Source organism: Ambystoma mexicanum, chromosome 5q (genome assembly GCF_040938575.1).
Source record: "Ambystoma mexicanum isolate Mex_15411 chromosome 5q, UKY_AmexF1_1, whole genome shotgun sequence".
Taxonomy (NCBI): Eukaryota; Metazoa; Chordata; class Amphibia; order Caudata; family Ambystomatidae; genus Ambystoma; species Ambystoma mexicanum.
Window position 1 is genome coordinate 2,134,361 of NC_090933.1, and position 288,358 is coordinate 2,422,718.

A 288,358-nucleotide genomic window follows, 5' to 3' on the forward strand; every position below is an offset into this window, starting at 1 on the left:
TCCAAACATGAGACACTTCCTATAGCAAGAAAGTAATATCCAACTCCTACCCATTCCAATCCTGAGACCCTTCCTATAGCAAGAGATGTGATATCCAAATCCTTCCCATTCCAATCCTGAGACCCTTCCTATAACATGAGATGTGATATCAACTCCTTCCCATTCCAACCTGAGACACTTCCTATAGCATGAGAAGGGATATCCAACTCCTTCCCAATCCAATCCTGAGACCCTTCCGATAGCAGAGATGTGATATCTCAATGCTTATACCAAACCTGAGACCCTTCCTATGGCATGAGATGTGATATCCAACTCCTTCCCAATCCAATCCTGAGACCCTTCCGATAGCAGAGACGTGATATCTCAATGCTTCTACCAAACCTGAGACCCTTCCTTTAGCATGAGATGTGATATTCAAATCCTTCACATTCCAATCCTGAGACCCTTCCTATAGCATGAGATGTGATATCTCAATGCTTCTAATACCAAACCTGAGATCCTTCCTATAACATGAGATGTGATATCCAATTCCTTCCCATTCCAAACCTGAGACCCTTCCTATTGGATGCGATGTGATATCCAACTCCTTCCCATTCCAACCCTGAGACCCTTCCTATAGCATGAGATGTGATGTCTCAATGCTTCTAATACCAAACCTGAGATCCTTCCTATAACATGAGATGTGATATCCAACTCCTTCCATTCCAATCCTGAGACCCGTCCTATAGCATGAGATGTGATATCTCAATGCTTATACCAAACCTGAGACCCTTCCTATAGCATGAGATGTGATATCCAACTGCTTCCCATTCCAATCCTGAGACCCTTCCTATAGCATGAGATGTGATATCTCAATGATTCTAATAACAAACCTGAGACCCGTCCTATAACATGAGATGGGATATCCAACTCCTTCCCATTCCAACCCTTAGACCCTTCCTACAGCATGCAATATGATATCTCAATGATTCTAATAACAAACCTGAGACCCGTCCTATAACATGAGATGGGATATCCAACTCCTTCCCATTCCAATCCTGAGACACTTCCGATAGCAGAGATGTGATATCTCAATGCTTATACCAAACCTGAGACCCTTCCTATAACATGAGATATGATATCCAAATCCTTCCCGTTCCAAACCTGAGACCCTTCCTTTAGCATGAGATGTGATATCTCAATGCTTATACCAAACCTGAGAGCCTACCTATAGCATGAGATGTGATATCCAAGTCCATCCCATTCCAATCCTTAGACCCTTCCTACAGCATGCGATGTGATATCTCAATGATTCTAATACCAAACCAGAGACTCTTACTATAACATGAGATGTGATATCCAACTCCTTCCCATTCCAATCACATCTCATGCTATAGGAAGGGTCTCAGATTTGGTATAAGCATTGAGATATCACATCTCATGCTAAAGGAAGGGTCTCAGGATTGGAATGGGAAGGAGTTGTGTATCACATCTCATGTTATAGGAAGGGTCTCAGGTTTGGTATAAGCATTGAGATATCACATCTCTGCTATCGGAAGTGTCTCAGGATTGGAATGGGAAGGAGTTGGATATCACATCTCATGTTATAGGACGGGTCTCAGGTTTGTTATTAGAATCATTGAGATATCATATTGCATGCTGTACGAAGGGTCTAAGGGTTGGAATGGGAAGGACTTGGATATCACATCTCATGCTATAGATAGGCTCTTAGGTTTGGAAAGGGAAGGAGTTGGATATCACATTTCATGTTAGAGGAAGGATCTCAGGTTTGGTATTAGAAGCATTGAGATATCACATCTCATGCTATAGGAAGGGTCTCAGGATTGGAATGGGAAGTAGTTGGATATCACATCTCATGCTATAGGAAGGGTCTCAGGTTTGGTAGAAGCATTGAGATATCACGTCTCTGCTATCGGAAGGGTCGCAGGATTGGATTGGGAAGGAGTTGGATATCCCTTCTCATGCTATAGGAAGGGTCTCAGGATTTGAATGGCAAGGAGTTGGATATCACATCTCATGCCATAGGAAGGGTCTCAGGTTTGGTATAAGCATTGAGATATCACATCTCTGCTATCGGAAGGGTCTCAGGATTGGAATGGGAAGGAGTTGGATATCACATCTCATCCAATAGGAAGGGTCTCAGGTTTGGAATGGGAAGGAATTGGATATCACATCTCATGTTATAGGAAGGATCTCAGGTTTGGTATTAGAAGCATTGAGATATCACATCTCATGCTATAGGAAGGGTCTCAGGATTGGAATGTGAAGGATTTGGATATCACATCTCATGCTAAAGGAAGGGTCTCAGGTTTGGTAGAAGCATTGAGATATCACGTCTCTGCTATCGGAAGGGTCGCAGGATTGGATTGGGAAGGAGTTGGATATCCCTTCTCATGCTATAGGAAGGGTCTCAGGATTTGAATGGCAAGGAGTTGGATATCACATCTCATGCCATAGGAAGGGTCTCAGGTTTGGTATAAGCATTGAGATATCACATCTCTGCTATCGGAAGGGTCTCAGGATTGGATTGGGAAGGAGTTGGATATCCCTTCTCATGCTATAGGAAGTGTCTCAGGTTGGAATGGGAAGGAGTTGGATATCACATCTCATGTTATAGGAAGGGTCTCAGGATTGGAATGGGAAGGATTTGGATATCACATCTCTTGCTATAGGAAGGGTCTCATGTTTGGAATGGGAAGGAGTTGGATATCACATATGCTATAGTTAGTGTCTCAGTTGGATATCCCATCTCATGTTATAGGAAGGGTCTCAGGTTTGGTATTAGAAGCATAGAGATATCACATCTCATGCTATAGGAAGGATCTCAGGATTTGAATGGCAAGGAGTTGGATATCACATCTCATGCCATAGGAAGGGTCTCAGGTTTGGTATAAGCATTGAGATATCACATCTCTGCTATCGGAAGGGTCTCAGGATTGGATTGGGAAGGAGTTAGATATCCCTTCTCATGCTATAGGAAGTGTCTCAGGTTGGAATGGGAAGGAGTTGGATATCACATCTCATGTTATAGGAAGGGTCTCAGGATTGGAATGGGAAGGACTTGGATGTCACATCTCATGCTATAGGGAGGGTCTCAAGTTTGATATTAGAAGCATTGAGATAACAAATCTCATGATATCGGAAGGGTCTCAGGATTGGAATGGGAAGGAGTTGGATATCACATCTCATGATAAAGGAAGGGTCTAAGGTTTGGAAGGGGAAGGATTTGGATATCACATCTCATGTTATAGGACGGGTCTCAGTTTGGTATTAGATGCATTGAGATATCAAGTCTCATGGTATAAGAAGGGTCTCAGAATTGGAATGGGAAGGAGTTGGATATCACACCTCAAGCTATAGGAAGGGTCTCAGGATTGGAATGGGAAGGAGTTTGATATCACATCTCATGCCATAGTATGGGTCTCAGGTTTGGTAGAAGCATTGGGATATCACATCTCATGCTAGCGGAAGGGTATCAGTATTGGATTTGGAAGAAGTTGGATATCCCATCTCATGCTATAGGAAGGGTCTCAGGTTGGAATGGGAAGGAGTTGGATATCACATTTCATGATATAGGAAGGGTCTCAGGATTGGAATGGGAAGGACTTGGATATCATATCTCATGCTATAGGACGGGTCTCAGGTTTGTTATTAGAATCATTGAGATATCATATTGCATGCTGTAGGAAGGGTCTAAGGATTGGAATGGGAAGGACTTGGATATCACATCTCATGCTATAGATAGGCTCTTAGGTTTGGAAAGGGAAGGAGTTGGATATCACTTTTCATGTTAGAGGAAGGATCTCAGGTTTGGTATTAGAAGCATTGAGATATCACATCTCATGCTATATGAAGGGTCTCAGGATTGGAATGGGAAGTAGTTGGATATCACATCTCATGCTATAGGAAGGGTCTCAGGTTTGGTATAAGCATTGAGATATCACATCTCATGCTATAGGACAGGTCTCAGGATTGGAATGGAAGGAGTTGGATATCACATATCATGTTATAGGAAGGATCTCAGGTTTGGTATTGGAAGCATTGAGACATCACATCTTATGCTATAGGAAGGGTCTCAGGGTTGGAATAGGAAGGAGTTGGATATCACATCTCATCCAATAGGAAGGGTCTCAGGTTTGGAATGGGAAGGAATTGGATATCACATCTCATGTTATAGGAAAGATCTCAGGTTTGGTATTAGAAGCATTGAGATATCACATCTCATGCTATAGGAAGGGTCTCAGAATTGGAATGGGAAGGAGTTGGATATCACACCTCAAGCTATAGGAAGGGTCTCAGGATTGGAATGGGAAGGAGTTTGATATCACATCTCATGCCATAGTATGGGCCTCAGGTTTGGTAGAAGCATTGGGATATCACATCTCATGCTATCGGAAGGGTATCAGTATTGGATTTTGAAGAAGTTGGATATCCCATCTCATGCTATAGGAAGGGTCTCAGGTTGAGATGTGATATCTCAATGCTTCTAATACCAAACCTGAGATCCTTCCTATAACATGAGATGTGATATCCAAATCCTTCCCCTTCCAAACCTGAGACCCTCCCTTTAGCATGAGATGTGATATCTAACTCCTTCCCATTCCATTCCTGAGACCCTTCTGATAGCATGAGATGTGATATCTCAATGCCTCTAATACCAAACCTGAGATCCTACCTCTAACATGAAATGAGATATCCAACTCTTTCCCTTTCCAAACCTGATAGCCTTCCTATAGCATGAGATGTGATATCCAAGTCCTTCCCATTCCAATACTGAGACCCTTCCTATAGCTTGAGATGTGATATCCAACTCCTTCCCATTCCAATTCTGAGACCCTTCCTATAGCATGAGATGTGATATCTCAATGCTTATACCAAACCTGAGAGCCTACCTATAGCATGAGATGTGATATCCAAGTCCATCCCATTCCAATCCTTAGACCCTTCCTACAGCATGCGATGTGAATATCTCAATGATTCTAATACCAAACCAGAGACTCTTCCTATAACATGAGATGGGATATCCAACTCCTTCCCATTCCAATTCTGAGACCCTTCCTATACTATGAGACTTGATATCTCAATGCTTCTAATACCAAACCTGAGACCCGTAATATAACATGAGATGTGATATCCAAATCCTTCCCCTTCCAAACCTTAGACCCTTCCTTTATCATGAGATGTGATATCCAACTCCTTCCCATTCCAATCCTGAGACCCTTCCGATATCATGAGATGTGATATCTCAAAGCTTCTAATATCAAACTTGAGACCCTCCCTATAGCATGAGATGTGATATCCAAGTCCTTCCCATTCCAATCCTGAGACCCTTCCTATAGCATGAGATGTGATATCTCAATGCTTCTAATACCAAACCTGAGACCCTTCCTATAACATGAGATGGGAATATCCAACTCCTTCCCATTCCAATCTTGAGACCCTTCCGATAGCAGAGATGTGATATCTCAATGCTTATACCACACCTGAGATCCTTCCTATAACATGAGATGTGATATCCAACTCCTTCCCATTCCAATCCTGAGACACTTCCTATAGCATGAGATGTGATATCTCACTGCTTATACCAAACCTGAGACCCTTCCCATAGCAGGAGATGTGATATCCAACTCCTTCCCATTCCAATCCTCAGACCCTTCCTATAGCATGAGATGTGATATCTCAATGCTTCTAATGTCAAACTTGAGACCCTACATATAGCATGAGATGTGATATCCAAGTCCTTCCCATTCCAATCCTGAGACACTTCCTATAGCATGAGATGTGATATCTCAATGCTTCTAATACCAAACCTGAGACTCTTCCTATAACATGAGATGGGATATCCAACTCCTTCCAATTCCAATCCTGAGACCCTTTTGATAGCAGAGATGTGATATCTCAATGTTTATACCAAACCTGAGACCCTTCCTACGGCATGAGATGTCATATTCAATTCCTTCCCATTCCAATCCTGAGACCCTTCCTATAGCATGAGATTTGATATCCAACTCCTTCCCATTCCAATCCTGAGACCCTTCCTATAGCATGAGATGTGATGTCTCAATGCTTCTAATACCAAACCTGAGATCCTTCCTATAACATGAGATGTGATATCCAACTCCTTCCATTCCAATCCTGAGATCCTTCCTATAGCATGAGATGTGATATATCAATGCTTATACCAAACCTGAGACCCTTCCTATAGCATGAGATGTGATATCCAACTCCTTCCCATTCCAATCCTGAGACCCTTCCTATAGCCTGAGATGTGATATCCAATTCCTTCCCATTCCAATCCTGAGACCCTTCCTATAGCATGAGATGTGATATCTCAATGCGTATACCAAACCTGAGAGCCTACCTATAACATGAGATGTGATATCCAAGTCCATCCCATTCCAATCCTTAGACCCTTCCTACAGCATGCGATGTGATATCTCAATGATTCTAATACCAAACCAGAGACTCTTCCTATAACATGAGATGGGATATCCAACTCCTTCCCATTCCAATCCTGAGCCGCTTCCGATAGCAGAGATGTGATATCTCAATGCTTATACCAAACCTGAGACCCTTCCTATAACATGAGATGTGATATCCAACTCCTTCCCGTTCCAAACCTGAGACACTAACTATAGCATATGTGATATCCAACTCCTTCCCATTCCAAACATGAGACCCTTCCTATAGCAAGAAAGTAATATCCAACTCCTACCCATTCCAATCCTGAGACCCTTCCTATAGCAAGAGATGTGATATCCAAATCCTTCCCATTCCAATCCTGAGACCCTTCCTATAACATGAGATGTGATATCCAACTCCTTCCCATTCCAACCTGAGACACTTCCTATAGCATGAGAAGGGATATCCAACTCGTTCCCAATCCAATCCTGAGACCCTTCCGATAGCAGAGATGTGATATCTCAATGCTTATACCAAACCTGAGACCCTTCCTATGGCATGAGATGTGATATCCAACTCCTTGCCATTAAAATCCTGAGACCCTTCCTATAGCATGAGAAGGGATATCCAACTCCTTCCCAATCCAATCCTGAGACCCTTCCGATAGCAGCGACGTGATATCTCAATGCTTCTACCAAACCTGAGACCCTTCCTTTAGCATGAGATGTGATATCCAAATCCTTCACATTCCAATCCTGAGACCCTTCCTATAGCATGAGATGTGATATCTCAATGCTTCTAATACCAAACCTGAGATCCTTCCTATAACATGAGATGTGATATCCAATTCCTTCCCATTCCAAACCTGAGACCCTTCCTATTGGATGAGATGTGATATCCAACTCCTTCCCATTCCAACCCTGAGACCCTTCCTATAGCATGAGATGTGATATCTCAATGCTTCTAATACCAAACCTGAGATCCTTCCTATAACATGAGATGTGATATCCAACTCCTTCCATTCCAATCCTGAGACCCGTCCTATAGCATGAGATGTGATATCTCAATGCTTATACCAAACCTGAGACCCTTCCTATAGCATGAGATGTGATATCCAACTGCTTCCCATTCCAATCCTGAGACCCTTCCTATAGCATGAGATGTGATATCTCAATGCTTCTAATACCAAACCTGAGATCCTTCCTCTAACATGAAATGTGATATCCAAATCCTTCCCTTTCCAAACCTAAGAGCCTATCTATAGCATGAGATGTGATATCCAAGTCCTTCACATTCCAACCCTTAGACCCTTCCTACAGCATGCAATATGATATCTCAATGATTCTAATAAAAAACCTGAGACCCGTCCTATAACATGAGATGGGATATCCAACTCCTTCCCATTCCAATCCTGAGACACTTCCGATAGCAGAGATGTGATATCTCAATGCTTATACCAAACCTGAGACCCTTCCTATAACATGAGATGTGATATCCAAATCCTTCTCGTTCCAAACCTGAGACCCTTCCTTTAGCATGAGATGTGATATCCAGCTCCTTCCCATTCCAATCCTGAGACACTTCCGATAGCATGAGATGTGATATCTCAATGCTTCTAATATCAAAACTGAGACCCTCCCTATAGCATGATATGTGATATCTAAGTCCTTCCCATTCCAATCCTGAGACCCTCCCTATATCATGAGATGTGATATCCAACTCCTTCCCATTCCAATCCTGAGACCCTTCCTATAGCATGAGATATGATATCTCAATACTTCTAATACCAAACGTGAGATCCTTCCGATAACATGAGATGTGATATCCAAATCCTTCCCCTTCCAAACCTGAGACCCTCCCTTTAGCATGAAATGTGATATCCAACTCCTTCCTATTCCAATCCTGAGACTCTTCTGATAGCATGAGATGTGATATCTCAATGCTTCTAATACCAAACCTGAGATCCTTCCGATAGCATGAGATGTGATATCTCAATGCTTCTAATACCAAACCTGAGATCCTTCCTATAACATGAGATGTGATATCCAAATCCTTCCCCTTCCAAACCTGAGACCCTCCCTATACTATGAGACTTGATATCTCAATGCTTCTAATACCAAAGGTGAGACCCGTAATATAACATGAGATGTGATATCCAAATCCTTCCCCTTCCAAACCTTAGACCCTTCCTTTATCATGAGATGTGATATCCAACTCCTTCCCATTCCAATCCTGAGACCCTTCCGATATCATGAGATGTGATATCTCAAAGCTTCTAATATCAAACTTGAGACCCTCCCTATAGCATGAGATGTGATATCTAACTCCTTCCCATTCCATTCCTGAGACCCTTCTGATAGCATGAGATGTGATATCTCAATGCCTCTAATACCAAACCTGAGATCCTACCTCTAACATGAAATGAGATATCCAACTCTTTCCCCTTCCAAACCTGAGAGCCTTCCTCTAGCATGAGATGTGATATCCAAGTCCTTCCCATTCCAATACTGAGACCCTTCCTATAGCTTGAGATGTGATATCCAACTCCTTCCCATTCCAATTCTGAGACCCTTCCTATAGCATGAGATGTGATATCTCAATGCTTATACCAAACCTGAGAGCCTACCTATAGCATGAGATGTGATATCCAAGTCCATCCCATTCCAATCCTTAGACCCTTCCTACAGCATGCGATGTGAATATCTCAATGATTCTAATACCAAACCAGAGACTCTTCCTATAACATGAGATGGGATATCCAACTCCTTCCCATTCAAATTCTGAGACCCTTCCTATACTATGAGACTTGATATCTAAATGCTTCTAATACCAAACCTGAGACCCGTAATATAACATGAGATGTGATATCCAAATCCTTCCCCTTCCAAACCTTAGACCCGTCCTTTATCATGAGATGTGATATCCAACTCCTTCCCATTCCAATCCTGAGACCCTTCCGATATCATGAGATGTGATATCTCAAAGCTTCTAATATCAAACTTGAGACCCTCCCTATAGCATGAGATGTGATATCCAAGTCCTTCCCATTCCAATCCTGAGACCCTTCTTATAGCATGAGATGTGATATCTCAATGCTTCTAATACCAAACCTGAGACCCTTCCTATAACATGAGATGGGAATATCCAACTCCTTCCCATTCCAATCTTGAGACCCTTCCGATAGCAGAGATGTGATATCTCAATGCTTATACCACACCTGAGATCCTTCCTATAACATGAGATGTGATATCCAACTCCTTCCCATTCCAATCCTGAGACACTTCCTATAGCATGAGATGTGATATCTCACTGCTTATACCAAACCTGAGACCCTTCCCATAGCAGGAGATGTGATATCCAACTCCTTCCCATTCCAATCCTCAGACCCTTCCTATAGCATGAGATGTGATATCTCAATGCTTCTAATGTCAAACTTGAGACCCTACCTATAGCATGAGATGTGATATCCAAGTCCTTCCCATTCCAATCCTGAGACACTTCCTATAGCATGAGATGTGATATCTCAATGCTTCTAATACCAAACCTGAGACTCTTCCTATAACATGAGATGGGATATCCAACTCCTTCCAATTCCAATCCTGAGACCCTTTTGATAGCAGAGATGTGATATCTCAATGTTTATACCAAACCTGAGACCCTTCCTACGGCATGAGATGTCATATTCAACTCCTTCCCATTCCAATCCTGAGACCCTTCCTATAGCATGAGATTTGATATCCAACTCCTTCCCATTCCAATCCTGAGACCCTTCCTATAGCATGAGATGTGATGTCTCAATGCTTCTAATACCAAACCTGAGATCCTTCCTATAACATGAGATGTGATATCCAACTCCTTCCATTCCAATCCTGAGACCCTTCCTATAGCATGAGATGTGATATCTCAATGCTTATACCAAACCTGAGACCCTTCCTATAGCATGAGATGTGATATCCAACTCCTTCCCATTCCAATCCTGAGACCCTTCCTATAGCCTGAGATGTGATATCCAATTCCTTCCCATTCCAATCCTGAGACCCTTCCTATAGCATGAGATGTGATATCTCAATGCTTATACCAAACCTGAGAGCCTACCTATAACATGAGATGTGATATCCAAGTCCATCCCATTCCAATCCTTAGACCCTTCCTACAGCATGCGATGTGATATCTCAATGATTCTAATACCAAACCAGAGACTCTTCCTATAACATGAGATGGGATATCCAACTCCTTCCCATTCCAATCCTGAGCCGCTTCCGATAGCAGAGATGTGATATCTCAATGCTTATACCAAACCTGAGACCCTTCCTATAACATGAGATGTGATATCCAACTCCTTCCCGTTCCAAACCTGAGACACTAACTATAGCATATGTGATATCCAACTCCTTCCCATTCCAAACATGAGACCCTTCCTATAGCAAGAAAGTAATATCCAACTCCTACCCATTCCAATCCTGAGACCCTTCCTATAGCAAGAGATGTGATATCCAAATCCTTCCCATTCCAATCCTGAGACCCTTCCTATAACATGAGATGTGATATCCAACTCCTTCCCATTCCAACCTGAGACACTTCCTATAGCATGAGAAGGGATATCCAACTCCTTCCCAATCCAATCCTGAGACCCTTCCGATAGCAGAGATGTGATATCTCAATGCTTATACCAAACCTGAGACCCTTCCTTTAGCATGAGATGTGATATCCAGCTCCTTCCCATTCCAATCCTGAGACACTTCCGATAGCATGAGATGTGATATCTCAATGCTTCTAATATCAAAACTGAGACCCTCCCTATAGCATGATATGTGATATCTAAGTCCTTCCCATTCCAATCCTGAGACCCTCCCTATAGCATGAGATGTGATATCCAACTCCTTCCCATTCCAATCCTGAGACCCTTCCTATAGCATGAGATATGATATCTCAATACTTCTAATACCAAACCTGAGATCCTTCCGATAACATGAGATGTGATATCCAAATCCTTCCCCTTCCAAACCTGAGACCCTCCCTTTAGCATGAAATGTGATATCCAACTCCTTCCTATTCCAATCCTGAGACTCTTCTGATAGCATGAGATGTGATATCTCAATGCTTCTAATACCAAACCTGAGATCCTTCCGATAGCATGAGATGTGATATCTCAATGCTTCTAATACCAAACCTGAGATCCTTCCTATAACATGAGATGTGATATCCAAATCCTTCCCCTTCCAAACCTGAGACCCTCCCTTTAGCATGAGATGTGATATCTAACTCCTTCCCATTCCATTCCTGAGACCCTTCTGATAGCATGAGATGTGATATCTCAATGCCTCTAATACCAAACCTGAGATCCTACCTCTAACATGAAATGAGATATCCAACTCTTTCCCTTTCCAAACCTGATAGCCTTCCTATAGCATGAGATGTGATATCCAAGTCCTTCCCATTCCAATACTGAGACCCTTCCTATAGCTTGAGATGTGATATCCAACTCCTTCCCATTCCAATTCTGAGACCCTTCCTATAGCATGAGATGTGATATCTCAATGCTTATACCAAACCTGAGAGCCTACCTATAGCATGAGATGTGATATCCAAGTCCATCCCATTCCAATCCTTAGACCCTTCCTACAGCATGCGATGTGAATATCTCAATGATTCTAATACCAAACCAGAGACTCTTCCTATAACATGAGATGGGATATCCAACTCCTTCCCATTCCAATTCTGAGACCCTTCCTATACTATGAGACTTGATATCTCAATGCTTCTAATACCAAACCTGAGACCCGTAATATAACATGAGATGTGATATCCAAATCCTTCCCCTTCCAAACCTTAGACCCTTCCTTTATCATGAGATGTGATATCCAACTCCTTCCCATTCCAATCCTGAGACCCTTCCGATATCATGAGATGTGATATCTCAAAGCTTCTAATATCAAACTTGAGACCCTCCCTATAGCATGAGATGTGATATCCAAGTCCTTCCCATTCCAATCCTGAGACCCTTCCTATAGCATGAGATGTGATATCTCAATGCTTCTAATACCAAACCTGAGACCCTTCCTATAACATGAGATGGGAATATCCAACTCCTTCCCATTCCAATCTTGAGACCCTTCCGATAGCAGAGATGTGATATCTCAATGCTTATACCACACCTGAGATCCTTCCTATAACATGAGATGTGATATCCAACTCCTTCCCATTCCAATCCTGAGACACTTCCTATAGCATGAGATGTGATATCTCACTGCTTATACCAAACCTGAGACCCTTCCCATAGCAGGAGATGTGATATCCAACTCCTTCCCATTCCAATCCTCAGACCCTTCCTATAGCATGAGATGTGATATCTCAATGCTTCTAATGTCAAACTTGAGACCCTACATATAGCATGAGATGTGATATCCAAGTCCTTCCCATTCCAATCCTGAGACACTTCCTATAGCATGAGATGTGATATCTCAATGCTTCTAATACCAAACCTGAGACTCTTCCTATAACATGAGATGGGATATCCAACTCCTTCCAATTCCAATCCCGAGACCCTTTTGATAGCAGAGATGTGATATCTCAATGTTTATACCAAACCTGAGACCCTTCCTACGGCATGAGATGTCATATTCAATTCCTTCCCATTCCAATCCTGAGACCCTTCCTATAGCATGAGATTTGATATCCAACTCCTTCCCATTCCAATCCTGAGACCCTTCCTATAGCATGAGATGTGATGTCTCAATGCTTCTAATACCAAACCTGAGATCCTTCCTATAACATGAGATGTGATATCCAACTCCTTCCATTCCAATCCTGAGATCCTTCCTATAGCATGAGATGTGATATATCAATGCTTATACCAAACCTGAGACCCTTCCTATAGCATGAGATGTGATATCCAACTCCTTCCCATTCCAATCCTGAGACCCTTCCTATAGCCTGAGATGTGATATCCAATTCCTTCCCATTCCAATCCTGAGACCCTTCCTATAGCATGAGATGTGATATCTCAATGCGTATACCAAACCTGAGAGCCTACCTATAACATGAGATGTGATATCCAAGTCCATCCCATTCCAATCCTTAGACCCTTCCTACAGCATGCGATGTGATATCTCAATGATTCTAATACCAAACCAGAGACTCTTCCTATAACATGAGATGGGATATCCAACTCCTTCCCATTCCAATCCTGAGCCGCTTCCGATAGCAGAGATGTGATATCTCAATGCTTATACCAAACCTGAGACCCTTCCTATAACATGAGATGTGATATCCAACTCCTTCCCGTTCCAAACCTGAGACACTAACTATAGCATATGTGATATCCAACTCCTTCCCATTCCAAACATGAGACCCTTCCTATAGCAAGAAAGTAATATCCAACTCCTACCCATTCCAATCCTGAGACCCTTCCTATAGCAAGAGATGTGATATCCAAATCCTTCCCATTCCAATCCTGAGACCCTTCCTATAACATGAGATGTGATATCCAACTCCTTCCCATTCCAACCTGAGACACTTCCTATAGCATGAGAAGGGATATCCAACTCGTTCCCAATCCAATCCTGAGACCCTTCCGATAGCAGAGATGTGATATCTCAATGCTTATACCAAACCTGAGACCCTTCCTATGGCATGAGATGTGATATCCAACTCCTTGCCATTAAAATCCTGAGACCCTTCCTATAGCATGAGAAGGGATATCCAACTCCTTCCCAATCCAATCCTGAGACCCTTCCGATAGCAGCGACGTGATATCTCAATGCTTCTACCAAACCTGAGACCCTTCCTTTAGCATGAGATGTGATATCCAAATCCTTCACATTCCAATCCTGAGACCCTTCCTATAGCATGAGATGTGATATCTCAATGCTTCTAATACCAAACCTGAGATCCTTCCTATAACATGAGATGTGATATCCAATTCCTTCCCATTCCAAACCTGAGACCCTTCCTATTGGATGAGATGTGATATCCAACTCCTTCCCATTCCAACCCTGAGACCCTTCCTATAGCATGAGATGTGATATCTCAATGCTTCTAATACCAAACCTGAGATCCTTCCTATAACATGAGATGTGATATCCAACTCCTTCCATTCCAATCCTGAGACCCGTCCTATAGCATGAGATGTGATATCTCAATGCTTATACCAAACCTGAGACCCTTCCTATAGCATGAGATGTGATATCCAACTGCTTCCCATTCCAATCCTGAGACCCTTCCTATAGCATGAGATGTGATATCTCAATGCTTCTAATACCAAACCTGAGATCCTTCCTCTAACATGAAATGTGATATCCAAATCCTTCCCTTTCCAAACCTAAGAGCCTATCTATAGCATGAGATGTGATATCCAAGTCCTTCACATTCCAACCCTTAGACCCTTCCTACAGCATGCAATATGATATCTCAATGATTCTAATAAAAAACCTGAGACCCGTCCTATAACATGAGATGGGATATCCAACTCCTTCCCATTCCAATCCTGAGACACTTCCGATAGCAGAGATGTGATATCTCAATGCTTATACCAAACCTGAGACCCTTCCTATAACATGAGATGTGATATCCAAATCCTTCTCGTTCCAAACCTGAGACCCTTCCTTTAGCATGAGATGTGATATCCAGCTCCTTCCCATTCCAATCCTGAGACACTTCCGATAGCATGAGATGTGATATCTCAATGCTTCTAATATCAAAACTGAGACCCTCCCTATAGCATGATATGTGATATCTAAGTCCTTCCCATTCCAATCCTGAGACCCTCCCTATATCATGAGATGTGATATCCAACTCCTTCCCATTCCAATCCTGAGACCCTTCCTATAGCATGAGATATGATATCTCAATACTTCTAATACCAAACGTGAGATCCTTCCGATAACATGAGATGTGATATCCAAATCCTTCCCCTTCCAAACCTGAGACCCTCCCTTTAGCATGAAATGTGATATCCAACTCCTTCCTATTCCAATCCTGAGACTCTTCTGATAGCATGAGATGTGATATCTCAATGCTTCTAATACCAAACCTGAGATCCTTCCGATAGCATGAGATGTGATATCTCAATGCTTCTAATACCAAACCTGAGATCCTTCCTATAACATGAGATGTGATATCCAAATCCTTCCCCTTCCAAACCTGAGACCCTCCCTATACTATGAGACTTGATATCTCAATGCTTCTAATACCAAAGGTGAGACCCGTAATATAACATGAGATGTGATATCCAAATCCTTCCCCTTCCAAACCTTAGACCCTTCCTTTATCATGAGATGTGATATCCAACTCCTTCCCATTCCAATCCTGAGACCCTTCCGATATCATGAGATGTGATATCTCAAAGCTTCTAATATCAAACTTGAGACCCTCCCTATAGCATGAGATGTGATATCTAACTCCTTCCCATTCCATTCCTGAGACCCTTCTGATAGCATGAGATGTGATATCTCAATGCCTCTAATACCAAACCTGAGATCCTACCTCTAACATGAAATGAGATATCCAACTCTTTCCCCTTCCAAACCTGAGAGCCTTCCTCTAGCATGAGATGTGATATCCAAGTCCTTCCCATTCCAATACTGAGACCCTTCCTATAGCTTGAGATGTGATATCCAACTCCTTCCCATTCCAATTCTGAGACCCTTCCTATAGCATGAGATGTGATATCTCAATGCTTATACCAAACCTGAGAGCCTACCTATAGCATGAGATGTGATATCCAAGTCCATCCCATTCCAATCCTTAGACCCTTCCTACAGCATGCGATGTGAATATCTCAATGATTCTAATACCAAACCAGAGACTCTTCCTATAACATGAGATGGGATATCCAACTCCTTCCCATTCAAATTCTGAGACCCTTCCTATACTATGAGACTTGATATCTAAATGCTTCTAATACCAAACCTGAGACCCGTAATATAACATGAGATGTGATATCCAAATCCTTCCCCTTCCAAACCTTAGACCCGTCCTTTATCATGAGATGTGATATCCAACTCCTTCCCATTCCAATCCTGAGACCCTTCCGATATCATGAGATGTGATATCTCAAAGCTTCTAATATCAAACTTGAGACCCTCCCTATAGCATGAGATGTGATATCCAAGTCCTTCCCATTCCAATCCTGAGACCCTTCTTATAGCATGAGATGTGATATCTCAATGCTTCTAATACCAAACCTGAGACCCTTCCTATAACATGAGATGGGAATATCCAACTCCTTCCCATTCCAATCTTGAGACCCTTCCGATAGCAGAGATGTGATATCTCAATGCTTATACCACACCTGAGATCCTTCCTATAACATGAGATGTGATATCCAACTCCTTCCCATTCCAATCCTGAGACACTTCCTATAGCATGAGATGTGATATCTCACTGCTTATACCAAACCTGAGACCCTTCCCATAGCAGGAGATGTGATATCCAACTCCTTCCCATTCCAATCCTCAGACCCTTCCTATAGCATGAGATGTGATATCTCAATGCTTCTAATGTCAAACTTGAGACCCTACCTATAGCATGAGATGTGATATCCAAGTCCTTCCCATTCCAATCCTGAGACACTTCCTATAGCATGAGATGTGATATCTCAATGCTTCTAATACCAAACCTGAGACTCTTCCTATAACATGAGATGGGATATCCAACTCCTTCCAATTCCAATCCTGAGACCCTTTTGATAGCAGAGATGTGATATCTCAATGTTTATACCAAACCTGAGACCCTTCCTACGGCATGAGATGTCATATTCAACTCCTTCCCATTCCAATCCTGAGACCCTTCCTATAGCATGAGATTTGATATCCAACTCCTTCCCATTCCAATCCTGAGACCCTTCCTATAGCATGAGATGTGATGTCTCAATGCTTCTAATACCAAACCTGAGATCCTTCCTATAACATGAGATGTGATATCCAACTCCTTCCATTCCAATCCTGAGACCCTTCCTATAGCATGAGATGTGATATCTCAATGCTTATACCAAACCTGAGACCCTTCCTATAGCATGAGATGTGATATCCAACTCCTTCCCATTCCAATCCTGAGACCCTTCCTATAGCCTGAGATGGGATATCCAATTCCTTCCCATTCCAATCCTGAGACCCTTCCTATAGCATGAGATGTGATATCTCAATGCTTATACCAAACCTGAGAGCCTACCTATAACATGAGATGTGATATCCAAGTCCATCCCATTCCAATCCTTAGACCCTTCCTACAGCATGCGATGTGATATCTCAATGATTCTAATACCAAACCAGAGACTCTTCCTATAACATGAGATGGGATATCCAACTCCTTCCCATTCCAATCCTGAGCCGCTTCCGATAGCAGAGATGTGATATCTCAATGCTTATACCAAACCTGAGACCCTTCCTATAACATGAGATGTGATATCCAACTCCTTCCCGTTCCAAACCTGAGACACTAACTATAGCATATGTGATATCCAACTCCTTCCCATTCCAAACATGAGACCCTTCCTATAGCAAGAAAGTAATATCCAACTCCTACCCATTCCAATCCTGAGACCCTTCCTATAGCAAGAGATGTGATATCCAAATCCTTCCCATTCCAATCCTGAGACCCTTCCTATAACATGAGATGTGATATCCAACTCCTTCCCATTCCAACCTGAGACACTTCCTATAGCATGAGAAGGGATATCCAACTCCTTCCCAATCCAATCCTGAGACCCTTCCGATAGCAGAGATGTGATATCTCAATGCTTATACCAAACCTGAGACCCTTCCTATGGCATGAGATGTGATATCCAACTCCTTGCCATTCAAATCCTGAGACCCTTCCTATAGCATGAGAAGGGATATCCAACTCCTTCCCAATCCAATCCTGAGACCCTTCCGATAGCAGCGACGTGATATCTCAATGCTTCTACCAAACCTGAGACCCTTCCTTTAGCATGAGATGTGATATCCAAATCCTTCACATTCCAATCCTGAGACCCTTCCTATAGCATGAGATGTGATATCTCAATGCTTCTAATACCAAACCTGAGATCCTTCCTATAACATGAGATGTGATATCCAATTCCTTCCCATTCCAAACCTGAGACCCTTCCTATTGGATGAGATGTGATATCCAACTCCTTCCTATTCCAACCCTGACACCCTTCCTATAGCATGAGATGTGATGTCTCAATGCTTCTAATACCAAACCTGAGATCCTTCCTATAACATGAGATGTGATATCCAACTCCTTCCATTCCAATCCTGAGACCCGTCCTATAGCATGAGATGTGATATCTCAATGCTTATACCAAACCTGAGACCCTTCCTATAGCATGAGATGTCATATCCAACTGCTTCCCATTCCAATCCTGAGACCCTTCCTATAGCATGAGATGTGATATCTCAATGCTTCTAATACCAAACCTGAGATCCTTCCTCTAACATGAAATGTGATATCCAACTCCTTCCCTTTCCAAACCTAAGAGTTAATGAAGGAAGGGTCTCAGGTTTGGTAGAAGCATTGAGATATCACGTCTCTGCTATCGGAAGGGTCTCAGGATTGGATTGGGAAGGAGTTGGATATCCCTTCTCATGCTATAGGAAGAGTCTCAGGATTTGAATGGCAAGGAGTTGGATATCACATCTCATGCCATAGGAAGGGTCTCAGGTTTGTTATAAGCATTGAGATATCACATCTCTGCTATCGGAAGGGTCTCAGGATTGGATTGGGAAGGAGTTGGATATCCCTTCTCATGCTATAGGAAGTGTCTCAGGTTGGAATGGGAAGGAGTTGGATATCACATCTCATGTTATAGGAAGGGTCTCAGGATTGGAATGGGAAGGATTTGGATATCACATCTCTTGCTATAGGAAGGGTCTCAGGATTGGAATGGGTAGGAGTTGGATATTACTTTCTTGCTATAGGAAGGGTCTCATATTTGGAATGGGAAGGAGTTGGATATCACATATGCTATAGTTAGTGTCTCAGGTTTGGAACGGGAAGGAGTTGGATATCACATCTCATGTTATAGGAAGGGTCTCAGGTTTGGTATAAGCATTGAGATATCACATCTCTGCTATCGGAAGCGGCTCAGGATTGGAATGGGAAGGAGTTGGATATCCCATCTAATGTTATAGGAAGAGTCTCTGGTTTGGTATTAGAATCATTGAGATATCACATCGCATGCTGTAGGAAGGGTCTAAGGATTGGAATGGGATGGACTTGGATATCACATCTCATGCTATAGGTAGGCTCTCAGGTTTGGTATAAGCATTGAGATATCACATCTCATGCTATAGGAAGGGTCTCAGGATTGGAATGGGAAGGAATTGGATATCACATCATGCTATAGGAAGGGTCTCAGATTTGGTATAAGCATTGAGATATCACATCTCATGCTAAAGGAAGGATCTCAGGATTGGAATGGGAAGGAGTTGTATATGACATCTCAGGCCATAGGAAGGTTCTCAGGTTTGGTATAAGCATTGAGATATCACATCTCTGCTATCGGAAGTGTCTCAGGATTGGAATGGGAAGGAGTTGGATATCCCATCTCATGTTATAGGACGGGTCTCAGGTTTGTTATTAGAATCATTGAGATATCATATTGCATGCTGTTGGAAGGGTCGAGATATCACGCCTCTGCTATCGGAAGGGTCTCAGGATTGGATTGGGAAGGAGTTGGATATCACATCTCATGCTATACATAGGCTCTTAGGTTTGGAAAGGGAAGGAGTTGGATATCACATTTCATGTTAGAGGAAGGATCTCAGGTTTGGTATTAGAAGCATTGAGATATCACATCTCATGCTATAGGAAGGGTCTCAGGATTGGAATGGGAAGCAGTTGGATATCACATCTCATGCTATAGGAAGGGTCTCAGGTTTGGTATAAGCATTGAGATATCACATCTCATGCTATAGGACGGATCTCAGGATTGGAATGGAAGGAGTTGGATATCACATCTCATGTTATAGGAAGGATCTCAGGTTTGGTATTAGAAGCATTGAGACATCACATCTCATGCTATAGGAAGGGTCTCAGGGTTGGAATGGGAAGGAGTTGGATATCACATCTCATCCAATAGGAAGGGTCTCAGGTTTGGAATGGGAAGGAATTGGATATCACATCTCATGTTATAGGAAGGATCTCAGGTTTGGTATTAGAAGCATTGAGATATCACATCTCATGCTATAGGAAGGGTCTCAGGATTGGAATGTGAAGGATTTGGATATCACATCTCATGCTAAAGGAAGGGTCTCAGGTTTGGTAGAAGCATTGAGATATCACACCTCTGCTATCGGAAGGGTCTCAGGATTGGATTGGGAAGGAGTTGGATATCACATCTCATGCCATAGTAAGGGTCTCAGGTTTGGTATAAGCATTGAGATATCACATCTCTGCTATCGGAAGGGTCTCAGGATTGGATTGGGAAGGAGTTGGATATCCCTTTTCATGCTATAGGAAGTGTCTCAGGTTGGAATGGGAAGGATTTGGATATCACATCTCTTGCTATAGGAAGGGTCTCAGGATTGGAATGGGTAGGAGTTGGATATTACTTTCTTGCTATAGGAAGGGTCTCAGGATTGGAATGGGTAGGAGTTGGATATTACTTTCTTGCTATAGGAGGGGTCTCATGTTTGGAATGGGAAGGAGTTGGATATCACATATGCTATAGTTAGTGTCTCAGGTTTGGAACGGGAAAGAGTTGGATATCACATCTCATGTTATAGGAAGGGTCTCAGGTTTGGTATAAGCATTGAGATATCACATCTCTGCTATCGGAAGCGGCTCAGGATTGGAATGGGAAGGAGTTGGATATCCCATCTCATGTTATAGGAAGAGTCTCTGGTTTGGTATTAGAATCATTGAGATATCACATCGCATGCTGTAGGAAGGGTCTAAGGATTGGAATGGGATGGACTTGGATATCACATCTCATGCTATAGGTAGGCTCTCAGGTGGTTTGGTATAAGCATTGAGATATCACATCTCATGCTATAGGAAGGGTCTCAGGATTGGAATGGGAAGGAATTGGATATCACATCTCATGCTATAGGAAGGGTCTCAGATTTGGTATAAGCATTGAGATATCACATCTCATGCTAAAGGAAGGGTCTCAGGATTGGAATGGGAAGGAGTTGTATATGACATCTCAGGCCATAGGAAGGTTCTCGGGTTTGGTATAAGCATTGAGATATCACATCTCTGCTATCGGAAGGGTCTCAGGATTGGAATGGGAAGGAGTTGGATATCCCTTCTCATGTTATAGGAAGGGTCTCAGGTTTGGTATTAGAAGCATAGAGATATCACATCTCATGCTATAGGAAGGGTCTCAGGATTTGAATGGCAAGGAGTTGGATATCACATCTCATGCCATAGGAAGGGTCTCAGGTTTGATATAAGCATTGAGATATCACATCTCTGCTATCGGAAGGGTCTCAGGATTGGATTGGGAAGGAGTTGGATATCCCTTCTCATGCTATAGGAAGTGTCTCAGGTTGGAATGGCAAGGAGTTGGATATCACATCTCATGTTATAGGAAGGGTCTCAGGATTGGAATGGGAAGGATTTGGATATCACATCTCTTGCTATAGGAAGGGTCTCAGGATTGGAATGGGTAGGAGTTGGATATTACTTTCTTGCTATAGGAAGGGTCTCATGTTTGGAATGGGAAGGAGTTGGATATCACATATGCTATAGTTAGTGTCTCAGGTTTGGAACGGGAAGGAGTTGGATATCACATCTCATGTTATAGGAAGGGTCTCAGGTTTGGTATAAGCATTGAGATATCACATCTCTGCTATCGGAAGCGGCTCAGGATTGGAATGGGAAGGAGTTGGATATCCCATCTCATGTTATAGGAAGAGTCTCTGGTTTGGTATTAGAATCATTGAGATATCACATCGCATGCTGTAGGAAGGGTCTAAGGATTGGAATGGGATGGACTTGGATATCACATCTCATGCTATAGGTAGGCTCTCAGGTTTGGTATAAGCATTGTGATATCACATCTCATGCTATAGGAAGGGTCTCAGGATTGGAATGGGAAGGAATTGGATATCACATCTCATGCTATAGGAAGGGTCTCAGATTTGGTATAAGCATTGAGATATCACATCTCATGCTAAAGGAAGGGTCTCAGGATTGGAATGGGAAGGAGTTGTATATGACATCTCAGGCCATAGGAAGGTTCTCAGGTTTGGTATAAGCATTGAGATATCACATCTCTGCTATCGGAAGGGTCTCAGGATTGGAATGGGAAGGAGTTGGATATCCCATCCCATGTTATAGGAAGGGTCTCAGGTTTGGTATTAGAAGCATAGAGATATCACATCTCATGCTATAGGAAGGGTCTCAGGATTTGAATGGCAAGGAGTTGGATATCACATCTCATGCCATAGGAAGGGTCTCAGGTTTGGTATAAGCATTGAGATATCACATCTCTGCTATCGGAAGGGTCTCAGGATTGGATTGGGAAGGAGTTGGATATCCCTTCTCATGCTATAGGAAGTGTCTCAGGTTGGAATGGGAAGGAGTTGGATATCACATCTCATGTTATAGGAAGGGTCTCAGGATTGGAATGGGAAGGATTTGGATATCACATCTCTTGCTATAGGAAGGGTCTCAGGATTGGAATGGGAAGGAGTTGTATATGACATCTCAGGCCATAGGAAGGTTCTCAGGTTTGGTATAAGCATTGAGATATCACATCTCTGCTATCGGAAAGGTCTCAGGATTGGAATGGGAAGGAGTTGGATATCCCATCTCATGTTATAGGAAGGGTCTCAGGTTTGGTATTAGAAGCATAGAGATATCACATCTCATGCTATAGGAAGGGTCTCAGGATTGGAATGGGAAGGACTTGGATGTCACATCTCATGCTATAGGGAGGGTCTCAAGTTTGATATTAGAAGCATTGAGATAACAAATCTCATGATATCGGAAGGGTCTCAGGATTGGAATGGGAAGGAGTTGGATATCACATCTCATGATAAAGGAAGGGTCTAAGGTTTGGAAGGGGAAGGATTTGGATATCACATCTCATGTTATAGGACGGGTCTCAGGTTTGGTATTAGAAGCATTGAGATATCAAGTCTCATGGTATAAGAAGGGTCTCAGAATTGGAATGGGAAGGAGTTGGATATCACACCTCAAGCTATAGGAAGGGTCTCAGGATTGGAATGGGAAGGAGTTTGATATCACATCTCATGCCATATTATGGGTCTCAGGTTTGGTAGAAGCATTGGGTTATCACATCTCATGCTATCGGAAGGGTATCAGTATTGGATTTGGAAGAAGTTGGATATCCCATCTCATGCTATAGGAAAGGTCTCAGGTTGGAATGGGAAGGAGTTGGATATCACATTTCATGTTATAGGAAGGGTCGCAGGATTGGAATGGGAAGGACTTGGATATCATATCTCATGCTATAGGACGGGTCTCAGGTTTGTTATTAGAATCATTGAGATATCATATTGCATGCTGTAGGAAGGGTCTAAGGATTGGAATGGGAAGGACCTGGATATCACATCTCATGCTATATATAGGCTCTTAGGTTTGGAAAGGGAAGGAGTTGGATATCACATTTCATGTTAGAGGAAGGATCTCAGGTTTGGTATTAGAAGCTTTGAGATATCACATCTCATGCTATAGGAAGGGTCTCAGGATTGGAATGGGAAGTAGTTGGATATCACATCTCATGCTATAGGAAGGGTCTCAGGTTTGGTATAAGCATTGAGATATCACATCTCATGCTATAGGATGGGTCTCAGGATTGGAATGGAAGGAGTTGGATATCACATCTCATGTTATAGGAAGGATCTCAGGTTTGGTATTAGAAGCATTGAGACATCACATCTCATGCTATAGGAAGGGTCTCAGGGTTGGAATGGGAAGGAGTTGGATATCACATCTCATCCAGTAGGAAGGGTCTCAGGTTTGGAATGGGATGGAATTGGATATCACATCTCATGTTATAGGAAGGATCTCAGGTTTGGTATTAGAAGCATTGAGATATCACATCTCATGCTATAGGAAGGGTCTCGGGATTGGAATGTGAAGGATTTGGATATCACATCTCATGCTAAAGGAAGGGTCTCAGGTTTGGTAGAAGCATTGAGATATCACGTCTCTGCTATCGGAAGGGTCTCAGGATTGGATTGGGAAGGAGTTGGATATCCCTTCTCATGCTATAGGAAGGGTCTCAGGATTTGAATGTCAAGGAGTTGGATATCACATCTCATGCCATAGGAAGGGTCTCAGGTTTGGTATAAGCATTGAGATATCACATCTCTGCTATCGGAAGGGTCTCAGGATTGGAATGGGAAGGAGTTGGATATTCCCATCTCATGTTATAGGAAGGGTCTCAGGTTTGGTATTAGAAGCATTGAGATATCACATCTCATGCTATAGGAAGGATCTCAGGATTGGAATGGGAAGGACTTGATCACATCTCATGCTATAGGGAGGGTCTCAAGTTTCATATTAGAAGCTTTGAGATATCACATCTCATGATATCGGAAGGGTCTCAGGATTGGAATGGGAAGGATTTGGATATCACATCTCATGTTATATTACGGGTCCCAGGTTTGGGATTAGAAGCATTGAGATATCACATCTCATGCTATAGGAAGGGTCTCAGGATTGGAATGGGAAGGACTTGGATATCACATCTCATGCTATAGGAAGGGTCTCAGTTTTGGTAAATGTGATATCCAACTCTTTCCCCTTCCAAACCTGAGAGCCTTCCTATAGCATGAGATGTGATATCCAAGTCCTTCCCATTCCAATCCTGAGACCATTCCTAGAGCTTGAGATGTGATATCCAACTCCTTCCCATTCCAATTCTGAGACCCTTCCTATACTATGAGACTTGATATCTCAATGCTTCTAATACCAAACCTGAGACCCGTAATATAACATGAGACGTGATATCCAAATCCTTCCCCTTCCAAACCTTAGACCCTTCCTTTATCATGAGATGTGATATCCAACTCCTTCCCATTCCAATCCTGAGACCCTTCCGATATCATGAGATGTGATATCTCAAAGCTTCTAATATCAAACTTGAGACCCTCCCTATAGCATGAGATGTGATATCCAAGTCCTTCCCATTCCAATCCTGAGACCCTTCCTATAGCATGAGATGTGATATCTCAATGCTTCTAATACCAAACCTGAGACCCTTCCTATAACATGAGATGGGAATATCCAACTCCTTCCCATTCCAATCCTGAGACCCTTCCGATAGCAGAGATGTGATATCTCAATGCTTATACCAAACCTGAGATCCTTCCTATAACATGAGATGGGAATATCCAACTCCTTCCCATTCCAATCCTGAGACACTTCCTATAGCATGAGATGTGATATCTCACTGCTTATACCAAACCTGAGACCCTTCCTATAGCATGAGATGGGATATCCAACTCCTTCCAAATCCAATACTGATACCCTTCCGATAGCATGAGATGTGATATCCCAATGCTTCTACCAAACCTGAGACCCATACTATGGCATGAGATGTGATATCAAACTCCTTCCCATTCCAATCCTGAGACCCTCCCTATAGCATGACATGTGATATCCAACTCCTTCCCATTCCAATCCTGAGACCCTTCCTATAGCATGAGATATGATATCTCAATACTTCTAATAACAAACCTGAGATCCTTCCGATAGCATGAGATGTGATATCTCAATGCTTCTAATACCAAACCTGAGATCCTTCCTATAACATGAGATGTGATATCCAAATCCTTCCCCTTCCAAACCTGAGACCCTCCCTTTAGCATGAGATGTGATATCCAACTCCTTCCCATTCCATTCCTGAGACCCTTCTGATAGCATGAGATGTGATATCTCAATGCCTCTAATACCAAACCTGAGATCCTACCTCTAACATGAAATGTGATATCCAACTCTTTCCCCTTCCAAACCTGAGAGCCTTCCTATAGCATGAGATGTGATATCCAACTCCTTCCCATTCCAATCCTGAGACCCTTCCTATAGCTTGAGATGTGATATCCAACTCCTTCCCATTCCAATTCTGAGACCCTTCCTATACTCTGAGACTTGATATCTCAATGCTTCTAATACCAAACCTGAGACCCGTAATATAACATGAGATGTGATATCCAAATCCTTCCCCTTCCAAACCTTAGACTCTTCTGATAGCATGAGATGTGATATCTCAATGCTTCTAATACCAAACCTGAGATCCTTCCGATAGCATGAGATGTGATATCTCAATGCTTCTAATACCAAACCTGAGATCCTTCCTATAACATGAGATGTGATATCCAAATCCTTCCCCTTCCAAACCTGAGACCCTCCCTTTAGCATGAGATGTGATATCCAACTCCTTCCCATTCCATTCCTGAGACCCTTCTGATAGCATGAGATGTGATATCTCAATGCCTCTAATACCAAACCTGAGATCCTACCTCTAACATGAAATGTGATATCCAACTCTTTCCCCTTCCAAACCTGAGAGCCTTCCTATAGCATGAGATGTGATATCCAAGTCCTTCCCATTCCAATTCTGAGACCCTTCCTATACTATGAGACTTGATATCTCAATGCTTCTAATACCAAACCTGAGACCCGTAATATAACATGAGACGTGATATCCAAATCCTTACCCTTCCAAACCTTAGACCCTTCCTTTGTCATGAGATGTGATATCCAACTCCTTCCCATTCCAATCCTGAGACCCTTCCGATATCATGAGATGTGATATCTCAAAGCTTCTAATATCAAACTTGAGACCCTCCCTATAGCATGAGATGTGATATCCAAGTCCTTCCCATTCCAATCCTGAGACCCTTCCTATAGCATGAGATGTGATATCTCAATGCTTCTAATACCAAACCTGAGACCCTTCCTATAACATGAGATGGGAATATCCAACTCCTTCCCATTCCAATCCTGAGACCCTTCCGATAGCAGAGATGTGATATCTCAATGCTTATACCAAACCTGAGATCCTTCCTATAACATGAGATGTGATATCCAACTCCTTCCCATTCCAATCCCGAGACACTTCCTATAGCATGAGATGTGATATCTCACTGCTTATACCAAACCTGAGACCCTTCCCATAGCATGAGATGTGATATCCAAGTCCTTCCCATTCAAATCCTGAGACACTTCCTATAGCATGAGATGTGATATCTCAATGCTTCTAATACCAAACCTGAGACTCTTCCTATAACATGAGATGGGAAATCCAACTCCTTCCCATTCCAATCCTGAGACCCTTTTGATAGCAGAGATGTGATATCTCAATGTTTATACCAAACCCGAGACCATTCCTACGGCATGAGATGTCATATTCAACTCCTTCCCATTCCAATCCTGAGACCCTTCCTATAGCATGAGATGTGATATCCAACTCCTTCCCATTCCAATCCTTAGACCCTTCCTACAGCATGCAATATGAGATCTCAATGATTCTAATAAAAAAAACCTGAGACCCGTCCTATAACATGAGATGGGATATCCAACTCCTTCCCATTCCAATCCTGAGACACTTCTGATAGCAGAGATGTGATATCTCAATGTTTATACCAAACCTGAGACCCTTCCTATAACATGAGATGTGATATCCAACTCCTTCCCGTTCCAAACCTGAGACCCTTCCTTTAGCATGAGATGTGATATCCAGCTCCTTCCCATTCCAATCCTGAGACACTTCCGATAGCATGAGATGTGATATCTCAATGCTTCTAATATCAAAACTGAGACCCTCCCTATAGCATGATATGTGATATCTAAGTCCTTCCCATTCCAATCCTGAGACCCTTCCTATAGCATGAGATGTGATATCTCAATGCTTCTACCAAACCTGAGACCCTTCCTTTAGCATGAGATGTGATATCCAACTCCTTCCCATTCCAATCCTGAGACCCTTCCTATAGCATGAGATGTGATATCTCAATACTTCTAATACCAAACCTGAGATCCTTCCGATAGCATGAGATGTGATATCGCAATGCTTCTAATACCAAACCTGAGATCCTTCCTATAACATGAGATGTGATATCCAAATCCTTCCCCTTCCAAACCTGAGACCCTCCCTTTAGCATGAGATGTGATATCCAACTCCTTCCCATTCCATTCCTGAGACCCTTCTGATAGCATGAGATGTGATATCTCAATGCCTCTAATACCAAACCTGAGATCCTACCTCTAACATGAAATGTGATATCCAACTCTTTCCCCTTCCAAACCTGAGAGCCTTCCTATAGCATGAGATGTGATATCCAAGTCCTTCCCATTCCAATCCTGAGACCCTTCCTAGAGCTTGAGATGTGATATCCAACTCCTTCCCATTCCAATTCTGAGACCCTTCCTATACTATGAGACTTGATATCTCAATGCTTCTATTACCAAACCTGAGACCCGTAATATAACATGAGACGTGATATCCAAATCCTTCCCCTTCCAAACCTTAGACCCTTCCTTTATCATGAGATGTGATATCCAACTCCTTCCCATTCCAATCCTGAGACCCTTCCGATATCATGAGATGTGATATCTCAAAGCTTCTAATATCAAACTTGAGACCCTGCCTATAGCATGAGATGTGATATCCAAGTCCTTCCCATTCCAATCCTGAGACCCTTCCTATAGCATGAGATGTGATATCTCAATGCTTCTAATACCAAACCTGAGACCCTTCCTATAACATGAGATGGGAATATCCAACTCCTTCCCATTCCAATCCTGAGACCCTTCCGATAGCAGAGATGTGATATCTCAATGCTTATACCAAACCTGAGATCCTTCCTATAACATGAGATGTGATATCCAACTCCTTCCCATTCCAATCCCGAGACACTTCCTATAGCATGAGATGTGATATCTCACTGCTTATACCAAACCTGAGACCCTTCCCATAGCATGAGATGTGATATCCAAGTCCTTCCCATTCCAATCCTGAGACCCTTCCTATAGCATGAGATGCGATATCCAACTCCTTCCCATTCCAATCCTTAGACCCTTCCTACAGCATGCAATATGAGATCTCAATGATTCTAATAAAAAAAACCTGAGACCCGTCCTATAACATGAGATGGGATATCCAACTCCTTCCCATTCCAATCCTGAGACACTTCTGATAGCAGAGATGTGATATCTCAATGTTTATACCAAACCTGAGACCCTTCCTATAACATGAGATGTGATATCCAACTCCTTCCCGTTCCAAACCTGAGACCCTTCCTTTAGCATGAGATGTGGTATCCAGCTCCTTCCCATTCCAATCCTGAGACACTTCCGATAGCATGAGATGTGATATCTCAATGCTTCTAATATCAAAACTGAGACCCTCCCTATAGCATGATATGTGATATCTAAGTCCTTCCCATTCCAATCCTGAGACCCTTCCTATAGCATGAGATGTGATATCTCAATGCTTCTACCAAACCTGAGACCCTTCCTTTAGTATGAGATGTGATATCCAACTCCTTCCCATTCCAATCCTGAGACCCTTCCTATAGCATGAGATGTGATATCTCAATACTTCTAATACCAAACCTGAGATCCTTCCGATAGCATGAGATGTGATATCGCAATGCTTCTAATACCAAACCTGAGATCCTTCCTATAACATGAGATGTGATATCCAAATCCTTCCCCTTCCAAACCTGAGACCCTCCCTTTAGCATGAGATGTGATATCCAACTCCTTCCCATTCCATTCCTGAGACCCTTCTGATAGCATGAGATGTGATATCTCAATGCCTCTAATACCAAACCTGAGATCCTACCTCTAACATGAAATGTGATATCCAACTCTTTCCCCTTCCAAACCTGAGAGCCTTCCTAAAGCATGAGATGTGATATCCAAGTCCTTCCCATTCCAATCCTGAGACCATTCCTAGAGCTTGAGATGTGATATCCAACTCCTTCCCTTTCCAATTCTGAGACCCTTCCTATACTATGAGACTTGATATCTCAATGCTTCTAATACCAAACCTGAGACCCGTAATATAACATGAGACGTGATATCCAAATCCTTCCCCTTCCAAACCTTAGACCCTTCCTTTATCATGAGATGTGATATCCAACTCCTTCCCATTCCAATCCTGAGACCCTTCCGATATCATGAGATGTGATATCTCAAAGCTTCTAATATCAAACTTGAGACCCTCCCTATAGCATGAGATGTGATATCCAAGTCCTTCCCATTCCAATCCTGAGACCCTTCCTATAGCATGAGATGTGATATCTCAATGCTTCTAATACCAAACCTGAGACCCTTCCTATAACATGAGATGGGAATATCCAACTCCTTCCCATTCCAATCCTGAGACCCTTCCGATAGCAGAGATCTGATATCTCAATGCTTATACCAAACCTGAGATCCTTCCTATAACATGAGATGGGAATATCCAACTCCTTCCCATTCCAATCCTGAGACACTTCCTATAGCATGAGATGTGATATCTCACTGCTTATACCAAACCTGAGACCCTTCCTATAGCATGAGATGGGATATCCAACTCCTTCCAAATCCAATACTGATACCCTTCCGATAGCATGAGATGTGATATCCCAATGCTTCTACCAAACCTGAGACCCATACTATGGCATGAGATGTGATATCAAACTCATTCCCATTCCAATCCTGAGACCCTCCCTATAGCATGACATGTGATATCCAACTCCTTCCCATTCCAATCCTGAGACCCTTCCTATAGCATGAGATATGATATCTCAATACTTCTAATACCAAACGTGAGATCGTTCCGATAACATGAGATGTGATATCCAAATCCTTCCCCTTCCAAACCTGAGACCCTCCCTTTAGCATGAGATGTGATATCCAACTCCTTCCTATTCCAATCCTGAGACTCTTCTGATAGCATGAGATGTGATATCTCAATGCTTCTAATACCAAACCTGAGATCCTTCCGATAGCATGAGATGTGATATCTCAATGCTTCTAATACCAAACCTGAGATCCTTCCTATAACATGAGATGTGATATCCAAATCCTTCCCCTTCCAAACCTGAGACCCTCCCTTTAGCATGAGATGTGATATCCAACTCCTTCCCATTCCATTCCTGAGACCCTTCTGATAGCATGAGATGTGATATCTCAATGCCTCTAATACCAAACCTGAGATCCTACCTCTAACATGAAATGTGATATCCAACTCTTTCCCCTTCCAAACCTGAGAGCCTTCCTATAGCATGAGATGTGATATCCAACTCCTTCCCATTCCAATCCTGAGACCCTTCCTATAGCTTGAGATGTGATATCCAACTCCTTCCCATTCCAATTCTGAGACCCTTCCTATACTCTGAGACTTGATATCTCAATGCTTTTAATACCAAACCTGAGACCCGTAATATAACATGAGATGTGATATCCAAATCCTTCCCCTTCCAAACCTTAGACCCTTCCTTTATCATGAGATGTGATATCCAACTCCTTCCCATTCCAATCCTGAGACCCTTCCGATATCATGAGATGTGATATCTCAAAGCTTCTAATATCAAACTTGAGACCCTCCCTATAGCATGAGATGTGATATCCAAGTCCTTCCCATTCCAATCCTGAGACCCTTCCTATAGCATGAGATGTGATATCTCAATGCTTCTAATACCAAAACTGAGACCCTTCCTATAGCATGAGATGTGATATCTCAATGCTTCTAATACCAAACCTGGGACCCGTAATATAACATGAGATGTGATATCCAAATCCTTCCCATTCCAATCCTGAGACCCTTCCGATATCATGAGATGTGATATCTCAAAGCTTCTAATATGAAACTTGAGACCCTCCCTATAGCATGAGATGTGATCAAGTCCTTCCCATTCCAATCCTGAGATCCTTCCTATAGCATGAGATGTGATATCTCAATGCTTCTAATACCAAACCTGAGACCCTTCCTATAACATGAGATGGGAATATCCAACTCCTTCCCATTCCAATCCTGAGACCCTTCCGATAGCAGAGATGTGATATCTCAATGCTTATACCAAACCTGAGACCCTTCCTATGGCATGAGATGTGATATCCAACTCCTTGCCATTCAAATCCTGAGACCCTTCCTATAGCATGAGAAGGGATATCCAACTCCTTCCCAATCCAATCCTGAGACCCTTCCGATAGCAGAGACGTGATATCTCAATGCTTCTATCAAACCTGAGACCCTTCCTTTAGCATGAGATGTGATATCCAAATCCTTCACATTCCAATCCAGAGACCCTTCCTATAGCATGAGATGTGATATCTCAATGCTTCTAATACCAAACCTGAGATCCTTCCTATAACATGAGATGTGATATCCAATTCCTTCCCATTCCAAACCTGAGACCCTTCCTACTGGATGAGATGTGATATCCAACTCCTTCCCATTCCAACCCTGAGACCCTTCCTATAGCATGAGATGTGATGTCTCAATGCTTCTAATACCAAACCTGAGATCCTTCCTATAACATGAGATGTGATATCCAACTCCTTCCATTCCAATCCTGAGACCCGTCCTATAGCATGAGATGTGATATCTCAATGCTTATACCAAACCTGAGACCCTTCCTATAGCATGAGATGTGATATCCAACTACTTCCCATTCCAATCCTGAGACCCTTCCTATAGCATGAGATGTGATATCTCAAAGCTTCTAATACCAAACCTGAGATCCTTCCTCTAACATGAAATGTGATATCCAACTCCTTCCCTTTCCAAACCTAAGAGCCTATATATAGCATGAGATGTGATATCCAGGTCCTTCCCATTCCAATCCTTAGACCCTTCCTACAGCATGCAATATGATATCTCAATGATTCTAATAACAAACCTGAGACCCGTCCTATAGCATGAGATATGATATCCAAGTCCTTCCCATTCCAATCCTGCGACCCTTCCTATAACATGAAATGTGATATCCAACTCCTTCCCATTCCAACCTGAGACCTTTCCTATAGCATGAGATGGGATATCCAACTTCTTCCAAATCCAATACTGATACCCTTCCGATAGCATGAGATGTGATATCCCAATGCTTCTACCAAACCTGAGACCCATACTATGGCATGAGATGTGATATCAAACTCCTTCCCATTCCAATCCTGAGACCCTTCCTATAGCTTGAGGTGTGATATCCAACTCCTTCCCATTCCAATTCTGAGACCCTTCTTATACCATGAGACTTGATATCTCAATGCTTCTAATACCAAACCTGAGACCCGTCCTATAACATGAGATGTGATATCCAAATCCTTCCCCTTCCAAACCTTAGACCCTTCCTTTATCATGAGATGTGATATCCAACTCCTTCCCATTCCAATCCTGAGACCCTTCCGATATCATGAGATTTGTTATCTCAATGCTTCTAATATCAAACTTGAGACCCTCCCTATAGCATGAGATGTGACATCCAAGTCCTTCCCATTCCAATCCTGAGACCCTTCCTATAGCATGAGATGTGATATCTCTATGCTTCTAATACCAAACCTGAGACCCTTCCTATAACATGAGATGGGATATCCAACTCCTTCCCATTCCAATCCTGAGACCTTTCCGATAGCAGAGATGTGATATCTCAATGCTTATACCAAACCTGAGAACCTTCCTATGGCCTGAGATGTCATATACAACTCCTTCCCATTCCAATCCTGAGACCCTTCCTATAGCAAGAGATGTGATATCCAAATCCTTCCCATTCCAATCCTGAGACCCTTCCTATAACATGAGATGTGATATCCAACTCCTTCCCATTCCAACCTGAGACACTTCCTATAGCATGAGAAGGGATATCCAACTCCTTCCCAATCCAATCCTGAGACCCTTCCGATAGCAGAGATGTGATATCTCAATGCTTATACCAAACCTGAGACCCTTCCTATGGCATGAGATGTGATATCCAACTCCTTGCCATTCAAATCCTGAGACCCTTCCTATAGCATGAGATGTGATATCTCTATGCTTCTAATACCAAACCTGAGACCCTTCCTATAACATGAGATGGGATATCCAACTCCTTCCCATTCCAATCCTGAGACCCTTCCGATAGCAGAGATGTGATATCTCAATGCTTATACCAAACCTGAGAACCTTCCTATGGCCTGAGATGTCATATACAACTCCTTCCCATTCCAATCCTGAGACCCTTCCTTTAGCATGAGATGTGATATCTCAATGCTTATACCAAATCTGAGACCCTTCCTATAGCATGAGATGTGATATCCAATTCCTTCCCATTCCAATCCTGAGACCCTTCCTATAGCATGAGATGTGATATCTCAATGCGTATACCAAACCTGAGAGCCTACCTATAGCATGAGATGTGATATCCAAGTCCATCCCATTCCAATCCTTAGACCCTTCCTACAGCATGCGATGTGATATCTCAATGATTCTAATACCAAACCAGAGACTCTTCCTATAACATGAGATGGGATATCCAACTCCTTCCCATTCCAATCCTGAGCCGCCTCCAATAGCAGAGATGTGATATCTCAATGCTTATACCAAACCTGAGACCCTTCCTATAACATGAGATGTGATATCCAACTCCTTCCCGTTCCAAACCTGAGACACTAACTATAGCATATGTGATATCCAACTCCTTCCCATTCCAAACATGAGACCCTTCCTATAGCAAGAAAGTAATATCCAACTCCTACCCATTCCAATCCTGAGACCCTTCCTATAGCAGGAGATGTGATATCCAAATCCTTCCCATTCCAATCCTGAGACCCTTCCTATAAAATGAGATGTGATATCCAACTCCTTGCCATTCCAACCTGAGACACTTCCTATAGCATGAGAAGGGATATCCAACTCCTTCCCAATCCAATCCTGAGACCCTTCCGATAGCAGAGATGTGATATCTCAATGCTTATACCAAACCTGAGACCCTTCTTATGGCATGAGATGTGATATCCAACTCCTTGCCATTCAAATCCTGAGACCCTTCCTATAGCATGAGATGTGATATCTCTATGCTTCTAATACCAAACCTGAGACCCTTCCTATAACATGAGATGGGATATCCAACTCCTTCCCATTCCAATCCTGAGACCCTTCCGATAGCAGAGATGTGATATCTCAATGCTTATACCAAACCCGAGAACCTTCCTATGGCCTGAGATGTCATATACAACTCCTTCCCATTCCAATCCTGAGACCCTTCCTTTAGCATGAGATGTGATATCTCAATGCTTATACCAAATCTGAGACCCTTCCTATAGCATGAGATGTGATATCCAATTCCTTCCCATTCCAATCCTGAGACCCTTCCTATAGCATGAGATGTGATATCTCAATGCTTATACCAAACCACCTGAGAGCCTACCTATAGCATGAGATGTGATATCCAAGTCCATCCCATTCCAATCCTTAGACCCTTCCTACAGCATGCGATGTGATATCTCAATGATTCTAATACCAAACCAGAGACTCTTCCTATAACATGAGATGGGATATCCAACTCCTTCCCATTCCAATCCTGAGCCGCTTCCGATAGCAGAGATGTGATATCTCAATGCTTATACCAAACCTGAGACCCTTCCTATAACATGAGATGTGATATCCAACTCCTTCCCGTTCCAAACCTGAGACACTAACTATAGCATATGTGATATCCAACTCCTTCCCATTCCAAACATGAGACCCCTCCTATAGCAAGAAAGTAATATCCAACTCCTACCCATTCCAATCCTGAGACCCTTCCTATAGCAAGAGATGTGATATCCAAATCCTTCCCATTCCAATCCTGAGACCCTTCCTATAACATGAATGAGATGTGATATCCAACTCCTTCCCATTCCAACCTGAGACACTTCCTATAGCATGAAAAGGGATATCCAACTCCTTCCCAATCCAATCCTGAGACCCTTCCGATAGCAGAGATGTGATATCTCAATGCTTATACCAAACCTGAGACCCTTCCTATGGCATGAGATGTGATATCCAACTCCTTCCCAATCCAATCCTGAGACCCTTCCGATAGCTGAGGCGTGATATCTCAATGCTTCTACCAAACCTGAGACCCTTCCTTTAGCATGAGATGTGATATCCAAATCCTTCACATTCCAATCCTGAGACCCTTCCTATAGCATGAGATGTGATATCTCAATGCTTCTAATACCAAACCTGAGATCCTTCCTATAACATGAGATGTGATATCCAATTCCTTCCCATTCCAAACCTGAGACCCTTCCTATTGGATGAGATGTGATATCCAACTCCTTCCCATTCCAACCCTGAGACCCTTCCTATAGCATGAGATGTGATGTCTCAATGCTTCTAATACCAAACCTGAGATCCTTCCTATAACATGAAATGTGATATCCAACTCCTTCCCTTCCAATCCTGAGACGCGTCCTATAGCATGAGATGTGATATCTCAATGCTTATACCAAACCTGAGACCCTTCCTATAGCATGAGATGTGATATCCAACTGCTTCCCATTCCAATCCTGAGACCCTTCCTATAGCATGAGATGTGATATCTCAATGCTTCTAATACCAAACCTGAGATCCTTCCTCTAACATGAAATGTGATATCCAACTCCTTCCCTTTCCAAACCTAAGAGCCTATGTATAGCATGAGATGTGATATCCAAGTCCTTCCCATTCCAACCCTTAGACCCTTCCAACAGCATGCAATATGATATCTCAATGATTCTAATAACAAACCTGAGACCCGTCCTATAACATGAGATGGGATATCCAACTCCTTCCCATTCCAATCCTGAGACACTTCCGATAGCAGAGATGTGATATCTCAATGCTTATACCAAACCTGAGAACCTTCCTATGGCCTGAGATGTCATATACAACTCCTTCCCATTCCAATCCTGAGACCCTTCCTTTAGCATGAGATGTGATATCTCAATGCTTATACCAAATCTGAGACCCTTCCTATAGCATGATGTGATATCCAATTCCTTCCCATTCCAATCCTGAGACCCTTCCTATAGCATGAGATGTGATATCTCAATGCTTATACCAAACCTGAGAGCCTACCTATAGCATGAGATGTGATATCCAAGTCCATCCCATTCCAATCCTTAGACCCTTCCTACAGCATGCGATGTGATATCTCAATGAATCTAATACCAAACCAGAGACTCTTCCTATAACATTAGATGGGATATCCAACTCCTTCCCATTCCAATCCTGAGCCGCTTCCGATAGCAGAGATGTGATATCTCAATGCTTATACCAAACCTGAGACCCTTCCTATAACATGAGATGTGATATCCAACTCCTTCCCGTTCCAAACCTGAGACACTAACTATAGCATATGTGATATCCAACTCCTTCCCATTCCAAACATGAGACCCTTCCTATAGCAAGAAAGTAATATCCAACTCCTACCCATTCCAATCCTGAGACCCTTCCTATAGCAAGAGATGTGATATCCAAATCCTTCCCATTCCAATCCTGAGACCCTTCCTATAACATGAGATGTGATATCCAACTCCTTCCCATTCCAACCTGAGACACTTCCTATAGCATGAGAAGGGATATCCAACTCCTTCCCAATCCAATCCTGAGACCCTTCCGATAGCAGAGATGTGATATCTCAATGCTTATAACAAACCTGAGACCCTTCCTATGGCATGAGATGTGATATCCAACTCCTTGCCATTCAAATCCTGAGACTCTTCCTATAGCATGAGAAGGGATATCCAACTCCTTCCCAATCCAATCCTGAGACCCTTCCGATAGCAGAGACGTGATATCTCAATGCTTCTACCAAACCTGAGACCCTTCCTTTAGCATGAGATGCGATATCCAAATCCTTCACATTCCAATCCTGAGACCCTTCCTATAGCATGAGATGTGATATCTCAATGCTTCTAATACCAAACCTGAGATCCTTCCTATAACATGAGATGTGATATCCAATTCCTTCCCATTCCAACCTGAGACCCTTCCTATTGGATGAGATGTGATATCCAACTCCTTCCCATTCCAACCCTGAGACCCTTCCTATAGCATGAGATGTGATGTCTCAATGCTTCTAATACCAAACCTGAGATCCTTCCTATAACATGAGATGTGATATCCAACTCCTTCCATTCCAATCCTGAGACCCGTCCTATAGCATGAGATGTGATATCTCAATGCTTATACCAAACCTGAGACCCTTCCTATAGCATGAGATGTGATATCCAACTGCTTCCCATTCCAATCCTGAGACCCTTCCTATAGCATGAGATGTGATATCTCAATGCTTCTAATACCAAACCTGAGATCCTTCCTCTAACATGAAATGTGATATCCAACTCCTTCCCTTTCCAAACCTAAGAGCCTATCTATAGCATGAGATGTGATATCCAAGTCCTTCACATTCCAACCCTTAGACCCTTCCTACAGCATGCAATATGATATCTCAATGATTCTAATAACAGACCTGAGACCCGTCCTATAACATGAGATGGGATATCCAACTCCTTCCCATTCCAATCCTGAGACACTTCCGATAGCAGAGATGTGATATCTCAATGCTTATACCAAACCTGAGACCCTTCCTATAACATGAGATGTGATATCCAAATCCTTCCCATTCCAATCCTGAGACACTTCTGATAGCATGAGATGTGATATCTTAATGCTTCTAATATCAAAACTGAGACCCTCCCTATAGCATGATATGTGATATCTAAGTCCTTCCCATTCCAATCCTGAGACCCTCCCTATAGCATGAGATGTGATATCCAACTCTTTCCCCTTCCAAACCTGAGAGCCTTCCTATAGCATGAGATGTGATATCCAAGTCCTTCCCATTCCAATTCTGAGACCCTTCCTATACTATGAGACTTGATATCTCAATGCTTCTAATACCAAACCTGAGACCCGTAATATAACATGAGACGTGATATCCAAATCCTTCCCCTTCCAAACCTTAGACCCTTCCTTTGTCATGAGATGTGATATCCAACTCCTTCCCATTCCAATCCTGAGACCCCTCCGATATCATGAGATGTGATATCTCAAAGCTTCTAATATCAAACTTGAGACCCTCCCTATAGCATGAGATGTGATATCCAAGTCCTTCCCATTCCAATCCTGAGACCCTTCCTATAGCATGAGATGTGATATCTCAATGCTTCTAATACCAAACCTGAGACCCTTCCTATAACATGAGATGGGAATATCCAACTCCTTCCCATTCCAATCCTGAGACCCTTCCTATAGCATGAGATGTGATATCTCACTGCATATACCAACCCTGAGACCCTTCCCATAGCATGAGATGTGATATCCAAGTCCTTCCCATTCCAATCCTGAGACACTTCCTATAGCATGAGATGTGATATCTCAATGCTTCTAATACCAAACCTGAGACTCTTCCTATAACATGAGATGGGAAATTCAACTCCTTCCCATTCCAATCCTGAGACCCTTTTGATAGCAGAGATGTGATATTTCAATGTTTATACCAAACCTGAGACCCTTCCTACGGCATGAGATGTCATATTCAACTCCTTCCCATTCCAATCCTGAGACCCTTCCAATAGCATGAGATGTGATATCCAACTGCTTCCCATTCCAATCCTTAGACCCTTCCTACAGCATGCAATATGAGAGCTCAATGATTCTAATAAAAAAACCTGAGACCCGTCCTATAACATGAGATGTGATATCCAACTCCTTCCCGTTCCAAACCTGAGACCCTTCCTTTAGCATGAGATGTGATATCCAGCTCCTTCCCATTCCAATCCTGAGACACTTCCGATAGCATGAGATGTGATATCTCAATGCTTCTAATATCAAAACTGAGACCCTCCCTATAGCATGATATGTGATATCTAAGTCCTTCCCATTCCAATCCTGAGACCCTTCCTATAGCATGAGATGTGATATCTCAATGCTTCTACCAAACCTGAGACCCTTCCTTTAGCATGAGATGTGATATCCAACTCCTTCCCATTCCAATCCTGAGACCCTTCCTATAGCATGAGATGTGATATCTCAATACTTCTACTACCAAACCTGAGATCCTTCCGATAGCATGAGATGTGATATCGCAATGCTTCTAATACCAAACCTGAGATCCTTCCTATAACATGAGATGTGATATCCAAATCCTTCCCCTTCCAAACCTGAGACCCTCCCTTTAGCACGAGATGTGATATCCAACTCCTTCCCATTCCATTCCTGAGACCCTTCTGATAGCATGAGATGTGATATCTCAATGCCTCTAATACCAAACCTGAGATCCTACCTCTAACATGAAATGTGATATCCAACTCTTTCCCCTTCCAAACCTGAGAGCCTTCCTATAGCATGAGATGTGATATCCAAGTCCTTCCCATTCCAATCCTGAGACCCTTCCTAGAGCTTGAGATGTGATATCCAACTCCTTCCCATTCCAATTCTGAGACCCTTCCTATACTATGAGACTTGATATCTCAATGCTTCTAATACCAAACCTGAGACCCGTAATATAACATGAGACGTGATATCCAAATCCTTCCCCTTCCAAACCTTAGACCCTTCCTTTATCATGAGATGTGATATCCAACTCCTTCCCATTCCAATCCTGAGACCCTTCCGATATCATGAGATGTGATATCTCAAAGCTTCTAATATCAAACTTGAGACCCTCCCTATAGCATTAGATGTGATATCCAAGTCCTTCCCATTCCAATCCTGAGACCCTTCCTATAGCATGAGATGTGATATCTCAATGCTTCTAATACCAAACCTGAGACCCTTCCTATAACATGAGATGGGAATATCCAACTCCTTCCCATTCCAATCCTGAGACCCTTCCGATAGCAGAGATGTGATATCTCAATGCTTATACCAAACCTGAGATCCTTCCTATAACATGAGATGTCCTGAGACACTTCCTATAGCATGAGATGTGATATATCACTGCTTATACCAAACCTGAGACCCTTCCCATAGCATGAGATGTGATAGCCAAGTCCTTCCCATTCCAATCCTGAGACACTTCCTATAGCATGAGATGTGATATCTCAATGCTTCTAATACCAAACCTGAGACTCTTCCTATAACATGAGATGGGAAATACAACTCCTTCCCATTCCAATCCTGAGACCCTTTTGATAGCAGAGATGTGATATCTCAATGTTTATACCAAACCTGAGACCCTTCCTACGGCATGAGTTGTCATATTCAACTCCTTCCCATTCCAATCCTGAGACCCTTCCTATAGCATGAGATGTGATATCCAACTCCTTCCCATTCCAATCCTGAGACCCTTCCTATAGCATGAGATGTGATATCTCAATACTTCTACTACCAAACCTGAGATCCTTCCGATAGCATGAGATGTGATATCGCAATGCTTCTAATACCAAACCTGAGATCCTTCCTATAACATGAGATGTGATATCCAAATCCTTCCCCTTCCAAACCTGAGACCCTCCCTTTAGCACGAGATGTGATATCCAACTCCTTCCCATTCCATTCCTGAGACCCTTCTGATAGCATGAGATGTGATATCTCAATGCCTCTAATACCAAACCTGAGATCCTACCTCTAACATGAAATGTGATATCCAACTCTTTCCCCTTCCAAACCTGAGAGCCTTCCTATAGCATGAGATGTGATATCCAAGTCCTTCCCATTCCAATCCTGAGACCCTTCCTAGAGCTTGAGATGTGATATCCAACTCCTTCCCATTCCAATTCTGAGACCCTTCCTATACTATGAGACTTGATATCTCAATGCTTCTAATACCAAACCTGAGACCCGTAATATAACATGAGACGTGATATCCAAATCCTTCCCCTTCTAAACCTTAGACCCTTCCTTTATCATGAGATGTGATATCCAACTCCTTCCCATTCCAATCCTGAGACCCTTCCTACGGCATGAGTTGTCATATTCAACTCCTTCCCATTCCAATCCTGAGACCCTTCCTATAGCATGAGATGTGATATCCAACTCCTTCCCATTCCAATCCTGAGACCCTTCCTATAGCATGAGATGTGATGTCTCAATGCTTCTAATACCAAACCTGATATCCTTCCTATAACATGAGATGTGATATCCAACTCCTTCCATTCCAATCCTGAGACCCTTCCTATAGCATTAGATGTGATATCCAACTCCTTCCCATTCCAATCCTGAGACCCTTCCTATAGCCTGAGATGTGATATCTCAATGCCCCTAATACCAAACCTGAGATCCTTCTTCTAACATGAAATGTGATATCCAACTCCTTCACTTTCCAAACCTGAGAGCCTATCTATAGCATGAGATGTGAGATCTAAGTCCTTCCCAGTCCAATCCTTAGACCCTTCCTACATCATGCAATATGATATCTCAATGATTCTAATAAAAAACCTGAGACCCGTCCTATAACATGAGATGGGATATTCAACTCCTTCCCATTCCAATCCTGAGACACTTCCGATAGCAGAGATGTGATATCTCAATGTTTATACCAAACCTGAGACCCTTCCTATAACATGAGATGTGATATCCAACTCCTTCCCGTTCCAAACCTGAGACCCTTCTTTTAGCATGAGATGTTATATCCAGCTCCTTCCCATTCCAATCCTGAGACACTTCCGATAGCATGAGATGTGATATCTCAATGCTTCTAATATCAAAACTGAGACCCTCCCTATAGCATGATATGTGATATCTAAGTCCTTCCCATTCCAATCCTGAGAGCCTTCCTATAGCATGAGATGTGATATCTTAATGCTTCTACCAAACCTGAGACCCTTCCTTTAGCATTAGATGTGATATCCAACTCCTTCCCATTCCAATCCTGAGACCCTTCCTATAGCATGAGATGTGATATCTCAATACTTCTAATACCAAACCTGAGATCCTTCCGATAACATGAGATGTGATATCTCAATACTTCTAATACCAAACCTGAGATCCATCCTATAACATGAGATGTGATATCCAAATCCTTCCCCTTCCAAACCTGAGACCCTCCCTTTAGCATGAGATGTGATATCCAACTCCTTCCCATTCCAATCCTGAGACCCTTCTGATAGCATAAGATATATCTCAATGCTTCTATACCAAACCTGAGATCCTTCCGATAGCATGAGATGTGATATCTCAATACTTCTAATACCAAACCTGAGATCCTTCCTATAACATGAGATGTGATATCCAAATCCTTATCTTCCAAACCTGAGACCCTTCCTTTACCATGAGATGTGATATCCAACTCCTTCCCATTCCAATCCTGAGACTCTTCTGATAGCATAAGATATGATATCTCAAAGCTTCTATACCAAACCTGAGATCCTTCTGATAGCATGAGATGTGATATCTCAATACTTCTAATACCAAACCTGAGATCCTACCTCTAACATGAAATGTGATATCCAACTCTTTCCCCTTGCAAACCTGAGAGCCTTCCTATAGCATGAGATGTGATATCCAAGTCCTTCCCATTCCAATCCTGAGACCCTTCCTATAACATGAGATGTGATATCCAACTCCTTCCCATTCCAACCTGAGACCCTTCCTATAGCATGAGATGGGATATCCAACTCCTTCCAAATCCAATCCCGATAACCTTCCGATAGCATGAGATGTGATATCCCAATGCTTCTACCAAACCTGAGACCCATACTATGGCATGAGATGTGATATCAAACTCCTTCGCATTCTAATCCTGAGACCCTTCCTATAGCTTGAGATGTGATATCCAACTCCTTCCCATTCCAATTCTGAGACCCTTCCTATACCATGAGACTTGATATCTCAATGCTTCTAATACCAAACCTGAGACCCGTCCTATAACATGAGATGTGATATCCAAATCCTTCCCCTTCCAAACCTTAGACCCTTCCTTTATCATGAGATGTGATATCCAACTCCTTCCCATTCCAATCTTGAGACCCTTCCGATATCATGAAATGTGATATCTCAATGCTTCTAATATCAAACTTGAGACCCTCCTTATAGCATGAGATGTGATATCCAAGTCCCTCCCATTCCAATCCTGAGACCCTTCCTATAGCATGAGATGTGATATCTCAATGCTTCTAATACCAAACCTGAGATCCTTCCTATAACATGAGATGGGAATATCCAATGTGATATCCAACTCCTTCCCATTCCAATCCTGAGACCCTTCCTATAGCATGAGATGTGATGTCTCAATGCTTCTAATACCAAACCTGATATCCTTCCTATAACATGAGATGTGATATCCAACTCCTTCCATTCCAATCCTGAGACCCTTCCTATAGCATGAGATGTGATATCTCAATGCTTCTACCAAACCTGAGACCCTTCCTATAGCATGAGATGTGATATCCAACTCCTTCCCATTCCAATCCTGAGACCCTTCCTATAGCCTGAGATGTGATATCTCAATGCCCCTAATACCAAACCTGAGATCCTTCCTCTAACATGAAATGTGATATCCAACTCCTTCACTTTCCAAACCTGAGAGCCTATCTATAGCATGAGATGTGAGATCTAAGTCCTTCCCATTCCAATCCTTAGACCCTTCCTACATCATGCAATATGATATCTCAATGATTCTAATAAAAAACCTGAGACCCGTCCTATAACATGAGATGTGATATCCAACTCCTTCCCGTTTCAAACCTGAGACCCTTCCTTTAGCATGAGATGTTATATCCAGCTCCTTCCCATTCCAATCCTGAGACACTTCCGATAGCATGAGATGTGATATCTCAATGCTTCTAATATCAAAACTGAGACCCTCCCTATAGCATGATATGTGATATCTAAGTCCTTCCCATTCCAATCCTGAGAGCCTTCCTATAGCATGAGATGTGATATCTCAATGCTTCTACCAAACCTGAGACCCTTCCTATAACATGAGATGTGATATCCAACTCCTTCCCGTTCCAAACCTGAGACCCTTACTTTAGCATGAGATGTTATATCCAGCTCCTTCCCATTCCAATCCTGAGACACTTCCGATAGCATGAGATGTGATATCTCAATGCTTCTAATATCAAAAGTGAGACCCTCCCTATAGCATGATATGTGATATCTAAGTCCTTCCCATTCCAATCCTGAGAGCCTTCCTATAGCATGAGATGTGATATCTCAATGCTTCTACCAAACCTGAGACCCTTCCTTTAGCATGAGATGTGATATCCAACTCCTTCCCATTCCAATCCTGAGACCCTTCCTATAGCATGAGATGTGATATCTCAATGCTTCTATACCAAACCTGAGATCCTTCCGATAGCATGAGATGTGATATCTCAATACTTCTAATACCAAACCTGAGATCCTTCCTATAACATGAGATGTGATATCCAAATCCTTATCTTCCAAACCTGAGACCCTTCCTTTACCATGAGATATGATATCCAACTCCTTCCCATTCCAATCCTGAGACCCTTCCTATAGCATGAGATGTGATATCTCAATGCTTCTATACCAAACCTGAGATCCTTCCGATAGCATGAGATGTGATATCTCAATACTTCTAATACCAAACCTGAGATCCTTCCTATAACATGAGATGTGATATCCAAATCCTTATCTTCCAAACCTGAGACCCTTCCTTTACCATGAGATATGATATCCAACTCCTTCCCATTCCAATCCTGAGACTCTTCTGATAGCATAAGATATGATATCTCAATGCTTCTATACCAAACCTGACATCCTTCTGATAGCATGAGATGTGATATCTCAATACTTCTAATACCAAACCCGAGATCCTACCTCTAACATGAAATGTGATATCCAACTCTTTCCCCTTGCAAACCTGAGAGCCTTCCTATAGCATGAGATGTGATATCCAAGTCCTTCCCATTCCAATCCTGAGACCCTTCCTATAACATGAGATGTGATATCCAAGTCCTTCCCATTCTAATCCTGAGACCCTTCCTATAGCTTGAGATGTGATATCCAACTCCTTCCCATTCCAATTCTGAGACCCTTCCTATACCATGAGACTTGATATCTCAATGCTTCTAATACCAAACCTGAGACCCGTCCTATAACATGAGATGTGATATCCAAATCCTTCCCCTTCCAAACCTTAGACCCTTCCTTTATCATGAGATGTGATATCCAACTCCTTCCCATTCCAATCTTGAGACCCTTCCGATATCATGAAATGTGATATCTCAATGCTTCTAATATCAAACTTGAGACCCTCCTTATAGCATGAGATGTGATATCCAAGTCCTTCCCATTCCAATCCTGAGACCCTTCCTATAGCATGAGATGTGATATCTCAATGCTTATAATACCAAACCTGAGATCCTTCCTATAACATGAGATGGGAATATCCAATGTGATATCCAACTCCTTCCCATTCCAATCCTGAGACCCTTCCTATAGCATGAGATGTGATATCTCAATGCTTCTAATATCAAACTTGAGACCCTCCCTATAGCATGAGATGTGATACTCAAGTCCTTCCCATTCCAATCCTGAGACCCTTCCTATAGCATGAGATGTGATATCTCAATGCTTATAACAAAACCTGAGACCCTTCCTATAGCATGAGATGTGATATCCAACTCCTTCCCATTCCAATCCTGAGACCCTTCCTATAGCCTGAGATGTGATATCTCAATGCCTCTAATACCAAACCTGAGATCCTTCCTCTAACATGAAATGTGATATCCAACTCCTTCACCTTCCAAACCTGAGAGCCTATCTATAGCATGAGATGTGATATCCAAGTCCTTCCCATTCCAATCCTTAGACCCTTCCTACAGCATGCAATATGATATCTCAATGATTTTAATAAAAAACCTGAGACCCGTCCTATAACATGAGATGGGATCTCCAACTCCTTCCCATTCCAATCCTGAGACACTTCCGATAGCATGAGATGTGATATCTCAATGCTTCTAATATCTAAACTGAGACCCTCCCTATAGCATGATATGTGATATCTAAGTCCTTCCCATTCCAATCCTGAGACCCTTCCTATAGCATGAGATGTGATATCCAACTCCTTCCCGTTCCAAACCAGAGACCCTTCCTTTAGCATGAGATGTGATATCCAGCTCCTTCCCATTCCAATCCTGAGACACTTCCGATAGCATGAGATGTGATATCTCAATGCTTCTAATATCTAAACTGAGACCCTCCCTATAGCATGATATGTGATATCTAAGTCCTTCCCATTCCAATCCTGAGACCCTTCCTATAGCATGAGATGTGATATCTCAATGCTTATCCTTGATTCCTGTAGTAAATTGATTTCCTTTGCAGGCCGACTCCTGTCATGAATGCCTTGTCTGCATGCATTCTCCCCTGGCCATTCGCTCACCGTGGCTATTTGCCTACCCCCTTCCTCTCTCAGTGGATGGACTTCTCCATCCTTGCCTCCTACCACTCAACTCCGCCTACTTGGAGAATTCAACATGAACCTGTATGCTTCCTGACCTGGACTTTTACGAGATCTGCAACTCTTCATGTCGCTGGCCCTGCACACTGCAGGGAATACTCGGGATTTTCTGATCTCAGACCTCCCCCTCTGTAACCCTCTCAACAATCCTCTCCCGTGGTGATCAAGTTCTCATCTTCAAAGAAGGCTAACTGCCAGCTGTTCCTCCTCAGAGGAGTTCTCCCTTTCTGTCCCTGCTCCCTGCACCGTTTCGCGTTGCAAACACTCGCTTCCCTGCTCTCTTGTTTAGACGCTTTTTCTTCTCAGAGGCCTTCTTGCTTTCTGCCCTTTTCGCGTTGCAAGTACTCGCTTCCCAGCTCTCTGGTTTAGACGCGTGTTCCCTGCCTTTTCTCCTCTTCCCGCTGCCTTCAAATCAAAAAATGAGCTCCAAAAGATACACAGTGCTCAGAATGCTCTATAACACCCATTATTCAACATATAGCCGTAACCCACTAGACGTATTGATACGTGGTGTAAACTAGCAAAAACAGCTAGAAAATGTACTTTCCTCGCGTTTTTGTAAATGCTAATTCTGATGGGTTCCCATGTATACTGTCCGTGCGTTTGTTGTCGGATCCTGAAGTTTTTAACCACTGTTCTCCCATACAAGGGGGGGGGGGGGGTCAACGTCTACTGCTGTTCACAGGCTGAATGTATACGGCTGAAATCTTCAAGGCATTATCAGCTTTCCTGACTGTTTTGGAACGTGTATTTGCCATCTGTTAATGCAGTCGCCCTGTGTTCATCGTCCCTTCTACTTATAGGCTGCACTCCCCTGGTGATCACATTCTCCTCTCCAGAGCAGGCTGACTACCAGCTGCTCCTCCTCATAGGCGTTCATCCTTTCTGTCCCTGCTCCCTGCACCGTTTCGCGTTGCATGTACTCGCTTCCCAGCTCTCTGGTTTAGATGCGTGTTCCCTGCCTTCTCTCCTCTTCCTACAGCCTTCCAATGAGCTCCACAAGATACAGTGTTCAGAATGCTTTATAACACCCATTATTCAACATATAGCTGTAACCCGCTAGACGTATTGAAACGTGCTAAAAACGAGCAGAAACAGCTAGAACATGTACTTTCCTCGCGTTTTGGTAAATGCGAATTCTGGTGGATTCCCATTTTGTACTCTGTTCGTGCGTTTGTTCAGTCGAATCCTGGTCTTTTGAACCACTCTTCTCCCATACAAGGGAGGGTCAAAATGTGTTGTTGACAGGCTGAATTTATACTGCTGAAATGCTCGCTTCCCTGCTCTCTGGTTTAGACGCGTGTACCCTGCATTTACCAAAACGCGAGGGAAGTACATTTTCTAGCTGTTTTTGTTAGTTTTTAGCACGTTTCAATACGTCTAGCGGGTTACAGCTATATGTTGAATAATGGGTGTTATAAAGCATTCTGAACACTATCTTGTGGAGCAAATTGGAAGGCTGTAGCAAGAGGAGAGAAGCCAGGGAACACGCATCTCAACCAGAGAGCTGGGACGCGAGTACATGCAACGCGAAACGGTGCAGGGAGCAGGGACAGAAAGGATGAACACCTATGAGGAGGAGCAGCTGGTAGCCTGCAAAGGAGAGAAGAATGTGATCACTAGGGGAGTGCAGCCTGTAAACTAGAAGGAACGATGAACAAAGGGCGACTGCATTAACAGATGGCAAATACACGTTCCAAAACAGTCAGGAAAGCTGATAATGCCTTGAAGATTTCAGCCGTATACATTCAGCCTGTGAACAGCAGATGTTGACCCCCCCTCCCTAGTATGGGAGAACAGTGGTTAAAAACTTCAGGATTCGACACAAAGGCACGGACACAGTACATACAACATGGGAACCCACCAGAATTCGCCTTTACAAAAACGCGAGGGAAGTACATTTTCTAGCTATTTTTGCTAGTTTTTAGCACGTTTCAATACGTCTAGCGGGTTACAGCTATATGTTGAATAATGGGGTTATAAAGCATTCTGAACACTATCTAGTGGAGCCCATTGGAAGGCTGTAGGAAGAGGAGAGAAGGCAGGGAACACGCATCTAAACCAGAGAGCAGGGAAGCGAGCATTTCAGCAGTATAAATTCAGCCTGTGAACAACACATTTTGACCCTCCTTTGTATGGGAGAAGAGTGGTTCAAAAGACCAGGATTCGACTGAACAAACGCACGAACAGAGTACAAAATGGGAATCCACCAGAATTCGCATTTACCAAAACGCGAGAAAAGTACATTTTCGAGCTGTTTCTGCTCGTTTTTAGCACGTTTCAATACGTCTAGCGGGTTACAGCTATATGTTGAATAATGGGGTTATAAAGCATTCTGAACACTATCTTGTGGAGCTCATTGGAAGGCTGTAGGAAGAGGAGAGAAGGCAGGGAACACGCATCTAAACCAGAGAGCTGGGAAGCGAGTACATGCAACGCGGAACGGTGCAGGGAGCAGGGACAGAAAGGATGAACGCCTATGAGGAGGAGCAGCTGGTAGTCAGCCTGCTCTGGAGAGGAGAATGTGATCACCAGGGGAGTGCAGCCTGTGAAGTAGAAGTGACGATGAACACAGGGCGACTGCATTAACAGATGGCAAATACACGTTCCAAAACAGTCAGGAAAGCTGATAATGCCTTGAAGATTTCAGCCGTATACATTCAGCCTGTGAACAGCAGTAGACGTTGACCCCCCCCCCCTTGTATGGGAGAACAGTGGTTAAAAACATCAGGATTCGACAACAAACGCACGGACAGTACATACATGGGAACCCATCAGAATTAGCATTTACAAAAACGCGAGGAAAGTACATTTTCTAGCTGTTTTTGCTAGTTTACAGCACTTTTCAATACGTCTAGCGGATTACGGCTATATGTTGAATAATGGGTGTTATAGAGCATTCTGAGCACTGTGTATCTTTTGGAGCTCATTTTTTGATTTGAAGGCAGCGGGAAGAGGAGAGAAGGCAGGGAACACGCGTCTAAACCAGAGAGCTGGGAAGCGAGTACTTGCAACGCGAAAAGGGCAGAAAGGAAGAAGGCCTCTGAGAAGGAAAAGCGTCTAAACCAGAGAGCAGGAAAGCGAGTGTTTGCAACGCGAAACTGTGCAGGGAGCAGGGACAGAAAGGGAGAACTCCTCTGAGGAGGAATAGCTGGCAGGTAGCCTTCTTTGGAGATGAGAACTTGATCACCACGGGAGAGGATTGTTGAGAGGGTTACAGAGGGGGAGGTCTGAGATCAGAAAATCCCGAGTATTCCCTGCAGTGTGCAGGGCCAGCGACATGAAGAGTTGCAGATCTCGTAAAAGTCCAGGTCAGGAAGCATACAGGTTCATGTTGAATTCTCCAAGTAGGCGGAGTTGAGTGGTAGGAGGCAAGGATGGAGAAGTCCATCCACTGAGAGAGGAAGGGGGTAGGCAAATAGCCACGGTGAGCGAATGGCCAGGGGAGAATGCATGCAGACAAGGCATTTGTGACAGGAGTCGGCCTGCAAAGGAAATCAATTTACTACAGGAATCAAGGATAAGCATTGAGATATCACATCTCATGCTATAGGGTCTCAGGATTGGAATGGGAAGGACTTAGATATCACATATCATGCTATAGAGAGGGTCTCAGTTTTGATATTAGAAGCCTTGAGATATCACATCTCATGCTATCGGAAGTGTCTCAGGATTGTAATGGGAAGGAGCTGGATATCACATCTCATGCTAAAGGAAGGGTCTCAGGTTTGGAACGGGAAGGAGTTGGATATCACATCTCATGTTATAGGAAGGGTCTCAGTTTTGATATTAGAAGCCTTGAGATATCACATCTCATGCTATCGGAAGTGTCTCAGGATTGGAATGGGAAGGAGCTGGATATCACATCTCATGCTAAAGGAAGGGTCTCAGGTTTGGAACGGGAAGGAGTTGGATATCACATCTCATGTTATAGGAAGGGTCTCAGGTTTTTTATTAAAATCATTGAGATATCATATTGCATGCTGTAGGAAGGGTCTAAGGATTGGAATGGAAGGAGTTGGATATCACATCTCATGTTAAAGGAAGGATCTCAGGTTTGGTATTAGAAGCATTGAGACATCACATCTCATGCTATAGGAAGGGTCTCAGGATTGGAATGGGATGGAGTTGGATATCACATCTCATGCTATAGGAAGGGTCTCAGGATTGGAATGGGAAGGAGTTGGATATCACATCTCATGTTATAGGAAGGGTCTCGGGTTTGGTATAAACATTGAGATATCACATCTCTGCTATCGGAAGTGTCTCAGGATTGGAATGGGAAGGAGTTGGATATCCCATCTCATGTTATAGGACGGGTCTCAGGTTTTTTATTAAAATCATTGAGATATCATATTGCATGCTGTAGGAAGGGTCTAAGGATTGGAATGGAAGGAGTTGGATATCACATCTCATGTTAAAGGAAGGATCTCAGGTTTGGTATTAGAAGCATTGAGACATCACATCTCATGCTATAGGAAGGGTCTCAGGATTGGAATGGGATGGAGTTGGATATCACATCTCATGCTATAGGAAGGGTCTCAGGATTGGAATGGGAAGGAGTTGGATATCACATCTCATGTTATAGGAAGGGTCTCAGGTTTGGTATAAACATTGAGATATCACATCTCTACCATCGGAAGTGTCTCAGGATTGGAATGGGAAGGAGTTGGATATCCCATCTCATGTTATAGGACGGGTCTCAGGTTTGGTATTAGAAGCATTGAGATATCACATCTCATGCTATAGGAAGGGTCTCAGGATTGGAATGGGAAGGACTTGGATATCACATCTCATGCTATAGGGAGGGTCTCAAGTTTGATAGAAGCATTGAGATATCACATTTCATGATATCGGAAGGGTCTCAAGATTGGAATGGGAAGGAGTTGGATATCACATCTCATGATAAAGGAAGGGTCTAAGGTTTGGAAGGGGAAGGATTTGGATATCACATCTCATGTTATAGGACGGGTCTCAGGTTTGGTATTAGAAGCATTGAGATATCAAGTCTCATGGTATAGGAAGGGTCTCAGGATTAGAATGGGAAGGAGTTTGATATCACATCTCATGCCATAATATGGGTCTCAGGTTTGGTAGAAGCATTGGGATATCACATCTCATGCTATCGGAAGGGTATCGGGATTGGATTTGGAAGGAGTTGGATATCCCGTCTCATGCTATAGGAAGGGTCTCAGGTTGGAATGGGAAGGAGTTGGATATCACATCTCATGTTATAGGAAGGGTCTCAGGATTGGAATGGGAAGGACTTGGATATCACATCTCATGCTATAGGAAGGCTCTCAGGTTTGCAAGGGGAAAGAGTTGGATATCACATTTCATGTTAGAGGTAGGATCTCAGGTTTGGTATTAGAAGCATTGAGATATCACATCTCATGCTATCAGAAGGATCTCAGGTTTGGTATAGAAGCATTGAGATATCATATCTTATGCTATCAGAAGGGTCTCAGGATTGGAATGGGATGGAGTTGGATATCACATCTCATGCTATAGGAAGGGTCTCAGGATTGGAATGGGAAGGAGTTGGATATCACATCTCATGTTATAGGAAGGGTCTCAGGTTTGGTATAAACATTGAGATATCACATCTCTACCATCGGAAGTGTCTCAGGATTGGAATGGGAAGGAGTTGGATATCCCATCTCATGTTATAGGACGGGTCTCAGGTTTTTTATTAAAATCATTGAGATATCATATTGCATGCTGTAGGAAGGGTCTAAGGATTGGAATGGGAAGGAGTTGGATATTCCCATCTCATGTTATAGGAAGGGTCTCAGGTTTGGTATTAGAAGCATTGAGATATCACATCTCATGCTATAGGAAGGGTCTCAGGATTGGAATGGGAAGGACTTGGATATCACATCTCATGCTATAGGGAGGGTCTCAAGTTTGTTAGAAGCATTGAGATATCACATTTCATGATATCGGAAGGGTCTCAAGATTGGAATGGGAAAGAGTTGGATATCACATCTCATGATAAAGGAAGGGTCTAAGGTTTGGAAGGGGAAGGATTTGGATATCACATCTCATGTTATAGGACGGGTCTCAGGTTTGGTATTAGAAGCATTGAGATATCAAGTCTCATGGTATAGAAAGGGTCTCAGGATTAGAATGGGAAGGAGTTTGATATCACATCTCATGCCATAATATGGGTCTCAGATTTGGTAGAAGCATTGGGATATCACATCTCATGCTATCGGAAGGGTATCGGGATTGGATTTGGAAGGAGTTGGATATCCCATCTCATGCTATAGGAAGGGTCTCAGGTTGGAATGGGAAGGAGTTGGATATCACATCTCATGTTATAGGAAGGGTCTCAGGATTGGAATGGGAAGGACTTGGATATCACATCTCATGCTATAGGAAGGCTCTCAGGTTTGCAAGGGGAAAGAGTTGGATATCACATTTTATGTTAGAGGTAGGATCTCAGGTTTGGTATTAGAAGCATTGAGATATCACATCTCATGCTATCAGAAGGATCTCAGGTTTGGTATAGAAGCATTGAGATATCACATCTCATGCTATAGGAAGGGTCTCAGGATTGGAATGGGAAGGAGTTGGATATCACATCTCATGCTAAAGGAAGGGTCTCAGGTTTGGTAGAAGCATTGAGATATCACATCTCATGCTATAGGAAGGGTCTCAGGATTGGAATGGGAAGGACTTAGATATCACATATGCTATAGGGAGGGTCTCAGTTTTGATATTAGAAGCATTGAGATATCACATCTTATGCTATCAGAAGTGTCTCAGGATTGGAATAGGAAGGAGCTGGATATCACATCTCATGCTAAAGGAAGGGTCTCAGGTTTGGAACGGGAAGGAGTTGGATATCACATCTCATGTTATAGGAAGGGTCTCAGGTTTGGTATAAACATTGAGATATCACATCTCTGCTATCGGACGTGTCTCAGGATTGGAATGGGAAGGAGTTGGATATCCCATCTCATGTTATAGGACGGGTCTCAGGTTTTTTATTAGAATCATTGAGATATCATATTGCATGCTGTAGGAAGGGTCTAAGGATTGGAATGGGAAGGACTTGGATATCACATCTCATGCTATAGATAGGCTCACAGGTTTGGAAAGTGAAGGAGTTGGATATCACATTTCATGTTAGAGGAAGGATCTCAGGTTTGGTATTAGAGGCATTGAGATATCACATCTCATGCTATAGGAAGGGTCTCAGGATTGGAATGGGAAGGAGTTGGATATCACATCTCATGCTATAGGAAGGGTCTCAGGTTTGGTATAAGCATTGAGATATCACATCTCATGCTATAGGAAGGGTCTCAGGATTGGAATGGAAGGAGTTGGATATCACATCTCATGTTATAGGAAGGATCTCAGGTTTGGTATTAGAAGCATTGAGACATCACATCTCATGCTATAGGAAGGGTCTCAGGATTGGAATGGGAAGGAGTTGAATATGACATCTCATGCCGTAGGAAGGGTCTCAGGTTTGGTATAAACATTGAGATATCACATCTCTGCTATCAAAAGGGTCTCAGGATTGGAATTGGAAGGAGTTGGATATCCCATCTCATGTTATAGGAAGAGTCTCAGGTTTGGTATTAGAAGCATTGAGATATCACATCTCATGCTATAGGAAGTGTCTCAGGATTGGAATGGGAAGGACTTGGATATCACATCTCATGCTATAGGTAGGGTCTCAAGTTTGACATTAGAAGCATTGTGATATCACATCTCATGCTATAGGAAGGGTCTGAGGATTGGAATGGGAAGGAGTTGGATATCACATCTCCTGCTATGGGAAGGGTCTCAGGTTTGGTATAAGCAGTGAGATATCACATCTCATGCTATAGGAAGTGTCTCAGGATTGGAATGGGAAGGAGTTGGATATCACATCTCATGTTATAGGAAGGATCTCAGGTGTGGTATAAGCATTGAGATATCACATCTCTGCTATCGGAAGGGTCTCAAGATTGGAATGGGAAGGAGTTGGATATTCCCATCTCATGTTATAGGAAGGGTCTCAGGTTTGGTATTAGAAGCATTGAGATATCACATCTCATGCTATAGGAAGGGTCTCAGGATTGGAATGGGAAGGAGTTGGATATCACATCTCATGATAAAGGAAGGGTCTAAGGTTTGGAAGGGTAAGGATTTGGATATCACATCTCATGTTATATTACGGGTCTCAGGTTTGGTATTAGAAGCATTGAGATATCAAGTCTCATAGTATAGGAAGGGTCTCATAATTGGAATGGGAAGGAGTTGGATATCCCATCTCATGTTATAGGAAGAGTCTCTGGTTTGGTATTAGAATCATTGAGATATTCACATCGCATGCTGTAGGAAGGGTCTAAGGATTGGAATGGGATGGACTTGGATATCACATCTCATGCTATAGGTAGGCTCTCAGGTTTGGTATAAGCATTGAGATATCACATCTCATGCTATAGGAAGGGTCTCAGAATTGGAATGGGAAGGAGTTGGATATCACATCTCAAGCTATAGGAAGGGTCTCAGTATTGGAATGGGAAGGACTTGGATATCACATCTCATGCTATAGGAAGGCTCTCAGGTTTGGAAGGGGAAAGAGTTGGATATCTCATTTCATGTTAGAGGTAGGATCTCAGGTTTGGTATTGGAGGCATTGAGATATCACATCTCATGCTATCAGAAGGGTCTCAGGAATGGAATGGGAAGGAGTTAGATATCACATCTCATGCTAAAGGGAGGGTCTCAGGTTTGGAAGGGGAAGGATTTGGATATCACATCTCATGTTATAGGAAGGATCTCAGGTTTGGTATTAGAAGCATTGAGATATCACATCTCATGCTATCGGAAGGATCTCAGGTTTGGTATTAGAAGCATTGAGATATCACATCTCATGCTATCAGAAGAGTCTCAGGATTGGAATAGGAAGGAGTTGGATATCACATTTCATGCTAAAGGGAGGGTCTCAGGTTTGGAAGGGGAAGGATTTGGATATCACATCTCATGTTATCGGAAGGATCTCACGTTTGGTATTAGAAGTATTGAGATATCATATCTCATGCTATAGGAAGGGTCTCAGGATTGGAATGGGAAGGAGTTGGATATCACATCTCATGCTATAGGGAGGGTCTCAGGATTGGAATGGGAAGGACTTAGATATCACATATCATGCTATAGGGAGGGTCTCAGTTTTGATATTAGAAGCATTGAGATATCACATCTCATGCTATCGGAAGTGTCTCAGGATTGGAATGGGAAGGAGCTGGATATCACATCTCATGCTAAAGGAAGGGTCTCAGGTTTGGAACGAGAAGGATTTGGATATCACATCTCATGTTATAGGAAGGGTCTCAGGTTTGGTATAAGCATTGAGATATCACATCTCTGCTATCGGAAGTGTCTCAGGATTGGAATGGGAAGGAGTTGGATATCCCATCTCATGTTATAGGACGGGTCTCAGGTTTGTTATTAGAATCATTGAGATATCATATTGCATGCTGTAGGAAGGGTCTAAGGGTTGGAATGTGAAGGACTTGGATATCACATCTCATGCTATAGATAGGCTCTTAGGTTTGGAAAGGGAAGGAGTTGGATATCACATTTCATGTTAGAGGAAGGATCTCAGGTTTGGTATTAGAAGCATTGAGATATCACATCTCATGCTATAGGAAGGGTCTCAGGATTGGAATGGGAAGCAGTTGGATATGACATATGCTATAGGAAGGGTCTCAGGTTTGGTATAAGCATTGAGATATCACATCTCATGCTATAGGACGGGTCTCAGGATTGGAATGGAAGGAGTTGGATATCACATCTCATGTTATAGGAAGGATCTCAGGTTTGGTATTAGAAGCATTGAGACATCACATCTCATTCTATAGGAAGGGTCTCAGGGTTGGAATGGGAAGGAGTTGGATATCACATCTCATCCAATAGGAAGGGTCTCAGGTTTGGAATGGGAAGGAATTGGATATCACATCTCATGTTATAGGAAGGATCTCAGGTTTGGTATTAGAAGCATTGAGATATCACATCTCATGCTATAGGAAGGGTCTCAGGATTGGAATGTGAAGGATTTGGATATCACATCTCATGCTAAAGGAAGGGTCTCAGGTTTGGTAGAAGCATTGAGATATCACGTCGCTGCTATCGGAAGGGTCTCAGGATTGGATTGGGAAGGAGTTGGATATCCCTTCTCATGCTATAGGAAGGGTCTCAGGATTTGAATGGCAAGGAGTTGGATATCACATCTCATGCCATAGGAAGGGTCTCAGGTTTGGTATAAGCATTGAGATATCACATCTCTGCTATCGGAAGGGTCTCAGGATTGGATTGGGAAGGAGTTGGATATCCCTTCTCATGCTATAGGAAGGGTCTCAGGATTTGAATGGCAAGGAGTTGGATATCACATCTCATGCCATAGGAAGGGTCTCAGGTTTGGTATAAGCATTGAGATATCACATCTCTGCTATCGGAAGGGTCTCAGGATTGGATTGGGAAGGAGTTGGATATCCCTTCTCATGCTATAGGAAGTGTCTCAGGTTGGAATGGGAAGGAGTTGGATATCACATCTCATGTTATAGGAAGGGTCTCAGGATTGGAATGGGAAGGATTTGGATATCACATCTCTTGCTATAGGAAGGGTCTCAGGATTGGAATGGGTAGGAGTTGGATATTACTTTCTTGCTATAGGAAGGGTCTCATGTTTGGAATGGGAAGGAGTTGGATATCACATATGCTATAGTTAGTGTCTCAGGTTTGGAACGGGAAGGAGTTGGATATCACATCTCATGTTATAGGAAGGGTCTCAGGTTTGGTATAAGCATTGAGATATCACATCTCTGCTATCGGAAGCGGCTCAGGATTGGAATGGGAAGGAGTTGGATATCCCATCTCATGTTATAGGAAGAGTCTCTGGTTTGGTATTAGAATCATTGAGATATCACATCGCATGCTGTAGGAAGGGTCTAAGGATTGGAATGGGATGGACTTGGATATCACATCTCATATTATAGGTAGGCTCTCAGGTTTGGTATAAGCATTGAGATATCACATCTCATGCTATAGGAAGGGTCTCAGGATTGGAATGGGAAGGAATTGGATATCACATCTCAGGCTATAGGAAGGGTCTCAGGATTGGAATGGGAAGGAGTTGGATATCACATCTCATGCTATAGGAAGGGTCTCAGGTTTGGTATAAGCATTGAGATATCACATCTCATGCTACAGGAAGGGTCTCAGGATTGGAATGGAAGGAGTTGGATATCACATCTCATGTTATAGGAAGGATCTCAGGTTTGGTATTAGAAGCATTGAGACATCACATCTCATGCTATAGGAAGGGTCTCAGGATTGGAATGGGAAGGAGTTGGATATCAAATCTCATGCTATAGGAAGGGTCTCAGGATTGGAATGGGAAGGAGTTGAATATGACATCTCATGCCGTAGGAAGGGTCTCAGGTTTGGTATAAACATTGAGATATCACATCTCTGCTATCAAAAGGGTCTCAGGATTGGAATTGGAAGGAGTTGGATATCCCATCTCATGTTATAGGAAGAGTCTCAGGTTTGGTATTAGAAGCATTGAGATATCACATCTCATGCTATAGGAAGTGTCTCAGGATTGGAATGGGAAGGACTTGGATATCACATCTCATGCTATAGGTAGGGTCTCAAGTTTGACATTAGAAGCATTGAGATATCACATCTCATGCTATAGGAAGGGTCTGAGGATTGGAATGGGAAGGAGTTGGATATCACATCTCCTGCTATGGGAAGGGTCTCAGGTTTGGTATAAGCAGTGAGATATCACATCTCATGCTATAGGAAGTGTCTCAGGATTGGAATGGGAAGGAGTTGGATATCACATCTCATGTTATAGGAAGGATCTCAGGTGTGGTATAAGCATTGAGATATCACATCTCTGCTATCGGAAGGGTCTCAAGATTGGAATGGGAAGGAGTTGGATATTCCCATCTCATGTTATAGGAACGGTCTCAGGTTTGGTATTAGAAGCATTGAGATATCACATCTCATGCTATAGGAAGGGTCTCAGGATTGGAATGGGAAGGACTTGGATATCACATCTCATGCTATAGGGAGGGTCTCAAGTTTGATATTAGAAGCTTTGAGATATCACATCTCATGATATCGGAAGGGTCTCAGGATTGGAATGGGAAGGAGTTGGATATCACATCTCATGATAAAGGAAGGGTCTAAGGTTTGGAAGGGGAAGGATTTGGATATCACATCTCATGTTATATTACGGGTCTCAGGTTTGGTATTAGAAGCATTGAGATATCAAGTCTCATAGTATAGGAAGGGTCTCAGAATTGGAATGGGAAGGAGTTGGATATCCCATCTCATGTTATAGGAAGAGTCTCTGGTTTGGTATTAGAATCATTGAGATTTTCACATCGCATGCTGTAGGAAGGGTCTAAGGATTGGAATGGGATGGACTTGGATATCACATCTCATGCTATAGGTAGGCTCTCAGGTTTGGTATAAGCATTGAGATATCACATCTCATGCTATAGGAAGGGTCTCAGAATTGGAATGGGAAGGAGTTGGATATCACATCTCAAGCTATAGGAAGGGTCTCAGTATTGGAATGGGAAGGACTTGGATATCACATCTCATGCTATAGGAAGGCTCTCAGGTTTGGAAGGGGAAAGAGTTGGATATCTCATTTCATGTTAGAGGTAGGATCTCAGGTTTGGTATTAGAGGCATTGAGATATCACATCTCATGCTATCAGAAGGGTCTCAGGAATGGAATGGGAAGGAGTTAGATATCACATCTCATGCTAAAGGGAGGGTCTCAGGTTTGGAAGGGGAAGGATTTGGATATCACATCTCATGTTATAGGAAGGATCTCAGGTTTGGTATTAGAAGCATTGAGATATCACATCTCATGCTATCGGAAGGATCTCAGGTTTGGTATTAGAAGCATTGAGATATCACATCTCATGCTATCAGAAGAGTCTCAGGATTGGAATAGGAAGGAGTTGGATATCACATTTCATGCTAAAGGGAGGGTCTCAGGTTTGGAAGGGGAAGGATTTGGATATCACATCTCATGTTATCGGAAGGATCTCACGTTTGGTATTAGAAGTATTGAGATATCATATCTCATGCTATAGGAAGGGTCTCAGGATTGGAATGGGAAGGATTTGGATATCACATCTCATGCTATAGGGAGGGTCTCAGGATTGGAATGGGAAGGACTTAGATATCACATATCATGCTATAGGGAGGATCTCAGTTTTGATATTAGAAGCATTGAGATATCACATCTCATGCTATCGGAAGTGTCTCAGGATTGGAATGGGAAGGAGCTGGATATCACATCTCATGCTAAAGGAAGGGTCTCAGGTTTGGAACGAGAAGGATTTGGATATCACATCTCATGTTATAGGAAGGGTCTCAGGTTTGGTATAAGCATTGAGATATCACATCTCTGCTATCGGAAGTGTCTCAGGATTGGAATGGGAAGGAGTTGGATATCCCATCTCATGTTATAGGACGGGTCTCAGGTTTGTTATTAGAATCATTGAGATATCATATTGCATGCTGTAGGAAGGGTCTAAGGGTTGGAATGTGAAGGACTTGGATATCACATCTCATGCTATAGATAGGCTCTTAGGTTTGGAAAGGGAAGGAGTTGGATATCACATTTCATGTTAGAGGAAGGATCTCAGGTTTGGTATTAGAAGCATTGAGATATCACATCTCATGCTATAGGAAGGGTCTCAGGATTGGAATGGGAAGCAGTTGGATATGACATCTCATGCTATAGGAAGGGTCTCAGGTTTGGTATAAGCATTGAGATATCACATCTCATGCTATAGGACGGGTCTCAGGATTGGAATGGAAGGAGTTGGATATCACATCTCATGTTATAGGAAGGATCTCAGGTTTGGTATTAGAAGCATTGAGACATCACATCTCATGCTATAGGAAGGGTGTCAGGGTTGGAATAGGAAGGAGTTGGATATCACATCTCATCCAATAGGAAGGGTCTCAGGTTTGGAATGGGAAGGAATTGGATATCACATCTCATGTTATAGGAAGGATCTCAGGTTTGGTATTAGAAGCATTGAGATATCACATCTCATGCTATAGGAAGGGTCTCAGGATTGGAATGTGAAGGATTTGGATATCACATCTCATGCTAAAGGAAGGGTCTCAGGTTTGGTAGAAGCATTGAGATATCACGTCGCTGCTATCGGAAGGGTCTCAGGATTGGATTGGGAAGGAGTTGGATATCCCTTCTCATGCTATAGGAAGGGTCTCAGGATTTGAATGGCAAGGAGTTGGATATCACATCTCATGCCATAGGAAGGGTCTCAGGTTTGGTATAAGCATTGAGATATCACATCTCTGCTATCGGAAGGGTCTCAGGATTGGATTGGGAAGGAGTTGGATATCCCTTCTCATGCTATAGGAAGTGTCTCAGGTTGGAATGGGAAGGAGTTGGATATCACATCTCATGTTATAGGAAGGGTCTCAGGATTGGAATGGGAAGGATTTGGATATCACATCTCTTGCTATAGGAAGGGTCTCAGGATTGGAATGGGTAGGAGTTGGATATTACTTTCTTGCTATAGGAAGGGTCTCATGTTTGGAATGGGAAGGAGTTGGATATCACATATGCTATAGTTAGTGTCTCAGGTTTGGAACAGGAAGGAGTTGGATATCACATCTCATGTTATAGGAAGGGTCTCAGGTTTGGTATAAGCATTGAGATATCACATCTCTGCTATCGGAAGCGGCTCAGGATTGGAATGGGAAGGAGTTGGATATCCCATCTCATGTTATAGGAAGAGTCTCTGGTTTGGTATTAGAATCATTGAGATATCACATCGCATGCTGTAGGAAGGGTCTAAGGATTGGAATGGGATGGACTTGGATATCACATCTCATGTTATAGGTAGGCTCTCAGGTTTGGTATAAGCATTGAGATATCACATCTCATGCTATACGAAGGGTCTCAGGATTGGAATGGGAAGGAATTGGATATCACATCTCAGGCTATAGGAAGGGTCTCAGGATTGGAATGGGAAGGAGTTGGATATCACATCTCATGCTATAGGAAGGGTCTCAGGTTTGGTATAAGCATTGAGATATCACATCTCATGCTATAGGAAGGGTCTCAGGATTGGAATGGAAGGAGTTGGATATCACATCTCATGTTATAGGAAGGATCTCAGGTTTGGTATTAGAAGCATTGAGACATCACATCTCATGCTATAGGAAGGGTCTCAGGCTTGGAATGGGAAGGAGTTGGATATCAAATCTCATGCTATAGGAAGGGTCTCAGGATTGGAATGGGAAGGAGTTGAATATGACATCTCATGCCGTAGGAAGGGTCTCAGGTTTGGTATAAACATTGAGATATCACATCTCTGCTATCAAAAGGGTCTCAGGATTGGAATTGGAAGGAGTTGGATATCCCATCTCATGTTATAGGAAGAGTCTCAGGTTTGGTATTAGAAGCATTGAGATATCACATCTCATGCTATAGGAAGTGTCTCAGGATTGGAATGGGAAGGACTTGGATATCACATCTCATGCTATAGGTAGGGTCTCAAGTTTGACATTAGAAGCATTGAGATATCACATCTCATGCTATAGGAAGGGTCTGAGGATTGGAATGGGAAGGAGTTGGATATCACATCTCCTGCTATGGGAAGGGTCTCAGGTTTGGTATAAGCAGTGAGATATCACATCTCATGCTATAGGAAGTGTCTCAGGATTGGAATGGGAAGGAGTTGGATATCACATCTCATGTTATAGGAAGGATCTCAGGTGTGGTATAAGCATTGAGATATCACATCTCTGCTATCGGAAGGGTCTCAAGATTGGAATGGGAAGGAGTTGGATATTCCCATCTCATGTTATAGGAAGGGTCTCAGGTTTGGTATTAGAAGCATTGAGATATCACATCTCATGCTATAGGAAGGGTCTCAGGATTGGAATGGGAAGGACTTGGATATCACATCTCATGCTATAGGGAGGGTCTCAAGTTTGATATTAGAAGCTTTGAGATATCACATCTCATGATATCGGAAGGGTCTCAGGATTGGAATGGGAAGGAGTTGGATATCACATCTCATGATAAAGGACGGGTCTAAGGTTTGGAAGGATTTGGATATCACATCTCATGTTATATTACGGGTCTCAGGTTTGGTATTAGACGCACTGAGATATCAAGTCTCATAGTATAGGAAGGGTCTCAGAATTGGAATGGGAAGGAGTTGGATATCCCATCTCATGTTATAGGAAGGGTCTCAGGTTTGGTATAAGCACTGAGATATCACATCTCATGCTATAGGAAGGGTCTCAGGATTGGAATGGAAGGAGTTGGATATCACATCTCATTTTATAGGAAGGATCTCAGGTTTGGTATTAGAAGCATTGAGACATCACATCTCATGCTATAGGAAGGGTCTCAGGATTGGAATGGGAAGGAGTTGGATATCAAATCTCATGCTATAGGAAGGTTCTCAGGATTGGAATGGGAAGGAGTTGAATATGACATCTCATGCCGTAGGAAGGGTCTCAGGTTTGGTATAAACATTGAGATATCACATCTCTGCTATCAAAAGGGTCTCAGGATTGGAATTGGAAGGAGTTGGATATCCCATCACATGTTATAGGAAGAGTCTCAGGTTTGGTATTAGAAGCATTGAGATATCACATCTCATGCTATAGGAAGTGTCTCAGGATTGGAATGGGAAGGAGTTGGATATCACATCTCCTGCTATGGGAAGGGTCTCAGGTTTGGTATAAGCAGTGAGATATCACATCTCATGCTATAGGAAGTGTCTCAGGATTGGAATGGGAAGGAGTTGGATATCACATCTCATGTTATAGGAAGGATCTCAGGTGTGGTATAAGCATTGAGATATCACATCTCTGCTATCGGAAGGGTCTCAAGATTGGAATGGGAAGGAGTTGGATATTCCCATCTCATGTTATAGGAACGGTCTCAGGTTTGGTATTAGAAGCATTGAGATATCACATCTCATGCTATAGGAAGGGTCTCAGGATTGGAATGGGAAGGACTTGGATATCACATCTCATGCTATAGGGAGGGTCTCAAGTTTGATATTAGAAGCTTTGAGATATCACATCTCATGATATCGGAAGGGTCTCAGGATTGGAATGGGAAGGAGTTGGATATCACATCTCATGATAAAGGAAGGGTCTAAGGTTTGGAAGGGGAAGGATTTGGATATCACATCTCATGTTATATTACGGGTCTCAGGTTTGGTATTAGAATCATTGAGATATCAAGTCTCATAGTATAGGAAGGGTCTCAGAATTGGAATGGGAAGGAGTTGGATATCCCATCTCATGTTATAGGAAGAGTCTCTGGTTTGGTATTAGAATCATTGAGATATTCACATCGCATGCTGTAGGAAGGGTCTAAGGATTGGAATGGGATGGACTTGGATATCACATCTCATGCTATAGGTAGGCTCTCAGGTTTGGTATAAGCATTGAGATATCACATCTCATGCTATAGGAAGGGTCTCAGTATTGGAATGGGAAGGACTTGGATATCACATCTCATGCTATAGGAAGGCTCTCAGGTTTGGAAGGGGAAAGAGTTGGATATCTCATTTCATGTTAGAGGTAGGATCTCAGGTTTGGTATTAGAGGCATTGAGATATCACATCTCATGCTATCAGAAGGGTCTCAGGAATGGAATGGGAAGGAGTTAGATATCACATCTCATGCTAAAGGGAGGGTCTCAGGTTTGGAAGGGGAAGGATTTGGATATCACATCTCATGTTATAGGAAGGATCTCAGGTTTGGTATTAGAAGCATTGAGATATCACATCTCATGCTATCGGAAGGATCTCAGGTTTGGTATTAGAAGCATTGAGATATCACATCTCATGCTATCAGAAGAGTCTCAGGATTGGAATAGGAAGGAGTTGGATATCACATTTCATGCTAAAGGGAGGGTCTCAGGTTTGGAAGGGGAAGGATTTGGATATCACATCTCATGTTATCGGAAGGATCTCACGTTTGGTATTAGAAGTATTGAGATATCATATCTCATGCTATAGGAAGGGTCTCAGGATTGGAATGGGAAGGATTTGGATATCACATCTCATGCTATAGGGAGGGTCTCAGGATTGGAATGGGAAGGACTTAGATATCACATATCATGCTATAGGGAGGTTCTCAGTTTTGATATTAGAAGCATTGAGATATCACATCTCATGCTATCGGAAGTGTCTCAGGATTGGAATGGGAAGGAGCTGGATATCACATCTCATGCTAAAGGAAGGGTCTCAGGTTTGGAACGAGAAGGATTTGGATATCACATCTCATGTTATAGGAAGGGTCTCAGGTTTGGTATAAGCATTGAGATATCACATCTCTGCTATCGGAAGTGTCTCAGGATTGGAATGGGAAGGAGTTGGATATCCCATCTCATGTTATAGGACGGGTCTCAGGTTTGTTATTAGAATCATTGAGATATCATATTGCATGCTATAGGAAGGGTCTCAGGGTTGGAATGTGAAGGACTTGGATATCACATCTCATGCTATAGATAGGCTCTTAGGTTTGGAAAGGGAAGGAGTTGGATATCACATTTCATGTTAGAGGAAGGATCTCAGGTTTGGTATTAGAAGCATTGAGATATCACATCTCATGCTATAGGAAGGGTCTCAGGATTGGAATGGGAAGCAGTTGGATATGACATCTCATGCTATAGGAAGGGTCTCAGGTTTGGTATAAGCATTGAGATATCACATCTCATGCTATAGGACGGGTCTCAGGATTGGAATGGAAGGAGTTGGATATCACATCTCATGCTATAGGAAGGCTCTCAGGTTTGGAAGGGGAAAGAGTTGGATATCTCATTTCATGTTAGAGGTAGGATCTCAGGTTTGGTATTAGAGGCATTGAGATATCACATCTCATGCTATCAGAAGGGTCTCAGGAATGGAATGGGAAGGAGTTAGATATCACATCTCATGCTAAAGGGAGGGTCTCAGGTTTGGAAGGGGAAGGATTTGGATATCACATCTCATGTTATAGGAAGGATCTCAGGTTTGGTATTAGAAGCATTGAGATATCACATCTCATGCTATCGGAAGGATCTCAGGTTTGGTATTAGAAGCATTGAGATATCACATCTCATGCTATCAGAAGAGTCTCAGGATTGGAATAGGAAGGAGTTGGATATCACATTTCATGCTAAAGGGAGGGTCTCAGGTTTGGAAGGGGAAGGATTTGGATATCACATCTCATGTTATCGGAAGGATCTCACGTTTGGTATTAGAAGTATTGAGATATCATATCTCATGCTATAGGAAGGGTCTCAGGATTGGAATGGGAAGGATTTGGATATCACATCTCATGCTATAGGGAGGGTCTCAGGATTGGAATGGGAAGGACTTAGATATCACATATCATGCTATAGGGAGGGTCTCAGTTTTGATATTAGAAGCATTGAGATATCACATCTCATGCTATCGGAAGTGTCTCAGGATTGGAATGGGAAGGAGCTGGATATCACATCTCATGCTAAAGGAAGGGTCTCAGGTTTGGAACGAGAAGGATTTGGATATTCCATCTCATGTTATAGGAAGGGTCTCAGGTTTGGTATAAGCATTGAGATATCACATCTCTGCTATCGGAAGTGTCTCAGGATTGGAATGGGAAGGAGTTGGATATCCCATCTCATGTTATAGGACGGGTCTCAGGTTTGTTATTAGAATCATTGAGATATCATATTGCATGCTATAGGAAGGGTCTAAGGGTTGGAATGTGAAGGACTTGGATATCACATCTCATGCTATAGATAGGCTCTTAGGTTTGGAAAGGGAAGGAGTTGGATATCACATTTCATGTTAGAGGAAGGATCTCAGGTTTGGTATTAGAAGCATTGAGATATCACATCTCATGCTATAGGAAGGGTCTCAGGATTGGAATGGGAAGCAGTTGGATATGACATCTCATGCTATAGGAAGGGTCTCAGGTTTGGTATAAGCATTGAGATATCACATCTCATGCTATAGGACGGGTCTCAGGATTGGAATGGAAGGAGTTGGATATCACATCTCATGTTATAGGAAGGATCTCAGGTTTGGTATTAGAAGCATTGAGACATCACATCTCATGCTATAGGAAGGGTGTCAGGGTTGGAATAGGAAGGAGTTGGATATCACATCTCATCCAATAGGACGGGTCTCAGGTTTGGAATGGGAAGGAATTGGATATCACATCTCATGTTATAGGAAGGATCTCAGGTTTGGTATTAGAAGCATTGAGATATCACATCTCATGCTATAGGAAGGGTCTCAGGATTGGAATGTGAAGGATTTGGATATCACATCTCATGCTAAAGGAAGGGTCTCAGGTTTGGTAGAAGCATTGAGATATCACGTCGCTGCTATCGGAAGGGTCTCAGGATTGGATTGGGAAGGAGTTGGATATCCCTTCTCATGCTATAGGAAGTGTCTCAGGTTGGAATGGGAAGGAGTTGGATATCACATCTCATGTTATAGGAAGGGTCTCAGGATTGGAATGGGAAGGATTTGGATATCACATCTCTTGCTATAGGAAGGGTCTCAGGATTGGAATGGGTAGGAGTTGGATATTACTTTCTTGCTATAGGAAGGGTCTCATGTTTGGAATGGGAAGGAGTTGGATATCACATATGCTATAGTTAGTGTCTCAGGTTTGGAACAGGAAGGAGTTGGATATCACATCTCATGTTATAGGAAGGGTCTCAGGTTTGGTATAAGCATTGAGATATCACATCTCTGCTATCGGAAGCGGCTCAGGATTGGAATGGGAAGGAGTTGGATATCCCATCTCATGTTATAGGAAGAGTCTCTGGTTTGGTATTAGAATCATTGAGATATCACATCGCATGCTGTAGGAAGGGTCTAAGGATTGGAATGGGATGGACTTGGATATCACATCTCATGTTATAGGTAGGCTCTCAGGTTTGGTATAAGCATTGAGATATCACATCTCATGCTATAGGAAGGGTCTCAGGATTGGAATGGGAAGGAATTGGTTATCACATCTCAGGCTATAGGAAGGGTCTCAGGATTGGAATGGGAAGGAGTTGGATATCACATCTCATGCTATAGGAAGGGTCTCAGGTTTGGTATAAGCATTGAGATATCACATCTCATGCTATAGGAAGGGTCTCAGGATTGGAATGGAAGGAGTTGGATATCACATCTCATGTTATAGGAAGGATCTCAGGTTTGGTATTAGAAGCATTGAGACATCACATCTCATGCTATAGGAAGGGTCTCAGGATTGGAATGGGAAGGAGTTGGATATCAAATCTCATGCTATAGGAAGGGTCTCAGGATTGGAATGGGAAGGAGTTGAATATGACATCTCATGCCGTAGGAAGGGTCTCAGGTTTGGTATAAACATTGAGATATCACATCTCTGCTATCAAAAGGGTCTCAGGATTGGAATTGGAAGGAGTTGGATATCCCATCTCATGTTATAGGAAGAGTCTCAGGTTTGGTATTAGAAGCATTGAGATATCACATCTCATGCTATAGGAAGTGTCTCAGGATTGGAATGGGAAGGACTTGGATATCACATCTCATGCTATAGGTAGGGTCTCAAGTTTGACATTAGAAGCATTGAGATATCACATCTCATGCTATAGGAAGGGTCTGAGGATTGGAATGGGAAGGAGTTGGATATCACATCTCCTGCTATGGGAAGGGTCTCAGGTTTGGTATAAGCAGTGAGATATCACATCTCATGCTATAGGAAGTGTCTCAGGATTGGAATGGGAAGGAGTTGGATATCACATCTCATGTTATAGGAAGGATCTCAGGTGTGGTATAAGCATTGAGATATCACATCTCTGCTATCGGAAGGGTCTCAAGATTGGAATGGGAAGGAGTTGGATATTCCCATCTCATGTTATAGGAAGGGTCTCAGGTTTGGTATTAGAAGCATTGAGATATCACATCTCATGCTATAGGAAGGGTCTCAGGATTGGAATGGGAAGGACTTGGATATCACATCTCATGCTATAGGGAGGGTCTCAAGTTTGATATTAGAAGCTTTGAGATATCACATCTCATGATATCGGAAGGGTCTCAGGATTGGAATGGGAAGGAGTTGGATATCACATCTCATGATAAAGGACGGGTCTAAGGTTTGGAAGGGGAAGGATTTGGATATCACATCTCATGTTATATTACGGGTCTCAGGTTTGGTATTAGAAGCACTGAGATATCAAGTCTCATAGTATAGGAAGGGTCTCAGAATTGGAATGGGAAGGAGTTGGATATCCCATCTCATGTTATAGGAAGGGTCTCAGGTTTGGTATAAGCATTGAGATATCACATCTCATGCTATAGGAAGGGTCTCAGGATTGGAATGGAAGGAGTTGGATATCACATCTCATTTTATAGGAAGGATCTCAGGTTTGGTATTAGAAGCATTGAGACATCACATCTCATGCTATAGGAAGGGTCTCAGGATTGGAATGGGAAGGAGTTGGATATCAAATCTCATGCTATAGGAAGGGTCTCAGGATTGGAATGGGAAGGAGTTGAATATGACATCTCATGCCGTAGGAAGGGTCTCAGGTTTGGTATAAACATTGAGATATCACATCTCTGCTATCAAAAGGGTCTCAGGATTGGAATTGGAAGGAGTTGGATATCCCATCTCATGTTATAGGAAGAGTCTCAGGTTTGGTATTAGAAGCATTGAGATATCACATCTCATGCTATAGGAAGTGTCTCAGGATTGGAATGGGAAGGACTTGGATATCACATCTCATGCTATAGGTAGGGTCTCAAGTTTGACATTAGAAGCATTGAGATATCACATCTCATGCTATAGGAAGGGTCTGAGGATTGGAATGGGAAGGAGTTGGATATCACATCTCCTGCTATGGGAAGGGTCTCAGGTTTGGTATAAGCAGTGAGATATCACATCTCATGTTATAGGAAGTGTCTCAGGATTGGAATGGGAAGGAGTTGGATATCACATCTCATGTTATAGGAAGGATCTCAGGTGTGGTATAAGCATTGAGATATCACATCTCTGCTATCGGAAGGGTCTCAAGATTGGAATGGGAAGGAGTTGGATATTCCCATCTCATGTTATAGGAACGGTCTCAGGTTTGGTATTAGAAGCATTGAGATATCACATCTCTGCTATCGGAAGGGTCTCAGGATTGGATTGGGAAGGAGTTGGATATCCCTTCTCATGCTATAGGAAGTGTCTCAGGTTGGAATGGGAAGGAGTTGGATATCACATCTCATGTTATAGGAAGGGTCTCAGGATTGGAATGGGAAGGATTTGGATATCACATCTCTTGCTATAGGAAGGGTCTCAGGATTGGAATGGGTAGGAGTTGGATATTACTTTCTTGCTATAGGAAGGGTCTCATGTTTGGAATGGGAAGGAGTTGGATATCACATATGCTATAGTTAGTGTCTCAGGTTTGGAACGGGAAGGAGTTGGATATCACATCTCATGTTATAGGAAGGGTCTCAGGTTTGGTATAAGCATTGAGATATCACATCTCTGCTATCGGAAGCGGCTCAGGATTGGAATGGGAAGGAGTTGGATATCCCATCTCATGTTATAGGAAGAGTCTCTGGTTTGGTATTAGAATCATTGAGATATCACATCGCATGCTGTAGGAAGGGTCTAAGGATTGGAATGGGATGGACTTGGATATCACATCTCATATTATAGGTAGGCTCTCAGGTTTGGTATAAGCATTGAGATATCACATCTCATGCTATAGGAAGGGTCTCAGGATTGGAATGGGAAGGAATTGGATATCACATCTCAGGCTATAGGAAGGGTCTCAGGATTGGAATGGGAAGGAGTTGGATATCACATCTCATGCTATAGGAAGGGTCTCAGGTTTGGTATAAGCATTGAGATATCACATCTCATGCTACAGGAAGGGTCTCAGGATTGGAATGGAAGGAGTTGGATATCACATCTCATGTTATAGGAAGGATCTCAGGTTTGGTATTAGAAGCATTGAGACATCACATCTCATGCTATAGGAAGGGTCTCAGGATTGGAATGGGAAGGAGTTGGATATCAAATCTCATGCTATAGGAAGGGTCTCAGGATTGGAATGGGAAGGAGTTGAATATGACATCTCATGCCGTAGGAAGGGTCTCAGGTTTGGTATAAACATTGAGATATCACATCTCTGCTATCAAAAGGGTCTCAGGATTGGAATTGGAAGGAGTTGGATATCCCATCTCATGTTATAGGAAGAGTCTCAGGTTTGGTATTAGAAGCATTGAGATATCACATCTCATGCTATAGGAAGTGTCTCAGGATTGGAATGGGAAGGACTTGGATATCACATCTCATGCTATAGGTAGGGTCTCAAGTTTGACATTAGAAGCATTGAGATATCACATCTCATGCTATAGGAAGGGTCTGAGGATTGGAATGGGAAGGAGTTGGATATCACATCTCCTGCTATGGGAAGGGTCTCAGGTTTGGTATAAGCAGTGAGATATCACATCTCATGCTATAGGAAGTGTCTCAGGATTGGAATGGGAAGGAGTTGGATATCACATCTCATGTTATAGGAAGGATCTCAGGTGTGGTATAAGCATTGAGATATCACATCTCTGCTATCGGAAGGGTCTCAAGATTGGAATGGGAAGGAGTTGGATATTCCCATCTCATGTTATAGGAACGGTCTCAGGTTTGGTATTAGAAGCATTGAGATATCACATCTCATGCTATAGGAAGGGTCTCAGGATTGGAATGGGAAGGACTTGGATATCACATCTCATGCTATAGGGAGGGTCTCAAGTTTGATATTAGAAGCTTTGAGATATCACATCTCATGATATCGGAAGGGTCTCAGGATTGGAATGGGAAGGAGTTGGATATCACATCTCATGATAAAGGAAGGGTCTAAGGTTTGGAAGGGGAAGGATTTGGATATCACATCTCATGTTATATTACGGGTCTCAGGTTTGGTATTAGAAGCATTGAGATATCAAGTCTCATAGTATAGGAAGGGTCTCAGAATTGGAATGGGAAGGAGTTGGATATCCCATCTCATGTTATAGGAAGAGTCTCTGGTTTGGTATTAGAATCATTGAGATTTTCACATCGCATGCTGTAGGAAGGGTCTAAGGATTGGAATGGGATGGACTTGGATATCACATCTCATGCTATAGGTAGGCTCTCAGGTTTGGTATAAGCATTGAGATATCACATCTCATGCTATAGGAAGGGTCTCAGAATTGGAATGGGAAGGAGTTGGATATCACATCTCAAGCTATAGGAAGGGTCTCAGTATTGGAATGGGAAGGACTTGGATATCACATCTCATGCTATAGGAAGGCTCTCAGGTTTGGAAGGGGAAAGAGTTGGATATCTCATTTCATGTTAGAGGTAGGATCTCAGGTTTGGTATTAGAGGCATTGAGATATCACATCTCATGCTATCAGAAGGGTCTCAGGAATGGAATGGGAAGGAGTTAGATATCACATCTCATGCTAAAGGGAGGGTCTCAGGTTTGGAAGGGGAAGGATTTGGATATCACATCTCATGTTATAGGAAGGATCTCAGGTTTGGTATTAGAAGCATTGAGATATCACATCTCATGCTATCGGAAGGATCTCAGGTTTGGTATTAGAAGCATTGAGATATCACATCTCATGCTATCAGAAGAGTCTCAGGATTGGAATAGGAAGGAGTTGGATATCACATTTCATGCTAAAGGGAGGGTCTCAGGTTTGGAAGGGGAAGGATTTGGATATCACATCTCATGTTATCGGAAGGATCTCACGTTTGGTATTAGAAGTATTGAGATATCATATCTCATGCTATAGGAAGGGTCTCAGGATTGGAATGGGAAGGATTTGGATATCACATCTCATGCTATAGGGAGGGTCTCAGGATTGGAATGGGAAGGACTTAGATATCACATATCATGCTATAGGGAGGATCTCAGTTTTGATATTAGAAGCATTGAGATATCACATCTCATGCTATCGGAAGTGTCTCAGGATTGGAATGGGAAGGAGCTGGATATCACATCTCATGCTAAAGGAAGGGTCTCAGGTTTGGAACGAGAAGGATTTGGATATCACATCTCATGTTATAGGAAGGGTCTCAGGTTTGGTATAAGCATTGAGATATCACATCTCTGCTATCGGAAGTGTCTCAGGATTGGAATGGGAAGGAGTTGGATATCCCATCTCATGTTATAGGACGGGTCTCAGGTTTGTTATTAGAATCATTGAGATATCATATTGCATGCTGTAGGAAGGGTCTAAGGGTTGGAATGTGAAGGACTTGGATATCACATCTCATGCTATAGATAGGCTCTTAGGTTTGGAAAGGGAAGGAGTTGGATATCACATTTCATGTTAGAGGAAGGATCTCAGGTTTGGTATTAGAAGCATTGAGATATCACATCTCATGCTATAGGAAGGGTCTCAGGATTGGAATGGGAAGCAGTTGGATATGACATCTCATGCTATAGGAAGGGTCTCAGGTTTGGTATAAGCATTGAGATATCACATCTCATGCTATAGGACGGGTCTCAGGATTGGAATGGAAGGAGTTGGATATCACATCTCATGTTATAGGAAGGATCTCAGGTTTGGTATTAGAAGCATTGAGACATCACATCTCATGCTATAGGAAGGGTGTCAGGGTTGGAATAGGAAGGAGTTGGATATCACATCTCATCCAATAGGAAGGGTCTCAGGTTTGGAATGGGAAGGAATTGGATATCACATCTCATGTTATAGGAAGGATCTCAGGTTTGGTATTAGAAGCATTGAGATATCACATCTCATGCTATAGGAAGGGTCTCAGGATTGGAATGTGAAGGATTTGGATATCACATCTCATGCTAAAGGAAGGGTCTCAGGTTTGGTAGAAGCATTGAGATATCACGTCGCTGCTATCGGAAGGGTCTCAGGATTGGATTGGGAAGGAGTTGGATATCCCTTCTCATGCTATAGGAAGGGTCTCAGGATTTGAATGGCAAGGAGTTGGATATCACATCTCATGCCATAGGAAGGGTCTCAGGTTTGGTATAAGCATTGAGATATCACATCTCTGCTATCGGAAGGGTCTCAGGATTGGATTGGGAAGGAGTTGGATATCCCTTCTCATGCTATAGGAAGTGTCTCAGGTTGGAATGGGAAGGAGTTGGATATCACATCTCATGTTATAGGAAGGGTCTCAGGATTGGAATGGGAAGGATTTGGATATCACATCTCTTGCTATAGGAAGGGTCTCAGGATTGGAATGGGTAGGAGTTGGATATTACTTTCTTGCTATAGGAAGGGTCTCATGTTTGGAATGGGAAGGAGTTGGATATCACATATGCTATAGTTAGTGTCTCAGGTTTGGAACAGGAAGGAGTTGGATATCACATCTCATGTTATAGGAAGGGTCTCAGGTTTGGTATAAGCATTGAGATATCACATCTCTGCTATCGGAAGCGGCTCAGGATTGGAATGGGAAGGAGTTGGATATCCCATCTCATGTTATAGGAAGAGCCTCTGGTTTGGTATTAGAATCATTGAGATATCACATCGCATGCTGTAGGAAGGGTCTAAGGATTGGAATGGGATGGACTTGGATATCACATCTCATGTTATAGGTAGGCTCTCAGGTTTGGTATAAGCATTGAGATATCACATCTCATGCTATACGAAGGGTCTCAGGATTGGAATGGGAAGGAATTGGATATCACATCTCAGGCTATAGGAAGGGTCTCAGGATTGGAATGGGAAGGAGTTGGATATCACATCTCATGCTATAGGAAGGGTCTCAGGTTTGGTATAAGCATTGAGATATCACATCTCATGCTATAGGAAGGGTCTCAGGATTGGAATGGAAGGAGTTGGATATCACATCTCATGTTATAGGAAGGATCTCAGGTTTGGTATTAGAAGCATTGAGACATCACATCTCATGCTATAGGAAGGGTCTCAGGCTTGGAATGGGAAGGAGTTGGATATCAAATCTCATGCTATAGGAAGGGTCTCAGGATTGGAATGGGAAGGAGTTGAATATGACATCTCATGCCGTAGGAAGGGTCTCAGGTTTGGTATAAACATTGAGATATCACATCTCTGCTATCAAAAGGGTCTCAGGATTGGAATTGGAAGGAGTTGGATATCCCATCTCATGTTATAGGAAGAGTCTCAGGTTTGGTATTAGAAGCATTGAGATATCACATCTCATGCTATAGGAAGTGTCTCAGGATTGGAATGGGAAGGACTTGGATATCACATCTCATGCTATAGGTAGGGTCTCAAGTTTGACATTAGAAGCATTGAGATATCACATCTCATGCTATAGGAAGGGTCTGAGGATTGGAATGGGAAGGAGTTGGATATCACATCTCCTGCTATGGGAAGGGTCTCAGGTTTGGTATAAGCAGTGAGATATCACATCTCATGCTATAGGAAGTGTCTCAGGATTGGAATGGGAAGGAGTTGGATATCACATCTCATGTTATAGGAAGGATCTCAGGTGTGGTATAAGCATTGAGATATCACATCTCTGCTATCGGAAGGGTCTCAAGATTGGAATGGGAAGGAGTTGGATATTCCCATCTCATGTTATAGGAAGGGTCTCAGGTTTGGTATTAGAAGCATTGAGATATCACATCTCATGCTATAGGAAGGGTCTCAGGATTGGAATGGGAAGGACTTGGATATCACATCTCATGCTATAGGGAGGGTCTCAAGTTTGATATTAGAAGCTTTGAGATATCACATCTCATGATATCGGAAGGGTCTCAGGATTGGAATGGGAAGGAGTTGGATATCACATCTCATGATAAAGGACGGGTCTAAGGTTTGGAAGGATTTGGATATCACATCTCATGTTATATTACGGGTCTCAGGTTTGGTATTAGACGCACTGAGATATCAAGTCTCATAGTATAGGAAGGGTCTCAGAATTGGAATGGGAAGGAGTTGGATATCCCATCTCATGTTATAGGAAGGGTCTCAGGTTTGGTATAAGCACTGAGATATCACATCTCATGCTATAGGAAGGGTCTCAGGATTGGAATGGAAGGAGTTGGATATCACATCTCATTTTATAGGAAGGATCTCAGGTTTGGTATTAGAAGCATTGAGACATCACATCTCATGCTATAGGAAGGGTCTCAGGATTGGAATGGGAAGGAGTTGGATATCAAATCTCATGCTATAGGAAGGTTCTCAGGATTGGAATGGGAAGGAGTTGAATATGACATCTCATGCCGTAGGAAGGGTCTCAGGTTTGGTATAAACATTGAGATATCACATCTCTGCTATCAAAAGGGTCTCAGGATTGGAATTGGAAGGAGTTGGATATCCCATCACATGTTATAGGAAGAGTCTCAGGTTTGGTATTAGAAGCATTGAGATATCACATCTCATGCTATAGGAAGTGTCTCAGGATTGGAATGGGAAGGAGTTGGATATCACATCTCCTGCTATGGGAAGGGTCTCAGGTTTGGTATAAGCAGTGAGATATCACATCTCATGCTATAGGAAGTGTCTCAGGATTGGAATGGGAAGGAGTTGGATATCACATCTCATGTTATAGGAAGGATCTCAGGTGTGGTATAAGCATTGAGATATCACATCTCTGCTATCGGAAGGGTCTCAAGATTGGAATGGGAAGGAGTTGGATATTCCCATCTCATGTTATAGGAACGGTCTCAGGTTTGGTATTAGAAGCATTGAGATATCACATCTCATGCTATAGGAAGGGTCTCAGGATTGGAATGGGAAGGACTTGGATATCACATCTCATGCTATAGGGAGGGTCTCAAGTTTGATATTAGAAGCTTTGAGATATCACATCTCATGATATCGGAAGGGTCTCAGGATTGGAATGGGAAGGAGTTGGATATCACATCTCATGATAAAGGAAGGGTCTAAGGTTTGGAAGGGGAAGGATTTGGATATCACATCTCATGTTATATTACGGGTCTCAGGTTTGGTATTAGAATCATTGAGATATCAAGTCTCATAGTATAGGAAGGGTCTCAGAATTGGAATGGGAAGGAGTTGGATATCCCATCTCATGTTATAGGAAGAGTCTCTGGTTTGGTATTAGAATCATTGAGATATTCACATCGCATGCTGTAGGAAGGGTCTAAGGATTGGAATGGGATGGACTTGGATATCACATCTCATGCTATAGGTAGGCTCTCAGGTTTGGTATAAGCATTGAGATATCACATCTCATGCTATAGGAAGGGTCTCAGTATTGGAATGGGAAGGACTTGGATATCACATCTCATGCTATAGGAAGGCTCTCAGGTTTGGAAGGGGAAAGAGTTGGATATCTCATTTCATGTTAGAGGTAGGATCTCAGGTTTGGTATTAGAGGCATTGAGATATCACATCTCATGCTATCAGAAGGGTCTCAGGAATGGAATGGGAAGGAGTTAGATATCACATCTCATGCTAAAGGGAGGGTCTCAGGTTTGGAAGGGGAAGGATTTGGATATCACATCTCATGTTATAGGAAGGATCTCAGGTTTGGTATTAGAAGCATTGAGATATCACATCTCATGCTATCGGAAGGATCTCAGGTTTGGTATTAGAAGCATTGAGATATCACATCTCATGCTATCAGAAGAGTCTCAGGATTGGAATAGGAAGGAGTTGGATATCACATTTCATGCTAAAGGGAGGGTCTCAGGTTTGGAAGGGGAAGGATTTGGATATCACATCTCATGTTATCGGAAGGATCTCACGTTTGGTATTAGAAGTATTGAGATATCATATCTCATGCTATAGGAAGGGTCTCAGGATTGGAATGGGAAGGATTTGGATATCACATCTCATGCTATAGGGAGGGTCTCAGGATTGGAATGGGAAGGACTTAGATATCACATATCATGCTATAGGGAGGTTCTCAGTTTTGATATTAGAAGCATTGAGATATCACATCTCATGCTATCGGAAGTGTCTCAGGATTGGAATGGGAAGGAGCTGGATATCACATCTCATGCTAAAGGAAGGGTCTCAGGTTTGGAACGAGAAGGATTTGGATATCACATCTCATGTTATAGGAAGGGTCTCAGGTTTGGTATAAGCATTGAGATATCACATCTCTGCTATCGGAAGTGTCTCAGGATTGGAATGGGAAGGAGTTGGATATCCCATCTCATGTTATAGGACGGGTCTCAGGTTTGTTATTAGAATCATTGAGATATCATATTGCATGCTATAGGAAGGGTCTCAGGGTTGGAATGTGAAGGACTTGGATATCACATCTCATGCTATAGATAGGCTCTTAGGTTTGGAAAGGGAAGGAGTTGGATATCACATTTCATGTTAGAGGAAGGATCTCAGGTTTGGTATTAGAAGCATTGAGATATCACATCTCATGCTATAGGAAGGGTCTCAGGATTGGAATGGGAAGCAGTTGGATATGACATCTCATGCTATAGGAAGGGTCTCAGGTTTGGTATAAGCATTGAGATATCACATCTCATGCTATAGGACGGGTCTCAGGATTGGAATGGAAGGAGTTGGATATCACATCTCATGCTATAGGAAGGCTCTCAGGTTTGGAAGGGGAAAGAGTTGGATATCTCATTTCATGTTAGAGGTAGGATCTCAGGTTTGGTATTAGAGGCATTGAGATATCACATCTCATGCTATCAGAAGGGTCTCAGGAATGGAATGGGAAGGAGTTAGATATCACATCTCATGCTAAAGGGAGGGTCTCAGGTTTGGAAGGGGAAGGATTTGGATATCACATCTCATGTTATAGGAAGGATCTCAGGTTTGGTATTAGAAGCATTGAGATATCACATCTCATGCTATCGGAAGGATCTCAGGTTTGGTATTAGAAGCATTGAGATATCACATCTCATGCTATCAGAAGAGTCTCAGGATTGGAATAGGAAGGAGTTGGATATCACATTTCATGCTAAAGGGAGGGTCTCAGGTTTGGAAGGGGAAGGATTTGGATATCACATCTCATGTTATCGGAAGGATCTCACGTTTGGTATTAGAAGTATTGAGATATCATATCTCATGCTATAGGAAGGGTCTCAGGATTGGAATGGGAAGGATTTGGATATCACATCTCATGCTATAGGGAGGGTCTCAGGATTGGAATGGGAAGGACTTAGATATCACATATCATGCTATAGGGAGGGTCTCAGTTTTGATATTAGAAGCATTGAGATATCACATCTCATGCTATCGGAAGTGTCTCAGGATTGGAATGGGAAGGAGCTGGATATCACATCTCATGCTAAAGGAAGGGTCTCAGGTTTGGAACGAGAAGGATTTGGATATTCCATCTCATGTTATAGGAAGGGTCTCAGGTTTGGTATAAGCATTGAGATATCACATCTCTGCTATCGGAAGTGTCTCAGGATTGGAATGGGAAGGAGTTGGATATCCCATCTCATGTTATAGGACGGGTCTCAGGTTTGTTATTAGAATCATTGAGATATCATATTGCATGCTATAGGAAGGGTCTAAGGGTTGGAATGTGAAGGACTTGGATATCACATCTCATGCTATAGATAGGCTCTTAGGTTTGGAAAGGGAAGGAGTTGGATATCACATTTCATGTTAGAGGAAGGATCTCAGGTTTGGTATTAGAAGCATTGAGATATCACATCTCATGCTATAGGAAGGGTCTCAGGATTGGAATGGGAAGCAGTTGGATATGACATCTCATGCTATAGGAAGGGTCTCAGGTTTGGTATAAGCATTGAGATATCACATCTTATGCTATAGGACGGGTCTCAGGATTGGAATGGAAGGAGTTGGATATCACATCTCATGTTATAGGAAGGATCTCAGGTTTGGTATTAGAAGCATTGAGACATCACATCTCATGCTATAGGAAGGGTGTCAGGGTTGGAATAGGAAGGAGTTGGATATCACATCTCATCCAATAGGACGGGTCTCAGGTTTGGAATGGGAAGGAATTGGATATCACATCTCATGTTATAGGAAGGATCTCAGGTTTGGTATTAGAAGCATTGAGATATCACATCTCATGCTATAGGAAGGGTCTCAGGATTGGAATGTGAAGGATTTGGATATCACATCTCATGCTAAAGGAAGGGTCTCAGGTTTGGTAGAAGCATTGAGATATCACGTCGCTGCTATCGGAAGGGTCTCAGGATTGGATTGGGAAGGAGTTGGATATCCCTTCTCATGCTATAGGAAGTGTCTCAGGTTGGAATGGGAAGGAGTTGGATATCACATCTCATGTTATAGGAAGGGTCTCAGGATTGGAATGGGAAGGATTTGGATATCACATCTCTTGCTATAGGAAGGGTCTCAGGATTGGAATGGGTAGGAGTTGGATATTACTTTCTTGCTATAGGAAGGGTCTCATGTTTGGAATGGGAAGGAGTTGGATATCACATATGCTATAGTTAGTGTCTCAGGTTTGGAACAGGAAGGAGTTGGATATCACATCTCATGTTATAGGAAGGGTCTCAGGTTTGGTATAAGCATTGAGATATCACATCTCTGCTATCGGAAGCGGCTCAGGATTGGAATGGGAAGGAGTTGGATATCCCATCTCATGTTATAGGAAGAGTCTCTGGTTTGGTATTAGAATCATTGAGATATCACATCGCATGCTGTAGGAAGGGTCTAAGGATTGGAATGGGATGGACTTGGATATCACATCTCATGTTATAGGTAGGCTCTCAGGTTTGGTATAAGCATTGAGATATCACATCTCATGCTATAGGAAGGGTCTCAGGATTGGAATGGGAAGGAATTGGATATCACATCTCAGGCTATAGGAAGGGTCTCAGGATTGGAATGGGAAGGAGTTGGATATCACATCTCATGCTATAGGAAGGGTCTGAGGTTTGGTATAAGCATTGAGATATCACATCTCATGCTATAGGAAGGGTCTCAGGATTGGAATGGAAGGAGTTGGATATCACATCTCATGTTATAGGAAGGATCTCAGGTTTGGTATTAGAAGCATTGAGACATCACATCTCATGCTATAGGAAGGGTCTCAGGATTGGAATGGGAAGGAGTTGGATATCAAATCTCATGCTATAGGAAGGGTCTCAGGATTGGAATGGGAAGGAGTTGAATATGACATCTCATGCCGTAGGAAGGGTCTCAGGTTTGGTATAAACATTGAGATATCACATCTCTGCTATCAAAAGGGTCTCAGGATTGGAATTGGAAGGAGTTGGATATCCCATCTCATGTTATAGGAAGAGTCTCAGGTTTGGTATTAGAAGCATTGAGATATCACATCTCATGCTATAGGAAGTGTCTCAGGATTGGAATGGGAAGGACTTGGATATCACATCTCATGCTATAGGTAGGGTCTCAAGTTTGACATTAGAAGCATTGAGATATCACATCTCATGCTATAGGAAGGGTCTGAGGATTGGAATGGGAAGGAGTTGGATATCACATCTCCTGCTATGGGAAGGGTCTCAGGTTTGGTATAAGCAGTGAGATATCACATCTCATGCTATAGGAAGTGTCTCAGGATTGGAATGGGAAGGAGTTGGATGTCACATCTCATGTTATAGGAAGGATCTCAGGTGTGGTATAAGCATTGAGATATCACATCTCTGCTATCGGAAGGGTCTCAAGATTGGAATGGGAAGGAGTTGGATATTCCCATCTCATGTTATAGGAAGGGTCTCAGGTTTGGTATTAGAAGCATTGAGATATCACATCTCATGCTATAGGAAGGGTCTCAGGATTGGAATGGGAAGGACTTGGATATCACATCTCATGCTATAGGGAGGGTCTCAAGTTTGATATTAGAAGCTTTGAGATATCACATCTCATGATATCGGAAGGGTCTCAGGATTGGAATGGGAAGGAGTTGGATATCACATCTCATGATAAAGGACGGGTCTAAGGTTTGGAAGGGGAAGGATTTGGATATCACATCTCATGTTATATTACGGGTCTCAGGTTTGGTATTAGAAGCACTGAGATATCAAGTCTCATAGTATAGGAAGGGTCTCAGAATTGGAATGGGAAGGAGTTGGATATCCCATCTCATGTTATAGGAAGGGTCTCAGGTTTGGTATAAGCATTGAGATATCACATCTCATGCTATAGGAAGGGTCTCAGGATTGGAATGGAAGGAGTTGGATATCACATCTCATTTTATAGGAAGGATCTCAGGTTTGGTATTAGAAGCATTGAGACATCACATCTCATGCTATAGGAAGGGTCTCAGGATTGGAATGGGAAGGAGTTGGATATCAAATCTCATGCTATAGGAAGGGTCTCAGGATTGGAATGGGAAGGAGTTGAATATGACATCTCATGCCGTAGGAAGGGTCTCAGGTTTGGTATAAACATTGAGATATCACATCTCTGCTATCAAAAGGGTCTCAGGATTGGAATTGGAAGGAGTTGGATATCCCATCTCATGTTATAGGAAGAGTCTCAGGTTTGGTATTAGAAGCATTGAGATATCACATCTCATGCTATAGGAAGTGTCTCAGGATTGGAATGGGAAGGACTTGGATATCACATCTCATGCTATAGGTAGGGTCTCAAGTTTGACATTAGAAGCATTGAGATATCACATCTCATGCTATAGGAAGGGTCTGAGGATTGGAATGGGAAGGAGTTGGATATCACATCTCCTGCTATGGGAAGGGTCTCAGGTTTGGTATAAGCAGTGAGATATCACATCTCATGCTATAGGAAGTGTCTCAGGATTGGAATGGGAAGGAGTTGGATATCACATCTCATGTTATAGGAAGGATCTCAGGTGTGGTATAAGCATTGAGATATCACATCTCTGCTATCGGAAGGGTCTCAAGATTGGAATGGGAAGGAGTTGGATATTCCCATCTCATGTTATAGGAACGGTCTCAGGTTTGGTATTAGAAGCATTGAGATATCACATCTCATGCTATAGGAAGGGTCTCAGGATTGGAATGGGAAGGACTTGGATATCACATCTCATGCTATAGGGAGGGTCTCAAGTTTGATATTAGAAGCTTTGAGATATCACATCTCATGATATCGGAAGGGTCTCAGGATTGGAATGGGAAGGAGTTGGATATCACATCTCATGATAAAGGAAGGGTCTAAGGTTTGGAAGGGGAAGGATTTGGATATCACATCTCATGTTATATTACGGGTCTCAGGTTTGGTATTAGAAGCATTGAGATATCAAGTCTCATAGTATAGGAAGGGTCTCAGAATTGGAATGGGAAGGAGTTGGATATCCCATCTCATGTTATAGGAAGAGTCTCTGGTTTGGTATTAGAATCATTGAGATATTCACATCGCATGCTGTAGGAAGGGTCTAAGGATTGGAATGGGATGGACTTGGATATCACATCTCATGCTATAGGTAGGCTCTCAGGTTTGGTATAAGCATTGAGATATCACATCTCATGCTATAGGAAGGGTCTCAGAATTGGAATGGGAAGGAGTTGGATATCACATCTCAAGCTATAGGAAGGGTCTCAGTATTGGAATGGGAAGGACTTGGATATCACATCTCATGCTATAGGAAGGCTCTCAGGTTTGGAAGGGGAAAGAGTTGGATATCTCATTTCATGTTAGAGGTAGGATCTCAGGTTTGGTATTAGAGGCATTGAGATATCACATCTCATGCTATCAGAAGGGTCTCAGGAATGGAATGGGAAGGAGTTAGATATCACATCTCATGCTAAAGGGAGGGTCTCAGGTTTGGAAGGGGAAGGATTTGGATATCACATCTCATGTTATAGGAAGGATCTCAGGTTTGGTATTAGAAGCATTGAGATATCACATCTCATGCTATCGGAAGGATCTCAGGTTTGGTATTAGAAGCATTGAGATATCACATCTCATGCTATCAGAAGAGTCTCAGGATTGGAATAGGAAGGAGTTGGATATCACATTTCATGCTAAAGGGAGGGTCTCAGGTTTGGAAGGGGAAGGATTTGGATATCACATCTCATGTTATCGGAAGGATCTCACGTTTGGTATTAGAAGTATTGAGATATCATATCTCATGCTATAGGAAGGGTCTCAGGATTGGAATGGGAAGGAGTTGGATATCACATCTCATGCTATAGGGAGGGTCTCAGGATTGGAATGGGAAGGACTTAGATATCACATATCATGCTATAGGGAGGGTCTCAGTTTTGATATTAGAAGCATTGAGATATCACATCTCATGCTATCGGAAGTGTCTCAGGATTGGAATGGGAAGGAGCTGGATATCACATCTCATGCTAAAGGAAGGGTCTCAGGTTTGGAACGAGAAGGATTTGGATATCACATCTCATGTTATAGGAAGGGTCTCAGGTTTGGTATAAGCATTGAGATATCACATCTCTGCTATCGGAAGTGTCTCAGGATTGGAATGGGAAGGAGTTGGATATCCCATCTCATGTTATAGGACGGGTCTCAGGTTTGTTATTAGAATCATTGAGATATCATATTGCATGCTGTAGGAAGGATCTAAGGGTTGGAATGTGAAGGACTTGGATATCACATCTCATGCTATAGATAGGCTCTTAGGTTTGGAAAGGGAAGGAGTTGGATATCACATTTCATGTTAGAGGAAGGATCTCAGGTTTGGTATTAGAAGCATTGAGATATCACATTTCATGCTATAGGAAGGGTCTCAGGATTGGAATGGGAAGCAGTTGGATATGACATCTCATGCTATAGGAAGGGTCTCAGGTTTGGTATAAGCATTGAGATATCACATCTCATGCTATAGGACGGGTCTCAGGATTGGAATGGAAGGAGTTGGATATCACATCTCATGTTATAGGAAGGATCTCAGGTTTGGTATTAGAAGCATTGAGACATCACATCTCATGCTATAGGAAGGGTGTCAGGGTTGGAATAGGAAGGATTTGGATATCACATCTCATCCAATAGGAAGGGTCTCAGGTTTGGAATGGGAAGGAATTGGATATCACATCTCATGCTATAGGAAGGGTCTCAGGATTGGAATGTGAAGGATTTGGATATCACATCTCATGCTAAAGGAAGGGTCTCAGGTTTGGTAGAAGCACTGAGATATCACGTCGCTGCTATCGGAAGGGTCTCAGGATTGAATTGGGAAGGAGTTGGATATCCCTTCTCAGGCTATAGGAAGGGTCTCAGGATTTGAATGGCAAGGAGTTGGATATCACATCTCATGCCATAGGAAGGGTCTCAGGTTTGGTATGAGCATTGAGATATCACATCTCTGCTATCGGAAGGGTCTCAGGATTGGATTGGGAAGGAGTTGGATATCCCTTCTCATGCTATAGGAAGTGTCTCAGGTTGGAATGGGAAGGAGTTGGATATCACATCTCATGTTATAGGAAGGGTCTCAGGATTGGAATGGGAAGGATTTGGATATCACATCTCTTGCTATAGGAAGGGTCTCAGGATTGGAATGGGTAGGAGTTGGATATTAATTTCTTGCTATAGGAAGGGTCTCATGTTTGGAATGGGAAGGAGTTGGATATCACATATGCTATAGTTAGTGTCTCAGGTTTGGAACGGGAAGGAGTTGGATATCACATCTCATGTTATAGGAAGGGTCTCAGGTTTGGTATAAGCATTGAGATATCACATCTCTGCTATCGGAAGCGGCTCAGGATTGGAATGGGAAGGAGTTGGATATCCCATCTCATGTTATAGGAAGAGTCTCTGGTTTGGTATTAGAATCATTGAGATATCACATCGCATGCTGTAGGAAGGGTCTAAGGATTGGAATGGGATGGACTTGGATATCACATCTCATGTTATAGGTAGGCTCTCAGGTTTGGTATAAGCATTGAGATATCACATCTCATGCTATAGGAAGGGTCTCAGGATTGGAATGGGAAGGAATTGGATATCACATCTCAGGCTATAGGAAGGGTCTCAGGATTGGAATGGGAAGGAGTTGGATATCACATCTCATGCTATAGGAAGGGTCTCAGGTTTGGTATAAGCATTGAGATATCACATCTCATGCTATAGGAAGGGTCTCAGGATTGGAATGGAAGGAGTTGTATATCACATCTCATGTTATAGGAAGGATCTCAGGTTTGGTATTAGAAGCATTGAGACATCACATCTCATGCTATAGGAAGGGTCTCAGGATTGGAATGGGAAGGAGTTGGATATCAAATCTCATGCTATAGGAAGGGTCTCAGGATTGGAATGGGAAGGAGTTGAATATGACATCTCATGCCGTAGGAAGGGTCTCAGGTTTGGTATAAACATTGAGATATCACATCTCTGCTATCAAAAGGGTCTCAGGATTGGAATTGGAAGGAGTTGGATATCCCATCTCATGTTATAGGAAGAGTCTCAAGTTTGGTATTAGAAGCATTGAGATATCACATCTCATGCTATAGGAAGTGTCTCAGGATTGGAATGGGAAGGACTTGGATATCACATCTCATGCTATAGGTAGGGTCTCAAGTTTGACATTAGAAGCATTGAGATATCACATCTCATGCTATAGGAAGGGTCTGAGGATTGGAATGGGAAGGAGTTGGATATCACATCTCCTGCTATGGGAAGGGTCTCAGGTTTGGTATAAGCAGTGAGATATCACATCTCATGCTATAGGAAGTGTCTCATGATTGGAATGGGAAGGAGTTGGATATCACATCTCATGTTATAGGAAGGATCTCAGGTGTGGTATAAGCATTGAGATATCACATCTCTGCTATCGGAAGGGTCTCAAGATTGGAATGGGAAGGAGTTGGATATTCCCATCTCATGTTATAGGAAGGGTCTCAGGTTTGGTATTAGAAGCATTGAGATATCACATCTCATGCTATAGGAAGGGTCTCAGGATTGGAATGGGAAGGACTTGGATATCACATCTCATGCTATAGGAAGGGTCTCAAGTTTGAGATTAGAAGCTTTGAGATATCACATCTCATGATATCGGAAGGGTCTCAGGATTGGAATGGGAAGGAGTTGGATATCACATCTCATGATAAAGGACGGGTCTAAGGTTTGGAAGGGGAAGGATTTGGATATCACATCTCATGTTATATTACGGGTCTCAGGTTTGGTATTAGAAGCATTGAGATATCAAGTCTCATAGTATAGGAAGGGTCTCAGAATTGGAATGGGAAGGAGTTGGATATCCCATCTCATGTTATAGGAAGAGTCTCTGGTTTGGTATTAGAATCATTGAGATATTCACATCGCATGCTGTAGGAAGGGTCTAAGGATTGGAATGGGATGGACTTGGATATCACATCTCATGCTATAGGTAGGCTCTCAGGTTTGGTATAAGCATTGAGATATCACATCTCATGCTATAGGAAGGGTCTCAGAATTGGAATGGGAAGGAGTTGGATATCACATCTCAAGCTATAGGAAGGGTCTCAGTATTGGAATGGGAAGGACTTGGATATCACATCTCATGCTATAGGAAGGCTCTCAGGTTTGGAAGGGGAAAGAGTTGGATATCTCATTTCATGTTAGAGGTAGGATCTCAGGTTTGGTATTAGAGGCATTGAGATATCACATCTCATGCTATCAGAAGGGTCTCAGGAATGGAATGGGAAGGAGTTAGATATCACATCTCATGCTAAAGGGAGGGTCTCAGGTTTGGAAGGGGAAGGATTTGGATATCACATCTCATGTTATAGGAAGGATCTCAGGTTTGGTATTAGAAGCATTGAGATATCACATCTCATGCTATCGGAAGGATCTCAGGTTTGGTATTAGAAGCATTGAGATATCACATCTCATGCTATCAGAAGAGTCTCAGGATTGGAATAGGAAGGAGTTGGATATCACATTTCATGCTAAAGGGAGGGTCTCAGGTTTGGAAGGGGAAGGATTTGGATATCACATCTCATGTTATCGGAAGGATCTCACGTTTGGTATTAGAAGTATTGAGATATCATATCTCATGCTATAGGAAGGGTCTCAGGATTGGAATGGGAAGGAGTTGGATATCACATCTCATGATATAGGGAGGGTCTCAGGATTGGAATGGGAAGGACTTAGATATCACATATCATGCTATAGGGAGGGTCTCAGTTTTGATATTAGAAGCATTGAGATATCACATCTCATGCTATCGGAAGTGTCTCAGGATTGGAATGGGAAGGAGCTGGATATCACATCTCATGCTAAAGGACGGGTCTCAGGTTTGGAACGAGAAGGATTTGGATATCACATCTCATGTTATAGGAAGGGTCTCAGGTTTGGTATAAGCATTGAGATATCACATCTCTGCTATCGGAAGTGTCTCAGGATTGGAATGGGAAGGAGTTGGATATCCCATCTCATGTTATAGGACGGGTCTCAGGTTTGTTATTAGAATCATTGAGATATCATATTGCATGCTGTAGGAAGGGTCTAAGGGTTGGAATGTGAAGGACTTGGATATCACATCTCATGCTATAGATAGGCTCTTAGGTTTGGAAAGGGAAGGAGTTGGATATCACATTTCATGTTAGAGGAAGGATCTCAGGTTTGGTATTAGAAGCATTGAGATATCACATCTCATGCTATAGGAAGGGTCTCAGGATTGGAATGGGAAGCAGTTGGATATCACATCTCATGCTATAGGAAGGGTCTCAGGTTTGGTATAAGCATTGAGATATCACATCTCATGCTATAGGACGGGTCTCAGGATTGGAATGGAAGGAGTTGGATATCACATCTCATGTTATAGGAAGGATCTCAGGTTTGGTATTAGAAGCATTGAGACATCACATCTCATGCTATAGGAAGGGTCTCAGGGTTGGAATGGGAAGGAGTTGGATATCACATCTCATCCAATAGGAAGGGTCTCAGGTTTGGAATGGGAAGGAATTGGATATCACATCTCATGTTATAGGAAGGATCTCAGGTTTGGTATTAGATGCAATGAGATATCACATCTCATGCTATAGGAAGGGTCTCAGGATTGGAATGTGAAGGATTTGGATATCACATCTCATGCTAAAGGAAGGGTCTCAGGTTTGGTAGAAGCATTGAGATATCACGTCGCTGCTATCGGAAGGGTCTCAGGATTGGATTGGGAAGGAGTTGGATATCCCTTCTCATGCTATAGGAAGGGTCTCAGGATTTGAATGGCAAGGAGTTGGATATCACATCTCATGCCATAGGAAGGGTCTCAGGTTTGGTATAAGCATTGAGATATCACATCTCTGCTATCGGAAGGGTCTCAGGATTGGATTGGGAAGGAGTTGGATATCCCTTCTCATGCTATAGGAAGTGTCTCAGGTTGGAATGGGAAGGAGTTGGATATCACATCTCATGTTATAGGAAGGGTCTCAGGATTGGAATGGGAAGGATTTGGATATCACATCTCTTGCTATAGGAAGGGTCTCAGGATTGGAATGGGTAGGAGTTGGATATTACTTTCTTGCTATAGGAAGGGTCTCATGTTTGGAATGGGAAGGAGTTGGATATCACATATGCTATAGTTAGTGTCTCAGGTTTGGAACGGGAAGGAGTTGGATATCACATCTCATGTTATAGGAAGGGTCTCAGGTTTGGTATAAGCATTGAGATATCACATCTCTGCTATCGGAAGCGGCTCAGGATTGGAATGGGAAGGAGTTGGATATCCCATCTCATGTTATAGGAAGAGTCTCTGGTTTGGTATTAGAATCATTGAGATATCACATCGCATGCTGTAGGAAGGGTCTAAGGATTGGAATGGGATGGACTTGGATATCACATCTCATGTTATAGGTAGGCTCTCAGGTTTGGTATAAGCATTGAGATATCACATCTCATGCTATAGGAAGGGTCTCAGGATTGGAATGGGAAGGAATTGGATATCACATCTCAGGCTATATGAAGGGTCTCAGGATTGGAATGGGAAGGAGTTGGATATCACATCTCATGCTATAGGAAGGGTCTCAGGTTTGGTATAAGCATTGATATATCACATCTCATGCTATAGGAAGGATCTCAGGATTGGAATGGAAGGAGTTGGATATCACATCTCATGTTATAGGAAGGATCTCAGGTTTGGTATTAGAGGCATTGAGACATCACATCTCATGCTATAGGAAGGGTCTCAGGATTGGAATGGGAAGGAGTTGGATATCAAATCTCATGCTATAGGAAGGGTCTCAGGATTGGAATGGGAAGGAGTTGAATATGACATCTCATGCCGTAGGAAGGGTCTCAGGTTTGGTATAAACATTGAGATATCACATCTCTGCTATCAAAAGGGTCTCAGGATTGGAATTGGAAGGAGTTGGATATCCCATCTCATGTTATAGGAAGAGTCTCAGGTTTGGTATTAGAAGCATTGAGATATCACATCTCATGCTATAGGAAGTGTCTCAGGATTGGAATGGGAAGGACTTGGATATCACATCTCATGCTATATGTAGGGTCTCAAGTTTGACATTAGAAGCATTGAGATATCACATCTCATGCTATAGGAAGGGTCTGAGGATTGGAATGGGAAGGAGTTGGATATCACATCTCCTGCTATGGGAAGGGTCTCAGGTTTGGTATAAGCAGTGAGATATCACATCTCATGCTATAGGAAGTGTCTCAGGATTGGAATGGGAAGGAGTTGGATATCACATCTCATGTTATAGGAAGGATCTCAGGTGTGGTATAAGCATTGAGATATCACATCTCTGCTATCGGAAGGGTCTCAAGATTGGAATGGGAAGGAGTTGGATATCACATTTCATGCTAAAGGGAGGGTCTCAGGTTTGGAAGGGGAAGGATTTGGATATCACATCTCATGTTATCGGAAGGATCTCACGTTTGGTATTAGAAGTATTGAGATATCATATCTCATGCTATAGGAAGGGTCTCAGGATTGGAATGGGAAGGAGTTGGATATCACATCTCATGCTATAGGGAGGGTCTCAGGATTGGAATGGGAAGGACTTAGATATCACATATCATGCTATAGGGAGGGTCTCAGTTTTGATATTAGAAGCATTGAGATATCACATCTCATGCTATCGGAAGTGTCTCAGGATTGGAATGGGAAGGAGCTGGATATCACATCTCATGCTAAAGGAAGGGTCTCAGGTTTGGAACGAGAAGGATTTGGATATCACATCTCATGTTATAGGAAGGGTCTCAGGTTTGGTATAAGCATTGAGATATCACATCTCTGCTATCGGAAGTGTCTCAGGATTGGAATGGGAAGGAGTTGGATATCCCATCTCATGTTATAGGACGGGTCTCAGGTTTGTTATTAGAATCATTGAGATATCATATTGCATGCTGTAGGAAGGATCTAAGGGTTGGAATGTGAAGGACTTGGATATCACATCTCATGCTATAGATAGGCTCTTAGGTTTGGAAAGGGAAGGAGTTGGATATCACATTTCATGTTAGAGGAAGGATCTCAGGTTTGGTATTAGAAGCATTGAGATATCACATTTCATGCTATAGGAAGGGTCTCAGGATTGGAATGGGAAGCAGTTGGATATGACATCTCATGCTATAGGAAGGGTCTCAGGTTTGGTATAAGCATTGAGATATCACATCTCATGCTATAGGACGGGTCTCAGGATTGGAATGGAAGGAGTTGGATATCACATCTCATGTTATAGGAAGGATCTCAGGTTTGGTATTAGAAGCATTGAGACATCACATCTCATGCTATAGGAAGGGTGTCAGGGTTGGAATAGGAAGGATTTGGATATCACATCTCATCCAATAGGAAGGGTCTCAGGTTTGGAATGGGAAGGAATTGGATATCACATCTCATGCTATAGGAAGGGTCTCAGGATTGGAATGTGAAGGATTTGGATATCACATCTCATGCTAAAGGAAGGGTCTCAGGTTTGGTAGAAGCATTGAGATATCACGTCGCTGCTATCGGAAGGGTCTCAGGATTGAATTGGGAAGGAGTTGGATATCCCTTCTCAGGCTATAGGAAGGGTCTCAGGATTTGAATGGCAAGGAGTTGGATATCACATCTCATGCCATAGGAAGGGTCTCAGGTTTGGTATGAGCATTGAGATATCACATCTCTGCTATCGGAAGGGTCTCAGGATTGGATTGGGAAGGAGTTGGATATCCCTTCTCATGCTATAGGAAGTGTCTCAGGTTGGAATGGGAAGGAGTTGGATATCACATCTCATGTTATAGGAAGGGTCTCAGGATTGGAATGGGAAGGATTTGGATATCACATCTCTTGCTATAGGAAGGGTCTCAGGATTGGAATGGGTAGGAGTTGGATATTAATTTCTTGCTATAGGAAGGGTCTCATGTTTGGAATGGGAAGGAGTTGGATATCACATATGCTATAGTTAGTGTCTCAGGTTTGGAACGGGAAGGAGTTGGATATCACATCTCATGTTATAGGAAGGGTCTCAGGTTTGGTATAAGCATTGAGATATCACATCTCTGCTATCGGAAGCGGCTCAGGATTGGAATGGGAAGGAGTTGGATATCCCATCTCATGTTATAGGAAGAGTCTCTGGTTTGGTATTAGAATCATTGAGATATCACATCGCATGCTGTAGGAAGGGTCTAAGGATTGGAATGGGATGGACTTGGATATCACATCTCATGTTATAGGTAGGCTCTCAGGTTTGGTATAAGCATTGAGATATCACATCTCATGCTATAGGAAGGGTCTCAGGATTGGAATGGGAAGGAATTGGATATCACATCTCAGGCTATAGGAAGGGTCTCAGGATTGGAATGGGAAGGAGTTGGATATCACATCTCATGCTATAGGAAGGGTCTCAGGTTTGGTATAAGCATTGAGATATCACATCTCATGCTATAGGAAGGGTCTCAGGATTGGAATGGAAGGAGTTGGATATCACATCTCATGTTATAGGAAGGATCTCAGGTTTGGTATTAGAAGCATTGAGACATCACATCTCATGCTATAGGAAGGGTCTCAGGATTGGAATGGGAAGGAGTTGGATATCAAATCTCATGCTATAGGAAGGGTCTCAGGATTGGAATGGGAAGGAGTTGAATATGACATCTCATGCCGTAGGAAGGGTCTCAGGTTTGGTATAAACATTGAGATATCACATCTCTGCTATCAAAAGGGTCTCAGGATTGGAATTGGAAGGAGTTGGATATCCCATCTCATGTTATAGGAAGAGTCTCAAGTTTGGTATTAGAAGCATTGAGATATCACATCTCATGCTATAGGAAGTGTCTCAGGATTGGAATGGGAAGGACTTGGATATCACATCTCATGCTATAGGTAGGGTCTCAAGTTTGACATTAGAAGCATTGAGATATCACATCTCATGCTATAGGAAGGGTCTGAGGATTGGAATGGGAAGGAGTTGGATATCACATCTCCTGCTATGGGAAGGGTCTCAGGTTTGGTATAAGCAGTGAGATATCACATCTCATGCTATAGGAAGTGTCTCATGATTGGAATGGGAAGGAGTTGGATATCACATCTCATGTTATAGGAAGGATCTCAGGTGTGGTATAAGCATTGAGATATCACATCTCTGCTATCGGAAGGGTCTCAAGATTGGAATGGGAAGGAGTTGGATATTCCCATCTCATGTTATAGGAAGGGTCTCAGGTTTGGTATTAGAAGCATTGAGATATCACATCTCATGCTATAGGAAGGGTCTCAGGATTGGAATGGGAAGGACTTGGATATCACATCTCATGCTATAGGGAGGGTCTCAAGTTTGAGATTAGAAGCTTTGAGATATCACATCTCATGATATCGGAAGGGTCTCAGGATTGGAATGGGAAGGAGTTGGATATCACATCTCATGATAAAGGACGGGTCTAAGGTTTGGAAGGGGAAGGATTTGGATATCACATCTCATGTTATATTACGGGTCTCAGGTTTGGTATTAGAAGCATTGAGATATCAAGTCTCATAGTATAGGAAGGGTCTCAGAAATGGAATGGGAAGGAGTTGGATATCCCATCTCATGTTATAGGAAGAGTCTCTGGTTTGGTATTAGAATCATTGAGATATTCACATCGCATGCTGTAGGAAGGGTCTAAGGATTGGAATGGGATGGACTTGGATATCACATCTCATGCTATAGGTAGGCTCTCAGGTTTGGTATAAGCATTGAGATATCACATCTCATGCTATAGGAAGGGTCTCAGAATTGGAATGGGAAGGAGTTGGATATCACATCTCAAGCTATAGGAAGGGTCTCAGTATTGGAATGGGAAGGACTTGGATATCACATCTCATGCTATAGGAAGGCTCTCAGGTTTGGAAGGGGAAAGAGTTGGATATCTCATTTCATGTTAGAGGTAGGATCTCAGGTTTGGTATTAGAGGCATTGAGATATCACATCTCATGCTATCAGAAGGGTCTCAGGAATGGAATGGGAAGGAGTTAGATATCACATCTCATGCTAAAGGGAGGGTCTCAGGTTTGGAAGAGGAAGGATTTGGATATCACATCTCATGTTATAGGAAGGATCTCAGGTTTGGTATTAGAAGCATTGAGATATCACATCTCATGCTATCGGAAGGATCTCAGGTTTGGTATTAGAAGCATTGAGATATCACATCTCATGCTATCAGAAGAGTCTCAGGATTGGAATAGGAAGGAGTTGGATATCACATTTCATGCTAAAGGGAGGGTCTCAGGTTTGGAAGGGGAAGGATTTGGATATCACATCTCATGTTATCGGAAGGATCTCACGTTTGGTATTAGAAGTATTGAGATATCATATCTCATGCTATAGGAAGGGTCTCAGGATTGGAATGGGAAGGAGTTGGATATCACATCTCATGATATAGGGAGGGTCTCAGGATTGGAATGGGAAGGACTTAGATATCACATATCATGCTATAGGGAGGGTCTCAGTTTTGATATTAGAAGCATTGAGATATCACATCTCATGCTATCGGAAGTGTCTCAGGATTGGAATGGGAAGGAGCTGGATATCACATCTCATGCTAAAGGACGGGTCTCAGGTTTGGAAAGGGAAGGAGTTGGATATCACATTTCATGTTAGAGGAAGGATCTCAGGTTTGGTATTAGAAGCATTGAGATATCACATCTCATGCTATAGGAAGGGTCTCAGGATTGGAATGGGAAGCAGTTGGATATCACATCTCATGCTATAGGAAGGGTCTCAGGTTTGGTATAAGCATTGAGATATCACATCTCATGCTATAGGACGGGTCTCAGGATTGGAATGGAAGGAGTTGGATATCACATCTCATGTTATAGGAAGGATCTCAGGTTTGGTATTAGAAGCATTGAGACATCACATCTCATGCTATAGGAAGGGTCTCAGGGTTGGAATGGGAAGGAGTTGGATATCACATCTCATCCAATAGGAAGGGTCTCAGGTTTGGAATGGGAAGGAATTGGATATCACATCTCATGTTATAGGAAGGATCTCAGGTTTGGTATTAGATGCAATGAGATATCACATCTCATGCTATAGGAAGGGTCTCAGGATTGGAATGTGAAGGATTTGGATATCACATCTCATGCTAAAGGAAGGGTCTCAGGTTTGGTAGAAGCATTGAGATATCACGTCGCTGCTATCGGAAGGGTCTCAGGATTGGATTGGGAAGGAGTTGGATATCCCTTCTCATGCTATAGGAAGGGTCTCAGGATTTGAATGGCAAGGAGTTGGATATCACATCTCATGCCATAGGAAGGGTCTCAGGTTTGGTATAAGCATTGAGATATCACATCTCTGCTATCGGAAGGGTCTCAGGATTGGATTGGGAAGGAGTTGGATATCCCTTCTCATGCTATAGGAAGTGTCTCAGGTTGGAATGGGAAGGAGTTGGATATCACATCTCATGTTATAGGAAGGGTCTCAGGATTGGAATGGGAAGGATTTGGATATCACATCTCTTGCTATAGGAAGGGTCTCAGGATTGGAATGGGGAGGAGTTGGATATTACTTTCTTGCTATAGGAAGGGTCTCATGTTTGGAATGGGAAGGAGTTGGATATCACATATGCTATAGTTAGTGTCTCAGGTTTGGAACGGGAAGGAGTTGGATATCACATCTCATGTTATAGGAAGGGTCTCAGGTTTGGTATAAGCATTGAGATATCACATCTCTGCTATCGGAAGCGGCTCAGGATTGGAATGGGAAGGAGTTGGATATCCCATCTCATGTTATAGGAAGAGTCTCTGGTTTGGTATTAGAATCATTGAGATATCACATCGCATGCTGTAGGAAGGGTCTAAGGATTGGAATGGGATGGACTTGGATATCACATCTCATGTTATAGGTAGGCTCTCAGGTTTGGTATAAGCATTGAGATATCACATCTCATGCTATAGGAAGGGTCTCAGGATTGGAATGGGAAGGAATTGGATATCACATCTCAGGCTATATGAAGGGTCTCAGGATTGGAATGGGAAGGAGTTGGATATCACATCTCATGCTATAGGAAGGGTCTCAGGATTGGAATGGAAGGAGTTGGATATCACATCTCATGTTATAGGAAGGATCTCAGGTTTGGTATTAGAGGCATTGAGACATCACATCTCATGCTATAGGAAGGGTCTCAGGATTGGAATGGGAAGGAGTTGGATATCAAATCTCATGCTATAGGAAGGGTCTCAGGATTGGAATGGGAAGGAGTTGAATATGACATCTCATGCCGTAGGAAGGGTCTCAGGTTTGGTATAAACATTGAGATATCACATCTCTGCTATCAAAAGGGTCTCAGGATTGGAATTGGAAGGAGTTGGATATCCCATCTCATGTTATAGGAAGGATCTCAGGTTTGGTATTAGAGGCATTGAGACATCACATCTCATGCTATAGGAAGGGTCTCAGGATTGGAATGGGAAGGAGTTGGATATCAAATCTCATGCTATAGGAAGGGTCTCAGGATTGGAATGGGAAGGAGTTGAATATGACATCTCATGCCGTAGGAAGGGTCTCAGGTTTGGTATAAACATTGAGATATCACATCTCTGCTATCAAAAGGGTCTCAGGATTGGAATTGGAAGGAGTTGGATATCCCATCTCATGTTATAGGAAGAGTCTCAGGTTTGGTATTAGAAGCATTGAGATATCACATCTCATGCTATAGGAAGTGTCTCAGGATTGGAATGGGAAGGACTTGGATATCACATCTCATGCTATATGTAGGGTCTCAAGTTTGACATTAGAAGCATTGAGATATCACATCTCATGCTATAGGAAGGGTCTGAGGATTGGAATGGGAAGGAGTTGGATATCACATCTCCTGCTATGGGAAGGGTCTCAGGTTTGGTATAAGCAGTGAGATATCACATCTCATGCTATAGGAAGTGTCTCAGGATTGGAATGGGAAGGAGTTGGATATCACATCTCATGTTATAGGAAGGATCTCAGGTGTGGTATAAGCATTGAGATATCACATCTCTGCTATCGGAAGGGTCTCAAGATTGGAATGGGAAGGAGTTGGATATTCCCATCTCATGTTATAGGAAGGGTCTCAGGTTTGGTATTAGAAGCATTGAGATATCACATCTCATGCTATAGGAAGGGTCTCAGGATTGGAATGGGAAGGACTTGGATATCACATCTCATGCTATAGGGAGGGTCTCAAGTTTATATTAGAAGCTTTGAGATATCACATCTCATGATATCGGAAGGGTCTCAGGATTGGAATGGGAAGGAGTTGGATATCACATCTCATGATAAAGGAAGGGTCTAAGGTTTGGAAGGGGAAGGATTTGGATATCACATCTCATGTTATATTACGGGTCTCAGGTTTGGTATTAGAAGCATTGAGATATCAAGTCTCATAGTATAGGAAGGGTCTCAGAATTGGAATGGGAAGGAGTTGGATATCCCATCTCATGTTATATGAAGAGTCTCTGGTTTGGTATTAGAATCATTGAGATATTCACATCGCATGCTGTAGGAAGGGTCTAAGGATTGGAATGGGATGGACTTGGATATCACATCTCATGCTATAGGTAGGCTCTCAGGTTTGGTATAAGCATTGAGATATCACATCTCATGCTATAGGAAGGGTCTCAGAATTGGAATGGGAAGGAGTTGGATATCACATCTCAAGCTATAGGAAGGGTCTCAGTATTGGAATGGGAAGGACTTGGATATCACATCTCATGCTATAGGAAGGCTCTCAGGTTTGGAAGGGGAAAGAGTTGGATATCTCATTTCATGTTAGAGGTAGGATCTCAGGTTTGGTATTAGAGGCATTGAGATATCACATCTCATGCTATCAGAAGGGTCTCAGGAATGGAATGGGAAGGAGTTAGATATCACATCTCATGCTAAAGGGAGGGTCTCAGGTTTGGAAGGGGAAGGATTTGGATATCACATCTCATGTTATAGGAAGGATCTCAGGTTTGGTATTAGAAGCATTGAGATATCACATCTCATGCTATCGGAAGGATCTCAGGTTTGGTATTAGAAGCATTGAGATATCACATCTCATGCTATCAGAAGAGTCTCAGGATTGGAATAGGAAGGAGTTGGATATCACATTTCATGCTAAAGGGAGGGTCTCAGGTTTGGAAGGGGAAGGATTTGGATATCACATCTCATGTTATCGGAAGGATCTCACGTTTGGTATTAGAAGTATTGAGATATCATATCTCATGCTATAGGAAGGGTCTCAGGATTGGAATGGGAAGGAGTTGGATATCACATCTCATGCTATAGGGAGAGTCTCAGGATTGGAATGGGAAGGACTTAGATATCACATATCATGCTATAGGGAGGGTCTCAGTTTTGATATTAGAATCATTGAGATATCACATCTCATGCTATCTGAAGTGTCTCAGGATTGGAATGGGAAGGAGCTGGATATCACATCTCATGCTAAAGGAAGGGTCTCAGGTTTGGAACGAGAAGGATTTGGATATCACATCTCATGTTATAGGAAGGGTCTCAGGTTTGGTATAAGCATTGAGATATCACATCTCTGCTATCGGAAGTGTCTCAGGATTGGAATGGGAAGGAGTTGGATATCCCATCTCATGTTATAGGACGGGTCTCAGGTTTGTTATTAGAATCATTGAGATATCATATTGCATGCTGTAGGAAGGGTCTAAGGGTTGGAATGTGAAGGACTTGGATATCACATCTCATGCTATGGATAGGCTCTTAGGTTTGGAAAGGGAAGGAGTTGGATATCACATTTCATGTTAGAGGAAGGATCTCAGGTTTGGTATTAGAAGCATTGAGATATCACATCTCATGCTATAGGAAGGGTCTCAGGATTGGAATGGGAAGCAGTTGGATATGACATCTCATGCTATAGGAAGGGTCTCAGGTTTGGTATAAGCATTGAGATATCACATCTCATGCTATAGGACGGGTCTCAGGATTGGAATGGAAGGAGTTGGATATCACATCTCATGTTATAGGAAGGATCTCAGGTTTGGTATTAGAAGCATTGAGACATCACATCTCATGCTATAGGAAGGGTCTCAGGGTTGGAATGGGAAGGAGTTGGATATCACATCTCATCCAATAGGAAGGGTCTCAGGTTTGGAATGGGAAGGAATTGGATATCACATCTCATGTTATAGGAAGGATCTCAGGTTTGGTATTAGAAGCATTGAGATATCACATCTCATGCTATAGGAAGGGTCTCAGGATTGGAATGTGAAGGATTTGGATATCACATCTCATGCTAAAGGAAGGGTCTCAGGTTTGGTAGAAGCATTGAGATATCACGTCGCTGCTATCGGAAGGGTCTCAGGATTGGATTGGGAAGGAGTTGGATATCCCTTCTCATGCTATAGGAAGGGTCTCAGGATTTGAATGTCAAGGAGTTGGATATCACATCTCATGCCATAGGAAGGGTCTCAGGTTTGGTATAAGCATTGAGATATCACATCTCTGCTATCGGAAGGGTCTCAGGATTGGATTGGGAAGGAGTTGGATATCCCTTCTCATGCTATAGGAAGTGTCTCAGGTTGGAATGGGAAGGAGTTGGATATCACATCTCATGTTATAGGAAGGGTCTCAGGATTGGAATGGGAAGGATTTGGATATCACATCTCTTGCTATAGGAAGGGTCTCAGGATTGGAATGGGTAGGAGTTGGATATTACTTTCTTGCTATAGGAAGGGTCTCATGTTTGGAATGGGAAGGAGTTGGATATCACATATGCTATAGTTAGTGTCTCAGGTTTGGAACGGGAAGGAGTTGGATATCACATCTCATGTTATAGGAAGGGTCTCAGGTTTGGTATAAGCATTGAGATATCACATCTCTGCTATCGGAAGCGGCTCAGGATTGGAATGGGAAGGAGTTGGATATCCCATCTCATGTTATAGGAAGAGTCTCTGGTTTGGTATTAGAATCATTGAGATATCACATCGCATGCTGTAGGAAGGGTCTAAGGATTGGAATGGGATGGACTTGGATATCACATCTCATGTTATAGGTAGGCTCTCAGGTTTGGTATAAGCATTGAGATATCACATCTCATGCTATAGGAAGGGTCTCAGGATTGGAATGGGAAGGAATTGGATATCACATCTCAGGCTATAGGAAGGGTCTCAGGATTGGAATGGGAAGGAGTTGGATATCACATCTCATGCTATAGGAAGGGTCTCAGGTTTGGTATAAGCATTGATATATCACATCTCATGCTATAGGAAGGGTCTCAGGATTGGAATGGAAGGAGTTGGATATCACATCTCATGTTATAGGAAGGATCTCAGGTTTGGTATTAGAAGCATTGAGACATCACATCTCATGCTATAGGAAGGGTCTCAGGATTGGAATGGGAAGGAGTTGGATATCAAATCTCATGCTATAGGAAGGGTCTCAGGATTGGAATGGGAAGGAGTTGAATATGACATCTCATGCCGTAGGAAGGGTCTCAGGTTTGGTATAAACATTGAGATATCACATCCCTGCTATCAAAAGGGTCTCAGGATTGGAATTGGAAGGAGTTGGATATCCCATCTCATGTTATAGGAAGAGTCTCAGGTTTGGTATTAGAAGCATTGAGATATCACATCTCATGCTATAGGAAGTGTCTCAGGATTGGAATGGGAAGGACTTGGATATCACATCTCATGCTATAGGTAGGGTCTCAAGTTTGACATTAGAAGCATTGAGATATCACATCTCATGCTATAGGAAGGGTCTGAGGATTGGAATGGGAAGGAGTTGGATATCACATCTGCTATGGGAAGGGTCTCAGGTTTGGTATAAGCAGTGAGATATCACATCTCATGCTATATGAAGTGTCTCAGGATTGGAATGGGAAGGTGTTGGATATCACATCTCATGTTATAGGAAGGATCTCAGGTGTGGTATAAGCATTGAGATATCACATCTCTGCTATCGGAAGGGTCTGAAGATTGGAATGGGAAGGAGTTGGATATTCCCATCTCATGTTATAGGAAGGGTCTCAGGTTTGGTATTAGAAGCATTGAGATATCACATCTCATGCTATAGGAAGGGTCTCAGGATTGGAATGGGAAGGACTTGGATATCACATCTCATGCTATAGGGAGGGTCTCAAGTTTGATATTAGAAGCTTTGAGATATCACATCTCATGATATCGGAAGGGTCTCAGGATTGGAATGGGAAGGAGTTGGATACCACATCTCATGATAAAGGAAGGGTCTAAGGTTTGGAAGGGGAAGGATTTGGATATCACATCTCATGTTATATTACGGGTCTCAGGTTTGGTATTAGAAGCATTGAGATATCAAGTCTCATAGTATAGGAAGGGTCTCAGAATTGGAATGGGAAGGAGTTGGATATCCCATCTCATGTTATAGGAAGAGTCTCTGGTTTGGTATTAGAATCATTGAGATATCACATCGCATGCTGTAGGAAGGGTCTAAGGATTGGAATGGGATGGACTTGGATATCACATCTCATGCTATAGGTAGGCTCTCAGGTTTGGTATAAGCATTGAGATATCACATCTCATGCTATAGGAAGGGTCTCAGAATTGGAATGGGAAGGAGTTGGATATCACATCTCAAGCTATAGGAAGGGTCTCAGTATTGGAATGGGAAGGACTTGGATATCACATCTCATGCTATAGGAAGGCTCTCAGGTTTGGAAGGGGAAAGAGTTGGATATCTCATTTCATGTTAGAGGTAGGATCTCAGGTTTGGTATTAGAGGCATTGAGATATCACATCTCATGCTATCAGAAGGGTCTCAGGAATGGAATGGGAAGGAGTTAGATATCACATCTCATGCTAAAGGGAGGGTCTCAGGTTTGGAAGGGGAAGGATTTGGATATCACATCTCATGTTATAGGAAGGATCTCAGGTTTGGTATTAGAAGCATTGAGATATCACATCTCATGCTATCGGAAGGATCTCAGGTTTGGTATTAGAAGCATTGAGATATCACATCTCATGCTATCAGAAGAGTCTCAGGATTGGAATAGGAAGGAGTTGGATATCACATTTCATGCTAAAGGGAGGGTCTCAGGTTTGGAAGGGGAAGGATTTGGATATCACATCTCATGTTATCGGAAGGATCTCACGTTTGGTATTAGAAGTATTGAGATATCATATCTCATGCTAAAGGAAGGGTCTCAGGATTGGAATGGGAAGGAGTTGGATATCACATCTCATGCTATAGGGAGGGTCTCAGGATTGGAATGGGAAGGACTTAGATATCACATATCATGCTATAGGGAGGGTCTCAGTTTTGATATTAGAAGCATTGAGATATCACATCTCATGCTATCGGAAGTGTCTCAGGATTGGAATGGGAAGGAGCTGGATATCACATCTCATGCTAAAGGAAGGGTCTCAGGTTTGGAACGGGAAGGATTTGGATATCACATCTCATGTTATAGGAAGGGTCTCAGGTTTGGTATAAGCATTGAGATATCACATCTCTGCTATCGGAAGTGTCTCAGGATTGGAATGGGAAGGAGTTGGATATCCCATCTCATGTTATAGGACGGGTCTCAGGTTTGTTATTAGATCATTGAGATATCATATTGCATGCTGTAGGAAGGGTCTAAGGGTTGGAATGTGAAGGACTTGGATATCACATCTCATGCTATAGATAGGCTCTTAGGTTTGGAAAGGGAAGGAGTTGGATATCACATTTCATGTTAGAGGAAGGATCTCAGGTTTGGTATTAGAAGCATTGAGATATCACATCTCATGCTATAGGAAGGGTCTCAGGATTGGAATGGGAAGCAGTTGGATATCACATCTCATGCTATAGGAAGGGTCTCAGGTTTGGTATAAGCATTGAGATATCACATCTCATGCTATAGGACGGGTCTCAGGATTGGAATGGAAGGAGTTGGATATCACATCTCATGTTATAGGAAGGATCTCAGGTTTGGTATTAGAAGCATTGAGACATCACATCTCATGCTATAGGAAGGGTCTCAGGGTTGGAATGGGAAGGAGTTGGATATCACATCTCATCCAATAGGAAGGGTCTCAGGTTTGGAATGGGAAGGAATTGGATATCACATCTCATGTTATAGGAAGGATCTCAGGTTTGGTATTAGAAGCATTGAGATATCACATCTCATGCTATAGGAAGGGTCTCAGGATTGGAATGTGAAGGATTTGGATATCACATCTCATGCTAAAGGAAGGGTCTCAGGTTTGGTAGAAGCATTGAGATATCACGTCGCTGCTATCGGAAGGGTCTCAGGATTGGATTGGGAAGGAGTTGGATATCCCTTCTCATGCTATAGGAAGGGTCTCAGGATTTGAATGGCAAGGAGTTGGATATCACATCTCATGCCATAGGAAGGGTCTCAGGTTTGGTATAAGCATTGAGATATCACATCTCTGCTATCGGAAGGGTCTCAGGATTGGATTGGGAAGGAGTTGGATATCCCTTCTCATGCTATAGGAAGTGTCTCAGGTTGGAATGGGAAGGAGTTGGATATCACATCTCATGTTATAGGAAGGGTCTCAGGATTGGAATGGGAAGGATTTGGATATCACATCTCTTGCTATAGGAAGGGTCTCAGGATTGGAATGGGTAGGAGTTGGATATTACGTTCTTGCTATAGGAAGGGTCTCATGTTTGGAATGGGAAGGAGTTGGATATCACATATGCTATAGTTAGTGTCTCAGGTTTGGAACGGGAAGGAGTTGGATATCACATCTCATGTTATAGGAAGGGTCTCAGGTTTGGTATAAGCATTGAGATATCACATCTCTGCTATCGGAAGCGGCTCAGGATTGGAATGGGAAGGAGTTGGATATCCCATCTCATGTTATAGGAAGAGTCTCTGGTTTGGTATTAGAATCATTGAGATATCACATAGCATGCTGTAGGAAGGGTCTAAGGATTGGAATGGGATGGACTTGGATATCACATCTCATGTTATAGGTAGGCTCTCAGGTTTGCTATAAGCATTGAGATATCACATCTCATGCTATAGGAAGGGTCACAGGATTGGAATGGGAAGGAATTGGATATCACATCTCATGCTATAGGAAGGGTCTCAGATTTGGTATAAGCATTGAGATATCACATCTCATGCTAAAGGAAGGGTCTCAGGATTGGAATGGGAAGGAGTTGTATATGACATCTCAGGCCATAGGAAGGTTCTCAGGTTTGGTATAAGCATTGAGATATCACATCTCTGCTATCGGAAAGGTCTCAGGATTGGAATGGGAAGGAGTTGGATATCCCATCTCATGTTATAGGAAGGTTCTCAGGTTTGGTATTAGAAGCATTGAGATAACAAATCTCATGATATCGGAAGGGTCTCAGGATTGGAATGGGAAGGAGTTTGATATCACATCTCATGCCATAGTATGGGTCTCAGGTTTGGTAGAAGCATTGGGATATCACATCTCATGCTATCGGAAGGGTATCAGTATTGGATTTGGAAGAAGTTGGATATCCCATCTCATGCTATAGGAAGGGTCTCAGGTTGGAATGGGAAGGAGTTGGATGTCAAATTTCGTGTTATAGGAAGGGTCTCAGGATTGGAATGGGAAGGACTTGGATATCATATCTCATGCTATAGGACGGGTCTCAGGTTTGTTATTAGAATCATTGAGATATCATATTGCATGCTGTAGGAAGGGTCTAAGGATTGGAATTGGAAGGACCTGGTTATCACATCTCATGCTATAGAACGGCTCTCAGGTTTGGAAAGGGAAGGAGTTGGATATCACATCTCATGTTATAGGATGGATCTCAGGTTTGGTATTAGAAGTATTGAGATATCACATCTCATGTTATCGGAAGGATCTCAGGTTTGGTATTAGAAGTATTGAGATATCACATCTCATGCTTTAGGAAGGGTCTCAGGATTGGAATGGGAAGGAGTTGGATATCACATCTCATGCTAAAGGAAGGGTCTCAGGTTTGGTAGAAGCATTGAGATATCACATCTCATGCTATAGGAAGGGTCTCAGTATTGGAATGGGAAGGACTTAGATATCAGATATCATGCTATAGGGAGGGTCTCAGTTTTGATATTAGAAGCATTGAGATATCACATCTCATGCTATCGGAAGTGTCTCAGGATTGGAATGGGAAGGAGCTGGATATCACATCTCATGCTAAAGGAAGGGTCTCAGGTTTGGAACGGGAAGGAGTTGGATATCACATCTCATGTTATAGGAAGGGTCTCAGGTTTGGTATAAACATTGAGATATCACATCTCTGCTATCGGAAGTGTCTCAGGATTGGAATGGGAAGGAGTTGGATATCCCATCTCATGTTATAGGACGGGTCTCAGGTTTGTTATTGGAATCATTGAGATATCATATTGCATGCTGTAGGAAGGGTCTAAGGGTTGGAATGTGAAGGACTTGGATATCACATCTCATGCTATAGATAGGCTCTTAGGTTTGGAAAGGGAAGGAGTTGGATCTCACATTTCATGTTAGAGGAAGGATCTCAGGTTTGGTATTAGAAGCATTGAGATATCACATCTCATGCTATAGGAAGGGTCTCAGGATTGGAATGGGAAGGAGTTGGATATCACATCTCATGCTATAGGAAGGGTCTCAGGTTTGGTATAAGCATTGAGATATCACATCTCATGCTATAGGAAGGGTCTCAGGATTGGAATGGAAGGAGTTGGATATCAGATCTCATGTTATAGGAAGGATCTCAGGTTTGGTATTAGAAGCATTGAGACATCACATCTCATGCTATAGGAAGGGTCTCAGGATTGGAATGGGAAGGAGTTGGATATCAAATCTCATGCTATAGGAAGGGTCTCAGGATTGGAATGGGAAGGAGTTGAATATGACATCTCATGCCGTAGGAAGGGTCTCAGGTTTGGTATAAACATTGAGATATCACATCTCTGCTATCAAAAGGGTCTCAGGATTAGAATGGGAAGGAGTTGGATATCCCATCTCATGCTATAGGAAGTGTCTCAGGATTGGAATGGGAAGGACTTGGATATCACATCTCATGCTATAGGTAGGGTCTCAAGTTTGACATTAGAAGCATTGAGATATCACATCTCATGCTATAGGAAGGGTCTGAGGATTGGAATGGGAAGGAGTTGGATATCACATCTCCTGCTATGGGAAGGGTCTCATGTTTGGAACGGGAAGGATTTGGATATCACATCTCATGTTATAGGAAGGGTCTCAGGTTTGGTATAAGCATTGAGATATCACATCTCTGCTATCGGAAGTGTCTCAGGATTGGAATGGGAAGGAGTTGGATATCCCATCTCATGTTAGAGGAAGGATCTCAGGTTTGGTATTAGAAGCATTGAGATATCACATCTCATGCTATAGGAAGGGTCTCAGGATTGGAATGGGAAGCAGTTGGATATCACATCTCATGCTATAGGAAGGGTCTCAGGTTTGGTATAAGCATTGAGATATCACATCTCATGCTATAGGACGGGTCTCAGGATTGGAATGGAAGGAGTTGGATATCACATCTCATGTTATAGGAAGGATCTCAGGTTTGGTATTAGAAGCATTGAGACATCACATCTCATGCTATAGGAAGGGTCTCAGGGTTGGAATGGGAAGGAGTTGGATATCACATCTCATCCAATAGGAAGGGTCTCAGGTTTGGAATGGGAAGGAATTGGATATCACATCTCATGTTATAGGAAGGATCTCAGGTTTGGTATTAGAAGCATTGAGATATCACATCTCATGCTATAGGAAGGGTCTCAGGATTGGAATGTGAAGGATTTGGATATCACATCTCATGCTAAAGGAAGGGTCTCAGGTTTGGTAGAAGCATTGAGATATCACGTCGCTGCTATCGGAAGGGTCTCAGGATTGGATTGGGAAGGAGTTGGATATCCCTTCTCATGCTATAGGAAGGGTCTCAGGATTTGAATGGCAAGGAGTTGGATATCACATCTCATGCCATAGGAAGGGTCTCAGGTTTGGTATAAGCATTGAGATATCACATCTCTGCTATCGGAAGGGTCTCAGGATTGGATTGGGAAGGAGTTGGATATCCCTTCTCATGCTATAGGAAGTGTCTCAGGTTGGAATGGGAAGGAGTTGGATATCACATCTCATGTTATAGGAAGGGTCTCAGGATTGGAATGGGAAGGATTTGGATATCACATCTCTTGCTATAGGAAGGGTCTCAGGATTGGAATGGGTAGGAGTTGGATATTACGTTCTTGCTATAGGAAGGGTCTCATGTTTGGAATGGGAAGGAGTTGGATATCACATATGCTATAGTTAGTGTCTCAGGTTTGGAACGGAAAGGAGTTGGATATCACATCTCATGTTATAGGAAGGGTCTCAGGTTTGGTATAAGCATTGAGATATCACATCTCTGCTATCGGAAGCGGCTCAGGATTGGAATGGGAAGGAGTTGGATATCCCATCTCATGTTATAGGAAGAGTCTCTGGTTTGGTATTAGAATCATTGAGATATCACATAGCATGCTGTAGGAAGGGTCTAAGGATTGGAATGGGATGGACTTGGATATCACATCTCATGTTATAGGTAGGCTCTCAGGTTTGCTATAAGCATTGAGACATCACATCTCATGCTATAGGAAGGGTCACAGGATTGGAATGGGAAGGAATTGGATATCACATCTCATGCTATAGGAAGGGTCTCAGATTTGGTATAAGCATTGAGATATCACATCTCATGCTAAAGGAAGGGTCTCAGGATTGGAATGGGAAGGAGTTGTATATGACATCTCAGGCCATAGGAAGGTTCTCAGGTTTGGTATAAGCATTGAGATATCACATCTCTGCTATCGGAAAGGTCTCAGGATTGGAATGGGAAGGAGTTGGATATCCCATCTCATGTTATAGGAAGGTTCTCAGGTTTGGTATTAGAAGCATAGAGATATCACATCTCATGCTATAGGAAGGGTCTCAGGATTGGAATGGGAAGGACTTGGATGTCACATCTCATGCTATAGGTAGGGTCTCAAGTTTGATATTAGAAGCATTGAGATAACAAATCTCATGATATCGGAAGGGTCTCAGGATTGGAATGGGAAGGAGTTGGATATCACATCTCATGATAAAGGAAGGGTCTAAGGTTTGGAAGGGGAAGGATTTGGATATCACATCTCATGTTATAGGACGGGTCTCAGGTTTAATATTAGAAGCATTGAGATATCAAGTCTCATGGTATAAGAAGGGTCTCTGAATTGGAATGGGAAGGAGTTGGATATCACACCTCAAGCTATAGGAAGGGTCTCAGGATTGGAATGGGAAGGAGTTTGATATCACATCTCATGCCATAGTATGGGTCTCAGGTTTGGTAGAAGCATTGGGATATCACATCTCATGCTATCGGAAGGGTATCAGTATTGGATTTGGAAGAAGTTGGATATCCCATCTCATGCTATAGGAAGGGTCTCAGGTTGGAATGGGAAGGAGTTGGATATCACATTTCGTGTTATAGGAAGGGTCTCAGGATTGGAATGGGAAGGACTTGGATATCATATCTCATGCTATAGGACGGGTCTCAGGTTTGTTATTAGAATCATTGAGATATCATATTGCATGCTGTAGGAAGGGTCTAAGGATTGGAATGGGAAGGACCTGGTTATCACATCTCATGCTATAGAACGGCTCTCAGGTTTGGAAAGGGAAGGAGTTGGATATCACATCTCATGTTATAGGATGGATCTCAGGTTTGGTATTAGAAGTATTGAGATATCACATCTCATGTTATCGGAAGGATCTCAGGTTTGGTATTAGAAGTATTGAGATATCACATCTCATGCTATAGGAAGGGTCTCAGGATTGGAATGGGAAGGAGTTGGATATCACATCTCATGCTAAAGGAAGGGTCTCAGGTTTGGTAGAAGCATTGAGATATCACATCTCATGCTATAGGAAGGGTCTCAGTATTGGAATGGGAAGGACTTAGATATCAGATATCATGCTATAGGGAGGGTCTCAGTTTTGATATTAGAAGCATTGAGATATCACATCTCATGCTATCGGAAGTGTCTCAGGATTGGAATGGGAAGGAGCTGGATATCACATCTCATGCTAAAGGAAGGGTCTCAGGTTTAGAACGGGAAGGAGTTGGATATCACATCTCATGTTATAGGAAGGGTCTCAGGTTTGGTATAAACATTGAGATATCACATCTCTGCTATCGGAAGTGTCTCAGGATTGGAATGGGAAGGAGTTGGATATCCCATCTCATGTTATAGGACGGGTCTCAGGTTTGTTATTGGAATCATTGAGATATCATATTGCATGCTGTAGGAAGGGTCTAAGGGTTAGAATGTGAAGGACTTGGATATCACATGTCATGCTATAGATAGGCTCTTAGGTTTGGAAAGGGAAGGAGTTGGATCTCACATTTCATGTTAGAGGAAGGATCTCAGGTTTGGTATTAGAAGCATTGAGATATCACATCTCATGCTATAGGAAGGGTCTCAGGATTGGAATGGGAAGGAGTTGGATATCACATCTCATGCTATAGGAAGGGTCTCAGGTTTGGTATAAGCATTGAGATATCACATCTCATGCTATAGGAAGGGTCTCAGGATTGGAATGGAAGGAGTTGGATATCAGATCTCATGTTATAGGAAGGATCTCAGGTTTGGTATTAGAAGCATTGAGACATCACATCTCATGCTATAGGAAGGGTCTCAGGATTGGAATGGGAAGGAGTTGGATATCAAATCTCATGCTATAGGAAGGGTCTCAGGATTGGAATGGGAAGGAGTTGAATATGACATCTCATGCCGTAGGAAGGGTCTCAGGTTTGGTATAAACATTGAGATATCACATCTCTGCTATCAAAAGGGTCTCAGGATTAGAATGGGAAGGAGTTGGATATCCCATCTCATGCTATAGGAAGTGTCTCAGGATTGGAATGGGAAGGACTTGGATATCACATCTCATGCTATAGGTAGGGTCTCAAGTTTGACATTAGAAGCATTGAGATATCACATCTCATGCTATAGGAAGGGTCTGAGGATTGGAATGGGAAGGAGTTGGATATCACATCTCCTGCTATGGGAAGGGTCTCAGGTTTGGTATAAGCAGTGAGATATCACATCTCATGCTATAGGAAGTGTCTCAGGATTGGAATGGGAAGGAGTTGGATATCACATCTCATGTTATAGGAAGGAACTCAGGTTTGGTATAAGCATTGAGATATCACATCTCTGCTATCGGAAGGGTCTCAAGATTGGAATGGGAAGGAGTTGGATATTCCCATCTCATGTTATAGGAAGGGTCTCAGGTTTGGTATTAGAAGCATTGAGATATCACATCTCATGCTATAGGAAGGGTCTCAGGATTGGAATGGGAAGGACTTGGATATCACATCTCATGCTATAGTGAGGGTCTCAAGTTTGATATTAGAAGCTTTGAGATATCACATCTCATGATATCGGAAGGGTCTCAGGATTGGAATGGGAAGGAGTTGATATCACATCTCATGATAAAGGAAGGGTCTAAGGTTTGGAAGGGGAAGGATTTGGATATCACATCTCATGTTATATTACGGGTCTCAGGTTTGGTATTAGAAGCATTGAGATATCAAGTCTCATAGTATAGGAAGGGTCTCAGAATTGGAATGGGAAGGAGTTGGATATCCCATCTCATGTTATAGGAAGAGTCTCTGGTTTGGTATTAGAATCATTGAGATATCACATCGCATGCTGTAGGAAGGGTCTAAGGATTGGAATGGGATGGACTTGGATATCACATCTCATGTTATAGGTAGGCTCTCAGGTTTGGTATAAGCATTGAGATATCACATCTCATGCTATAGGAAGGGTCTCAGAATTGGAATGGGAAGGAGTTGGATATCACATCTCAAGCTATAGGAAGGGTCTCAGTATTGGAATGGGAAGGACTTGGATATCACATCTCATGCTATAGGAAGGCTCTCAGGTTTGGAAGGGGAAAGAGTTGGATATCTCATTTCATGTTAGAGGTAGGATCTCAGGTTTGGTATTAGAGGCATTGAGATATCACATCTCATGCTATCAGAAGGGTCTCAGGAATGGAATGGGAAGGAGTTAGATATCACATCTCATGCTAAAGGGAGGGTCTCAGGTTTGGAAGGGGAAGGATTTGGATATCACATCTCATGTTACAGGAAGGATCTCAGGTTTGGTATTAGAAGCATTGAGATATCACATCTCATGCTATCGGAAGGATCTCAGGTTTGGTATTAGAAGCATTGAGATATCACATCTCATGCTATCAGAAGAGTCTCAGGATTGGAATAGGAAGGAGTTGGATATCACATTTCATGCTAAAGGGAGGGTCTCAGGTTTGGAAGGGGAAGGATTTGGATATCACATCTCATGTTATCGGAAGGATCTCACGTTTGGTATTAGAAGTATTGAGATATCATATCTCATGCTATAGGAAGGGTCTCAGGATTGGAATGGGAAGGAGTTGGATATCACATCTCATGCTATAGGGAGGGTCTCAGGATTGGAATGGGAAGGACTTAGATATCACATATCATGCTATAGGGAGGGTCTCAGTTTTGATATTAGAAGCATTGAGATATCACATCTCATGCTATCGGAAGTGTCTCAGGATTGGAATGGGAAGGAGCTGGATATCACATCTCATGCTAAAGGAAGGGTCTCAGGTTTGGAACGGGAAGGATTTGGATATCACATCTCATGTTATAGGAAGGGTCTCAGGTTTGGTATAAGCATTGAGATATCACATCTCTGCTATCGGAAGTGTCTCAGGATTGGAATGGGAAGGAGTTGGATATCCCATCTCATGTTATAGGACGGGTCTCAGGTTTGTTATTAGAATCATTGAGATATCATATTGCATGCTGTAGGAAGGGTCTAAGGGTTGGAATGTGAAGGACTTGGATATCACATCTCATGCTATAGATAGGCTCTTAGGTTTGGAAAGGGAAGGAGTTGGATATCACATTTCATGTTAGAGGAAGGATCTCAGGTTTGGTATTAGAAGCATTGAGATATCACATCTCATGCTATAGGAAGGGTCTCAGTATTGGAATGGGAAGCAGTTGGATATCACATCTCATGCTATAGGAAGGGTCTCAGGTTTGGTATAAGCCTTGAGATATCACATCTCATGCTATAGGACGGGTCTCAGGATTGGAATGGAAGGAGTTGGATATCACATCTCATGTTATAGGAAGGATCTCAGGTTTGGTATTAGAAGCATTGAGACATCACATCTCATGCTATAGGAAGGGTCTCAAGGTTGGAATGGGAAGGAATTGGATATCACATCTCATCCAATAGGAAGGAACTCAGGTTTGGAATGGGAAGGAATTGGATATCACATCTCATGTTATAGGAAGGATCTCAGGTTTGGTATTAGAAGCATTGAGATATCACATCTCATGCTATAGGAAGGGTCTCAGGATTGGAATGTGAAGGATTTGGATATCACATCTCATGCTAAAGGAAGGGTCTCAGGTTTGGTAGAAGCATTGAGATATCACGTCGCTGCTATCGGAAGGGTCTCAGGATTGGATTGGGAAGGAGTTGGATATCCCTTCTCATGCTATAGGAAGGGTCTCAGGATTTGAATGGCAAGGAGTTGGATATCACATCTCATGCCATAGGAAGGGACTCAGGTTTGGTATAAGCATTGAGATATCACATCTCTGCTATCGGAAGGGTCTCAGGATTGGATTGGGAAGGAGTTGGATATCCCTTCTCATGCTATAGGAAGTGTCTCAGGTTGGAATGGGAAGGAGTTGGATATCACATCTCATGTTATAGGAAGGGTCTCAGGATTGGAATGGGAAGGATTTGGATATCACATCTCTTGCTATAGGAAGGGTCTCAGGATTGGAATGGGTAGGAGTTGGATATTACTTTCTTGCTATAGGAAGGGTCTCATGTTTGGAATGGGAAGGAGTTGGATATCACATATGCTATAGTTAGTGTCTCAGGTTTGGAACGGGAAGGAGTTGGATATCACATCTCATGTTATAGGAAGGGTCTCAGGTTTGGTATAAGCATTGAGATATCACATCTCTGCTATCGGAAGCGGCTCAGGATTGGAATGGGAAGGAGTTGGATATCCCATCTCATGTTATAGGAAGAGTCTCTGGTTTGGTATTAGAATTATTGAGATATCACATCGCATGCTGTAGGAAGGGTCTAAGGATTGGAATGGGATAGACTTGGATATCACATCTCATGTTATAGGTAGGCTCTCAGGTTTGGTATAAGCATTGAGATATCACATCTCATGCTATAGGAAGGGTCTCAGGATTGGAATGGGAAGGAATTGGATATCACATCTCATGCTATAGGAAGGGTCTCAGATTTGGTATAAGCATTGAGATATCACATCTCATGCTAAAGGAAGGGTCTCAGGATTGGAATTGGAAGGAGTTGTATATGACATCTCAGGCCATAGGAAGGTTCTCAGGTTTGGTATAAGCATTGAGATATCACATCTCTGCTATCGGAAAGGTCTCAGGATTGGAATGGGAAGGACTTGGATGTCACATCTCATGCTATAGGGAGGGTCTCAAGTTTGATATTAGAAGCATTGAGATAACAAATCTCATGATATCGGAAGGGTCTCAGGATTGGAATGGGAAGGAGTTGGATATCACATCTCATGATAAAGGAAGGGTCTAAGGTTTGGAAGGGGAAGGATTTGGATATCACATCTCATGTTATAGGACGGGTCTCAGGTTTAATATTAGAAGCATTGAGATATCAAGTCTCATGGTATAAGAAGGGTCTCAGAATTGGAATGGGAAGGAGTTGGATATCACACCTCAAGCTATAGGAAGGGTCTCAGGATTGGAATGGGAAGGAGTTTGATATCACATCTCATGCCATAGTATGGGTCTCAGGTTTGGTAGAAGCATTGGGATATCACATCTCATGCTATCGGAAGGGTATCAGTATTGGATTTGGAAGAAGTTGGATATCCCATCTCATGCTATAGGAATGGTCTCAGGTTGGAATGGGAAGGAGTTGGATATCACATTTCATGTTATAGGAAGGGTCTCAGGATTGGAATGCGAAGGACTTGGATATCATATCTCATGCTATAGGACGGGTCTCAGGTTTGTTATTAGAATCATTGAGATATCATATTGCATGCTATAGGAAGGGTCTCAGGATTGGAATGGGAAGCAGTTGGATATCACATCTCATGCTGTAGGAAGGGTCTCAGGTTTGGTATAAGCCTTGAGATATCACATCTCATGCTATAGGACGGGTCTCAGGATTGGAATAGAAGGAGTTGGATATCACATCTCATGTTATAGGAAGGATCTCAGGTTTGGTATTAGAAGCATTGAGACATCACATCTCATGCTATAGGAAGGGTCTCAAGGTTGGAATGGGAAGGAGTTGGATATCACATCTCATCCAATAGGAAGGGTCTCAGGTTTGGAATGGGAAGGAATTGGATATCACATCTCATGTTATAGGAAGGATCTCAGGTTTGGTATTAGAAGCATTGAGATATCACATCTCATGCTATAGGAAGGGTCTCAGGATTGGAATGTTAAGGATTTGGATATCACATCTCATGCTAAAGGAAGGGTCTCAGGTTTGGTAGAAGCATTGAGATATCACGTCGCTGCTATCGGAAGGGTCTCAGGATTGGATTGGGAAGGAGTTGGATATCCCTTCTCATGCTATAGGAAGGGTCTCAGGATTTGAATGGCAAGGAGTTGGATATCACATCTCATGCCATAGGAAGGGTCTCAGGTTTGGTATAAGCATTGAGATATCACATCTCTGCTATCGGAAGGGTCTCAGGATTGGATTGGGAAGGAGTTGGATATCCCTTCTCATGCTATAGGAAGTGTCTCAGGGTGGAATGGGAAGGAGTTGGATATCACATCTCATGTTATAAGAAGGGTCTCAGGATTGGAATGGGAAGGATTTGGATATCACATCTCTTGCTATAGGAAGGGTCTCAGGATTGGAATGGGTAGGAGTTGGATATTACTTTCTTGCTATAGGAAGGGTCTCATGTTTGGAATGGGAAGGAGTTGGATATCACATATGCTATAGTTAGTGTCTCAGGTTTGGAACGGGAAGGAGTTGGATATCACATCTCATGTTATAGGAAGGGTCTCAGGTTTGGTATAAGCATTGAGATATCACATCTCTGCTATCGGAAGCGGCTCAGGATTGGAATGGGAAGGAGTTGGATATCCCATCTCATGTTATAGGAAGAGTCTCTGGTTTGGTATTAGAATTATTGAGATATCACATCGCATGCTGTAGGAAGGGTCTAAGGATTGGAATGGGTTAGACTTGGATATCACATCTCATGTTATAGGTAGGCTCTCAGGTTTGGTATAAGCATTGAGATATCACATCTCATGCTATAGGAAGGGTCTCAGGATTGGAATGGGAAGGAATTGGATATCACATCTCATGCTATAGGAAGGGTCTCAGATTTGGTATAAGCATTGAGATATCACATCTCATGCTAAAGGAAGGGTCTCAGGATTGGAATGGGAAGGAGTTGTATATGACATCTCAGGCCATAGGAAGGTTCTCAGGTTTGGTATAAGCATTGAGATATCACATCTCTGCTATCGGAAAGGTCTCAGGATTGGAATGGGAAGGAGTTGGATATCCCATCTCATGTTATAGGAAGGGTCTCAGGTTTGGTATTAGAAGCATAGAGATATCACATCTCATGCTATAGGAAGGGTCTCAGGATTGGAATGGGAAGGACTTGGATGTCACATCTCATGCTATAGGGAGGGTCTCAAGTTTGATATTAGAAGCATTGAGATAACAAATCTCATGATATCGGAAGGGTCTCAGGATTGGAATGGGAAGGAGTTGGATATCACATCTCATGATAAAGGAAGGGTCTAAGGTTTGGAAGGGGAAGGATTTGGATATCACATCTCATGTTATAGGACGGGTCTCAGGTTTAATATTAGAAGCATTGAGATATCAAGTCTCATGGTATAAGAAGGGTCTCAGAATTGGAATGGGAAGGAGTTGGATATCACACCTCAAGCTATAGGAAGGGTCTCAGGATTGGAATGGGAAGGAGTTTGATATCACATCTCATGCCATAGTATGGGTCTCAGGTTTGGTAGAAGCATTGGGATATCACATCTCATGCTATCGGAAGGGTATCAGTATTGGATTTGGAAGAAGTTGGATATCCCATCTCATGCTATAGGAAGGGTCACAGGTTGGAATGGGAAGGAGTTGGATATCACATTTCATGTTATAGGAAGGGTCTCAGGATTGGAATGGGAAGGACTTGGATATCATATCTCATGCTATAGGACGGGTCTCAGGTTTGTTATTAGAATCATTGAGATATCATATTGCATGCTGTAGGAAGGGTTAAGGATTGGAATGGGAAGGACCTGGATATCACATCTCATGCTATAGAACGGCTCTCAGGTTTGGAAAGGGAAGGAGTTGGATATCACATCTCATGTTATAGGATGGATCTCAGGTTTGGTATTAGAAGTATTGAGATATCACATCTCATGTTATCGGAAGGATCTCAGGTTTGGTATTAGAAGTATTGAGATATCACATCTCATGCTATAGGAAGGGTTTCAGGATTGGAATGGGAAGGAGTTGGATATCACATCTCATGCTAAAGGAAGGGTCTCAGGTTTGTTAGAAGCATTGAGATATCACATCTCATGCTATAGGAAGGGTCTCAGGATTGGAATGGGAAGGACTTAGATATCACATATCATGCTATAGGGAGGGTCTCAGTTTTGATATTAGAAGCATTGAGATATCACATCTCATGCTATCGGAAGTGTCTCAGGATTGGAATGGGAAGGAGCTGGATATCACATCTCATGCTAAAGGAAGGGTGTCAGGTTTGGAACGGGAAGGAGTTGGATATCACATCTCATGTTATAGGAAGGGTCTCAGGTTTGGTATAAACATTGAGATATCACATCTCTGCTGTTAGGAAAGATTTCGTTATTGTAGGGAACTTTCCTTCCATGTGGCAACCCCTAAACTTTTTGCTATTGTTTTCAACCTGTTTTCTTGACTTTGCCAGAGAAGTGCAGCCTTCTGCCGTACTCCTCTGGGCTTTCGCTCCTTTCTTACGGGGAAACTGACATGCCCTTAAGACAGTCAGTACCGGGGAACGCTGTTTCCCGTAGTTTCTTTTTATCGTGTCGCCATTTTAGTGCAACACGACACAAGAGGGCACTGTAAGCTAAGTTACAGCTCTCTTGGGTCTCTAGCCTTCTACAGACCCTAGACACTCTTGTAGGATGGTTTTTGGATCGGTGCAAGTCATTCAGGGACTGGGCTGGTGGCAGCGATCATTTGGTTTATTTTGAGCTCCTTTTGCCGTTCTGAGCACGTTTTTGCCGCGAACACAAAAGGGTGGCCCGGCTACACAAAATGGCCGGACCACGAGGCTCCTTTGTCTAGTCCACTGTCCGTCTTGCTCCCTTTACCTTCCCCCAGGTCAGGCGACCCGGGGCCTTCCTTATTTGGGCATGTAGTTTCCCGCGAAACACGGTTGCTTTCGCGGGCTTCTACATGTCGTTTGAGTGCCCCCAGGATGTGGGCTGGGCTGTCTGGTCCCAATACACATCCTGGGTGCCAGAGAGTCTAGGGTGGTGTGAATGCCTGGGACCACTGTGGTCCGTGATTGGTCCACGTATGGTATGTGTGTTGATGAGCGGATCTCCCATTGGCTCCCCTCCGTTTTGGCGCGAAGGGAACCATGGATAAGAGGGAGCTGGAAACACCACTACCAGGTCGATCTCCTGAGTTCTTACGAACCCAGGGATACAGGAGCCAAGTATCCTGCGAACACGAGGCTGGACCGAGGAATCACTGGTGACCCCCTGAAGAACTTCTGCTCCTCATTGCTGTCGTCCGGTGAAGCCCTTTCCACCTAAGATCGAACAAGAAGGCCTGTACTGGCGCTTCGACCTATTGGAATAGCAGGACCAGCTATTCCCGGCACCTTCATCAACTCCTGCTGTAAGCCTTCGGAAGTGTCTCTGGGCCATCCAAGTGACTGACCAGCTTACTAAGGAGGCCTGCTCTGTAATCGCCGACAGGTTGGGTGGTGTTCTGAGTCCGGGGCATGCTCACACGCTTCGTTTGCTTAGCAGTCCTAAGCTAGAGGTGAGCGGTGCTCGTTTGGCTTGAATACACCCGGCCGTTCCGTTGCCCTGCTGTGGCGACAAAACTGTGCTTGTTTCTTCGATCGGGACGTCTTTTTACTCTGCACGACGACGAGACGTTCCCTGCTCTTCAGAACCTGCCAGAAGCTGCATCTATCGAGGAGAAGCTCGGGCCTGCTTGCTTCGGGGACCGGTGAGTAGATTAGCTAGGATCTGGTCGCCCTCCTGCAGTGCCTCTTGCTTTTCCCCGCTGTAAATACAGCACCCCTTGTCCGTACTCGCGCCCTGCTTCTGCCTCACAGTGGAGGCTGCGCTAGAGTCGCGGACCGTGTTCTCCTTCACTAGGGCACCCTACAGAGCTGTCCAACGTCCTCCGAAGAGCTTCACCTTCTGCCCATTGGCACCGGCGTGTGCAGGTACTTTTGAGCGCTAGGCTCCACTCTTCGTAGGGATTGGACTACCATCTAGTTAGGGGCCTCAGAAGGCGGACATATCACACGCATTGGTTCGCACTGCCTGTTTTCCTTCCCCTGCAGGTGGATAACATATTTCGTGCTGCTAATGCTGTGAAACTGTGTATTCTGTATATATATTGGGTGGATAGTGTATGTGTTGGTTTAATATCGTTGTATATTGCTGCTTTTACTGTGGTTATTAGTTTCAAGGCCTTATAATAAATGTGTATCTATTTTTGATATAAACAACTGTTTGGAGTAGTTTGTAAGCGCTCTTGCTTTGTGTGCTCACTGCGGGCTTTCAGTCACCCTCACCCCTCTTGAGACCTAGTCTTGACCGCCGCGATCGCTACCTTGATTGGTCTGGCTTGTCCAGAGGTTACCCTGTTCCAAGTAATTAGGTTGGCCTTCTGAACTTCTGCGCCACCAGGACAGAGTTCAGAAATCCGTCTTAACAAATTGGTGTACAGCGGTGGGATACGACTGAAGGTATCCAGTGTTGCGCACGAGCTAAGGCGTTTTCAGGTTATTCCAACCAGGACACGCAGTAAAGTATTGAATATAACGTTAAAAAGGCCATAGTCCTATCAACAGTATGGAAACGAATACTTTATTAACCTTAAATGCTTCGAAATCTGAAACATTGAAGAAGATGTGTGCGGAGAGAGGGGTTTCCTCTCAAGGCACTAAATTGGAAATGATCCAGAGAATCGTGGCGTGGCAAGAAGCGCAGCTTGACGCTATAACTTCCGAGGACAGTGCAGAAGGTGGTGGGGCTGCTCTCACTGGCAGAACCGACGGTTCTGCCGCTGCACTGATCCATCACGACCACGAGGACAGGGAGGATGTAATGTCTAACGTTTCCTCTGCCAGTGTTGATGGGGAGGCTATGCTTGAATTCAAGAAGCAAGAGCTGCGGTTTAGGCAGCAGGAGCTTGAATTCAGCATAGCCAAACTGAAAATCGACCAGGCAGAAAAACAAAAAGACAGGGATCACCAGTTGGAACTGGCCAAGCTTCAGTTCGCAAATGGGTCCAAGGGTCCTGGACATGGTTCTGGGGCTTCCTCTCATCCACGGTTTCCAAAAGATCTGCTCAGTGTGTATGAGGAACGAAATGACATTATGGACTGGTTAAATGCGTTTGAGTATGCATGCGAGGTTCAAGAGGTTGATAATGCGGATAAGATTGCATGGTTACTCAGCAGACTGCCCCATTCTGGTTGCAGTGCCATTATGGAAATGTCGAAGGCTGAGCGCGCTGATTTTGCAATGTTGAAGCAGACTCTCATTTTAAAGTTTGGGAAGACTCCGACCCAATATTTGAAAAGGTTTAGAGAGTATAAGAAAAAGGAAGGTGGTACTTGGGTGTCGTATGTAGCTGAGTCCCTGAAAAACTTGACTGGCTGGGTTGAAGGTTATAAGGTTTCTACCTTCGAAGGCATGATCAATCTGGTCATGCTGGAACACATTTTTGCTTCTTCTTCCCCGGAGCTTAAGCAGCATTTGGCCGATTCGAAGGAGATAGATCCTAAGAAGCTGGCCATTGCAGCAGACTTATGGGTGTCACATCGAGTGTCCCATAAGGACAAAACTCATCCTGGTAAGCAGGAGGAAGGGAAAAAGTCCAAAGATATGGAGGGTGGGGAATCTGCTAAATCTTCTTCCCATAAGGGCCACAAAAAGAAAAATAAGGGTAAGCCATACGAGAACTCACAGGGTAGCGGAGGTTCGCCTCCGAAACAGAACTCTGGTTATAATAAGCCTCCCTACGTAAACAGACCCAATGGGGCTTGTTTTTCTTGTGGAGCAACTGACCATGTGAAGGGGGATCCCCGGTGTAAGGTTAAACCTTTGGGGGTCCACTCCGCTAATCTGGCCTTCTCCTCCTACGAGGAAGAAGAGATTACAGGAGCATCCTTCTCCTCAGACTCGTTTCCCAGCGGGATCGAGGCTGAGGTAGTTTTAGTGTCCCTGGGTTCCTGGGAACCTAAAGTCGCAGAGGCGTATGCTAGGATTCCGGATAATACCAAGCACTACTTTAAAGACAGTGTGCTGATCAATGGAGTGGATACTCCAGCTCTTAGGGATAGTGGGTGCAGTCGAACTGTAGTGGATTCTACCTTGGTAGACTCAGAGGAAGTTGCCAGAGCTCCTCTGATGCCCACTAAGTTGGCTGACGGCCCCCTCCGTATGTTTCCCGTGATCCCTGTTAATCTAACTTTAAATGGTACAGCAGTTAGGATTCCAGTGAGCATTCAGAGAAACGTCCCGGGAAAGGTCTTGTTGGGCAATGATCTCAGAGCTCTAGGGCTCGTAGGAGACACTGCCGAAAGACCCTACACACGGTCTCAAGCACGGGCAGCCTTGGCCAAGTCCAATACGCCGCCCCAGCCGAAGGGGAAACCCAAGGCGAAAGGAGTCAACAAGTCCCGACGGGGGAAAGAGAATATTCCCCCGAGCTCGCCTACCACTGCGGTGGAGGGAGTTGGTCAATCGCCCGAGCCTGACGAGGAGGTGGCGATGCCTGAAGTGTTCGACCCCAACGACCATCCTGAACTAAAAGACTTGTTAGTTGAAGGAGGTCCTGATAGGGACGACTTCAGTAAGGGCCAACGTGAGTGCCCATCTCTGGAAGGCCTAAGGAGACAGGCCTGCTCCCAGCTTGAGGGTGAACCTCCTGGGAAGCATCGGATTTATTGGGAAGGTGGACTCCTGTACAGTGAGCCCACAGAGTCTACAGAAGGAGACCATAGGAGGTTGGTGGTTCCCCTTGCTGTTAGACCCTTCCTCCTGCAGTTGGCGCATGAAGTTCCCCTTGCTGGTCACCTTGGAATGAAGAGGACCAAGCAAAGGTTATCTATGCACTTCTACTGGCCCAAGATGGGGGTGCAAGTAGAAAGTCACTGCAGGAGTTGTGCCTCCTGCCAATTGTCTGGTAAGGTTGGCGCGACAATCCAAGCTCCGTTGGTACCGCTCCCAGTTGTGGGGGTACCATTTGAAAGGGTAGGGATCGACATCGTTGGTCCCCTTGACCCGCAAACATCCTCAGGCAATAGGTTTATCCTGGTGCTGGTCGACCATGCAACCAGGTATCCTGAGGCCATCCCATTAAAGACTGTAACTGCCAAGTCAGTTGCAAAAGCTTTACTCGGCATATTTACTAGGGTTGGCTTCCCTAAAGAAGTTGTGTCAGATCGTGGCAGCAACTTTATGTCGAAGTATATGCAGGCTATGTGGAAAGAATGTGGGGTCACCTACAAGTTCTCTTCTGCATACCACCCCCAGACCAATGGTCTGGTGGAGCGTTTCAACAGAACGCTAAAGAGCATGATTGGGGCTCTGGAGGAGCCCCAGAGAAGAAAATGGGATCTTCTTTTACCATGCTTGCTGTTTGCCTACAGAGAGGTACCACAGGAGGGTGTTGGCTTCAGCCCCTTCGAACTTCTGTTCGGTCATCCCGTACGGGGACCCTTAGCCATCGTCAAAGAGGGATGGGAGATGCCCACTCCCCCTGTTACTACCAATGTAGTTGACTATGTGCTAGGGCTCAGAAAACGGATGGTACTCCTGATGGGCTTGGCTAGTGAAAAGTTGAAGGCAGGACAAGCGCTGGTGAAACATTGGTACGACCAGAAAGCTTCCTTAATTCACTTTACCCCTGGTCAGCAAGTCCTGATCATGAACCCTATAAGGCCTCGCGCTTTACAGGACAAATGGTCAGGCCCTTACACAGTGGTGGAGCCCCTGGGTGAGGTGAACTATTTAGTGGACCTTGGAAGGCCTGGACAGGCTCCAAAAGTGTTCCACGTAAATAGGCTGAAGGCTTTCGTCCCAAGAGTCGAAATCGCAGCACTGCTACTGGCGTCAGACGTTGAGGAAGAGGAGTCAGAACCTCTTCCCGACCTGTTCCAAAGCGGTCCTTCAGATAGCTCCGTTGAGGGTGTCCGAGTGGCCCCTCACCTGACTTCTGATCAGCAGGCTGAGGTGAAAAGTTTGCTTAGGCAGTTTTCCCCCCTGTTTTCACAGTCGCCTGGTTTGACACCTTGGTGCAAACATAACATTGACACAGGAGACAGTGTACCTACCAAAAGTAGGGGATACAGGATGTCGGATAAAGTACGGTCTTATATTAAGACCGAGGTCAACAAGATGTTAGACCTTGGGGTGATTGAACCCTCTAGTAGTCCTTGGTCCAGTCCTGTGGTTCTGGTTCCAAAAGCAGGCACTTCTGAATTGAGGTTCTGCGTGGATTACAGGGCTCTGAATGCTGTCACCAAGACAGACGCTCACCCCTTGCCTCGAACTGACGAGCTGGTGGATACCTTGGGTGCCTCCAAGTACCTCAGCACGTTTGACCTGACTGCGGGCTATTGGCAAATAGCTTTAGCAGAACATGCCAAGGAGAAGACAGCATTTTCAACTCCCGACGGGCTTTACCAATTCCGGGTAATGCCGTTCGGATTGAAGAATGCACCTGCCACTTTCCAGAGGCTTGTGAATCATGTGTTGAATGGGTTGGACGAATTCTGTCTTGCATATCTGGACGATATAGCAGTTTTCAGTGCCACCTGGGAAGACCATGTGAAACACCTCGGGATTGTGCTCCAGGCTCTTCAGAAAGCCCACTTGACCATAAAGGCGAGTAAATGCCAGATTGGACAAGGCTCAGTGGTTTACCTTGGGCATGAAGTAGGTGGAGGAAGGATACAGCCTCTCCCCAGTAAAGTACAAGCAGTACAAGACTGGCCTACCCCCACTACACAAACCCAAGTGAGAGCCTTCTTAGGACTCACGGGTTATTACCGCAATTTTATGGCAGACTATGGCACCATAGCTGCTCCTCTGACTGCCCTCACAACTCCGAAGAAACCCAAGAAGGTAACTTGGACTGACGAGTGTGAGAAGGCCTTCAATGGCTTGAAAGACTCCTTGTGCCAGGCCCCTGTGCTCAGGGCCCCTGATTATCAAAGACCTTTTATCGTGCAGACGGATGCCTCTGACACTGGGATAGGAGCTGTACTATCACAAGTAGATGAGAAGGGTAAGGAACACCCTATCGGTTTTATTAGTCGCCAGCTTAAGGACAGAGAGCTCAGATGGTCCACGGTAGAGAAAGAATGTTTCTCTGTTGTGTGGGCCCTAAGGAAGCTGCGGCCCTACCTCTATGGGACCCACTTCACTGTGCAGACTGACCATAAGCCGTTAAAGTGGCTAATGAACATGAAGGGGGAGAATCCAAAGTTGCTTAGGTGGTCCATAAGTCTACAAGGCTTCGACTTCACTATTGAGCATAGGCCAGGTGTCCAACATAGCAATGCTGATGGGTTGTCCAGAATGTTTTACCGACCTGAACAAGAGACTCATCCAGGGGTGGATTAGTTCCCCCTGTCCATAGTCTGGGAGGGGCGAGTGTTAGGAAAGATTTCGTTATTGTAGGGAACTTTCCTTCCATGTGGCAACCCCTAAACTTTTTGCTATTGTTTTCAACCTGTTTTCTTGACTTTGCCAGAGAAGTGCAGCCTTCTGCCGTACTCCTCTGGGCTTTCGCTCCTTTCTTACGGGGAAACTGACATGCCCTTAAGACAGTCAGTACCGGGGAACGCTGTTTCCCGTAGTTTCTTTTTATCGTGTCGCCATTTTAGTGCAACACGACACAAGAGGGCACTGTAAGCTAAGTTACAGCTCTCTTGGGTCTCTAGCCTTCTACAGACCCTAGACACTCTTGTAGGATGGTTTTTGGATCGGTGCAAGTCATTCAGGGACTGGGCTGGTGGCAGCGATCATTTGGTTTATTTTGAGCTCCTTTTGCCGTTCTGAGCACGTTTTTGCCGCGAACACAAAAGGGTGGCCCGGCTACACAAAATGGCCGGACCACGAGGCTCCTTTGTCTAGTCCACTGTCCGTCTTGCTCCCTTTACCTTCCCCCAGGTCAGGCGACCCGGGGCCTTCCTTATTTGGGCATGTAGTTTCCCGCGAAACACGGTTGCTTTCGCGGGCTTCTACATGTCGTTTGAGTGCCCCCAGGATGTGGGCTGGGCTGTCTGGTCCCAATACACATCCTGGGTGCCAGAGAGTCTAGGGTGGTGTGAATGCCTGGGACCACTGTGGTCCGTGATTGGTCCACGTATGGTATGTGTGTTGATGAGCGGATCTCCCATTGGCTCCCCTCCGTTTTGGCGCGAAGGGAACCATGGATAAGAGGGAGCTGGAAACACCACTACCAGGTCGATCTCCTGAGTTCTTACGAACCCAGGGATACAGGAGCCAAGTATCCTGCGAACACGAGGCTGGACCGAGGAATCACTGGTGACCCCCTGAAGAACTTCTGCTCCTCATTGCTGTCGTCCGGTGAAGCCCTTTCCACCTAAGATCGAACAAGAAGGCCTGTACTGGCGCTTCGACCTATTGGAATAGCAGGACCAGCTATTCCCGGCACCTTCATCAACTCCTGCTGTAAGCCTTCGGAAGTGTCTCTGGGCCATCCAAGTGACTGACCAGCTTACTAAGGAGGCCTGCTCTGTAATCGCCGACAGGTTGGGTGGTGTTCTGAGTCCGGGGCATGCTCACACGCTTCGTTTGCTTAGCAGTCCTAAGCTAGAGGTGAGCGGTGCTCGTTTGGCTTGAATACACCCGGCCGTTCCGTTGCCCTGCTGTGGCGACAAAACTGTGCTTGTTTCTTCGATCGGGACGTCTTTTTACTCTGCACGACGACGAGACGTTCCCTGCTCTTCAGAACCTGCCAGAAGCTGCATCTATCGAGGAGAAGCTCGGGCCTGCTTGCTTCGGGGACCGGTGAGTAGATTAGCTAGGATCTGGTCGCCCTCCTGCAGTGCCTCTTGCTTTTCCCCGCTGTAAATACAGCACCCCTTGTCCGTACTCGCGCCCTGCTTCTGCCTCACAGTGGAGGCTGCGCTAGAGTCGCGGACCGTGTTCTCCTTCACTAGGGCACCCTACAGAGCTGTCCAACGTCCTCCGAAGAGCTTCACCTTCTGCCCATTGGCACCGGCGTGTGCAGGTACTTTTGAGCGCTAGGCTCCACTCTTCGTAGGGATTGGACTACCATCTAGTTAGGGGCCTCAGAAGGCGGACATATCACACGCATTGGTTCGCACTGCCTGTTTTCCTTCCCCTGCAGGTGGATAACATATTTCGTGCTGCTAATGCTGTGAAACTGTGTATTCTGTATATATATTGGGTGGATAGTGTATGTGTTGGTTTAATATCGTTGTATATTGCTGCTTTTACTGTGGTTATTAGTTTCAAGGCCTTATAATAAATGTGTATCTATTTTTGATATAAACAACTGTTTGGAGTAGTTTGTAAGCGCTCTTGCTTTGTGTGCTCACTGCGGGCTTTCAGTCACCCTCACCCCTCTTGAGACCTAGTCTTGACCGCCGCGATCGCTACCTTGATTGGTCTGGCTTGTCCAGAGGTTACCCTGTTCCAAGTAATTAGGTTGGCCTTCTGAACTTCTGCGCCACCAGGACAGAGTTCAGAAATCCGTCTTAACATCTGCTATCGGAAGTGTCTCAGGATTGGAATGGGAAGGAGTTGGATATCCCATCTCATGTTATAGGACGGGTCTCAGGTTTGTTATTAGAATCATTGAGATATTATATTGCATGCTGTAGGAAGGGTCTAAGGGTTGGAATGTGAAGGACTTGGATATCACATCCCATGCTATAGATAGGCTCTTAGGTTTGGAAAGGGAAGGAGTTGGATCTCACATTTCATGTTAGAGGAAGGATCTCAGGTTTGGTATTAGAAGCATTGAGATATCACATCTCATGCTATAGGAAGGGTCTCAGGATTGGAATGGGAAGGAGTTGGATATCACATCTCATGCTATAGGAAGGGTCTCAGGTTTGGTATAAGCATTGAGATATCACATCTCATGCTATAGGAAGGGTCTCAGGATTGGAATGGAAGGAGTTGGATATCACATCTCATGTTATAGGAAGGATCTCAGGTTTGGTATTAGAAGCATTGAGACATCACATCTCATGCTATAGGAAGGGTCTCAGGATTGGAATGGGAAGGAGTTGGATATCAAATCTCATGCTATAGGAAGCGTCTCAGGATTGGAATGGGAAGGAGTTGAATATGACATCTCATGCCGTAGGAAGGGTCTCAGGTTTGGTATAAACATTGAGATATCACATCTCTGCTATCAAAAGGGTCTCAGGATTGGAATGGGAAGGAGTTGGATATCCCATCTCATGTTATAGGAAGAGTCTCAGGTTTGGTATTAGAAGCATTGAGATATCACATCTCATGCTGTAGGAAGTGTCTCAGGATTGGAATGGGAAGGAGTTGGATATCACATCTCATGTTATAGGAAGGGTCTCAGGATTGGAATGGGAAGGATTTGGATATCACATCTCTTGCTATAGGAAGGGTCTCAGGATTGGAATGGGTAGGAGTTGGATATTACTTTCTTGCTATAGGAAGGGTCTCATGTTTGGAATGGGAAGGAGTTGGATATCACATATGCTATAGTTAGTGTCTCAGGTTTGGAACGGGAAGGAGTTGGATATCACATCTCATGTTATAGGAAGGGTCTCAGGTTTGGTATAAGCATTGAGATATCACATCTCTGCTATTGGAAGCGGCTCAGGATTGGAATGGGAAGGAGTTGGATATCCCATCTCATGTTATAGGAAGAGTCTCTGGTTTGGTATTAGAATCATTGAGATATCACATCGCATGCTGTAGGAAGGGTCTAAGGATTGGAATGGACTTGGATATCACATCTCATGTTATAGGTAGGCTCTCAGGTTTGGTATAAGCATTGAGATATCACATCTCATGCTATAGGAAGGGTCTCAGGATTGGAATGGGAAGGAATTGGATATCACATCTCATGCTATAGGAAGGGTCTCAGATTTGGTATAAGCATTGAGATATCACATCTCAAGCTATAGGAAGGGTCTCAGTATTGGAATGGGAAGGACTTGGATATCACATCTCATGCTATAGGAAGGCTCTCAGGTTTGGAAGGGGAAAGAGTTGGATATCTCATTTCATGTTAGAGGTAGGATCTCAGGTTTGGTATTAGAGGCATTGAGATATCACATCTCATGCTATCAGAAGGGTCTCAGGAATGGAATGGGAAGGAGTTAGATATCACATCTCATGCTAAAGGGAGGGTCTCAGGTTTGGAAGGGGAAGGATTTGGATATCACATCTCATGTTATAGGAAGGATCTCAGGTTTGGTATTAGAAGCATTGAGATATCACATCTCATGCTATCGGAAGGATCTCAGGTTTGGTATTAGAAGCATTGAGATATCACATCTCATGCTATCAGAAGAGTCTCAGGATTGGAATAGGAAGGAGTTGGATATCACATTTCATGCTAAAGGGAGGGTCTCAGGTTTGGAAGGGGAAGGATTTGGATATCACATCTCATGTTATCGGAAGGATCTCACGTTTGGTATTAGAAGTATTGAGATATCATATCTCATGCTATAGGAAGGGTCTCAGGATTGGAATGGGAAGGAGTTGGATATCACATCTCATGCTATAGGGAGGGTCTCAGGATTGGAATGGGAAGGACTTAGATATCACATATCATGCTATAGGGAGGGTCTCAGTTTTGATATTAGAAGCATTGAGATATCACATCTCATGCTATCGGAAGTGTCTCAGGATTGGAATGGGAAGGAGCTGGATATCACATCTCATGCTAAAGGAAGGGTCTCAGGTTTGGAACGGGAAGGATTTGGATATCACATCTCATGTTATAGGAAGGGTCTCAGGTTTGGTATAAGCATTGAGATATCACATCTCTGCTATCGGAAGTGTCTCAGGATTGGAATGGGAAGGAGTTGGATATCCCATCTCATGTTATAGGACGGGTCTCAGGTTTGTTATTAGAATCATTGAGATATCATATTGCATGCTGTAGGAAGGGTCTAAGGGTTGGAATGTGAAGGACTTGGATATCACATCTCATGCTATAGATAGGCTCTTAGGTTTGGAAAGGGAAGGAGTTGGATATCACATTTCATGTTAGAGGAAGGATCTCAGGTTTGGTATTTGAAGCATTGAGATATCACATCTCATGCTATAGGAAGGGTCTCAGTATTGGAATGGGAAGCAGTTGGATATCACATCTCATGCTATAGGAAGGGTCTCAGGTTTGGTATAAGCCTTGAGATATCACATCTCATGCTATAGGACGGGTCTCAGGATTGGAATGGAAGGAGTTGGATATCACATCTCATGTTATAGGAAGGATCTCAGGTTTGGTATTAGAAGCATTGAGACATCACATCTCATGCTATAGGAAGGGTCTCAAGGTTGGAATGGGAAGGAGTTGGATATCACATCTCATCCAATAGGAAGGAACTCAGGTTTGGAATGGGAAGGAATTGGATATCACATCTCATGTTATAGGAAGGATCTCAGGTTTGGTATTAGAAGCATTGAGATATCACATCTCATGCTATAGGAAGGGTCTCAGGATTGGAATGTGAAGGATTTGGATATCACATCTCATGCTAAAGGAAGGGTCTCAGGTTTGGTAGAAGCATTGAGATATCACGTCGCTGCTATCGGAAGGGTCTCAGGATTGGATTGGGAAGGAGTTGGATATCCCTTCTCATGCTATAGGAAGGGTCTCAGGATTTGAATGGCAAGGAGTTGGATATCACATCTCATGCCATAGGAAGGGACTCAGGTTTGGTATAAGCATTGAGATATCACATCTCTGCTATCGGAAGGGTCTCAGGATTGGATTGGGAAGGAGTTGGATATCCCTTCTCATGCTATAGGAAGTGTCTCAGGTTGGAATGGGAAGGAGTTGGATATCACATCTCATGTTATAGGAAGGGTCTCAGGATTGGAATGGGAAGGATTTGGATATCACATCTCTTGCTATAGGAAGGGTCTCAGGATTGGAATGGGTAGGAGTTGGATATTACTTTCTTGCTATAGGAAGGGTCTCATGTTTGGAATGGGAAGGAGTTGGATATCACATATGCTATAGTTAGTGTCTCAGGTTTGGAACGGGAAGGAGTTGGATATCACATCTCATGTTATAGGAAGGGTCTCAGGTTTGGTATAAGCATTGAGATATCACATCTCTGCTATCGGAAGCGGCTCAGGATTGGAATGGGAAGGAGTTGGATATCCCATCTCATGTTATAGGAAGAGTCTCTGGTTTGGTATTAGAATTATTGAGATATCACATCGCATGCTGTAGGAAGGGTCTAAGGATTGGAATGGGATAGACTTGGATATCACATCTCATGTTATAGGTAGGCTCTCAGGTTTGGTATAAGCATTGAGATATCACATCTCATGCTATAGGAAGGGTCTCAGGATTGGAATGGGAAGGAATTGGATATCACATCTCATGCTATAGGAAGGGTCTCAGATTTGGTATAAGCATTGAGATATCACATCTCATGCTAAAGGAAGGGTCTCAGGATTGGAATTGGAAGGAGTTGTATATGACATCTCAGGCCATAGGAAGGTTCTCAGGTTTGGTATAAGCATTGAGATATCACATCTCTGCTATCGGAAAGGTCTCAGGATTGGAATGGGAAGGACTTGGATGTCACATCTCATGCTATAGGGAGGGTCTCAAGTTTGATATTAGAAGCATTGAGATAACAAATCTCATGATATCGGAAGGGTCTCAGGATTGGAATGGGAAGGAGTTGGATATCACATCTCATGATAAAGGAAGGGTCTAAGGTTTGGAAGGGGAAGGATTTGGATATCACATCTCATGTTATAGGACGGGTCTCAGGTTTAATATTAGAAGCATTGAGATATCAAGTCTCATGGTATAAGAAGGGTCTCAGAATTGGAATGGGAAGGAGTTGGATATCACACCTCAAGCTATAGGAAGGGTCTCAGGATTGGAATGGGAAGGAGTTTGATATCACATCTCATGCCATAGTATGGGTCTCAGGTTTGGTAGAAGCATTGGGATATCACATCTCATGCTATCGGAAGGGTATCAGTATTGGATTTGGAAGAAGTTGGATATCCCATCTCATGCTATAGGAATGGTCTCAGGTTGGAATGGGAAGGTGTTGGATATCACATTTCATGTTATAGGAAGGGTCTCAGGATTGGAATGCGAAGGACTTGGATATCATATCTCATGCTATAGGACGGGTCTCAGGTTTGTTATTAGAATCATTGAGATATCATATTGCATGCTATAGGAAGGGTCTCAGGATTGGAATGGGAAGCAGTTGGATATCACATCTCATGCTATAGGAAGGGTCTCAGGTTTGGTATAAGCCTTGAGATATCACATCTCATGCTATAGGACGGGTCTCAGGATTGGAATAGAAGGAGTTGGATATCACATCTCATGTTATAGGAAGGATCTCAGGTTTGGTATTAGAAGCATTGAGACATCACATCTCATGCTATAGGAAGGGTCTCAAGGTTGGAATGGGAAGGAGTTGGATATCACATCTCATCCAATAGGAAGGGTCTCAGGTTTGGAATGGGAAGGAATTGGATATCACATCTCATGTTATAGGAAGGATCTCAGGTTTGGTATTAGAAGCATTGAGATATCACATCTCATGCTATAGGAAGGGTCTCAGGATTGGAATGTTAAGGATTTGGATATCACATCTCATGCTAAAGGAAGGGTCTCAGGTTTGGTAGAAGCATTGAGATATCACGTCGCTGCTATCGGAAGGGTCTCAGGATTGGATTGGGAAGGAGTTGGATATCCCTTCTCATGCTATAGGAAGGGTCTCAGGATTTGAATGGCAAGGAGTTGGATATCACATCTCATGCCATAGGAAGGGTCTCAGGTTTGGTATAAGCATTGAGATATCACATCTCTGCTATCGGAAGGGTCTCAGGATTGGATTGGGAAGGAGTTGGATATCCCTTCTCATGCTATAGGAAGTGTCTCAGGGTGGAATGGGAAGGAGTTGGATATCACATCTCATGTTATAGGAAGGGTCTCAGGATTGGAATGGGAAGGATTTGGATATCACATCTCTTGCTATAGGAAGGGTCTCAGGATTGGAATGGGTAGGAGTTGGATATTACTTTCTTGCTATAGGAAGGGTCTCATGTTTGGAATGGGAAGGAGTTGGATATCACATATGCTATAGTTAGTGTCTCAGGTTTGGAACGGGAAGGAGTTGGATATCACATCTCATGTTATAGGAAGGGTCTCAGGTTTGGTATAAGCATTGAGATATCACATCTCTGCTATCGGAAGCGGCTCAGGATTGGAATGGGAAGGAGTTGGATATCCCATCTCATGTTATAGGAAGAGTCTCTGGTTTGGTATTAGAATTATTGAGATATCACATCGCATGCTGTAGGAAGGGTCTAAGGATTGGAATGGGATAGACTTGGATATCACATCTCATGTTATAGGTAGGCTCTCAGGTTTGGTATAAGCATTGAGATATCACATCTCATGCTATAGGAAGGGTCTCAGGATTGGAATGGGAAGGAATTGGATATCACATCTCATGCTATAGGAAGGGTCTCAGATTTGGTATAAGCATTGAGATATCACATCTCATGCTAAAGGAAGGGTCTCAGGATTGGAATGGGAAGGAGTTGTATATGACATCTCAGGCCATAGGAAGGTTCTCAGGTTTGGTATAAGCATTGAGATATCACATCTCTGCTATCGGAAAGGTCTCAGGATTGGAATGGGAAGGAGTTGGATATCCCATCTCATGTTATAGGAAGGGTCTCAGGTTTGGTATTAGAAGCATAGAGATATCACATCTCATGCTATAGGAAGGGTCTCAGGATTGGAATGGGAAGGACTTGGATGTCACATCTCATGCTATAGGGAGGGTCTCAAGTTTGATATTAGAAGCATTGAGATAACAAATCTCATGATATCGGAAGGGTCTCAGGATTGGAATGGGAAGGAGTTGGATATCACATCTCATGATAAAGGAAGGGTCTAAGGTTTGGAAGGGGAAGGATTTGGATATCACATCTCATGTTATAGGACGGGTCTCAGGTTTAATATTAGAAGCATTGAGATATCAAGTCTCATGGTATAAGAAGGGTCTCAGAATTGGAATGGGAAGGAGTTGGATATCACACCTCAAGCTATAGGAAGGGTCTCAGGATTGGAATGGGAAGGAGTTTGATATCACATCTCATGCCATAGTATGGGTCTCAGGTTTGGTAGAAGCATTGGGATATCACATCTCATGCTATCGGAAGGGTATCAGTATTGGATTTGGAAGAAGTTGGATATCCCATCTCATGCTATAGGAAGGGTCTCAGGTTGGAATGGGAAGGAGTTGGATATCACATTTCATGTTATAGGAAGGGTCTCAGGATTGGAATGGGAAGGACTTGGATATCATATCTCATGCTATAGGACGGGTCTCAGGTTTGTTATTAGAATCATTGGGATATCATATTGCATGCTGTAGGAAGGGTTAAGGATTGGAATGGGAAGGACCTGGATATCACATCTCATGCTATAGAACGGCTCTCAGGTTTGGAAAGGGAAGGAGTTGGATATCACATCTCATGTTATAGGATGGATCTCAGGTTTGGTATTAGAAGTATTGAGATATCACATCTCATGTTATCGGAAGGATCTCAGGTTTGGTATTAGAAGTATTGAGATATCACATCTCATGCTATAGGAAGGGTTTCAGGATTGGAATGGGAAGGAGTTGGATATCACATCTCATGCTAAAGGAAGGGTCTCAGGTTTGGTAGAAGCATTGAGATATCACATCTCATGCTATAGGAAGGGTCTCAGGATTGGAATGGGAAGGACTTAGATATCACATATCATGCTATAGGGAGGGTCTCAGTTTTGATATTAGAAGCATTGAGATATCACATCTCATGCTATCGGAAGTGTCTCAGGATTGGAATGGGAAGGAGCTGGATATCACATCTCATGCTAAAGGAAGGGTGTCAGGTTTGGAACGGGAAGGAGTTGGATATCACATCTCATGTTATAGGAAGGGTCTCAGGTTTGGTATAAACATTGAGATATCACATCTCTGCTATCGGAAGTGTCTCAGGATTGGAATGGGAAGGAGTTGGATATCCCATCTCATGTTATAGGACGGGTCTCAGGTTTGTTATTAGAATCATTGAGATATCATATTGCATGCTGTAGGAAGGGTCTAAGGGTTGGAATGTGAAGGACTTGGATATCACATCCCATGCTATAGATAGGCTCTTAGGTTTGGAAAGGGAAGGAGTTGGATCTCACATTTCATGTTAGAGGAAGGATCTCAGGTTTGGTATTAGAAGCATTGAGATATCACATCTCATGCTATAGGAAGGGTCTCAGGATTGGAATGGGAAGGAGTTGGATATCACATCTCATGCTATAGGAAGGGTCTCAGGTTTGGTATAAGCATTGAGATATCACATCTCATGCTATAGGAAGGGTCTCAGGATTGGAATGGAAGGAGTTGGATATCACATCTCATGTTATAGGAAGGATCTCAGGTTTGGTATTAGAAGCATTGAGACATCACATCTCATGCTATAGGAAGGGTCTCAGGATTGGAATGGGAAGGAGTTGGATATCAAATCTCATGCTATAGGAAGCGTCTCAGGATTGGAATGGGAAGGAGTTGAATATGACATCTCATGCCGTAGGAAGGGTCTCAGGTTTGGTATAAACATTGAGATATCACATCTCTGCTATCAAAAGGGTCTCAGGATTGGAATGGGAAGGAGTTGGATATCCCATCTCATGTTATAGGAAGAGTCTCAGGTTTGGAATTAGAAGCATTGAGATATCACATCTCATGCTATAGGAAGTGTCTCAGGATTGGAATGGGAAGGAGTTGGATATCACATCTCATGTTATAGGAAGGGTCTCAGGATTGGAATGGGAAGGATTTGGATATCACATCTCTTGCTATAGGAAGGGTCTCAGGATTGGAATGGGTAGGAGTTGGATATTACTTTCTTGCTATAGGAAGGGTCTCATGTTTGGAATGGGAAGGAGTTGGATATCACATATGCTATAGTTAGTGTCTCAGGTTTGGAACGGGAAGGAGTTGGATATCACATCTCATGTTATAGGAAGGGTCTCAGGTTTGGTATAAGCATTGAGATATCACATCTCTGCTATTGGAGGCGGCTCAGGATTGGAATGGGAAGGAGTTGGATATCCCATCTCATGTTATAGGAAGAGTCTCTGGTTTGGTATTAGAATCATTGAGATATCACATCGCATGCTGTAGGAAGGGTCTAAGGATTGGAATGGGATGGACTTGGATATCACATCTCATGTTATAGGTAGGCTCTCAGGTTTGGTATAAGCATTGAGATATCACATCTCATGCTATAGGAAGGGTCTCAGGATTGGAATGGGAAGGAATTGGATATCACATCTCATGCTATAGGAAGGGTCTCAGATTTGGTATAAGCATTGAGATATCACATCTCATGCTAAAGGAAGGGTCTCAGGATTGGAATGGGAAGGAGTTGTATATGACATCTCAGGCCATAGGAAGGTTCTCAGGTTTGGTATAAGCATTGAGATATCACATCTCTGCTATCGGAAAGGTCTCAGGATTGGAATGGGAAGGAGTTGGATATCCCATCTCATGTTATAGGAAGGGTCTCAGGTTTGGTATTAGAAGCATAGAAATATCACATCTCATGCTATAGGAAGGGTCTCAGGATTGGAATGGGAAGGACTTGGATGTCACATCTCATGCTATAGGGAGGGTCTCAAGTTTGATATTAGAAGCATTGAGATAACAAATCTCATGATATCGGAAGGGTCTCAGGATTGGAATGGGAAGGAGTTGGATATCACATCTCATGATAAAGGAAGGGTCTAAGGTTTGGAAGGGGAAGGATTTGGATATCACATCTCATGTTATAGGACGGGTCTCAGGTTTAATATTAGAAGCATTGAGATATCAAGTCTCATGGTATAAGAAGGGTCTCAGAATTGGAATGGGAAGGAGTTGGATATCACACCTCAAGCTATAGGAAGGGTCTCAGGATTGGAATGGGAAGGAGTTTGATATCACATCTCATGCCATAGTATGGGTCTCAGGTTTTGTAGAAGCATTGGGATATCACATCTCATGCTATCGGAAGGGTATCAGTATTGGATTTGGAAGAAGTTGGATATCCCATCTCATGCTATAGGAAGGGTCTCAGGTTGGAATGGGAAGGAGTTGGATATCACATTTCATGTTATAGGAAGGGTCTCAGGATTGGAATGGGAAGGACTTGGATATCATATCTCATGCTATAGGACGGGTCTCAGGTTTGTTATTAGAATCATTGAGATATCATATTGCATGCTGTAGGAAGGGTCTAAGGATTGGAATGGGATGGACCTGGATATCACATCTCATGCTATAGAACGGCTCTCAGGTTTGGAAAGGGAAGGAGTTGGATATCACATCTCATGTTATAGGATGGATCTCAGGTTTGGTATTAGAAGTATTGAGATATCACATCTCAGGCTATAGGAAGGGTCTCAGGATTGGAATGGGAAGGAGTTGGATATTACATCTCATGCTAAAGGAAGGGTCTCAGGTTTGGTAGAAGCATTGAGATATCACATCTCATGCTATAGGAAGGGTCTCAGGATTGGAATGGGAAGGACTTAGATATCACATATCATGCTATAGGGAGGGTCTCAGTTTTGATATTAGAAGCATTGAGATATCACATCTCATGCTATCGGAAGTGTCTCAGGATTGGAATGGGAAGGAGCTGGATATCACATCTCATGCTAAAGGAAGGGTCTCAGGTTTGGAACGGGAAGGAGTTGGATATCACATCTCATGTTATAGGAAGGGTCTCAGGTTTGGTATAAACATTGAGATATCACATCTCTGCTATCAGAAGTGTCTCAGGATTGGAATGGGAAGGAGTTGGATATCCCATCTCATGTTATAGGACGGGTCTCAGGTTTGTTATTAGAATCATTGAGATATCATATTGCATGCTGCAGGAAGGGTCTAAGGGTTGGAATGTGAAGGACTTGGATATCACATCTCATGCTATAGATAGGCTCTTAGGTTTGGAAAGGGAAGGAGTTGGATCTCACATTTCATGTTAGAGGAAGGATCTCAGGTTTGGTATTAGAAGCATTGAGATATCACATCTCATGCTATAGGAAGGGTCTCATGATTGGAATGGGAAGGAGTTGGATATCACATCTCATGCTATAGGAAGGGTCTCAGGATTGGAATGGAAGGAGTTGGATATCACATCTCATGTTATAGGAAGGATCTCAGGTTTGGTATTAGAAGCATTGAGACATCACATCTCATGCTATAGGAAGGGTCTCAGGATTGGAATGGGAAATAGTTGGATATCAAATCTCATGCTATAGGAAGGGTCTCAGGATTGGAATGGGAAGGAGTTGAATATGACATCTCATGCCGTAGGAAGGGTCTCAGGTTTGGTATAAACATTGAGATATCACATCTCTGCTATCAAAAGGGTCTCAGGATTGGAATGGGAAGGAGTTGGATATCCCATCTCATGTTATAGGAAGAGTCTCAGGTTTGGTATTAGAAGCATTGAGATATCACATCTCATGCTATAGGAAGTGTCTCAGGATTGGAATGGGAAGGACTTGGATATCACATCTCATGCTATAGGTAGGGTCTCAAGTTTGACATTAGAAGCATTGAGATATCACATCTCATGCTCTAGGAAGGGTCTGAGGATTGGAATGGGAATGAGTTGGATATCACATCTCCTGCTATGGGAAGGGTCTCAGGTTTGGTATAAGCAGTGAGATATCACATCTCATGCTATAGGAAGTGTCTCAGGATTGGAATGGGAAGGAGTTGGATATCACATCTCATGTTATAGGAAGGATCTCAGGTTTGGCATAAGCATTGAGATATCACATCTCTGCTATCGGAAGGGTCTCAAGATTGGAATGGGAAGGAGTTGGATATTCCCATCTCATGTTATAGGATGGGTCTCAGGTTTGGTATTAGAAGCATTGAGATATCACATCTCATGCTATAGGAAGGGTCTCAGGATTGGAATGGGAAGGACTTGGATATCACATCTCATGCTATAGGGAGGGTCTCAAGTTTGATATTAGAAGCTTTGAGATATCACATCTCATGATATCGGAAGGGTCTCAGGATTGGAATGGGAATGAGTTGGATATCACATCTCATGATAAAGGAAGGGTCTAAGGTTTGGAAGGGGAAGGATTTGGATATCACATCTCATGTTATATTACGGGTCTCAGGTTTGGTATTAGAAGCATTGAGATATCAAGTCTCATAGTATAGGAAGGGTCTCAGAATTGGAATGGGAAGGAGTTGGATATCCCATCTCATGTTATAGGAAGAGTCTCTGGTTTGGTATTAGAATCATTGAGATATCACATCGCATGCTGTAGGAAGGGTCTAAGGATTGGAATGGGATGGACTTGGATATCACATCTCATGTTATAGGTAGGCTCTCAGGTTTGGTATAAGCATTGAGATATCACATCTCATGCTATAGGAAGGGTCTCAGAATTGGAATGGGAAGGAGTTGGATATCACATCTCAAGCTATAGGAAGGGTCTCAGTATTGAAATGGGAAGGACTTGGATATCACATCTCATGCTATAGGAAGGCTCTCAGGTTTGGAAGGGGAAAGAGTTGGATATCTCATTTCATGTTAGAGGTAGGATCTCAGGTTTGGTATTAGAGGCATTGAGATATCACATCTCATGCTATCAGAAGGGTCTCAGGAATGGAATGGGAAGGAGTTAGATATCACATCTCATGCTAAAGGGAGGGTCTCAGGTTTGGAAGGGGAAGGATTTGGATATCACATCTCATGTTATGGGAAGGATCTCAGGTTTGGTATTAGAAGCATTGAGATATCACATCTCATGCTATAGGAAGGGTCTCATGATTGGAATGGGAAGGAGTTGGATATCACATCTCATGCTATAGGAAGGGTCTCAGGTTTGGTATAAGCATTGAGATATCACATCTCATGCTATAGGAAGGGTCTCAGGATTGGAATGGAAGGAGTTGGATATCACATCTCATGTTATAGGAAGGATCTCAGGTTTGGTATTAGAAGCATTGAGACATCACATCTCATGCTATAGGAAGGGTCTCAGGATTGGAATGGGAAGGAGTTGGATATCAAATCTCATGCTATAGGAAGGGTCTCAGGATTGGAATGGGAAGGAGTTGAATATGACATCTCATGCCGTAGGAAGGGTCTCAGGTTTGGTATAAACATTGAGATATCACATCTCTGCTATCAAAAGGGTCTCAGGATTGGAATGGGAAGGAGTTGGATATCCCATCTCATGTTATAGGAAGAGTCTCAGGTTTGGTATTAGAAGCATTGAGATATCACATCTCATGCTATAGGAAGTGTCTCAGGATTGGAATGGGAAGGACTTGGATATCACATCTCATGCTATAGGTAGGGTCTCAAGTTTGACATTAGAAGCATTGAGATATCACATCTCATGCTATAGGAAGGGTCTGAGGATTGGAATGGGAAGGAGTTGGATATCACATCTCCTGCTATGGGAAGGGTCTCAGGTTTGGTATAAGCAGTGAGATATCACATCTCATGCTATAGGAAGTGTCTCAGGATTGGAATGGGAAGGAGTTGGATATCACATCTCATGTTATAGGAAGGATCTCAGGTTTGGTATAAGCATTGAGATATCACATCTCTGCTATCGGAAGGGTCTCAAGATTGGAATGGGAAGGAGTTGGATATTCCCATCTCATGTTATAGGAAGGGTCTCAGGTTTGGTATTAGAAGCATTGAGATATCACATCTCATGCTATAGGAAGGGTCTCTGGATTGGAATGGGAAGGACTTGGATATCACATCTCATGCTATAGGGAGGGTCTCAAGTTTGATATTAGAAGCTTTGAGATATCACATCTCATGATATCGGAAGGGTCTCAGGATTGGAATGGGAATGAGTTGGATATCACATCTCATGATAAAGGAAGAGTCTAAGGTTTGGAAGGGGAAGGATTTGGATATCACATCTCATGTTATATTAAGGGTCTCAGGTTTGGTATTAGAAGCATTGAGATATCAAGTCTCATAGTATAGGAAGGGTCTCAGAATTGGAATGGGAAGGAGTTGGATATCCCATCTCATGTTATAGGAAGAGTCTCTGGTTTGGTATTAGAATCATTGAGATATCACATCGCATGCTGTAGGAAGGGTCTAAGGATTGGAATGGGATGGACTTGGATATCACATCTCATGTTATAGGTAGGCTCTCAGGTTTGGTATAAGCATTGAGATATCACATCTCATGCTATAGGAAGGGTCTCAGAATTGGAATGGGAAGGAGTTGGATATCACATCTCAAGCTATAGGAAGGGTCTCAGTATTGAAATGGGAAGGACTTGGATATCACATCTCATGCTATAGGAAGGCTCTCAGGTTTGGAAGGGGAAAGAGTTGGATATCTCATTTCATGTTAGAGGTAGGATCTCAGGTTTGGTATTAGAGGCATTGAGATATCACATCTCATGCTATCAGAAGGGTCTCAGGAATGGAATGGGAAGGAGTTAGATATCACATCTCATGCTAAAGGGAGGGTCTCAGGTTTGGAAGGGGAAGGATTTGGATATCACATCTCATGTTATAGGAAGGATCTCAGGTTTGGTATTAGAAGCATTGAGATATCACATCTCATGCTATCGGAAGGATCTCAGGTTTGGTATTAGAAGCATTGAGATATCACATCTCATGCTATCAGAAGAGTCTCAGGATTGGAATAGGAAGGAGTTGGATATCACATTTCATGCTAAAGGGAGGGTCTCAGGTTTGGAAGGGGAGGATTTGGATATCACATCTCATGTTATAGGAAGGATCTCACGTTTGGTATTAGAAGCATTGAGATATCAAATCTCATGCTATAGGAAGGGTCTCAGGATTGGAATGTGAAGGATTTGGATATCACATCTCATGCTAAAGGAAGGGTCTCAGGTTTGGTAGAAGCATTGAGATTTCACGTCTCTGCTATCGGAAGGGTCTCAGGATTGGATTGGGAAGGAGTTGGATATCCCTTTTCATGCTATAGGAAGGGTCTCAGGATTTGAATGGCAAGGAGTTGGATATCACATCTCATGCCATAGGAAGGGTCTCAGGTTTGGTATAAGCATTGAGATATCACATCTCTGCTATCGGAAGGGTCTCAGGATTGGATTGGGAAGGAGTTGGATATCCCTTCTCATGCTATAGGAAGTGTCTCAGGTTGGAATGGGAAGGAGTTGGATATCACATCTCATGTTATAGGAACGGTCTCAGGATTGGAATGGGAAATATCCAAATCCTTCCCATTCCAATCCTGAGACCCTTCCTATAGCAAGAGATGTGATATCCAAATCCTTCCCATTCCAATCCTGAGACCCTTCCTATAACATGAAATGTGATATTCAACTCCTTCCCATTCCAACCTGAGACACTTCCTATAGCATGAGAAGGGATATCCAACTCCTTCCCAATCCAATCCTGAGAACCTTCCGATAGCAGAGATGTGATATCTCAATGCTTATACCAAACCTGAGACCCTTCCTATGGCATGAGATGTGATATCCAACTCCTTGCCATTCAAATCCTGAGACCCTTCCTATAGCATGAGATGTGATATCTCAATGCTTCTACCAAACCTGAGACCCTTCCTTTAGCATGAGATGTGATATCCAAATCCTTCACATTCCAATCCTGATACCCTTCCTATAGCATGAGATGTGATATCTCAATGCTTCTAATACCAAACCTGAGATCCTTCCTATAACATGAGATGTGATATCCAATTCCTTCCCATTCCAAACCTGAGACCCTTCCTATTGGATGAGATGTGATATCCAACTCCTTCCCATTCCAACCCTGAGACCCTTCCTATACCATGAGATGTGATATCTCAATGCTTCTAATACCAAACCTGGGAACCGTCCTATAACATGAGATGTGATATCTCAATGTTTCTAATAAAAAACCTGAGACCCTTCCTATAACATGAGATGTGATATCCAATTCCTTCCCATTCCAGACCTGAGACCCTTCCTTTAGCATGAGATGTGATATCCAAATACTTCCCATTCCAATCCTAAAACCCTTCCTATAGCATGAGATGTGATATCTCAATGTTTCTAATAAAAAACCTGAGACCCTTCCTATAGCAAGAGATGTGATATCCAAATCCTTCCCATTCCAATCCTGAGACCCTTCCTGTATATAACATGAGATGTGATATCAAACTCCTTCCCATTCCAGCCTGAGACCCTTCCTATAGCATGAGATGTGATATCCAACTCCTTACCATTCAAATCCTGAGACCCTCCCTATAACAAGAGATGTCATATCCAACTCCTTCCCATTCCAAACCTGAGACCCTTCCTATAACATGAGATGTGATATTCAACTCCTTCCCATTCCAAACCTGAGACCCTTCCGATAGCATGAGATGTGATATCTCAATGCTTCAAAAACCAAACATGAGAACCATCCTATAACATGAGATGTGAAATCCAAATCCTTCCCTTCCCAAACCTGAGACTCTTCCTATAGCATGAGATGTGATATCTCAATGCTTCTACCAAACCTGAAACCCTTCCTATAGCATGAGATGTGATATCACAATGCTTCTAATACCAAACCTGAGACCCTTCCCATAGCATGAGATGTGATATCCAACTCCTTCCCATTCCAATCCTGAGACCCTTCCTATAGCATGAGATGTTATATCTCAATGTTTCTAATACCAAACCTGAGATCCTTCCTATAACATGAGATGTGATATCCAACTCCTTCCCATTCCAATCCCGAGACCCTTCCTATAGCATGAGATGTGATATCTCAATGCTTCTAATACCAAACCTAAGGTCCTTCCTATAACATGAGATGTGATATCCAAATCCTTCCCAATTCCAAACCTGAGACCCTCCCTTTAGCATGAGATGTGATATCCAACTCCTTCCCATTCCAATCCTGATACCCTTCTGATAGCATGAGATGTGATATCTCAATGCCTCTAATACCAAACCTGAGATCCTACCTCTAACATGAAATGTGATATCCAACTCCTTCCTTTTCCAAACCTGAGACCCTTCCTACAGCATGAGATGTGTTAAGACGGATTTCTGAACTCTGTCCTGGTGGCGCAGAAGTTCAGAAGGCCAACCTAATTACTTGGAACAGGGTAACCTCTGGACGAGCCAGACCAATCAAGGTAGCGATCGCGGCGGTCAAGACTAGGTCTCAAGAGGGGTGAGGGTGACTGAAAGCCCGCAATGAGCACACAAAGCAAGAGCGCTTACAAACTACTCCAAACAGTTGTTATATCAAAAATAGATACACATTTATTTTAAGGCCTTTAAAATAATGACCGTAGCGAGAAAATCACAATATCACAATATTAAACCAACACATACCATATCAACACAATATATATACAAATACACAGTCGCAAGCGTTTAAAGCACGAAATATGTAGTCCACCTGAAAGGAAAGGAAAACAGGCAGTGCGATAACGCTTTAGACTCAGTTCGCCTTCAGAGGCACCTAACTAGATGGAAGTCCGAGCCCTGCGAAGAGTGGAGCCTTGTGCTCAAAGTACCTGCCACGCCGGTGCCAACGGGCAAAAGGGGAAGCTCTTCGGAGGAAGTCAGGCAGTTCGGGTTAGTGCACAGCAGAAGGAGAACAGGTTCCGCAACTCAAGCGCAGCCTCCACAGCGGGCAGAAGCAGAGCGCGAGTACGGCCAAAAGGGTGCTGTTTTTACACAGCAGGGAAAGCAATGGGATACTGCAGGAGGGCGACCAGATCCTAGCTAAACTACTCACCGGTCCCCGAAGCAAGCAGACCCAGGCTTCTCCACGTTAGTTTCAGCAGCTGGCAGGTTCAGAAGAGCAGGGAACGCCTCGAAGTCGTGTAGAGCAAAAAGACGTCCCAATCGACGAAACCAGCACAGTTTGTTGCCGCAGCAGGACAACGGAGCGGCCGTGTGTATTCAAGCCAAATGTACACTCCTCCCTTCAGACTTGGGAACGCCAAGTGTACGAAGCGTGGGAGAGTGACAAGGACTCGAAATACAACACAACCTGGCGGCAGTTACAGAGCAGGACTCCCTTGTAAGCTGGTCAGTCAACTGGATGGCCCAGAGACACTTCCGAAGGCTTACTTGGCAGGAGATGATGAAGTCGCCGGGAATAGCTGTTCCTGCTATTCCAAAGGTCGAAGCACCAGTACAGGCCTTCTGGTTCGATCCAAGGAGGAAAGGGTTTCACAGGACGACAGCAGTGCAAAGGAGGATTCCTTCAGCGGGTCACCAGCGATTCCTCGGTCCAGCCTCTTGGTTGCAGGGTACTTGGCTCCTGTATTCCTTCGTTCGTGAGAACTCAGGAGATCGACATGGTAGTGGTGTTTCCAGCTCCCTCTTATCCACGGTTCCCTTCGCGCCAAAACGGAGGGGAGCCAATGGGAGATCCGCACATCAACACACATACCATACGTGGACCAATCACGGACCACGGTGGTCCCAGGCATTCACACCACCCCAGACTCTCTGGCACCCAGGATGTGTATTGGGACCAGACATCCCAGCCCACACCCTGGAGGCACACAAACGACATGTAGAAGCCCGCGAAAGCAACCACGTTTCGCGGGAAAGTACATGCCCAAATAAGGAAGGCCCCGGGTCGCCCGACCTGGGGAAGGTGAAGGGAGCAAGACGGTCAGTGGACAGGACAAAGGAGCCTCGTGGACTGGCCATTTTGGGAGCCAGGCCACCATTTTGGGTTCAGTGCGAAAAACGTGCTCAGAACGCCAAAAGGAGCTCAAAATAAACAAAACGATCGCTGCCACCATTCCAGTCCCTGAATGACTTGCACCGATCAAATACCATCCTAAAAGAGTATCTAGGGCCCGTAGAAGGCTAGAGACCCAAGAGAGCTGTAACTTAGCTTACAGTGCCCTCTTGTGTCATGTTGCACTAAAGCCGCAACATGATAAACGAAACTACGGGAAACAGCGTTCCCCGGTACTGACTGTCTTAAGGGCATGTCAGTTTCCCCGTAAGAAAAGGAGCGAAAGCCCAGAGAAGTGCGGCAGAAGGCTGTACTTCTCTGGCAAAGTCAAGAACAAGGTTAAAAACAATAGCAAAAAGTTTAGGGGTTGCTACATGGAAGGAAAATTCCCTACAATTACGAAATCTTTCCTAACAAGATGTGATATCCAAGTCCTTCCCATTCCAATCCTGAGACCCTTCCTATAACATGAGATGTGATATCCAACTCCTTCTATTCCAACCTGAGACCCTTCCGATAGCATGAGATGTGATATCCCAATGCTTCTACAAAACCCGACACCCATACCATGGCATGAGATGTGATATCAAACTCCCGTCCTATACCATGAGACTTGATATCTCAATGCTTCTAATACCAAACCTGAGACCGGTCCAATAACATGAGATGTGATATCCAAATCCTTCCCCTTCCAAACCTTAGACCCTTCCTTTATCATGAGATGTGATATCCAAGTCCTTTCCATTCTATTCCTGAGACCCTTCCTATAGCATGAGATGTGATATCCAAGTCCTTCCCATTCCAATCCTGAGACCCTTCCTATAGCATGAGATGTGATATCTCAATGCTTCTAATACCAAACCTGAGACCCTTCCTATAACATGAGATGTGATATCCAAGTCCTTCCCATTCCAATCCTGAGACCCTTCCTATAGCATGAGATGTGATATCTCAATGCTTCTAATACCAAACCTGAGACCCTTCCTATAACATGAATTGTGATGTCCAAATCCTTCCCATTCCAATCCTGAGACCCTTCCGATAGCAGAGATGTGATATCTCAATGCTTATACCAAACCTAAGACCCTTCCGATAGCATGAGATGTGATATCTCAATGCTTCTAATACCAAACCTGAGATCCTTCCAATAACATGAGATATGATGTCCAAATCCCTCCCCTTCCAAACCTTAGACCATACCTTTAGCATGAGATTTGATATCCAACTCCTTCCCATTCCAATCCTGAGACCCTTCTGATGGCATGAGATGTGATATCTCAATGCCTCTAAAACCAAACCTGAGATCCTACCTCTAACATGAAATGTGATATCCAACTCCTTCCCCTTCCAACCCTGAGAGCCTTCGTATAGAATGAGATGTGATATCCAAGTCCTTCCCATTCCAATCCTGAGACCCTTCCTATAACATGAGATGTGATATCCAACTCCTTCCCATTCCAATCATGAGACCCTTCCTATAGCTTGAGATGTGATATCCAACTCCTTCTCATTCCAATTCTGAGACCCGTCCTATACCATGAGACTTGATATCTCAATGCTTCAAATACCAAACCTGAGACCGGTCCTATAACATGAGATGTGATACCCAAATCCGTCCCCTTCCAAACCTTAGACCCTTCCTATAGCATGAGATGTGATATCTCATTGCTTCTAATACCAAACCTGAGACCCTTCCTATAACGAGATGGGATATCCAACTCCTTCCCATTCCAATCCTGAGACCCTTCAGATAGCAGAGATGTGATATCCAACTCCTTCCCATTCCAAACCTGAGACCCTTCCGATAGCATGAGATGTGATATCTCAATGCTTCTAAAACCAAACATGAGAACCATCCTATAACATGAGATGTGAAATCCAAATCCTTCCCTTTCCAAACCTGAGACCCTTCCTATAGCTTGAGATGAAATATCAAACTCCTTCCCATTCCAATCCTGAGATAGCTTGAGATGTGATATCCAACTCCATCCGATTCCAATCCTGAGACCCTTCCGATAGCATGAGATGTGATAGCTCAATGCTTCTAATATCAAAACTGAGACCCTCCCTATAGTATGAGATGTGAATTCTAAATCCTCCCCATTCCTATCCTGAGACCCTTCCGATGGCATTAGATGTGATATCCAACTCCTTCCCATTCCAATCCTGAGTTCCTTCCTATAGCATGAGATGTGATATCTCAATGCTTCTATCAAACCTGATACCCTTCCTTTAGCATGAGATGTGATATTCAACTCCTTCCCATTCCAATCCTGAGACTCCTCCTATAGCATGAGATGTGATATCTCAATGCTTCTAATACCAGACCTGGGACCGGTCCTATAACATGAGATATGATATCCAATTCCTTCCCATTCCAATCCTGAGACCCTTCCTATAACGAGATGTGATATCCAACTCCTTCCCATTCCAATTCTGAGACCCTTCCTATACCATGAGACTTGATATCTCAACGCTTCTAATACCAAACCTGAGACCTGTCCTATAACATGAGATGTGATATCCAAATCCTTCCCCTTCCAAACCTTAGACCCTTCCTTTATCATGAGATGTGATATCCAACTCCTTCCCATTCCAATCCTGAGACCCTTCCGATATCATGAGATGTGATATCTCAATGCTTCTAATATCAAACTCGAGACCCTCCCTATAGCATGAGATGTGATATCCAAGTCCTTCCCATTCCAATCCTGAGACCCTTCCTACAGCATGAGATGTGATGTCTCAATGCTTCTAATACCAAACCTGAGACCCTTCCTATAACATGAGATGGGAATATCCAACTCCTTCCCATTATAATCCTGAGACCCTTCCGATAGCAAACATGTGATATCTCAATGCTTATACCAAACCTGAGATCCTTCCTATAACATGGGATGTGATATCCAACTCCTTCCCATTCCAATCCTGAGACACTTCCTATAGCATGAGATGTGATATCTCACTGCTTATACCAAACCTGAGACCCTTCCTATAGCATGAGATGTGATATCCAAGTCCTTCCCATTCCAATCCTGAGACACTTCCTATAGCATGAGATTTGATATCTCAATGCTTCTAATACCAAACCTGAGACCCTTCCTATGGAAATGAGATGTCATATACAGATCCTTCCCATTCCAATCCTGAGACCCTTCCTATAGCATGAGATGTGATATCTCAATGCTTATACCAAACCTAAAACCCTTCCTATAGCATGAGATGTGATATCCAAGTCCTTCCCATTCCAATCCTGAGACACTTCCTATAGCATGAGATTTGATATCTCAATGCTTCTAATACCAAACCTGAGACCCTTCCTATGGAAATGAGATGTCATATACAGATCCTTCCCATTCCAATCCTGAGACCCTTCCTATAGCATGAGATGTGATATCTCAATGCTTATACCAAACCTAAAACCCTTCCTATAGCATGAGATGTGATATCCAACTCCTTCCCATTCCAATCCTGAGACCCTTCCTATAGCATGAGATGTGATATCCAATGGCTCTAATATCAAACCTGAGATCCTTCCTCTAACATTAAATGTGATATCCAACTCCTTCCCTTTCCAAACCTGAGAGCCTACCTATAGCATGAGATGTGATATCCAAGTCCTTCCATTCCAATCCTTAGACCCTTCCTACAGCATGCAATATGATATCTCAATGATTCTAATAACAAACCTGAGACCCGTCCTATAACATGAGATATGATATCCAACTCCTTCCCATTCCAATCCTGAAACACTTCCGATAGCAGAGATGTGATATCTCAATGCTTCTAATACCAAACCTGAGACCAGTCCTATAACATGAGATGGGATATCCAACTCCTTCCCGTTCCAAACCTGAGACCCTTCCTATAGCATGAGATGTGATATCCAACTCCTTCCCATCCCAATCCTGAGACACTTCCGATTGCAGAGATTTGATATCTCAATGCTTATACCAAACCTGAGACTCTTCCTATAACATGAGATGTGATATCCAACTCCTTCCCGTTCCAAACCTGAGACCCTTCCTATAGCATGAGATGTGATATCCAACTCCTTCCCATTCCAATCCTGAGACCCTTATGATAGCATGAGATGTGATATCTCAATGCCTCTAATACCAAATCTGAGATTCTTCCGATAGCATGAGATGTGATATCTCAATGCTTCTTATACCAAACCTGAGATCCTTCCTATAACATGAGATGTGATATCCAAATCCTTCCCCTTCCAAACCTGAGACCCTCCCTTTAGCATGAGATATGATATCCAACTCCTTCCCATTCCAACCTGAGACCCTTCCTATAGCATGAGATGGGATATCCAACTCCTTGGAATTCCAATCCTGATACCCTTCCGATAGCATGAGATTTGATATCCCAATGCTTATTCCAAACCTGAGACCCATACTATGGCATGAGATGTGATATCAAACTCCTTCCCATTCCAATCCTGAGACCCTTCCTATAGCTTGAGATGTGATATCCAACTCCTTCCCATTCCAATTCTGAGACCCTTCCTATACCATGAGACTTGATATCTCAATGCTTCTAATACCAAACCTGAGACCCGTCCTATAACATGAGATGTGATATCCAAATCCTTCCCCTTCCAAACCTTAGACCCTTCCTTTATCATGAGATGTGATATCCAACTCCTTCCCATTCCAATCCTGAGACCCTTCCGATATCATGAGATGTGATATCTCAATGCTTCTAATATCAAACTCGAGACCCTCCCTATAGCATGAGATGTGATATCCAAGTCCTTCCCATTCCAATCCTGAGACCCTTCCTATAGCATGAGATGTGATGTCTCAATGCTTCTAATACCAAACCTGAGACCCTTCCTATAACATGAGATGGGAATATCCAACTCCTTCCCATTCCAATCCTGAGACCCTTCCGATAGCAAACATGTGATATCTCAATGCTTATACCAAACCTGAGATCCTTCCTATAACATGAGATGTGATATCCAACTCCTTCCCATTCCAATCCTGAGACACTTCCTATAGCATGAGATGTGATATCTCACTGCTTATACCAAACCTGAGACCCTTCCTATAGCATGAGATGTGATATCCAACTCCTTCCCATTCCAATCCTGAGACCCTTCCTATAGCATGAGATGTGATATCTCAATGCTTCTAATATCAAACTTGAGACCCTCCCTATAGCATGAGATGTGATATCCAAGTCCTTCCCATTCCAATCTTGAGACACTTCCTATAGCATGAGATGTGATATCTCAATGCTTCTAATACCAAACCTGAGACTCTTCCTATAACATGAGATGGGATATCCAACTCCTTCCCATTGCAATCCTGAGACCCTTCCGATAGCAGAGATGTGATATCTCAATGCTTATACCAAACCTGAGACCCTTCCTACGGCATGAGATGTCATATACAACTCCTTCCCATTCCAATCCTGAGACCCTTCCTATAGCATGAGATGTGATATCTCAATGCTTATACCAAACCTGAGACCCTTCCTATAGCATGAGATGTGATATCCAACTCCTTCCCATTCCAATCCTGAGACCCTTCCTATAGCATGAGATGTGATGTCTCAATGCTTCTAATACCAAACCTGAGATCCTTCCTATAACATGAGATGTGAAATCCAACTCCTTCCATTCCAATCCTGAGACCCTTCCTATAGCATGAGATGTGATATCTCAATGCTTATACTAAACCTGAGACCCTTCCTTTAGCATGAGATGTGATATCCAACTCCTTCCCATTCCAATCCTGAGACCCTTCCTATAGCATGAGATGTGATATCTCAATGCCTCTAATACCAAACCTGAGATCCTTCCTCTAACATGAAATGTGATATCCAACTCCTTCCCTTTCCAAACCTGAGAGCCTATCCATAGCATGAGATGTGATATCCAAGTCCTTCCCATTCCAATCCTTAGACCCTTCCTACAGCATGCAATAACACTACTCACTTCAGACCTGGGAACGCCAAGTGTACGAATCATGTGAGAGTGACAAGGACTCGATATACTACACAACCTGGCGGCGGTTACAGAGCAAGACTCCTGTGTAGGCTGGTCAGTCTGCTGGATGGCCCAGAGACGCTTCCGAAGGCTTACTAGCAGGAGATGGTGAAAATGCAGAGAATAGCTGTCCCCGCTATTCCAAAGGTCGAAGTACCAGTACAGGCCTTCTGGTTCGATCAAAGGTGAAAAGGGTTTCACAAGGCGACAGCAGTGCAGAGGAGCAGTCCTTCAGCGGGTCACCAGCGATTCCTCGGTTCAGCCTCTTGGTTGCAGGGTACTTGGCTCCTGTATTCCTTCGTTCGTGAGAACTCAGGAGATCGACATGGTAGTGGTGTTTCCAGCCCCCTCTTATCCACGGTTCCCTTCGCGCCAAAACGGAGGGGACCCAATGGGAGATCCGCTCATCAACACTCACACCATTCGTGGACCTATCACGGACCACGGTGGTCCCAGGCATTCACACCACCCTAGACTCTCTGGCACCCAGGATGTGTATTGGGACCAGACATCCCAGCCCACATCCTGGAGGCACACACAAGACATGTAGAAGCCTGCGAAAGCATCTGTGTTTCGCGGGAAAGCACATGCCCAAATAAGGAAGGCCCCAGGTCGGCTCGACCTGGGGAAGGTGAAGGGAGCAAGACGGTCAGCGGACAGGACAAAGGAGCCTCGTGGTCTGGCCATTTTGGGATCTAGGCCACCATTTTGGGTTAAGCGCGAGAAACGCGCTTAGCACGCCAAAAGGATCTCAAAACACAAGAAACGATCGCTGCCACCATTCCCGTCCGTGAATCACTTGCACCGATCAGTTACAATCCTGAAAGAGTATCTAGGGCCTGTAGAAGGCTAGAGACCCAAGAGAGCAGTAACTTAGCTTACAGTGCCCTCTTGTGTCATGTTGCACGAAAGCTGCAACATGATACAAGAAACTACGGAAACCAGCGTTTCCTGGTACTGACTGTCTTAAGGGCATGACAGTTTCCCCTTAAGAAAGGAGCGAAAGCCCAGAGGAGTGCGGCAGAAGGCTGCACTTCTCGGGCAAAGTCGAGAACAAGGTGAAAAACAACAGCAAAAAGTTTAGGGGTTGCCACATGGAAGGAAAATTACCTACAATTACGAAATCTTTCCTAACACTCGCCCCTCCCAGACTATGGACAGGGGGAACTAATCCACCCCTGGATGAGTCTCTTGTTCAGGTCGGTTAAACATTCTCCACAACCCATCAGCATTGCTATGTTGGACACCTGGCCTATGCTCAATAGTGAAGTCGAAGCCTTGTAGACTTATGGACCACCTAAGCAACTTTGGATTCTCCCCCTTCATGTTTATTAGCCACTTTAAGGGCTTATGGTCAGTTTGCACAGTGAAGTGGGTCCCATAGAGGTAGGGCCTCAGCTTCCTTAGGGCCCACACAACAGAGAAACATTCTTTCTCTACCGTGTACCATCTGAGCTCTCTGTCCTTAAACTGGCGACTAATAAAACCAATAGGGTGTTCCTTACCCTTCTCATCTACTTGCGATAGTACAGCTCCTATCCCAGTGTCAGAGGCGTCCGTCTGCACGATAAAAGGTCTTTGATAATCAGGGGCCCTGAGGACAGGGGCCTGGCACAAGGAGTCTTTTAAGCCATTGAAGGCCTTCTCACACTCGTCGGTCCAAGTTACCTTCTTGGGTTTCTTCAGAGTTGTGAGGGCAGTCAGAGGGGCAGCTATGGTGCCATAGTGTGCCACAAAATTGCGGTAATACCCCGTGAGTCCTAAGAAGGCTCTCACTTGGGTTTGTGTAGTGGGGGTAGGCCAGTCTTGTACTGCTTGTACTTTACTGGGTAGAGGCTGTATCCTCCCTCCACCTACTTCATGTCCAAGGTAAAACACTGAGCCTTGTCCAATCTGGCATTTACTAGCCTTTATGGTCAAGTGTGCTTTCTGAAGAGCCTGGAGCACAATCCCGAGGTGTTTCACATGGTCAGGTGGCACTGAAAACTGCTATATCGTCCAGATATGCAAGACAGAATTCGTCCAACCCATTCAAAACATGATGCACAAGCCTCTGGAAAGTGGCAGGTGCATTCTTCAACCCGAACGGCATTACCCGGAATTGGTAAAGGCCGTCTGGAGTAGAAAACGCTGTCTTCTCCTTGGCATGTTCTGCTAAAGCTATTTGCCAATAGCCAGCAGTGAGGTCAAACGTGCTGAGGTACTTGGAGGCACCCAAAGTATCCACCAGCTCATCTGTTCGAGGCAAGGGGTGTGCATCTGTCTTGGTGACAGCATTCAGAGCCCTGTAATCCACACAGAACCTCAATTCAGAAGTGCCTGCCTTTGGAACGAAAACCACAGGGCTGGACCAAGGACTACTAGAGGGTTCAATCACCCCAAGGTCTAACATCTTGTTGACCTCGGTCTTAATATAAGACCGTACTTTGTCTGACATCCTGTATCCCCTACTTTTGGTAGGTACACTGTCTCCTGTGTCTATGTTATGTTTGCACCAAGGTGTCAAACCAGGCGACTGTGAAAACGGGGGAAAACTGCCTAAGCAAACTTTTCACCTCAGCCTGCTGATCAGAAGTCAGGTGAGGGGCCACTCGGACACCCTCAAAGGAGCTATCTGAAGGACCGCTTTGGAACAGGTCGGGGAGAGGTTCAGACTCCTCTTCCTCAACATCTGAAGCCAGTAACAGTGCTGCGATTTCGACTCTTGGGACGAAAGCCTTCAGCCTATTCACGTGAAACACTTTTGGAGCCTGTCCAGGCCTTCCAAGGTCCACTAAATAGTTAACCTCACCCAGGGGCTCCACCACTGTGTAAGGGCCTGACCATTTGTCCTGTAAAGCTCAAGGCCTTATGGGATTCATGATCAGGACTTGCTGACCAGGTGTAAAGTTGATGAGGGAAGCTTTCTGGTCGTACCAATGTTTCACCAGCGCTTGTACTGCCTTCAATTTATCACTAGCCAAGCCCATCAGAAGTACCATCCGTTTTCTGAGCCCTAGCACATAATCAACTACGTTGGTAGTAACAGGGGGAGTGGGCATCTCCCATCCCTCTTTGACTATGGCTAAGGGTCCCCGTACAGGATGACCAAACAGAAGTTTGAAGGGGCTGAAGCCAACACCCTCCTGTGGTACCTCTCGGTAGGCAAACAGTAAGCATGGTAAAAGAAGATCCCATTGTCTTCTCTGAAGCTTCTCCAGAGCCCCAATCATGCTTTTTAACGTTCTGTTGAAACGTTCCACCAGACCATTGGTCTGGGGGTGGTATGCAGAAGAGAACTTGTAGGTGACCCCACATTCTTTCCACATAGCCTGCATATACTTCGACATAAAGTTGCTGCCACGATCTGACACAACTTCTTTAGGGAAGCCAACCCTAGTAAATATGCCAAGTAAAGCTTTTGCAACTGACTTGGCAGTTACAGTTTTCAATGGGATGGCCTCAGGATATCTGGTTGCATGGTCGACCAGCACCAGGATAAACCTATTGCCCGAGGATGTTTGCGGGTCAAGGGGACCAACGATGTCGATCCCTACCCTTTCAAATGGTACCCCCACAACTGGGAGCGGTACCAACGGAGCTTGGATTGTCGAGCCAACCTTACCAGATAACTGGCAGGAGGCACAACTCCTGCAGTGACTTTCTACTTGCACCCCCATCTTGGGCCAGTAGAAGTGCATGGATAACCTTTGCTTGGTCCTCTTAATACCAAGGTGACCAGCAAGGAGCACTTCATGCGCAAACTGCAGGAGGAAGGGCCTAACAGCAAGGGGAACCACCAACCTCCTATGGTCTCCTTCTGTAGACTCTGTGGGCTCACTATACAGGAGTCCACCTTCCCAATAAATCCTATGCGTCCCAGGAGGTTCACCCTCAAGCTGGGAGCAGGCCTGTCTCCTTAGGCCTTCCAGAGATGGGCACTCACGTTGGCCTTTACTGAATTCGTCCCTATCAGGACCTCCTTCAACTAACAAGTCTTTTAGTTCAGGATGGTCGTTGGGGTCAAATACTTCAGGCATCGCCACCTCCTCCTCAGGCCCGGGCGATTGACCAACTTCCTCCACCGCAGTGGTAGGCGAGCTCGGGGGAATATTCTCTTTCCCTCGTCTTGACTTGTTGACTCCTTTCGCCTTGGGTTTCCCCTTCGGCTGGGGCGGCGTATTGGTCTTGGCCAATGCTGCCCGTGCTTGAGACCGTGTGTAGGGTCTTTCGGAAGTGTCTCCTATGAGCCCTAAAGCTCTGAGATCATTACCTAACAAGACCTTTCCCGGGACGTTTCTCTGAATGCTCACTGGAATCCTGACTGCTGTACCATTTAAAGTAAGATTTACAGGTATTACTGGGAACATACGGAGTGGGCCGTCAGCCAACTTAGTGGGCATCAGAGTAGCTCTGGCAACTTCCTCTGAGTCTACCAAGGTAGAATCCACTACAGTTCGACTGCACCCACTATCCCTAAGAGCTGGAGTATCTACTCCATTGATCAGCACACTGTCTTACAATAAGCCTCCCTATGTAAACAGACCCAATGGATCTTGTTTTGCTTGTGGAGCAACTGACCACGTGAAGGGGGATCCCCGGTGTAAGGTTAGACCTTTGGGGGTCCACTCCGCTAATCTGGCCTTCTCCTCCTACGAGGAAGAAGAGATTACAGGAGCATCCTTCTCCTCAGACTCATTTCCCAGCGGGATAGAGGCTGAGGTAGTTTTAGTTTCCCTGGGAGGAGGGTCTCAGGTTTGGAAGGGGAAGGATTTGGATATCACATCTCATGTTATCGGAAGGATCTCACGTTTGGTATTAGAAGTATTGAGATATCATATCTCATGCTATAGGAAGGGTCTCAGGATTGGAATGGGAAGGAGTTGGATATCACATCTCATGCTATAGGAAGTGTCTCAGGATTGTAATGGGAAGGACTTGGATATCACATCTCATGCTATAGGTAGGGTCTCAAGTTTGATATTAGAAGCATTGAGATATCACATCTCATGCTATAGGAAGGGTCTGAGGATTGGAATGGGAAGGAGTTGGATATCACATATCATGCTATGGGAAGGGTCTCAGGTTTGGTATAAGCAGTGAGATATCACATCTCATGCTATAGGAAGTGTCTCAGGATTGGAATGGGAAGGAGTTGGATATCACATCTCATGTTATAGGAAGGATCTCAGGTTTGGTATAAGCATTGAGATATCACATCTCTGCTATCGGAAGGGTCTCAGGATTGGAATGGGAAGGAGTTGGATATTCCCATCTCATGTTATAGGAAGGGTCTCAGGTTTGGTATTAGAAGCATTGAGATATCACATCTCATGCTATAGGAAGGGTCTCAGGATTGGAATGGGAAGGACTTGGATATCACATCTCATGCTATAGGGAGGGTCTCAAGTTTGATATTAGAAGCTTTGAGATATCACATCTCATGATATCGGAAGGGTCTCAGGATTGGAATGGGAAGGAGTTGGATATCACATCTCATGATAAAGGAAGGGTCTAAGGTTTGGAAGGGGAAGGATTTGGATATCACATCTCATGTTATATTACGGGTCTCACCTTTGGTATTAGAAGCATTGAGATATCAAGTCTCATAGTATAGGAAGGGTCTCAGAATTGGAATGGGAAGGAGTTGGATATCACATCTCAAGCTATAGGAAGGGTCTCAGGATTGGAATGGGAAGGACTTGGATATCACATCTCATGCTATAGGAAGGCTCTCAGGTTTGGAAGGGGAAAGAGTTGGATATCACATTTCATGTTAGAGGTAGGATCTCAGGTTTGGTATTAGAGGCATTGAGATATCACATCTCATGCTATCAGAAGGGTCTCAGGAATGGAATGGGCAGGAGTTGGATATCACATCTCATGCTAAAGGGAGGGTCTCAGGATTGGAATGGGAAGGAGTTGGATATCACATATCATGCTATGGGAAGGGTCTCAGGTTTGGTATAAGCAGTGAGATATCACATCTCATGCTATAGGAAGTGTCTCAGGATTGGAATGGGAAGGAGTTGGATATCACATCTCATGTTATAGGAAGGATCTCAGGTTTGGTATAAGCATTGAGATATCACATCTCTGCTATCGGAAGGGTCTCAGGATTGGAATGGGAAGGAGTTGGATATTCCCATCTCATGTTATAGGAAGGGTCTCAGGTTTGGTATTAGAAGCATTGAGATATCACATCTCATGCTATAGGAAGGGTCTCAGGATTGGAATGGGAAGGACTTGGATATCACATCTCATGCTATAGGGAGGGTCTCAAGTTTGATATTAGAAGCTTTGAGATATCACATCTCATGATATCGGAAGGGTCTCAGGATTGGAATGGGAAGGAGTTGGATATCACATCTCATGATAAAGGAAGGGTCTAAGGTTTGGAAGGGGAAGGATTTGGATATCACATCTCATGTTATATTACGGGTCTCACCTTTGGTATTAGAAGCATTGAGATATCAAGTCTCATAGTATAGGAAGGGTCTCAGAATTGGAATGGGAAGGAGTTGGATATCACATCTCAAGCTATAGGAAGGGTCTCAGGATTGGAATGGGAAGGACTTGGATATCACATCTCATGCTATAGGAAGGCTCTCAGGTTTGGAAGGGGAAAGAGTTGGATATCACATTTCATGTTAGAGGTAGGATCTCAGGTTTGGTATTAGAGGCATTGAGATATCACATCTCATGCTATCAGAAGGGTCTCAGGAATGGAATGGGCAGGAGTTGGATATCACATCTCATGCTAAAGGGAGGGTCTCAGGTTTGGAATGGGAAGCAGTTGGATATCACATCTCATGCTATAGGAAGGGTCTCAGGTTTGGTATAAGCATTGAGATATCACATCTCATGCTATAGGACGGGTCTCAGGATTGGAAGGGAAGGAGTTGGATATCACATCTCATGTTATAGGAAGGATCTCAGGTTTGGTATTAGAAGCATTGAGACATCACATCTCATGCTATAGGAAGGGTCTCAGGGTTGGAATGGGAAGGAGTTGGATATCACATCTCATCCAATAGGAAGGGTCTCAGGTTTGGAATGGGAAGGAATTGGATATCACATCTCATGTTATAGGAAGGATCTCAGGTTTCGTATTAGAAGCATTGAGATATCACATCTCATGCTATAGGAAGGGTCTCAGGATTGGAATGTGAAGGATTTGGATATCACATCTCATGCTAAAGGAAGGGTCTCAGGTTTGGTAGAAGCATTGAGATATCACGTCTCTGCTTTCGGAAGGGTCTCAGGATTGGATTGGGAAGGAGTTGGATATCCCTTCTCATGCTATAGGAAGGGTCTCAGGATTTGAATGGCAAGGAGTTGGATTTCACATCTCATGCCATAGGAAGGGTCTCAGGTTTGGTATAAGCATTGAGATATCACATCTCTGCTATCAGAACGGTCTCAGGATTGGATTGGGAAGGAGTTGGATATCCCTTCTCATGCTATAGGAAGTGTCTCAGGTTGGAATGGGAAGGAGTTGGATATCACATCTCATGTTATAGGAAGGGTCTCAGGATTGGAATGGGAAGGATTTGGATATCACATCTCTTGCTATATGAAGGGTCTCAGGATTGGAATGGGTAGGAGTTGGATATTACTTTCTTGCTATAGGAAGGGTCTCATGTTTGGAATGGGAAGGAGGTGGGTATCACATATGCTATAGTTAGTGTCTCAGGTTTGGAACGGGAAGGAGTTGGATATCACATCTCATGTTATAGGAAGGGTCTCAGGTTTGGTATAAGCATTGAGATATCACATCTCTGCTATCGGAAGCGGCTCAGGATTGGAATGGGAAAGAGTTGGATATCCCATCTCATGTTATAGGAAGAGTCTCTGGTTTGGTATTAGAATCATTGAGATATCACATCGCATGCTGTAGGAAGGGTCTAAGGATTGGAATGGGATGGACTTGGATATCACATCTCATGTTATAGGTAGGCTCTCAGGTCTGGTATAAGCATTGAGATATCACATCTCATGCTATAGGAAGGGTCTCAGATTTGGTATAAGCATTGAGATATCACATCTCATGCTAAAGGAAGGGTCTCAGGATTGGAATGGGAAGGAGTTGTATATAACATCTCAGGCCATAGGAAGGTTCTCAGGTTTGGTAAAAGCATTGAGATATCACATCTCTGCTATCGGAAAGGTCTCAGGATTGGAATGGGAAGGAGTTGGATATCCCATCTCATGTTATAGGAAGGGTCTCAGGTTTGGTATTAGAAGCATAGAGATATCACATCTCATGCTATAGGAAGGGTCTCAGGATTGGAATGGGAAGGACTTGGATGTCACATCTCATGCTATAGGGAGGGTCTCAAGTTTGATATTAGAAGCATTGAGATAACAAATCTCATGATATCGGAAGGGTCTCAGGATTGGAATGGGAAGGAGTTGGATATCACATCTCATGATAAAGGAAAGGTCTAAGGTTTGGAAGGGGAAGGATTTGGATATCACATCTCATGTTATAGGACGGGTCTCAGGTTTGGTATTAGAAGCATTGAGATATCAAGTCTCATGGTATAAGAAGGGTCTCAGAATTGGAATGGGAAGGAGTTGGATATCACACCTCAAGCTATACGAAGGGTCTCAGGATTGGAATGGGAAGGAGTTTGATATCACATCTCATGCCAGAGTATGGGTCTCAGGTTTTGTAGAAGCATTGGGATATCACATCTCATGCTATCGGAAGGGTATCAGTATTGGATTTGGAAGAAGTTGGATATCCCATCTCATGCTATAGGAAGGGTCTCAGGTTGGAATGGGAAGGAGTTGGATATCACATTTCATGTTATAGGAAGGGTCTCAGGATTGGAATGGGAAGTACTTGGATATCATATCTCATGCAATAGGACGGGTCTCAGGTTTGTTATTAGAATCATTGAGATATCATATTGCATGCTGTAGGAAGGGTCTAAGGATTGGAATGGGAAGGACCTGGATATCACATCTCATGCTATAGATAGGCTCTTAGGTTTGGAAAGGGAAGGAGTTGGATATCACATCTCATGTTATAGGATGGATCTCAGGTTTGGTATTAGAAGTATTGAGATATCACATCTCATGTTATCGGAAGGATCTCAGGTTTGGTATTAGAAGTATTGAGACCCTTCCGATAGCAGAGACGTGATATCTCAATGCTTCTAATACCAAACCTGAGATCCTTCCTATAACATGAGATGTGATATCCAATTCCTTCCCATTCCAAACCTGAGACCCTTCCTATTGGATGAGATGTGATATCCAACTCCTTCCCATTCCAACCCTGAGACCCTTCCTATAGCATGAGATGTGATGTCTCAATGCTTCTAATACCAAACCTGAGATCCTTCCTATAACATGAGATGTGATATCCAACTCCTTCCATTCCAATCCTGAGACCCGTCCTATAGCATGAGATGTGATATCTCAATGCTTCTAATACCAAACCTGAGATCCTTCCTCTAACATGAAATGTGATATCGAACTCCTTCCCTTTCCAAACCTGAGAGCCTACCTATAGCATGAGATGTGATATCCAAGTCCTTCCCATTCCAATCCTTAGACCCTTCCTACAGCATGCAATATGATATCTCAATGATTCTAATAACAAACCTGAGACCCTTCCTACAGCATGAGATGTGATATCCAACTACTTCCCATTCCAATCCTGAGACCCTTCCTATAGCATGAGATGTGATATCTCAATGCTTCTAATACCAAACCTGAGATCCTTCCTCTAACATGAAATGTGATATCGAACTCCTTCCCTTTCCAAACCTGAGAGCCTACCTATAGCATGAGATGTGATATCCAAGTCCTTCCCATTCCAATCCTTAGACCCTTCCTACAGCATGCAATATGATATCTCAATGATTCTAATAACAAACCTGAGACCCGTCCTATAGCATGAGATATGATATCCAAGTCCTTCCCATTCCAATCCTGAGACCCTTCCTATAACATGAAATGTGATATCCAACTCCTTCCCATTCCAACCTGAGACCCTTCCTATAGCATGAGATGGGATATCCAACTTCGTCCAAATCCAATACTGATACCCTTCCGATAGCATGAGATGTGATATCCCAATGCTTCTACCAAACCTGAGACCCATACTATGGCATGAGATATGATATCAAACTCCTTCCCATTCCAATCCTGAGACCCTTCCTATAGCTTGAGGTGTGATATCCAACTCCTTCCCATTCCAATTCTGAGACCCTTCTTATACCATGAGACTTGATATCTCAATGCTTCTAATACCAAACCTGAGACCGTCCTATAACATGAGATGTGATATCCAAATCCTTCCCCTTCCAAACCTTAGACCCTTCCTTTATCATGAGATGTGGTATCCAACTCCTTCCCATTCGAATCCTGAGACCCTTCCTATAACATGAGATGTGATATCCAACTCCTTCCCATTCCAACCTGAGACACTTCCTATAGCATGAGAAGGGATATCCAACTCCTTCCCAATCCAATCCTGAGACCCTTCCGATAGCAGAGATGTGATATCTCAATGCTTATACCAAACCTGAGACCCTTCCTATGGCATGAGATGTGATATCCAACTCCTTGCCATTCAAATCCTGAGACCCTTCCTATAGCATGAAAAGGGATATCCAACTCCTTCCCAATCCAATCCTGAGACCATTGCGATAGCAGAGACGTGATATCTCAATGCTTCTACCAAACCTGAGACCCTTCCTTTAGCATGAGATGTGATATCCAAATCCTTCACATTCCAATCCTGAGACCCTTCCTATAGCATGAGATGTGATATCTCAATGCTTCTAATACCAAACCTGAGATCCTTCCTATAACATGAGATGTGATATCCAATTCCTTCCCATTCCAAACCTGGGACCCTTCCTATTGGATGAGATGTGATATCCAACTCCTTCCCATTCCAACCCTGAGACCCTTCCTATAGCATGAGATGTGATGTCTCAATGCTTCTAATACCAAACCTGAGATCCTTCCTATAACATGAGATGTGATATCCAACTCCTTCCATTCCAATCCTGAGACCCGTCCTATAGCATGAGATGTGATATCTCAATGCTTATACCAAACCTGAGACCCTTCCTATAGCATGAGATGTGATATCCAACTCCTCCCCATTCCAATCCTGAGACCCTTCCACTAGCATGAGATGTGATATCTCAATGCTTCTAATACCAAACCTGAGATCCTTCCTATAACATGAGATGTGATATCCAATTCCTTCCCATTCCAAACCTGAGACCCTTCCTATTGGATGAGATGTGATATCCAAGTCCTTCACATTCCAACCCTTAGACCCTTCCTACAGCATGCAATATGATATCTCAATGATTCTAATAACAAACCTGAGACCCGTCCTATAACATGAGATGGGATATCCAACTCCTTCCCATTCCAATCCTGAGACACTTCCGATAGCAGAGATGTGATATCTCAATGTTTATACCAAACCTGAGACCCTTCCTATAACATGAGATGTGATATCCAACTCCTTCCCGTTCCAAACCTGAGACCCTTCCTTTAGCATGAGATGTGATATCCAGCTCCTTCCCATTCCAATCCTGAGACACTTCCGATAGCATGAGATGTGATATCTCAATGCTTCTAATATCAAAACTGAGACCCTCCCTATAGCATGATATGTGATATCTAAGTCCTTCCCATTCCAATCCTGAGACCCTTCCTATAGCATGAGATGTGATATCTCAATGCTTCTACCAAACCTAAGACCCTTCCTTTAGCATGAGATGTGATATCCAACTCCTTCCCATTCCAATCCTGAGACCCTTCCTATAGCATGAGATGTGGTATCTCAATACTTCTAATACCAAACCTGAGATCCTTCCGATAACATGAGATGTGATATCTCAATACTTCTAATACCAAACCTGAGATCCATCCTATAACATGAGATGTGATATCCAACTCCTTCCCTTTCCAAACCTGAGAGCCTATCTATAGCATGAGATGTGATATCCAGGTCCTTCCCATTCCAACCCTTAGACCCTTCCTACAGCATGCAATATGATATCTCAATGATTCTAATAACAAACCTGAGACCCGTCCTATAGCATGAGATATGATATCCAAGTCCTTCCCATTCCAATCCTGAGACCCTTCCTATAACATGAAATGTGATATCCAACTCCTTCCCATTCCAACCTGAGACCCTTCCTATAGCATGAGATGGGATATCCAACTTCTTCCAAATCCAATACTGATACCCTTCCGATAGCATGAGATGTGATATCCCAATGCTTCTACCAAACCTGAGACCCATACTATGGCATGAGATGTGATATCAAACTCCTTCCCATTCCAATCCTGAGACCCTTCCTATAGCTTGAGGTGTGATATCCAACTCCTTCCCATTCCAATTCTGAGACCCTTCTTATACCATGAGACTTGATATCTCAATGCTTCTAATACCAAACCTGAGACCCGTCCTATAACATGAGATGTGATATCCAAATCCTTCCCCTTCCAAACCTTAGACCCTTCCTTTATCATGAGATGTGATATCCAACTCCTTCCCATTCCAATCCTGAGACCCTTCCGATATCATGAGATTTGTTATCTCAATGCTTCTAATATCAAACTTGAGACCCTCCCTAAAGCATGAGATGTGACATCCAAGTCCTTCCCATTCCAATCCTGAGACCCTTCCTATAGCATGAGATGTGATATCTCTATGCTTCTAATACCAAACCTGAGACCCTTCCTATAACATGAGATGGGATATCCAACTCCTTCCCATTCCAATCCTGAGACCTTTCCGATAGCAGAGATGTGATATCTCAATGCTTATACCAAACCTGAGAACCTTCCTATGGCCTGAGATGTCATATACAACTCCTTCCCATTCCAATCCTGAGACCCTTCCTTTAGCATGAGATGTGATATCTCAATGCTTATACCAAATCTGAGACCCTTCCTATAGCATGAGATGTGATATCCAATTCCTTCCCATTCCAATCCTGAGACCCTTCCTATAGCATGAGATGTGATATCTCAATGCTTATACCAAACCTGAGAGCCTACCTATAACATGAGATGTGATATCCAAGTCCATCCCATTCCAATCCTTAGACCCTTCCTACAGCATGCGATGTGATATCTCAATGATTCTAATACCAAACCAGAGACTCTTCCTATAACATGAGATGGGATATCCAACTCCTTCCCATTCCAATCCTGAGCCGCTTCCGATAGCAGAGATGTGATATCTCAATGCTTATACCAAACCTGAGACCCTTCCTATAACATGAGATGTGATATCCAACTCCTTCCCGTTCCAAACCTGAGACAATAACTATAGCATATGTGATATCCAACTCCTTCCCATTCCAAACATGAGACCCTTCCTATAGCAAGAAAGTAATATCCAACTCCTACCCATTCCAATCCTGAGACCCTTCCTATAGCAAGAGATGTGATATCCAAATCCTTCCCATTCCAATCCTGAGACCCTTCCTATAACATGAGATGTGATATCCAACTCCTTCCCATTCCAACCTGAGACACTTCCTATAGCATGAGAAGGGATATTCAACTCCTTCCCAATCCAATCCTGAGACCGTTCTGATAGCAGAGATGTGATATCTCAATGCTTATACCAAACCTGAGACCCTTCCTATGGCATGAGATGTGAAATCCAACTCCTTGCCATTCAAATCCTGAGACCCTTCCTATAGCATGAGAAGGGATATCCAACTTCTTCCAAATCCAATACTGATACCCTTCCGATAGCATGAGATGTGATATCCCAATGCTTCTACCAAACCTGAGACCCATACTATGGCATGAGATGTGATATCAAACTCCTTCCCATTCCAATCCTGAGACCCTTCCTATAGCTTGAGGTGTGATATCCAACTCCTTCCCATTCCAATTCTGAGACCCTTCTTATACCATGAGACTTGATATCTCAATGCTTCTAATACCAAACCTGAGACCCGTCCTATAACATGAGATGTGATATCCAAATCCTTCCCCTTCCAAACCTTAGACCCTTCCTTTATCATGAGATGTGATATCCAACTCCTTCCCATTCCAATCCTGAGACCCTTCCGATATCATGAGATTTGTTATCTCAATGCTTCTAATATCAAACTTGAGACCCTCCCTAAAGCATGAGATGTGACATCCAAGTCCTTCCCATTCCAATCCTGAGACCCTTCCTATAGCATGAGATGTGATATCTCTATGCTTCTAATACCAAACCTGAGACCCTTCCTATAACATGAGATGGGATATCCAACTCCTTCCCATTCCAATCCTGAGACCTTTCCGATAGCAGAGATGTGATATCTCAATGCTTATACCAAACCTGAGAACCTTCCTATGGCCTGAGATGTCATATACAACTCCTTCCCATTCCAATCCTGAGACCCTTCCTTTAGCATGAGATGTGATATCTCAATGCTTATACCAAATCTGAGACCCTTCCTATAGCATGAGATGTGATATCCAATTCCTTCCCATTCCAATCCTGAGACCCTTCCTATAGCATGAGATGTGATATCTCAATGCTTATACCAAACCTGAGAGCCTACCTATAACATGAGATGTGATATCCAAGTCCATCCCATTCCAATCCTTAGACCCTTCCTACAGCATGCGATGTGATATCTCAATGATTCTAATACCAAACCAGAGACTCTTCCTATAACATGAGATGGGATATCCAACTCCTTCCCATTCCAATCCTGAGCCGCTTCCGATAGCAGAGATGTGATATCTCAATGCTTATACCAAACCTGAGACCCTTCCTATAACATGAGATGTGATATCCAACTCCTTCCCGTTCCAAACCTGAGACAATAACTATAGCATATGTGATATCCAACTCCTTCCCATTCCAAACATGAGACCCTTCCTATAGCAAGAAAGTAATATCCAACTCCTACCCATTCCAATCCTGAGACCCTTCCTATAGCAAGAGATGTGATATCCAAATCCTTCCCATTCCAATCCTGAGACCCTTCCTATAACATGAGATGTGATATCCAACTCCTTCCCATTCCAACCTGAGACACTTCCTATAGCATGAGAAGGGATATTCAACTCCTTCCCAATCCAATCCTGAGACCCTTCCGATAGCAGAGATGTGATATCTCAATGCTTATACCAAACCTGAGACCCTTCCTATGGCATGAGATGTGATATCCAACTCCTTGCCATTCAAATCCTGAGACCCTTCCTATAGCATGAGAAGTGATATCCAACTCCTTCCCAATCCAATCCTGAGACCCTTCCGATAGCAGCGACGTGATATCTCAATGCTTCTACCAAACCTGAGACCCTTCCTTTAGCATGAGATGTGATATCCAAATCCTTCACATTCCAATCCTGAGACCCTTCCTTTAGCATGAGATGTGATATCTCAATGCTTATACCAAATCTGAGACCCTTCCTATAGCATGAGATGTGATATCCAATTCCTTCCCATTCCAATCCTGAGACCCTTCCTATAGCATGAGATGTGATATCTCAATGCTTATACCAAACCTGAGAGCCTACCTATAGCATGAGATGTGATATCCAAGTCCATCCCATTCCAATCCTTTGACCCTTCCTACAGCATGCGATGTGATATCTCAATGATTCTACCAAACCAGAGACTCTTCCTATAACATGAGATGGGATATCCAACTCCTTACCATTCCAATCCTGAGCCGCTTCCGATAGCAGAGATGTGATATCTCAATGCTTATACCAAACCTGAGACCCTTCCTATAACATGAGATGTGATATCCAACTCCTTCCCGTTCCAAACCTGAGACACTAACTATAGCATATGTGATATCCAACTCCTTCCCATTCCAAACATGAGACCCTTCCTATAGCAAGAAAGTAATATCCAACTCCTACCCATTCCAATCCTGAGACCCTTCCTATAGCAAGAAATGTGATATCCAAATCCTTCCCATTCCAATCCTGAGACCCTTCCTATAACATGAGATGTGATATCCAACTCCTTCCCATTCCAACCTGAGACACTTCCTATAGCATAAGAAGGGATATCCAACTCCTTCCCAATCCAATCCTGAGACCCTTCCGATAGCAGAGATGTGATATCTCAATGGTTATACCAAACTTGAGACCCTTCCTATGGCATGAGATGTGATATCCAACTCCTTCCCAATCCAATCCTGAGACCCTTCCGATAGCAGAGACGTGATATCTCAATGCTTCTACCAAACCTGAGACCCTTCCTTTAGCATGAGATGTGATATCCAAATCCTTCACATTCCAATCCTGAGACCCTTCCTATAGCATGAGATGTGATATCTCAATGCTTCTAATACCAAACCTGAGATCCTTCCTATAACATGAGATGTGATATCCAATTCCTTCCCATTCCAAACCTGAGACCCTTCCTATTGGATGAGATGTGATATCCAACTCCTTCCCATTCCAACCCTGAGACCCTTCCTATAGCATGAGATGTGATGTCTCAATGCTTCTAATACCAAACCTGAGATCCTTCCTATAACATGAGATGTGATATCCAACTCCTTCCATTCCAATCCTGAGACCCGTCCTATAGCATGAGATGTGATATCTCAATGCTTATACCAAACCTGAGACCCTTCCTATAGCATGAGATGTGATATCCAACTGCTTCCCATTCCAATCCTGAGACCCTTCCTATAGCATGAGATGTGATATCTCAATGCTTCTAATACCAAACCTGAGATCCTTCCTCTAACATGAAATGTGATATCCAACTCCTTCCCTTTCCAAACCTAAGAGCCTATCTATAGCATGAGATGTGATATCCAAGTCCTTCCAATTCCAACCCTTAGACCCTTCCTACAGCATGCAATATGATATCTCAATGATTCTAATAACAAACCTGAGACCCGTCCTATAACATGAGATGGGATATCCAACTCCTTCCCATTCCAATCCTGAGACACTTCCGATAGCAGAGATGTGATATCTCAATGCTTATACCAAACCTGAGACCCTTCCTATAACATGAGATGTGATATCCAAATCCTTCCCGTTCCAAAGCTGAGACCCTTCCTTTAGCATGAGATGTGATATCCAGCACCTTCCCATTCCAATCCTGAGACACTTCCTATAGCATGAGATGTGATATCTCAATGCTTCTAATATCAAAACTGAGACCCTCCCTATAGCATGATATGTGATATCTAAGTCCTTCCCATTCCAATCCTGAGACCCTCCCTATAGCATGAGATGTGATATCCAACTCCTTCCCATTCCAATCCTGAGACCCTTCCTATAGCATGAGATATGATATCTCAATACTTCTAATACCAAACGTGAGATCCTTCCGATAACATGAGATGTGATATCCAAATCCTTCCCCTTCCAATCCTGAGACCCTCCCTTTAGCATGAGATGTGATATCCAACTCCTTCCTATTCCAATCCTGAGACTCTTCTGATAGCATGAGATGTGATATCTCAATGCTTCTAATACCAAACCTGAGATCCTTCCGATAGCATGAGATGTGATATCTCAATGCTTCTAATACCAAACCTGAGATCCTTCCTATAACATGAGATGTGATGTCCAAATCCTTCCCCTTCCAAACCTGAGACCCTCCCTTTAGCATGAGATGTGATATCCAACTCCTTCCCATTCCATTCCTGAGACCCTTCTGATAGCATGAGATGTGATATCTCAATGCCTCTAATACCAAACCTGAGATCCTACCTCTAACATGAAATGTGATATCCAACTATTTCCCCTTCCAAACCTGAGAGCCTTCCTATAGCATGAGATGTGATATCCAAGTCCTTCCCATTCCAATCCTGAGACCCTTCCTATAGCTTGAGATGTGATATCCAACTCCTTCCCATTCCAATTCTGAGACCCTTCCTATACTATGAGACTTGATATCTCAATGCTTCTAATACAAACGTGAGACCCGTAATATAACATGAGATGTGATATCCAAATGCTTCCCCTTCCAAACCTTAGACCCTTCCTTTATCATGAGATGTGATATCCAACTCCTTCCCATTCCAATCCTGAGACCCTTCCGATATCATGAGATGTGATATCTCAAAGCTTCTAACATCAAACTTGAGACCCTCCCTATAGCATGAGATGTGATATCCAAGTCCTTCCCATTCCAATCCTGAGACCCTTCCTATAGCTTGAGGTGTGATATCCAACTCCTTCCCATTCCAATTCTGAGACCCTTCTTATACCATGAGACTTGATATCTCAATGCTTCTAATACCAAACCTGAGACCCGTCCTATAACATGAGATGTGATATCCAAATCCTTCCCCTTCCAAACCTTAGACCCTTCCTTTATCATGAGATGTGATATCCAACTCCTTCCCATTCCAATCCTGAGACCCTTCCGATATCATGAGATTTGTTATCTCAATGCTTCTAATATCAAACTTGAGACCCTCCCTATAGCATGAGATGTGACATCCAAGTACTTCCCATTCCAATCCTGAGACCCTTCCTATAACATGAGATGTGATATCCAACTCCTTCCCATTCCAACCTGAGACACTTCCTATAGCATGAGAAGGGATATCTAACTCCTTCCCAATCCAATCCTGAGACCCTTCCGATAGCAGAGATGTGATATCTGAATGCTTATACCAAACCTGAGACCCTTCCTATGGCATGAGATGTGATATCCAACTCCTTGCCATTCAAATCCTGAGACCCTTCCTATAGCATGAGATGTGATATATCTATGCTTCTAATACCAAACCTGAGACCCTTCCTATAACATGAGATGGGAAATCCAACTCCTTCCCATTCCAATCCTGAGACCCTTCCTTTAGCATGAGATGTGATATCTCAATGCTTATACCAAATCTGAGACCCTTCCTATAGCATGAGATGTGATATCCAATTCCTTCCCATTCCAATCCTGAGACCCTTCCTATAGCATGAGATGTGATATCTCAATGCTTATACCAAACCTGAGAGCCTACCTATAGCATGAGATGTGATATCCAAGTCCATCCCATTCCAATCCTTAGACCCTTCCTACAGCATGCAATGTGATATCTCAATGATTCTAATACCAAACCAGAGACTCTTCCTATAACATGAGATGGGATATCCAACTCCTTCCCATTCCAATCCTGAGCCGCTTCCGATAGCAGAGATGTGATATCTCAATGCTTATACCAAACCTGAGACCCTTCCTATAACATGAGATGTGATATCCAACTCCTTCCCGTTCCAAACCTGAGACACTAACTATAGCATATGTGATATCCAACTCCTTCCCATTCCAAACATGAGACACTTCCTATAGCAAGAAAGTAATATCCAACTCCTACCCATTCCAATCCTGAGACCCTTCCTATAGCAAGAGATGTGATATCCAAATCCTTCCCATTCCAATCCTGAGACCCTTCCTATAACATGAGATGTGATATCCAACTCCTTCCCATTCCAACCTGAGACACTTCGAGATGTGATATCTCAATGCTTATACCAAACCTGAGACCCTTCCTATGGCATGAGATGTGATATCCAACTCCTTCCCAATCCAATCCTGAGACCCTTCCGATAGCAGAGACGTGATATCTCAATGCTTCTACCAAACCTGAGACCCTTCCTTTAGCATGAGATGTGATATTCAAATCCTTCACATTCCAATCCTGAGACCCTTCCTATAGCATGAGATGTGATATCTCAATGCTTCTAATACCAAACCTGAGATCCTTCCTATAACATGAGATGTGATATCCAATTCCTTCCCATTCCAAACCTGAGACCCTTCCTATTGGATGCGATGTGATATCCAACTCCTTCCCATTCCAACCCTGAGACCCTTCCTATAGCATGAGATGTGATGTCTCAATGCTTCTAATACCAAACCTGAGATCCTTCCTATAACATGAGATGTGATATCCAACTCCTTCCATTCCAATCCTGAGACCCGTCCTATAGCATGAGATGTGATATCTCAATGCTTATACCAAACCTGAGACCCTTCCTATAGCATGAGATGTGATATCCAACTGCTTCCCATTCCAATCCTGAGACCCTTCCTATAGCATGAGATGTGATATCTCAATGATTCTAATAACAAACCTGAGACCCGTCCTATAACATGAGATGGGATATCCAACTCCTTCCCATTCCAACCCTTAGACCCTTCCTACAGCATGCAATATGATATCTCAATGATTCTAATAACAAACCTGAGACCCGTCCTATAACATGAGATGGGATATCCAACTCCTTCCCATTCCAATCCTGAGACCCTTCCTATAGCATGAGATATGATATCTCAATACTTCTAATACCAAACGTGCGATCCTTCCGATAACATGAGATGTGATATCCAAATCCTTCCCCTTCCAATCCTGAGACCCTCCCTTTAGCATGAGATGTGATATCCAACTCCTTCCTATTCCAATCCTGAGACTCTTCTGATAGCATGAGATGTGATATCTCAATGCTTATACCAAACCTGAGACCCTTCCTATAACATGAGATATGATATCCAAATCCTTCCCGTTCCAAACCTGAGACCCTTCCTTTAGCATGAGATGTGATATCCAGCACCTTCCCATTCCAATCCTGAGACACTTCCTATAGCATGAGATGTGATATCTCAATGCTTCTAATATCAAAACTGAGACCCTCCCTATAGCATGATATGTGATATCTAAGTCCTTCCCATTCCAATCCTGAGACCCTCCCTATAGCATGAGATGTGATATCCAACTCCTTCCCATTCCAATCCTGAGACCCTTCCTATAGCATGAGATATGATATCTCAATACTTCTAATACCAAACGTGCGATCCTTCCGATAACATGAGATGTGATATCCAAATCCTTCCCCTTCCAATCCTGAGACCCTCCCTTTAGCATGAGATGTGATATCCAACTCCTTCCTATTCCAATCCTGAGACTCTTCTGATAGCATGAGATGTGATATCTCAATGCTTCTAATACCAAACCTGAGATCCTTCCGATAGCATAAGATGTGATATCTCAATGCTTCTAATACCAAACCTGAGATCCTTCCTATAACATGAGATGTGATATCCAAATCCTTCCCCTTCCAAACCTGAGACCCTCCCTTTAGCATGAGATGTGATATCCAACTCCTTCCCATTCCATTCCTGAGACCCTTCTGATAGCATGAGATGTGATATCTCAATGCCTCTAATACCAAACCTGAGATCCTACCTCTAACATGAAATGTGATATCCAACTCTTTCCCCTTCCAAACCTGAGAGCCTTCCTATAGCATGAGATGTGATATCCAAGTCCTTCCCATTCCAATCCTGAGACCCTTCCTATAACTTGAGATGTGATATCCAACTCCTTCCCATTCCAATTCTGAGACCCTTCCTATATTATGAGACTTGATATCTCAATGCTTCTAATACAAACGTGAGACCCGTAATATAACATGAGATGTGATATCCAAATCCTTCCCCTTCCAAACCTTAGACCCTTCCTTTATCATGAGATGTGATATCCAACTCCTTCCCATTCCAATCCTGAGACCCTTCCGATATCATGAGATGTGATATCTCAAAGCTTCTAATATCAAACTTGAGACCCTCCCTATAGCATGAGATGTGATATCCAAGTCCTTCCCATTCCAATCCTGAGACCCTTCCTATAGCATGAGATGTGATATCTCAATGCTTCTAATACCGAACCTGAGACCCTTCCTATAACATGAGATGGGAATATCCAACTCCTTCCCATTCCAATCCTGAGACCCTTCCGATAGCAGAGATGTGATATCTCAATGCTTATACCAAACCTGAGATCCTTCCTATAACATGAGATGTGATATCCAACTCCTTCCCATTCCAATCCTGAGACACTTCCTATAGCATGAGATGTGATATCTCACTGCTTATACCAAACCTGAGACCCTTCCCATAGCATGAGATGTGATATCCAACTCCTTCCCATTCCAATCCTCAGACCCTTCCTATAGCATGAGATGTGATATCTCAATGCTTCTAATATCAAACTTGAGACCCTACCTATAGCATGAGATGTGATATCCAAGTCCTTCCCATTACAATCCTGAGACACTTCCTATAGCATGAGATGTGATATCCAACTCCTTCCCATTCCAATCCTGAGACCCTTCCTATAGCATGAGATATGATATCTCAATACTTCTAATACCAAACGTGAGATCCTTCCGATAACATGAGATGTGATATCCAAATCCTTCCCCTTCCAAACCTGAGACCCTCCCTTTAGCATGAGATGTGATATCCAACTCCTTCCCATTCCAATCCTGAGACCCTTCTGATAGCATGAGATGTGATATCTCAATGCTTCTAATACCAAACCTGAGATCCTTCCGATAGCATGAGATGTGATATCTCAATGCTTCTAATACCAAACCTGAGATCCTTCCTATAACATGAGATGTGATATCCAAATCCTTCCCCTTCCAAACCTGAGACCCTCCCTTTAGCATGAGATGTGATATCCAACTCCTTCCCATTCCATTCCCGAGACCCTTCTGATAGCATGAGATGTGATATCTCAATGCCTCTAATACCAAACCTGAGATCCTACCTCTAACATGAAATGTGATATCCAACTCTTTCCCCTTCCAAACCTGAGAGCCTTCCTATAGCATGAGATGTGATATCCAAGTCCTTCCCATTCCAATCCTGAGACCCTTCCTATAGCTTGAGATGTGATATCCAACTCCTTCCCATTCCAATTCTGAGACCCTTCCTATACTCTGAGACTTGATATCTCAATGCTTCTAATACCAAACCTGAGACCCGTAATATAACATGAGATGTGATATCCAAATCCTTCCCCTTCCAAACCTTAGACCCTTCCTTTATCATGAGATGTGATATCCAACTCCTTCCCATTCCAATCCTGAGACCCTTCCGATATCATGAGATGTGATATCTCAAAGCTTCTAATATCAAACTTGAGACCCTCCCTATAGCATGAGATGTGATATCCAAGTCCTTCCCATTCCAATCCTGAGACCCTTCCTATAGCATGAGATGTGATATCTCAATGCTTCTAATACCAAACCTGAGACCCTTCCTATTACATGAGATGGGAATATCCAACTCCTTCCCATTCCAATCCTGAGACCCTTCCGATAGCAGAGATGTGATATCTCAATGCTTATACCAAACCTGAGACCCTTCGTATGGCATGAGATGTGATATCCAACTCCTTGCCATTCAAATCCTGAGACCCTTCCTATAGCATGAGAAGGGATATCCAACTCCTTCCCAATCCAATCCTGAGACCCTTCCGATAGCAGAGACGTGATATCTCAATGCTTCTACCAAACCTGAGACCCTTCCTTTAGCATGAGATGTGATATCCAAATCCTTCACATTCCAATCCTGAGACCCTTCCTATAGCATGAGATGTGATATCTCAATGCTTCTAATACCAAACCTGAGATCCTTCCTATAACATGAGATGTGATATCCAATTCCTTCCCATTCCAAACCTGAGACCCTTCCTATTGGATGAGTTGTGATATCCAACTCCTTCCCATTCCAACCCTGAGACCCTTCCTATAGCATGAGATGTGATGTCTCAATGATTCTAATACCAAACCTGAGATCCTTCCTATAACATGAGATGTGATATCCAACTCCTTCCATTCCAATCCTGAGACCCGTCCTATAGCATGAGATGTGATATCGCAATGCTTATACGAAACCTGAGACCCTTCCTATAGCATGAGATGTGATATCCAACTACTTCCCATTCCAATCCTTAGACCCTTCCTATAGCATGAGATGTGATATCTCAATGCTTCTAATACCAAACCTGAGATCCTTCCTCTAACATGAAATGTGATATCCAACTCCTTCCCTTTCCAAACCTAAGAGCCTATCTATAGCATGAGATGTGATATCCAGGTCCTTCCTATTCCAATCCTTAGACCCTTCCTACAGCATGCAATATGATATCTCAATGATTCGAATAACAAACCTGAGACCCGTCCTATAGCATGAGATATGATATCCAAGTCCTTCCCATTCCAATCCTGAGACCCTTCCTATAACATGAAATGTGATATCCAACTCCTTCCCATTCCAACCTGAGACCCTTCCTATAGCATGAGATGGGATATCCAACTTCTTCAAAATCCAATACTGATACCCTTCCGATAGCATGAGATGTGATATCCCAATGCTTCTACCAAACCTGAGACCCATACTATGGCATGAGATGTGATATCAAACTCCTTCCCATTCCAATCCTGAGACCCTTCCTATAGCTTGAGGTGTGATATCCAACTCCTTCCCATTCCAATTCTGAGACCCTTCTTATACCATGAGACTTGATATCTCAATGCTTCTAATACCAAACCTGAGACCCGTCCTATAACATGAGATGTGATATCCAAATCCTTCCCCTTCCAAACCTTAGACCCTTCCTTTATCATGAGATGTGGTATCCAACTCCTTCCCATTCCAATCCTGAGACCCTTCCGATATCATGAGATTTGTTATCTCAATGCTTCTAATATCAAACTTGAGATCCTCCCTATAGCATGAGATGTGACATCCAAGTCCTTCCCATTCCAATCCTGAGACCCTTCCTATAGCATGAGATGTGATATCTCTATGCTTTTAATACCAAACCTGAGACCCTTCCTATAACATGAGATGGGATATCCAACTCCTTCCCATTCCAATCCTGAGACCCTTCCGATAGCAGAGATGTGATATCTCAATGCTTATACCAAACCTGAGACCCTTCCTATGGCCTGAGATGTCATACACAACTCCTTCCCATTCCAATCCTGAGACCCTTCCTTTAGCATGAGATGTGATATCTCAATGCTTATACCAAATCTGAGACCCTTCCTATAGCATGAGATGTGATATCCAAATCCTTCCCATTCCAATCCTGAGACCCTTCCTATAGCATGAGATGTGATATCTCAATGCTTATACCAAACCTGAGAGCCTACCTATAGCATGAGATGTGATATCCAAGTCCATCCCATTCCAATCCTTAGACCCTTCCTACAGCATGCGATGTGATATCTCAATGATTCTAATACCAAACCAGAGACTCTTACTATAACATGAGATGTGATATCCAACTCCTTCCCATTCCAATCCTGAGCCGCTTCCGATAGCAGAGATGTGATATCTCAATGCTTATACCAAACCTGAGACCCTTCCTATAACATGAGATGTGATATCCAACTCCTTCCCGTTCCAAACCTGAGACACTAACTATAGCATATGTGATATCCAACTCCTTCCCATTCCAAACATGAGACCCTTCCTATAGCAAGAAAGTAATATCCAACTCCTACCCATTCCAATCCTGAGACCCTTCCTATAGCAAGAGATGTGATATCCAAATCCTTCCCATTCCAATCCTGAGACCCTTCCTATAACATGAGATGTGATATCCAACTCCTTCCCATTCCAACCTGAGACACTTCCTATAGCATGAGAAGGGATATCCAACTCCTTCCCAATCCAATCCTGAGACCCTTCCGATAGCAGAGATGTGATATCTCAATGCTTATACCAAACCTGAGACCCTTCCTATGGCATGAGATGTGATATCCAACTCCTTGCCATTCAAATCCTGAGACCCTTCCTATAGCATGAGAAGGGATATCCAACTCCTTCCCAATCCAATCCTGCGACCCTTCCGATAGCAGAGACGTGATATCTCAATGCTTCTACCAAACCTGAGACCCTTCCTTTAGCATGAGATGTGATATCCAAATCCTTCACATTCCAATCCTGAGACCCTTCCTATAGCATGAGATGTGATATCTCAATGCTTCTAATACCAAACCTGAGATCCTTCCTATAACATGAGATGTGATATCCAATTCCTTCCCATTCCAAACCTGAGACCCTTCCTATTGGATGAGATGTGATATCCAACTCCTTCCCATTCCAATCCTGAGACCCTTCCGATAGCAGAGATGTGATATCTCAATGCTTATACCAAACCTGAGACCCTTCCTATGGCATGAGATGTGATATCCAACTCCTTGCCATTCAAATCCTGAGACCCTTCCTATAGCATGAGAAGGGATATCCAACTCCTTCCCAATCCAATCCTGCGACCCTTTCGATAGCAGAGACGTGATATCTCAATGCTTCTACCAAACCTGAGACCCTTCCTATAGCATGAGATGTGATATCCAACTACTTCCCATTCCAATCCTGAGACCCTTCCTATAGCATGAGATGTGATATCTCAATGCTTCTAATACCAAACCTGAGATCCTTCCTCTAACATGAAATGTGATATCCAACTCCTTCCCTTTCCAAACCTAAGAGCCTATCTATAGCATGAGATGTGATATCCAAGTCCTTCCCATTCCAACCCTTAGACCCTTCCTACAGCATGCAATATGATATCTCAATGATTCTAATAACAAACCTGAGACCCGTCCTATAACATGAGATGTGATATCCAACTCCTTCCCATTCCAATCCTGAGACACTTCCGATAGCAGAGATGTGATATCTCAATGCTTATACCAAACCTGAGACCCTTCCTATAACATGAGATGTGATATCCAAATCCTTCCCGTTCCAAACCTGAGACCCTTCCTTTAGCATGAGATGTGATATCCAGCTCCTTCCCATTCCAATCCTGAGACACTTCCGATAGCATGAGATGTGATATCTCAATGCTTCTAATATCAAAACTGAGACCCTCCCTATAGCATGATATGTGATATCTAAGTCCTTCCCATTCCAATCCTGAGACACTCCCTATAGCATGAGATGTGATATCCAACTCTTTCCCATTCCACTCCTGAGACCCTTCCTATAGCATGAGATATGATATCTCAATATTTCTAATACCAAACGTGAGATCCTTCCGATAACATGAGATGTGATATCCAAATCCTTCCCCTTCCAAACCTGAGACCCTCCCTTTAGCATGAGATGTGATATCCAACTCCTTCCCATTCCAATCCTGAGACCCTTCTGATAGCATGAGATGTGATATCTCAAGGCTTCTAATACCAAACCTGAGATCCTTCCGATAGCATGAGATGTGATATCTCAATGCTTCTAATACCAAACCTGAGATCCTTCCTATAACATGAGATGTGATATCCAAATCCTTCCCCTTCCAAACCTGAGACCCTCCCTTTAGCATGAGATGTGATATCCAACTCCTCCCCATTCCATTCCTGAGACCCTTCTGATAGCATGAGATGTGATATCTCAATGCCTCTAATACCAAACCTGAGATCCTACCTCTAACATGAAATGTGATATCCAACTATTTCCCCTTCCAAACCTGAGAGCCTTCCTATAGCATGAGATGTGATATCCAAGTCCTTCCCATTCCAATCCTGAGACCCTTCCTATAGCTTGAGATGTGATATCCAACTCCTTCCCATTCCAATTCTGAGACCCTTCCTATACTATGAGACTTGATATCTCAATGCTTCTAATACAAACGTGAGACCCGTAATATAACATGAGATGTGATATCCAAATGCTTCCCCTTCCAAACCTTAGACCCTTCCTTTATCATGAGATGTGATATCCAACTCCTTCCCATTCCAATCCTGAGACCCTTCCGATATCATGAGATGTGATATCTCAAAGCTTCTAACATCAAACTTGAGACCCTCCCTATAGCATGAGATGTGATATCCAAGTCCTTCCCATTCCAATCCTGAGACCCTTCCTATAGCTTGAGGTGTGATATCCAACTCCTTCCCATTCCAATTCTGAGACCCTTCTTATACCATGAGACTTGATATCTCAATGCTTCTAATACCAAACCTGAGACCCGTCCTATAACATGAGATGTGATATCCAAATCCTTCCCCTTCCAAACCTTAGACCCTTCCTTTATCATGAGATGTGATATCCAACTCCTTCCCATTCCAATCCTGAGACCCTTCCGATATCATGAGATTTGTTATCTCAATGCTTCTAATATCAAACTTGAGACCCTCCCTATAGCATGAGATGTGACATCCAAGTACTTCCCATTCCAATCCTGAGACCCTTCCTATAACATGAGATGTGATATCCAACTCCTTCCCATTCCAACCTGAGACACTTCCTATAGCATGAGAAGGGATATCTAACTCCTTCCCAATCCAATCCTGAGACCCTTCCGATAGCAGAGATGTGATATCTGAATGCTTATACCAAACCTGAGACCCTTCCTATGGCATGAGATGTGATATCCAACTCCTTGCCATTCAAATCCTGAGACCCTTCCTATAGCATGAGATGTGATATCTCTATGCTTCTAATACCAAACCTGAGACCCTTCCTATAACATGAGATGGGAAATCCAACTCCTTCCCATTCCAATCCTGAGACCCTTCCTTTAGCATGAGATGTGATATCTCAATGCTTATACCAAATCTGAGACCCTTCCTATAGCATGAGATGTGATATCCAATTCCTTCCCATTCCAATCCTGAGACCCTTCCTATAGCATGAGATGTGATATCTCAATGCTTATACCAAACCTGAGAGCCTACCTATAGCATGAGATGTGATATCCAAGTCCATCCCATTCCAATCCTTAGACCCTTCCTACAGCATGCAATGTGATATCTCAATGATTCTAATACCAAACCAGAGACTCTTCCTATAACATGAGATGGGATATCCAACTCCTTCCCATTCCAATCCTGAGCCGCTTCCGATAGCAGAGATGTGATATCTCAATGCTTATACCAAACCTGAGACCCTTCCTATAACATGAGATGTGATATCCAACTCCTTCCCGTTCCAAACCTGAGACACTAACTATAGCATATGTGATATCCAACTCCTTCCCATTCCAAACATGAGACACTTCCTATAGCAAGAAAGTAATATCCAACTCCTACCCATTCCAATCCTGAGACCCTTCCTATAGCAAGAGATGTGATATCCAAATCCTTCCCATTCCAATCCTGAGACCCTTCCTATAACATGAGATGTGATATCCAACTCCTTCCCATTCCAACCTGAGACACTTCCTATAGCATGAGAAGGGATATCCAACTCCTTCCCAATCCAATCCTGAGACCCTTCCGATAGCAGAGATGTGATATCTCAATGCTTATACCAAACCTGAGACCCTTCCTATGGCATGAGATGTGATATCCAACTCCTTCCCAATCCAATCCTGAGACCCTTCCGATAGCAGAGACGTGATATCTCAATGCTTCTACCAAACCTGAGACCCTTCCTTTAGCATGAGATGTGATATTCAAATCCTTCACATTCCAATCCTGAGACCCTTCCTATAGCATGAGATGTGATATCTCAATGCTTCTAATACCAAACCTGAGATCCTTCCTATAACATGAGATGTGATATCCAATTCCTTCCCATTCCAAACCTGAGACCCTTCCTATTGGATGCGATGTGATATCCAACTCCTTCCCATTCCAACCCTGAGACCCTTCCTATAGCATGAGATGTGATGTCTCAATGCTTCTAATACCAAACCTGAGATCCTTCCTATAACATGAGATGTGATATCCAACTCCTTCCATTCCAATCCTGAGACCCGTCCTATAGCATGAGATGTGATATCTCAATGCTTATACCAAACCTGAGACCCTTCCTATAGCATGAGATGTGATATCCAACTGCTTCCCATTCCAATCCTGAGACCCTTCCTATAGCATGAGATGTGATATCTCAATGATTCTAATAACAAACCTGAGACCCGTCCTATAACATGAGATGGGATATCCAACTCCTTCCCATTCCAACCCTTAGACCCTTCCTACAGCATGCAATATGATATCTCAATGATTCTAATAATAAACCTGAGACCCGTCCTATAACATGAGATGGGATATCCAACTCCTTCCCATTCCAATCCTGAGACACTTCCGATAGCAGAGATGTGATATCTCAATGCTTATACCAAACCTGAGACCCTTCCTATAACATGAGATATGATATCCAAATCCTTCCCGTTCCAAACCTGAGACCCTTCCTTTAGCATGAGATGTGATATCCAGCACCTTCCCATTCCAATCCTGAGACACTTCCTATAGCATGAGATGTGATATCTCAATGCTTCTAATATCAAAACTGAGACCCTCCCTATAGCATGATATGTGATATCTAAGTCCTTCCCATTCCAATCCTGAGACCCTCCCTATAGCATGAGATGTGATATCCAACTCCTTCCCATTCCAATCCTGAGACCCTTCCTATAGCATGAGATATGATATCTCAATACTTCTAATACCAAACGTGCGATCCTTCCGATAACATGAGATGTGATATCCAAATCCTTCCCCTTCCAATCCTGAGACCCTCCCTTTAGCATGAGATGTGATATCCAACTCCTTCCTATTCCAATCCTGAGACTCTTCTGATAGCATGAGATGTGATATCTCAATGCTTCTAATACCAAACCTGAGATCCTTCCGATAGCATAAGATGTGATATCTCAATGCTTCTAATACCAAACCTGAGATCCTTCCTATAACATGAGATGTGATATCCAAATCCTTCCCCTTCCAAACCTGAGACCCTCCCTTTAGCATGAGATGTGATATCCAACTCCTTCCCATTCCATTCCTGAGACCCTTCTGATAGCATGAGATGTGATATCTCAATGCCTCTAATACCAAACCTGAGATCCTACCTCTAACATGAAATGTGATATCCAACTCTTTCCCCTTCCAAACCTGAGAGCCTTCCTATAGCATGAGATGTGATATCCAAGTCCTTCCCATTCCAATCCTGAGACCCTTCCTATAACTTGAGATGTGATATCCAACTCCTTCCCATTCCAATTCTGAGACCCTTCCTATATTATGAGACTTGATATCTCAATGCTTCTAATACAAACGTGAGACCCGTAATATAACATGAGATGTGATATCCAAATCCTTCCCCTTCCAAACCTTAGACCCTTCCTTTATCATGAGATGTGATATCCAACTCCTTCCCATTCCAATCCTGAGACCCTTCCGATATCATGAGATGTGATATCTCAAAGCTTCTAATATCAAACTTGAGACCCTCCCTATAGCATGAGATGTGATATCCAAGTCCTTCCCATTCCAATCCTGAGACCCTTCCTATAGCATGAGATGTGATATCTCAATGCTTCTAATACCGAACCTGAGACCCTTCCTATAACATGAGATGGGAATATCCAACTCCTTCCCATTCCAATCCTGAGACCCTTCCGATAGCAGAGATGTGATATCTCAATGCTTATACCAAACCTGAGATCCTTCCTATAACATGAGATGTGATATCCAACTCCTTCCCATTCCAATCCTGAGACACTTCCTATAGCATGAGATGTGATATCTCACTGCTTATACCAAACCTGAGACCCTTCCCATAGCATGAGATGTGATATCCAACTCCTTCCCATTCCAATCCTCAGACCCTTCCTATAGCATGAGATGTGATATCTCAATGCTTCTAATATCAAACTTGAGACCCTACCTATAGCATGAGATGTGATATCCAAGTCCTTCCCATTACAATCCTGAGACACTTCCTATAGCATGAGATGTGATATCCAACTCCTTCCCATTCCAATCCTGAGACCCTTCCTATAGCATGAGATATGATATCTCAATACTTCTAATACCAAACGTGAGATCCTTCCGATAACATGAGATGTGATATCCAAATCCTTCCCCTTCCAAACCTGAGACCCTCCCTTTAGCATGAGATGTGATATCCAACTCCTTCCCATTCCAATCCTGAGACCCTTCTGATAGCATGAGATGTGATATCTCAATGCTTCTAATACCAAACCTGAGATCCTTCCGATAGCATGAGATGTGATATCTCAATGCTTCTAATACCAAACCTGAGATCCTTCCTATAACATGAGATGTGATATCCAAATCCTTCCCCTTCCAAACCTGAGACCCTCCCTTTAGCATGAGATGTGATATCCAACTCCTTCCCATTCCATTCCCGAGACCCTTCTGATAGCATGAGATGTGATATCTCAATGCCTCTAATACCAAACCTGAGATCCTACCTCTAACATGAAATGTGATATCCAACTCTTTCCCCTTCCAAACCTGAGAGCCTTCCTATAGCATGAGATGTGATATCCAAGTCCTTCCCATTCCAATCCTGAGACCCTTCCTATAGCTTGAGATGTGATATCCAACTCCTTCCCATTCCAATTCTGAGACCCTTCCTATACTCTGAGACTTGATATCTCAATGCTTCTAATACCAAACCTGAGACCCGTAATATAACATGAGATGTGATATCCAAATCCTTCCCCTTCCAAACCTTAGACCCTTCCTTTATCATGAGATGTGATATCCAACTCCTTCCCATTCCAATCCTGAGACCCTTCCGATATCATGAGATGTGATATCTCAAAGCTTCTAATATCAAACTTGAGACCCTCCCTATAGCATGAGATGTGATATCCAAGTCCTTCCCATTCCAATCCTGAGACCCTTCCTATAGCATGAGATGTGATATCTCAATGCTTCTAATACCAAACCTGAGACCCTTCCTATTACATGAGATGGGAATATCCAACTCCTTCCCATTCCAATCCTGAGACCCTTCCGATAGCAGAGATGTGATATCTCAATGCTTATACCAAACCTGAGACCCTTCTTATGGCATGAGATGTGATATCCAACTCCTTGCCATTCAAATCCTGAGAACCTTCCTATAGCATGAGAAGGGATATCCAACTCCTTCCCAATCCAATCCTGAGACCCTTCCGATAGCAGAGACGTGATATCTCAATGCTTCTACCAAACCTGAGACCCTTCCTTTAGCATGAGATGTGATATCCAAATCCTTCACATTCCAATCCTGAGACCCTTCCTATAGCATGAGATGTGATATCTCAATGCTTCTAATACCAAACCTGAGATCCTTCCTATAACATGAGATGTGATATCCAATTCCTTCCCATTCCAAACCTGAGACCCTTCCTATTGGATGAGTTGTGATATCCAACTCCTTCCCATTCCAACCCTGAGACCCTTCCTATAGCATGAGATGTGATGTCTCAATGATTCTAATACCAAACCTGAGATCCTTCCTATAACATGAGATGTGATATCCAACTCCTTCCATTCCAATCCTGAGACCCGTCCTATAGCATGAGATGTGATATCGCAATGCTTATACGAAACCTGAGACCCTTCCTATAGCATGAGATGTGATATCCAACTACTTCCCATTCCAATCCTTAGACCCTTCCTATAGCATGAGATGTGATATCTCAATGCTTCTAATACCAAACCTGAGATCCTTCCTCTAACATGAAATGTGATATCCAACTCCTTCCCTTTCCAAACCTAAGAGCCTATCTATAGCATGAGATGTGATATCCAGGTCCTTCCTATTCCAATCCTTAGACCCTTCCTACAGCATGCAATATGATATCTCAATGATTCGAATAACAAACCTGAGACCCGTCCTATAGCATGAGATATGATATCCAAGTCCTTCCCATTCCAATCCTGAGACCCTTCCTATAACATGAAATGTGATATCCAACTCCTTCCCATTCCAACCTGAGACCCTTCCTATAGCATGAGATGGGATATCCAACTTCTTCAAAATCCAATACTGATACCCTTCCGATAGCATGAGATGTGATATCCCAATGCTTCTACCAAACCTGAGACCCATACTATGGCATGAGATGTGATATCAAACTCCTTCCCATTCCAATCCTGAGACCCTTCCTATAGCTTGAGGTGTGATATCCAACTCCTTCCCATTCCAATTCTGAGACCCTTCTTATACCATGAGACTTGATATCTCAATGCTTCTAATACCAAACCTGAGACCCGTCCTATAACATGAGATGTGATATCCAAATCCTTCCCCTTCCAAACCTTAGACCCTTCCTTTATCATGAGATGTGGTATCCAACTCCATCCCATTCCAATCCTGAGACCCTTCCGATATCATGAGATTTGTTATCTCAATGCTTCTAATATCAAACTTGAGATCCTCCCTATAGCATGAGATGTGACATCCAAGTCCTTCCCATTCCAATCCTGAGACCCTTCCTATAGCATGAGATGTGATATCTCTATGCTTTTAATACCAAACCTGAGACCCTTCCTATAACATGAGATGGGATATCCAACTCCTTCCCATTCCAATCCTGAGACCCTTCCGATAGCAGAGATGTGATATCTCAATGCTTATACCAAACCTGAGACCCTTCCTATGGCCTGAGATGTCATACACAACTCCTTCCCATTCCAATCCTGAGACCCTTCCTTTAGCATGAGATGTGATATCTCAATGCTTATACCAAATCTGAGACCCTTCCTATAGCATGAGATGTGATATCCAAATCCTTCCCATTCCAATCCTGAGACCCTTCCTATAGCATGAGATGTGATATCTCAATGCTTATACCAAACCTGAGAGCCTACCTATAGCATGAGATGTGATATCCAAGTCCATCCCATTCCAATCCTTAGACCCTTCCTACAGCATGCGATGTGATATCTCAATGATTCTAATACCAAACCAGAGACTCTTACTATAACATGAGATGTGATATCCAACTCCTTCCCATTCCAATCCTGAGCCGCTTCCGATAGCAGAGATGTGATATCTCAATGCTTATACCAAACCTGAGACCCTTCCTATAACATGAGATGTGATATCCAACTCCTTCCCGTTCCAAACCTGAAACACTAACTATAGCATATGTGATATCCAACTCCTTCCCATTCCAAACATGAGACCCTTCCTATAGCAAGAAAGTAATATCCAACTCCTACCCATTCCAATCCTGAGACCCTTCCTATAGCAAGAGATGTGATATCCAAATCCTTCCCATTCCAATCCTGAGACCCTTCCTATAACATGAGATGTGATATCCAACTCCTTCCCATTCCAACCTGAGACACTTCCTATAGCATGAGAAGGGATATCCAACTCCTTCCCAATCCAATCCTGAGACCCTTCCGATAGCAGAGATGTGATATCTCAATGCTTATACCAAACCTGAGACCCTTCCTATGGCATGAGATGTGATATCCAACTCCTTGCCATTCAAATCCTGAGACCCTTCCTATAGCATGAGAAGGGATATCCAACTCCTTCCCAATCCAATCCTGCGACCCTTCCGATAGCAGAGACGTGATATCTCAATGCTTCTACCAAACCTGAGACCCTTCCTTTAGCATGAGATGTGATATCCAAATCCTTCACATTCCAATCCTGAGACCCTTCCTATAGCATGAGATGTGATATCTCAATGCTTCTAATACCAAACCTGAGATCCTTCCTATAACATGAGATGTGATATCCAATTCCTTCCCATTCCAAACCTGAGACCCTTCCTATTGGATGAGATGTGATATCCAACTCCTTCCCATTCCAATCCTGAGACCCTTCCGATAGCAGAGATGTGATATCTCAATGCTTATACCAAACCTGAGACCCTTCCTATGGCATGAGATGTGATATCCAACTCCTTGCCATTCAAATCCTGAGACCCTTCCTATAGCATGAGAAGGGATATCCAACTCCTTCCCAATCCAATCCTGCGACCCTTCCGATAGCAGAGACGTGATATCTCAATGCTTCTACCAAACCTGAGACCCTTCCTATAGCATGAGATGTGATATCCAACTACTTCCCATTCCAATCCTGAGACCCTTCCTATAGCATGAGATGTGATATCTCAATGCTTCTAATACCAAACCTGAGATCCTTCCTCTAACATGAAATGTGATATCCAACTCCTTCCCTTTCCAAACCTAAGAGCCTATCTATAGCATGAGATGTGATATCCAAGTCCTTCCCATTCCAACCCTTAGACCCTTCCTACAGCATGCAATATGATATCTCAATGATTCTAATAACAAACCTGAGACCCGTCCTATAACATGAGATGTGATATCCAACTCCTTCCCATTCCAATCCTGAGACACTTCCGATAGCAGAGATGTGATATCTCAATGCTTATACCAAACCTGAGACCCTTCCTATAACATGAGATGTGATATCCAAATCCTTCCCGTTCCAAACCTGAGACCCTTCCTTTAGCATGAGATGTGATATCCAGCTCCTTCCCATTCCAATCCTGAGACACTTCCGATAGCATGAGATGTGATATCTCAATGCTTCTAATATCAAAACTGAGACCCTCCCTATAGCATGATATGTGATATCTAAGTCCTTCCCATTCCAATCCTGAGACACTCCCTATAGCATGAGATGTGATATCCAACTCTTTCCCATTCCACTCCTGAGACCCTTCCTATAGCATGAGATATGATATCTCAATATTTCTAATACCAAACGTGAGATCCTTCCGATAACATGAGATGTGATATCCAAATCCTTCCCCTTCCAAACCTGAGACCCTCCCTTTAGCATGAGATGTGATATCCAACTCCTTCCCATTCCAATCCTGAGACCCTTCTGATAGCATGAGATGTGATATCTCAAGGCTTCTAATACCAAACCTGAGATCCTTCCGATAGCATGAGATGTGATATCTCAATGCTTCTAATACCAAACCTGAGATCCTTCCTATAACATGAGATGTGATATCCAAATCCTTCCCCTTCCAAACCTGAGACCCTCCCTTTAGCATGAGATGTGATATCCAACTCCTTCCCATTCCATTCCTGAGACCCTTCTGATAGCATGAGATGTGATATCTCAATGCCTCTAATACCAAACCTGAGATCCTACCTCTAACATGAAATGTGATATCCAACTATTTCCCCTTCCAAACCTGAGAGCCTTCCTATAGCATGAGATGTGATATCCAAGTCCTTCCCATTCCAATCCTGAGACCCTTCCTATAGCTTGAGATGTGATATCCAACTCCTTCCCATTCCAATTCTGAGACCCTTCCTATACTATGAGACTTGATATCTCAATGCTTCTAATACAAACGTGAGACCCGTAATATAACATGAGATGTGATATCCAAATGCTTCCCCTTCCAAACCTTAGACCCTTCCTTTATCATGAGATGTGATATCCAACTCCTTCCCATTCCAATCCTGAGACCCTTCCGATATCATGAGATGTGATATCTCAAAGCTTCTAATATCAAACTTGAGACCCACCCTATAGCATGAGATGTGATATCCAAGTCCTTCCCATTCCAATCCTGAGACCCTTCCTATAGCTTGAGGTGTGATATCCAACTCCTTCCCATTCCAATTCTGAGACCCTTCTTATACCATGAGACTTGATATCTCAATGCTTCTAATACCAAACCTGAGACCCGTCCTATAACATGAGATGTGATATCCAAATCCTTCCCCTTCCAAACCTTAGACCCTTCCTTTATCATGAGATGTGATATCCAACTCCTTCCCATTCCAATCCTGAGACCCTTCCGATATCATGAGATTTGTTATCTCAATGCTTCTAATATCAAACTTGAGACCCTCCCTATAGCATGAGATGTGACATCCAAGTCCTTCCCATTCCAATCCTGAGACCCTTCCTATAACATGAGATGTGATATCCAACTCCTTCCCATTCCAACCTGAGACACTTCCTATAGCATGAGAAGGGATATCTAACTCCTTCCCAATCCAATCCTGAGACCCTTCCGATAGCAGAGATGTGATATCTGAATGCTTATACCAAACCTGAGACCCTTCCTATGGCATGAGATGTGATATCCAACTCCTTGCCATTCAAATCCTGAGACCCTTCCTATAGCATGAGATGTGATATCTCTATGCTTCTAATACCAAACCTGAGACCCTTCCTATAACATGAGATGGGAAATCCAACTCCTTCCCATTCCAATCCTGAGACCCTTCCTTTAGCATGAGATGTGATATCTCAATGCTTATACCAAATCTGAGACTCTTCCTATAGCATGAGATGTGATATCCAATTCCTTCCCATTCCAATCCTGAGACCCTTCCTATAGCATGAGATGTGATATCTCAATGCTTATACCAAACCTGAGACCCTTCCTATGGCATGAGATGTGATATCCAACTCCTTGCCATTCAAATCCTGAGACCCTTCCTATAGCATGAAAAGGGATATCCAACTCCTTCCCAATCCAATCCTGAGACCATTCCGATAGCAGAGACGTGATATCTCAATGCTTCTACCAAACCTGAGACCCTTCCTTTAGCATGAGATGTGATATCCAAATCCTTCACATTCCAATCCTGAGACCCTTCCTATAGCATGAGATGTGATATCTCAATGCTTCTAATACCAAACCTGAGATCCTTCCTATAACATGAGATGTGATATCCAATTCCTTCCCATTCCAAACCTGAGACCCTTCCTATTGGATGAGATGTGATATCCAACTCCTTCCCATTCCAACCCTGAGACCCTTCCTATAGCATGAGATGTGATGTCTCAATGCTTCTAATACCAAACCTGAGATCCTTCCTATAACATGAGATGTGATATCCAACTCCTTCCATTCCAATCCTGAGACCCGTCCTATAGCATGAGATGTGATATCTCAATGCTTATACCAAACCTGAGACCCTTCCTATAGCATGAGATGTGATATCCAACTCCTCCCCATTCCAATCCTGAGACCCTTCCACTAGCATGAGATGTGATATCTCAATGCTTCTAATACCAAACCTGAGATTCTTCCTCTAACATGAAATGTGATATCCAACTCCTTCCCTTTCCAAACCTAAGAGCCTATCTATAGCATGAGATGTGATATCCAAGTCCTTCACATTCCAACCCTTAGACCCTTCCTACAGCATGCAATATGATATCTCAATGATTCTAATAACAAACCTGAGACCCGTCCTATAACATGAGATGGGATATCCAACTCCTTCCCATTCCAATCCTGAGACACTTCCGATAGCAGAGATGTGATATCTCAATGTTTATACCAAACCTGAGACCCTTCCTATAACATGAGATGTGATATCCAACTCCTTCCCGTTCCAAACCTGAGACCCTTCCTTTAGCATGAGATGTGATATCCAGCTCCTTCCCATTCCAATCCTGAGACACTTCCGATAGCATGAGATGTGATATCTCAATGCTTCTAATATCAAAACTGAGACCCTCCCTATAGCATGATATGTGATATCTAAGTCCTTCCCATTCCAATCCTGAGACCCTTCCTATAGCATGAGATGTGATATCTCAATGCTTCTACCAAACCTAAGACCCTTCCTTTAGCATGAGATGTGATATCCAACTCCTTCCCATTCCAATCCTGAGACCCTTCCTATAGCATGAGATGTGATATCTCAATACTTCTAATACCAAACCTGAGATCCTTCCGATAACATGAGATGTGATATCTCAATACTTCTAATACCAAACCTGAGATCCATCCTATAACATGAGATGTGATATCCAACTCCTTCCCTTTCCAAACCTGAGAGCCTATCTATAGCATGAGATGTGATATCCAGGTCCTTCCCATTCCAACCCTTAGACCCTTCCTTCAGCATGCAATATGATATCTCAATGATTCTAATAACAAACCTGAGACCCGTCCTATAGCATGAGATATGATATCCAAGTCCTTCCCATTCCAATCCTGAGACCCTTCCTATAACATGAAATGTGATATCCAACTCCTTCCCATTCCAACCTGAGACCCTTCCTATAGCATGAGATGGGATATCCAACTTCTTCCAAATCCAATACTGATACCCTTCCGATAGCATGAGATGTGATATCCCAATGCTTCTACCAAACCTGAGACCCATACTATGGCATGAGATGTGATATCAAACTCCTTCCCATTCCAATCCTGAGACCCTTCCTATAGCTTGAGGTGTGATATCCAACTCCTTCCCATTCCAATTCTGAGACCCTTCTTATACCATGAGACTTGATATCTCAATGCTTCTAATACCAAACCTGAGACCCGTCCTATAACATGAGATGTGATATCCAAATCCTTCCCCTTCCAAACCTTAGACCCTTCCTTTATCATGAGATGTGAAATCCAACTCCTTCCCATTCCAATCCTGAGACCCTTCCGATATCATGAGATTTGTTATCTCAATGCTTCTAATATCAAACTTGAGACCCTCCCTAAAGCATGAGATGTGACATCCAAGTCCTTCCCATTCCAATCCTGAGACCCTTCCTATAGCATGAGATGTGATATCTCTATGCTTCTAATACCAAACCTGAGACCCTTCCTATAACATGAGATGGGATATCCAACTCCTTCCCATTCCAATCCTGAGACCTTTCCGATAGCAGAGATGTGATATCTCAATGCTTATACCAAACCTGAGAGCCTACCTATAACATGAGATGTGATATCCAAGTCCATCCCATTCCAATCCTTAGACCCTTCCTACAGCATGCGATGTGATATCTCAATGATTCTAATACCAAACCAGAGACTCTTCCTATAACATGAGATGGGATATCCAACTCCTTCCCATTCCAATCCTGAGCCGCTTCCGATAGCAGAGATGTGATATCTCAATACTTATACCAAACCTGAGACCCTTCCTATAACATGAGATGTGATATCCAACTCCTTCCCGTTCCAAACCTGAGACACTAACTATAGCATATGTGATATCCAACTCCTTCCCATTCCAAACATGAGACCCTTCCTATAGCAAGAAAGTAATATCCAACTCCTACCCATTCCAATCCTGAGACCCTTCCTATAGCAAGAGATGTGATATCCAAATCCTTCCCATTCCAATCCTGAGACCCTTCCTATAACATGAGATGTGATATCCAACTCCTTCCCATTCCAACCTGAGACACTTCCTATAGCATGAGAAGGGATATTCAACTCCTTCCCAATCCAATCCTGAGACCCTTCCGATAGCAGAGATGTGATATCTCAATGCTTATACCAAACCTGAGACCCTTCCTATGGCATGAGATGTGATATCCAACTCCTTGCCATTCAAATCCTGAGACCCTTCCTATAGCATGAGAAGGGATATCCAACTCCTTCCCAATCCAATCCTGAGACCCTTCCGATAGCAGCGACGTGATATCTCAATGCTTCTACCAAACCTGAGACCCTTCCTTTAGCATGAGATGTGATATCCAAATCCTTCACATTCCAATCCTGAGACCCTTCCTTTAGCATGAGATGTGATATCTCAATGCTTATACCAAATCTGAGACCCTTCCTATAGCATGAGATGTGATATCCAATTCCTTCCCATTCCAATCCTGAGACCCTTCCTATAGCATGAGATGTGATATCTCAATGCTTATACCAAACCTGAGAGCCTACCTATAGCATGAGATGTGATATCCAAGTCCATCCCATTCCAATCCTTTGACCCTTCCTACAGCATGCGATGTGATATCTCAATGATTCTACCAAACCAGAGACTCTTCCTATAACATGAGATGGGATATCCAACTCCTTCCCATTCCAATCCTGAGCCGCTTCCGATAGCAGAGATGTGATATCTCAATGCTTATACCAAACCTGAGACCCTTCCTATAACATGAGATGTGATATCCAACTCCTTCCCGTTCCAAACCTGAGACACTAACTATAGCATATGTGATATCCAACTCCTTCCCATTCCAAACATGAGACCCTTCCTATAGCAAGAAAGTAATATCCAACTCCTACCCATTCCAATCCTGAGACCCTTCCTATAGCAAGAGATGTGATATCCAAATCCTTCCCATTCCAATCCTGAGACCCTTCCTATAACATGAGATGTGATATCCAACTCCTTCCCATTCCAACCTGAGACACTTCCTATAGCATAAGAAGGGATATCCAACTCCTTCCCAATCCAATCCTGAGACCCTTCCGATAGCAGAGATGTGATATCTCAATGGTTATACCAAACCTGAGACCCTTCCTATGGCATGAGATGTGATATCCAACTCCTTCCCAATCCAATCCTGAGACCCTTCCGATAGCAGAGACGTGATATCTCAATGCTTCTACCAAACCTGAGACCCTTCCTTTAGCATGAGATGTGATATCCAAATCCTTCACATTCCAATCCTGAGACCCTTCCTATAGCATGAGATGTGATATCTCAATGCTTCTAATACCAAACCTGAGATCCTTCCTATAACATGAGATGTGATATCCAATTCCTTCCCATTCCAAACCTGAGACCCTTCCTATTGGATGAGATGTGATATCCAACTCCTTCCCATTCCAACCCTGAGACCCTTCCTATAGCATGAGATGTGATGTCTCAATGCTTCTAATACCAAACCTGAGATCCTTCCTATAACATGAGATGTGATATCCAACTCCTTCCATTCCAATCCTGAGACCCGTCCTATAGCATGAGATGTGATATCTCAATGCTTATACCAAACCTGAGACCCTTCCTATAGCATGAGATGTGATATCCAACTGCTTCCCATTCCAATCCTGAGACCCTTCCTATAGCATGAGATGTGATATCTCAATGCTTCTAATACCAAACCTGAGATCCTTCCTCTAACATGAAATGTGATATCCAACTCCTTCCCTTTCCAAACCTAAGAGCCTATCTATAGCATGAGATGTGATATCCAAGTCCTTCCAATTCCAACCCTTAGACCCTTCCTACAGCATGCAATATGATATCTCAATGATTCTAATAACAAACCTGAGACCCGTCCTATAACATGAGATGGGATATCCAACTCCTTCCCATTCCAATCCTGAGACACTTCCGATAGCAGAGATGTGATATCTCAATGCTTATACCAAACCTGAGACCCTTCCTATAACATGAGATGTGATATCCAAATCCTTCCCGTTCCAAACCTGAGACCCTTCCTTTAGCATGAGATGTGATATCCAGCACCTTCCCATTCCAATCCTGAGACACTTCCTATAGCATGAGATGTGATATCTCAATGCTTCTAATATCAAAACTGAGACCCTCCCTATAGCATGATATGTGATATCTAAGTCCTTCCCATTCCAATCCTGAGACCCTCCCTATAGCATGAGATGTGATATCCAACTCCTTCCCATTCCAATCCTGAGACCCTTCCTATAGCATGAGATATGATATCTCAATACTTCTAATACCAAACGTGAGATCCTTCCGATAACATGAGATGTGATATCCAAATCCTTCCCCTTCCAATCCTGAGACCCTCCCTTTAGCATGAGATGTGATATCCAACTCCTTCCTATTCCAATCCTGAGACTCTTCTGATAGCATGAGATGTGATATCTCAATGCTTCTAATACCAAACCTGAGATCCTTCCGATAGCATGAGATGTGATATCTCAATGCTTCTAATACCAAACCTGAGATCCTTCCTATAACATGAGATGTGATGTTCAAATCCTTCCCCTTCCAAACCTGAGACCCTCCCTTTAGCATGAGATGTGATATCCAACTCCTTCCCATTCCATTCCTGAGACCCTTCTGATAGCATGAGATGTGATATCTCAATGCCTCTAATACCAAACCTGAGATCCTACCTCTAACATGAAATGTGATATCCAACTATTTCCCCTTCCAAACCTGAGAGCCTTCCTATAGCATGAGATGTGATATCCAAGTCCTTCCCATTCCAATCCTGAGACCCTTCCTATAGCTTGAGATGTGATATCCAACTCCTTCCCATTCCAATTCTGAGACCCTTCCTATACTATGAGACTTGATATCTCAATGCTTCTAATACAAACGTGAGACCCGTAATATAACATGAGATGTGATATCCAAATGCTTCCCCTTCCAAACCTTAGACCCTTCCTTTATCATGAGATGTGATATCCAACTCCTTCCCATTCCAATCCTGAGACCCTTCCGATATCATGAGAGGTGATATCTCAAAGCTTCTAATATCAAACTTGAGACCCTCCCTATAGCATGAGATGTGATATCCAAGTCCTTCCCATTCCAATCCTGAGACCCTTCCTATAGCTTGAGGTGTGATATCCAACTCCTTCCCATTCCAATTCTGAGACCCTTCTTATACCATGAGACTTGATATCTCAATGCTTCTAATACCAAACCTGAGACCCGTCCTATAACATGAGATGTGATATCCAAATCCTTCCCCTTCCAAACCTTAGACCCTTCCTTTATCATGAGATGTGATATCCAACTCCTTCCCATTCCAATCCTGAGACCCTTCCGATATCATGAGATTTGTTATCTCAATGCTTCTAATATCAAACTTGAGACCCTCCCTATAGCATGAGATGTGACATCCAAGTCCTTCCCATTCCAATCCTGAGACCCTTCCTATAACATGAGATGTGATATCCAACTCCTTCCCATTCCAACCTGAGACACTTCCTATAGCATGAGAAGGGATATCTAACTCCTTCCCAATCCAATCCTGAGACCCTTCCGATAGCAGAGATGTGATATCTGAATGCTTATACCAAACCTGAGACCCTTCCTATGGCATGAGATGTGATATCCAACTCCTTGCCATTCAAATCCTGAGACCCTTCCTATAGCATGAGATGTGATATCTCTATGCTTCTAATACCAAACCTGAGACCCTTCCTATAACATGAGATGGGAAATCCAACTCCTTCCCATTCCAATCCTGAGACCCTTCCTTTAGCATGAGATGTGATATCTCAATGCTTATACCAAATCTGAGACCCTTCCTATAGCATGAGATGTGATATCCAATTCCTTCCCATTCCAATCCTGAGACCCTTCCTATAGCATGAGATGTGATATCTCAATGCTTATACCAAACCTGAGAGCCTACCTATAGCATGAGATGTGATATCCAAGTCCATCCCATTCCAATCCTTAGACCCTTCCTACAGCATGCAATGTGATATCTCAATGATTCTAATACCAAACCAGAGACTCTTCCTATAACATGAGATGGGATATCCAACTCCTTCCCATTCCAATCCTGAGCCGCTTCCGATAGCAGAGATGTGATATCTCAATGCTTATACCAAATCTGAGACCCTTCCTATAGCATGAGATGTGATATCCAATTCCTTCCCATTCCAATCCTGAGACCCTTCCTATAGCATGAGATGTGATATCTCAATGCTTATACCAAACCTGAGAGCCTACCTATAGCATGAGATGTGATATCCAAGTCCATCCCATTCCAATCCTTAGACCCTTCCTACAGCATGCAATGTGATATCTCAATGATTCTAATACCAAACCAGAGACCCTTCCTATAACATGAGATGTGATATCCAACTTCTTCCCGTTCCAAACCTGAGACACTAACTATAGCATATGTGATATCCAACTCCTTCCCATTCCAAACATGAGACACTTCCTATAGCAAGAAAGTAATATCCAACTCCTACCCATTCCAATCCTGAGACCCTTCCTATAGCAAGAGATGTGATATCCAAATCCTTCCCATTCCAATCCTGAGACCCTTCCTATAACATGAGATGTGATATCCAACTCCTTCCCATTCCAACCTGAGACACTTCCTATAGCATGAGAAGGGATATCCAACTCCTTCCCAATCCAATCCTGAGACCCTTCCTTTAGCATGAGATGTGATATTCAAATCCTTCACATTCCAATCCTGAGACCCTTCCTATAGCATGAGATGTGATATCTCAATGCTTCTAATACCAAACCTGAGATCCTTCCTATAACATGAGATGTGATATCCAATTCCTTCCCATTCCAAACCTGAGACCCTTCCTATTGGATGCGATGTGATATCCAACTCCTTCCCATTCCAACCCTGAGACCCTTCCTATAGCATGAGATGTGATGTCTCAATGCTTCTAATACCAAACCTGAGATCCTTCCTATAACATGAGATGTGATATCCAACTCCTTCCATTCCAATCCTGAGACCCGTCCTATAGCATGAGATGTGATATCTCAATGCTTATACCAAACCTGAGACCCTTCCTATAGCATGAGATGTGATATCCAACTGCTTCCCATTCCAATCCTGAGACCCTTCCTATAGCATGAGATGTGATATCTCAATGATTCTAATAACAAACCTGAGACCCGTCCTATAACATGAGATGGGATATCCAACTCCTTCCCATTCCAACCCTTAGACCCTTCCTACAGCATGCAATATGATATCTCAATGATTCTAATAACAAACCTGAGACCCGTCCTATAACATGAGATGGGATATCCAACTCCTTCCCATTCCAATCCTGAGACACTTCCGATAGCAGAGATGTGATATCTCAATGCTTATACCAAACCTGAGACCCTTCCTATAACATGAGATATGATATCCAAATCCTTCCCGTTCCAAACCTGAGACCCTTCCTTTAGCATGAGATGTGATATCCAGCACCTTCCCATTCCAATCCTGAGACACTTCCTATAGCATGAGATGTGATATCTCAATGCTTCTAATATCAAAACTGAGACCCTCCCTATAGCATGATATGTGATATCTAAGTCCTTCCCATTCCAATCCTGAGACCCTCCCTATAGCATGAGATGTGATATCCAACTCCTTCCCATTCCAATCCTGAGACCCTTCCTATAGCATGAGATATGATATCTCAATACTTCTAATACCAAACGTGCGATCCTTCCGATAACATGAGATGTGATATCCAAATCCTTCCCCTTCCAATCCTGAGACCCTCCCTTTAGCATGAGATGTGATATCCAACTCCTTCCTATTCCAATCCTGAGACTCTTCTGATAGCATGAGATGTGATATCTCAATGCTTCTAATACCAAACCTGAGATCCTTCCGATAGCATGAGATGTGATATCTCAATGCTTCTAATACCAAACCTGAGATCCTTCCTATAACATGAGATGTGATATCCAAATCCTTCCCCTTCCAAACCTGAGACCCTCCCTTTAGCATGAGATGTGATATCCAACTCCTTCCCATTCCATTCCTGAGACCCTTCTGATAGCATGAGATGTGATATCTCAATGCCTCTAATACCAAACCTGCGATCCTACCTCTAACATGAAATGTGATATCCAACTCTTTCCCCTTCCAAACCTGAGAGCCTTCCTATAGCATGAGATGTGATATCCAAGTCCTTCCCATTCCAATCCTGAGACCCTTCCTATAACTTGAGATGTGATATCCAACTCCTTCCCATTCCAATTCTGAGACCCTTCCTATACTATGAGACTTGATATCTCAATGCTTCTAATACAAACGTGAGACCCGTAATATAACATGAGATGTGATATCCAAATCCTTCCCCTTCCAAACCTTAGACCCTTCCTTTATCATGAGATGTGATATCCAACTCCTTCCCATTCCAATCCTGAGACCCTTCCGATATCATGAGATGTGATATCTCAAAGCTTCTAATATCAAACTTGAGACCCTCCCTATAGCATGAGATGTGATATCCAAGTCCTTCCCATTCCAATCCTGAGACCCTTCCTATAGCTTGAGGTGTGATATCCAACTCCTTCCCATTCCAATTCTGAGACCCTTCTTATACCATGAGACTTGATATCTCAATGCTTCTAATACCAAACCTGAGACCCGTCCTATAACATGAGATGTGATATCCAAATCCTTCCCCTTCCAAACATTAGACCCTTCCTTTATCATGAGATGTGATATCCAACTCCTTCCCATTCCAATCCTGAGACCCTTCCGATATCATGAGATTTGTTATCTCAATGCTTCTAATATCAAACTTGAGACCCTCCCTATAGCATGAGATGTGACATCCAAGTCCTTCCCATTCCAATCCTGAGACCCTTCCTATAACATGAGATGTGATATCCAACTCCTTCCCATTCCAACCTGAGACACTTCCTATAGCATGAGAAGGGATATCTAACTCCTTCCCAATCCAATCCTGAGACCCTTCCGATAGCAGAGATGTGATATCTGAATGCTTATACCAAACCTGAGACCCTTCCTATGGCATGAGATGTGATATCCAACTCCTTGCCATTCAAATCCTGAGACCCTTCCTATAGCATGAGATGTGATATCTCTATGCTTCTAATACCAAACCTGAGACCCTTCCTATAACATGAGATGGGAAATCCAACTCCTTCCCATTCCAATCCTGAGACCCTTCCTTTAGCATGAGATGTGATATCTCAATGCTTATACCAAATCTGAGACCCTTCCTATAGCATGAGATGTGATATCCAATTCCTTCCCATTCCAATCCTGAGACCCTTCCTATAGCATGAGATGTGATATCTCAATGCTTATACCAAACCTGAGAGCCTACCTATAGCATGAGATGTGATATCCAAGTCCATCCCATTCCAATCCTTAGACCCTTCCTACAGCATGCAATGTGATATCTCAATGATTCTAATACCAAACCAGAGACTCTTCCTATAACATGAGATGGGATATCCAACTCCTTCCCATTCCAATCCTGAGCCGCTTCCGATAGCAGAGATGTGATATCTCAATGCTTATACCAAACCTGAGACCCTTCCTATAACATGAGATGTGATATCCAACTCCTTCCCGTTCCAAACCTGAGACACTAACTATAGCATATGTGATATCCAACTCCTTCCCATTCCAAACATGAGACACTTCCTATAGCAAGAAAGTAATATCCAACTCCTACCCATTCCAATCCTGAGACCCTTCCTATAGCAAGAGATGTGATATCCAAATCCTTCCCATTCCAATCCTGAGACCCTTCCTATAACATGAGATGTGATATCCAACTCCTTCCCATTCCAACCTGAGACACTTCCTATAGCATGAGAAGGGATATCCAACTCCTTCCCAATCCAATCCTGAGACCCTTCCGATAGCAGAGATGTGATATCTCAATGCTTATACCAAACCTGAGACCCTTCCTATGGCATGAGATGTGATATCCAACTCCTTCCCAATCCAATCCTGAGACCCTTCCGATAGCAGAGACGTGATATCTCAATGCTTCTACCAAACCTGAGACCCTTCCTTTAGCATGAGATGTGATATTCAAATCCTTCACATTCCAATCCTGAGACCCTTCCTATAGCATGAGATGTGATATCTCAATGCTTCTAATACCAAACCTGAGATCCTTCCTATAACATGAGATGTGATATCCAATTCCTTCCCATTCCAAACCTGAGACCCTTCCTATTGGATGCGATGTGATATCCAACTCCTTCCCATTCCAACCCTGAGACCCTTCCTATAGCATGAGATGTGATGTCTCAATGCTTCTAATACCAAACCTGAGATCCTTCCTATAACATGAGATGTGATATCCAACTCCTTCCATTCCAATCCTGAGACCCGTCCTATAGCATGAGATGTGATATCTCAATGCTTATACCAAACCTGAGACCCTTCCTATAGCATGAGATGTGATATCCAACTGCTTCCCATTCCAATCCTGAGACCCTTCCTATAGCATGAGATGTGATATCTCAATGATTCTAATAACAAACCTGAGACCCGTCCTATAACATGAGATGGGATATCCAACTCCTTCCCATTCCAACCCTTAGACCCTTCCTACAGCATGCAATATGATATCTCAATGATTCTAATAACAAACCTGAGACCCGTCCTATAACATGAGATGGGATATCCAACTCCTTCCCATTCCAATCCTGAGACACTTCCGATAGCAGAGATGTGATATCTCAATGCTTATACCAAACCTGAGACCCTTCCTATAACATGAGATATGATATCCAAATCCTTCCCGTTCCAAACCTGAGACCCTTCCTTTAGCATGAGATGTGATATCCAGCACCTTCCCATTCCAATCCTGAGACACTTCCTATAGCATGAGATGTGATATCTCAATGCTTCTAATATCAAAACTGAGACCCTCCCTATAGCATGATATGTGATATCTAAGTCCTTCCCATTCCAATCCTGAGACCCTCCCTATAGCATGAGATGTGATATCCAACTCCTTCCCATTCCAATCCTGAGACCCTTCCTATAGCATGAGATATGATATCTCAATACTTCTAATACCAAACGTGCGATCCTTCCGATAACATGAGATGTGATATCCAAATCCTTCCCCTTCCAATCCTGAGACCCTCCCTTTAGCATGAGATGTGATATCCAACTCCTTCCTATTCCAATCCTGAGACTCTTCTGATAGCATGAGATGTGATATCTCAATGCTTCTAATACCAAACCTGAGATCCTTCCGATAGCATGAGATGTGATATCTCAATGCTTCTAATACCAAACCTGAGATCCTTCCTATAACATGAGATGTGATATCCAAATCCTTCCCCTTCCAAACCTGAGACCCTCCCTTTAGCATGAGATGTGATATCCAACTCCTTCCCATTCCATTCCTGAGACCCTTCTGATAGCATGAGATGTGATATCTCAATGCCTCTAATACCAAACCTGAGATCCTACCTCTAACATGAAATGTGATATCCAACTCTTTCCCCTTCCAAACCTGAGAGCCTTCCTATAGCATGAGATGTGATATCCAAGTCCTTCCCATTCCAATCCTGAGACCCTTCCTATAACTTGAGATGTGATATCCAACTCCTTCCCATTCCAATTCTGAGACCCTTCCTATACTATGAGACTTGATATCTCAATGCTTCTAATACAAACGTGAGACCCGTAATATAACATGAGATGTGATATCCAAATCCTTCCCCTTCCAAACCTTAGACCCTTCCTTTATCATGAGATGTGATATCCAACTCCTTCCCATTCCAATCCTGAGACCCTTCCGATATCATGAGATGTGATATCTCAAAGCTTCTAATATCAAACTTGAGACCCTCCCTATCGCATGAGATGTGATATCCAAGTCCTTCCCATTCCAATCCTGAGACCCTTCCTATAGCATGAGATGTGATATCTCAATGCTTCTAATACCAAACCTGAGACCCTTCCTATAACATGAGATGGGAATATCCAACTCCTTCCCATTCCAATCCTGAGACCCTTCCGATAGCAGAGATGTGATATCTCAATGCTTATACCAAACCTGAGATCCTTCCTATAACATGAGATGTGATATCCAACTCCTTCCCATTCCAATCCTGAGACACTTCCTATAGCATGAGATGTGATATCTCACTGCTTATACCAAACCTGAGACCCTTCCCATAGCATGAGATGTGATATCCAACTCCTTCCCATTCCAATCCTCAGACCCTTCCTATAGCATGAGATGTGATATCTCAATGCTTCTAATATCAAACTTGAGACCCTACCTATAGCATGAGATGTGATATCCAAGTCCTTCCCATTACAATCCTGAGACACTTCCTATAGCATGAGATGTGATATCCAACTCCTTCCCATTCCAATCCTGAGACCCTTCCTATAGCATGAGATATGATATCTCAATACTTCTAATACCAAACGTGAGATCCTTCCGATAACATGAGATGTGATATCCAAATCCTTCCCCTTCCAAACCTGAGACCCTCCCTTTAGCATGAGATGTGATATCCAACTCCTTCCCATTCCAATCCTGAGACCCTTCTGATAGCATGAGATGTGATATCTCAATGCTTCTAATACCAAACCTGAGATCCTTCCGATAGCATGAGATGTGATATCTCAATGCTTCTAATACCAAACCTGAGATCCTTCCTATAACATGAGATGTGATATCCAAATCCTTCCCCTTCCAAACCTGAGACCCTCCCTTTAGCATGAGATGTGATATCCAACTCCTTCCCATTCCATTCCCGAGACCCTTCTGATAGCATGAGATGTGATATCTCAATGCCTCTAATACCAAACCTGAGATCCTACCTCTAACATGAAATGTGATATCCAACTCTTTCCCCTTCCAAACCTGAGAGCCTTCCTATAGCATGAGATGTGATATCCAAGTCCTTCCCATTCCAATCCTGAGACCCTTCCTATAGCTTGAGATGTGATATCCAACTCCTTCCCATTCCAATTCTGAGACCCTTCCTATACTCTGAGACTTGATATCTCAATGCTTCTAATACCAAACCTGAGACCCGTAATATAACATGAGATGTGATATCCAAATCCTTCCCCTTCCAAACCTTAGACCCTTCCTTTATCATGAGATGTAATATCCAACTCCTTCCCATTCCAATCCTGAGACCCTTCCGATATCATGAGATGTGATATCTCAAAGCTTCTAATATCAAACTTGAGACCCTCCCTTTAGCATGAGATGTGATATCCAAGTCCTTCCCATTCCAATCCTGAGACCCTTCCTATTGCATGAGATGTGATATCTCAATGCTTCTAATACCAAACCTGAGACCCTTCCTATTACATGAGATGGGAATATCCAACTCCTTCCCATTCCAATCCTGAGACCCTTCCGATAGCAGAGATGTGATATCTCAATGCTTATACCAAACCTGAGACCCTTCGTATGTGTTAAGACGGATTTCTGAACTCTGTCCTGGTGGCGCAGAGGTTCAGAAGGCCAACCTAATTACTTGGAACAGGGTAACCTCTGGACAAGCCAGACCAATCAAGGTAGCGATCGCGGCGGTCAAGACTAGGTCTCAAGAGGGGTGAGGGTGACTGAAAGCCCGCAATGAGCACACAAAGCAAGAGCGCTTACAAACTACTCCAAACAGTTGTTTATATCAAAAATAGATACACATTTATTATAAGGCCTTGAAACTAATAACCACAGTAAAAGCAGCAATATACAACGATATTAAACCAACACATACACTATCCACCCAATATATATACAGAATACAGTTTCACAGCATTAGCAGCACGAAATATGTTATCCACCTGCAGGGGAAGGAAAACAGGCAGTGCGAACCAATGCGAGTGATATGTCCGCCTTCTGAGGCCCCTAACTGGATGGTAGTCCAATCCCTACGAAGAGTGGAGCCTAGCGCTCAAAAGTACCTGCACACGCCGGTGCCAATGGGCAGAAGGTGAAGCTCTTCGGAGGACGTTGAACAGCTCTGTAGGGAGCTCTAATGAAGGAGAACACGGTCCGCGACTCTAGCGCAGCCTCCACTGTGAGGCAGAAGCAGGGCGCGAGTACGGACAAGGGGTGCTGTATTCACAGCGGGGAAAAGCAAAGGGCACTGCAGGAGGGCGACCAGATCCTAGCTAATCTACTCACCGGTCCCCGAAGCAAGCAGGCCCGAGCTTCTCCTCGATAGATGCAGCTTCTGGCAGGTTCTGAAGAGCAGGGAACGTCTCGTCGTCGTGCAGAGTAAAAAGACGTCCCGATCGAAGAAACAAGCACAGTTTTGTCGCCACAGCAGGGCAACGGAACGGCCGGGTGTATTCAAGCCAAACGAGCACCGCTCACCTCTAGCTTAGGGTTGCTAAGCAAACGAAGCGTGTGAGCATGCCCCGGACTCAGAACACCACCCAACCTGTCGGCGATTACAGAGCAGGCCTCCTTAGTAAGCTGGTCAGTCAACTGGATGGCCCAGAGACACTTCCGAAGGCTTACAGCAGGAGTTGATGAAGGTGCCGGGAATAGCTGGTCCTGCTATTCCAATAGGTCGAAGCGCCAGTACAGGCCTTCTTGTTCGATCTTAGGTGGAAAGGGCTTCACCGGACGACAGCAATGAGGAGCAGAAGTTCTTCAGGGGGTCACCAGTGATTCCTCGGTCCAGCCTCGTTTTCGCAGGATACTTGGCTCCTGTATCCCTGGGTTCGCAAGAACTCAGGAGATCGACATGGCAGTGGTGTTTCCAGCTCCCTCTTATCCACGGTTCCCTTCGCGCCAAAACGGAGGGGAGCCAATGGGAGATCCGCTCATCAACACACATACCATACGTGGACCAATCACGGACCACAGTGGTCCCAGGCATTCACACCACCCTAGACTCTCTGGCACCCAGGATGTGTATTGGGACCAGACAGCCCAGCCCACATCCTGGGGGCACTCAAACGACATGTAGAAGCCCGCGAAAGCAACCGTGTTTCGCGGGAAACTACATGCCCAAATAAGGAAGGCCCCGGGTCGCCTGACCTGGGGGAAGGTAAAGGGAGCAAGACGGACAGTGGACGAGACAAAGGAGCCTCGTGGTCCGGCCATTTTGGGTAGCCGGGCCACCCTTTTGTGTTCGCGGCAAAAAGGTGCTCAGAACGGCAAAAGGAGCTCAAAATAAACCAAATGATCGCTGCCACCAGCCCAGTCCCTGAATGACTTGCACCGATCCAAAAACCATCCTACAAGAGTGTCTAGGGTCTGTAGAAGGCTAGAGACCCAAGAGAGCTGTAACTTAGCTTACAGTGCCCTCTTGTGTCGTGTTGCACTAAAATGGCGACACGATAAAAGAAACTACGGGAAACAGCGTTCCCCGGTACTGACTGTCTTAAGGGCATGTCAGTTTCCCCGTAAGAAAGGAGCGAAAGCCCAGAGGAGTACGGCAGAAGGCTGCACTTCTCTGGCAAAGTCAAGAAAACAGGTTGAAAACAATAGCAAAAAGTTTAGGGGTTGCCACATGGAAGGAAAGTTCCCTACAATAACGAAATCTTTCCTAACAGTATGGCATGAGATGTGATATCCAACTCCTTGCCATTCAAATCCTGAGACCCTTCCTATAGCATGAGAAGGGATATCGAACTGCTTCCCAATCCAATCCTGAGACCATTCCGATAGCAGAGACGTGATATCTCAATGCTTCTACCAAACCTGAGACCCTTCCTTTAGCATGAGATGTGATATCCAAATCCTTCACATTCCAATCCTGAGACCCTTCCTATAGCATGAGATGTGATATCTCAATGCTTCTAATACCAAACCTGAGATCCTTCCTATAACATGAGATGTGATATCCAATTCCTTTCCATTCCAAACCTGAGACCCTTCCTATTGGATGAGTTGTGATATCCAACTCCTTCCCATTCCAACCCTGAGACCCTTCCTATAGCATGAGATGTGATGTCTCAATGATTCTAATACCAAACCTGAGATCCTTCCTATAACATGAGATGTGATATCCAACTCCTTCCATTCCAATCCTGAGACCCGTCCTATAGCATGAGATGTGATATTGCAATGCTTATACGAAACCTGAGACCCTTCCTATAGCATGAGATGTGATATCCAACTACTTCCCATTCCAATCCTTAGACCCTTCCTATAGCATGAGATGTGATATCTCAATGCTTCTAATACCAAACCTGAGATCCTTCCTCTAACATGAAATGTGATATCCAACTCCTTCCCTTTCCAAACCTAAGAGCCCATCTATAGCATGAGATGTGATATCCAGGTCCTTCCTATTCCAATCCTTAGACCCTTCCTACAGCATGCAATATGATATCTCAATGATTCTAATAACAAACCTGAGACCCGTCCTATAGCATGAGATATGATATCCAAGTCCTTCCCATTCCAATCCTGAGACCCTTCCTATAACATGAAATGTGATATCCAACTCCTTCCCATTCCAACCTGAGACCCTTCCTATAGCATGAGATGGGATATCCAACTTCTTCAAAATCCAATACTGATACCCTTCCGATAGCATGAGATGTGATATCCCAATGCTTCTACCAAACCTGAGACCCATACTATGGCATGAGATGTGATATCAAACTCCTTCCCATTCCAATCCTGAGACCCTTCCTATAGCTTGAGGTGTGATATCCAACTCCTTCCCATTCCAATTCTGAGACCCTTCTTATACCATGAGACTTGATATCTCAATGCTTCTAATACCAAACCTGAGACCCGTCCTATAACATGAGATGTGATATCCAAATCCTTCCCCTTCCAAACCTTAGACCCTTCCTTTATCATGAGATGTGGTATCCAACTCCTTCCCATTCCAATCCTGAGACCCTTCCGATATCATGAGATTTGTTATCTCAATGCTTCTAATATCAAACTTGAGATCCTCCCTATAGCATGAGATGTGACATCCAAGTCCTTCCCATTCCAATCCTGAGACCCTTCTTATAGCATGAGATGTGATATCTCTATGCTTTTAATACCAAACCTGAGACCCTTCCTATAACATGAGATGGGATATCCAACTCCTTCCCATTCCAATCCTGAGACCCTTCCGATAGCAGAGATGTGATATCTCAATGCTTATACCAAACCTGAGACCCTTCCTATGGCCTGAGATGTCATACACAACTCCTTCCCATTCCAATCCTGAGACCCTTCCTTTAGCATGAGATGTGATATCTAATGCTTATACCAAATCTGAGACCCTTCCTATAGCATGAGATGTGATATCCAAATCCTTCCCATTCCAATCCTGAGACCCTTCCTATAGCATGAGATGTGATATCTCAATGCTTATACCAAACCTGAGAGCCTACCTATAGCATGAGATGTGATATCCAAGTCCATCCCATTCCAATCCTTAGACCCTTCCTACAGCATGCGATGTGATATCTCAATGATTCTAATACCAAACCAGAGACTCTTACTATAACATGAGATGTGATATCCAACTCCTTCCCATTCCAATCCTGAGCCGCTTCCGATAGCAGAGATGTGATATCTCAATGCTTATACCAACCCTGAGACCCTTCCTATAACATGAGATGTGATATCCAACTCCTTCCCGTTCCAAACCTGAGACACTAACTATAGCATATGTGATATCCAACTCCTTCCCATTCCAAACATGAGACCCTTCCTATAGCAAGAAAGTAATATCCAACTCCTACCCATTCCAATCCTGAGACCCTTCCTATAGCAAGAGATGTGATATCCAAATCCTTCCCATTCCAATCCTGAGACCCTTCCTATAACATGAGATGTGATATCCAACTCCTTCCCATTCCAACCTGAGACACTTCCTATAGCATGAGAAGTGATATCCAACTCCTTCCCAATCCAATCCTGAGACCCTTCCGATAGCAGAGATGTGATATCTCAATGCTTATACCAAACCTGAGACCCTTCCTATGGCATGAGATGTGATATCCAACTCCTTGCCATTCAAATCCTGAGACCCTTCCTATAGCATGAGAAGGGATATCCAACTCCTTCCCAATCCAATCCTGCGACCCTTCCGATAGCAGAGACGTGATATCTCAATGCTTCTACCAAACCTGAGACCCTTCCTTTAGCATGAGATGTGATATCCAAATCCTTCACATTCCAATCCTGAGACCCTTCCTATAGCATGAGATGTGATATCTCAATGCTTCTAATACCAAACCTGAGATCCTTCCTATAACATGAGATGTGATATCCAATTCCTTCCCATTCCAAACCTGAGACCCTTCCTATTGGATGAGATGTGATATCCAACTCCTTCCCATTCCAACCCTGAGACCCTTCCTATAGCATGAGATGTGATGTCTCAATGCTTCTAATACCAAACCTGAGATCCTTCCTATAACATGAGATGTGATATCCAACTCCTTCCATTCCAATCCTGAGACCCGTCCTATAGCATGAGATGTGATATCTCAATGCTTATACTAAACCTGAGACCCTTCCTATAGCATGAGATGTGATATCCAACTACTTCCCATTCCAATCCTGAGACCCTTCCTCTAACATGTAATGTGATATCCAACTCCTTCCCTTTCCAAACCTAAGAGCCTATCTATAGCATGAGATGTGATATCCAAGTCCTTCCCATTCCAACCCTGAGACCCTTCCTATAGCATGAGATGTGATGTCTCAATGCTTCTAATACCAAACCTGAGATCCTTCCTATAACATGAGATGTGATATCCAACTCCTTCCATTCCAATCCTGAGACCCGTCCTATAGCATGAGATGTGATATCTCAATGCTTATACTAAACCTGAGACCCTTCCTATAGCATGAGATGTGATATCTCAATGCTTCTAATACCAAACCTGAGATCCTTCCTCTAACATGAAATGTGATATCCAACTCCTTCCCTTTCCAAACCTAAGAGCCTATCTATAGCATGAGATGTGATATCCAAGTCCTTCCCATTCCAACCCTTAGACCCTTCCTACAGTATGCAATATGATATCTCAATGATTCTAATAACAAACCTGAGACCCGTCCTATAACATGAGATGTGATATCCAACTCCTTCCCATTCCAATCCTGAGACACTTCCGATAGCAGAGATGTGATATCTCAATGCTTATACCAAACCTGAGACCCTTCCTATAACATGAGATGTGATATCCAAATCCTTCCCGTTCCAAACCTGAGACCCTTCCTTTAGCATGAGATGTGATATCCAGCTCCTTCCCATTCCAATCCTGAGACACTTCCGATAGCATGAGATGTGATATCTCAATGCTTCTAATATCAAAACTGAGACCCTCCCTATAGCATGATATGTGATATCTAAGTCCTTCCCATTCCAATCCTGAGACACTCCCTATAGCATGAGATGTGATATCCAACTCTTTCCCATTCCACTCCTGAGACCCTTCCTATAGCATGAGATATGATATCTCAATATTTCTAATACCAAACGTGAGATCCTTCCGATAACATGAGATGTGATATCCAAATCCTTCCCCTTCCAAACCTGAGACCCTCCCTTTAGCATGAGATGTGATATCCAACTCCTTCCCATTCCAATCCTGAGACCCTTCTGATAGCATGAGATGTGATATCTCAATGCTTCTAATACCAAACCTGAGATCCTTCCGATAGCATGAGATGTGATATCTCAATGCTTCTAATACCAAACCTGAGATCCTTCCTATAACATGAGATGTGATATCCAAATCATTCCCCTTCCAAACCTGAGACCCTCCCTTTAGCATGAGATGTGATATCCAACTCCTTCCCATTCCATTCCTGAGACCCTTCTGATAGCATGAGATGTGATATCTCAATGCCTCTAATACCAAACCTGAGATCCTACCTCTAACATGAAATGTGATATCCAACTCTTTCCCCTTCCAAACCTGAGAGCCTTCCTATAGCATGAGATGTGATATCCAAGTCCTTCCCATTCCAATCCTGAGACCCTTCCTATAGCTTGAGATGTGATATCCAACTCCTTCCCATTCCAATTCTGAGACCCTTCCTATACTCTGAGACTTGATATCTCAATGCTTCTAATACCAAACCTGAGACCCGTAATATAACATGAGATGTGATATCCAAATCCTTCCCCTTCCAAACCTTAGACCCTTCCTTTATCATGAGATGTGATATCCAACTCCTTCCCATTCCAATCCTGAGACCCTTCCGATATCATGAGATGTGATATCTCAAAGCTTCTAATATCAAACTTGAGACCCTCCCTATAGCAGGGGATGTGATATCCAAGTCCTTTCCATTCCAATCCTGAGACCCTTCCTATAGCATGAGATGTGATATCTCAATGCTTCTAATACCAAACCAATGACCCTTCCTATAACATGAGATGGGAATATCCAACTCCTTCCCATTCCAATCCTGAGACCCTTCCGATAGCAGAGATGTGATATCTCAATGCTTATACCAAACCTGAGACCCTTCCTATGGCATGAGATGTGATATCCAACTCCTTGCCATTCAAATCCTGAGACCCTTCCTATAGCATGAGAAGGGATATCCAACTCCTTCCCAATCCAATCCTGAGACCCTTCCGATAGCAGAGACGTGATATCTCAATGCTTCTACCAAACCTGAGACCCTTCCTTTAGCATGAGATGTGATATCCAAATCCTTCACATTCCAATCCTGAGACCCTTCCTATAGCATGAGATGTGATATCTCAATGCTTCTAATACCAAACCTGAGATCTTTCCTATAACATGAGATGTGATATCCAATTCCTTCCCATTCCAAACCTGAGACCCTTCCTATTGGATGAGATGTGATATCCAACTCCTTCCCATTCCAACCCTGAGACCCTTCCTATAGCATGAGATGTGATGTCTCAATGCTTCCAATACCAAACCTGAGATCCTTCCTATAAAATGATATGTGATATCCAACTCCTTCCATTCCAATCCTGAGACCTGTCCTATAGCATGAGATGTGATATCTCAATGCTTATACCAAACCTGAGACCCTTCCTATAGCATGAGATGTGATATCCAACTACTTCCCATTCCAATCCTGAGACCCTTCATATAGCATGAGATGTGATATCTCAATGCTTCTAATACCAAACCTGAGATCCTTCCTCTAACATGAAATGTGATATCCAACTCCTTCCCTTTCCAAACCTAAGAGCCTATCTATAGCATGAGATGTGATATCCAAGTCCTTCCCATTCCAATCCTTAGACCCTTCCTACAGCATGCAATATGATATCTCAATGATTCTAATAACAAACCTGAGACCCGTCCTATAGCATGAGATATGATATCCAAGTCCTTCCCATTCCAATCCTGAGACCCTTCCTATATCATGAAATGTGATATCCAACTCCTTCCCATTCCAACCTGAGACCCTTCCTATAGCATGAGATGGGATATCCAACTTCTTCCAAATCCAATACTGATACCCTTCCGATAGCATGAGATGTGATATCCCAATGCTTCTACCAAACCTGAGACCCATACTATGGCATGAGATGTGATATCAAACTCCTTCCCATTCCAATCCTGAGACCCTTCCTATAGCTTGAGGTGTGATATCCAACTCCTTCCCATTCCAATTCTGAGACCCTTCTTATACCATGAGACTTGATATCTCAATGCATCTAATACCAAACCTGAGACCCGTCCTATAACATGAGATGTGATATCCAAATCCTTCCCCTTCCAAACCTTAGACCCTTCCTTTATCATGAGATGTGATATCCAACTCCTTCCCATTCCAATCCTGAGACCCTTCAGATATCATGAGATTTGTTATCTCAATGCTTCTAATATCAAACTTGAGACCCTCCCTATAGCATGAGATGTGACATCCAAGTCCTTCCCATTCCAATCCTGAGACCCTTCCTATAACATGAGATGTGATATCCAACTCCTTCCCATTCCAACCTGAGACACTTCCTATAGCATGAGAAGGGATATCTAACTCCTTCCCAATCCAATCCTGAGACCCTTCCGATAGCAGAGATGTGATATCTCAATGCTTATACCAAACCTGAGACCCTTCCTATGGCATGAGATGTGATATCCAACTCCTTGCCATTCAAATCCTGAGATCCTTCCTATAGCATGAGATGTGAAATCTCTATGCTTCTAATACCAAACCTGAGACCCTTCCTATAACATGAGATGGGATATCCAACTGCTTCCCATTCCAATCCTGAGACCCTTCCGATAGCAGAGATGTGATATCTCAATGCTTATACCAAACCTGAGAACCTTCCTATGGCCTGAGATGTCATATTCAACTCCTTTCCATTCCAATCCTGAGACCCTTCCTTTAGCATGAGATGTGATATCTCAATGCTTATACCAAATCTGAGACCCTTCCTATAGCATGAGATGTGATATCCAATTCCTTCCCATTCCAATCCTGAGACCCTTCCTATAGCATGAGATGTGATATCTCAATGCTTATACCAAACCTGAGAGCCTACCTATAGCATGAGATGTGATATCCAAGTCCATCCCATTCCAATCCTGAGACCCTTCCTTTAGCATGAGATGTGATATCTCAATGCTTATACCAAATCTGAGACCCTTCCTATAGCATGAGATGTGATATCCAATTCCTTCCCATTCCAATCCTGAGACCCTTCCTATAGCATGAGATGTGATATCTCAATGCTTATACCAAACCTGAGAGCCTACCTATAGCATGAGATGGGATATCCAACTCCTTCCCATTCCAATCCTGAGCCGCTTCCGATAGCAGAGATGTGATATCTCAATGCTTATACCAAACCTGAGACCCTTCCTATAATATGAGATGTGATATCCAACTCCTTCCCGTTCCAAACCTGAGACACTAACTATAGCATATGTGATATCCAACTCCTTCCCATTCCAAACATGAGACCCTTCCTATAGCAAGAAAGTAATATCCAACTCCTACCCATTCCAATCCTGAGACCCTTCCTATAGCAAGAGATGTGATATCCAAATCCTTCCCATTCCAATCCTGAGACCCTTCCTATAACATGAGATGTGATATCCAACTCCTTCCCATTCCAACCTGAGACACTTCCTATAGCATGAGAAGGGATATCCAACTCCTTCCCAATCCAATCCTGAGACCCTTCCGATAGCAGAGATGTGATATCTCAATGCTTATACCAAACCTGAGACCCTTCCTATGGCATGAGATGTGATATCCAACTCCTTCCCAATCCAATCCTGAGACTCTTCCGATAGCAGAGACGTGATATCTCAATGCTTCTACCAAACCTGAGACCCTTCCTTTAGCATGAGATGTGATATCCAAATCCTTCACATTCCAATCCTGAGACCCTTCCTATAGCATGAGATGTGATATCTCAATGCTTCTAATACCAAACCTGAGATCCTTCCTATGACATGAGATGTGATATCCAATTCCTTCCCATTCCAAACCTGAGACCCTTCCTATTGGATGAGATGTGATATCCAACTCCTTCCCATTCCAACCCTGAGACCCTTCCTATAGCATGAGATGTGATGTCTCAATGCTTCTAATACCAAACCTGAGATCCTTCCTATAACATGAGATGTGATATCCAACTCCTTCCATTCCAATCCTGAGACCCGTCCTATAGCATGAGATGTGATATCTCAATGCTTATACCAAACCTGAGACCCTTCCTATAGCATGAGATGTGCTATCCAACTGCTTCCCATTCCAATCCTGAGACCCTTCCTATAGCATGAGATGTGATATCTCAATGCTTCTAATACCAAACCTGAGATCCTTCCTCTAACATGAAATGTGATATCCAACTCCTTCCCTTTCCAAACCTAAGAGCCTATCTATACCATGAGATGTGATATCCAAGTCCTTCCCATTCCAACCCTTAGACCCTTCCTACAGCATGCAATATGATATCTCAATGATTCTAATAACAAACCTGAGACCCGTCCTATAACATGAGATGGGATATCCAACTCCTTCCCATTCCAATCCTGAGACACTTCCGATAGCAGAGATGTGATATCTCAATGCTTATACCAAACCTGAGACCCTTCCTATAACATGAGATGTGATATCCAAATCCTTCCCGTTCCAAACCTGAGACCCTTCCTTTAGCATGAGATGTGATATCCAGCACCTTCCCATTCCAATCCTGAGACACTTCCTATAGCATGAGATGTGATATCTCAATGCTTCTAATATCAAAACTGAGACCCTCCCTATAGCATGATATGTGATATCTAAGTCCTTCCCATTCCAATCCTGAGACCCTCCCTATAGCATGAGATGTGATATCCAACTCCTTCCCATTCCAATCCTGAGACCCTTCCTATAGCATGAGATATGATATCTCAATATTTCTAATACCAAACGTGAGATCCTTCCGATAACATGAGATGTGATATCCAAATCCTTCCCCTTCCAATCCTGAGACCCTCCCTTTAGCATGAGATGTGATATCCAACTCCTTCCTATTCCAATCCTGAGACTCTTCTGATAGCATGAGATGTGATATCTCAATGCTTCTAATACCAAACCTGAGATCCTTCCGATAGCATGAGATGTGATATCTCAATGCTTCTAATACCAAACCTGAGATCCTTCCTATAACATGAGATGTGATATCCAAATCCTTCCCCTTCCAAACCTGAGACCCTCCCTTTAGCATGAGATGTGATATCCAACTGCTTCCCATTCCAATCCTGAGACCCTTCCTATAGCATGAGATGTGATATCTCAATGCTTCTAATACCAAACCTGAGATCCTTCCTCTAACATGAAATGTGATATCCAACTCCTTCCCTTTCCAAACCTAAGAGCCTATCTATACCATGAGATGTGATATCCAGGTCCTTCCCATTCCAACCCTTAGACCCTTCCTACAGCATGCAATATGATATCTCAATGATTCTAATAACAAACCTGAGACCCGTCCTATAACATGAGATGGGATATCCAACTCCTTCCCATTCCAATCCTGAGACACTTCTGATAGCAGAGATGTGATATCTCAATGCTTATACCAAACCTGAGACCCTTCCTATAACATGAGATGTGATATCCAAATCCTTCCCGTTCCAAACCTGAGACCCTTCCTTTAGCATGAGATGTGATATCCAGCACCTTCCCATTCCAATCCTGAGACACTTCCTATAGCATGAGATGTGATATCTCAATGCTTCTAATATCAAAACTGAGACCCTCCCTATAGCATGATATGTGATATCTAAGTCCTTCCCATTCCAATCCTGAGACCCTCCCTATAGCATGAGATGTGATATCCAACTCCTTCCCATTCCAATCCTGAGACCCTTCCTATAGCATGAGATATGATATCTCAATACTTCTAATACCAAACGTGAGATCCTTCCGATAACATGAGATGTGATATCCAAATCCTTCCCCTTCCAATCCTGAGACCCTCCCTTTAGCATGAGATGTGATATCCAACTCCTTCCTATTCCAATCCTGAGACTCTTCTGATAGCATGAGATGTGATATCTCAATGCTTCTAATACCAAACCTGAGATCCTTCCGATAGCATGAGATGTGATATCTCAATGCTTCTAATACCAAACCTGAGATCCTTCCTATAACATGAGATGTGATATCCAAATCCTTCCCCTTCCAAACCTGAGACCCTCCCTTTAGCATGAGATGTGATATCCAACTCCTTCCCATTCCATTCCTGAGACCCTTCTGATAGCATGAGATGTGATATCTCAATGCCTCTAATACCAAACCTGAGATCCTACCTCTAACATGAAATGTGATATCCAACTCTTTCCCCTTCCAAACCTGAGAGCCTTCCTATAGCATGAGATGTGATATCCAAGTCCTTCCCATTCCAATCCTGAGACCCTTCCTATAGCTTGAGATGTGATATCCAACTCCTTCCCATTCCAATTCTGAGACCCTTCCTATACTATGAGACTTGATATCTCAATGCTTCTAATACAAACGTGAGACCCGTAATATAACATGAGATGTGATATCCAAATCCTTCCCCTTCCAAACCTTAGACCCTTCCTTTGTCATGAGATGTGATATCCAACTCCTTCCCATTCCAGTCCTGAGACCCTTCCGATATCATGAGATGTGATATCTCAAAGCTTCTAATATCAAACTTGAGACCCTCCCTATAGCATGAGATGTGATATCCAAGTCCTTCCCATTCCAATCCTGAGACCCTTCCTATAGCATGAGATGTGATATCTCAATGCTTCTAATACCAAACCTGAGACCCTTCCTTTAACATGAGATGGGAATATCCAACTCCTTCCCATTCCAATCCTGAGACCCTTCCGGTAGCAGAGATGTGATATCTCAATGCTTATACCAAACCTGAGATCCTTCCTATAACATGAGATGTGATATCCAACTCCTTCCCATTCCAATCCTGAGACACTTCCTATAGCATGAGATGTGATATCTCACTGCTTATACCAAACCTGAGACCCTTCCCATAGCATGAGATGTGATATCCAACTCCTTCCCATTCCAATCCTCAGACCCTTCCTATAGCATGAGATGTGATATCTCAATGCTTCTAATATCAAACTTGAGACCCTACCTATAGCATGAGATGTGATATCCAAGTCCTTCCCATTACAATCCTGAGACACTTCCTATAACATGAGATGTGATATCCAACTCCTTCCCATTCCAATCCTGAGACCCTTCCTATAGCATGAGATATGATATCTCAATACTTCTAATACCAAACGTGAGATCCTTCCGATAACATGAGATGTGATATCCAAATCCTTCCCCTTCCAAACCTGAGACCCTCCCTTTAGCATGAGATGTGATATCCAACTCCTTCCCATTCCAATCCTGAGACCCTTCTGATAGCATGAGATGTGATATCTCAATGCTTCTAATACCAAACCTGAGATCCTTCCTATAACATGAGATGTGATATCCAAATCCTTTCCCTTCCAAACCTGAGACCCTCCCTTTAGCATGAGATGTGATATCCAACTCCTTCCCATTCCATTCCCGAGACCCTTCTGATAGCATGAGATGTGATATCTCAATGCCTCTAATACCAAACCTGAGATCCTACCTCTAACATGAAATGTGATATCCAACTCTTTCCCCTTCCAAACCTGAGAGCCTTCCTATAGCATGAGATGTGATATCCAAGTCCTTCCCATTCCAATCCTGAGACCCTTCCTATAGCTTGAGATGTGATATCCAACTCCTTCCCATTCCAATTCTGAGACCCTTCCTATACTCTGAGACTTGATATCTCAATGCTTCTTATACCAAACCTGAGACCCGTAATATAACATGAGATGTGATATCCAAATCCTTCCCCTTCCAAACCTTAGACCCTTCCTTTATCATGAGATGTGATATCCAACTCCTTCCCATTCCAATCCTGAGACCCTTCCGATATCATGAGATGTGATATCTCAAAGCTTCTAATATCAAACTTGAGACCCTCCCTATAGCATGAGATGTGATATCCAAGTCCTTCCCATTCCATTCCTGAGACCCTTCCTATAGCATGAGATGTGATATCTCAATGCTTCTAATACCAAACCTGAGACCCTTCCTATTACATGAGATGGGAATATCCAACTCCTTCCCATTCCAATCCTGAGACCCTTCCGATAGCAGAGATGTGATATCTCAATGCTTATACCAAACCTGAGACCCTTCGTATGGCATGAGATGTGATATCCAACTCCTTGCCATTCAAATCCTGAGACCCTTCCTATAGCATGAGAAGGGATATCCAACTCCTTCCCAATCCAATCCTGAGACCCTTCCGATAGCAGAGACGTGATATCTCAATGCTTCTACCAAACCTGAGACCCTTCCTTTAGCATGAGATGTGATATCCAAATCCTTCACATTCCAATCCTGAGACCCTTCCTATAGCATGAGATGTGATATCTCAATGCTTCTAATACCAAACCTGAGATCCTTCCTATAACATGAGATGTGATATCCAATTCCTTCCCATTCCAAACCTGAGACCCTTCCTATTGGATGAGTTGTGATATCCAACTCCTTCCCATTCCAACCCTGAGACCCTTCCTATAGCATGAGATGTGATGTCTCAATGATTCTAATACCAAACCTGAGATCCTTCCTATAACATGAGATGTGATATCCAACTCCTTCCATTCCAATCCTGAGACCTGTCCTATAGCATGAGATGTGATATCTCAATGCTTATACCAAACCTGAGACCCTTCCTATAGCATGAGATGTGATATCCAAATACTTCCCATTCCAATCCTGAGACCCTTCCTATAGCATGAGATGTGATATCTCAGTGCTTCTAATACCAAACCTGAGATCCTTCCTCTAACATGAAATGTGATATCCAACTCCTTCCCTTTCCAAACCTAAGAGCCTATCTATAGCATGAGATGTGATATCCAGGTCCTTCCTATTCCAATCCTTAGACCCTTCCTACAGCATGCAATATGATATCTCAATGATTCTAATAACAAACCTGAGACCCGTCCTATAGCATGAGATGTGATATCCAAGTCCTTCCCATTCCAATCCTGAGACCCTTCCTATAACATGAAATGTGATATCCAACTCCTTCCCATTCCAACCTGAGACCCTTCCTATAGCATGAGATGGGATATCCAACTTCTTCAAAATCCAATACTGATACCCTTCCGATAGCATGAGATGTGATATCCCAATGCTTCTACCAAACCTGAGACCCATACTATGGCATGAGATGTGATATCAAACTCCTTCCCATTCCAATCCTGAGACCCTTCCTATAGCTTGAGGTGTGATATCCAACTCCTTCCCATTCCAATTCTGAGACCCTTCCTATAGCATGAGATGTGATATCTCAATGCTTCTAATACCAAACCTGAGATCTTTCCTATAACATGAGATGTGATATCCAATTCCTTCCCATTCCAAACCTGAGACCCTTCCTATTGGATGAGATGTGATATCCAACTCCTTCCTATTCCAACCCTGAGACCCTTCCTATAGCATAAGATGTGATGTCTCAATGCTTCCAATACCAAACCTGAGATCCTTCCTATAACATGATATGTGATATCCAACTCCTTCCATTCCAATCCTGAGACCTGTCCTATAGCATGAGATGTGATATCTCAATGCTTATACCAAACCTGAGACCCTTCCTATAGCATGAGATGTGATATCCAACTACTTCCCATTCCAATCCTGAGACCCTTCATATAGCATGAGATGTGATATCTCAATGCTTCTAATACCAAACCTGAGATCCTTCCTCTAACATGAAAAGTGATATCCAACTCCTTCCCTTTCCAAACCTAAGAGCCTATCTATAGCATGAGATGTGATATCCAAGTCCTTCCCATTCCAATCCTTAGACCCTTCCTACAGCATGCAATATGATATCTCAATGATTCTAATAACAAACCTGAGACCCGTCCTATAGCATGAGATATGATATCCAAGTCCTTCCCATTCCATTCCTGAGACCCTTCTGATAGCATGAGATGTGATATCTCAATGCCTCTAATACCAAACCTGAGATCCTACCTCTAACATGAAATGTGATATCCAACTATTTCCCCTTCCAAACCTGAGAGCCTTCCTATAGCATGAGATGTGATATCCAAGTCCTTCCCATTCCAATCCTGAGACCCTTCCTATAGCTTGAGATGTGATATCCAACTCCTTCCCATTCCAATTCTGAGACCCTTCCTATACTATGAGACTTGATATCTCAATGCTTCTAATACAAACGTGAGACCCGTAATATAACATGAGATGTGATATCCAAATGCTTCCCCTTCCAAACCTTAGACCCTTCCTTTATCATGAGATGTGATATCCAACTCCTTCCCATTCCAATCCTGAGACCCTTCCGATATCATGAGATGTGATATCTCAAAGCTTCTAATATCAAACTTGAGACCCTCCCTATAGCATGAGATGTGATATCCAAGTCCTTCCCATTCCAATCCTGAGACCCTTCCTATAGCTTGAGGTGTGATATCCAACTCCTTCCCATTCCAATTCTGAGACCCTTCTTATACCATGAGACTTGATATCTCAATGCTTCTAATACCAAACCTGAGACCCGTCCTATAACATGAGATGTGATATCCAAATCCTTCCCCTTCCAAACATTAGACCCTTCCTTTATCATGAGATGTGATATCCAACTCCTTCCCATTCCAATCCTGAGACCCTTCCGATATCATGAGATTTGTTATCTCAATGCTTCTAATATCAAACTTGAGACCCTCCCTATAGCATGAGATGTGACATCCAAGTCCTTCCCATTCCAATCCTGAGACCCTTCCTATAACATGAGATGTGATATCCAACTCCTTCCCATTCCAACCTGAGACACTTCCTATAGCATGAGAAGGGATATCTAACTCCTTCCCAATCCAATCCTGAGACCCTTCCGATAGCAGAGATGTGATATCTGAATGCTTATACCAAACCTGAGACCCTTCCTATGGCATGAGATGTGATATCCAACTCCTTGCCATTCAAATCCTGAGACCCTTCCTATAGCATGAGATGTGATATCTCTATGCTTCTAATACCAAACCTGAGACCCTTCCTATAACATGAGATGGGAAATCCAACTCCTTCCCATTCCAATCCTGAGACCCTTCCTTTAGCATGAGATGTGATATCTCAATGCTTATACCAAATCTGAGACCCTTCCTATAGCATGAGATGTGATATCCAATTCCTTCCCATTCCAATCCTGAGACCCTTCCTATAGCATGAGATGTGATATCTCAATGCTTATACCAAACCTGAGAGCCTACCTATAGCATGAGATGTGATATCCAAGTCCATCCCATTCCAATCCTTAGACCCTTCCTACAGCATGCAATGTGATATCTCAATGATTCTAATACCAAACCAGAGACTCTTCCTATAACATGAGATGGGATATCCAACTCCTTCCCATTCCAATCCTGAGCCGCTTCCGATAGCAGAGATGTGATATCTCAATGCTTATACCAAACCTGAGACCCTTCCTATAACATGAGATGTGATATCCAACTCCTTCCCGTTCCAAACCTGAGACACTAACTATAGCATATGTGATATCCAACTCCTTCCCATTCCAAACATGAGACACTTCCTATAGCAAGAAAGTAATATCCAACTCCTACCCATTCCAATCCTGAGACCCTTCCTATAGCAAGAGATGTGATATCCAAATCCTTCCCATTCCAATCCTGAGACCCTTCCTATAACATGAGATGTGATATCCAACTCCTTCCCATTCCAACCTGAGACACTTCCTATAGCATGAGAAGGGATATCCAACTCCTTCCCAATCCAATCCTGAGACCCTTCCGATAGCAGAGATGTGATATCTCAATGCTTATACCAAACCTGAGACCCTTCCTATGGCATGAGATGTGATATCCAACTCCTTCCCAATCCAATCCTGAGACCCTTCCGATAGCAGAGACGTGATATCTCAATGCTTCTACCAAACCTGAGACCCTTCCTTTAGCATGAGATGTGATATTCAAATCCTTCACATTCCAATCCTGAGACCCTTCCTATAGCATGAGATGTGATATCTCAATGCTTCTAATACCAAACCTGAGATCCTTCCTATAACATGAGATGTGATATCCAATTCCTTCCCATTCCAAACCTGAGACCCTTCCTATTGGATGCGATGTGATATCCAACTCCTTCCCATTCCAACCCTGAGACCCTTCCTATAGCATGAGATGTGATGTCTCAATGCTTCTAATACCAAACCTGAGATCCTTCCTATAACATGAGATGTGATATCCAACTCCTTCCATTCCAATCCTGAGACCCGTCCTATAGCATGAGATGTGATATCTCAATGCTTATACCAAACCTGAGACCCTTCCTATAGCATGAGATGTGATATCCAACTGCTTCCCATTCCAATCCTGAGACCCTTCCTATAGCATGAGATGTGATATCTCAATGATTCTAATAACAAACCTGAGACCCGTCCTATAACATGAGATGGGATATCCAACTCCTTCCCATTCCAACCCTTAGACCCTTCCTACAGCATGCAATATGATATCTCAATGATTCTAATAACAAACCTGAGACCCGTCCTATAACATGAGATGGGATATCCAACTCCTTCCCATTCCAATCCTGAGACACTTCCGATAGCAGAGATGTGATATCTCAATGCTTATACCAAACCTGAGACCCTTCCTATAACATGAGATATGATATCCAAATCCTTCCCGTTCCAAACCTGAGACCCTTCCTTTAGCATGAGATGTGATATCCAGCACCTTCCCATTCCAATCCTGAGACACTTCCTATAGCATGAGATGTGATATCTCAATGCTTCTAATATCAAAACTGAGACCCTCCCTATAGCATGATATGTGATATCTAAGTCCTTCCCATTCCAATCCTGAGACCCTCCCTATAGCATGAGATGTGATATCCAACTCCTTCCCATTCCAATCCTGAGACCCTTCCTATAGCATGAGATATGATATCTCAATACTTCTAATACCAAACGTGCGATCCTTCCGATAACATGAGATGTGATATCCAAATCCTTCCCCTTCCAATCCTGAGACCCTCCCTTTAGCATGAGATGTGATATCCAACTCCTTCCTATTCCAATCCTGAGACTCTTCTGATAGCATGAGATGTTATATCTCAATGCTTCTAATACCAAACCTGAGATCCTTCCGATAGCATGAGATGTGATATCTCAATGCTTCTAATACCAAACCTGAGATCCTTCCTATAACATGAGATGTGATATCCAAATCCTTCCCCTTCCAAACCTGAGACCCTCCCTTTAGCATGAGATGTGATATCCAACTCCTTCCCATTCCATTCCTGAGACCCTTCTGATAGCATGAGATGTGATATCTCAATGCCTCTAATACCAAACCTGAGATCCTACCTCTAACATGAAATGTGATATCCAACTCTTTCCCCTTCCAAACCTGAGAGCCTTCCTATAGCATGAGATGTGATATCCAAGTCCTTCCCATTCCAATCCTGAGACCCTTCCTATAACTTGAGATGTGATATCCAACTCCTTCCCATTCCAATTCTGAGACCCTTCCTATACTATGAGACTTGATATCTCAATGCTTCTAATACAAACGTGAGACCCGTAATATAACATGAGATGTGATATCCAAATCCTTCCCCTTCCAAACCTTAGACCCTTCCTTTATCATGAGATGTGATATCCAACTCCTTCCCATTCCAATCCTGAGACCCTTCCGATATCATGAGATGTGATATCTCAAAGCTTCTAATATCAAACTTGAGACCCTCCCTATCGCATGAGATGTGATATCCAAGTCCTTCCCATTCCAATCCTGAGACCCTTCCTATAGCATGAGATGTGATATCTCAATGCTTCTAATACCAAACCTGAGACCCTTCCTATAACATGAGATGGGAATATCCAACTCCTTCCCATTCCAATCCTGAGACCCTTCCGATAGCAGAGATGTGATATCTCAATGCTTATACCAAACCTGAGATCCTTCCTATAACATGAGATGTGATATCCAACTCCTTCCCATTCCAATCCTGAGACACTTCCTATAGCATGAGATGTGATATCTCACTGCTTATACCAAACCTGAGACCCTTCCCATAGCATGAGATGTGATATCCAACTCCTTCCCATTCCAATCCTCAGACCCTTCCTATAGCATGAGATGTGATATCTCAATGCTTCTAATATCAAACTTGAGACCCTACCTATAGCATGAGATGTGATATCCAAGTCCTTCCCATTACAATCCTGAGACACTTCCTATAGCATGAGATGTGATATCCAACTCCTTCCCATTCCAATCCTGAGACCCTTCCTATAGCATGAGATATGATATCTCAATACTTCTAATACCAAACGTGAGATCCTTCCGATAACATGAGATGTGATATCCAAATCCTTCCCCTTCCAAACCTGAGACCCTCCCTTTAGCATGAGATGTGATATCCAACTCCTTCCCATTCCAATCCTGAGACCCTTCTGATAGCATGAGATGTGATATCTCAATGCTTCTAATACCAAACCTGAGATCCTTCCGATAGCATGAGATGTGATATCTCAATGCTTCTAATACCAAACCTGAGATCCTTGCTATAACATGAGATGTGATATCCAAATCCTTCCCCTTCCAAACCTGAGACCCTCCCTTTAGCATGAGATGTGATATCCAACTCCTTCCCATTCCATTCCCGAGACCCTTCTGATAGCATGAGATGTGATATCTCAATGCCTCTAATACCAAACCTGAGATCCTACCTCTAACATGAAATGTGATATCCAACTCTTTCCCCTTCCAAACCTGAGAGCCTTCCTATAGCATGAGATGTGATATCCAAGTCCTTCCCATTCCAATCCTGAGACCCTTCCTATAGCTTGAGATGTGATATCCAACTCCTTCCCATTCCAATTCTGAGACCCTTCCTATACTCTGAGACTTGATATCTCAATGCTTCTAATACCAAACCTGAGACCCGTAATATAACATGAGATGTGATATCCAAATCCTTCCCCTTCCAAACCTTAGACCCTTCCTTTATCATGAGATGTAATATCCAACTCCTTCCCATTCCAATCCTGAGACCCTTCCGATATCATGAGATGTGATATCTCAAAGCTTCTAATATCAAACTTGAGACCCTCCCTTTAGCATGAGATGTGATATCCAAGTCCTTCCCATTCCAATCCTGAGACCCTTCCTATTGCATGAGATGTGATATCTCAATGCTTCTAATACCAAACCTGAGACCCTTCCTATTACATGAGATGGGAATATCCAACTCCTTCCCATTCCAATCCTGAGACCCTTCCGATAGCAGAGATGTGATATCTCAATGCTTATACCAAACCTGAGACCCTTCGTATGGCATGAGATGTGATATCCAACTCCTTGCCATTCAAATCCTGAGACCCTTCCTATAGCATGAGAAGGGATATCGAACTGCTTCCCAATCCAATCCTGAGACCCTTCCGATAGCAGAGACGTGATATCTCAATGCTTCTACCAAACCTGAGACCCTTCCTTTAGCATGAGATGTGATATCCAAATCCTTCACATTCCAATCCTGAGACCCTTCCTATAGCATGAGATGTGATATCTCAATGCTTCTAATACCAAACCTGAGATCCTTCCTATAACATGAGATGTGATATCCAATTCCTTTCCATTCCAAACCTGAGACCCTTCCTATTGGATGAGTTGTGATATCCAACTCCTTCCCATTCCAACCCTGAGACCCTTCCTATAGCATGAGATGTGATGTCTCAATGATTCTAATACCAAACCTGAGATCCTTCCTATAACATGAGATGTGATATCCAACTCCTTCCATTCCAATCCTGAGACCCGTCCTATAGCATGAGATGTGATATCGCAATGCTTATACGAAACCTGAGACCCTTCCTATAGCATGAGATGTGATATCCAACTACTTCCCATTCCAATCCTTAGACCCTTCCTATAGCATGAGATGTGATATCTCAATGCTTCTAATACCAAACCTGAGATCCTTCCTCTAACATGAAATGTGATATCCAACTCCTTCCCTTTCCAAACCTAAGAGCCCATCTATAGCATGAGATGTGATATCCAGGTCCTTCCTATTCCAATCCTTAGACCCTTCCTACAGCATGCAATATGATATCTCAATGATTCTAATAACAAACCTGAGACCCGTCCTATAGCATGAGATATGATATCCAAGTCCTTCCCATTCCAATCCTGAGACCCTTCCTATAACATGAAATGTGATATCCAACTCCTTCCCATTCCAACCTGAGACCCTTCCTATAGCATGAGATGGGATATCCAACTTCTTCAAAATCCAATACTGATACCCTTCCGATAGCATGAGATGTGATATCCCAATGCTTCTACCAAACCTGAGACCCATACTATGGCATGAGATGTGATATCAAACTCCTTCCCATTCCAATCCTGAGACCCTTCCTATAGCTTGAGGTGTGATATCCAACTCCTTCCCATTCCAATTCTGAGACCCTTCTTATACCATGAGACTTGATATCTCAATGCTTCTAATACCAAACCTGAGACCCGTCCTATAACATGAGATGTGATATCCAAATCCTTCCCCTTCCAAACCTTAGACCCTTCCTTTATCATGAGATGTGGTATCCAACTCCTTCCCATTCCAATCCTGAGACCCTTCCGATATCATGAGATTTGTTATCTCAATGCTTCTAATATCAAACTTGAGATCCTCCCTATAGCATGAGATGTGACATCCAAGTCCTTCCCATTCCAATCCTGAGACCCTTCTTATAGCATGAGATGTGATATCTCTATGCTTTTAATACCAAACCTGAGACCCTTCCTATAACATGAGATGGGATATCCAACTCCTTCCCATTCCAATCCTGAGACCCTTCCGATAGCAGAGATGTGATATCTCAATGCTTATACCAAACCTGAGACCCTTCCTATGGCCTGAGATGTCATACACAACTCCTTCCCATTCCAATCCTGAGACCCTTCCTTTAGCATGAGATGTGATATCTAATGCTTATACCAAATCTGAGACCCTTCCTATAGCATGAGATGTGATATCCAAATCCTTCCCATTCCAATCCTGAGACCCTTCCTATAGCATGAGATGTGATATCTCAATGCTTATACCAAACCTGAGAGCCTACCTATAGCATGAGATGTGATATCCAAGTCCATCCCATTCCAATCCTTAGACCCTTCCTACAGCATGCGATGTGATATCTCAATGATTCTAATACCAAACCAGAGACTCTTACTATAACATGAGATGTGATATCCAACTCCTTCCCATTCCAATCCTGAGCCGCTTCCGATAGCAGAGATGTGATATCTCAATGCTTATACCAACCCTGAGACCCTTCCTATAACATGAGATGTGATATCCAACTCCTTCCCGTTCCAAACCTGAGACACTAACTATAGCATATGTGATATCCAACTCCTTCCCATTCCAAACATGAGACCCTTCCTATAGCAAGAAAGTAATATCCAACTCCTACCCATTCCAATCCTGAGACCCTTCCTATAGCAAGAGATGTGATATCCAAATCCTTCCCATTCCAATCCTGAGACCCTTCCTATAACATGAGATGTGATATCCAACTCCTTCCCATTCCAACCTGAGACACTTCCTATAGCATGAGAAGTGATATCCAACTCCTTCCCAATCCAATCCTGAGACCCTTCCGATAGCAGAGATGTGATATCTCAATGCTTATACCAAAACTGAGACCCTTCCTATGGCATGAGATGTGATATCCAACTCCTTGCCATTCAAATCCTGAGACCCTTCCTATAGCATGAGAAGGGATATCCAACTCCTTCCCAATCCAATCCTGCGACCCTTCCGATAGCAGAGACGTGATATCTCAATGCTTCTACCAAACCTGAGACCCTTCCTTTAGCATGAGATGTGATATCCAAATCCTTCACATTCCAATCCTGAGACCCTTCCTATAGCATGAGATGTGATATCTCAATGCTTCTAATACCAAACCTGAGATCCTTCCTATAACATGAGATGTGATATCCAATTCCTTCCCATTCCAAACCTGAGACCCTTCCTATTGGATGAGATGTGATATCCAACTCCTTCCCATTCCAACCCTGAGACCCTTCCTATAGCATGAGATGTGATGTCTCAATGCTTCTAATACCAAACCTGAGATCCTTCCTATAACATGAGATGTGATATCCAACTCCTTCCATTCCAATCCTGAGACCCGTCCTATAGCATGAGATGTGATATCTCAATGCTTATACTAAACCTGAGACCCTTCCTATAGCATGAGATGTGATATCCAACTACTTCCCATTCCAATCCTGAGACCCTTCCTCTAACATGAAATGTGATATCCAACTCCTTCCCTTTCCAAACCTAAGAGCCTATCTATAGCATGAGATGTGATATCCAAGTCCTTCCCATTCCAACCCTGAGACCCTTCCTATAGCATGAGATGTGATGTCTCAATGCTTCTAATACCAAACCTGAGATCCTTCCTATAACATGAGATGTGATATCCAACTCCTTCCATTCCAATCCTGAGACCCGTCCTATAGCATGAGATGTGATATCTCAATGCTTATACTAAACCTGAGACCCTTCCTATAGCATGAGATGTGATATCTCAATGCTTCTAATACCAAACCTGAGATCCTTCCTCTAACATGAAATGTGATATCCAACTCCTTCCCTTTCCAAACCTAAGAGCCTATCTATAGCATGAGATGTGATATCCAAGTCCTTCCCATTCCAACCCTTAGACCCTTCCTACAGTATGCAATATGATATCTCAATGATTCTAATAACAAACCTGAGACCCGTCCTATAACATGAGATGTGATATCCAACTCCTTCCCATTCCAATCCTGAGACACTTCCGATAGCAGAGATGTGATATCTCAATGCTTATACCAAACCTGAGACCCTTCCTATAACATGAGATGTGATATCCAAATCCTTCCCGTTCCAAACCTGAGACCCTTCCTTTAGCATGAGATGTGATATCCAGCTCCTTCCCATTCCAATCCTGAGACACTTCCGATAGCATGAGATGTGATATCTCAATGCTTCTAATATCAAAACTGAGACCCTCCCTATAGCATGATATGTGATATCTAAGTCCTTCCCATTCCAATCCTGAGACACTCCCTATAGCATGAGATGTGATATCCAACTCTTTCCCATTCCACTCCTGAGACCCTTCCTATAGCATGAGATATGATATCTCAATATTTCTAATACCAAACGTGAGATCCTTCCGATAACATGAGATGTGATATCCAAATCCTTCCCCTTCCAAACCTGAGACCCTCCCTTTAGCATGAGATGTGATATCCAACTCCTTCCCATTCCAATCCTGAGACCCTTCTGATAGCATGAGATGTGATATCTCAATGCTTCTAATACCAAACCTGAGATCCTTCCGATAGCATGAGATGTGATATCTCAATGCTTCTAATACCAAACCTGAGATCCTTCCTATAACATGAGATGTGATATCCAAATCATTCCCCTTCCAAACCTGAGACCCTCCCTTTAGCATGAGATGTGATATCCAACTCCTTCCCATTCCATTCCTGAGACCCTTCTGATAGCATGAGATGTGATATCTCAATGCCTCTAATACCAAACCTGAGATCCTACCTCTAACATGAAATGTGATATCCAACTCTTTCCCATTCCAAACCTGAGAGCCTTCCTATAGCATGAGATGTGATATCCAAGTCCTTCCCATTCCAATCCTGAGACCCTTCCTATAGCTTGAGATGTGATATCCAACTCCTTCCCATTCCAATTCTGAGACCCTTCCTATACTCTGAGACTTGATATCTCAATGCTTCTAATACCAAACCTGAGACCCGTAATATAACATGAGATGTGATATCCAAATCCTTCCCCTTCCAAACCTTAGACCCTTCCTTTATCATGAGATGTGATATCCAACTCCTTCCCATTCCAATCCTGAGACCCTTCCGATATCATGAGATGTGATATCTCAAAGCTTCTAATATCAAACTTGAGACCCTCCCTATAGCAGGGGATGTGATATCCAAGTCCTTTCCATTCCAATCCTGAGACCCTTCCTATAGCATGAGATGTGATATCTCAATGCTTCTAATACCAAACCAATGACCCTTCCTATAACATGAGATGGGAATATCCAACTCCTTCCCATTCCAATCCTGAGACCCTTCCGATAGCAGAGATGTGATATCTCAATGCTTATACCAAACCTGAGACCCTTCCTATGGCATGAGATGTGATATCCAACTCCTTGCCATTCAAATCCTGAGACCCATCCTATAGCATGAGAAGGGATATCCAACTCCTTCCCAATCCAATCCTGAGACCCTTCCGATAGCAGAGACGTGATATCTCAATGCTTCTACCAAACCTGAGACCCTTCCTTTAGCATGAGATGTGATATCCAAATCCTTCACATTCCAATCCTGAGACCCTTCCTATAGCATGAGATGTGATATCTCAATGCTTCTAATACCAAACCTGAGATCTTTCCTATAACATGAGATGTGATATCCAATTCCTTCCCATTCCAAACCTGAGACCCTTCCTATTGGATGAGATGTGATATCCAACTCCTTCCCATTCCAACCCTGAGACCCTTCCTATAGCATGAGATGTGATGTCTCAATGCTTCCAATACCAAACCTGAGATCCTTCCTATAACATGATATGTGATATCCAACTCCTTCCATTCCAATCCTGAGACCTGTCCTACAGCATGAGATGTGATATCTCAATGCTTATACCAAACCTGAGACCCTTCCTATAGCATGAGATGTGATATCCAACTACTTCCCATTCCAATCCTGAGACCCTTCATATAGCATGAGATGTGATATCTCAATGCTTCTAATACCAAACCTGAGATCCTTCCTCTAACATGAAATGTGATATCCAACTCCTTCCCTTTCCAAACCTAAGAGCCTATCTATAGCATGAGATGTGATATCCAAGTCCTTCCCATTCCAATCCTTAGACCCTTCCTACAGCATGCAATATGATATCTCAATGATTCTAATAACAAACCTGAGACCCGTCCTATAGCATGAGATATGATATCCAAGTCCTTCCCATTCCAATCCTGAGACCCTTCCTATATCATGAAATGTGATATCCAACTCCTTCCCATTCCAACCTGAGACCCTTCCTATAGCATGAGATGGGATATCCAACTTCTTCCAAATCCAATACTGATACCCTTCCGATAGCATGAGATGTGATATCCCAATGCTTCTACCAAACCTGAGACCCATACTATGGCATGAGATGTGATATCAAACTCCTTCCCATTCCAATCCTGAGACCCTTCCTATAGCTTGAGGTGTGATATCCAACTCCTTCCCATTCCAATTCTGAGACCCTTCTTATACCATGAGACTTGATATCTCAATGCATCTAATACCAAACCTGAGACCCGTCCTATAACATGAGATGTGATATCCAAATCCTTCCCCTTCCAAACCTTAGACCCTTCCTTTATCATGAGATGTGATATCCAACTCCTTCCCATTCCAATCCTGAGACCCTTCAGATATCATGAGATTTGTTATCTCAATGCTTCTAATATCAAACTTGAGACCCTCCCTATAGCATGAGATGTGACATCCAAGTCCTTCCCATTCCAATCCTGAGACCCTTCCTATAACATGAGATGTGATATCCAACTCCTTCCCATTCCAACCTGAGACACTTCCTATAGCATGAGAAGGGATATCTAACTCCTTCCCAATCCAATCCTGAGACCCTTCCGATAGCAGAGATGTGATATCTCAATGCTTATACCAAACCTGAGACCCTTCCTATGGCATGAGATGTGATATCCAACTCCTTGCCATTCAAATCCTGAGATCCTTCCTATAGCATGAGATGTGAAATCTCTATGCTTCTAATACCAAACCTGAGACCCTTCCTATAACATGAGATGGGATATCCAACTGCTTCCCATTCCAATCCTGAGACCCTTCCGATAGCAGAGATGTGATATCTCAATGCTTATACCAAACCTGAGAACCTTCCTATGGCCTGAGATGTCATATTCAACTCCTTTCCATTCCAATCCTGAGACCCTTCCTTTAGCATGAGATGTGATATCTCAATGCTTATACCAAATCTGAGACCCTTCCTATAGCATGAGATGTGATATCCAATTCCTTCCCATTCCAATCCTGAGACCCTTCCTATAGCATGAGATGTGATATCTCAATGCTTATACCAAACCTGAGAGCCTACCTATAGCATGAGATGTGATATCCAAGTCCATCCCATTCCAATCCTGAGACCCTTCCTTTAGCATGAGATGTGATATCTCAATGCTTATACCAAATCTGAGACCCTTCCTATAGCATGAGATGTGATATCCAATTCCTTCCCATTCCAATCCTGAGACCCTTCCTATAGCATGAGATGTGATATCTCAATGCTTATACCAAACCTGAGAGCCTACCTATAGCATGAGATGGGATATCCAACTCCTTCCCATTCCAATCCTGAGCCGCTTCCGATAGCAGAGATGTGATATCTCAATGCTTATACCAAACCTGAGACCCTTCCTATAACATGAGATGTGATATCCAACTCCTTCCCGTTCCAAACCTGAGACACTAACTATAGCATATGTGATATCCAACTCCTTCCCATTCCAAACATGAGACCCTTCCTATAGCAAGAAAGTAATATCCAACTCCTACCCATTCCAATCCTGAGACCCTTCCTATAGCAAGAGATGTGATATCCAAATCCTTCCCATTCCAATCCTGAGACCCTTCCTATAACATGAGATGTGATATCCAACTCCTTCCCATTCCAACCTGAGACACTTCCTATAGCATGAGAAGGGATATCCAACTCCTTCCCAATCCAATCCTGAGACCCTTCCGATAGCAGAGATGTGATATCTCAATGCTTATACCAAACCTGAGACCCTTCCTATGGCATGAGATGTGATATCCAACTCCTTCCCAATCCAATCCTGAGACTCTTCCGATAGCAGAGACGTGATATCTCAATGCTTCTACCAAACCTGAGACCCTTCCTTTAGCATGAGATGTGATATCCAAATCCTTCACATTCCAATCCTGAGACCCTTCCTATAGCATGAGATGTGATATCTCAATGCTTCTAATACCAAACCTGAGATCCTTCCTATGACATGAGATGTGATATCCAATTCCTTCCCATTCCAAACCTGAGACCCTTCCTATTGGATGAGATGTGATATCCAACTCCTTCCCATTCCAACCCTGAGACCCTTCCTATAGCATGAGATGTGATGTCTCAATGCTTCTAATACCAAACCTGAGATCCTTCCTATAACATGAGATGTGATATCCAACTCCTTCCATTCCAATCCTGAGACCCGTCCTATAGCATGAGATGTGATATCTCAATGCTTATACCAAACCTGAGACCCTTCCTATAGCATGAGATGTGCTATCCAACTGCTTCCCATTCCAATCCTGAGACCCTTCCTATAGCATGAGATGTGATATCTCAATGCTTCTAATACCAAACCTGAGATCCTTCCTCTAACATGAAATGTGATATCCAACTCCTTCCCTTTCCAAACCTAAGAGCCTATCTATACCATGAGATGTGATATCCAAGTCCTTCCCATTCCAACCCTTAGACCCTTCCTACAGCATGCAATATGATATCTCAATGATTCTAATAACAAACCTGAGACCCGTCCTATAACATGAGATGGGATATCCAACTCCTTCCCATTCCAATCCTGAGACACTTCCGATAGCAGAGATGTGATATCTCAATGCTTATACCAAACCTGAGACCCTTCCTATAACATGAGATGTGATATCCAAATCCTTCCCGTTCCAAACCTGAGACCCTTCCTTTAGCATGAGATGTGATATCCAGCACCTTCCCATTCCAATCCTGAGACACTTCCTATAGCATGAGATGTGATATCTCAATGCTTCTAATATCAAAACTGAGACCCTCCCTATAGCATGATATGTGATATCTAAGTCCTTCCCATTCCAATCCTGAGACCCTCCCTATAGCATGAGATGTGATATCCAACTCCTTCCCATTCCAATCCTGAGACCCTTCCTATAGCATGAGATATGATATCTCAATACTTCTAATACCAAACGTGAGATCCTTCCGATAACATGAGATGTGATATCCAAATCCTTCCCCTTCCAATCCTGAGACCCTCCCTTTAGCATGAGATGTGATATCCAACTCCTTCCTATTCCAATCCTGAGACTCTTCTGATAGCATGAGATGTGATATCTCAATGCTTCTAATACCAAACCTGAGATCCTTCCGATAGCATGAGATGTGATATCTCAATGCTTCTAATACCAAACCTGAGATCCTTCCTATAACATGAGATGTGATATCCAAATCCTTCCCCTTCCAAACCTGAGACCCTCCCTTTAGCATGAGATGTGATATCCAACTGCTTCCCATTCCAATCCTGAGACCCTTCCTATAGCATGAGATGTGATATCTCAATGCTTCTAATACCAAACCTGAGATCCTTCCTCTAACATGAAATGTGATATCCAACTCCTTCCCTTTCCAAACCTAAGAGCCTATCTATACCATGAGATGTGATATCCAAGTCCTTCCCATTCCAACCCTTAGACCCTTCCTACAGCATGCAATATGATATCTCAATGATTCTAATAACAAACCTGAGACCCGTCCTATAACATGAGATGGGATATCCAACTCCTTCCCATTCCAATCCTGAGACACTTCTGATAGCAGAGATGTGATATCTCAATGCTTATACCAAACCTGAGACCCTTCCTATAACATGAGATGTGATATCCAAATCCTTCCCGTTCCAAACCTGAGACCCTTCCTTTAGCATGAGATGTGATATCCAGCACCTTCCCATTCCAATCCTGAGACACTTCCTATAGCATGAGATGTGATATCTCAATGCTTCTAATATCAAAACTGAGACCCTCCCTATAGCATGATATGTGATATCTAAGTCCTTCCCATTCCAATCCTGAGACCCTCCCTATAGCATGAGATGTGATATCCAACTCCTTCCCATTCCAATCCTGAGACCCTTCCTATAGCATGAGATATGATATCTCAATACTTCTAATACCAAACGTGAGATCCTTCCGATAACATGAGATGTGATATCCAAATCCTTCCCCTTCCAATCCTGAGACCCTCCCTTTAGCATGAGATGTGATATCCAACTCCTTCCTATTCCAATCCTGAGACTCTTCTGATAGCATGAGATGTGATATCTCAATGCTTCTAATACCAAACCTGAGATCCTTCCGATAGCATGAGATGTGATATCTCAATGCTTCTAATACCAAACCTGAGATCCTTCCTATAACATGAGATGTGATATCCAAATCCTTCCCCTTCCAAACCTGAGACCCTCCCTTTAGCATGAGATGTGATATCCAACTCCTTCCCATTCCATTCCTGAGACCCTTCTGATAGCATGAGATGTGATATCTCAATGCCTCTAATACCAAACCTGAGATCCTACCTCTAACATGAAATGTGATATCCAACTCTTTCCCCTTCCAAACCTGAGAGCCTTCCTATAGCATGAGATATGATATCCAAGTCCTTCCCATTCCAATCCTGAGACCCTTCCTATAGCTTGAGATGTGATATCCAACTCCTTCCCATTCCAATTCTGAGACCCTTCCTATACTATGAGACTTGATATCTCAATGCTTCTAATACAAACGTGAGACCCGTAATATAACATGAGATGTGATATCCAAATCCTTCCCCTTCCAAACCTTAGACCCTTCCTTTGTCATGAGATGTGATATCCAACTCCTTCCCATTCCAGTCCTGAGACCCTTCCGATATCATGAGATGTGATATCTCAAAGCTTCTAATATCAAACTTGAGACCCTCCCTATAGCATGAGATGTGATATCCAAGTCCTTCCCATTCCAATCCTGAGACCCTTCCTATAGCATGAGATGTGATATCTCAATGCTTCTAATACCAAACCTGAGACCCTTCCTTTAACATGAGATGGGAATATCCAACTCCTTCCCATTCCAATCCTGAGACCCTTCCGGTAGCAGAGATGTGATATCTCAATGCTTATACCAAACCTGAGATCCTTCCTATAACATGAGATGTGATATCCAACTCCTTCCCATTCCAATCCTGAGACACTTCCTATAGCATGAGATGTGATATCTCACTGCTTATACCAAACCTGAGACCCTTCCCATAGCATGAGATGTGATATCCAACTCCTTCCCATTCCAATCCTCAGACCCTTCCTATAGCATGAGATGTGATATCTCAATGCTTCTAATATCAAACTTGAGACCCTACCTATAGCATGAGATGTGATATCCAAGTCCTTCCCATTACAATCCTGAGACACTTCCTATAACATGAGATGTGATATCCAACTCCTTCCCATTCCAATCCTGAGACCCTTCCTATAGCATGAGATATGATATCTCAATACTTCTAATACCAAACGTGAGATCCTTCCGATAACATGAGATGTGATATCCAAATCCTTCCCCTTCCAAACCTGAGACCCTCCCTTTAGCATGAGATGTGATATCCAACTCCTTCCCATTCCAATCCTGAGACCCTTCTGATAGCATGAGATGTGATATCTCAATGCTTCTAATACCAAACCTGAGATCCTTCCTATAACATGAGATGTGATATCCAAATCCTTTCCCTTCCAAACCTGAGACCCTCCCTTTAGCATGAGATGTGATATCCAACTCCTTCCCATTCCATTCCCGAGACCCTTCTGATAGCATGAGATGTGATATCTCAATGCCTCTAATACCAAACCTGAGATCCTACCTCTAACATGAAATGTGATATCCAACTCTTTCCCCTTCCAAACCTGAGAGCCTTCCTATAGCATGAGATGTGATATCCAAGTCCTTCCCATTCCAATCCTGAGACCCTTCCTATAGCTTGAGATGTGATATCCAACTCCTTCCCATTCCAATTCTGAGACCCTTCCTATACTCTGAGACTTGATATCTCAATGCTTCTAATACCAAACCTGAGACCCGTAATATAACATGAGATGTGATATCCAAATCCTTCCCCTTCCAAACCTTAGACCCTTCCTTTATCATGAGATGTGATATCCAACTCCTTCCCATTCCAATCCTGAGACCCTTCCGATATCATGAGATGTGATATCTCAAAGCTTCTAATATCAAACTTGAGACCCTCCCTATAGCATGAGATGTGATATCCAAGTCCTTCCCATTCCATTCCTGAGACCCTTCCTATAGCATGAGATGTGATATCTCAATGCTTCTAATACCAAACCTGAGACCCTTCCTATTACATGAGATGGGAATATCCAACTCCTTCCCATTCCAATCCTGAGACCCTTCCGATAGCAGAGATGTGATATCTCAATGCTTATACCAAACCTGAGACCCTTCGTATGGCATGAGATGTGATATCCAACTCCTTGCCATTCAAATCCTGAGACCCTTCCTATAGCATGAGAAGGGATATCCAACTCCTTCCCAATCCAATCCTGAGACCCTTCCGATAGCAGAGACGTGATATCTCAATGCTTCTACCAAACCTGAGACCCTTCCTTTAGCATGAGATGTGATATCCAAATCCTTCACATTCCAATCCTGAGACCCTTCCTATAGCATGAGATGTGATATCTCAATGCTTCTAATACCAAACCTGAGATCCTTCCTATAACATGAGATGTGATATCCAATTCCTTCCCATTCCAAACCTGAGACCCTTCCTATTGGATGAGTTGTGATATCCAACTCCTTCCCATTCCAACCCTGAGACCCTTCCTATAGCATGAGATGTGATGTCTCAATGATTCTAATACCAAACCTGAGATCCTTCCTATAACATGAGATGTGATATCCAACTCCTTCCATTCCAATCCTGAGACCTGTCCTATAGCATGAGATGTGATATCTCAATGCTTATACCAAACCTGAGACCCTTCCTATAGCATGAGATGTGATATCCAAATACTTCCCATTCCAATCCTGAGACCCTTCCTATAGCATGAGATGTGATATCTCAGTGCTTCTAATACCAAACCTGAGATCCTTCCTCTAACATGAAATGTGATATCCAACTCCTTCCCTTTCCAAACCTAAGAGCCTATCTATAGCATGAAATGTGATATCCAGGTCCTTCCTATTCCAATCCTTAGACCCTTCCTACAGCATGCAATATGATATCTCAATGATTCTAATAACAAACCTGAGACCCGTCCTATAGCATGAGATGTGATATCCAAGTCCTTCCCATTCCAATCCTGAGACCCTTCCTATAACATGAAATGTGATATCCAACTCCTTCCCATTCCAACCTGAGACCCTTCCTATAGCATGAGATGGGATATCCAACTTCTTCAAAATCCAATACTGATACCCTTCCGATAGCATGAGATGTGATATCCCAATGCTTCTACCAAACCTGAGACCCATACTATGGCATGAGATGTGATATCAAACTCCTTCCCATTCCAATCCTGAGACCCTTCCTATAGCTTGAGGTGTGATATCCAACTCCTTCCCATTCCAATTCTGAGACCCTTCCTATAGCATGAGATGTGATATCTCAATGCTTCTAATACCAAACCTGAGATCTTTCCTATAACATGAGATGTGATATCCAATTCCTTCCCATTCCAAACCTGAGACCCTTCCTATTGGATGAGATGTGATATCCAACTCCTTCCTATTCCAACCCTGAGACCCTTCCTATAGCATAAGATGTGATGTCTCAATGCTTCCAATACCAAACCTGAGATCCTTCCTATAACATGATATGTGATATCCAACTCCTTCCATTCCAATCCTGAGACCTGTCCTATAGCATGAGATGTGATATCTCAATGCTTATACCAAACCTGAGACCCTTCCTATAGCATGAGATGTGATATCCAACTACTTCCCATTCCAATCCTGAGACCCTTCATATAGCATGAGATGTGATATCTCAATGCTTCTAATACCAAACCTGAGATCCTTCCTCTAACATGAAAAGTGATATCCAACTCCTTCCCTTTCCAAACCTAAGAGCCTATCTATAGCATGAGATGTGATATCCAAGTCCTTCCCATTCCAATCCTTAGACCCTTCCTACAGCATGCAATATGATATCTCAATGATTCTAATAACAAACCTGAGACCCGTCCTATAGCATGAGATATGATATCCAAGTCCTTCCCATTCCAATCCTGAGACCCTTCCTATATCATGAAATGTGATATCCAACTCCTTCCCATTCCAACCTGAGACCCTTCCTATAGCATGAGATGGGATATCCAACTTCTTCCAAATCCAATACTGATACCCTTCCGATAGCATGAGATGTGATATCCCAATGCTTCTACCAAACCTGAGACCCATACTATGGCATGAGATGTGATATCAAACTCCTTCCCATTCCAATCCTGAGACCCTTCCTATAGCTTGAGGTGTGATATCCAACTCCTTCCCATTCCAATTCTGAGACCCTTCTTATACCATGAGACTTGATATCTCAATGCATCTAATACCAAACTGAGACCCGTCCTATAACATGAGATGTGATATCCAAATCCTTCCCCTTCCAAACCTTAGACCCTTCCTTTATCATGAGATGTGATATCCAACTCCTTCCCATTCCAATCCTGAGACCCTTCCGATATCATGAGATTTGTTATCTCAATGCTTCTAATATCAAACTTGAGACCCTCCCTATAGCATGAGATGTGACATCCAAGTCCTTCCCATTCCAATCCTGAGACCCTTCCTATAACATGAGATGTGATATCCAACTCCTTCCCATTCCAACCTGAGACACTTCCTATAGCATGAGAAGGGATATCTAACTCCTTCCCAATCCAATCCTGAGACCCTTCCGATAGCAGAGATGTGATATCTCAATGCTTATACCAAACCTGAGACCCTTCCTATGGCATGAGATGTGATATCCAACTCCTTGCCATTCAAATCCTGAGATCCTTCCTATAGCATGAGATGTGATATCTCTATGCTTCTAATACCAAACCTGAGACCCTTCCTATAACATGAGATGGGATATCCAACTGAGACACTAACTATAGCATATGTGATATCCAACTCCTTCCCATTCCAAACATGAGACCCTTCCTATAGCAAGAGATGTGATATCCAAATCCTTCCCATTCCAATCCTGAGACCCTTCCTATAACATGAGATGTGATATCCAACTCCTTCCCATTCCAACCTGAGACACTTCCTATAGCATGAGAAGGGATATCCAACTCCTTCCCAATCCAATCCTGAGACCCTTCCGATAGCAGAGATGTGATATCTCAATGCTTATACCAAACCTGAGACCCTTCCTATGGCATGAGATGTGATATCCAACTCCTTGCCATTCAAATCCTGAGACCCTTCCTATAGCATGAGAAGGGATATCCAACTCCTTCCCAATCCAATCCTGCGACCCTTCCGATAGCAGAGACGTGATATCTCAATGCTTCTACCAAACCTGAGACCCTTCCTATAGCATGAGATGTGATATCCAACTACTTCCCATTCCAATCCTGAGACCCTTCCTATAGCATGAGATGTGATATCTCAATGCTTCTAATACCAAACCTGAGATCCTTCCTCTAACATGAAATGTGATATCCAACTCCTTCCCTTTCCAAACCTAAGAGCCTATCTATAGCATGAGATGTGATATCCAAGTCCTTCCCATTCCAACCCTTAGACCCTTCGTACAGCATGCAATATGATATCTCAATGATTCTAATAACAAACCTGAGACCCGTCCTATAACATGAGATGTGATATCCAACTCCTTCCCATTCCAATCCTGAGACACTTCCGATAGCAGAGATGTGATATCTCAATGCTTATACCAAACCTGAGACCCTTCCTATAACATGAGATGTGATACACAACTCCTTCCCATTCCAATCCTGAGACCCTTCCTTTAGCATGAGATGTGATATCTCAATGCTTATACCAAATCTGAGACCCTTCCTATAGCATGAGATGTGATTGGAATGGGAAGGAGTTGGATATCACATCTCATGTTATAGTAAGAGTCTCTGGTTTGGTATTAGAATCATTGAGATATCACATCGCATGCTGTAGGAAGGGTCTAAGGATTGGAATGGGATGGACTTGGATATCACATCTCATGCTATAGGTAGGCTCTCAGGTTTGGTATAAGCATTGAGATATCACATCTCATGCTAAAGGAAGGGTCTCAGGTTTGGAACGGGAAGGATTTGGATATCATATCTCATGTTATAGGAAGGGTCTCAGGTTTGGTATAAGCATTGAGATATCACATCTCTGCTATCGGAAGTGTCTCAGGATTGGAATGGGAAGGAGTTGGATATCCCATCTCATGTTATAGGACGGGTCTCAGGTTTGTTATTAGAATCATTGAGATATCATATTGCATGCTGTAGGAAGGGTCTAAGGGTTGGAATGGGAAGGAGTTGGATATCCCATCTCATGTTATAGGACGGGTCTCAGGTTTGTTATTAGAATCATTGAGATATCACATCTCATGCTATAGGAAGGGTCTCAGGATTGGAATGGGAAGCAGTTGGATATCACATCTCATGCTATAGGAAGGGTCTCAGGTTTGGTATAAGCATTGAGATATCACATCTCATGCTATAGGACGGGTCTCAGGATTGGAATGGAAGGAGTTGGATATCACATCTCATGTTATAGGAAGGATCTCAGGTTTGGTATTAGAAGCATTGAGACATCACATCTCATGCTATAGGAAGGGTCTCAGGGTTGGAATGGGAAGGAGTTGGATATCACATCGCATCCAATAGGAAGGGTCTCAGGTTTGGAATGGGAAGGAATTGGATATCACATCTCATGTTATAGGAAGGATCTCAGGTTTGGTATTAGAAGCATTGAGATATCACATCTCATGCTATAGGAAGGGTCTCAGGATTGGAATGTGAAGGATTTGAATATCACATCTCATGCTAAAGGAAGGGTCTCAGGTTTGGTAGAAGCATTGAGATATCACGTCTCTGCTATCGGAAGGGTCTCAGGATTGGATTGGGAAGGAGTTGGATATCACATCTCATGCCATAGGAAGGGTCTCAGGTTTGGTATAAGCATTGAGATATCACATCTCTGCTATCGGAAGGGTCTCAGGATTGGATTGGGAAGGAGTTGGATATCCCTTCTCATGCTATAGGAAGTGTCTCAGGTTGGAATGGGAAGGAGTTGGATATCACATCTCATGTTATAGGAAGGGTCTCAGGATTGGAATGGGAAGGATTTGGATATCACATCTCTTGCTATAGGAAGGGTCTCAGGATTGGAATGGGTAGGAGTTGGATATTACTTTCTTGCTATAGGAAGTGTCTCATGTTTGGAATGGGAAGGAGTTGGATATCACATATGCTATAGTTAGTGTCTCAGGTTTGGAACGGGAAGAAGTTGGATATCACATCTCATGTTATAGGAAGGGTCTCAGGTTTGGTATAAGCATTGAGATATCACATCTCTGCTATCGGAAGCGGCTCAGGATTGGAATGGGAAGGAGTTGGATATCCCATCTCATGTTATAGGAAGAGTCTCTGGTTTGGTATTAGAATCATTGAGATATCACATTGCATGCTGTAGGAAGGGTCTAAGGATTGGAATGGGATGGACTTGGATATCACATCTCATGCTATAGGTAGGCTCTCAGGTTTGGTATAAGCATTGAGATATCACATCTCATGCTATAGGAAGGGTCTCAGGATTGGAATGGGAAGGAATTGGATATCACATCTCATGCTATAGGAAGGGTCTCAGATTTGGTATAAGCATTGAGATATCACATCTCATGCTAAAGGAAGGGTCTCAGGATTGGAATGGGAAGGAGTTGGATTTCCCATCTCATGTTATAGGAAGGGTCTCAGGTTTGGTATTAGAAGCATAGAGATATCACATCTCATGCTATAGGAAGGGTCTCAGGATTTGAATGGCAAGGAGTTGGATATCACATCTCATGCCATAGGAAGGGTCTCAGGTTTGGTATAAGCATTCAGATATCACATCTCTGCTATCGGAAGGGTCTCAGGATTGGATTGGGAAGGAGTTAGATATCCCTTCTCATGCTATAGGAAGTGTCTCAGGTTGGAATGGGAAGGAGTTGGATATCACATCTCATGTTATAGGAAGGGTCTCAGGATTGGAATGGGAAGGACTTGGATGTCACATCTCATGCTATAGGGAGGGTCTCAAGTTTGATATTAGAAGCATTGAGATAACAAATCTCATGATATCGGAAGGGTCTCAGGATTGGAATGGGAAGGAGTTGGATATCACATCTCATGATAAAGGAAGGGTCTAAGGTTTGGAAGGGGAAGGATTTGGATATCACATCTCATGTTATAGGACGGGTCTCAGGTTTGGTATTAGAAGCATTGAGATATCAAGTCTCATGGTATAAGAAGGGTCTCAGAATTGGAATGGGAAGGAGTTGGATATCACACCTCAAGCTATAGGAAGGGTCTCAGGATTGGAATGGGAAGGACTTGGATATCACATCTCATGCTATAGGGAGGGTCTCAAGTTTGATATTAGAAGCTTTGAGATATCACATCTCATGATATCGGAAGGGTCTCAGGATTGGAATGGGAAGGAGTTGGATATCACATCTCATGATAAAGGAAGGGTCTAAGGTTTGGAAGGGGAAGCATTTGGATATCACATCTCATGTTATATTACGGGTCTCACGTTTGTATTAGAAGCATTGAGATATCAAGTCTCATAGTATAGGAAGGGTCTCAGAATTGGAATGGGAAGGAGTTGGATATCACATCTCAAGCTATAGGAAGGGTCTCAGGATTGGAATGGGAAGGACTTGGATATCACATCTCATGCTATAGGAAGGCTCTCAGGTTTGGAAGGGGAAATAGTTGGATATCACATTTCATGTTAGAGGTAGGATCTCAGGTTTGGTATTAGAGGCATTGAGATATCACATCTCATGCTATCAGAAGGGTCTCAGGAATGGAATGGGAAGGAGTTGGATATCACATCTCATGCTAAAGGGAGGGTCTCAGGTTTGGAAGGGGAAGGATTTGGACATCACATCTCATGTTATAGGAAGGATCTCAGGTTTGGTATTAGAAGCATTGAGATATCACATCTCATGCTATCGGAAGGATCTCAGGTTTGGTATTAGAAGCATTGAGATATCACATCTCATGCTATCAGAAGAGTCTCAGGATTGGAATAGGAAGGAGTTGGATATCACATCTCATGCTAAAGGGAGGGTCTCAGGATTGGAAGGGGAAGGATTTGGATATCACATCTCATGTTATCGGAAGGATCTCACGTTTGGTATTAGAAGTATTGAGATATCATATCTCATGCTATAGGAAGGGTCTCAGGATTGGAATGGGAAGGAGTTGGATATCACATCTCATGCTATAGGGAGGGTCTCAGGATTGGAATGGGAAGGACTTAGATATCACATATCATGCTATAGGGAGGGTCTCAGTTTTGATATTAGAAGCATTGAGATATCACATCTCATGCTATAGGAAGTGTCTCAGGATTGGAATGGGAAGGTGCTGGATATCACATCTCATGCTAAAGGAAGGGTCTCAGGTTTGGAACGGGAAGGATTTGGATATCACATCTCATGTTATAGGAAGGGTCTCAGGTTTGGTATAAGCATTGAGATATCACATCTCTGCTATCGGAAGTGTCTCAGGATTGGAATGGGAAGGAGTTGGATATCCCATCTCATGTTATAGGACGGGTCTCAGGTTTGTTATTAGAATCATTGAGATATCATATTGCATGCTGTAGGAAGGGTCTAAGGGTTGGAATTGGAAGGACTTGGATATCACATCTCATGCTATAGATAGGCTCTTAGGTTTGGAAAGGGAAGGAGTTGGATATCACATTTCATGTTAGAGGAAGGATCTCAGGTTTGGTATTAGAAGCATTGAGATATCACATCTCATGCTATAGGAAGGGTCTCAGGATTGGAATGGGAAGCAGTTGGATATCACATCTCATGCTATAGGAAGGGTCTCAGGTTTGGTATAAGCATTGAGATATCACATCTCATGCTATAGGACGGGTCTCAGGATTGGAATGGAAGGAGTTGGATATCACATCTCATGTTATAGGAAGGATCTCAGGTTTGGTATTAGAAGCATTGAGACATCACATCTCATGCTATAGGAAGGGTCTCAGGGTTGGAATGGGAAGGAGTTGGATATCACATCTCATCCAATAGGAAGGGTCTCAGGTTTGGAATGGGAAGGAATTGGATATCACATCTCATGTTATAGGAAGGATCTCAGGTTTGGTATTAGAAGCATTGAGATATCACATCTCATGCTATAGGAAGGGTCTCAGGATTGGAATGTGAAGGATTTGGATATCACATCTCATGCTAAAGGAAGGGTCTCAGGTTTGGTAGAAGCATTGAGATATCACGTCTCTGCTATCGGAAGGGTCTCAGGATTGGATTGGGAAGGAGTTGGATATCACATCTCATGCCATAGGAAGGGTCTCAGGTTTGGTATAACCATTGAGATATCACATCTCTGCTATCGGAAGGGTCTCAGGATTGGATTGGGAAGGAGTTGGATATCCCTTCTTATGCTATAGGAAGTGTCTCAGGTTGGAATGGGAAGGAGTTGGATATCACATCTCATGTTATAGGAAGGGTCTCAGGATTGGAATGGGAAGGATTTGGATATCACATCTCTTGCTATAGGAAGGGTCTCAGGATTGGAATGGGTAGGAGTTGGATATTACTTTCTTGCTATAGGAAGGGTCTCATGTTTGGAATGGGAAGGAGTTGGATATCACATATGCTATAGTTAGTGTCTCAGGTTTGGAACGGGAAGGAGTTGGATATCACATCTCATGTTATAGGAAGGGTCTCAGGTTTGGTATAAGCATTGAGATATCACATCTCTGCTATCGGAAGCGGCTCAGGATTGGAATGGGAAGGAGTTGGATATCCCATCTCATGTTATAGGAAGAGTCTCTGGTTTGGTAGAATCATTGAGATATCACATCGCATGCTGTAGGAAGGGTCAAAGGATTGGAATGGGATGGACTTGGATATCACATCTCATGCTATAGGTAGGCTCTCAGGTTTGGTATAAGCATTGAGATATCACATCTCATGCTATAGGAAGGGTCTCAGGATTGGAATGGGAAGGAATTGGATATCACATCTCATGCTATAGGAAGGGTCTCAGATTTGGTATAAGCATTGAGATATCACATCTCATGCTAAATGAAGGGTCTCAGGATTGGAATGTGAAGGATTTGGATATCACATCTCATGCTAAAGGAAGGGTCTCAGGTTTGGTAGAAGCATTGAGATATCATGTCGCTGCTATCGGAAGGGTCTCAGGATTGGATTGGGAAGGAGTTGGATATCCCTTCTCATGCTATAGGAAGGGTCTCAGGATTTGAATGGCAAGGAGTTGGATATCACATCTCATGCCATAGGAAGGGTCTCAGGTTTGGTATAAGCATTGAGATATCACATCTCTGCTATCGGAAGGGTCTCAGGATTGGATTGGGAAGGAGTTGAATATCCCTTCTCATGCTATAGGAAGTGTCTCAGGTTGGAATGGGAAGGAGTTGGATATCACATCTCATGTTATAGGAAGGGTCTCAGGATTGGAATGGGAAGGATTTGGATATCACATCTCTTGCTATAGGAAGGGTCTCAGGATTGGAATGGGTAGGAGTTGGATATTACTTTCTTGCTATAGGAAGGGTCTCATGTTTGGAATGGGAAGGAGTTGGATATCACATATGCTATAGTTAGTGTCTCAGGTTTGGAACGGGAAGGAGTTGGATATCACATCTCATGTTATAGGAAGGGTCTCAGGTTTGGTATAAGTATTGAGATATCACATCTCTGCTATCGGAAGCGGCTCAGGATTGGAATGGGAAGGAGTTGGATATCCCATCTCATGTTATAGGAAGAGTCTCTGGTTTGGTATTAGAATCATTGAGATATCACATCGCATGCTGTAGGAAGGGTCTAAGGATTGGAATGGGATGGACTTGGATATCACATCTCATGTTATAGGTAGGCTCTCAGGTTTGGTATAAGCATTGAGATATCACATCTCATGCTATAGGAAGGGTCTCAGGATTGGAATGGGAAGGAATTGGATATCACATCTCATGCTATAGGAAGGGTCTCAGATTTGGTATAAGCATTGAGATATCACATCTCATGCTAAAGGAAGGGTCTCAGGATTGGAATGGGAAGGAGTTGTATATGACATCTCAGGCCATAGGAAGGTTCTCAGGTTTGGTATAAGCATTGAGATATCACATCTCTGCTATCGGAAAGGTCTCAGGATTGGAATGGGAAGGAGTTGGATATCCCATCTCATGTTATAGGAAGGGTCTCAGGTTTGGTATTAGAAGCATAGAGATATCACATCTCATGCTATAGGAAGGGTCTCAGGATTGGAATGGGAAGGACTTGGATGTCACATCTCATGCTTTAGGGAGGGTCTCAAGTTTGATATTAGAAGCATTGAGATAACAAATCTCATGATATCGGAAGGGTCTCAGGATTGGAATGGGAAGGAGTTGGATTTCACATCTCATGATAAAGGAAGGGTCTAAGGTTTGGAAGGGGAAGGATTTGGATATCACATCTCATGTTATAGGACGGGTCTCAGGTTTGGTATTAGAAGCATTGAGATATCAAGTCTCATGGTATAAGAAGGGTCTCAGAATTGGAATGGGAAGGAGTTGGATATCACACCTCAAGCTATAGGAAGGGTCTCAGGATTGGAATGGGAAGGAGTTTGATATCACATCTCATGCCATAGTATGGGTCTCAGGTTTGGTAGAAGCATTGGGATATCACATCTCATGCTATCGGAAGGGTATCAGTATTGGATTTGGAAGAAGTTGGATATCCCATCTCATGCTATAGGAAGGGTCTCAGGTTGGAATGGGAAGGAGTTGGATATCACATTTCATGTTATAGGAAGGGTCTCAGGATTGGAATGGGAAGGACTTGGATATCATATCTCATGCTATAGGACGGGTCTCAGGTTTGTTATTAGAATCATTGAGATATCATATTGCATGCTGAAGGAAGGGTCTAAGGGTTGGAATGGGAAGGACCTGGATATCACATCTCATGCTATAGATAGGCTCTCAGGTTTGGAAAGGGAAGGAGTTGGATATCACATCTCATGTTATAGGATGGATCTCAGGTTTGGTATTAGAAGTATTGAGATATCACATCTCATGTTATCGGAAGGATCTCAGGTTTGGTATTAGAAGTATTGAGATATCACATCTCATGCTATAGGAAGGGTCTCAGGATTGGAATGGGAAGGAGTTGGATATCACATCTCATGCTAAAGGAAGGGTCTTAGGTTTGGTAGAAGCATTGAGATATCACATCTCATGCTATAGGAAGGGTCTCAGGATTGGAATGGGAAGGACTTAGATATCACATATCATGCTATAGGGAGGGTCTCAGTTTTGATATTAGAAGCATTGAGATATCACATCTCATGCTATCGGAAGTGTCTCAGGATTGGAATGGGAAGGAGCTGGATATCACATCTCATGCTAAAGGAAGGGTCTCAGGTTTGGAACGGGAAGGAGTTGGATATCACATCTCATGTTATAGGAAGGGTCTCAGGTTTGGTATAAACATTGAGATATCACATCTCTGCTATCGGAAGTGTCTCAGGATTGGAATGGGAAGGAGTTGTATATTCCATCTCATGTTATAGGACGGGTCTCAGGTTTGTTATTAGAATCATTGAGATATCATATTGCATGCTGTAGGAAGGGTCTAAGGGTTGGAATGTGAAGGACTTGGATATCACATCTCATGCTATAGATAGGCTCTTAGGTTTGGAAAGGGAAGGAGTTGGATATCACATTTCATGTTAGAGGAAGAATCTCAGGTTTGGTATTAGAAGCATTGAGATATCACATCTCATGCTAGTGGAAGGGTCTCAGGATTGGAATGGGGAGGAGTTGGATATCACATCTCATGCTATAGGAAGGGTCTCAGGTTTGGTATAAGCATTGAGATATCACATCTCATGCTATAGGACGGGTCTCAGGATTGGAATGGAAGGAGTTGGATATCACATCTCATGTTATAGGAAGGATCTCAGGTTTGGTATTAGAAGCATTGAGACATCACATCTCATGCTATAGGAAGGGTCTCAGGGTTGGAATGGGAAGGAGTTGGATATCACATCTCATCCAATAGGAAGGGTCTCAGGTTTGGAATGGGAAGGAATTGGATATCACATCTCATGTTATAGGAAGGATCTCAGGTTTGGTATTAGAAGCATTGAGATATCACATCTCATGCTATAGGAAGGGTCTCAGGATTGGAATGTGAAGGATTTGGATATCACATCTCATGCTAAAGGAAGGGTCTCAGGTTTGGTAGAAGCATTGAGATATCACGTCTCTGCTATCGGAATGGTCTCAGGATTGGATTGGGAAGGAGTTGGATATCCCTTTTCATGCTATAGGAAGGGTCTCAGGATTTGAATGGCAAGGAGTTGGATATCACATCTCATGCCATAGGAAGGGTCTCAGGTTTGGTATAAGCATTGAGATATCACATCTCATGCTATAGGAAGGGTCTCAGGATTGGAATGGGAAGGAATTGGATATCACATCTCATGCTATAGGAAGGGTCTCAGATTTGGTATAAGCATTGAGATATCACATCTCATGCTAAAGGAAGGGTCTCAGGATTGGAATGGGAAGGAGTTGGATTTCCCATCTCATGTTATAGGAAGGGTCTCAGGTTTGGTATTAGAAGCATAGAGATATCACATCTCATGCTATAGGAAGGGTCTCAGGATTTGAATGGCAAGGAGTTGGATATCACATCTCATGCCATAGGAAGGGTCTCAGGTTTGGTATAAGCATTCAGATATCACATCTCTGCTATCGGAAGGGTCTCAGGATTGGATTGGGAAGGAGTTAGATATCCCTTCTCATGCTATAGGAAGTGTCTCAGGTTGGAATGGGAAGGAGTTGGATATCACATCTCATGTTATAGGAAGGGTCTCAGGATTGGAATGGGAAGGACTTGGATGTCACATCTCATGCTATAGGGAGGGTCTCAAGTTTGATATTAGAAGCATTGAGATAACAAATCTCATGATATCGGAAGGGTCTCAGGATTGGAATGGGAAGGAGTTGGATATCACATCTCATGATAAAGGAAGGGTCTAAGGTTTGGAAGGGGAAGGATTTGGATATCACATCTCATGTTATAGGACGGGTCTCAGGTTTGGTATTAGAAGCATTGAGATATCAAGTCTCATGGTATAAGAAGGGTCTCAGAATTGGAATGGGAAGGAGTTGGATATCACACCTCAAGCTATAGGAAGGGTCTCAGGATTGGAATGGGAAGGACTTGGATATCACATCTCATGCTATAGGGTGGGTCTCAAGTTTGATATTAGAAGCTTTGAGATATCACATCTCATGATATCGGAAGGGTCTCAGGATTGGAATGGGAAGGAGTTGGATATCACATCTCATGATAAAGGAAGGGTCTAAGGTTTGGAAGGGGAAGCATTTGGATATCACATCTCATGTTATATTACGGGTCTCACGTTTGTATTAGAAGCATTGAGATATCAAGTCTCATAGTATAGGAAGGGTCTCAGAATTGGAATGGGAAGGAGTTGGATATCACATCTCAAGCTATAGGAAGGGTCTCAGGATTGGAATGGGAAGGACTTGGATATCACATCTCATGCTATAGGAAGGCTCTCAGGTTTGGAAGGGGAAATAGTTGGATATCACATTTCATGTTAGAGGTAGGATCTCAGGTTTGGTATTAGAGGCATTGAGATATCACATCTCATGCTATCAGAAGGGTCTCAGGAATGGAATGGGAAGGAGTTGGATATCACATCTCATGCTAAAGGGAGGGTCTCAGGTTTGGAAGGGGAAGGATTTGGATATCACATCTCATGTTATAGGAAGGATCTCAGGTTTGGTATTAGAAGCATTGAGATATCACATCTCATGCTATCGGAAGGATCTCAGGTTTGGTATTAGAAGCCTTGAGATATCACATCTCATGCTATCAGAAGGGTCTCAGGATTGGAATGGGAAGGAGTTGGATATCACATCTCATGCTAAAGGGAGGGTCTCAGGTTTGGAAGGGGAAGGATTTGGATATCACATCTCATGTTATCGGAAGGATCTCACGTTTGGTATTAGAAATATTGAGATATCATATCTCATGCTATAGGAAGGGTCTCAGGAGTGGAATGGGAAAGAGTTGGATATCACATCTCATGCTATAGGGAGTGTCTCAGGATTGGAATGGGAAGGACTTAGATATCACATATCATGCTATAGGGAGGGTCTCAGTTTTGATATTAGAAGCATTGAGATATCACATCTCATGCTATCGGAAGTGTCTCAGGATTGGAATGGGAAGGAGCTGGATATCACATCTCATGCTAAAGGAAGGGTCTCAGGTTTGGAACGGGAAGGATTTGGATATCACATCTCATGTTATAGGAAGGGTCTCAGGTTTGGTATAAGCATTGAGATATCACATCTCTGCTATCGGAAGTGTCTCAGGATTGGAATGGGAAGGAGTTGGATATCACATCTCATGTTATAGGACGGGTCTCAGGTTTGTTATTAGAATCATTGAGATATCATATTGCATGCTGTAGGAAGGGTCTAAGGGTTGGAATGGGAAGGACTTGGATATCACATCTCATGCTATAGATAGGCTCTTAGGTTTGGAAAGGGAAGGAGTTGGATATCACATTTCATGTTAGAGGAAGGATCTCAGGTTTGGTATTAGAAGCATTGAGATATCACATCTCATGCTATAGGAAGGGTCTCAGGATTGGAATGGGAAGTAGTTGGATATCACATCTCATGCTATAGGAAGGGTCTCAGGTTTGGTAGAAGCATTGAGATATCACGTCCCTGCTATCGGAAGGGTCGCAGGATTGGATTGGGAAGGAGTTGGATATCCCTTCTCATGCTATAGGAAGGGTCTCAGGATTTGAATGGCAAGGAGTTGGATATCACATCTCATGCCATAGGAAGGGTCTCAGGTTTGGTATAAGCATTGAGATATCACATCTCTGCTATCGGAAGGGTCTCAGGATTGGAATGGGAAGGAGTTGGATATCACATCTCATCCAATAGGAAGGGTCTCAGGTTTGGAATGGGAAGGAATTGGATATCACATCTCATGTTATAGGAAGGATCTCAGGTTTGGTATTAGAAGCATTGAGATATCACATCTCATGCTATAGGAAGGGTCTCAGGATTGGAATGTGAAGGATTTGGATATCACATCTCATGCTAAAGGAAGGGTCTCAGGTTTGGTAGAAGCATTGAGATATCACGTCTCTGCTATCGGAAGGGTCGCAGGATTGGATTGGGAAGGAGTTGGATATCCCTTCTCATGCTATAGGAAGGGTCTCAGGATTTGAATGGCAAGGAGTTGGATATCACATCTCATGCCATAGGAAGGGTCTCAGGTTTGGTATAAGCATTGAGATATCACATCTCTGCTATCGGAAGGGTCTCAGGATTGGATTGGGAAGGAGTTGGATATCCCTTCTCATGCTATAGGAAGTGTCTCAGGTTGGAATGGGAAGGAGTTGGATATCACATCTCATGTTATAGGAAGGGTCTCAGGATTGGAATGGGAAGGATTTGGATATCACATCTCTTGCTATAGGAAGGGTCTCAGGATTGGAATGGGTAGGAGTTGGATATTACTTTCTTGCTATAGGAAGGGTCTCATGTTTGGAATGGGAAGGAGTTGGATATCACATATGCTATAGTTAGTGTTTCAGGTTTGGAACGGGAAGGAGTTGGATATCACATCTCATGTTATAGGAAGGGTCTCAGGTTTGGTATAAGCATTGAGATATCACATCTCTGCTATCGGAAGCGGCTCAGGATTGGAATGGGAAGGAGTTGGATATCACATCTCATGTTATAGTAAGAGTCTCTGGTTTGGTATTAGAATCATTGAGATATCACATCGCATGCTGTAGGAAGGGTCTAAGGATTGGAATGGGATGGACTTGGATATCACATCTCATGCTATAGGTAGGCTCTCAGGTTTGGTATAAGCATTGAGATATCACATCTCATGCTATAGGAAGGGTCTCAGGATTGGAATGGGAAGGATTTGGATATCACATCTCATGCTATAGGAAGGGTCTCAGATTTGGTATAAGCATTGAGATATCACATCTCATGCTAAAGGAAGGGTCTCAGGATTGGAATGGGAAGGAGTTGTGTATGACATCTCAGGCCATAGGAAGGGTCTCAGGTTTGGTATAAGCATTGAGATATCACATCTCTGCTATCGGAAGGGTCTCAGGATTGGAATGGGAAGGAGTTGGATATCCCATCTCATGTTATAGGAAGGGTCTCAGGTTTGGTATTAAAAGCATAGAGATATCACATCTCATGCTATAGGAAGGGTCTCAGGATTGGAATGGGAAGGACTTGGATGTCACATCTCATGCTATAGGGAGGATCTCAAGTTTGATATTAGAAGCATTGAGATAACAAATCTCATGATATCGGAAGGGTCTCAGGATTGGAATGGGAAGGAGTTGGATACCACATCTCATGATAAAGGAAGGGTCTAAGGTTTGGAAGGGGAAGGATTTGGATATCACATCTCATGTTATAGGACGGGTCTCAGGTTTGGTATTAGAAGCATTGAGATATCAAGTCTCATGGTATAAGAAGGGTCTCAGAATTGGAATGGGAAGGAGTTGGATATCACACCTCAAGCTATAGGAAGGGTCTCAGGATTGGAATGGGAAGGAGTTTGATATCACATCTCATGCCATAGTATGGGTCTCAGGTTTGGTAGAAGCATTGGGATATCACATCTCATGCTATCGGAAGGGTATCAGTATTGGATTTTGAAGAAGTTGGATATCCCATCTCATGCTATAGGAAGGGTCTCAGGTTGGAATGGGAAGGAGTTGGATATCACATTTCATGTTATAGGAAGGGTCTCAGGATTGGAATGGGAAGGACTTGGATATCATATCTCATGCTATAGGACGGGTCTCAGGTTTGTTATTCGAATCATTGAGATATCATATTGCATGCTGTAGGAAGGGTCTAAGGATTGGAATAGGAAGGACCTGGATATCACATCTCATGCTATAGATAGGCTCTTAGGTTTGGAAAGGGAAGGAGTTGGATATCACATTTCATGTTAGAGGAAGGATCTCAGGTTTGGTATTAGAAGCATTGAGATATCACATCTCATGCTATAGGAAGGGTCTAAGGATTGGAATGGGAAGTAGTTGGATATCACATCTCATGCTATAGGAAGGGTATAAGGTTTCGTATAAGCATTGCGATATCACATCTCATGCTATAGGACGGGTCTCAGGATTGGAATGGAAGGAGTTGGATATCACATCTCATGTTATAGGAAGGATCTCAGGTTTGGTATTAGAATCATTGAGACATCACATCTCATGCTATAGGAAGGGTCTCAGGGTTGGAATGGGAAGGAGTTGGATATCACAACTCATCCAATAGGAAGGGTCTCAGGTTTGGAATGGGAAGGAATTGGATATCACATCTCATGTTATAGGAAGGATCTCAGGTTTGGTATTAGAAGCATTGAGATATCACATCTCATGCTATAGGAAGGGTCTCAGGATTGGAATGTGAAGGATTTGGATATCACATCTCATGCTAAAGGAAGGGTCTCAGGTTTGGTAGAAGCATTGAGATATCACGTCTCTGCTATCGGAAGGGTCTCAGGATTGGATTGGGAAGGAGTTGGATATCCCTTCTCATGCTATAGGAAGGGTCTCAGGATTTGAATGGCAAGGAGTTGGATATCACATCTCATGCCATAAGAAGGGTCTCAGGTTTGGTATAAGCATTGAGATATCACATCTCTGCTATCGGAAGGGTCTCAGGATTGGAATGGGAAGGAGTTGGATATTCCCATCTCATGTAATAGGAAGGGTCTCAGGTTTGGTATTAGAAGCATTGAGATATCACATCTCATGCTATAGGAAGGGTCTCAGGATTGGAATGGGAAGGACTTGGATATCACATCTCATGCTATAGGGAGGGTCTCAAGTTTGATATTAGAAGCTTTGAGATATCACATCTCATGATATCGGAAGGGTCTCAGGATTGGAATGGGAAGGAGTTGGATATCACATCTCATGATAAAGGAAGGGTCTAAGGTTTGGAAGGGGAAGGATTTGGATATCACATCTCATGTTATATTACGGGTCTCAGGTTTGGTATTAGAAGCATTGAGATATCAAGTCTCAGAGTATAGGAAGGGTCTCAGAATTGGAATGGGAAGGAGTTGGATATCACATCTCAAGCTATAGGAAGGGTCTCAGGATTGGAATGGGAAGGACTTGGATATCACATCTCATGCTATAGGAAGGCTCTCAGGTTTGGAAGGGGAAAGAGTTGGATATCACATTTCATGTTAGAGGTAGGATCTCAGGTTTGGTATTAGAGGCATTGAGATATCACATCTCATGCTATCAGAAGGGTCTCGGGAATGGAATGGGAAGGAGTTGGATATCACATCTCATGCTAAAGGGAGGGTCTCAGGTTTGGAAGGGGAAGGATTTGGATATCACATCTCATGTTATAGGAAGGATCTCAGGTTTGGTATTAGAAGCATTGAGATATCACATCTCATGCTATCGGAAGGATCTCAGGTTTGGTATTAGAAGCATTGAGATATCACATCTCATGCTATCAGAAGGGTCTCAGGATTGGAATGGGAAGGAGTTGGATATCACATCTCATGCTAAAGGGAGGGTCTCAGGTTTGGAAGGGGAAGGATTTGGATATCACATCTCATGTTATCGGAAGGATCTCACGTTTGGTATTAGAAGTATTGAGATATCATATCTCATGCTATAGGAAGGGTCTCAGGATTGGAATGGGAAGGAGTTGGATATCACATCTCATGCTATAGGAAGTGTCTCAGGATTGTAATGGGAAGGACTTGGATATCACATCTCATGCTATAGGTAGGGTCTCAAGTTTGATATTAGAAGCATTGAGATATCACATCTCATGCTATAGGAAGGGTCTGAGGATTGGAATGGGAAGGAGTTGGATATCACATCTCATGCTATGGGAAGGGTCTCAGGTTTGGTATAAGCAGTGAGATATCACATCTCATGCTATAGGAAGTGTCTCAGGATTGGAATGGGAAGGAGTTGGATATCACATCTCATGTTATAGGAAGGATCTCAGGTTTGGTATAAGCATTAAGATATCACATCTCTGCTATCGGAAGGGTCTCAGGATTGGAATGGGAAGGAGTTGGATATTCCCATCTCATGTTATAGGAAGGGTCTCAGGTTCGGTATTAGAAGCATTGAGATATCACATCTCATGCTATAGGAAGGGTCTCAGGATTGGAATGGGAAGGACTTGGATATCACATCTCATGCTATAGGGAGGGTCTCAAGTTTGATATTAGAAGCTTTGAGATATCACATCTCATGATATCGGAAGGGTCTCAGGATTGGAATGGGAAGGAGTTGGATATCACATCTCATGATAAAGGAAGGGTCTAAGGTTTGGAAGGGGAAGGATTTGGATATCACATCTCATGTTATATTACGGGTCTCACGTTTGTATTAGAAGCATTGAGATATCAAGTCTCATAATATAGGAAGGGTCTCAGAATTGGAATGGGAAGGAGTTGGATATCACATCTCAAGTTATAGGAAGGGTCTCAGGATTGGAATGGGAAGGACTTGGATATCACATCTCATGCTATAGGAAGGCTCTCAGGTTTGGAAGGGGAAAGAGTTGGATATCACATTTCATGTTAGAGGTAGGATCTCAGGTTTGGTATTAGAGGCATTGAGATATCACATCTCATGCTATCAGAAGGGTCTCAGGAATGGAATGGGAAGGAGTTGGATATCACATCTCATGCTAAAGGGAGGGTCTCAGGTTTGGAAGGGGAAGGATTTGGATATCACATCTCATGTTATCGGAAGGATCGCACGTTTGGTATTAGAAGTATTGAGATATCATATCTCATGCTATAGGAAGGGTCTCAGGATTGGAATGGGAAGGAGTTGGATATCACATCTCATGCTATAGGGAGGGTCTCAGGATTGGAATGGGAAGGACTTAGATATCACATATCATGCTATAGGGAGGGTCTCAGTTTTGATATTAGAAGCATTGAGATATCACATCTCATGCTATAGGAAGTGTCTCAGGATTGGAATGGGAAGGTGCTGGATATCACATCTCATGCTAAAGGAAGGGTCTCAGGTTTGGAACGGGAAGGATTTGGATATCATATCTCATGTTATAGGAAGGGTCTCAGGTTTGGTATAAGCATTGAGATATCACATCTCTGCTATCGGAAGTGTCTCAGGATTGGAATGGGAAGGAGTTGGATATCCCATCTCATGTTATAGGACGGGTCTCAGGTTTGTTATTAGAATCATTGAGATATCATATTGCATGCTGTAGGAAGGGTCTAAGGGTTGGAATGGGAAGGAGTTGGATATCCCATCTCATGTTATAGGACGGGTCTCAGGTTTGTTATTAGAATCATTGAGATATCACATCTCATGCTATAGGAAGGGTCTCAGGATTGGAATGGGAAGCAGTTGGATATCACATCTCATGCTATAGGAAGGGTCTCAGGTTTGGTATAAGCATTGAGATATCACATCTCATGCTATAGGACGGGTCTCAGGATTGGAATGGAAGGAGTTGGATATCACATCTCATGTTATAGGAAGGATCTCAGGTTTGGTATTAGAAGCATTGAGACATCACATCTCATGCTATAGGAAGGGTCTCAGGGTTGGAATGGGAAGGAGTTGGATATCACATCGCATCCAATAGGAAGGGTCTCAGGTTTGGAATGGGAAGGAATTGGATATCACATCTCATGTTATAGGAAGGATCTCAGGTTTGGTATTAGAAGCATTGAGATATCACATCTCATGCTATAGGAAGGGTCTCAGGATTGGAATGTGAAGGATTTGAATATCACATCTCATGCTAAAGGAAGGGTCTCAGGTTTGGTAGAAGCATTGAGATATCACGTCTCTGCTATCGGAAGGGTCTCAGGATTGGATTGGGAAGGAGTTGGATATCACATCTCATGCCATAGGAAGGGTCTCAGGTTTGGTATAAGCATTGAGATATCACATCTCTGCTATCGGAAGGGTCTCAGGATTGGATTGGGAAGGAGTTGGATATCCCTTCTCATGCTATAGGAAGTGTCTCAGGTTGGAATGGGAAGGAGTTGGATATCACATCTCATGTTATAGGAAGGGTCTCAGGATTGGAATGGGAAGGATTTGGATATCACATCTCTTGCTATAGGAAGGGTCTCAGGATTGGAATGGGTAGGAGTTGGATATTACTTTCTTGCTATAGGAAGTGTCTCATGTTTGGAATGGGAAGGAGTTGGATATCACATATGCTATAGTTAGTGTCTCAGGTTTGGAACGGGAAGGAGTTGGATATCACATCTCATGTTATAGGAAGGGTCTCAGGTTTGGTATAAGCATTGAGATATCACATCTCTGCTATCGGAAGCGGCTCAGGATTGGAATGGGAAGGAGTTGGATATCCCATCTCATGTTATAGGAAGAGTCTCTGGTTTGGTATTAGAATCATTGAGATATCACATTGCATGCTGTAGGAAGGGTCTAAGGATTGGAATGGGATGGACTTGGATATCACATCTCATGCTATAGGTAGGCTCTCAGGTTTGGTATAAGCATTGAGATATCACATCTCATGCTATAGGAAGGGTCTCAGGATTGGAATGGGAAGGAATTGGATATCACATCTCATGCTATAGGAAGGGTCTCAGATTTGGTATAAGCATTGAGATATCACATCTCATGCTAAAGGAAGGGTCTCAGGATTGGAATGGGAAGGAGTTGGATTTCCCATCTCATGTTATAGGAAGGGTCTCAGGTTTGGTATTAGAAGCATAGAGATATCACATCTCATGCTATAGGAAGGGTCTCAGGATTTGAATGGCAAGGAGTTGGATATCACATCTCATGCCATAGGAAGGGTCTCAGGTTTGGTATAAGCATTCAGATATCACATCTCTGCTATCGGAAGGGTCTCAGGATTGGATTGGGAAGGAGTTAGATATCCCTTCTCATGCTATAGGAAGTGTCTCAGGTTGGAATGGGAAGGAGTTGGATATCACATCTCATGTTATAGGAAGGGTCTCAGGATTGGAATGGGAAGTACTTGGATGTCACATCTCATGCTATAGGGAGGGTCTCAAGTTTGATATTAGAAGCATTGAGATAACAAATCTCATGATATCGGAAGGGTCTCAGGATTGGAATGGGAAGGAGTTGGATATCACATCTCATGATAAAGGAAGGGTCTAAGGTTTGGAAGGGGAAGGATTTGGATATCACATCTCATGTTATAGGACGGGTCTCAGGTTTGGTATTAGAAGCATTGAGATATCAAGTCTCATGGTATAAGAAGGGTCTCAGAATTGGAATGGGAAGGAGTTGGATATCACACCTCAAGCTATAGGAAGGGTCTCAGGATTGGAATGGGAAGGACTTGGATATCACATCTCATGCTATAGGGAGGGTCTCAAGTTTGATGTTAGAAGCTTTGAGATATCACATCTCATGATATCGGAAGGGTCTCAGGATTGGAATGGGAAGGAGTTGGATATCACATCTCATGATAAAGGAAGGGTCTAAGGTTTGGAAGGGGAAGCATTTGGATATCACATCTCATGTTATATTACGGGTCTCACGTTTGTATTAGAAGCATTGAGATATCAAGTCTCATAGTATAGGAAGGGTCTCAGAATTGGAATGGGAAGGAGTTGGATATCACATCTCAAGCTATAGGAAGGGTCTCAGGATTGGAATGGGAAGGACTTGGATATCACATCTCATGCTATAGGAAGGCTCTCAGGTTTGGAAGGGGAAATAGTTGGATATCACATTTCATGTTAGAGGTAGGATCTCAGGTTTGGTATTAGAGGCATTGAGATATCACATCTCATGCTATCAGAAGGGTCTCAGGAATGGAATGGGGAGGAGTTGGATATCACATCTCATGCTAAAGGGAGGGTCTCAGGTTTGGAAGGGGAAGGATTTGGATATCACATCTCATGTTATAGGAAGGATCTCAGGTTTGGTATTAGAAGCATTGAGATATCACATCTCATGCTATCGGAAGGATCTCAGGTTTGGTATTAGAAGCCTTGAGATATCACATCTCATGCTATCAGAAGGGTCTCAGGATTGGAATGGGAAGGAGTTGGATATCACATCTCATGCTAAAGGGAGGGTCTCAGGTTTGGAAGGGGAAGGATTTGGATATCACATCTCATGTTATCGGAAGGATCTCACGTTTGGTATTAGAAATATTGAGATATCATATCTCATGCTATAGGAAGGGTCTCAGGAGTGGAATGGGAAAGAGTTGGATATCACATCTCATGCTATAGGGAGTGTCTCAGGATTGGAATGGGAAGGACTTAGATATCACATATCATGCTATAGGGAGGGTCTCAGTTTTGATATTAGAAGCATTGAGATATCACATCTCATGCTATCGGAAGTGTCTCAGGATTGGAATGGGAAGGAGCTGGATATCACATCTCATGCTAAAGGAAGGGTCTCAGGTTTGGAACGGGAAGGATTTGGATATCACATCTCATGTTATAGGAAGGGTCTCAGGTTTGGTATAAGCATTGAGATATCACATCTCTGCTATCGGAAGTGTCTCAGGATTGGAATGGGAAGGAGTTGGATATCACATCTCATGTTATAGGACGGGTCTCAGGTTTGTTATTAGAATCATTGAGATATCATATTGCATGCTGTAGGAAGGGTCTAAGGGTTGGAATGGGAAGGACTTGGATATCACATCTCATGCTATAGATAGGCTCTTAGGTTTGGAAAGGGAAGGAGTTGGATATCACATTTCATGTTAGAGGAAGGATCTCAGGTTTGGTATTAGAAGCATTGAGATATCACATCTCATGCTATAGGAAGGGTCTCAGGATTGGAATGGGAAGTAGTTGGATATCACATCTCATGCTATAGGAAGGGTCTCAGGTTTGGTAGAAGCATTGAGATATCACGTCTCTGCTATCGGAAGGGTCGCAGGATTGGATTGGGAAGGAGTTGGATATCCCTTCTCATGCTATAGGAAGGGTCTCAGGATTTGAATGGCAAGGAGTTGGATATCACATCTCATGCCATAGGAAGGGTCTCAGGTTTGGTATAAGCATTGAGATATCACATCTCTGCTATCGGAAGGGTCTCAGGATTGGAATGGGAAGGAGTTGGATATCACATCTCATCCAATAGGAAGGGTCTCAGGTTTGGAATGGGAAGGAATTGGATATCACATCTCATGTTATAGGAAGGATCTCAGGTTTGGTATTAGAAGCATTGAGATATCACATCTCATGCTATAGGAAGGGTCTCAGGATTGGAATGTGAAGGATTTGGATATCACATCTCATGCTAAAGGAAGGGTCTCAGGTTTGGTAGAAGCATTGAGATATCACGTCTCTGCTATCGGAAGGGTCGCAGGATTGGATTGGGAAGGAGTTGGATATCCCTTCTCATGCTATAGGAAGGGTCTCAGGATTTGAATGGCAAGGAGTTGGATATCACATCTCATGCCATAGGAAGGGTCTCAGGTTTGGTATAAGCATTGAGATATCACATCTCTGCTATCGGAAGGGTCTCAGGATTGGATTGGGAAGGAGTTGGATATCCCTTCTCATGCTATAGGAAGTGTCTCAGGTTGGAATGGGAAGGAGTTGGATATCACATCTCATGTTATAGGAAGGGTCTCAGGATTGGAATGGGAAGGATTTGGATATCACATCTCTTGCTATAGGAAGGGTCTCAGGATTGGAATGGGTAGGAGTTGGATATTACTTTCTTGCTATAGGAAGGGTCTCATGTTTGGAATGGGAAGGAGTTGGATATCACATATGCTATAGTTAGTGTCTCAGGTTTGGAACGGGAAGGAGTTGGATATCACATCTCATGTTATAGGAAGGGTCTCAGGTTTGGTATAAGCATTGAGATATCACATCTCTGCTATCGGAAGCGGCTCAGGATTGGAATGGGAAGGAGTTGGATATCACATCTCATGTTATAGTAAGAGTCTCTGGTTTGGTATTAGAATCATTGAGATATCACATCGCATGCTGTAGGAAGGGTCTAAGGATTGGAATGGGATGGACTTGGATATCACATCTCATGCTATAGGTAGGCTCTCAGGTTTGGTATAAGCATTGAGATATCACATCTCATGCTATAGGAAGGGTCTCAGGATTGGAATGGGAAGGATTTGGATATCACATCTCATGCTATAGGAAGGGTCTCAGATTTGGTATAAGCATTGAGATATCACATCTCATGCTAAAGGAAGGGTCTCAGGATTGGAATGGGAAGGAGTTGTGTATGACATCTCAGGCCATAGGAAGGGTCTCAGGTTTGGTATAAGCATTGAGATATCACATCTCTGCTATCGGAAGGGTCTCAGGATTGGAATGGGAAGGAGTTGGATATCCCATCTCATGTTATAGGAAGGGTCTCAGGTTTGGTATTAAAAGCATAGAGATATCACATCTCATGCTATAGGAAGGGTCTCAGGATTGGAATGGGAAGGACTTGGATGTCACATCTCATGCTATAGGGAGGATCTCAAGTTTGATATTAGAAGCATTGAGATAACAAATCTCATGATATCGGAAGGGTCTCAGGATTGGAATGGGAAGGAGTTGGATACCACATCTCATGATAAAGGAAGGGTCTAAGGTTTGGAAGGGGAAGGATTTGGATATCACATCTCATGTTATAGGACGGGTCTCAGGTTTGGTATTAGAAGCATTGAGATATCAAGTCTCATGGTATAAGAAGGGTCTCAGAATTGGAATGGGAAGGAGTTGGATATCACACCTCAAGCTATAGGAAGGGTCTCAGGATTGGAATGGGAAGGAGTTTGATATCACATCTCATGCCATAGTATGGGTCTCAGGTTTGGTAGAAGCATTGGGATATCACATCTCATGCTATCGGAAGGGTATCAGTATTGGATTTTGAAGAAGTTGGATATCCCATCTCATGCTATAGGAAGGGTCTCAGGTTGGAATGGGAAGGAGTTGGATATCACATTTCATGTTATAGGAAGGGTCTCAGGATTGGAATGGGAAGGACTTGGATATCATATCTCATGCTATAGGACGGGTCTCAGGTTTGTTATTCGAATCATTGAGATATCATATTGCATGCTGTAGGAAGGGTCTAAGGATTGGAATAGGAAGGACCTGGATATCACATCTCATGCTATAGATAGGCTCTTAGGTTTGGAAAGGGAAGGAGTTGGATATCACATTTCATGTTAGAGGAAGGATCTCAGGTTTGGTATTAGAAGCATTGAGATATCACATCTCATGCTATAGGAAGGGTCTAAGGATTGGAATGGGAAGTAGTTGGATATCACATCTCATGCTATAGGAAGGGTCTCAGGTTTCGTATAAGCATTGCGATATCACATCTCATGCTATAGGACGGGTCTCAGGATTGGAATGGAAGGAGTTGGATATCACATCTCATGTTATAGGAAGGATCTCAGGTTTGGTATTAGAATCATTGAGACATCACATCTCATGCTATAGGAAGGGTCTCAGGGTTGGAATGGGAAGGAGTTGGATATCACAACTCATCCAATAGGAAGGGTCTCAGGTTTGGAATGGGAAGGAATTGGATATCACATCTCATGTTATAGGAAGGATCTCAGGTTTGGTATTAGAAGCATTGAGATATCACATCTCATGCTATAGGAAGGGTCTCAGGATTGGAATGTGAAGGATTTGGATATCACATCTCATGCTAAAGGAAGGGTCTCAGGTTTGATAGAAGCATTGAGATATCACGTCTCTGCTATCGGAAGGGTCTCAGGATTGGATTGGGAAGGAGTTGGATATCCCTTCTCATGCTATAGGAAGGGTCTCAGGATTTGAATGGCAAGGAGTTGGATATCACATCTCATGCCATAAGAAGGGTCTCAGGTTTGGTATAAGCATTGAGATATCACATCTCTGCTATCGGAAGGGTCTCAGGATTGGAATGGGAAGGAGTTGGATATTCCCATCTCATGTAATAGGAAGGGTCTCAGGTTTGGTATTAGAAGCATTGAGATATCACATCTCATGCTATAGGAAGGGTCTCAGGATTGGAATGGGAAGGACTTGGATATCACATCTCATGCTATAGGGAGGGTCTCAAGTTTGATATTAGAAGCTTTGAGATATCACATCTCATGATATCGGAAGGGTCTCAGGATTGGAATGGGAAGGAGTTGGATATCACATCTCATGATAAAGGAAGGGTCTAAGGTTTGGAAGGGGAAGGATTTGGATATCACATCTCATGTTATATTACGGGTCTCAGGTTTGGTATTAGAAGCATTGAGATATCAAGTCTCAGAGTATAGGAAGGGTCTCAGAATTGGAATGGGAAGGAGTTGGATATCACATCTCAAGCTATAGGAAGAGTCTCAGGATTGGAATGGGAAGGACTTGGATATCACATCTCATGCTATAGGAAGGCTCTCAGGTTTGGAAGGGGAAAGAGTTGGATATCACATTTCATGTTAGAGGTAGGATCTCAGGTTTGGTATTAGAGGCATTGAGATATCACATCTCATGCTATCAGAAGGGTCTCGGGAATGGAATGGGAAGGAGTTGGATATCACATCTCATGCTAAAGGGAGGGTCTCAGGTTTGGAAGGGGAAGGATTTGGATATCACATCTCATGTTATAGGAAGGATCTCAGGTTTGGTATTAGAAGCATTGAGATATCACATCTCATGCTATCGGAAGGATCTCAGGTTTGGTATTAGAAGCATTGAGATATCACATCTCATGCTATCAGAAGGGTCTCAGGATTGGAATGGGAAGGAGTTGGATATCACATCTCATGCTAAAGGGAGGGTCTCAGGTTTGGAAGGGGAAGGATTTGGATATCACATCTCATGTTATCGGAAGGATCTCACGTTTGGTATTAGAAGTATTGAGATATCATATCTCATGCTATAGGAAGGGTCTCAGGATTGGAATGGGAAGGAGTTGGATATCACATCTCATGCTATAGGAAGTGTCTCAGGATTGTAATGGGAAGGACTTGGATATCACATCTCATGCTATAGGTAGGGTCTCAAGTTTGATATTAGAAGCATTGAGATATCACATCTCATGCTATAGGAAGGGTCTGAGGATTGGAATGGGAAGGAGTTGGATATCACATCTCATGCTATGGGAAGGGTCTCAGGTTTGGTATAAGCAGTGAGATATCACATCTCATGCTATAGGAAGTGTCTCAGGATTGGAATGGGAAGGAGTTGGATATCACATCTCATGTTATAGGAAGGATCTCAGGTTTGGTATAAGCATTGAGATATCACATCTCTGCTATCGGAAGGGTCTCAGGATTGGAATGGGAAGGAGTTGGATATTCCCATCTCATGTTATAGGAAGGGTCTCAGGTTCGGTATTAGAAGCATTGAGATATCACATCTCATGCTATAGGAAGGGTCTCAGGATTGGAATGGGAAGGACTTGGATATCACATCTCATGCTATAGGGAGGGTCTCAAGTTTGATATTAGAAGCTTTGAGATATCACATCTCATGATATCGGAAGGGTCTCAGGATTGGAATGGGAAGGAGTTGGATATCACATCTCATGATAAAGGAAGGGTCTAAGGTTTGGAAGGGGAAGGATTTGGATATCACATCTCATGTTATATTACGGGTCTCACGTTTGTATTAGAAGCATTGAGATATCAAGTCTCATAATATAGGAAGGGTCTCAGAATTGGAATGGGAAGGAGTTGGATATCACATCTCAAGTTATAGGAAGGGTCTCAGGATTGGAATGGGAAGGACTTGGATATCACATCTCATGCTATAGGAAGGCTCTCAGGTTTGGAAGGGGAAAGAGTTGGATATCACATTTCATGTTAGAGGTAGGATCTCAGGTTTGGTATTAGAGGCATTGAGATATCACATCTCATGCTATCAGAAGGGTCTCAGGAATGGAATGGGAAGGAGTTGGATATCACATCTCATGCTAAAGGGAGGGTCTCAGGTTTGGAAGGGGACGGATTTGGATATCACATCTCATGTTATAGGAAGGATCTCAGGTTTGGTATTAGAAGCATTGAGATATCACATCTTATGCTATCGGAAGGATCTCAGGTTTGGTATTAGAAGCATTGAGATATCACATCTCATGCTATCAGAAGAGTCTCAGGATTGGAATAGGAAGGAGTTGGATATCACATCTCATGCTAAAGGGAGGGTCTCAGGATTGGAAGGGGAAGGATTTGGATATCACATCTCATGTTATCGGAAGGATCGCACGTTTGGTATTAGAAGTATTGAGATATCATATCTCATGCTATAGGAAGGGTCTCAGGATTGGAATGGGAAGGAGTTGGATATCACATCTCATGCTATAGGGAGGGTCTCAGGATTGGAATGGGAAGGACTTAGATATCACATATCATGCTATAGGGAGGGTCTCAGTTTTGATATTAGAAGCATTGAGATATCACATCTCATGCTATAGGAAGTGTCTCAGGATTGGAATGGGAAGGTGCTGGATATCACATCTCATGCTAAAGGAAGGGTCTCAGGTTTGGAACGGGAAGGATTTGGATATCATATCTCATGTTATAGGAAGGGTCTCAGGTTTGGTATAAGCATTGAGATATCACATCTCTGCTATCGGAAGTGTCTCAGGATTGGAATGGGAAGGAGTTGGATATCCCATCTCATGTTATAGGACGGGTCTCAGGTTTGTTATTAGAATCATTGAGATATCATATTGCATGCTGTAGGAAGGGTCTAAGGGTTGGAATGGGAAGGAGTTGGATATCCCATCTCATGTTATAGGACGGGTCTCAGGTTTGTTATTAGAATCATTGAGATATCACATCTCATGCTATAGGAAGGGTCTCAGGATTGGAATGGGAAGCAGTTGGATATCACATCTCATGCTATAGGAAGGGTCTCAGGTTTGGTATAAGCATTGAGATATCACATCTCATGCTATAGGACGGGTCTCAGGATTGGAATGGAAGGAGTTGGATATCACATCTCATGTTATAGGAAGGATCTCAGGTTTGGTATTAGAAGCATTGAGACATCACATCTCATGCTATAGGAAGGGTCTCAGGGTTGGAATGGGAAGGAGTTGGATATCACATCGCATCCAATAGGAAGGGTCTCAGGTTTGGAATGGGAAGGAATTGGATATCACATCTCATGTTATAGGAAGGATCTCAGGTTTGGTATTAGAAGCATTGAGATATCACATCTCATGCTATAGGAAGGGTCTCAGGATTGGAATGTGAAGGATTTGAATATCACATCTCATGCTAAAGGAAGGGTCTCAGGTTTGGTAGAAGCATTGAGATATCACGTCTCTGCTATCGGAAGGGTCTCAGGATTGGATTGGGAAGGAGTTGGATATCACATCTCATGCCATAGGAAGGGTCTCAGGTTTGGTATAAGCATTGAGATATCACATCTCTGCTATCGGAAGGGTCTCAGGATTGGATTGGGAAGGAGTTGGATATCCCTTCTCATGCTATAGGAAGTGTCTCAGGTTGGAATGGGAAGGAGTTGGATATCACATCTCATGTTATAGGAAGGGTCTCAGGATTGGAATGGGAAGGATTTGGATATCACATCTCTTGCTATAGGAAGGGTCTCAGGATTGGAATGGGTAGGAGTTGGATATTACTTTCTTGCTATAGGAAGTGTCTCATGTTTGGAATGGGAAGGAGTTGGATATCACATATGCTATAGTTAGTGTCTCAGGTTTGGAACGGGAAGGAGTTGGATATCACATCTCATGTTATAGGAAGGGTCTCAGGTTTGGTATAAGCATTGAGATATCACATCTCTGCTATCGGAAGCGGCTCAGGATTGGAATGGGAAGGAGTTGGATATCCCATCTCATGTTATAGGAAGAGTCTCTGGTTTGGTATTAGAATCATTGAGATATCACATTGCATGCTGTAGGAAGGGTCTAAGGATTGGAATGGGATGGACTTGGATATCACATCTCATGCTATAGGTAGGCTCTCAGGTTTGGTATAAGCATTGAGATATCACATCTCATGCTATAGGAAGGGTCTCAGGATTGGAATGGGAAGGAATTGGATATCACATCTCATGCTATAGGAAGGGTCTCAGATTTGGTATAAGCATTGAGATATCACATCTCATGCTAAAGGAAGGGTCTCAGGATTGGAATGGGAAGGAGTTGGATTTCCCATCTCATGTTATAGGAAGGGTCTCAGGTTTGGTATTAGAAGCATAGAGATATCACATCTCATGCTATAGGAAGGGTCTCAGGATTTGAATGGCAAGGAGTTGGATATCACATCTCATGCCATAGGAAGGGTCTCAGGTTTGGTATAAGCATTCAGATATCACATCTCTGCTATCGGAAGGGTCTCAGGATTGGATTGGGAAGGAGTTAGATATCCCTTCTCATGCTATAGGAAGTGTCTCAGGTTGGAATGGGAAGGAGTTGGATATCACATCTCATGTTATAGGAAGGGTCTCAGGATTGGAATGGGAAGTACTTGGATGTCACATCTCATGCTATAGGGAGGGTCTCAAGTTTGATATTAGAAGCATTGAGATAACAAATCTCATGATATCGGAAGGGTCTCAGGATTGGAATGGGAAGGAGTTGGATATCACATCTCATGATAAAGGAAGGGTCTAAGGTTTGGAAGGGGAAGGATTTGGATATCACATCTCATGTTATAGGACGGGTCTCAGGTTTGGTATTAGAAGCATTGAGATATCAAGTCTCATGGTATAAGAAGGGTCTCAGAATTGGAATGGGAAGGAGTTGGATATCACACCTCAAGCTATAGGAAGGGTCTCAGGATTGGAATGGGAAGGACTTGGATATCACATCTCATGCTATAGGGAGGGTCTCAAGTTTGATGTTAGAAGCTTTGAGATATCACATCTCATGATATCGGAAGGGTCTCAGGATTGGAATGGGAAGGAGTTGGATATCACATCTCATGATAAAGGAAGGGTCTAAGGTTTGGAAGGGGAAGCATTTGGATATCACATCTCATGTTATATTACGGGTCTCACGTTTGTATTAGAAGCATTGAGATATCAAGTCTCATAGTATAGGAAGGGTCTCAGAATTGGAATGGGAAGGAGTTGGATATCACATCTCAAGCTATAGGAAGGGTCTCAGGATTGGAATGGGAAGGACTTGGATATCACATCTCATGCTATAGGAAGGCTCTCAGGTTTGGAAGGGGAAATAGTTGGATATCACATTTCATGTTAGAGGTAGGATCTCAGGTTTGGTATTAGAGGCATTGAGATATCACATCTCATGCTATCAGAAGGGTCTCAGGAATGGAATGGGGAGGAGTTGGATATCACATCTCATGCTAAAGGGAGGGTCTCAGGTTTGGAAGGGGAAGGATTTGGATATCACATCTCATGTTATAGGAAGGATCTCAGGTTTGGTATTAGAAGCATTGAGATATCACATCTCATGCTATCGGAAGGATCTCAGGTTTGGTATTAGAAGCCTTGAGATATCACATCTCATGCTATCAGAAGGGTCTCAGGATTGGAATGGGAAGGAGTTGGATATCACATCTCATGCTAAAGGGAGGGTCTCAGGTTTGGAAGGGGAAGGATTTGGATATCACATCTCATGTTATCGGAAGGATCTCACGTTTGGTATTAGAAATATTGAGATATCATATCTCATGCTATAGGAAGGGTCTCAGGAGTGGAATGGGAAAGAGTTGGATATCACATCTCATGCTATAGGGAGTGTCTCAGGATTGGAATGGGAAGGACTTAGATATCACATATCATGCTATAGGGAGGGTCTCAGTTTTGATATTAGAAGCATTGAGATATCACATCTCATGCTATCGGAAGTGTCTCAGGATTGGAATGGGAAGGAGCTGGATATCACATCTCATGCTAAAGGAAGGGTCTCAGGTTTGGAACGGGAAGGATTTGGATATCACATCTCATGTTATAGGAAGGGTCTCAGGTTTGGTATAAGCATTGAGATATCACATCTCTGCTATCGGAAGTGTCTCAGGATTGGAATGGGAAGGAGTTGGATATCACATCTCATGTTATAGGACGGGTCTCAGGTTTGTTATTAGAATCATTGAGATATCATATTGCATGCTGTAGGAAGGGTCTAAGGGTTGGAATGGGAAGGACTTGGATATCACATCTCATGCTATAGATAGGCTCTTAGGTTTGGAAAGGGAAGGAGTTGGATATCACATTTCATGTTAGAGGAAGGATCTCAGGTTTGGTATTAGAAGCATTGAGATATCACATCTCATGCTATAGGAAGGGTCTCAGGATTGGAATGGGAAGTAGTTGGATATCACATCTCATGCTATAGGAAGGGTCTCAGGTTTGGTAGAAGCATTGAGATATCACGTCTCTGCTATCGGAAGGGTCGCAGGATTGGATTGGGAAGGAGTTGGATATCCCTTCTCATGCTATAGGAAGGGTCTCAGGATTTGAATGGCAAGGAGTTGGATATCACATCTCATGCCATAGGAAGGGTCTCAGGTTTGGTATAAGCATTGAGATATCACATCTCTGCTATCGGAAGGGTCTCAGGATTGGAATGGGAAGGAGTTGGATATCACATCTCATCCAATAGGAAGGGTCTCAGGTTTGGAATGGGAAGGAATTGGATATCACATCTCATGTTATAGGAAGGATCTCAGGTTTGGTATTAGAAGCATTGAGATATCACATCTCATGCTATAGGAAGGGTCTCAGGATTGGAATGTGAAGGATTTGGATATCACATCTCATGCTAAAGGAAGGGTCTCAGGTTTGGTAGAAGCATTGAGATATCACGTCTCTGCTATCGGAAGGGTCGCAGGATTGGATTGGGAAGGAGTTGGATATCCCTTCTCATGCTATAGGAAGGGTCTCAGGATTTGAATGGCAAGGAGTTGGATATCACATCTCATGCCATAGGAAGGGTCTCAGGTTTGGTATAAGCATTGAGATATCACATCTCTGCTATCGGAAGGGTCTCAGGATTGGATTGGGAAGGAGTTGGATATCCCTTCTCATGCTATAGGAAGTGTCTCAGGTTGGAATGGGAAGGAGTTGGATATCACATCTCATGTTATAGGAAGGGTCTCAGGATTGGAATGGGAAGGATTTGGATATCACATCTCTTGCTATAGGAAGGGTCTCAGGATTGGAATGGGTAGGAGTTGGATATTACTTTCTTGCTATAGGAAGGGTCTCATGTTTGGAATGGGAAGGAGTTGGATATCACATATGCTATAGTTAGTGTCTCAGGTTTGGAACGGGAAGGAGTTGGATATCACATCTCATGTTATAGGAAGGGTCTCAGGTTTGGTATAAGCATTGAGATATCACATCTCTGCTATCGGAAGCGGCTCAGGATTGGAATGGGAAGGAGTTGGATATCACATCTCATGTTATAGTAAGAGTCTCTGGTTTGGTATTAGAATCATTGAGATATCACATCGCATGCTGTAGGAAGGGTCTAAGGATTGGAATGGGATGGACTTGGATATCACATCTCATGCTATAGGTAGGCTCTCAGGTTTGGTATAAGCATTGAGATATCACATCTCATGCTATAGGAAGGGTCTCAGGATTGGAATGGGAAGGATTTGGATATCACATCTCATGCTATAGGAAGGGTCTCAGATTTGGTATAAGCATTGAGATATCACATCTCATGCTAAAGGAAGGGTCTCAGGATTGGAATGGGAAGGAGTTGTGTATGACATCTCAGGCCATAGGAAGGGTCTCAGGTTTGGTATAAGCATTGAGATATCACATCTCTGCTATCGGAAGGGTCTCAGGATTGGAATGGGAAGGAGTTGGATATCCCATCTCATGTTATAGGAAGGGTCTCAGGTTTGGTATTAAAAGCATAGAGATATCACATCTCATGCTATAGGAAGGGTCTCAGGATTGGAATGGGAAGGACTTGGATGTCACATCTCATGCTATAGGGAGGATCTCAAGTTTGATATTAGAAGCATTGAGATAACAAATCTCATGATATCGGAAGGGTCTCAGGATTGGAATGGGAAGGAGTTGGATACCACATCTCATGATAAAGGAAGGGTCTAAGGTTTGGAAGGGGAAGGATTTGGATATCACATCTCATGTTATAGGACGGGTCTCAGGTTTGGTATTAGAAGCATTGAGATATCAAGTCTCATGGTATAAGAAGGGTCTCAGAATTGGAATGGGAAGGAGTTGGATATCACACCTCAAGCTATAGGAAGGGTCTCAGGATTGGAATGGGAAGGAGTTTGATATCACATCTCATGCCATAGTATGGGTCTCAGGTTTGGTAGAAGCATTGGGATATCACATCTCATGCTATCGGAAGGGTATCAGTATTGGATTTTGAAGAAGTTGGATATCCCATCTCATGCTATAGGAAGGGTCTCAGGTTGGAATGGGAAGGAGTTGGATATCACATTTCATGTTATAGGAAGGGTCTCAGGATTGGAATGGGAAGGACTTGGATATCATATCTCATGCTATAGGACGGGTCTCAGGTTTGTTATTCGAATCATTGAGATATCATATTGCATGCTGTAGGAAGGGTCTAAGGATTGGAATAGGAAGTAGTTGGATATCACATCTCATGCTATAGGAAGGGTCTCAGGTTTCGTATAAGCATTGCGATATCACATCTCATGCTATAGGACGGGTCTCAGGATTGGAATGGAAGGAGTTGGATATCACATCTCATGTTATAGGAAGGATCTCAGGTTTGGTATTAGAATCATTGAGACATCACATCTCATGCTATAGGAAGGGTCTCAGGGTTGGAATGGGAAGGAGTTGGATATCACAACTCATCCAATAGGAAGGGTCTCAGGTTTGGAATGGGAAGGAATTGGATATCACATCTCATGTTATAGGAAGGATCTCAGGTTTGGTATTAGAAGCATTGAGATATCACATCTCATGCTATAGGAAGGGTCTCAGGATTGGAATGTGAAGGATTTGGATATCACATCTCATGCTAAAGGAAGGGTCTCAGGTTTGGTAGAAGCATTGAGATATCACGTCTCTGCTATCGGAAGGGTCTCAGGATTGGATTGGGAAGGAGTTGGATATCCCTTCTCATGCTATAGGAAGGGTCTCAGGATTTGAATGGCAAGGAGTTGGATATCACATCTCATGATATACGAAGGGTCTCAGGTTTGGTATAAGCATTGAGATATCACATCTCTGCTATCGGAAGGGTCTCAGGATTGGAATGGGAAGGAGTTGGATATTCCCATCTCATGTAATAGGAAGGGTCTCAGGTTTGGTATTAGAAGCATTGAGATATCACATCTCATGCTATAGGAAGGGTCTCAGGATTGGAATGGGAAGGACTTGGATATCACATCTCATGCTATAGGGAGGGTCTCAAGTTTGATATTAGAAGCTTTGAGATATCACATCTCATGATATCGGAAGGGTCTCAGGATTGGAATGGGAAGGAGTTGGATATCACATCTCATGATAAAGGAAGGGTCTAAGGTTTGGAAGGGGAAGGATTTGGATATCACATCTCATGTTATATTACGGGTCTCAGGTTTGGTATTAGAAGCATTGAGATATCAAGTCTCAGAGTATAGGAAGGGTCTCAGAATTGGAATGGGAAGGAGTTGGATATCACATCTCAAGCTATAGGAAGGGTCTCAGGATTGGAATGGGAAGGACTTGGATATCACATCTCATGCTATAGGAAGGCTCTCAGGTTTGGAAGGGGAAAGAGTTGGATATCACATTTCATGTTAGAGGTAGGATCTCAGGTTTGGTATTAGAGGCATTGAGATATCACATCTCATGCTATCAGAAGGGTCTCGGGAATGGAATGGGAAGGAGTTGGATATCACATCTCATGCTAAAGGGAGGGTCTCAGGTTTGGAAGGGGAAGGATTTGGATATCACATCTCATGTTATAGGAAGGATCTCAGGTTTGGTATTAGAAGCATTGAGATATCACATCTCATGCTATCGGAAGGATCTCAGGTTTGGTATTAGAAGCATTGAGATATCACATCTCATGCTATCAGAAGGGTCTCAGGATTGGAATGGGAAGGAGTTGGATATCACATCTCATGCTAAAGGGAGGGTCTCAGGTTTGGAAGGGGAAGGATTTGGATATCACATCTCATGTTATCGGAAGGATCTCACGTTTGGTATTAGAAGTATTGAGATATCATATCTCATGCTATAGGAAGGGTCTCAGGATTGGAATGGGAAGGAGTTGGATATCACATCTCATGCTATAGGAAGTGTCTCAGGATTGTAATGGGAAGGACTTGGATATCACATCTCATGCTATAGGTAGGGTCTCAAGTTTGATATTAGAAGCATTGAGATATCACATCTCATGCTATAGGAAGGGTCTGAGGATTGGAATGGGAAGGAGTTGGATATCACATCTCATGCTATGGTAAGGGTCTCAGGTTTGGTATAAGCAGTGAGATATCACATCTCATGCTATAGGAAGTGTCTCAGGATTGGAATGGGAAGGAGTTGGATATCACATCTCATGTTATAGGAAGGATCTCAGGTTTGGTATAAGCATTGAGATATCACATCTCTGCTATCGGAAGGGTCTCAGGATTGGAATGGGAAGGAGTTGGATATTCCCATCTCATGTTATAGGAAGGGTCTCAGGTTCGGTATTAGAAGCATTGAGATATCACATCTCATGCTATAGGAAGGGTCTCAGGATTGGAATGGGAAGGACTTGGATATCACATCTCATGCTATAGGGAGGGTCTCAAGTTTGATATTAGAAGCTTTGAGATATCACATCTCATGATATCGGAAGGGTCTCAGGATTGGAATGGGAAGGAGTTGGATATCACATCTCATGATAAAGGAAGGGTCTAAGGTTTGGAAGGGGAAGGATTTGGATATCACATCTCATGTTATATTACGGGTCTCACGTTTGTATTAGAAGCATTGAGATATCAAGTCTCATAATATAGGAAGGGTCTCAGAATTGGAATGGGAAGGAGTTGGATATCACATCTCAAGTTATAGGAAGGGTCTCAGGATTGGAATGGGAAGGACTTGGATATCACATCTCATGCTATAGGAAGGCTCTCAGGTTTGGAAGGGGAAAGAGTTGGATATCACATTTCATGTTAGAGGTAGGATCTCAGGTTTGGTATTAGAGGCATTGAGATATCACATCTCATGCTATCAGAAGGGTCTCAGGAATGGAATGGGAAGGAGTTGGATATCACATCTCATGCTAAAGGGAGGGTCTCAGGTTTGGAAGGGGAAGGATTTGGATATCACATCTCATGTTATAGGAAGGATCTCAGGTTTGGTATTAGAAGCATTGAGATATCACATCTTATGCTATCGGAAGGATCTCAGGTTTGGTATTAGAAGCATTGAGATATCACATCTCATGCTATCAGAAGAGTCTCAGGATTGGAATAGGAAGGAGTTGGATATCACATCTCATGCTAAAGGGAGGGTCTCAGGATTGGAAGGGGAAGGATTTGGATATCACATCTCATGTTATCGGAAGGATCGCACGTTTGGTATTAGAAGTATTGAGATATCATATCTCATGCTATAGGAAGGGTCTCAGGATTGGAATGGGAAGGAGTTGGATATCACATCTCATGCTATAGGGAGGGTCTCAGGATTGGAATGGGAAGGACTTAGATATCACATATCATGCTATAGGGAGGGTCTCAGTTTTGATATTAGAAGCATTGAGATATCACATCTCATGCTATAGGAAGTGTCTCAGGATTGGAATGGGAAGGTGCTGGATATCACATCTCATGCTAAAGGAAGGGTCTCAGGTTTGGAACGGGAAGGATTTGGATATCATATCTCATGTTATAGGAAGGGTCTCAGGTTTGGTATAAGCATTGAGATATCACATCTCTGCTATCGGAAGTGTCTCAGGATTGGAATGGGAAGGAGTTGGATATCCCATCTCATGTTATAGGACGGGTCTCAGGTTTGTTATTAGAATCATTGAGATATCATATTGCATGCTGTAGGAAGGGTCTAAGGGTTGGAATGGGAAGGAGTTGGATATCCCATCTCATGTTATAGGACGGGTCTCAGGTTTGTTATTAGAATCATTGAGATATCACATCTCATGCTATAGGAAGGGTCTCAGGATTGGAATGGGAAGCAGTTGGATATCACATCTCATGCTATAGGAAGGGTCTCAGGTTTGGTATAAGCATTGAGATATCACATCTCATGCTATAGGACGGGTCTCAGGATTGGAATGGAAGGAGTTGGATATCACATCTCATGTTATAGGAAGGATCTCAGGTTTGGTATTAGAAGCATTGAGACATCACATCTCATGCTATAGGAAGGGTCTCAGGGTTGGAATGGGAAGGAGTTGGATATCACATCGCATCCAATAGGAAGGGTCTCAGGTTTGGAATGGGAAGGAATTGGATATCACATCTCATGTTATAGGAAGGATCTCAGGTTTGGTATTAGAAGCATTGAGATATCACATCTCATGCTATAGGAAGGGTCTCAGGATTGGAATGTGAAGGATTTGAATATCACATCTCATGCTAAAGGAAGGGTCTCAGGTTTGGTAGAAGCATTGAGATATCACGTCTCTGCTATCGGAAGGGTCTCAGGATTGGATTGGGAAGGAGTTGGATATCACATCTCATGCCATAGGAAGGGTCTCAGGTTTGGTATAAGCATTGAGATATCACATCTCGAAGTGTCTCAGGTTGGAATGGGAAGGAGTTGGATATCACATCTCATGTTATAGGAAGGGTCTCAGGATTGGAATGGGAAGGATTTGGATATCACATCTCTTGCTATAGGAAGGGTCTCAGGATTGGAATGGGTAGGAGTTGGATATTACTTTCTTGCTATAGGAAGTGTCTCATGTTTGGAATGGGAAGGAGTTGGATATCACATATGCTATAGTTAGTGTCTCAGGTTTGGAACGGGAAGGAGTTGGATATCACATCTCATGTTATAGGAAGGGTCTCAGGTTTGGTATAAGCATTGAGATATCACATCTCTGCTATCGGAAGCGGCTCAGGATTGGAATGGGAAGGAGTTGGATATCCCATCTCATGTTATAGGAAGAGTCTCTGGTTTGGTATTAGAATCATTGAGATATCACATTGCATGCTGTAGGAAGGGTCTAAGGATTGGAATGGGATGGACTTGGATATCACATCTCATGCTATAGGTAGGCTCTCAGGTTTGGTATAAGCATTGAGATATCACATCTCATGCTATAGGAAGGGTCTCAGGATTGGAATGGGAAGGAATTGGATATCACATCTCATGCTATAGGAAGGGTCTCAGATTTGGTATAAGCATTGAGATATCACATCTCATGCTAAAGGAAGGGTCTCAGGATTGGAATGGGAAGGAGTTGGATTTCCCATCTCATGTTATAGGAAGGGTCTCAGGTTTGGTATTAGAAGCATAGATATATCACATCTCATGCTATAGGAAGGGTCTCAGGATTTGAATGGCAAGGAGTTGGATATCACATCTCATGCCATAGGAAGGGTCTCAGGTTTGGTATAAGCATTCAGATATCACATCTCTGCTATCGGAAGGGTCTCAGGATTGGATTGGGAAGGAGTTAGATATCCCTTCTCATGCTATAGGAAGTGTCTCAGGTTGGAATGGGAAGGAGTTGGATATCACATCTCATGTTATAGGAAGGGTCTCAGGATTGGAATGGGAAGTACTTGGATGTCACATCTCATGCTATAGGGAGGGTCTCAAGTTTGATATTAGAAGCATTGAGATAACAAATCTCATGATATCGGAAGGGTCTCAGGATTGGAATGGGAAGGAGTTGGATATCACATCTCATGATAAAGGAAGGGTCTAAGGTTTGGAAGGGGAAGGATTTGGATATCACATCTCATGTTATAGGACGGGTCTCAGGTTTGGTATTAGAAGCATTGAGATATCAAGTCTCATGGTATAAGAAGGGTCTCAGAATTGGAATGGGAAGGAGTTGGATATCACACCTCAAGCTATAGGAAGGGTCTCAGGATTGGAATGGGAAGGACTTGGATATCACATCTCATGCTATAGGGAGGGTCTCAAGTTTGATGTTAGAAGCTTTGAGATATCACATCTCATGATATCGGAAGGGTCTCAGGATTGGAATGGGAAGGAGTTGGATATCACATCTCATGATAAAGGAAGGGTCTAAGGTTTGGAAGGGGAAGCATTTGGATATCACATCTCATGTTATATTACGGGTCTCACGTTTGTATTAGAAGCATTGAGATATCAAGTCTCATAGTATAGGAAGGGTCTCAGAATTGGAATGGGAAGGAGTTGGATATCACATCTCAAGCTATAGGAAGGGTCTCAGGATTGGAATGGGAAGGACTTGGATATCACATCTCATGCTATAGGAAGGCTCTCAGGTTTGGAAGGGGAAATAGTTGGATATCACATTTCATGTTAGAGGTAGGATCTCAGGTTTGGTATTAGAGGCATTGAGATATCACATCTCATGCTATCAGAAGGGTCTCAGGAATGGAATGGGAAGGAGTTGGATATCACATCTCATGCTAAAGGGAGGGTCTCAGGTTTGGAAGGGGAAGGATTTGGACATCACATCTCATGTTATAGGAAGGATCTCAGGTTTGGTATTAGAAGCATTGAGATATCACATCTCATGCTATCGGAAGGATCTCAGGTTTGGTATTAGAAGCATTGAGATATCACATCTCATGCTATCAGAAGAGTCTCAGGATTGGAATAGGAAGGAGTTGGATATCACATCTCATGCTAAAGGGAGGGTCTCAGGATTGGAAGGGGAAGGATTTGGATATCACATCTCATGTTATCGGAAGGATCTCACGTTTGGTATTAGAAGTATTGAGATATCATATCTCATGCTATAGGAAGGGTCTCAGGATTGGAATGGGAAGGAGTTGGATATCACATCTCATGCTATAGGGAGGGTCTCAGGATTGGAATGGGAAGGACTTAGATATCACATATCATGCTATAGGGAGGGTCTCAGTTTTGATATTAGAAGCATTGAGATATCACATCTCATGCTATAGGAAGTGTCTCAGGATTGGAATGGGAAGGTGCTGGATATCACATCTCATGCTAAAGGAAGGGTCTCAGGTTTGGAACGGGAAGGATTTGGATATCACATCTCATGTTATAGGAAGGGTCTCAGGTTTGGTATAAGCATTGAGATATCACATCTCTGCTATCGGAAGTGTCTCAGGATTGGAATGGGAAGGAGTTGGATATCCCATCTCATGTTATAGGACGGGTCTCAGGTTTGTTATTAGAATCATTGAGATATCATATTGCATGCTGTAGGAAGGGTCTAAGGGTTGGAATTGGAAGGACTTGGATATCACATCTCATGCTATAGATAGGCTCTTAGGTTTGGAAAGGGAAGGAGTTGGATATCACATTTCATGTTAGAGGAAGGATCTCAGGTTTGGTATTAGAAGCATTGAGATATCACATCTCATGCTATAGGAAGGGTCTCAGGATTGGAATGGGAAGCAGTTGGATATCACATCTCATGCTATAGGAAGGGTCTCAGGTTTGGTATAGGCATTGAGATATCACATCTCATGCTATAGGACGGGTCTCAGGATTGGAATGGAAGGAGTTGGATATCACATCTCATGTTATAGGAAGGATCTCAGGTTTGGTATTAGAAGCATTGAGACATCACATCTCATGCTATAGGAAGGGTCTCAGGGTTGGAATGGGAAGGAGTTGGATATCACATCTCATCCAATAGGAAGGGTCTCAGGTTTGGAATGGGAAGGAATTGGATATCACATCTCATGTTATAGGAAGGATCTCAGGTTTGGTATTAGAAGCATTGAGATATCACATCTCATGCTATAGGAAGGGTCTCAGGATTGGAATGTGAAGGATTTGGATATCACATCTCATGCTAAAGGAAGGGTCTCAGGTTTGGTAGAAGCATTGAGATATCACGTCTCTGCTATCGGAAGGGTCTCAGGATTGGATTGGGAAGGAGTTGGATATCACATCTCATGCCATAGGAAGGGTCTCAGGTTTGGTATAACCATTGAGATATCACATCTCTGCTATCGGAAGGGTCTCAGGATTGGATTGGGAAGGAGTTGGATATCCCTTCTTATGCTATAGGAAGTGTCTCAGGTTGGAATGGGAAGGAGTTGGATATCACATCTCATGTTATAGGAAGGGTCTCAGGATTGGAATGGGAAGGATTTGGATATCACATTTCTTGCTATAGGAAGGGTCTCAGGATTGGAATGGGTAGGAGTTGGATATTACTTTCTTGCTATAGGAAGGGTCTCATGTTTGGAATGGGAAGGAGTTGGATATCACATATGCTATAGTTAGTGTCTCAGGTTTGGAACGGGAAGGAGTTGGATATCACATCTCATGTTATAGGAAGGGTCTCAGGTTTGGTATAAGCATTGAGATATCACATCTCTGCTATCGGAAGCGGCTCAGGATTGGAATGGTAAGGAGTTGGATATCCCATCTCATGTTATAGGAAGAGTCTCTGGTTTGGTAGAATCATTGAGATATCACATCGCATGCTGTAGGAAGGGTCAAAGGATTGGAATGGGATGGACTTGGATATCACATCTCATGCTATAGGTAGGCTCTCAGGTTTGGTATAAGCATTGAGATATCACATCTCATGCTATAGGAAGGGTCTCAGGATTGGAATGGGAAGGAATTGGATATCACATCTCATGCTATAGGAAGGGTCTCAGATTTGGTATAAGCATTGAGATATCACATCTCATGCTAAAGGAAGGGTCTCAGGATTGGAATGTGAAGGATTTGGATATCACATCTCATGCTAAAGGAAGGGTCTCAGGTTTGGTAGAAGCATTGAGATATCACGTCGCTGCTATCGGAAGGGTCTCAGGATTGGATTGGGAAGGAGTTGGATATCACTTCTCATGCTATAGGAAGGGTCTCAGGATTTGAATGGCAAGGAGTTGGATATCACATCTCATGCCATAGGAAGGGTCTCAGGTTTGGTATAAGCATTGAGATATCACATCTCTGCTATCGGAAGGGTCTCAGGATTGGATTGGGAAGGAGTTGAATATCCCTTCTCATGCTATAGGAAGTGTCTCAGGTTGGAATGGGAAGGAGTTGGATATCACATCTCATGTTATAGGAAGGGTCTCAGGATTGGAATGGGAAGGATTTGGATATCACATCTCTTGCTATAGGAAGGGTCTCAGGATTGGAATGGGTAGGAGTTGGATATTACTTTCTTGCTATAGGAAGGGTCTCATGTTTGGAATGGGAAGGAGTTGGATATCACATATGCTATAGTTATTGTCTCAGGTTTGGAACGGGAAGGAGTTGGATATCACATCTCATGTTATAGGAAGGGTCTCAGGTTTGGTATAAGCATTGAGATATCACATCTCTGCTATCGGAAGCGGCTCAGGATTGGAATGGGAAGGAGTTGGATATCCCATCTCATGTTATAGGAAGAGTCTCTGGTTTGGTATTAGAATCATTGAGATATCACATCGCATGCTGTAGGAAGGGTCTAAGGATTGGAATGGGATGGACTTGGATATCACATCTCATGTTATAGGTAGGCTCTCAGGTTTGGTATAAGCATTGAGATATCACATCTCATGCTATAGGAAGGGTCTCAGGATTGGAATGGGAAGGAATTGGATATCACATCTCATGCTATAGGAAGGGTCTCAGATTTGGTATAAGCATTGAGATATCACATCTCATGCTAAAGGAAGGGTCTCAGGATTGGAATGGGAAGGAGTTGTATATGACATCTCAGGCCATAGGAAGGTTCTCAGGTTTGGTATAAGCATTGAGATATCACATCTCTGCTATCGGAAAGGTCTCAGGATTGGAATGGGAAGGAGTTGGATATCCCATCTCATGTTATAGGAAGGGTCTCAGGTTTGGTATTAGAAGCATAGAGATATCACATCTCATGCTATAGGAAGGGTCTCAGGATTGGAATGGGAAGGACTTGGATGTCACATCTCATGCTTTAGGGAGGGTCTCAAGTTTGATATTAGAAGCATTGAGATAACAAATCTCATGATATCGGAAGGGTCTCAGGATTGGAATGGGAAGGAGTTGGATATCACATCTCATGATAAAGGAAGGGTCTAAGGTTTGGAAGGGGAAGGATTTGGATATCACATCTCATGTTATAGGACGGGTCTCAGGTTTGGTATTAGAAGCATTGAGATATCAAGTCTCATGGTATAAGAAGGGTCTCAGAATTGGAATGGGAAGGAGTTGGATATCACACCTCAAGCTATAGGAAGGGTCTCAGGATTGGAATGGGAAGGAGTTTGATATCACATCTCATGCCATAGTATGGGTCTCAGGTTTGGTAGAAGCATTGGGATATCACATCTCATGCTATCGGAAGGGTATCAGTATTGGATTTGGAAGAAGTTGGATATCCCTTCTCATGCTATAGGAAGGGTCTCAGGATTTGAATGGCAAGGAGTTGGATTTCACATCTCATGCCATAGGAAGGGTCTCAGGTTTGGTATAAGCATTGAGATATCACATCTCTGCTATCAGAACGGTCTCAGGATTGGATTGGGAAGGAGTTGAATATCCCTTCTCATGCTATAGGAAGTGTCTCAGGTTGGAATGGGAAGGAGTTGGATATCACATCTCATGTTATAGGAAGGGTCTCAGGATTGGAATGGGAAGGATTTGGATATCACATCTCTTGCTATAGGAAGGGTCTCAGGATTGGAATGGGTAGGAGTTGGATATTACTTTCTTGCTATAGGAAGGGTCTCATGTTTGGAATGGGAAGGAGTTGGATATCACATATGCTATAGTTATTGTCTCAGGTTTGGAACGGGAAGGAGTTGGATATCACATCTCATGTTATAGGAAGGGTCTCAGGTTTGGTATAAGCATTGAGATATCACATCTCTGCTATCGGAAGCGGCTCAGGATTGGAATGGGAAGGAGTTGGATATCCCATCTCATGTTATAGGAAGAGTCTCTGGTTTGGTATTAGAATCATTGAGATATCACATCGCATGCTGTAGGAAGGGTCTAAGGATTGGAATGGGATGGACTTGGATATCACATCTCATGTTATAGGTAGGCTCTCAGGTTTGGTATAAGCATTGAGATATCACATCTCATGCTATAGGAAGGGTCTCAGGATTGGAATGGGAAGGAATTGGATATCACATCTCATGCTATAGGAAGGGTCTCAGATTTGGTATAAGCATTGAGATATCACATCTCATGCTAAAGGAAGGGTCTCAGGATTGGAATGGGAAGGAGTTGTATATGACATCTCAGGCCATAGGAAGGTTCTCAGGTTTGGTATAAGCATTGAGATATCACATCTCTGCTATCGGAAAGGTCTCAGGATTGGAATGGGAAGGAGTTGGATATCCCATCTCATGTTATAGGAAGGGTCTCAGGTTTGGTATTAGAAGCATAGAGATATCACATCTCATGCTATAGGAAGGGTCTCAGGATTGGAATGGGAAGGACTTGGATGTCACATCTCATGCTTTAGGGAGGGTCTCAAGTTTGATATTAGAAGCATTGAGATAACAAATCTCATGATATCGGAAGGGTCTCAGGATTGGAATGGGAAGGAGTTGGATATCACATCTCATGATAAAGGAAGGGTCTAAGGTTTGGAAGGGGAAGGATTTGGATATCACATCTCATGTTATAGGACGGGTCTCAGGTTTGGTATTAGAAGCATTGAGATATCAAGTCTCATGGTATAAGAAGGGTCTCAGAATTGGAATGGGAAGGAGTTGGATATCACACCTCAAGCTATAGGAAGGGTCTCAGGATTGGAATGGGAAGGAGTTTGATATCACATCTCATGCCATAGTATGGGTCTCAGGTTTGGTAGAAGCATTGGGATATCACATCTCATGCTATCGGAAGGGTATCAGTATTGGATTTGGAAGAAGTTGGATATCCCATCTCATGCTATAGGAAGGGTCTCAGGTTGGAATGGGAAGGAGTTGGATATCACATTTCATGTTATAGGAAGGGTCTCAGGATTGGAATGGGAAGGACTTGGATATCATATCTCATGCTATAGGACGGGTCTCAGGTTTGTTATTAGAATCATTGAGATATCATTTTGCATGCTGTAGGAAGGGTCTAAGGGTTGGAATGGGAAGGACCTGGATATCACATCTCATGCTATAGATAGGCTCTCAGGTTTGGAAAGGGAAGGAGTTGGATATCACATCTCATGTTATAGGATGGATCTCAGGTTTGGTATTAGAAGTATTGAGATATCACATCTCATGTTATCGGAAGGATCTCAGGTTTGGTATTAGAAGTATTGAGATATCACATCTCATGCTATAGGAAGGGTCTCAGGATTGGAATGGGAAGGAGTTGGATATCACATCTCATGCTAAAGGAAGGGTCTTAGGTTTGGTAGAAGCATTGAGATATCACATCTCATGCTATAGGAAGGGTCTCAGGATTGGAATGGGAAGGACTTAGATATCACATATCATGCTATAGGGAGGGTCTCAGTTTTGATATTAGAAGCATTGAGATATCACATCTCATGCTATCGGAAGTGTCTCAGGATTGGAATGGGAAGGAGCTGGATATCACATCTCATGCTAAAGGAAGGGTCTCAGGTTTGGAACGGGAAGGAGTTGGATATCACATCTCATGTTATAGGAAGGGTCTCAGGTTTGGTATAAACATTGAGATATCACATCTCTGCTATCGGAAGTGTCTCAGGATTGGAATGGGAAGGAGTTGGATATCCCATCTCATGTTATAGGACGGGTCTCAGGTTTGTTATTAGAATCATTGAGATATCATATTGCATGCTGTAGGAAGGGTCTAAGGGTTGGAATGTGAAGGACTTGGATATCACATCTCATCCAATAGGAAGGGTCTCAGGTTTGGAATGGGAAGGAATTGGATATCACATCTCATGTTATAGGAAGGATCTCAGGTTTGGTATTAGAAGCATTGAGATATCACATCTCATGCTAGTGGAAGGGTCTCAGGATTGGAATGGGGAGGAGTTGGATATCACATCTCATGCTATAGGAAGGGTCTCAGGTTTGGTATAAGCATTGAGATATCACATCTCATGCTATAGGACGGGTCTCAGGATTGGAATGGAAGGAGTTGGATATCACATCTCATGTTATAGGAAGGATCTCAGGTTTGGTATTAGAAGCATTGAGACATCACATCTCATGCTATAGGAAGGGTCTCAGGGTTGGAATGGGAAGGAGTTGGATATCACATCTCATCCAATAGGAAGGGTCCCAGGTTTGGAATGGGAAGGAATTGGATATCACATCTCATGTTATAGGAAGGATCTCAGGTTTGGTATTAGAAGCATTGAGATATCACATCTCATGCTATAGGAAGGGTCTCAGGATTGGAATGTGAAGGATTTGGATATCACATCTCATGCTAAAGGAAGGGTCTCAGGTTTGGTAGAAGCATTGAGATATCACGTCTCTGCTATCGCAATGGTCTCAGGATTGGATTGGGAAGGAGTTGGATATCCCTTTTCATGCTATAGGAAGGGTCTCAGGATTTGAATGGCAAGGAGTTGGATATCACATCTCATGCCATAGGAAGGGTCTCAGGTTTGGTATAAGCATTGAGATATCACATCTCTGCTATCGGAAGGGTCTCAGGATTGGATTGGGAAGGAGTTGGATATCCCTTCTCATGCTATAGGAAGTGTCTCAGGTTGGAATGGGAAGGAGTTGGATATCACATCTCATGTTATAGGAAGGGTCTCAGGATTCGAATGGGAAGGAGTTGGATACCACATCTCATGATAAAGGAAGGGTCTAAGGTTTGGAAGGGGAAGGATTTGGATATCACATCTCATGTTATAGGACGGTCTCAGGTTTGGTATTAGAAGCATTGAGATATCAAGTCTCATGGTATAAGAAGGGTCTCAGAATTGGAATGGGAAGGAGTTGGATATCACACCTCAAGCTATAGGAAGGGTCTCAGGATTGGAATGGGAAGGAGTTTGATATCATATCTCATGCCATAGTATGGGTCTCAGGTTTGGTAGAAGCATTGGGATATCACATCTCATGCTATCGGAAGGGTATCAGTATTGGATTTGGACGAAGTTGGATATCCCATCTCATGCTATAGGAAGGGTCTCAGGTTGGAATGGGAAGGAGTTGGATATCACATTTCATGTTATAGGAAGGGTCTCAGGATTGGAATGGGAAGGACTTGGATATCATATCTCATGCTATAGGACGGGTCTCAGGTTTGTTATTAGAATCATTGAGATATCATATTGCATGCTGTAGGAAGGGTCTAAGGATTGGAATGGGAAGGACTTGGATATCACATCTCATGCTATAGGTAGGCTCTCAGGTTTGGAAAGGGAAGGAGTTCGATATCACATTTCATGTTAGAGGAAGGATCTCAGGTTTGGTATTAGAAGCATTGAGATATCACATCTCATGCTATAGGAAGGGTCTCAGGATTGGAATGGGAAGTAGTTGGATATCACATCTCATGCTATAGGAAGGGTCTCAGGTTTGTTATTAGAATCATTGAGATATCATATTGCATGCTGTAGGAAGGGTCTAAGGATTGGAATGGGAAGGACTTGGATATCACATCTCATGCTATAGGTAGGCTCTCAGGTTTGGAAAGGGAAGGAGTTCGATATCACATTTCATGTTAGAGGAAGGATCTCAGGTTTGGTATTAGAAGCATTGAGATATCACATCTCATGCTATAGGACGGGTCTCAGGATTGGAATGGAAGGAGTTGGATATCACATCTCATGTTATAGGAAGGATCTCAGGTTTGGTATTAGAAGCATTGAGACATCACATCTCATGCTATAGGAAGGGTCTCAGGGTTGGAATGGGAAGGAGTTGGATATCACATCTCATCCAATAGGAAGGGTCTCAGGTTTGGAATGGGAAGGAATTGGATATCACATCTCATGTTATAGGAAGGATCTCAGGTTTGGTATTAGAAGCATTGAGATATCACGTCTCTGCTATCGGAAGGGTCTCAATACTTCTAATACCAAACCTGAGATCCTTCCGATAACATGAGATGTGATATCTCAATACTTCTAATACCAAACCTGAGATCCATCCTATAACATGAGATGTGATATCCAACTCCTTCCCTTTCCAAACCTAAGAGCCTATCTATAGCATGAGATGTGATATCCAGGTCCTTCCCATTCCAATCCTTAGACCCTTCCTACAGCATGCAATATGATATCTCAATGATTCTAATAACAAACCTGAGACCCGTCCTATTGCATGAGATATGATATCCAAGTACTTCCCATTCCAATCCTGAGACCCTTCCTATAACATGAAATGTGATATCCAACTCCTTCCCATTCCAACCTGAGACCCTTCCTATAGCATGAGATGGGATATCCAACTTCTTCCAAATCCAATACTGATACCCTTCCGATAGCATGAGATGTGATATCCCAATGCTTCTACAAAACCTGAGACCCATACTCTGGCATGAGATGTGATATCAAACTCCTTCCCATTCCAATCCTGAGACCCTTCGTATAGCTTGAGGTGTGATATCCAACTCCTTCCCATTCCAATTCTGAGACCCTTCTTATACCATGAGACTTGATATCTCAATGCTTCTAATACCAAACCTGAGACCCGTCCTATAACATGAGATGTGATATCCAAATCCTTCCCCTTCCAAACCTTAGACCCTTCCTTTATCATGAGATGTGATATCCAACTCCTTCCCATTCCAATCCTGAGACCCTTCCGATATCATGAGATTTGTTATCTCAATGCTTCTAATATCAAACTTGAGACCCTCCCTATAGCATGAGATGTGACATCCAAGTCCTTCCCATTCCAATCCTGAGACCCTTCCTATAGCATGAGATGTGATATCTCTATGCTTCTAATACCAAACCTGAGACCCTTCCTATAACATGAGATGGGATATCCAACTCCTTCCCATTCCAATCCTGAGACCTTTCCGATAGCAGAGATGTGATATCTCAATGCTTTTACCAAACCTGAGAACCTTCCTATGGCCTGAGATGTTATATACAACTCCTTCCCATTCCAATCCTGAGACCCTTCCTTTAGCATGAGATGTGATATCTCAATGCTTATACCAAATCTGAGACCCTTCCTATAGCATGAGATGTGATATCTCAATGCTTATACCAGACCTGAGAGCCTACCTATAACATGAGATGTGATATCCAAGTCCATCCCATTCCAATCCTTAGACCCTTCCTACAGCATGCGATGTGATATCTCAATGATTCTAATACCAAACCAGAGACTCTTCCTATAACATGAGATGGGATATCCAACTCTTTCCCATTCCAATCCTGAGACGCTTCCGATAGCAGAGATGTGATATCTCAATGCTTATACCAAACCTGAGACCCTTCCTATAACATGAGATGTGATATCCAACTCCTTCCCGTTCCAAACCTGAGACACTAACTATAGCATATGTGATACCCACCTCCTTCCCATTCCAAACATGAGACCCTTCCTATAGCAAGAAAGTAATATCCAACTCCTACCCATTCCAATCCTGAGACCCTTCCTATAGCAAGAGATGTGATATCCAAATCCTTCCCATTCCAATCCTGAGACCCTTCCTATAACATGAGATGTGATATCCAACTCCTTCCCATTCCAACCTGAGACACTTCCTATAGCATGAGAAGGGATATCCAACTCCTTCCCAATCCAATCCTGAGACCGTTCTGATAGCAGAGATGTGATATCTCAATGCTTATACCAAACCTGAGACCCTTCCTATGGCATGAGATGTGAAATCCAACTCCTTGCCATTCAAATCCTGAGACCCTTCCTATAGCATGAGAAGGGATATCC